This window comes from Lonchura striata, chromosome Z (genome assembly GCF_046129695.1).
Source record: "Lonchura striata isolate bLonStr1 chromosome Z, bLonStr1.mat, whole genome shotgun sequence".
NCBI lineage: Eukaryota > Metazoa > Chordata > Aves > Passeriformes > Estrildidae > Lonchura > Lonchura striata.
The window spans coordinates 47,598,838-47,886,514 of NC_134642.1; the positions used below are offsets into that span (position 1 = coordinate 47,598,838).

Genomic DNA, 287,677 nt, shown 5'->3' on the forward strand with positions numbered 1-287,677 from the left:
GATCTAGTGCGGTGGGAGTAATCGGAAAGACGGGCACCGTGACATGGGCAGCAGGTGTGGGCAGTGATGTGCCTTGTGCCGGCTGTAGATGCAGCACGTGCTCACAGCCCCAGCGCTTGCTCTCAAGCCCAGAGGTGCTGTCAGGGAAGGTTGGGCCCGGAAGCAAACAGCTGTCGCTCGGATCACCACCTGACACACAGGATTGCATCCTCATCCTCGAGGTAGTGCAATAGGAGTGGGACGTCCTGTTGTTTCTCTTGGCAGGAGGAGAGCTGACTGGCTGCAGAAACAGGCTGTCACTTACAAGCTGGTCAGGATCAGTATCATGGCGTCAGTATTAAAGAACAATATCAGAGTAGAGGACATCCTAGAGGACATAATTTACATCACCCCCATAGCTGAGTGCCATGGAGACTTTATCAGTGTCCAGCGTGTTGCCAGTAGAACAGTGTACAGTTTTGAGCCTGAAAAATATTGAGGAATACATTCAGTGCAAGTAGTCGGGGTAGCTGCAGTTGGAGCTGCACATTGAGCTCTAGGTAGGAGGAGCAGAAGAGGCTAGGAATTGGCATTGACCCAACAAAGGGCACAGGACCCTGCGGCCCAGCTAGGTGAGCAGACACTGAGAGACACAGCAGGAGCCAATGGTTCAGCTGGAAGACCCTAGACTTTTACATGCTTAGACTGTGAGGGTATAAAAGCCTCAGATTTCCTTTGCTCCAGGAATCTGAGACTCTGTCATGGGAAACTGGGGTCAGCCAGTAAGGAAACCTGGTCTGACTAGGTGAGAGTGGGGTGTGTAGGAGTCAAACAGGGAACCTCTCAGCTCACTGGAGCCACCCATTGTGAAGTGACCTCTGTTCCAGCACACATGCTCTTGAGTGTGCCTGCCAGAGTGATTCCTGGATGGTCAGACAGGAAACTTTGCTTAACAGTTAAGTAAAAGAAAAAGTATCTAATTCCAGGAAAATAATTGTATACATAGTAAAGAGGAGTTGCATGTAAGGAATGTAAATATTCTGCAAGTCTTGGTAAGGTCTTGGAGGGTGCTAGCTAAAAGATATGCTAACCATTGACAGTTAGAGTAAAGCAAGGTCGCTAATTTTTTTTTTACCTGGAGAAAGCTTAGACTAAGAGCAAACTTGCTGGCTTTGCTGCAGAGGAGCAAGTCTCAGGTGAGTGAAAATGGAAGTGCTGAGCTCTGCTTGTAAAGAAGGATGAAACCTAGAAAATGCCCATGATGTCTCATGTTTGTGGGCTGAAATCCTGGATACTGACCTATGCTGTCAGATCCTCCTACGTACATACACTGTCCAGCTGGAAGTATCAGACCAGAAGAAATCAGTGGGAAGGACCCCAAGATCTAGCAAACAAGATACATTGAATAGGATTTTTTTTTTAATTAATATGGAAATCCTGGCTTTGACATACTGCTACTGATTTCACTGGAACAGTTGAGACTTCTAGGACCATTTGTAGTTAAACCTGCTATTCTCTAACTTATACCTCTAAATAGCCTGTAATCTACAACATACAGTACTTTTGAGTTATTGCTCAAAATCTCTTCCAGGTTGGCCCAGTTTCTGTCTAGCATAAATACCACATGGAATAATTCACTTGCACTAAGTTATTTTAAAATTATATTGCTTTTTGGAATTTACAATTTGCTTTACCAAATGGTTAACATGGAACTGGACATTAATTCATAGTATTATTTTTAAACCTTTGGCCAGAGAGGTTCCTAAGACTGAGTTTGGAAGAACACAGTCATGTTTGTAGTTTGGCTTTTCGCTCATGAAGGTGGAAGCCCATGTTTCTACATGACACTACAAAACAATAAATGACTCTGATGGTCTGAAAAGACAGAGAATTTCTAAAACCTCTTAGAGCTTTCATTATTTGATAGAAGCTTTTATTTTTGTACATGTTTAATTAATAGTGATAAAAACATTTTAAATATGTTCCTATTTGTGGGATTAAGTCCTGTAGTGTTTCTCTGGGTCACTTCCTTTAAAAAAAAAATTTAAAATTTTTAATTTGGCTGTTGTTGTTGCTGCTGTTTCTAACAGACTTCCAAGGCCCATGTATATCACTAAGTTTTGAATCATTAATAAAATCCTCCATACCTAGATACCAGAGCAATTGATGCAAAGTCTGATTGACCTAAAATCTCTTGGATAAAAAGCAAAGACTAGAGAAAATAGCAGGTCAGCAACAGAAATGGGAAATCCATACATCAGCTCTGACTTTTTCCAGTAAATATCTGCAAGATTTGTACTTTCTGTTCTGTGGGGAGGGAAGGCCCCTGAGGTTGATAGTAGAAGGGAAGATTCTGTATCCCAGAAAGAGAGGCAGAACTGCAGAAGCTATCATGGGATTGGCTGTTCATTCAAGGGTTTATGGCAATGCTGTCTGAATGTTATTGCTGGTATTTTGAGCATTTGAGTATCATTACCACTGGGGTTGAGTTTACAATAATGTGTCTTATTTAGCACATGACTAAAAACCTGTGGGTTTGCCTTTCTCCCAAGACTGCCAGGAGGGAAGAACTATATTAGATCCATTGTTTGTAGGAAGATGCTTACTGAAATGGGTTCTTGGGTTTAGGATCAGATTTCTAGGATGTCCAACAGTTTTCTTGGACAATCATGTATTGTGCTAAATCAGGATTAAAGAAAAATATTCTCTGTTCCTTCAGTGAAAATTGATGCAAATGGGAATAACAATGTCCTTCATGTTGCAGTCATGTGCATCCTAGAGTGCTTTTAGGGTTTTTAATGAAATTATTTCACAACAGATGAGGAACTGTGTGTCATTCCTTTGTCCTTTCTGTGTTACTGAAATCCATTTCCAAGGAGCTTGGTCTAATATCAGATTCCTTCTGGAGTGTTCTTTGAGATTATTCACCAGTGTCCTAGAAGTCCAGGGAGCACATAATATCTGTTCAATTGCTGACTTCACTATCATGTGTCTCAATATATTTCACTCTTTCTGATTCTATCAAGAAGTTACAAATGCTTTGAATTGCCAAGAGATTGTTTTCAGCTTATTACAGTCAATAAAGCCTTAACATACAGCAGTAGATTTCAGTGGTGTAGCAATCTTCCATGCAGGCTCAGCTTATCCCTGAGGCAGCAACAATCACAGGGTTGATGCAATCACAGGGTTGCTGCAATCAGTCTCAAAACTGGGCTAGGATGGGTCTGACAGGGAGGCAATAACCTTGAGCCAGCAGCCTAGAGGACACAGAGCTTTGGAGTTGTCAGCAAAAATAAGTGTCTGCATGTGTCCTGCTTTTTCTGGCTCTCTGTAATGAAAAGGCCTGATGAGGTTTGCTCTGGAGTGCTGTGTCCCCATATGCAGCACCTAAGGGTATATCATTTAACATACTATGTTCTACAAAACATATGAATTCATATATTCAAATGAGTTCAACACTCAGTAAAAGTTTTCCTGACTCTGGGAAGCCATCTCAGAATGAACAGAAGAACTGGTGAGATGGTAGCTTGCAGGTTATGGCCTACAGCTTATCCTGAGTACAGGAAAATATGTTTGGTGGCTCATGAAGGAGTTCATGGTGAGCTTTCACTGTTAGTCATGACTGTTATAAGCTGTTCAAATTGTCAGTGTGCAATAGGAGTACAAGTCTGAAAATAGAGGATTTGACAGCTCCCAGAAGACCTCTCAGAAATGCTGTAGCAGATTCTGGTTTTTGAACTGAGGGCCTACTGCATCTCCCTCTTTAATTAGAAGATTGTGAATCCTCCAAAAGAAATTCCGTGGTCGGCATATTTTAATAAATATGTTTAATTTGCTTCTGTTCTTAGCACTAATTTACTTAACTGTCTTTCTTTAAATGAGTCTTCAGAAAATTGCAGTAATGTTTATTGAACTTCGTTTCCAGCAGCAAAACAAAGATTAAAGTTCTGCCATCTACTGGTTAAACGGGGTTCAGCGAAGGCTTGTTGTCACTCCTACCTGTGAGAGGGCATTGACTTGGGAGTTTAGATCCTCTTCTTAGTCCCAAGTAGAAACTCACACAAGTGTATTTTCAAAGAGTTATAATGTTTTATTGCAAAATAAAACCTTTTGTTCGACTCTGCCACAGGAACTGAAGAAAAGGGACTTCAGGGTGGAACCATGTACCCAAAATTAAAGAACAAGTTGTCTGAGACAAGTTAAATTCTTCACTGCCATCACTGCACCTTCAGCACCAGACTATGTAATGCTTTTGGGGAATTTCTTCCAAAGTAGATAATCTATGATGAGCTTATGGTTGTTGTATGGAGCATGAGAAAGAAAAACTGTTCACACCATAGAAGTGGAAGGACTGTTCTTGTTCCTTTCAAGAATAATGATATAACTCGCAGTAAATGCAGATGTCTTTGCTGACCACCAGTGTATTTCCTTGAATATCTGGAATGGTGTAGAAGACTTTAACTCGGACTCAACTCCCGTGAATGCTCATCTGAAAACAACCCATATTCAGAATGTTATTTAAATTTTTGGTGTATAGGCAATGTACAACACCTTTGCACACAGTAAGCCTGGACTTGTGCTCTTCATAGTTTGTGTTGCAGTAGCACTAATACTCCTTTACTAAGCTCAGGACTCTAACAGAACATGTTACTCATCTGATAGAGCAGCATGAAGTGAGGAGTAAACTAATCCAGAAAGCTGCTAAAAGAAACAAATTCTGGAGCCCAGGAAATCTACCATCTATCATGTGGCTAGTCTAAGATAGCAGTTTAAGTCACTTTACCGCTGTACCTGCTTAAAGAACTTGGGTATACAGTCACTAACCCTTACTAAGAGGCACCTGTTTCCTACTACATGCTTGCTGCATGCATTTGGTGACTGGTAAACATAACAGCCTTGGACATCCACTACAACACTACCTTTCATTCACTGTATTGACTAGTAATTGCTTGTAGTTGCTCTGACATCTAGAATTTTGTTAAAAACAGGCACATAGGAATCAAGGGAAATCAATGGAAAACACACTTTTTGAAAAGAGGTCCACATTTTATGTTGCCTATACATATATGTTTTGCTCAAAGAGCATTAAAGATGCACGGAAGAGCATCAGGAATTACTTTGCTGCACTCTAATGGTAGACTGTTCTTTAAGATTTTACTTATTGTTATGCCTAAACATGAGAAAGTGTTCTTAACTACTTTTCAGTGAAAAATTGGATACTGCCTATTTTTCCCAAGATGTTTGAACTACTACTTTGCTTTTTGATTTCTCAATTTTTCCCCAGCAAATCAACATGCTGAATAGAAACAGCAATCCCAATTTAAGAATATTCCACTTAGTTGCTTCCAAGGATTCCTGAACAGAGAAGATCTCATCACCTATGATATGACACAGTCAGGATGGATGATTCCCTGACATATTTTCCTGCTTCTGAAGGCAGAAAGCAAAGGCAACGTGACAGATCTACCCTGACTGCTAGTGAAAGTGGGAGCACAGAGCTAAATTGCATCTCACAAAAGTTTTCTTTTTTGTCTGTTTGCAAGTAGTTAAATTCTTTGCATACAAACACGGAAGAAGGGGATAACATAGCAGAGAAAACGGTGGGCTTTTTTACCCTGTTTCTGAGTGCAATATCTAGATGCCATGAGAGTGGGAAATCCTCTACTACTGCTCTATGTGCAAATAGTGCCTCTATAGGTAATGTCTCTTCAGTGAACAAACTACCTTAATGAAAAGCTGTGATTGTGCCAAGAGAAAGCTATCCAATGGGATCTTCTATGAAGTGTCCTCAGAAGTGTTACCACGCCCTCAGTGCTTCATTTCCATCAGTGATATCTCATTCACCTTTTTTATTCGTAATGCACTTCAACACTCCATTGTTTAGATTTCCATAATATCAGGGCCTGTGGTGGGAATCTGTTGCAGCAGACCTCTTGTTATTGGTAGAAATGAGCCAAGACACAGACTCTCACTTAACAAAATGAAAAGGGTCCCGGCTTATTATTCTTTAAAGCTTAACCATTCTGACTCTGACTACAGCAAGCTCCTACTGTTGGCTTCTCTGACAGACTCTGACTGCTGGCTATTTCCTGCTGGAAACTCACTCCAAGTATTTCCTTGCTGCCTCTGACTGCAGGCTTTTACCTAGCTCATCTATGACTGCAGGTCAGTCTCTAAGTCCATCAGGTCCAGACTGACCTCACAGCAGATCTTTTGCAGCAGCAACTGTCTTCCTTGTGTCTCTCTGGATTGTTCTTTCTTCCTCAGGGCTCCTCTACCTCTTCAATGTCTTCTTCTGCTACGTCTTCTTCCTCAAGGCTCTCCCTAACCAGCCAACCCACCCTTTTTATCACATTTACCTTTATTAGTCACAGCTGTGACCCACTAAGAGCAAGGCTGTTCTTCTTTGATAATTAGTACAACTGTGACTTACCGGGGACAAGGTCACCTGCATTTCCCCTTTTCTTTTAATTAAAAAAGCATATTTAAATGGATGTATTTACATATTCTTAGGATTTACAACTATACATATGGTTTACTAGCATATAAAACTACTCTGTTTCTATTTCTTGGGCTGGCTTACCTCTCCTTAGTCAACTTGGTGTCTCATAGCACTGTGTGGGTCACCATACTGATGATTTTGTCTCTCAGAGCACTGTTGCCACTCCTGCAGCACCAGAAGCTGCTTTAGCTGCTGCTTCCTCAGGTTGTAGCAGGGAAGAGCCAGGGCAGCCAGAGCTGGCAGGCCAGGCATCCACACGCCCAGCAGTGGTTGGGGGAATGCAGCACTGCCCCAGGACCATGATAGATGGCAGCCATAACTCTTTATAAAATCGAAGTCCAGACTTCTGCAGCTCTTCTCCCAGATGTGTTATTTCTCGCAGCTCTTTTTTGGCCACTGTCTCCCCGCAACTCCAGGCCATGTTCCTTCCCATGACTCAAAGGCCATGTTCCTCTGCAGCTCCTGGCTAGGCAAATCTTGGGCTGCCTTATCTCTGCCTTCCTTCTTATCATGTATTCTTGCTATCACACTGGGCCATCACCAGATGTACTGGACACTCTTCTTCAGTTATATGTCACAAGAAAAACATGCAGAAGCAAGAGAACTAATGTATTCACAGGTTTACTGTTCTTCAGTCATAACCAGTAAAACAGGGCTGCTGATCTGTCCATGCTGGTTTTGGAGTCTTTGGAGAAGTCAGATGCAAAAGTAGCAGAAGACCTTTTAGAAAACATGGCTAAATTGTTTTGTTTAATGTATTCAAATTCTCCTGAAAGAGCAGCTTTCCTATCTAGAGCACTAAAATGGTCCAGTGGGGGATCAGGAAAACTCGAACATTCAAAACTACACCAGTTACTAGCTATTACCCTGTGGAAAGACCAAAACTGTAGTGAATCTCAATATCATTTCTTGCACTTAACAGATGGTCAGGGCTGTGCAAATATGCTGCTGGAATACTGCTTGTCCCACAGATACTGCAATGAGGTGGATGTGTTTGTAGCTCAGGCAATACTACAATTTCTCTGCTTAAAAAATAAGACCAGCACATTAGTTGTTTTTATGACATACACATAAAAACATCCTTCAATAGAGAAGGGTCTTCCCTTTGTGCAATCACTGCTAAACTTCATCTGGTTTCTGTTGTTGGCAGTTCATGGAGGAAAAACTAAGAGTATGTACAGTATCAACCTTCACTGAAAAGAGACACCCTGTATAATGAGTACCTAGATTAAATAGGACAGCTTTTCTTTGGAGTTCCATCCAAGCATACCTTATCCTACAGGGCATTGTTAGGAAATCTTTTAAACATTCCAATGGTAACTGGGGAAGATGACACAGAAGATAGTCAGGAAGACAGCAGTCCTATTGAGCTCAACTGAATGTTGTGGTCATTCGGTGTTGTGTAAATCTGATTAATTGATGACTCTGAAGACACTTTTTAAATTTGAATCCTGCAGTTGTGTCTTAGCTCCTAAAAGGGTTCCTCTGCTCTTTTAGAAATGGTTGCTGGAATGTTTATACTGTCAGTCTATATTATTTATGGAAAAAAAAGAAAAAAGAAAGAAAGAAACCAACAAAAAGTAGCCAAACAAACCAACTGAAGCAGTTGCTAGTGGGTTTCCAATCCAGCAGCTGGGACTGATTAAACACAGTCTGCAGTTTCTGATGTGGTGTTCCCTTTTGCACAGTCTTTCAATAAAGCATAAACATAGCACTTGTGCTTCGTGGCCTACCCAATACCATCTCTGTTCTGAGAAAGCTTCCTTGCCTTCTGCCCTCTTCCAAGGAGAATCTTGAAAGGCAAGGGGAGCAATTGATTAATTGATTTTCAACGCTGGTGCCAAAAGTACTGAGAGACAAGCCAAGCAGCATAATTTGAGATGCACATCTAAGAGACATTCACACTAGAACTTGCTTCCACTGCCATGAGTAACATGCATTCCCTTCATACTGCCTGGCTCTCTTCCTCAAGGATTACTACTTACTGTTTAAGTAGTACAACTGTGATTTACCAGGAGTGAGATCACTTGTAATCCCTTCTTCTACACCTATAGGAATCTGCATGATTCATGACTGTTCTGTCTAGGTGGGTCCCTGGATTTGGGATGAGCTTTCAGCTTCTCTCCAGGCCCATCACAGCTTTGGTGCTGGAGGTGCTGGTGCTTGTTCCCATATTGTAATACACAGGTGCAGGACTGCTGTTAACTTAGTGGTAGGGCCATTTTTAAGCTGGATGCTCATTTATTTTGGCCCATGGGGCATTTAAGCACATCAGTTCTGCAATAATATGGGTCATTGCCAGTTTTCCTTCCCTGGCTGACCCTCTGAAATGTCACACTGTTTCCCAAGCTATCGGCTGCCCTGCACACCTTGACAATTTCTATCAAAGACTGCCTGGTGGTCCTATCCAGTTATGTCACAGAGAACACAAGCCAGTTTTTAATTGTTTTACTTGCAGCATGGATTGGAAAACTTACATTCTTTCTGAAACCTTGAACTGAGTTGCACATTGTAAAGTTACATCTGCATAACAAGGTGATAAAGCAAGTCAATAGCCCTTCTGGGACAATGTGAGGAACTGTTTCAGTATGGAACTTGAATCTAACTGTAAGGTTGCCCCTGCTCTGAGCTGCAGAGTCCTCTCCTGTTCCACATTATTCAATGAAATACATGCCTACAAAACCAGTGCTTGCAGCAGCCTTGTAATTAATTATCTTTCCTTTAATCAACCATGGACTGCACTCAACAGAACCCACTTTAGTTACAAACAGAGAACAGAAGAAGGAAATGTAGTGGTAACCAGGGTTAGTAAATGGGGACTTGGCACATAACAGACCAGCTCATTTTTCACAGATAGAGACACACTGGTTGCCTCTCCTGTTTTCCTTATTGTGGAGCACAGCAGTTCCCAGTCAGTACTTTCCTAATCAGGGGGACATCTGTTCATCTGTACCAGAGGAGAGCAGTGACCCACTGGTGAGGGGCAGCTGGCTTTAGCACAGCACTCCCATTACAGGGGACACCAAAGAGCTGCTGAAGACTATGCTGAAACAAGCATGATAGCATGCCCCTTAGCACCAGCCCAGATGCTGCTCCAAGAGAACATGGGGAGCCCTGCAGGTATAGGGTTATATGGAGTGCCAGGTGCCTCTTCCCAAGGTGATACTGAGGAGGTTGAGGTCTGGCTGAGGTGCAGGGCACAGGTAAAAAGCTGCCTGGTGCGAAGCTATGGGAAAAAGCAGCAGACAACATAGCACCAGGGAGGATGAATAGGAAGGCAACAGGATCCCTCTAAGGAGGTGCTTGTGCCTCTGCAGCAGTGATGGGTGCAGGACTCTGGCTAAGTGAACAGTACTTTGGTTCAGGCATCACCGCCAGTCAGCCCTGCTGTGCACACCCAGAGAACTGTGCCAGGCCATTGACTTCTCAGTAACCAAGGAGTCTACACCACAATTTATCAGGACCTAACAGAACCATCCTGAGCAGGACTAACCAAAACAAAAACTCCTGTGGTGGTACTCCTGCACCAAGGCAAGTTAACTACAAATCAACCACATTACATTGTAGACATCTGTAGCCCCACCCTGAGGCCATTGAGTTCTCCTCTACAGCAGTGGGCTGTAGTTATTTAATTACATTACTATTTAATTATATCTCAATAATTGTTTAATTATAATTTTATAATTATTTAACCATCAACTCCTTTAATTCCACAGTGATGTCTTATTTTAAAAATTTATCTTCAACAGCTGCTTAAGAGGTGGGACAACTAAAAGGCTATGCTGGACTCTGTATTAGGTTTGGACTCACAAGGTGGGAAAGTTGAGACTCCCAAGGTGGAAATGTTGAGAGCCTGTGACTCCTGGCAACAGGAGAATGATTCCTTTCCATCATGTAGGTATGAACTGAAGGCACTCAGGTGCAATACTCTGAAAACAAATAAACAGAAACAAGCTTGGTCAGGAAAGACATCTGAGCTCCTCAAGGACAGAACAAGTCATGGTGGCTGGAGATTTTACTTTTGCTGACCTCTCTGTCTCAGAAGGTGTGCTGCTTGTCAGGGCTTTGACCTGGGGTGCTTTTGTCAAGCCCTCAGACTACAACCTCCTGTCATCCACGCGGGCACCAGTGACACAGCCAAAGGAGAATCTCATGCATGAGCACATCTCTCTGGAGTCTAGCATACATGGTATTTCTTTACATTCTTGCTGGTGAAAGAGTAGATCTATCTTGTAAGCAACAGGTACTGTCAGGCACAGAAATAAATAATGCTATATATTTACACATAGACACATACATTTAAAAAGGGTGTTCTATATATTGGGTTTCTGATGCATTATTAGAGTGTAGAATCAGAAAATTCAATGTGGTTTTAACAACAAGACTAGGAAATTTTATTTTCAGAGTACATAACTCTTATTAAACCTTAGCAGCAATCTGTTATTCCATATATGGGTGTTTCTGCATATTTTGCATTTCAGAATGCATTAAACCACTCTGTTCATAAGAAGTGCTTTCATGTTCCCTACGTCCAGAGACAAAACATAACTAAAGAAGTTAAACTGGCAATCCTTTACAATAAAAGAATAAATCAAACCCTAGCTGGTTTTTTTTGTTTATTGGTTGGTGTTTTTCTCCCAGAGAAATTATTCATTAACTCTAAGCAAATTATTTATGTACTCTGTCAGGAAGTTGTTTGTTCTAAATCTTAAGAGTTGGAAATAAGCTATTAAATATTAAAATCAGTGTATTTGAAGCACAAATAACTTGCCTGTCATATTATCATATTTACTAGCTGGCTCGGCCCTAAATTTCAACCTTTTGACTTTGCTACTTTGCTAAGTTGTTACACAGTTTTCTTCCAGCTCTGATATGGATTATTATTTACTAAGTCTCAGTTCTGTTAGCAGAACTAGGGAAATTCCTGAGATAGCAAGGAGTCTAAATGCTAGAACAAAATATGAATTCTGCAGTTACGTCTGCTTGTGATAAATGTATCTACTTTTTTATTCAATACTTACTACTGCTGACTATAATGATTTTGGTAAAATAAAGATGTTTTACTTAATGGGATCTCTGTAGGGGTTTTTTCCCCACAAGAGATGGATGAATTTGAACTGAAGGATTTTCTTCTGTGTCTCTGTACCTTGTGAAAAGTGTGCATATATTTGATATACATAACATTAATATGTAATTTTGTTTAGAGTATGCAGTTTTATGTGTTCCTTATTATAACCTTTATTTGAAAAGCTATAGTTAATCTGGCAATCAAATAAAAAGTTTAAAGACATACCATATCTTACTATATAACTTGGAACTGATCCAGAACTTGTTGGCTTTCCATAGCAGGGCTTTTGCTTCTCTTACTCAGGGGCTGTTGGTACTTCTAACTAACAAGCCAGCATTTGATTTATTTCTAGTGTGATTAGAATAGTATTAGAAATCTAATTTCTCTTTTGTTTTCCATTGCAAAACAAAGAGTGCACAAACATGATCTAATACTTTTATTGTCTCTTCAGCTGGGAGATTTTTGGGGGAAAAAAAAGTATCCTATTAAAATGAACATCAGAATTTACTTCTGATTCAGATATCACCAACTTGGAGAGATGAAAAAACTGCAAATCTGAAACCTGCCTTGCTTAGGAAGATGATACTTCATGAACCATTTCCTATCATGAGCCAAAACAGCATTATCCCTCAATTTCCAAATACTGATGTGCTAGTTTAAGCCAAATGAAACCAACCCCTCTGTAGCTCTTCTATCCTACTGGTTGCCAACAGGAGGCCACATTCAAAACAACTCCCATGCTTTTAAGTTATTGGCTCTTAGAAGCCACAATTTATTTTAAACTTTCCTTTTCAACCTCCACATATGGTTTGTGTCATTCATCTCTTCCAGTTACTTGCAGCAATGAAGATAATTCAGAAGAGAAGTCAACAATATAGTAGATTTTAGTAATCTAGAAATGCTTTTGCTTATGGCTCTATGGGACAGGTACCATAGGATTTCACACTTCCTCTCTTCACCAACAAGTAAAGAAAACATTTTATAGAATCAGAATTTTAGCAAGATTCTCCAGCATTTGGGAAGCTAATGACTCTCACTCCTGTCATGTGAGTAGATGGATGAAATTGTTCATAGCTCTCTGAGAAACCAGGAAATGGGAAGGCCAGGACAGACCACTAAAAAACAGCGCAGCTCCATCTGATTTTCATCCAGTACTTCCATATTTATACAGTCTTATAAAATCCTCTGGATCTCACCTGGACCTAAAATGCTTATTTATTTTTAGGTTTTTTAAAGCTTGCTTACAAATAAATTACTTCATGAAAGAATTGAATAGCTGAATTTCATCATATTGAGTGTCAAGAGAGCTCTGGTACAATGAACTGTGTTCCTTAAGGATAAAAACAGGATGTGATATTGACACCACATCAAACTTATATAATCTTGTATATAAATTTGGGATGATGTATCAGAATTTTCATTTCTCAGTTATATCAAAAGCTTTCTATCTGTCACAGTATGCTTTCTCCCCAGATATAAAGAGTACAAGAAGGTTACAAAAGGTTTGGAACATCCAAGGTGCAGTCTGCTCCATTTACACCTCCATTTACACCTCTACAAAGCCAAGAAACTTGTAAAAATGACAAAACTGCCCAGGAGTTGCATAACTTGAGTTTAATGAAGTTACAGAATCCAAAGTGCCACAAAATGTTTATCAGGATGCAAAAAGACATAAATTTTGTTTTCAGAGGCCTTACATTTTTTTCCTAATCCTGTCTCACTAATCTTGTCAAAATAAAGACAATGGATGCTCAAATATTTTTGTTTTTATCTGTGAGGCACTTCTTTATTTTAAAAAATATGAAGGTATATCTAAGAGGTGGTAGTTTTATCCTGTTTGTTTCATCTTTCAGTTACCAGCCTGTCAAGCAACTCCTGCATGAGGAAAAAAATACCTTTAATGAGTTATCACATTTGTGAATGTGACAGCTCCACTAATAATTCTTTACCTCACTTTTTTTCTACTGTCTAGGGTAGCAGGTGTGCTACACATGTGAAATGGAAAGGATGGCTAGCCTTCAACTGCTGCCATACTCCATGGCCGCTGGCAGCAGATGTTTTGGCAGACTTGGCTGAAGACAACCATTAGATGGTTTAGGTTGTTTTGCCTGGTTATAGATTGCTCACAGATAAGATGGGAAGTTAAAGCACTAAAAGTTTCATTCTTGCCTCTGTTTTACAGCTTCTAAGTATTTATCTGGAGGGACAGTTGTTCAAAAATAGCCAAAATCTCGCACTTCATTTTTATCTCAAATATAAAAGCTACCATCCTTCAGTCTTCTATCAAAGAAACCTTGTAATTACCTGCCCTGAAAAAGTGATTCAGTAGTTTATGTAATTATTTGTTAATGGAATGCATTTTCACATTTTTATAAAAATATTAATTACTTCCTCAGGCTTTTGAAACAGTCAGATTCAGATATGATTATAAGGTAGTTTCCTAGATTGTAGGAAAGGCTTGTTCACATGAGTTTCAGCTTTCAAACCTTGGGTCTCTGACTCTTAAGAGGAGAAGAACTCTTAGATCAATAAAAAACCCCTCACATTTAAAGAGGACAGACTAGGTTGAAAAGAAAGACAGGACAGGTCAATGGAATGTCACTTAACCTGCTCCGCTGCTTGACTACCTTTAACACCTGAATCCAGCCTGAACACCTAATTTGAAGTTCTGACATTTGTCTCTTGTCCTCACAGTGTGCATTCCTGTAAAGAACCTTGGTCCATCCTCATTAAAACCTTTGTGTCAGTACTACCCAGGTGCTATGAGATCTGGTAACTGTCTCTTCTTCAGGCAGAGTAAGTCCTTCTCTCTCAGCCTTCTCTGCACAGGACAAGTGCACCAATGCTTAACCACTCTCATGGTTCTCCACTGAACTTGCTCCAGCAGCTTGTCATGCTCTTCATCCATGGAGGTCAAAACTGAATGCAATAGTCTAATATTTTAGTGCTGGGGAGACAGTAATAAACCCTTCTCTCAGCTGACTAGCTGTGCTCCTGGACAGTAGAGGATGCTGTTGATCCTGGTTGTTGCCAGTGTGCACAGATGGTTCATTGACAACCTGGACACCCAGGACCTTTTCTGCAGTGCTACCCTGCTGCCTGTCTGCTCATCTGGGGGTCAAAGAAGGTGTGTTCCCTAACAGACAATGATGGAGACAGACAATGTTCCCTAACAACAATGATTGAGACAAAAGCTGATCTACTCAACAACTTCTTTTGCCACTGTCTTCAATGGCAATCTCTCTTCTCGCATCTCTTGAGTGGACGAACAGCAGGATGGGGACTGGGGGAGCAAAGTCTCTCCCAGTCTAAGTAAAAATCAGGTTCATGGCCACCTGAAGAACCTGAACATACTTAAAAGTCTATGTGAGCCAATGAGATGCATCCTAGAGTCCTGAGACAACCAGCTGATGTAGTTGCCAAACCACTGTCCATGACATTTGAAAAGTTGTGGCTGTCAGATGAAGCCCCAGGTGACTGGAAAAGGGAAAACATTGTACCCATCTTCTAAAATGGTAGAAAGGAGGACTCCTGTAGCAACTGATCTGTGAGTGTCACCTCTGTGCCTGGGAAGATCATGGAACAGATCCTGCTGGAAGCTGTGCAAGGCACATGGAGGACAGAGATTGTTTGGGACAGCCAGCATGGCCTTACCAAGGGCAAGTCCTGCCTGACCGACCTGCAGGCCTTCTATGATGCAGTGACTCCACTAGTGGACAAGGGAAGGGCAGCAGATATCATTTTTCAGGACTTTGACATGGTCCTCCACAACATCTTCTCTCTAAATTAAGAGAGAGATGGATTCAATGGGTGAACTATTACATGGATAAGAAATTTGTGACATCCAGAGGGTAGTGACCAACAGCTCAGAGTTGCAATGGACATCAGTAAGCAGTGGTATCCCTCAGAGATCTGTATTGGGACCAGTGTTATTTCATTGATGAAGTGCACTGTCATCAAATTTGCAGATGACACGAAGCCAAATGCCAAGGCTGACATTCCTGAAAGACAGGATGCCAACCAGAAGCACCTGTACAAGCTCAAGAAGTGGGCCCATGGAAATGTCATGAGGATTAACAAGACCAAGTTCAAGGTGCTGCACCTGGGTCAGGACAACCCCAGTATCAGCACAGGCTGGGCATGAACAGGTCAAGAGCAGCCCTGTGAGCAGGACTGGGGTTGCTGTGGGTGAGAGGCTGGACACGACCCAGCCATGGGCACTCCCAGCCCAGAGAGCCAAACGTGTCCTGGGCTGCATCCAAAGCAGCGTGGGCAGCAGGGGAGGGAGGGGATTCTGCCCCTCTGCTCTGCTCTGGTGAGAGAGATCCCACCTGGAACCCTGCACCCAGCTCTGGGGTGCCAGCACAGGAAGGTCATGGACCTGCTGGAGTGAGTCCAGAGGAGGGACACCAAGATGATCAGAGGGATGGAGCATCCCTCCTATAAGGAAAGGCAGAGAGAATTGGGATTGTCCAGCCTGGAGAACAGAAGGCACCTAATTGTAGCCTCGCAGTACCAGAGGGGAGCTTACAAGAGAGCTGGAGAGGGACTTCTTAAAGTTCCTCTCTAGGGACTTTAGGAATAAATAAAGGTGTGTATTGGCAGAAGGAGGAAATTGTTTCAAACTGAAAGAGAGAGTAGGTTTTGATTGGATATTATGAAAAAATTATATTCTGTGATGGTAATGAGGCACTGGAAAAAGTCACCCAGAAATGCTGGGAATGCCCCAGCCCAGGATGTGTTCATGTTGGATGTGTTCAGGCTGGATGGGACTTAGAGCAAATTGGTCTAATGAAAGGTATCCCTGCATATGGCAGAAGAGTTTAGATTCCTTCCAACCCAAACCAACCCTTTGATTCTATGATAGGATTAATTTCTCCTGTCTATTCAGGTCCCTGTAGATGGCAGTATAATGACTGTTCCTTCAGCTTGATGTCATGTGTGAACTTGACTTCCCTGGAACTTGACAATACTGCTATCTGTCACCTTCTCATGATCTTGACAAACATGCTCAATGCCCAGGGCCCAGGAGAGACCCCTCTAATACTCCTCCCATTATGGGCCTCCAAGCAAAGTTCAAGTATGACCCATTAACCCCTTCCTGCTGAGCTCAACCATCCAACCAGTTTTGTACCCATCTAGTTGTCCACCCATGTGGAGCCATAAAGTTCCACTTTGGATACAACAATATAGTTGGAGACAAGTCATAAACCTTGCTGAAGTCAAGGTTACACTAGTGTCCTCTCCTACAAAGATCTACACATTTGTCGTGGAAAGCAATCAAATAGGTTGGGCACCACTGACCATTGTCAAAATCCAATACTGGCTGTTCCTCTGTCTTCTTCCCCATGAGCCTAGAACTGTGTTCCAAGAAGTCTTATGCTATGATTTTTAAGAAGATTAAGGCAAGGCTGAGTTTGTGGAAGATAGGACCTGTCAATCATGGGCTTTGGCTGATTCAATGCCTTCAGCAGGTACACATCTTCAAATACAGGGGTTTCCCCACTGCTTCCCTCTTCTCTATCCTCCTGTGTGTCTGGGGCTTCATAAAGCTCTGTAGTAGCTTAGATATGTTTTCTAAATCATGTTTGTAGAAGCAATTAGAAGTATTTCAAAGCTTATGTATGCAACTCTTTCTACCACCATAAAACGTCATATTATGCTTTCTTTGGACTCTTAATTATTTCTACTGCTTCCCCTTGAGAAGGTCAAGTCCTTCTGATTGTAATTACTTTCCTATTCACAGCAGGGAAAGGATACACAAAGTAAGAGTAGTAGAAACTAGCAGATGCTAACAAATTTTAGAATATAACTCTTGGTCTACAAGACAAGGATTTATTACTCAAGAGGTTTATTACACCAGCTTATTAAACCCCTCACCAAAATACAGATAAATCAGAGCCAAGAACAAAATTTTAACTACCCTTTGTTGTCTCTCATTGCTTGATGGAGGTACTTGGCTGTTGTTTTGAACAGTTCAGTGGAGATTCTCAATACAAAGCTGAGATCAAGGCAAGCTGAGATGCAGACAGCATACATCTATATGCACAAAATCCAAAGTGATAGCCTCCTTCCTTGTCCCAACCTACTCTATCTATAAAAGGTTACCCTACTATTAAGTCAAAGAAACAGGCATTCCAGAGACTAGCATAATAGAAACATCCAGGTGTGTAAACACTTTCCAAACTAGCAACAAGAAGGTTAAGTGAACAGAGGACAAAAAAGCCCTGTTATGGAGGTGAGAGACTTTGGAAGAAGACCTTTTGTCATGAAGTCAGAGATGTTGAGCGTAGAAGGCAAAACCTATGGCAAATAATTTTCTGCTAATGCATCATCACAAATCTTCTTGAGGTGGAGCTTTGTGTGCTCTAAAATGGTATGACGACAGGTTAGCAAAACCTTCCATATTAATGTCATGGCAAGAAACTGGAGGTCTTACGTCTGAGTCCAGAGAAAGGCAACAAAGATGGCAAAGGGGCTGGAGAAGAAGTTCAGCCGGAGAAAAGTAGTCTCAGGGGTGACATTATCAATCTCTACAAGACCCTGAGAGGAGCTTGTGGCCAGGTGGGGATCAGCCTCTTCCCCGAACCAGCTAGAGACAGCAGAGAGAACCCATTCTCTGGGTGCGCCAGGGGAGGTTTAGGAGTAGAGACAGCAGAGAGAACCGATTCTACAGCTGAGCCAGGGGAGGTTTAGGAGGGACGCCGGGCACAGCGCGCGGTCGGAGGCCGGGCCGGCGGCGCAGGGAGGCGGCGGAGCCGGACCGGCCCCGCAGCGGAAGGCCGGGCCGGGCCGGGCGGGGAGGCGGCGCTGCGGGCGCGGCCGGCAGGGGGCAGCGCGCACCGCCCGCCGGCGCCGCCCCCGCCCGCCCGCGCCCGCCCCCGCCGCCGCCCCGGGGCGGAAGCGCGGGCGGGCGAGCGGCGGCCGGCGCGGCGCGGCGCGGGGCGGGCGGCCGGCCGGCGGGAATGGCGGATGCGGCGCGCTCGCTGCGCGGCGGCGGCGGCGGCAGCCCGGCCTCCAGCCCGGTGCTGGGCGGGCGGGGCCGCGCCGCGGCGGGCGGCAGCAGCCCGCCGGGCCACGCGTTCCGCAGGGTGACCCTGACCAAGCCCACCTTCTGCCACTACTGCACCGACTTCATCTGGGGGCTGGCCGGCTACCAGTGCGAGGGTAAGGGGCTGCCGGGGCGGTGGCGGGCGCGGGGGACCTGCAGGGGACGCGTCCGGAGCGAGGTGGGGGGGAGTAAAAATTGCCTAAACCCACTGCTGATAAAAAACTCTGTTCGTAATTAGTATCAACAAACTGTAGTACTAACATCTAATTTTAAAATTCTAGTGCAGAACCATAATACTAAAGCGCAGTACTGAAATACAGTAATAAAAATAATGCATTCCATCACAAAAAGAATTGTCTAACGGTAGTAATCAAAATTCTAGTTATAGTTTAATAATAACAGTCTAAATTGCAAAAACCAGTCTGAAAGCTACAGTAGTGCTGAAAAAATTGTACTCCTATTTTAAATTATAAGACTAAATTCTAGTAATATTAATTTCTAACAAAAATAACGTAAAATTAGAGATGTGTCATTGCTCACTCCTGTGTGGTAACACTGGTGTGTGCTGTGATCCAGCAGTGCCCTAGCCTGTCCTGGGGTCGACACACCAAGCACCCCAGCAGCTCACAGTGGATCGATCTCAGGTGCACCCTTACTTGCTGGAATGCCTGATCCCATGGAGAATCCGAGACCTCTTTGGAGTTTGAGCCTTTTAAACCTTGGCTGACACCAGAAATGGGAGAAAGAATTGCTACGTTTCCTTGCTGAACTACGCGGCAGCTGAGGTTCTTGGAACAGATAAAAATTATAACTTGTTCTGATGCGGCATAATCCAGTGGTGTCATAGCAAAAATAATGGATCTCGGTGTCCCTCTTTAAAGGAAAACAAACACACCACTACCAACAACAAAAAACCCAAACAAAACAGCATAAAACATTATGTCTTCATGAGCATATGCAGTCCAGCTGGCTTGGGATGCAGATCCCTGACTCCAAAGAGTCAGGTTGTACAAGAGCCTCATTGTTTGGGTGGATGTCAAACAAGGCTGTAGGTGTAGGACAAGTAGCCTGCAGTTCTTGAAATTACTCCTGCCTTTGTCATTGTTAGGGGTAAAGAGAGTGCTGGATTAAGTTGGGTGGAAGTCATGTTCATCATGTTCCTGTGTGATGCAAAGCAAGTATTGTAAGGATGGTTTTATATTTGTTTAAAAGTTTTCTGAGAGAAATGTTGTTCTGTATAGTGTAAGGTCATTGCTTATCCTAATAAGCAAAAAAGCCCCAAGCTCACATGATAACTTCTTTCATTGTGAAAGTGCACAAAGCCAGTCTTCTGTGGTCTCTTCTAACACTGACTTAAAAAATGGCAAATCTTTTGAGTCATGAAACTGGGCATTCAGGTGCCAGTTTGTCATTTAAAGATCTGAGTAGTTTTGGTAATGCTCATATATAATGCTAGGAAAAAGTGAAAGGAACAGAATGTCCTGAATATCTCACATTTTTTTTATCTACTCACATATAACATACTTAAAGGTAGTATATTCCTGAAAGTTACATTTACTATTTTTTCCTAGTTTTTCACTGCAGTTCTGGAACTGGTGTTCTGGAACTGTTCTTCCCCTTTGGCTTTTCCAGCAGAATTCTGGATAAGCATCCTTAGTACCGCTGTCTAATGACCATGTGCTGATGGGGCACTTCCAAGCTGCATGGTTAAAATATCTCTTTTAAAACTACTCTGAAAACTCCACCCCAAACAAGTCACCTCTGTGAGCGGTAATACAAGAGAGGGGATATGTTTTTGTTAGCTCTAACATTCTGTGCTCAGAGTGCATAGGAAAACCCTGTAATGGCACCTGGCACATCAGTGTCTCCACTTGGTGAAGAATCAGAACTGGAGTTTTTTTGTTTGCTTGGCGTTTTTTTGTTTGTTTTTTTGTCCTTTCATCTGTTTTCAACCAGCAATACTTAGAGTCATGTTTGTCTTTCAACAATTTGCTGCTAAACAACAAATCTCAAAACCACCTGATGGATCATTTGCTTATGTGTCTGCTGTTGTCAAGTTCTAAGTTATTTAATGAATGCTAAGATGATTTCTTAAACAGTATTTTAAGTAAATTCCTTTTAATAGTTACCTCCTTGTCACATTTACCTTGACTAATGCAGTTTGATCATTGCACCTTAGAAATTGATAGAAGGAGTGCCATGCTGTTAAAACATAAAAGTAACCCACCCAGCTATTAGAGAAGGTGATGTTTGCTCTAGACTTGAAAAAACATAGTAGATAATTGCTACCTCCTTTTTCTTCTCTGCAGAGAGTCTAGGTTTGCAGGTGTAATTGCAGCTGTCCTTGAACTCAGTTTGGTGAACCACCTACAGGCTTCAACATGAAGCCATCGAGGGGCCTTTTTCTAAGTGGATTTGCAGTGGTTGCTCTTCCAGATCTGTAGGTTCAGCTGTTCAGTCTCCTGATGCTGCTTGTGTAGACATTCCCTGAAGCTGGTTATTACCAAAACAGAAAACTTCTAATCTTTGAAGGGCATCTTTGCTCATGGTGTGACTCCTCCAGTTATTGAAAGGAAAGGGAAAAAAAAGAAGAAACAATCCAGAAAAGCCCACTTCTTATGTGTCATTATTTTGAGTAGCTGTATGGCCTAAATCACCTGGACTTGTATTTTAATTGTGATTGAACTTTAGACTCTTGGAGAACAGCATAGTCTGTGTGTGAATGACAAGTTTGTGGAGTTTTTCTGTAAACTTATCAGCTACTCAGTAGACTGGCATGTGCCCATGTGGATTACATAGCTGTGTAGCAAAAGTACAAGAAAATTGAATGTATTCTGAAAACATTCTCATAGTGGAGGCCTAGATGGTTTTCTCTGGGAATTCCAAAAAGTACATGGAAGAGATGCTCCGATGCTCTCCATAAAAGGCACAGTGTCCTGCATCTTTTTTGATTGTTTAAAAGTAAGATGCTGTTTCTTACTCCACTGAAGGGAGGGGTGGTGGAGGAGCCAGACCATTGTCACCAGCGCTTTGTATGGAGTTGAAGGTACTCCAGGGGAGAATTGCAGCTCTCTTGCTTAGATTGGCAATATATTTTTACAAGTGAATTTTATAGGGAATGCAGTATTCTTCCTATGAGGAATAGGTGTCCAGTTGGGACTGAAGATGTTACTGTATTAAGCTTCTGTGCACATATTTATGTAATATCAGTCAACCAGGCTTGCATCTGTGGTTTATTCACGTGTCCTCCCCACCCTGAAAATCCGTTTTCTGTAAACCTTTTGTAAAGAACTGTTTTTCTTACCACTTTGCTGTTTGTACCTGTGACTTCCTTTGATAATGTGTGTGTGACAGAATAAGTGAAGCTTGAGTTGTAGCATGGAAAACTGCTCTCTTATATTGCTCTTGCTTTCCTAAGTATGGTCATTTCAAGGTTTGAGTGGGCTTAAATTTCCTCAGGCTTGCCGAAGAAGAGGCAGTGTGAATTACTGAGGTCTTGTGCATGTATGTATGCATCTTAAAAATACTAGATATATGAAGTCTATATAAGAAGTGTAAAGACAGCTCTTACTGGTAGTTCACAGAAACACCAATTCATACACTAAAAGGGAGCTAGCAGATATTTTGTACTGGAGTTTGGGAATAGTTTCAGCCACCAATAAATGCATTTCTTTTCACGGTGCTTTTATTTTACATAAAACAGTTCAAGGAAAAAAAAATGAGTTGGAGGAATTCTGGATCTGTACATTTTGGGGGTTACAAATATTTCCAGTTCCATAAAACTTTATAATGTAAAGTCAGTTTGGTTTATTTTGGCCAAGGATAAAATGTAGGTGATTTAAGTAATAAGCAAATTTGATTCAAAATTTACAATTGTTTAACCATTTTAGGTTGTTTATATCTATGTATTCCATGAGAATATTTATGTGAAGCTGCAGTCATGGACTTCTTGATATGTATTTGAGCAGATAGGGCACCTTTCTTGATATGAAGGTTCTAAGCCAAATAATATTTTGGGGAAACAACACCTTTATTTTCTGTTTTTGTTTTCAGGGGAGGAGTTGAGATTTTGGTGGGGAGGGGAAGGGATGAGTTATATTATTTTTTTAGGGTTCTAAGCAGACCATCCAAACTTATTCCAAGTTGTATAAAGCTTTATTTCTCTTAATCAGATTTTAATATTGGCTGACAACACCAGCTTTTCCAGAATAAAATGTAAACAGTGGATCTGAGTTATATTTATGCCATGAATCTCAGATTTGGCAAGACAGCCAGAAAGCTCTGTGATTTATATGGGCATGTCCCAGATAAGGACAATCCATGTTGTTCCTTGTTGATTTAGGAGAGCCTGGAGATGTTCAGACAACATTTGCAGCAGTCCTTAGATGTATATTATGGACAAATTTTGTATGTAGTCTATTAGATTTAAAGGCTGTTCTAAGAAAATAGAGTCAGATAGGGAAGGTGTGTTAAAGCTGGGAGTATGTTGAGATATGGAAGTAGTAGCAGGGAAAAAGGGGACAAGGGGCAGTCTCCTTGGACTCTCATCCTTTCTAGTCAGTGGTTGAGACAGGCATGTGAAACATCCTTGACCCTACAGTTTTCATTCAGATCTGTTTTGAAGGAAGTAAGTGATATATGAGATTGCTCCCAAGAGTCTTAATGCTTGCAGTTCAAAAAGAACATATTCTTCCTTCTTGTGATGGGCTTCCCTTGCTTTGGTGTATTACCACAATACAATTTTGCTTCTATCCTCCAATCAGTTTGTGTTTTCAAGACGTTGCTGCATTTATTCTTCAGTGGTTTTCTTGCTGGTGGTGGGACTTTTCTGTGCAACAACAAGGTGTTTGGTGCTGAGATATTTGAGTGAATGTGACTTTATTGCATTTAAAACTTAGATAAAGCAAAGACAGCCAAAAAAGGAAAAAAAAACCAAAAAAACCAAACCCACACACACCCCCAAAACATTCCACAAAATAAAACCTTACACAGAAACTTGGCTCAGTTCAGCTGATATACATGTTGAGAAAAATGTTTGGAGCATTGACTGACACATTAAAAAATGCAATTTACTGGTCTGTATTTGAAGGAAAATCCATTTTATACTGAAGATAATTCATTCTTTTCTTTTCCCTGCCTCCTTCTGACAGTGCCTCAGAGGAAAATATCCTGTCACCATCAGTGATGCAGAGAAAAGGACAGGGTGCTTTGTGAGAATGTACACAGCTTTTGTAGCTGGAAGCTATAGTTTGTGTTGATAGCATTAGCTCAGATTTCAGTCCAGAAAACTCAATTAGGTAGTAAATAACTTAATGCAGAAAGTGCTAGAGCCTGTAATACAATACCAAGTGTTGCACAGCACTTTCATATATCATCTGTGTTACTGCCTCAGTCTGACTCGTTGAGCAGTGACAAAAGCACTGAGGAAGGTGCTCATCAACCTGTCGTGGTGTGAAGTGGCTGCAGTTGGTGCTCTGCAGGTTCTCTTTCTAGATGATAATTTATCACATATACCTTAGACATTATATGTTCAGGTGTTTTCTCAGCTGTCTTGGAGAGTAGTACCTTGGGCTCCTTTTAATCTTGCACACAATTTTTCAGTCGTCTTCTGGTAAGTTTCCCACAGACCATAGTTCTTGCAGTCCTGTGCTAAGGGTCTAAAAATTGCTGTGCAGCAGGGACACTGCTATGTTCAATGGACATTAATTACCAAGTTGTAATTGTAACTCAAGTTGGGGCCTCCTACATTTACTTCCAGGGGAAATGGCGTGCAATGTGCTTACTTTTCATTCTCCTGTGTTCAGTTACTAACAAATGTTTCTGTTGATTCCACCCACCAGCACCACTCATACCCGGAATTAAAAATACAAGGATAATAAGTTTTGCCTTTTTTTTTTTTTTTTTTTTTTTCCCTTTTGGTGGGTTCTCTCTGGAGGTGGTGCCTTTGCTGGTCTGTTCTCTGTGGTCTGTTTTTTGATTATATGCTGTTTCTAACTTGTCCATAATATTGCTTTGCTTCTTAGAATCCATAGAAAGCTGGTTCTCTTCCTGATTTCGGGGCACCCTTCTCAGTTGGCAGCTCTGAATTTTCATTGAACCCCACTGTACCTGGATGACCTTTACTTTTTGGTTGTGTCACTTGTTTCTTCCAGAGGTGTTTCTAACTCTGAATTTCATTAGCTCAAACTGACATCCTTCTGGGCTACTTGTTGCTCAATCAGATCCATCCCGAGCTGGCTCTTGAATGTACCTTTGGTGAAACTGCTTTTGCAACACTTACAGAAAACAGGTGACTAAGTTACTTGAATATGTTTAATTTGACTCATCTCCAGTGGGGAAAGAGTAAATTGTATGTATAGTATATACCTTTTTCTAAATGATTGAACAATACATGCTGATCAGCTCCTGTTCTTTTTGCATTTCCCCCCCTCCAGCCTTTTTATTTAATGGTAACTTTCAGTCTGGGGAAGCCTATTAGGAAACACTCCCAAGCAGAGAGTGAAACCCTAACCTGTGTATATCACAATGTGATAAGGAACATGTTGGAAGCACACTTCTTTTTTTTTTCTAAGTGTACTACCACAGTATTCTTCCTTATTGTTGCCTACTGTTGTCTCATTTGTGGAAGTTTGTTATTCAGTAGAGTACAGTCAACCCCTCATTTCACTTCCTGTTCTTATTTAAGTATTTTTATTTGCTTGCCTCTAGAAAAATGGAGGTGGGGCTATATGTATATTCATACATATATATTCACATATATTTTTATGAATTTGTTGTTTTCTTTCCTCTTTAAGATTGAATATCAGTGGTACAAGCTTACTTGGAAATATGTTTAGGATTAGTAATGTGATATGCTGGTAACACTCACCTGCTTGGCTTCTTTTTAAATACTAGTTGTGTGATGTAATTGTCATGGCACTTACTATTGTAAAAATAGTATTGTTTAAGATCTAGAACAACTAGCAGAATAAACAATGCTGTATTTGATCACAATTTAATCCATGCCTGAAGATTTTCCATACACAATATTCCTAGAGACATTCTGAATATTTAGGTAAACAGATTTTCTTGTAATAGATTATTGAGTTATTAAACAATTTGAACTTCAGGGGTTAAAATAGGAACATTGTGTTGTTCTGAAGGGTAGTATTAGGTTATGGCGGCTAGGAAATATGACATCTAATTTGAGTTTAAGAATGCATAGAAAAAAATCTCAGCCCCTCATTGCTTTTCTTTCTGTTTGGCAGCTTGTGTCACTTTTTGGTGTCTTGGTTTGTCATGCTATAATTCAGGAAATGAGTCTTTCCTTTCTGTGCAGTACTTTCTCTGCAGAATGTGAAAATAATAATTGCTACACCTTGTTAATTAGTAAATGTAAGAAATAATCCACTAACCAGTTTCTTAAGTGGTTCAAGCAAAAAAACTTTCTCAAGTGCTGAAACCATTATGTGGTTAGGATCTTTGCCTGGAATAATCATAAATACAAGAAAATTTGTAAGATTCCCCTAAGCATGAAGATGGCATGTGGGAAGGCTCTGAACATAAAGTGAAAAAATGGATTGAATTTGAGACTGTGAATGCTCTATTTCAGAATAAAAAAGGCTTTTTGTGAGATTATTTTCTTCAGAATCTAGTTGGGATGGCAGAGTATAAATCATCACACATACATATTTGCATGGGAAATTGATTAGGACTAGCAATCCTGGAATCTATCTGCTATGAAAAGAATCCTTTAGAATTAAAACAAATATGTGGGCTGAGCAACAACCTAGAAGAAAACTGTTTTTTCACATTCAACCTCTTCTCATAACAGTACTGATACAGAGTACTGGAAAAGCTGATTTTAAAAATTTCAAGACACTTTTGCAAGTTGTTGCCCAGATTTTTTTGTGTGGATGCTGTTGGATGTCCCAGTGGCCTAGTACAGTGCTGGAGCAGTTGCGCCTGGCAGGTGTGCATGTGAGCTGTGAGCAGACTGTCTGCCCTCACTGCTGACAGTTGTCTGTGGCAGTAAATAGCAGCCCTTCCAAAAAGGAGTCACAATCCCTTTGTCCTAGGAGGGGTTGAAAATGGTTTTCAATTGCAATTATGTTTGATCCTCCAACTCTCTGTCCAGATGCTGGGCAGACTTAATTCTGTAAATTTCTTTTAATTTCTGAGTGAGAAACTGAACACGTGATCCAAGATGAGGAGGGGTGAAAGAAGAGATATAACCTTAAACAATAAGAACTTAAAAGATTCCTGTTTCAATATCTGTGCAGAAATCAAGTACAGACTTACATGCTCATATTTTGTCTTGTGAAGAAGTTAACTAACAGCAGCTGGGACTTTTAGGCCTTGGTTGCCAAATCCTTTTTTAAAAAATGGGCTAAAGTAGAAGGTAAAATTACTATCATGTTTAAAATACTCTTCAAAACAGCCAAATATCATTGTGTCCATTTTGGTTTTGACCTCTGTTGTTTTGTTCCTATTATATTTCTTTCCAGAATAGTTCATGCTTGGCAAATGCATAAAGATTTCTTGATTTTATTGTATTTTTGGTTCAAGCACTTTTTCTTCAGATGAACCAAATAGATTATTTAAAAGTAAATCCATAAGATAATGGAGATATATTACATTTTTTTGGTTTTGTTTTCTCACTTTTGCTTTTGCTCAGTGTAACTTTTTTCTTAAAAATGCTGTCTTGGGAAACTTTAAGAACCTTTCAATGTGTGTTGATAATTCATGTGTATAAATTAATAGCTGATTATGCTACATAGTAAATTAAAATCAACTGCTACAAGAACTTACTCTGTCTGATCAATTGAGAAGACCACACCAAACAACATTAAAATGAAGTTAATGCATGCGCCTTAATATAATTTGGTCTCTCTTTGGGAACGATTTATGGCTTTTCAGGGAGAGATTTTGAGTTTTAGTGTTTATGAACAGAATTATTTTGGAAGTTCTGGTATATTCACCAGTGTAGAATTTGTAGAATTTGTACACTGCAGTACAAATAGAATTTGTACTGCAGGCTTCTGATGTCCATATAAACACTCGTTTTCTATGAATTTTGTATGATCTTAGATATATGAAAGAGACTGTTGCTTTAAATCAGGAGAAATATGGCTCTCAATCTCATCAGTGACTCAAGCCTAAGTACTGGAACTAAAATCCTCACACTTTCTTAAAAAGAATCTCTCTAAAATACTTGCAGAATAAAATGAATAATTAGGATTAAAAAAAAAAGTCACAGAGATCAGCACTTTCAGTTTGCCTTTTGGAAATAGTGCCTTATGAGTGTTTTGTTTACCCAATTCACCACTGTGTGAATCATTTGCCTTTAGTTTCCTGACCATGTCAATAGCTTTGTAGTAACCACGCTGGACAAAATACTGAATGTACTTACCCAGCTGGCACTGGATTATGTTTCTTTGCTTTCTGCATTCTTCTAGGTCTGAGTATTCTTCACTCAAATCCTATAATTTTATACATTTCTGAGTGTGATGCAACTTGGAAATGAAGCCCTATAGGAAGGACGAGTAAAGGTTGCCATGGCAGCTCTGGGGTGTCTTGGTTTTTTCCTTGTTTTGTGTTGCTAGGAAGTATTGTGGGTTTATGTAGATTAACTGTGGGACCTATGTTTTAAATGTATCCAACTTTCCTTGAAAAATTGTAACTGTGCTGTGGAGGTTTGTGGGTGCTACTGCAAACTAAGCTTAGCAGTGATTTTTCTTCTGGTATCTTCAGGACTTTTTAATTAAATTTTTATGCTCTGTGTTTACTTTTTAAGAGGCAGAAGAGGGATTGCAGACCTCAGTTATATCACTGAGTGGAAAAGACTTGGCAGTGAATTGCTGCCTGGCTCTTCTTGGTCCAGTCAAAATTTTATATGTGTTTTGGAGGGAACTCATTGCTTCCCCCACTGCTAAGAGCACAGAGCTAACTCGCTGAGTCCCTGTCTGCATGGGATATATGTGGGGTTTACTATGTGTGTCACTGGTGGTATGCCCTATAGGTGCAGAACTGGTGTGCATTGCCCTTTGTTCTGTAGCCTGTAATGTTGAGAATGTCTCCAAGTCTTTGGATACTGTGAGAGTGTCCAGGCAACTGTGTCCATATCACATTTTTCTGCCAAAATTCTATCACAATTTATGGAGTCCTACTGTGCATTAAGTTCAGCTAAGATCCACCCTGTTTATTTAAGTGTAACTCAAATTCTTTTTCGAAGTTGGAAATATGCTACTGTTATTTCCCTTTTATGTGTATGGACGCATTTCTGCATAGGTATGTCTAATGTAGCAGAAGTGTTAACAGGACTGTTTTTTCATAGGAGATGTCTGTGTTGTTATTGGGGAGGATGGCACTGACATGGCAGTATGTGGATTTATTTGTACTGTACTGGCTAACGAGTGATGGTGGTGCAGGAGGCCACGTGTGTGAGGGCTGGAACCTTGCAATGTTTATTCAGGCTGCCTAGGCATGAAGTCATCGTCTAAGAGCAAGGTGCTGCAACTGGCTAGGGGCAATCCCAGACATAAGACTAGGAGAAGAAGTCATTTGATAATAGCCTTGTGGTGAAGGACTTGAAGTGGTCATGGATGAAAAGCTGGACTTGAGCTGGCAATACCAGAACCAAGCACATCCTGGGCTTCATCCAAAGCAGTGTGGCCAGCAGGTCAAGGTAGGTGATTCTGTTCCTTTACTCTGCCCTTGTCCGACTCCACCTGGAACACTGCATCCAGTTTGGCATCCTCAGCACAAGAAAGACATAGACCTCTTAAAGTGTGTCCAGAGGAGGGTCATGAAGATAACTGGAAGGATGGAGTACCTCTGCAATAAAGACAGACTGAGAGCTGGGGTTGTTCAGCCTGGAGAAGAGAAGGCTTTCAGTAGCTTAAGAAGAGGTTATAAAAAGGAGGAAGGGGGACTTTTTATATGGCTAGATAGTGACAGGAAAAGAGACAATGATTTTAAACTGAACTAGAGCATCTTTAGATTAGATGTTAGGAAGAATTTCTTTGCCCAGAGACTCTGTGAATGCCTCATTCCTGAAGATGTTCGAGGCCAGGCTGAATGGTATGCTGAGCAACCTGGTGTGATGAATGGCAGGATGAATTGAAACTACATGATCTTCAAGGTCCCTTTCAGCACTAACGATTCTATGATGAAGTTTTTGTTGTGAGGATGTTTGCAGTAAATGTCAAATTGTTTCAGTGTATTTTCCTTTAAATTGAGGGCTGGATCAGTCTTCCTTGTAATTTTTGTTGTGCTGTTCTGAATGCTGTAAGCTATAGCTCTTTGTTTTGACTAGTAGCTGTAAGTCAGCTGGACAGTGCTGATAAACAATAGACAAAGTTTCTCTTTGTAAGGCATCACCCTGAAAAAAGTGACTTGGTGAAGCTGCTGCAGACAACAGCTGCAGGGAGGTAAGCGCTTATGACACTGGTGTGCATGCCCTGCAGTAGGTGGTTCTGTGGTCCAGCTGGATCTTCCTTGTTCTTCTGGTTTTAACCATTTCATGTTCCTCTGCCCCTTCTGTCCAATTTAGTTTACACATGCTGCCAAGCTGGCCCGTCTCTGCTCCAGCCACTGGGGTTTAGTTGATTGCATGGGCAGTCTGCAGCAAAAGACATAAGAGGCACCAGCTTAAGACAGAGCCAGGAGAAATTTCTGATTGCTGCATGGTTTTCAAGAGTCTTTTAATGGTATCTAGTACTTGATTTTCTTATTACCATGGCATCTTGCCATGAGTTGTCAGATATTGGAGGACCTTCTTTGTAGGTTGTTAGGATCTATAGCCTTTTGCTGCATGTGCAGGGAATGTGATCTGAGGTTTTTCTGTCAGCCTTCAAACTGGCTTGACCCTTTCTAGCTGTGTAAAGGCTGCCGTCTGGAAAACCTGGGAAAAAGCCACAACTGTGTTACATGGTCTTGCATCTGGCTTGTGTGGGCAACCTTCATCCTTTTGCCTGTACAAAAGAGCTGCTCAAATGCTCACTTGTTTGCCCTCAGACAGATTTCTGTGGTTCAGAGACAATTTCTTTTTGGACTCCTGTCTTCAGCATCCCCAAAGACTGCTGATAGCCCGTATGATTGGGAGCCTGCTGGGAGAAGAGTCATAGGCAATGGTCTATTGCTGATACATTGTTGGTGGCAAAATCTGTGTTCCTCCAGGCTCCCTGTGCAACATCACATTGTTAGTGGGAGGCCTCTTCCTCTGAAAGGTCTCTTTTTTTGGAATTGTCAGGAGATGAATTGCTGAACTTTCCCCTGACGTAGCCCTCTTGGAGATTTTTTGTTTACCATCATTGGGCCAGCCCCTTGTCCCACAGCAGAGTCCTATCTTTGGCTTAATCTTCAAGAAAAGAGAAGGTGTTAGTGCTTTCTAGGTGTGAATGCAAGTGTGAGACTAGTCATCTTACATCTATTTGAAGAAGAAAACATTCTTAATATTGGGGACCTGTTCACTCCCACACAGTAACATTCTCAACTAAGTCAGGTTGCTCAAAGCCCTCTTCAACCTGACCTTTAATGTTCCCAGAGATGAGGCATCTACCAGCTCTTTGGACAGCCTGTGCCAGTGTGTCAGCATCCCATCATACCAAATTTATTCCTTTCACCCAGTTCAAATCTACCCTCTTCTAGTTTAAAAGTATTACCTCCTCTATTGCAATGGGTCCTGCTGTCTTTCTTATATGCCCCATTTAAGTATTAAAAAGTGGCACTAAGAGTCTCCCTGGAGCCTTTACTTTCCAGAGTGAACAATCTCAAGTTTCTCAGCCTCTCATGAGAGAGGTGCTCCAGCCATCTGATATTTTCTTTGGCCCTTCTTTAAGACCCAGTCAAATGTATCCATTCTTTGCTGTGCTCAGGATCTCACAGCTGGATGCAGTGTTCCAGGCAGGGTCTCATGAGAGAAGAGTGAAAGTTAAGAATCACCTCCTTTCTCGTTTTTTTATCCACCAGCATTCCCAAGTGCTTCTCAGCAGTGCTACTCTCTTTCTGTTCTCATTTCAGCCTATATTCAGTTTGCCATAATGTACAGAGTGGAAAGAGAGTAGACTGCAGCATCTTAAGTGGAATGGATAGACCCCTGTTCTGTGTATAGCCATAGCTGGTAGGGTGTCTAGATTTTCTGATGGCTGTGGGCTTAGAAAAGCATCTTGGCCGAATGGAGATGGCTGCTTTTGCTACTGTGATATAACTTCTCTGTGCAGTTTTCTCCTTGAAATGAGAAGCCTTGGTGGGACTGAACACACAGTGTAGGTGCCTTTGTCTCCAGCTGTTGGTACTCTGGCTTTTCCTGCTTAGCAGTATCTAAGAAGCTTGCTCTGAGGTTTCAGGAGGTGGGAGAATGGAGAGAGTTCTGCTTTGGCAGGTGAGTTAATTAGTTAGTACTCGTTTTACTACCAGGAGGATAGAGAAGCAAGATACCATTTTGAAGGTTTCAGGGATGAGAGAGTGAGAAGTGCTTATTTAGCACAGGTGCTTTGTGAGGCTACTACAATTCAAGCAAATCTACTGTAACCAAATGATTGATAGTTCAAGTATATCACCAAACTTATCTGTTTTCTTAATAAGTAGCTTGTCTTATTTTCACTTGTCTTGTTACTTCATTATTTTCTACCAGCATATTTGAAATACAAATTAATAGGAATTCAGATGTACTGCCTTGAAATTATAGAGGTCAGATGCTACAAAACCATTTCTTTGGAGTATCTGTACCTATAAAGAGAAGGTGTTCACATGCAGATAATTCTGGGAATATAAAGTGCAAGGCAATTTACATTGTGTGGAGGCAAACTGCATTTTTATCAGACAGGGTATATACTGGTATGTCCATTTAAAGCAGAAACACATATGACTGGTTAGTTGACAAGACCAGAGAATCCTGGAAAGAGAAGAGAGCTGTCAAATACAAGCGATCTATAAGGATATTCAGTAGGTATCTGGAAAACCTTAACAAGGTTTTAATTTCTTTTGGATTTTCTGAAGAAGGGTATTTACATTGTGGTGTCATTGAACTATAAGACAAGCAAAAGCCTGAAGTTTCTTACCACAGTGAGAAAGGAGGGTCTTTTTAATGCTTGATTTCCTAAAGAGTTCAGAGATTTTTCCATTCCTCTCTTACCATTGTTTGAAATGTCTTGGGAAGACCAAAGCTTCTGTGACAGCTTTCCTGGTGTCATTTAGCAAGCATTGCACAACAGAATTCTAAGCTTAAACTAGGCTGTGTTTTTGTTTGAGAGAGCACGCTAATACTGCATACAGGTCTTTGCATGTTTCTGAATTGGGAAATAAACTGGTGAAGTCCATGTACTGCATCCAGCATTCCTTTCAGTGAATATTCACAGTATTCAGACTGGCCTGTGGTCACAGTTGTAAATGAAAAGCTAAATGCGTCTATGTTGACAAGCTGCTGCAATGGAAAAGTAGCTCAAAGCTGTGTAAGAAATTCAAAAGTTGAGTCCCACAAACTTACAGTAAAATGAAAGTGTTGCCTTTAAGTTACTCCTGAAAATAGTGGCTCCCCCACCAGCTTGAATGATCCTGTATGGATAAGCAGTCTGGTGTTTTTGATATAGTTTAAGAACACTGTAATAGATTTTCTCCAATCTGTGACTAATTAGCCCTTGGGCATTTTCTGAAAGCTATTGTCTTTTAACTGTCAATGGATCTCTTCTGTGAATGCAAAGGCAGTCCTGCTGGACAAAATAACCCTGCTTGCACACCAAGGACATTTCAGAAGGGAATGATAAAGCCCCTGAAAGAGAGAGGCAGATTAAACCTGTCTTTTTGCTTCTGTTGTGTCAGGCACATGGCTATGGAAGAGCAGGCAGAGCAAAGAAATAACCTACTTAGTTTTGACCAAAATAAAACTTTGTTTTGAAAGAGTTAGATTGACTTAGGCTGAATTGTCTTGGTGCTGATATGCCCTTTAAGTCCCACTGATTCATTGTTTGGAAAGTAGAGACTGTTGTTGTTGTCTTGCATAACAACTTTGAAGCTTCGGTTTACTCCCTGGCTTCACTAGATTTCTTGTTTGTTTTCCTTCTGTCTTTTAAGCATGCTGCAGTAGCTGTGCCTCCTGCAGTGGCCATCTTTGCCTTTGTGTGCATGGGGCACTTTTATTAACCAATTGGGGCAAACTGAATCCTCCATGTTAAGCACTTCTCTACCCATCTTCCTTCCCAGAGCACTTGTCGACAGTTCCTTTGCATAAGCCAGTGCTGCAATTTTGTGACTATGGATCCTGGCAGAACCAAGGTGGAAGTTATGGCATCTCTGTAAATCATGGCAAACAAATTGGGAGTTTTGGAAGCTCTTCCAGGTTCTGGAGTAAAGCAGTTTGGTTTGCTGACCCACCAGAAAGCAGAGAGCTCTACCATGTTTCAGGGCAACCCTGGGGGTGTTGGCTGGACTGAAAAAGTATTTACATTTCCTTCCTGAATAAGAGGAACAGTAAAAGAACATCTTGTTTTCTCATGTTCTAAAAGTGATTGACAGTGCTCTTAAAAAAAGCTGTTTTTTCAGTTGCTGAGGACTATCTTGTTTTGTTTGAGGTTTTGTTTTTTCACTGAGGGGAGGGGTGAGAATAACTACATAAAAGGCTGTAGTGTACGCAAATTCAAATGCTTCCTCTTAATCTGGATTGTTGAATGCCTTATATATATGGTGGCATATGGAACAAAGATTTGTAATAATTGCATCTGTTAAAGAGAAATATTTATATTGCTAGAAGTACTGATGGCTGGCTGTTCGAAGCACTAAGCTTTATGGAAATTCTGGTAATGTTTTACCTTTAATTTATTATTTCATTTTGATAAAAACAAGATGTATTAGCATACATGGTCAGATTTATAATCTGGTGTATTGACTTGATGTTAAAAATATTTGACTTTGGTAAATTGTTATATCTTAACATACTGAAAGTAGTCATGCTGATTTACAGCATGCGAGAATCTGACCCTAACTCTACAGACTCTGTCGTCAGATATAGCTGTAGTGCACTCTTAACAGTAATGTTCTCTTTACTGGAGCTACTGAAAATTACTGGAAGTATTGAAAATAAATTCAGTGGTCACTGCTGGAATGGATTACCCCTGTGGAGTAAATGGTAAGAGCCATTATTCTCTCTGTAGTACCTGTTGCATTTAAAAATAGCCATGCTTACTGTGAAGCACAAGGCTTGAAGCTGCACTGCACATCCTTCTGCCCCAAGGAAACTGCTGCCAAACATAATTTGTTACAGAGGTTGCTGCTCTATTGCACCGGGTGAGTGGTAAGGTAAAAAATGCCTATGCTGTCACCTTTCCAAGAGGTCCACTGAATCCCAACAGTTTTCTGGGAAACAAAAACTAAATCCTCCTCTTGGTGCTTGTCATCCTGGAGTTTGTAGCTGTGGCACTGTTGACTTTTGGAACCATCTGCTATCAGTGCAGGCTCTGGCCAAAGCTACCACAAGGTATGTGTCCTTTTGCCACCTGTGGGAAGCCGGACTTCTCATGTACACCTTCTGGACTTCTTGCATACCCTTTTGTAGCCATCACAGTTTGGTCCAGTAGTGGCTTGCTGCAGTCTCATGACAGCTAAGTCTGGAAATGTGTGGTGGGAAGTCTTAAGGGGCATGGACCTATCAGTCTGACTGGCAGAAAACATTGCTTCTTACAGCTGCTGGGACTTGTTCAGATGAAAAAAGAAGGACGGGGCTACAGATGATTTTCATTTGATGTGGGAAATACAATAAAGGGCTGAAGGTTGTCATAGGAAAAAGGTGGATAGAGGTTCTTGGGGTGTAGAAGTTTACTTGTGAGTACAGAGACACACTTCAGAGTAGGAGTTAAGTTAGACTTTGACTACATGTTGAGGACTTTGTCTATGTTTCTCCATTTGTTGTTTGAACTTTTTTTTTAATAACTTTTTTAAGATTATGTATTTAGATAGAGATAATGTATAATACTTTTAGACACCTGTTGTTGAAAAAGCCCAAATTGTTCAGTATTTCATCTGGTAAAAAGTTTATTTTATTTCATCCTATAAAATTTTCATGTGCTTAGGAAGATACAAACAACATTCCCCTAGCCATCCAAGTCTAATGCCAGAGCCAGTTGGTAACCATAACCACAGCCTTTTCTTAGCCTTGCTTTTCTGAGCATCTTAGTAGAAGACAGATATAAACAAAGATACTGTGCATGGGAGGCTCCCACTAGAACTGAAAGTTGGCATTCACAGTGTGTGAAGTGCTAAAATAAAAACACACTGCGTGCCTGGGTCTGGGTTTCAGATAAAAGTGATAGAGGGAAGCAGTGAACTCAGTCAAGGCTGCACATGGATTTGTGGCAGTGTGGGGGATTGTGCTACACAACTCTTCCAGTAACAGTCCACAACCTCCTTTAAAAAGTCCAGCAGTAAGATGAGAGCTCACCAGCATCTGAGAATTACAGAAGCATATTTTAGTGTGTCATTTTATTGCTTTGAGTGGTTGAATGTAAAGTGATGGTTATGAAGGGGAGGAAATTTCTCATACAAGCTGCTGAGTCTTTAATCAGCTTTTGCAGATAGTCAGGAAAGGATGCTAAGAGTTGTAATGGTATATCCAGAGAAATACGTACCCGTTGTGTAACTGTCAAAGAAAGGCAGCTTGAATGTTAGATGTTATTAGGAAAAGACTGGGGAGGAGTGGCAGAAAAGCCACCTCTGTACATATGTATGTATACATACATATGCTAGTATGTACAAGCATAAAATCAGCTTGCTGGTTCTCTCTGTGCAATGGCTGAGCTGCTGCTGAGCCTGTAGGTGTCTGATACAGCATTAGATCTTGAACATAACATTTTCCTTTCTCTATTTTTAGTCCACTTGTAATTCTTCCATGTAATCTATATACATGTAGAGGGCTTTTTGTGGAGGACTGTAGAGATTTTCCATTTATGTAATACTCCTACATATATCAGGCAATTCGTTCTAGTACACTCTCCAAGACAGGAACTTCTTCCAAGTCTTACATTTAACAAGATGTCTCAGAGAATTACTGCACTTAATTTAGTTGTGTTTATATTCACATTAATAAGTTGTGTATGTTCTTTAATGCATTGCACTTAAATTTTTCCAGAAATGAAAAATTTATTGTCAAAAAAAATTGAAAAAATTTATCCTCCCTGGAGAGCAATTTGATAATTCTACTTATAAAAATGTTTAGCAAATGCAAGGTTAGGCTTCAGTGTTAAAGATAAAAAAAAATATTAAATAAAACCTAACATGGTAAAATACAACTATATAAATAAATTTCTGTTTGAAAAGCACCAGAACTGAATTATGGTATTTTCCCAAAGAGGAAACAAAAGTAATTTTTAACACCTTCTAGGCTTTTCCTCTGGACTGCATGGTCTGTTCAAAAGGGGGCGAAGTTTATGTGTTATATTTGATATTTCATGAGCAATTCTCACCCAGAATTCTCATCATTTGCATGGAACACCAATACATAGCTAGAGTCCCTACAGGGCATAATTCACAGTTTTCTTCTTCCTAGTTTTGGATTCTACTTTGAAGTCCGTCTTGAGAACAGAGAGAAAAATATTTATGTGGAAAAAGTGTGACATATTGGAGGGTATAAATAGCCTTTTTTTTTCTAAGAACTGTTACACATCTCATGAGTTACAGTGATTCCCAGCATTTATATTCTGCCTTGCTAGGGAGGCCTGGAGAGAGATGTTTTCTGTTTCTTTTCCAGTGTATGTTGGAAAGATGCTGGCTGTAGGTTCCATGAGTGTATGTACACATGACCTTTATTAAAACACCAAGTCAAACAGAATGTGGTAGGAAAAATGGCCCAGGAAGTGATGGCTTATGGGCAGAGCCTGCTGTAAAGCCAGATTTTGTTCTCCATGTGGACAGGGAGCAGCACTGTGATGCCCAATGGCCAAACAGCTTCTTATTGAGCATTGGCAATACCTAATTTTTCACAAGGAAGTTATTTATAACTGAATAGCAGAAGGCCTCAAGGTAAACTTGTCAGATATGGTTGGTGCCGTATGCCTGACTGTTGGAACTCTAAATGTCCCTCAGACATTTTTGGAGGTTCCAGGCCCTGTTCGGAGGCATTTTAGACCCTGGCAGGCAGCTGGAAACAGCTGTGATTTTGAGTTTGAGCCATGGAATGAGTTACCAACTTTGAAGGTGGAACAAGGAGTCATAAAAGTTTAGATATTATTGTAGAAGTAGTTACAAAGTAGAAGGGAGACCTTTTTAGTATTGTACAAGGGGGTTTTAACACCTGTACAGGGGGGTTTTTACTTTGTACATAGGGGTCAGAAGTTTTAAGATGGAGGAATGTAGGCCGGTCCTGGTCCTCCTCTTTCTTCTTCCTTGCCTCCATGTTCTTGATGATGTTGCCTTTGACCTTTTTTTCCTGTAGCTTCTACAGACCTGCTCTCACTGCAAGCAGGTGATCCTCCTAACACCATCTGTGGAAATACTGCTGACATCTAAAGAAGGAGCAAGTTTAATTATGTTATCATTATATTACCACTATGTCCATGTTGAGATAACCCATCAGCAATGAGGATTCACCAGTTCTTTGGGTGGACTCTTACCTGTTTTCTAGAGCAGGAGATGCATCTTTCATCATCATCACTGCCTGGACAATGACTTTGCTTTCCTTGGTCTCCTCTGCGCCGATAGGCTGTGTGTTCCTCCCCACCATAGAGATCACCTCCAAATCTGTTAAGCAACTGCATTTGCAGCTGCAAGAATCCCTTTTATCATCCTTTCTTTGACTGTTTCCTTCCCTGATCTGCCCTATTTGGTTGGAAACAGCCATAAACCTTAGAGACACGCATAACACTTCATAGCACCCAGCAGATTTGGTTCTCCTCCTTCCCACTTTATTTCATCAGTGCAGTAATCATTCCAGGTTCAACTGTAGATGATGAATAACACATTTGAACACATTAGTGACTTATAGTGCTTCTTTTCTGACTTGTAGATTAATGAAAAAATAAGTGCTTGCTGCTCATAGTAAGATGAGTGCCAAGAGTAAAGGTGTCATCATTTTGGTGCTATCAGAAGGAAAATTTGCTTTGGATGGCTGGCAATAATCTATTTAGAGAAGTGGACCTGGATTTTAATGCTTCAGTTGACCTGGAAGAAGAAGTGTGCAATCAAAAGCCAATGAGCTGGAGAAAGGGGAGGAAAGGAAATTGAGTGCTTCTGGTGACACTAGCAATACAGTCAATGGCAATAGTGGACTGCAGATGGCGAGTTTGAAGCACTTGGGGTGTTGTCAGAAACTTGTGAAATGAAAGAAAAACAGGGAGGGGAAAACCCTCTGTGTATAGCAACAGTTGCTGCTGGGAAATGATCTTATGCCTTTGGCACTGAAAGAGGTCTGAGCTTCTGCTCAAGAGATCGGGAGCTGAGCATCTGCACAAGGCTTCATTCTTGAACTGGTGGAGAGTAATTCTGAAAGAAAGAGGACTCAAAATCCATAGTTGCATGGCTTATTAGTTCCTAATTCATCAGAACTGGTGGGAATGAAGTAAAGAATCTCTTGTGTTCTTCACACAGCTTAATGTAATGCAAATTCATGGTAAGAAACTGTGGAATATATCCCCTCCATGAGAAATGATCTTTTAAAACAGTGTCATGTTTGAAAGCATGATTTGTGAAGCTTGGATGGAATTATAAACCTGTAATAAAAGAAACAGTTAGTTGCTCTTGACTTTCAAAGCTGCCTATAATTGGCGACCTTCATCGATTACACTCAGATTGTAACAATACTTTGTTTTCTCTCATTTATGTCGCATGTGCTAGCTTGTAGAATAATTCATTTGCAAATATCCTTCTGCTTTGGCTACATCAAAGAGCTGTTTTGGACTGTTTAAAACTTTTTTTGAAGTTTAAGAACTAATTTTGATGATCATGGATAGAGAGAGTGTGGGAGCACCTGACTTGCAGTAGGCTTGTACTGTTCTGGGATAAGTTGTCCTTCCTTTTCCATTGTTAGCATCTTAGTAGCAAAATGAATGGGAGTTCATGCAATGCTCAGGGTGTAACAGTTGTGTACTAGGGGATAGCAAATGTGTTTAAAAGTATGTATTCCTAATTGTATTTGGCTCCATGTTTGGTTTGGTTTGATTGTGTTTCTTAAAGTCCCTTGCTTGTGAAGAGTTGCTTATAGTTCTTATTTTATTTCCACAGTTTGCAACTTCATGTCTCACGAAAAGTGCCTCAAGAATGTCAAGATACCATGCTCATGTATTGCTCCCAGCCTTGTAAGGGTGAGTAGTGATACTGGCTTGTCTCTGTCTTGGGGTGATATACCACACATTTATCACTAATGAACATGGTGCCATATAGCAGTGGTTTTTTTTTTATCATAATGCAAAAATTGTATTAGTCATCACTGAAGCTTTTATAGCTGCTCACAGGCAAAGCTACACTTCTTTTGAAAAGTCTGCTATAAGCAGCTGTAGATACTCTGTCTTTCAAGACTAGTTATTTGCATTCTTTAAATGTTACTAGATGTTCTTACTGTGTGTCATTACCTGGAAGTTTCGCAATAAAGTGCTTGCTTGCAGATGGCTTGTGATCTTCTCCCACAAGATTTTAGGTGAAAGAGATTGATTGAAAGGGTGTAAAACATGAATCAACTTTACAGATTTTAATGAGATGCAACTAAGAAGGTACTAAGAAGCTAAACTGAAGAGAAAACGAAACTTGGGAAAGGATGACAGAAGAGGAATAGAAGGGACGAAGGACATGAGAAATTTACTAGAGAAGTAGTAAAACACTGCAAATACCTTAAGGAGCCACAGGCAAAAGTCAAATGAGACATGGCTATAAAATCAGTCATGTTCATTACAGACCTTGCTGACTCAAAGCACATTTATGGGAATCCATTGTGTAGACCTATGAAGGGGAGCTGATTCCTTTCTTTGTGTCACAAAACATTTTACCAGTTCCTTTTTGTTGTGGAAGCGTGTGTAGTGGGTGAGATGTGGAAGTTTGAAAACAATATACAATTTGAGATACATGGATTAGATAAAGAGAAATTACCCATTTGTTTTTCTTCAATATGTTTTGTGAAGGTGATAAAGCTGCTAGGCTGTACCAATGCAAAGCTTTGCTTTTTCTCTTTTTTGCTTTTCCTATTTCCTTACATACCTTTCATCTTGAGAGGTGTCAAAAAGGTGTCTGATAAATTTTTGAAATTTGCCAGTGAAACAGCAAGAAATACTGCTGTAAATCTTAGAACCCATGGTAAAGGGCCATGTAGGTAGTGAGAAGTGCTTTTACAAAGAATTAGTATCTTCTGTTTTTTCAGTATATTGGCAGTCAGTCATTATAGCAAAAGGAATAGTGAATCAGATTATAAAGGTATCTCCATGGGCCTTTAGGGGGATGGCAAAAAACCAACTGGAAAATAGTAATTTAATTCAGAGTGTGGGTGTTGTAAACGTTTACGACTACTTCTTTGGTGGATTTGCTCTAAACTTAATTTATTGTTCAAAATACATTTGTTCCTTTGCTTTTATATGGTAAAAATCCTCCATTTAAACTTATTAATGTTCCCATTTGCATCAGATGTAGACGTCAGTGTAATTTTTTTCTCTCTTGTCAGTCCCTGTAATCTGTCTGCCCCAAAATTTTTATCTTGTGATTTATCTGTAAACAATAAACACAAATTGTACTGCACAGCAAGGATGGTTATTTGGTGGTGCTGTCAGTCTTTGAAACTGTTTGCAGTTCAGCGTTGCTGTGTTTAGCTCAAAGAGTTCTCTGTGTTTTCTGTCTTGAGCTGTAATGATTTTATTTTGAAAACTCTGGATTGTACTGTTTGTTCTGCACAGTCATGTCCTCCCTGACATGGTCACCCAAGTTGCATTGATCCTGATCAGCTGTACAAGTGAAGGCTGCCATATAGGAGATATTGTTTTGCATGCAGGCTCTGTCAAAGCAAATACCAGACTTGGCATTTGCATTAAAAATATAATAGAGCAAAAAACAAATGACAACCATTTATACAATTTGTGGGAAGTTTATTTTCTCAATCTCTCAGATTATTTCTTTATTAAAAGGTCTTATGTAGGAGGGAACATTGGTGGGATTTTTTCTGACAGTTCTTTCAGCTATGTCAATATTCAATGTATTAGAGAAATTAGACTTTTTTTTTTCAGTTGCCTGGATTTCATCTAGAGAAGATGGCAATTGTTAAAGCTCATCAGAATGTATGTCATTTGATACTAAATCAACCCATCAGAGAATAATTTTTCAGCAGATGTTTAGTGGAAACTTTTATTCCTGACAGTAGTGTTTCCTTCCCAGGGTCAAGTAAAGGCCTGCAGAGTCACAAGCATGCCACAACTGCATCCACTCTCAGATCATTCTTAAGGCTGACCCATGAATTTTTTTCTCTATTGTAAATCATTATCACCTGCATTTGGTATTCCAGGGTGGATCCATGTCATGATGTTCCTAAACAAGCCTTCATGGATCAGTCTTCTGAAAAGTTTGCAGGGCTTATGATTTGTTCCAATGGTAAGGGTCTCAGCAACTTTTTCAAATTCAAACTCTCTCTTTCCTACATTCCCTTAAGTATTTACCTACTTTGCAGTACACATTAAAAAAATTTAAAAAAAAGAAAAAGGGGAGAAAGGGAGGACAAAAAAAAAAATCCACACCCAAACACCAACACAAAACAAAATAACAGTAAAACCAAAATGTTTTTGGGGGTGAAATGTGAAATTTTGTTTTCCCTTGTTAGGTTGGAATTGAAGCTGTATTACAGCTTCTTAGAAGTGTGTGCGTATTTTCTATATAACTGTTCTTGGAAAACTAAATTGAAATGAGACCACATGGAGAATGGTTTAGTGATGTTCAGCATTTGCTGTGCTTAATTTTTCTCTTGGTGTGTTGGTGCATTGCCCTAATGGTTTCTAAGAATTTCCATTTAAGAAGGCTTTGAAGTTGCTCACAAGACTTTGTTGTGTGCTGTTATTCTCAAAGCCAGGTTGTCTAGAATGGAAAAATGCTAGTCTAGGTTATCAGCTTCTGAATCTTTTTGTGCTAAAAATAAAACTGTCCTTTGTAAGGAAAGCTGCTGCATTCATGGGCTGGGATAAGGAATGGGAAAGCTGTGGTGCTTGCAGGGGTCTCTGCTCTTGTAATTGTCCGCTGATCTAAGTTTCTTCCTCTGGATTCTGGGTTCAGCTATGTGCAGCGTGGTTATTTGGGTCAGTAACAATCTGAAAGTAGATCTTTGTGGAAGGGCCCAAAGCAGTCAGATGAGGGGTAATGGTTTTAAACTAAAACGGGATGCATTCTGACTAGATTTAAGGAAAGCATTTTTACAATAAGGATGGTGAAATACTGTCAGATGCTGCTCAGAGAGGTGGTAGATGCCCCATCCCTGTATGTCTTCAAGACCAGGTTGGACAGGGCTCTGAGCAACTGGTCTAGTTGAAGGTGTTCCTGCTCACTGCATGGAAATTTGGACTAGGTGACCTCTAAATGTTCCCTTCCAACCCAAGCCATACTGTGACTGAGTTTTCCTGGGCCCTTGCTGAGTAGCACTGACCACCTTCTGTCAAGAAGGTCTCTCCCCAGCTCTCCAGCACTTGACCCATGCTTGTGGTGCTTCAGCAAGGCAGTTGCCTGGAGACAGTCACATGGCATAATTTAGAATCTGAATGAGGGTTAAAACGTCTTGCTGGTAATCTTGGCACCAAGGTTTTCTCCCTTTTCTCCCTGAAGGGGAACCTCAGAGCTTGAGGTAAGGGCTAGCTCCTCCTAGTTTGTAAGCTCAGCAGAGTTTATTATGCTCTTCTGAAACTTGATCTGAACTCCCAGATGAGCTCTGCAGCTGTATCAGTGATTCTTCAGTTTCAGAAGCATTATGGGATGGTACTGTGTTTTAATTCTTAATCTTTGTCTTGATAAGAGGACATGGACATTGATTTCCTCTGTAGCAATAAAAACAAAGAGTGAGTGACTTTGGCGTGTATTATTTTTACAGTACAAAAAATACTAGGCCAAGCAACTCTTAATTGCAGTGGAAAGCTTTTACACAAGTCTTACTTTTGAGTAGAAGTCTCATGTCATTCTGGTCTGATATAGCATGTGATGCATTATCCATTGCAAAGGGTCCTTGAGACCTTGGAGTATATAAGACCAAATGCCCTGTCACAGAGATCTGCAGGATGAAGAAGAATAATCCTGAATGTAGTGGGATAGCATACAGATGTATGCATAATTCCCTTGCATTAGCCCCAATTAAAATTTTGATAATGAAGTATTTGATTTTGTCTTTCCTGTCCTATTATGTGTTGAGACACCATTTAACTTTGTATTCTTACTTCATTTTAGAGCTACCATATGGAATGCATGCTTACATTGCCTTTAAACAACAGCCAATAAATCAAGTGCTCAGAGCAAGAAAGTCAGTTTGGATACAAGTGAAGAGTAGTTGATAGGCATTGTCCCTAAAATGCCAAAGCAATAGAGGACATTACAGAGCATACAGTGTTCAAGTTACAGAAATATTTTGCTGCTAAATAAGAGGTTTTAAACAAATCAAAGTGCTATTTTTGATTACTGAGTAATAAGGAAGTAATTGAAAAGATGTAATAAGGGCAAAAGTTGAATCACAAAGTTGTTCTCTTCTCTCAGAGAGGGTATAGTCTAGGCCTGGACAGAACAGTCATGGGGTGGAGTGAGGTGTGTTCACCATCTATCTACCTCCCTAGAGCAAAGGTTTAGAGCAAAGGTGTTGGAGTCAGCATTAGAAACTTTAAATAGGGAAGTGCTTCTACACTTAAACATCCATATATGTTTTTTTCAGAAACACCATTTTAATTTTTATCAGGAAATTTTTTTTGGCCTTATGTTGAGAGCAGAATTTGAGAATGACCATGTGTACCTGCCCTTGTGGGTGTCTGATGAAGACGGTTGCTTCCAAGCTGCTTGTGCTTATCCTTAAAATGGAGCAGTGTTTTTGAACTGCAAGCTAGTGATCTTATGTTAAATTCCTTTTACTCAACCCTTGGAGTCTGTTGTTGAGAGTTTTAGAATCCTTTTTTCTGTCTACCCTTTCCTTCTTGGAAGCTGTTCAGACCCACGCTACCTCAGGTCCTGCCACCCTAGTTTCTTAATGTTTCTGGTGTTTTTTTACAAAGTCATGCCAAGTGCAAGTCACCCTGGTGTGATGGAGAAGGATTTGCATGGCCAAAATAATCTCTAGACATAGGCCTTAGAAAAGTTTTCAGTAGGTAGTTCCTTTTTGAAAAGGAACTGCCCAAGACAGCAGCTACTACACTGGCGTTTGTTATATCTGTGTTACTCTCATTGCCCTTTGCACGTGGAAGTCTTTGCCTCATGATTCAAGATGAAGCTTTCTTCCGTCTGAGGTGGTAGAAAACAAGCTGCTGCTGGGTGAAAAACAGGCCTTCCTTGAGCTGTTATTTTCTCCCCTGCTGCTGGGGCATCCTGAAGGCTGCAGATCAGTAAGACAGTCTGGCCTGACTCTATGCACAAATCAGAGGGTCTGGAAAGTAGCTGGGCCACTCTGTATAAAGTGACTCCACCTTAGAGGAAGAGTACTTGAATTAAATTACTTTTGAATTTTAAATGCAGTTTGTTGTTGTTCTTGTTGGTTGATGCGGAACTGCTGTGCACTTGCACAGATTGCACTGAAGGAATTAGCATCTTAGGTAGATAGATCTATCATAGAGAGGACCAAATTTTATTACAGGCAGATAGGAGCATTTACAGATAATGCTCTTATCATTCTCTAATGCCTTGCATTCCTTAACAGATGGCAGGAAATAGAACAGGAACTAGGAGTATCTTGTCCTTGAGTGCAGAGTCATTTTGGAGGTCATACTGGAGTGTTACCATAATACTTTCTGTTGATATGCTTCTAATCAATATTGTAAGGGCACTTAGATGTCATTTAATGGTATTACTAGAAGAAATTTTCTGTATTTTTCTGTAGAAATCTATTTTTGTGGTCTTCATAAGGTAATTTAAGTAGATGGATTGGAAAAGCTCTTTTAAACTCTCATGAATTATTAACATTTTCACTGTAGGCCACCTTATGCTTCTGTACCTTGCTGTACTTATGGAGGTGGATGTAAACTAGGTAATAACATGTAATGTTCTGTATTCTTTCATGGTGTCTCACTGGCTTTTCTAGTCTGAGTTTCAAATATTTTTTCAATATATGTCTATATTAGGTGCTTAGAACTTGTTCAGCAACCAAAATGTGTTGGGAGAAACATTATTTAATTGATGTATTTGTTATATTGTACTCGCTCTTTTACCTTTTCTTTATTTTCATCATACTCCTATCCCATTTTCCATCCGGCTCTACATTGGTTTTACACCTGTCATCTTCCAAAGCAAGTTAGAAAGACCACTCATGATAAACAAAGTTTCTTTGTCTTGATTTGTAAGAAATAAATTAATGAAACTTTTCCCCCCTTTTTGTCCCTCTTCTCCACTCCCCCTTAACATTTCAATCAGCAAGTTGTTCCCTTCCATTTGACAGTGATTTGAAACGTCAGACAATTGTCACCATGGTCTGAACAGCTGAAGAATTTAGACTTGGTCTCCTTCTCTTGAGTGTTCTAGATAAGTCAGTCAGACCCTAAATCAGTTTGCTTTCTGTCAAAATCCTTTCTCACAATTTTTCCCAAAATAAATACTGTTTTTCGCATGTTTGTTTTTTTTTAAGCAGAACTGCTCTGTGACAATAATGAATAGCCTGCATATCTAAGCTAGGCTTTAGATGAAATAGCCAGACTCACGGCCAGAAGAAGAGTGCCCTGCATTTCAAAGCTCGGTTGTTGAGGGGGTTGGATGCTCATGCTGGGTGTCCAGAGCAATTTGTTCACACCTCAGAGCTAAGGGGGGGTCTCACCTGTGTCTGATTTCAGGGGTCATTCTTTTGCCTTAGGTGGCTGCATGGTGCTTGAGGCTGTGACTGGAGTAGGTAGATGACACTTGAAACCTGAAGACAGGTTGGGATGTGCAGAAAAGCTTGCCTGAAGAAATCCCACCAGGGCTTTTCAGTATTCTTCGCAGTTGCAGTGCCTGGGTTGGGTTGTGCTCACATAGTAATTTTTTACCAACTTTCTGCTCATTAATTTGTTATGCAGGATTAATTTTGTGCAAGTGGTCTTCTCCTAGCAAACTTTTTTTTTTTTTAAACAGCTAGAGTGAACTGCAGCTCTGGCACTTGCATGTGGCTGTACAAGAGAGGTTTGTTTCTTCCTTCTCTTGAAGAAGTAGCAGGGTTGGCAGGGATGATGAGCCTTAAACTTAATCTGGGATAGTTTGATTAAAGCTTCTTAGGCTTTCCAAGATAATTTACCCCACCCAAAGATACATGTTCTTTTTGTAAACATACATTATATGGTTTGAGTAGTCTGATTTCTAAAAAAAATTATGTAAGCCAGCTATGAACTTTATGTCAGAGATGGAGGGCTGCAGAGAACAAAGTTTCAGTTTGGGCTGGTGGGAGTAGGGTATGGATCCGAAAAGAATGCTTTGGCTGTATTTTTAAATCCCCAACTTGTACATCGAGTTACAAACTAGAAGCTTTTGGAGGCAGTGCTGTTATGGTCTGTATTTGCGATACTGATATGGAGTCTTTTTTGTAGGCTGGCTCTCAGCCCTGCTTGGTGGGGAGCATAGGATCTGACTGGGCAGTTTCTTCGTCAGTCAAGGATTCCTCACAGTCTGCTGGGGCAGGGAGCTGGTGACTGTTTCGGTGGTCAGTTGCTGTGCACTGTCCTGTTCATGTCTGGTAACACAAGCGTATTTCATTCCTCCTTATGTCCTTTTTTTTTTCTCCCAAAGCGTAATTATGAGGAGCACTGGAGGAAAGACATGCTTTGCAGTTTGGGGGTTACTGATTTTTCTTGACTAAACTTTCAGCTTCTTTCTTTTCTCCTTATGTTGCATCTGGTAAAACTTTATCTCACTTCTTTCATTGTTCATGCTTGAATTATAGGATTGTTTGATGTAACTGTCCCCATATTTTCTCAGACAGAAAATTCTTGTGGGAATTGGATTTTTATAACTAGAAGCAACTCCTTGGGTCATGAAATTTTGTGTTCACAGTACGTGTCAGATTTGCTCCTAATACTTCTCAGGAAAATCTCAATATACAAAGAGAAAAATTCAAATCCTGATGAATAACCTTGAAGGATTTTTTACCAGTGTATCTGAGAGGAAAAGCTGTTCTCTGTGACGACATATATCTGAAGTCATTATTGCCAAAGGTTTACTGGGAATGATGAATTTATTTTGAAACCTAAATAATACTTTGTCAGCTTTTATCAGAGGATAAAACTTGATGTGTAAAACTTCATTATAGCAAGAAGAGCATGTGAAATGCATAATACTAAATGCCTAAATAATGGCAAACTTTTGTGGAACTCATTTGGATTCCAGGACTTTAAACATGCCGTTACATTCTTTCCTTCTAATGTGATGCCACTTTAACGGAGTTATGCATCTTGTAGGAAGAGTAGTCTCTAGAGCAGGTATGAAACTTAAGTATGTTTCTTCTTTACTTTGCTTCATCTGTTGTTCCTTTGGTACTATTACTTCCCATCTTCATTATTAATCAAGAATTAATAATTAATAAAATCAATTAAGCAAGAAAAAAACAATCTAAGGTAAGTTAATAATAAGAAACACATTGCCAAAACGGTTGGTACAGAGAGCTCTTGCAAGAGAAAATCATAGTCTATAATTTTCAACCTACAGTCAAGAGGAACCTCAATCTGAATGTACTTCAGGAGATGGATACCACTCAGACTTCAAAGCCTGAATAAAGCAGGGGGAGACCAACCAATCCCTTTGGTCAGCCAGTGGCCAGACTGTATCTGGAGGGGAACTGAAAGGCATGTGGAGAGCACTGGACGGTGGCAGCACTGAGATGTTAAAAGTTGTCTTGTGCATGTGTTTAGGGTATTTTGTTCACCTGTGCAGTAATTACTCTTTAATTGTCCTTGATTCAATTAAGAATGCTCAGAACAGCTGCGATTACAGGTATGTCCCAGAGGAAGCCTTTGGATTCATGTTGTTGCGAATCATCAAGAAGCTAATCAACTTAAAAATATATACAATACATATTCATTCCCAAGAATTTTAGAAAGTTATATTTAAGTATTTATCCTATATTTCTAAGTATAATTGTTTTTTAAAGTATATTTTATCTGTCTATTTATTCTTGTGCTTAGTTAAGTTTACATTGTGTATACTGCCCTGTTGTTGCAAGATAAGGCAACTTCTATGAACTTTAACTGACACTTTGGAAGTTGTTATTGATGATGTCTTATGCATTCTTTGCTGGCAGGTTCCAGTTGCACACTGTTTTGGGCCTCCAGGACATTACAAAAGAAAGTTTTGTGCTGTGTGCAGGAAGTCCCTAGAGTCACCTGCCTTTCGATGTGAAGGTAACTTAAACCCTACTTGTATGGCCATCTGTGTGCCACCCAGTAACCTGCAGTTTCCTTACACTGCATACCTCAAGTGCTTGAGAATTTTTTGGTTTGTTTATTATCCATTCATTGGTCGTGAGAAGGCATACTTCAAACTAAGGAACAATAAATCAACCACCTTCCATAAACTGCAAATTTGTAAAACATGTACACTCTTTTCACCTTTTCTCCAATTTACTTTGAGCAAGTCTGTGGTGGTGTGCAATGAATCCCTGCCTGAGATGGGCAAAGAATGAGGAACCATTATTGGGAAAGAAAGACTTGTCCTATTGTGGTGATTTATATCTGTTTCCAGTGGAAACTTTTGATACAGAGAATCATCAGGTATTCGTATTTCTAGAAAAGAATGTAGAATTTCCTGTGTTACTAGTCTCAGATATCTGTTACTTGTAATGAAGATGAGGTACCTTCAATGGAAAGATATTTGAAAATATTGTTTTTCAAAATAGTACTGTTCTGAGTGTTCTGACATGGATTCTCTGAAAAAACAGTAATTAAAGAAATCACCCAAATCCTATATTTTTTATTTAAAATACATGTTGGCATGAGTACATGACTGATTTTGATGTAGGACAGCTCTTCAATTCTCCCTTGTCTTAAATGTCTATTAGTTGTTCAGCTGAGTTGTGAGATTAAATAGGATTAACTGTTTTGAAGGAATATTACTTCTGAACTGTTTTTAAAAAAGTCTAATGAGTGAAAAATCAATTCTTCAGGGAATTGAGTTGCTTCCAAAATCACTGTTTTGCTAAAGATAATGTCCTATTAAATATGGTTTTTCTATGTGTATGTGTAGGGGAAGCAATCCTCTTTGATCACAGCATTTAGAAGTAGAATGGTGCAATGTTTGTTTCTGCTTTTGTCTGTTGACTTGCATGATGGAGCCAGCTGTTCTTCTGACTAGTAGGAATATGTCACTTAGTATAGTCGCCATGTGTGGCCGGGATGGTTTGGTAGGATGTTCTGTGAGCTACAGATGGCACAGATAATTTTCTAGTGATCTGTATTAGTAAGACCTTAGAACCTGTGTACCATTAGATAAACATAGAAATATGAAAAGAGAATAGTTGTCACTACTTTATACCCTCTTAACTATTGCAAATAGCTTTAGTTTTATGATCCAATTTAGTTAAAGCTTTCTAAATTTTGCTTTCATGTTCTTACTCTATTCTACTGCATTTGCATTGTATCCATTTGTTTAGCCCCAGCCAGGTGCCAGTCACCAAGTGTTCTCCATTCCTCCTTCATGTGCCTAGCTTTAAATATTGAGCAGGATGTCAGATGATCTGGAATATCCCTTTGGCCAGTTTGGGTCACCTGTCCTGGCTGTGTCTCCTCTCAACCTCCCCAACTTCCTTCCCAGTGTGGTAGTACAAAAAGCAGAAAAGGCCTTGGCTCTGTGTAAGCCCTGCTCAAGAATTATTAAAACATCTGTATATTATCAACCCTGTGTGCAGCACAAACCCAAAACACAGCCCCTTTCCAGCCACTGTGAAAAAAAATTAACTCTACGCCAGCCAAATCCAGCACACAAGTCAAGTGCAAAGGAATATTTTTTCAGATGATTCTATTTAAGTGTTTGTAAACATGAAGCACTTGAAATCACATGTTGTAGTTAGGTATTACAGGTGCACAGAATTTTTTTTATGGTTTGTTGAAGGTTTTGAATTGTTTTCCTCACATGGATTTTACAGTTTTACTATTTTGTGTGGTGTGTCTTGCTCTGTGCCCATTAGCTGAATACCAGTATGTCTACAATTTGTTTCTCTACTAATTTTTTTAAAATGTATCTTTAAAACAGGCAGCTAAAGTTCATAAAATGCACAAGATTCTTCCTTTATTCTTCAAAAATGCTTGTGGAATTTGTTTTGAAAGTCTAGTGTTTTAAGCTATAGAATTTTTAAATTCAGATGGAGATATTGAACTTTCTTTTTTTGTTTATGTCTAATGACTTAGCTTAATACTGCTAATCTAGTCTGGTTTATGATGTTCATGTTTGATACTAAAATTAAGAACTTTTCCTGGACTCTTTACCATTAAGATAAAAACAAGGGTTAAGATGTCATTAAATGTATTTGTAAGATAATTTTAATCACTTGATTTGCACTGTTTATATATTAAAATAGAATAAACTTCATTGAAAGGAAGTAAAAGATTTCACTCATGTAAATCTTGTGGGTGCACAGCAGGGGACCTGTTCTCAGAAATGAGCAAATGAGCATGCATGTGTATTAATCCATGGTGAAAAAAATACATGCGTATCATTAGTAAAAATGACAATAGATTGACTCCAAATTCTGCTGCCAGTTAGTGATTGCTTTGAACATTTATTTTTGCTGCCAGATTTCACTGGTGTCAGTTGAACCCGGACTCATGATGGTGAGAGTTGCTCTTCCTTTTATTTCCAGGAAGAAGGGATGGAAAGTAAGAAGTAGAAATCTGAGTAATCCAAACAAATTTTTAGTGCTGAATTCTTTAAAAAAGTTCCTTAATAAGCATGGAGCAGGAGCAGCAGATTTACTGGAGAAGGAGGCAGTTATATATTAACCACATATACATTTTAAAGGCTCTTCTCTCAAGTTTGTGTATCTGAAATTAATCATATTGTGTTTTTTGGCAATCATAAAGAACCTTCATAACTAGGTTGAACAGAAGATTGTCATTCTGTTATGAATTAAAGAATTGTGCAAATTATACAATGGCTGATAAAAATGAAATTTCTTTTTGTAGGACCTCTAATTTGATCTTTACATTCAAAACCATCCTCTTCCTACACCAGGATAGTCATCTTAAGGGATTAACTCCCTAGGACACATCTTTCTAACCAATTCTGGGCTAGGGTTGGTGCTAGAAGCAGCAGATGTGAATTAAACCAAGGGTAAAAGCCCCTCTGTGTTCTTACAAAGCATAGCAAAGGGCAGAGCATGTCTGTATTGGCAGAATGAAAAATAAAACCCCCAATGCTTCTGTAAATTCCTTGATGTTGCAACATTGTCTATGGACACTTTACACATTGGCAAGAGTATGACTCTGAGCATCTAGTTTGTCTGCTTAGTTGAACTGACAAAATTGGGAAATATTCCTGTTATATCTGTGAACAGGGAGAAATGTGGGTGGTGGAGGGACTGTGCCACAGCTCAGAGACATGGTCTTGAGTGCAGTGAAGACACGGAGCATGGGGAGCTCTGTGTGTTTGTGGTTGACTTAGTCATGAGTCTTTGCTTTGGTGTGATTGGAGATTGTCTTCTCTGGGGTTAGAATAATACAATGTTAATTCTGCTCTGGAAGAGTCCAAAGAGATTTCAAATTGTAAGATTGAGATTTCAAATTGGGAGATTGAGATTTCAAATTCATTATTCTCTATGTAAATTAATGATGTTATTTTCAAGATACTTTCAGATAATGTGCTAATGTGTGCAGTTGCTACCTTCCAATCTTCAGGTTACAGTTCTCATATTTTTGTGATAGGCTTGGAGAAATAACTTGTTTGACTGGAACTGAAAAAGTATTTTAACAATTTGATGCTTATCTCTTACTTTCATTTACTTGATGAAAAGTCAGATGCCTTCCCAGAGTAATACAAGTGTTTACAAAGCAGCTGCAGGAGGATCTTTTCTATCCTTCTCTGTCTCTGAGGCCACAGAGAACTCTCCTGACTCTTGAAATGATGAAGCTAGGTATTGAGATCTGTTAGGTTTTTTTGTGGAGTTTTTTTGTAACTTATCCTTTATAGCATAACTGCAGATTGTTTTCCTTCACATCTGGTATTTCAAGTCAGCTTTTAAATAATGAAGGTATTTTAGAACCAAAACTTGCCTAAACAATTACAGGGTTCACTCAAACTTCTTCTACCTACAGTACCTACAATACTTTGGAAGGTGATATTAACCTTACTTAGAAGAGTGCTCTGAAAAAATTACTTCCTTTTTTTTTGACAATGAAATAGTGATTTACCTTATATATGGTGATCAAATCAAAATAGCCTTTAGGCACAGGTATATTGGAGTAGGCAGCCATTCCTGTGAAACTATGAGACAAAGCCAAGTAGTTGCACACTCTTTAACTTGCTGTAATTGGAGGAAATATGACAAGTGCTGCTTATGAGCAAAATTAGCTCAGCTTTTCCTTTATATTTGCTGCATCTTTTTAACACAGAGGAAGTGGAGGAACACACAAAACAATGCTGGTAAACTTCTTTATTGTCTACCTTTGCTGAATGTAAAGAGCATGAATGAGAGAAAGTATGGTGTGAAAATGGTAGTGGAGGAGTACTGAAAGGAGATCAGAAGGAGATACAGAAAAGCCTTCGGGTTTCCAGCCTAAAGAAGCTTTCTTGTTTTTTGTGCTTTTAGTTTGTGAGCTACATGTGCACACAGACTGTATCCTGTTTGCTTGCAGTGATTGCCGGCAGTGTCACCAGGATGGACACCTGGACCATGTAAGTGCAGATGTCTCTGCAGGGGAACGTGGTCGTGCATTTTGTGGACTAGAGAAGAAGCAGTTTTGGTCTCACATGCTGCCAGTTATCGAAGCATTTTAATTGCTTATTGGCAGGCAAAGGACATATGGGACTTCAGAATATACTACAAAGAGTGAGATGAACTTAAATGCTGATATATTCACAATGCTTTTGAACTCATGCTGAAAAATCTATGGAATGTGTATAACCTCCAAATAAAAAAAAAAAAAAAAAAAATCAAGTATCTTATATAAAAGTTTCTTTGCAGAAGAAACTTTTCTGTGTGTTGAGTTATTGGCTGCATTGCATCCCTGGCAAACATTCTCTTGTCCTCATGCCTCCTGGAGTCTGACTGAGGCAAAACTGCCTATTTTCTTATCTTTTTACAGCACAGTAGATACAGAATACTGACATGTAGGATATTTTTTTTTTAATAATTTTTTTAGTGGACTGTGAAGGAAAAACACTGCGATACATTTTTTGATAGTTTTATCAAACTTCTTTTTTTAGTGAAATGTTAGATTGTTAAAGATTCGTGTTTATCTTGAGAAAAGCTGAATACCCTAGTATCTGTTGCTATTTCCTTGGAGCTATTTGAATTGCTGTTTTTAAAACTGTATTGAAAATGCATATGTATGTGATTCATGTAGTGCTAAATTGTGATGTATTCCCTCAGGATACTTACCACCACCACTGGAGGGAGGGAAACCTTTCTTCAAGTGCTCGTTGTGAATTTTGCAAAAAAACCTGTGGGTCTTCTGAGGTGCTCTCTGGCATGAGATGTGAATGGTGTGGCATCCTGGTATGTTGTGCTGCTGCATGTATTTGTGGGAACCACATATATATGAGCACGTGCTTATTTGAACACTTGATATAAACATAATTTATTTCCACATTGTATAAATATGTTTTGTATACACTTTGTAAATACACTTAAGCTATACAGTTATTTATTTGAATATATATCTTTTTTATGTGTTAGAGGGGAAATCTGATTTTTTAGATCCTCCTCATAGTAATTTTAATGAACAACTTTCAAAGTCACATCGAAGCTTTGTGTAAATCCAATGGAATTTATCAAGGCCTAATCATTATAGAACTGTGGTTAGATGCCTGCGGGCACTTTCTGTGTTATTCAGAATTTCTTTCAAATCATTAATTCTGAAAGGTTAAAGACTTAGCATTCTAATATGTTTACTATTATTTCAGTATAGAATAGGTCTTGCCTGTGTGGTTGGAGTTTTTTCAAGCTGTCAATATCAGTTTCTGTGTTTTTCCATTCACATGACACATGTTTATTTCCCATGCAAGTTGATGGTGCCCTTCAGTTATAATTCTGGAAACCAGAGCTTTTCACACACTGATAAACCATGTGCGGTGCAGATAACAATGATTCCATACACTTAATGCCACCTTGTATTAAAATATGATGGAAGTAAAAGCACCAGATGAGGTGGAAACTGAAAGTATATGTAAGAAATCATTAATTTGCTACTTAAGGCTAGATGAGGTACTCCATGTAGTAATGATTTAAAATAAAACTCTAGAGGTTATTCAGTATTTCAGGTATGATTTCAATGATTTTATTTTTTTTAATATTGTGGGGTTTGTATTTTAATCTGTGACTTAATTTCTGAGGTGTAGGGACCATATTTGAGAACAGTCTTAAGAAATATAACATGCTATGTGGCCATACATACAAAGGTGTATGTATTCAATAAAGGCAGAAGATTTGTAACAGTGTAAAGGCATAAACTATCCAATCACCTTTTGGAATAAAACTGAAAATAGTCTTACCTCAGAATCTGCAATACAGCTCTTTTCAAGTCATTCAGTATAACCTGTGCACCTTTTCTATTTCCCCCACACAGAGTGGAATATCAGAGTTTGAGACCAAAACTTTAAGCTTCTCCATGTAGCTGTATAAAAACCTTTCATTTTTAACAGAACAGGTTCATGATCCTTGAAAGTTTCTTGACATATTAAGACTCTCCAGTATTGGTAACACAAAACCTGAATTAAACAAATAAAAATATAAAGGCAGTATAATGGAGTATATATAGAGTACAATGGCAGATGGGCCATTTGTTTAATGAAGGTGATTTACAAAAGGTCTATATAATTCCTAACCTGAATTATACAATTTCAGTCATAGTTTGCTATGAATAAATTTACTTTCAATGTATATCACAAGTTTTAACTGATGCTGTTGTTTATAGGCTCATGCTGCTTGCTGTGTAATTGTCGCACCAGAATGTACCTTTGGAAGATTAAGGAATATGATTCTTCCTCCAAACTGTGTTCAACTGTTTTCTCGCAACTTTAGCAAATTGCATTGTTTTCGGATATCAGAAAACTTGCAAACAGAATCAGGTAAAAATTTCAAAGTTGAATGCAACTAATTGATGAGTATATTTAACCTAGAGTCGTCATTCGTATTATTGCTAATTTTTATTGGCTTTTGTGGCAATACTTCAACTTCTTGCTATTTCTGGGAGAGGTTAGGGATTTTTTACTCGATGTTGTGCAGAGTGCAGAAACTTCTGTTTACTGGTGCAGGGCAATTTGTGCACTATCCTTGGAACAAAGTAAGTGAAAACATAACATCAAAAAATGTGTGGTGTTAGTGTTATCATTGCTGGAAACATTTACTTCTTAACATCATGTATACTGATATTTTTATTTGTCATTTGGATTAAGCATTTATCCTTTTTAAGGTTTCTGTGCTGAAATAATTCCATGTGTCCAGGCAGGGTAATGTTCTGCTGCCATCTAGAGTGAATGTTTGTTTAACAGCTCTTCAGGAACAAGATTTTTTTTTAAGCCTGAGGTACATGGAAGTATTTTTAAATTTGTATTTTGATTATTACACATTAGTAAAACCTTTCTTTTGGTGCTTGAATAGAGTAGGAAAGGAAATAAAAGATAGGCAAAATACAGCTCATGAAAGTTAAATATTTGCAGCTGCTCTATTCTCAACCTGGCAGATTGCTCTTGAACTTTCTGCTCTGAACTCAGGTTTGGTTTTGGTGAGGAGAGGTGAACATGAGCAAGACCCTGTGTTCCGTGTGCAGAAGCTGTAGCAGAAGTCCTGCTACTGCATGAACTGCATGACCAGAGGTCTACACAACCCAGACATAGTCCAGTGACCTGTCAAAGGCAGAGAGAAGGAGTTAGGTTGCTTTTGTGGACTGGATTTTTTTCAATGAGTGTTTTTTCTTTTTAATGAATTTGCTTGCTAGTGGTAAAAAATGTAGTATAGTACCCACTTGAAAATCATGAAGTTACTAATGCTTCTAACATAAGAAGTAACCGAAACACAGAGTCTGGATGAGCTTCATTTTGCTGCAGGACTCACTGTGAACTCTGATTCAGTTCTATTGTTAAGTATTTCACAAGTATCCCAAAGGTTTAAGTAAAGATAAAGTTGATTATTATAACTAAGAGAAGTTAATCACAAACCTTTAAAATAGAGTCTTTGGTTTGACTTTTCTGATGTTAACTAAATTTCTCTCTGTAACAGTGGTGTGTTCTTTTAATATGTTAGACTTCCACCTTTTTTTATTTTTAAATCACCTGTTAATAAAATTGAACATGGTGCGCCTTAAGTGAAAGAATCCAAGCTACACAATTTTAGCTACACCTTCTAGTCTCTTCCTTCAATATTTTAAGAGATGGAAGAAAAGGTCTTCTGCTTTGACTCTTATGCTATGTGCTATGTGTGTTATTTCATGTTATGCATAGTCGAGGTTTTTTAAAGTAAGAATGGCTTTTTTGCATTGCTTTAATGGAAAAGTTTTTCTCATTATTTGAATTGAGAGAATCCAGCATATTTGAATTGAGAGAATCCAGCCATTAGCTTGTGGTCAGAAGCAGATACATAAGGATGGAGAAATATTCACTAATTTAATCTGGATCATTTCCAGTGCTTTATTGTGATATGAAGGGGGGGGGAATCTAATTGAATAAAACTCGCCTTGTTTGGAAAGTCAGAATGCATTTTTATAGTCCCTAGCCTGCATGTCACAGAGGTCTAGTATAGCAAAACCCTGTAAAATCTAATTTCTAACACAGGTTCCCTTTCCTGTGACCTATTAAAATTTTTGCCCCTTGGGCTTAGCTCCCCATCATCCAACGGGCAGCATCCTCCCAGGATGGAGGGGTGGCTGATACACAAGGGAGCAGTGCCCAAGCCATGGGGATGCTCCCCGTTCCTCCTGCTGCAGATCTGTTGCATACCTATGACCTTGACAGCTGCCTCAGCATTTGACATATTTCTGTTTTCTCATGGTCAGTGAGCCACAGCTGTGGCTCAGCAAAAAGCGTGGTGAGTAGTATTTGTGGTGCAGCAGCACCTTCCTTGTGCTCTGCTGTGCATATTTTGTTCTGTGTTTTCATAGTTGACAGTGCTTTTTTGCATCTTGGTTTAGCACCTACATGCTGAATGTTCAGGTACTAGTCTGGTGTCTCCAGGTGACTCTTTTTACACCAGCCACATCCTGTTGAGCCTTGCTTCAAAACCTGTTGCTGGATGTTTGCCATCCTCTGTCATCTGCTGAAGATCAGGTGTCTGCAGGTTGCCACCAAAAGCACTGGATACCATTGCTATATGCTCTTTTTCTTTGCCCAAATTCTTCCTCAAAGGCAGAACCAAGAATTGTCTTGAACTAATTCCCACATCATCCTGTGTCAAGGAAACTCAGTACTCTAGCCTTTTAGTCCTTCTTGTTACCCATGTTCACAAAACAGACCTTCATTTTCTCACAAAATCCCACTAGCTCCTGGTATGTGCTGAAAATTACCAAGAATATGTCATGAATCCAGCAGCTCTCTGATACTCTATTAGGATGTATTTGATGCTCCTCTGACAATGAATCAACTCGGGAAGGCTGCCCCAGGAGTTTCTGCTGCTTTTCCAGGAGAAAAGCATAGACTCTGGGTGGCAGATCTGGCTAAAGATTGTGTGCATGTTAGGGGTGGTTCAGGGGAGCAAGTAACGCCTTTGTTGAAGGATAATTAACACTTCTTCTGTGATGGCAGGCTCATTAAGAAATTCTCCTGAGGTGCATGCACAGAGAGTGCTCCTCTGTTGCCACAGCTGACAAAAGACATCACTGAAAAGACCAATCTGAGGTACAAAGAAGTATTGGCAGTTGCCTGGATGATTTGCCTGCTGCAGGCATAACTATTGCCAAGCTGATGGTTGGGAATTGCCAGATGACTTGTCCCATGCAGTAAATGAGCACAGCCATCATCACTGACCTGCTGGGGACCATTTGTCTGAAGTAGCTTTTGCCATGTTGTAAATGCTTAGCTTCATCACCAACATTCAGCAAATATCTCTCTGCTGGAAGGGGCTTCTTTTAAACTTGAGCTACCAGTAGATGCAATGGTAGAACAGTGTGGAGCCCCTTCCTCCAAATAATTCCCATCATAACAAATTTCAAAGAAGTCATTGAATTTCACTGGAAAAGTTTCAGGATGCTGTTGGTGTAGATTTCCCTACTACTCAGACTGAAGAAGAAAGTATAATAAAAGAAGTCAGCTTCTTCTCACCTACACTGAGAAAGAAAAGGGTTGGGAGCAATCAGGAGTAGTCATTTCCTATTGTTTTTTACTATTTCTTTTTTACTATTTCTTTTTTTTCTTTAACTTAATTGTCTAGAGTGAAATTCAAGAAGGCATTCAGCTTTCTCTTATTTTGGGTTGTTTCAGGACCATACTGTATAAATTTCTCTCCAGTCTGAAACTTGATCTGTTTCTGTCAGCTATAACAGGGAAAATATCTCAACACTCTTTATATTTTAAAAGCCTAACTTAAAAACATTGTTGGTCTTTCTTGTAGACACTTGAAGCATTACCCAAATATTCGGTGAGTTACCTGGTGTCAAGTTTAGGACTATTGCCTAGTACCCTTCTTGACGTGCTATGATTCTGCTTCTTGGAAGGTTCTCCTGCTTTAAGATTTTGACTTCCCCAGTACCTCTTTTGCTCTGAAGGTCTGCCTTTACTCGTTTTATTTTATATTTTCTTTCTTGTTTTGTGCTTTGTTTTCTTGGTTTCTCCCTCAGCTGCAAGGCATAGTTTTATGAAGGTGTTGTCTGGCTTATATCTTCTGGGAGCTTTGCCTGCATCCCAGTCAGGACTGACTGTGATTTTCAGTGGGTGTGAATGTGAATACCATTATTTGATGAGTATTTGCATTGCACTCTACTGCTACCCTCAGAGAAGGAATATTGATCATGTTTGGATTTGCACTGCTCTTGTATGGTGTATGGCTCTGAGTGTTAGAAGTAAGAACACAGTGAGGATGTTCTGCACAGAAACAAATGCAAAATGTTAGCAGCATTTATTTCAATCTTTTTTTAATATTTTATGTATGGTTTTGGAGGGGTTCATTATTTTCTGACATGTTAGCTCCTAGCTTTAGTGAGAGTGGTGAGCCTATAGTCTCTCTTCTGGAGAGTAGTGATTTCTTTCTCTTTGGATGTCAGTAACATTTTTCAGTTGTGGAAACTACTTCTATAACACCATTATTTCTGACTGGAAGGCTGGATTGGTGATTTAAAACTTAATGGAAACATCCATGCTTCAGAGACAGTCAAACATCATGACTTCAGAAAAGAAGAAATGGAGTAGTTGCAATATTAAAGCCAATAGTATAAGGATCTCATGGGTGCCTTCACTGTAGCTACATGGCAATGCAGATTTGTTTTTGTAATGCTATGAATTATTATCATAAAATAGGTAGAAAAAGAAAGTGTGCTTTTCTGACTGGCTCCTATTGTGTTAGCTTGTTTGATGGAAACTGTTCCTAAATAACAAACACCTTCTCCCTCCCATTTAAATTAACAAAAATCCTTTCTTAAAATGTCTCTCTTTTACAGATGAAGATGATGATGTTGATGGGTCAACACAAGGATCAACAAAAGATATCCAAATTTCAACCGACTCAAGTAAGCAAAATTTTAATAAGGGATGAATAGTCATTCATTTCTTTATTCGTATAAAAATAATTCATATAATTTTAATTTGTACTGCCTTATGAAAAAATTATATTAAATGGTTATTTTTTTAATTTTAGGTTTTAATTTCAGGTCCAAAGTTTTGGGCCGACACATTTATCCAGGGCCTTACAAATATCTCCTTGCTATTTTCTGTTGGTTGATATAAGTGGCAATCTATTAATTTCCTGGCTCAGTCACAAGCCACATATAAGTCTTTTCAGAAGCCATATCTCTGTGGGGATTTGGAACTCAAAGGGAACATGAACTTTGGACTTATCCAATGCTGTTTTATCCTTTTCCCAGGAAAACTAGATATCTTAGCTTCTGAAATCAAATTCTACACTTCAGTAAATTATGGCTAGAGTTAACCTTTTGTAGTTACTTTCCCTTTTGAAAGGGTAACCATGAATAACAGGTTATTTTCAGCTCAGTATCCCATGGTAAGAAAAAAACGAATGTATTTTTCTGGAGAAAGTCCTGATACTGTGTACTCTGATCCAACAGGAAAAGATAAAAGACGTTTAACAGTGAGGTGCCACTATTAAAAAACAGGCAGTGTTTAGCAGTGAGGTGCCAGTATTACAAAACGGGCAGTAATTCCTTTAAATACCACAATTTGATAAGTGCATCTCTTTCATATTAGCAAGGTGTTTTATATATAGGTGTATATATATATATATATATATACACACACACACACACTAAGTAGGGGTATGTAGACTTCACTTCTGTAACTGAATCATTTTCTCATATTTAAAAATTGGAACAGGTGGAAGGAAAAGCTTTACCTAATTTCAGGAGTGGTTATAGTTGAGCTTCTTGCCAAGGCTAGTTAGACAAATCAGACTGGCATAAGACACACTAACTTATATGTGTTGGATGAGCTCTTGACTCAGTGGAGAAATTTACTTCTGGATAACTAATTGTAGTATGTAGCTGTTTTTTCTTTTGTTAATATGCTTCCAGGAGCTCATGTGCAAGCAGGCCCTTTTTTGCTGAGTTGCAGTAAAAGTGTCCCCTGTGAGGAGGACAGTGACAAAATAAAATGTGATTTTTCACTGATAAAGCTGAAGAGGATTTTTGTGATGGATACTAGATTAGCAGCATTATGTTTATTTATCTAAGAAATATGCTTACGCTTAGGACATTACTTCTGGTCTGTAGATCTAAACTTGTTCTTTTAAACTAGTTTATTTTGAGAGTCGATCCAACTGTTCTTTGACTGTTCCTAAGACATGGAGAGCTCATAAAATATTCTCCAGTTACAATTACTAGGGATTCTCTTAGGCCAACTAGTATCTTATAAGAGCAGACTACAAAGGCGCAGCAAATGAAAACAAGTACTAGAACTTGGATGAATGTTTTTATTCTCAGATGGTTGTCTACTTTCTGGATTGCTAGAGAAAACAGCAGAGATTTTAATAGTGCTATGAAAGTTCACACTCAGAACATCAGCTGTGCTCTCAGAAACCAGTGTTCGCTTGTTTTCTCAAGTTATGTTAGCTCTAAAGAAGGTCACCCAGAACAGTGTCTTTTGGTTAGCATTTGTCTATGCTATAGTTACCATGGAGATCACTCTGACAGAAATCTGTGTCTGAAAGAATTTCACTCATTCTGGCATAGATCCAGCAGAATTTAAAGGAGTAGGTCACTTTCTGATGTATGCTACAGCCTCAGTGCAATGGTTGGTGAATTTCAAGGGTACTTCAGAAGTAAGAGTTGATGATATTTATATCTTCCTTATGTTGTAACTGAAAAGAAATTGACAACACATGCAACCACTATATTACGAAAACTGAAAATCCACGGTGATACTACTTTTCATATCAACAAAAAGAATTGGAAAGTCACAATGATCAGGGTTGGGTGTGGCTCTGAGTAAGCTGATTTAGTGAAAGATATCCCTGTCAGGATTCTTGTACTTTGTGATCCTTGAAGGCCACTTACAACCCAAATTATTTTATAATTCTGTGATTTTATTTATTCTGTTTCTATCTGTTTTTCTTTGTACATCATCTGTTATACAGGCTTGCCTCCAGAGAGTCACAGCATGACTGAGGTTAGAGGCAGTATGGAGGTTAAGATAGCCTCCTGCTCAAGCAAGGTCACTCAGAGCAGTTATCATGTTCAGTAAGGTTTTGAATATCATAATACAGTCATGGAATGGTTTGAGTTAGAAGGGACCTCAAAGATCATCTAGTCACAATCACCCTGGCATGGGTAAGGACATCTGCCACTAGATCAGTCAATGTAGCCCGTTTTGTCCCAGGAGAGACCAGGATGGGAGGCTGTACTGGGGACTGCTTTGTTGTGCAATGAGGTCTTCATGTTATGTAACGAAAACATCCTTGCACACACATTGTACCATTACCGGTGGAATTGATAATGAAGAAATATACTTAAGAAGTAGCCAAGTCTACATTGAAAAAGAAGTCCAAGCATAGTTGTCACATTTCAGAATAAGGAGAAATAAAGATAATGAGAATTAAGGTATCATGATTTTTCTTCCAGGGTTAGAATCTCATTTTTAAAAGACTGCTTTCACACATAAGTGATAATCCTGTAGTCAACCCTTTAGTTCTATGGTGTCTACTTTTGATTGGAAAACATATACTGAAGCAGAAAAGGTGGATTAGTTTCAGGTGGTTCAAGAAAGCTGTCGCTTAAGTGTCCTTGCTAAGTAGTTATACACTGCAGCCTTTCCTCATAATCCGCCACTACAGCATTGAGATACCTAGTGATGCACATTTCTGCCTGGATTCTTGCTTGCTTTTTATCAGTCGTCAGTTAGAGGTGGTTTGGTGGTTTTCTTCCTCCAGTTCCAATTCTCCTTTTTAATCCTTCTGTGGTAAATGGCAATTTGCTACTGTGCTTCATTGAACCTAAAAGCTGATATTATTTGAGAGCAAAAAGCTGCTTGTATTTTATTCTGTACTGTGAAGTACTTCCAAGCTTTAAGGGAAGCATGGAAGTAGGCTCCAGCATGTAATATATCTCCTTTACAATGTGCATTAACAGGCTGCATGATTAAGCAGTTGTGTGAGCATTACAGCTGGTATATGTAGCTTTCACTTAATATTTCTAACATTGCAAGAATTGCAAGTGATAGCTTCTGGTGATTGTACTACACAATGATGAATTCAGGTGTACAGATTTATTGTGAGATCAGACTGTAACACTGTGCTGTACAATGGGTGACTTCTGTTAAAGTTCAGTCCAATACTGCAATAAAAAGGGCATATTCTGTCAGTGAGAAATACTTATGTCTGATGCTGTAAAGCATCAGCTCTGGGGAGTACCTGCAAGAACCTGCAAAACTGAGCATCATGTCTTCTTAAAGATGTGATCAGAAGAGGACACAAGGTCTGTCTTAATGAAATTTCCTTTTTGGTCTGGGTTAATTAACTTGGTTTCCTTTCCAGAGGCAGTAAGGACACATGTAATACAATGGTAATATTAACTTGTTCCTAAAACCTCTCAAAACTTGCCTGTTCTATGAGAATTTACTTGCACTTTGCTATTCCTCTTTAAAAAGTTGCTTGAGAGAGAGACTTAGTCATACAACAACCTGTACTTGAGTCACAACCCATCTTTGTGAAAGGTGAACCTGAAATCTTTCACTCTTCACCCTTTCACAGATGTCTGTGTAACAACCTGAGCTCAAGAGTTTGAGCACTGACTTCATAAGGCTTTAGTGAAATGAAACACAGCAAAAGGCTGAAGGTCTTCATTTGCTGTACCTTCTTTCTTCCAGTTTTTCTGTTGTCCCTGTGTTTTCCTCCTGTTGCCTGTACACTTAACTAGCTATTTTAAGGAACTTTATTGGAAGCACATTCTAAGAATTGGCAGTGCTTTGGGAGCTATTCTGAAGGGGGTGGCACTTTGTCTTGGTCTTCAAGTTGTTCAACTTGTCAATAATATATGCAGTCTTGAATGCTGAGGATGAAGAAGCGATAACATACACAGTCTGGTTGTTACAGTTATATCAAAAGTCAGGATAAAACTGTGATTACTTATCCCTCTTTCCTCTCTGAATGTACCCCTGTTTTAAATGAATGATAACAAAACAAAATTTAAAATATTCAGCCTCAAAGCTTGTCCTATGACAAAGAACATTACCATGAAGAAACATTTCAGTGAGTTAAAAGCAGGTTTTTAGTAGTTATATTATATCCTTCCTATTCAGGTAGCTTTCCAATTCAAGGTGTGTTAATGAAATACAATTGTTTCCATTCAGGTAAACAAACACTAAAGATATTTGATGGGAATGATGCAGTGAAACGCAATCAATTTCGACTAATTTCAGTTCCAAGGATTGCAAAAAATGAAGAAGTTGTGGTAAGATACCCAGTGAGGGTCAATTTTACAGTGTATTTCATGTAATTTCGTATTACAATAGTAAAAAACTAAGTTTTAGAAATGTAATTCAACAACAACAAAAATCTGTGAATGGTCCATAATACTACAACGTAATTTGACTTCTTCAGGTAGTACTTCTATTTTAGAGCATCTGAGGAAATGGTGGCTTACATATCTGTAGCATAATGGTGACCACAGTATCACATGTTTAGCAGTCATTCTGCTACATGGTGTTAGTCTGAAGCCTGATTTTACTGATACAAGCAATACAGGATAACCAACTCCTTTTCTATAGTAGAGGTTTGGTATTTATCCTGGACAGCCACCAATATTGCACTTGAGTTAATCAGTTTTGAACACCAAAGCTTGTTATAGTTATCTCCATCCCTTGGTTATGAAAATAACGAATTACTGATCACATACTGGCCCCTCTCTAGCTTTTCTAGTGTTCCATCTGGGATGGAAAAATTACTTAGTACTAAATCAAGTGTGCTATACAGATCTTTATTTACTGGGCTAGGCAGAGACTCCATGCTGTGAGAGATAAATCCCAGAGGGGGAATAGGGTGGTTCACAATAAAATTGTGCATGGTGAGGTCTCAGAGTCATACAGACTTGGCAGAGAAGTCTGACTACATCAGAATTTTGAAAATATAAAGCTAAAGATCATTAGGACTTTTATTTTGATACTGTGCTCAAAATCAACAGGAATTTTGCAAAGGGTTTATAGTGTTCTGCATGTCAAAGATCTTTAAGAAAAACTATATACAGGACTGAAAACACTTTTATTTAGGAGTGCTACTTGCCTTTCAAGCACATTTTACCAGGCTGGCACTTGTAATACCAGAGAAGAGCAATACAAGTTCTTACAAGTTAGCTGTATTGACCGCAGCATCTGTGTGCAGAGGTGCTGCAGGCATGAGCCCATTATGGATGTAAACTTTCTGTGTGCATCTTGCAAAGACAGACCTTCCCTTCCCTCTCCACAGGTGTGTGGATTCAGGGCAGCTTTGTGGCTGAGAAGCTTACTAATTCTTGGCATTCCTAAGTGCAAGAAGACTGAGTAGGCAGACTTAGATCAATCTAGTGTAGTTTAACATTTTCCTTGTAGACTAAATTTTGCATGCATGAATGTAGATTTATTTGACCTGGATTTTTACATTTGGTTTCAAAATTACTATTGCTTGCCAAAAAAACTGTAGATTATGTTCAAATACATGGATATCTCAAGCTTTCTTTTTTCATGTTCACTGAAATTTGTTTTCAAAACTTCATTCTTGTTTTGATTTTTTTTTGCCATTGCTGTGTATCCACTGCTCTAAAGTTAGAACATACATTGAAGGTTAATTTCGTAAATCAGGTATTTATAATGTCTATGGCTGTATAGGTATTGATGGTGTCTTTTCAAGTAATTTATCTTGCTGTGTTTTAGGAAGCTGCTTTGAGGGTGTACTACATAAATGATGACCAGCAGGAATATGAGCTTCAGACCTTTACACAGCAGGTGCTGCTCTCTGATGATGTTATCAACAGGAATGATGCAGCAGAGGACAGCAACTTGGGCTCAGTATTCCGAGAATCTGTTCCTGAAGCTTGGATCATCAGAGCCAAGCCAAAGGACGAAGAAGTGATCAGAATTTATCCTGCCTGGCTGAAGTGAGTATTTTCCTTCTTGATCACAAGGTTATTCTTCTTGACTACATTTGTCCTCTGTGGTCTAAATCTGTTTGCTTTAGTTACTGAAGCTGCAGAACTCTTAACAGAGAGTGCAGTATTTCTCTGTATTTCAGGATTCTTCTGTTCATTTTTCTGAATGGGTAGTGTGTATAATATTTCTTTCCATGCCTGGAAGCCCTTGGGTTTCTTTATATGCGTGGAACATACAGGGCAACTTGTGCAGTTCTGTAATTGTGTGTTTGGCTAGAAAGATGCAACCCATCTGTAAACAAATTATGACATACATATCACTTGAAAAATTTTTGGATTTTTTTTTAAGAAATGTGAAGTAGAATGAGCTACAGTGCAATGTCCCATGTGAGATGAGGAAGAAAAAACTGTATTAAAAAAACAACTAAACAAAACCAACAACTATACACTTTGCCACTGAGACAGTATGAACTTTAAGCATATTTAGTAGTGGAAACAAAATGGCCTGGACCTACTAATTTCTGAAGACTTGGATAAAATTTAACCATGTTTTCATTTTGCTGTTGCAACTGCACTGACAAGTTTTATCAAGGACTTGCAGGTTATCGTTGTGATTATGAAGAAGCTAATGCTTCTAATTACAAGTGTTATTAGCAGTTCCTCGAGATGAAAGTGTTTTCTTGTCTGTGGCACTGGTACCACATCTGCCATGAGCCTCAGTGAACAACTTTCTTCAACTAATGCAAATATGTTTGAGAAAATTCTATACTTAGTTTAAAAAAGTACACACCGGATAGATCCTGAAATAAGTATTTTTTTCCTTAGAGTGGGAATGGCATATGTTTCTCTACGAGTAAATAAGGATAGCACTGTACAGACTGTGATCAAAGAAGTGCTTCCATTAATTGGAAGGCAGGTAAGTGAAAGATTTTAAGCGTGTTCATATACCACCTGAGTGATCCTGAAAGTGTATCTTTTTCTCTTCAGAAAAATTACAGTCCCTTAATTCACAATTATTGTAAATGTTGTTAGCATTTGGTAGATGATCTTTTGTGACCAGCATGTTGCTAAAAGCTTAACACAGTCTTCAGGGTAGGTAGTCACTGCTGACTCATATTCAACTTGCCATCAACCCAGTCTATAAGATCTTATTCCACAGGGCTGCTCTCCAGCTCTCATCCCACAGTTTATATTTTTACCCAGGATTACCTCGTCCCAGGTTAAGAAACTGGCAGTAGCTCTTGTTAAAAATTTCATATGGTTGATGACTGCCCAGCTCTCTAATACATCCACATAAGGGTCTCCTACCTTTAAGGGTGTCCACAGCTCCTTCTAGTTTAGTATAATCAGGAAAATCACGGTGCATTTGATTTCTTCATCCAGACAATTTATAAAAACATTAAAGAGCGCTGCAGAAATTTTCTTCCTATGGTAGCAAGCAGCATCTCTGTAGCCCCTCTGTAAGTAATGCAAGGAAAGATTCAAGGTAGAAATGGCACCCACATTCTTTACTGTCTGGATTACTTCCCACATCGCTGGAAAATTCTAGATACATCTTGTAATCTTGTAGATGCACGTGCTTTCCTTGGAAGATAATCTCTTTTCAATCTGCCTGTCCTTCTTAGGGTTGGTGCCAAAACAGCATGACTTTCAGGAAATGTGTTAGTAGACTTTGCTAGCATGCCAAGCCATTGGCAGGCCTAGCCTCCCCAGTGTGGAGAGACAAAGCTGTAGTGTGCACATTTTAGTCAGCGCCTGGGACCTGTGAGCACACCAGCAAATCATCACAGTCCCACTGCTCTAGGGCATAGCCATGCTTGCAAAGGGTGATTGCTGCCCTTTGTGCTTACTTACAGGGTACATAAGAATATGCATGTGACTAGCTCTCTGCAATAACTGGTATTCATGATCTGTCTAAGTGTATCCAGCTGTGTAAAGCATGCAGCTTATTTTGGCTACACGATACTTCCGGGATTTGTTGTCAGTCCATCTCCTCAAGTGCTGCAGACCTTTTAGGAACAACCATGTTCAAAGTTTTGTCTCATTTGAAAAAAGCAACTGTCAAACAGTATAGTTGGAAATTCTGTTAGGGAAAGATTGTCACTCCTCTGTATTTGGGCAGCTAGATGTATGCTGTAAGAGGCTTAATTCTTTGGCTCAATTGCAATTTCTTCAGTAGTGGTAATTTTTAAGTGTTCTACTTGCTTCTCTGTATAAACATGCACATACAGGAAATCTCTTTTTAATATCCAGAATTTGCCTGTTCTGCAAATTGCTTCCATCAAGTATCAGGCAAAGCACATGTAGGGAGTTGAGGTTCTTTACACCTCCATTCATGACCCGTAAAGCAAGATCATTTGTCTCTTGAGTCTCATGGCCAAAATTAAAATCCTTCCTCCTGAATGTCCTTCAGTCCTGCATGTCATATATTTTCAGGGTTTCAGACATTGTTGTAAATGGTACAGCTCTTGGTTGTGCCGGCTTTTCTGGTCCAGCTGCAAGGGACTTGAGAGGTCCCTGGCAATAGTTTGGAGAAGAGACTGGCACATATGAAGAGAGTTTTGTTCCATCAGTGCCTGGAGTGTCCCAGGAATGGGGAATGGTCAGCCCGCTTTTGCCAAGCTGGTTCCTGGGCAATCTTCTCCAAGAGCAGGGTCATTCCCAGTCCTGCATGCTTCCTCTAGAAGACAGTCAGGAAATACTCCAGATGAGCTAGCTGTTCATCGCTGAAGCAGGAATGGGATTAACCATGCTGTATACAGCGGTCCCTTCACAATGTGGCTGTGAGAATGCCAGTGTTTTCAGGAGCATGGGAGCATGATGTAAAATGAAGATTATTCCTGTCTTGGAAGAAGTTGGTTGGAGGAAGAACATCATGGTTGATTTTAAAATTCTTATATTTTAAAAAACATTTAAGTTTCCATGCTATTTTATACACCATGGACAGGATATAACACACAATAATGTAAACATGTGGCAAAATTATGTCAGTCAGAAGCTGCATTTACATGCCGTATCTTTTGGCAGACGGAGTGCCTCCAGAATTTCAAATTGGTGGAAGTTCTTATGGGCAGTAAGCAAGGTAAGTCAAGGAGCATTGGCCAAAGACATCTGATCTCTGTGGGCTTTTTCCCCCATTCTAACAGTCACAGTTCATTTTCTACAATAAAAAATGCAAATGAAAATAAACTTCATGGTGATGTTGAAATACTTAATCAGAAGTGATGCTGATTCTTTTTAGTCCTGTGTGTCAAGTGGGAATAAGTTTCCCTTTCATTATTACATAAAAACTCATTTGTGGTTTCTGGTGGATATTGAGACTTCTGCCCTGTTTTGGGGAGCTATGTTTAACTGACATAATTTTCTTAATTACAGTTATTTATCAAATATTAATTCTAAAGTTCAAATGGCTTCTTTCCTCTGTCTTCTTTCCTCCTGACACAACCCCTGAAGAATAAAAGTTCAAAGACAATCCAAAAAATATGGTTGTGTGTTAGGAAGAACAGAAATCTGCAGTCCTAGAATTGCTCAAGTGTTTTGTGATCCTGCAGGAGCTGGGCTGGTGTTCTCCAAATTGACATCTCTTTGTGCTTTAGTCTTTGTAAGGTTGCATGGAGAAATAAAGACCTTGAAGTAATCTAATGCTGACCAGAGCTGAATAAATATCTTGATAGTTCAAATACTGTCTCAATGCTTTGCTTTATTTGCAAACATAATTGTGAAGTTGTTTCATAAGGTTACTGCAACTTTGTGAATGTCATGATCTTTCTTGGTTTCTGGTGCTCTGTTTTAAAGCATCATTTGCAACCTCATATTCAATGAAAGTTGTTAGAATTGTTTTAATAAAACACAGAAGATGGTTATATTTGTACTTGTTAGGAAATACAGTTTGAAAGTCTTCTGTCAAACTGTTAGATTATTACCAAAGTACTGCTTGTCTTTTAAGTGGGTTCAGGCTGTTTCTGCCTTTTTTTAAAGGGAGAGTGGTATTTAAGAACTGTGGAAAGAGTCAGACTGTTCCAAGCACCTATGTGTTTTTATTGTTGGATAAGACATAGCTCACATCTGCATGGTCCTTTATGAGAAAATTAGTTGTATGGAGAGCTGTACTTTTTCTCTAAATTTTCTTCTTTTTGTTTTTGTGTAATTGAGCCTGATAATAATTTATATGCTTTCTAACATAATTAATGTTCTTGCCCTCTCCAGTTCAGCGCATGGTCTTGGACAATCAGGAACTGATTCTTAACAGACTCAAGGACATAAGAAAGGTGAATCTGAAAAAGAAACGTGTTTTGTTTTGTTTTGTTTTTAGTGAGTATGGAGTCCCCTTTCTTACAGAAAGAGTCATTGGTTACCCTCTAAGCAGGCTCAAGGGTAGAGAAGCTAAGTGCTTGAACTGAAGTTTGTTTCTGTTTCTGATATCCTATAGGCATAGAGGACATGATTGCTAAGTGCAGAACTATCTTGGATTTTGCCTCACAATATCTTTTTGTGAAATGTCATATCATTTGTTTTTCTTTATTTTGGTAGACTTCAATACGTCAGATGAATCAAACAAGATTTTACATTGTAGAAAACAGTAAATCCATTGTACAAGTAAATTTATTTGTCGGTGGCCTTCCACCTCAGCTTTCCCCTGAAGAATACACAAATATTCTCAAGGAAGAATTAGCTATCAAAAGTAAGTAAACAAGTACATTTTCAGACACATTAACTTGTACAGAACAAAATTTAGAAGCATCAATAGCTCATTTTTCTTATTATTCCAACTTTTTCTGACCTGATTTTAAAAAAATCATTCTGCCTTTTAGTGTTATATGGGCTTTTAAATGATTTTAACATGCACACAGTTTCAGGAGAGATGTGACAGCTTATAATTTACAGAATAATTAATATGTTACTCTAGTTATAAGTGACTACATTTTTTTTTTTTTTGTATGTTTATGTGAAAAAGCCTCATTTTTTAGAAGAATTATACATACCTTAAACTATGTACAGAATATCCCTTGCCTTTTTTAACCTCTGACACTTGTCTGGGCTGTTCCCCATGTTAGTCATGAGCTCTGTGCCTCATCATGAAGCAGTATGAGCAGTGTGTGCACATACATATGGACAGACACTCAGGGAAAAGAATTTATTTTTCTCTTTCAAAGAAGTCTAATTGAATTCTCATAATACTCCTTCAACCAATACCTTCTATAAACAGTGTCAGGAATGTGTCATGCTTTTTGCTTCAGGAAACAGCATTTTTCCCAATCTTTTATGTCACTTCAAGGGGAATTAAACTTGAAATGCCAGAAAGAATTCTTAGTCACCTTTTATGAAAATCAGTTTAGTTGTTCTTATTTGCAAAGTAAACATGAGAGGAAAAGTGTTAGCTGGAGGTTCTCCCTGTATTTGTATAACTTTTAATATTTATTTATATTATATTTATGTAACTTTTTAAAATACTTTAAAATATTTACTCTAAATGTACCCAAGGTTTTATATGTTTATATTTTTACCCTTTGCAGCAAATGTAGTATCTGTGAGTCATGTTTATCAAGCACAAGGTAAGCATTAAAACTTTTAGTCTTGCAAACAATGTCTATGTTCAACACTGCAGTCTAATAATAGAGGCTGGAAGCTCAGAGTATGTTAGTCTTACTGCATAAGCAAAAAGCCCTTCAGGTAAAAAGTAACACATTGTACGTACGAAGAGCAGTGGATTAGGGGTTACCTTATGAAGAAAAGTTAAAAGGTTGGCTTCATGCCTTGTGAAACAGAAGGTGTTAATATTTCATTATAAAAATGACTTTTGAAGTTACACTTCAACTGAATAATCTAACATCACAGAACTGTTAATATTCTTCAAGTGAAGGATTTTTAGTCTCTTTGAGAATACTAAAACTTGGTACTGCTTTTGGACTCAATGAGACTGTTTCATAGTCACTGTTTCCTAGTAGTGTTAAGAGCTAGAGTTCAATGGCTGAAAGCTGAAGAAAATAAATGCATTCATCCTTTGAGCTTTCTTTGCTTTTGCTGTGTGAATTTTATTTCAGTGAGGTCGGAGAAGCCATGAGGCTTCTGACAGCTGAAGCAGCAGTGGCTCTGGGCAGCTTTAGTGCAGTGGTCAGGTGGAGATCTACATTTGGTAAAAATTTAAAGTGTGGAATCTTCTCTTTATGTTTAAGTGTCTATAGTTGAGATGTTTCACATCCTTTGGCAGGCTTAACTTCCACATGTCTGCTAAATGGGTCTTTCTATAGCATTGTTTTGAAGACTGATGTGTGCTTCCTTTGGGTTATTTGCTGTCTCCACATGACTAACTGATACTGATTGATTGTGATTTTTGCATAGGAAAAGTGTAAAGCTTTCCAATGTACCTTCTCCTTTCTGTATTTGTCAGTGGTGAATACTTGGTTTTGTGATACTTGTCCTATATCACAGTATCATTAAACCAAATTTACAGGCATGTGCTTTTCAGACGTTTCTGCTTGTATGTGATTTTATTGCCACTTTCTTCTTATGTTTGTATTTTTGTAGTTCTCATAACTGCCTAACTCCTATTTTGTCACAACCAGGTTATGTTACTGGCCTACATCTCATATCCTGCCCTGTTTTCTGTTTTCCTCCTCACCAAATATCTTACTTTACACTGTCTTGTCAGTATTTATTTTGTTTTTTCTCTTTTGTCTTCCCTTCTTCCCTAACTTCTACATTCATAACCTAAGCCAACATAAAGATCTAAACTTGATTATCAGCCCCAAATATTTGCTTACAGTAATTCTTACTGTTAATGAACAGAACTAATGGATTTTTAATAATTGGATACAAAATGAAACCTGATACGTCTGTCACTTGTACATGATGAGAACAGAATGTTGGTAATGATAAAGAGTATGCAAATAGGCCCTACCTCTGAAGCTCAAAGGAAATCTTTAAATATGCATTAGTTCTGTGCTGTAGTTCTTGTCTTCAAGTTGTTTTGGTTTAGCAAAAATCTGAGGGTAGGAAGGAAGGTTTAAAAATATAACAACACAATTCAACTGATAACAAAGGACTGCAGAATAAGTTTTGCTGAATAATGTCCTCAGTAAACTGAGTAAACTTGTGCTGTAATATGAGACTATTTTCTAATAACAATAATAGAAAATATAAAAATTAGTTCTGATGCCTCTTTACAGGTGCTGTTGTACTCCGAATTTCATGTTTTTCTGAAGCTGAAAGAATATATATGCTAGTTAAAGATACTGTTGTCAATGACAAGCCTCTGAATGCTGTGGTGATTCCTGCAGTTATGGTAAGAGACAGGTTCGAATTTAAAAAATGTCTTTAAAAGAAAACACAACTGCCTTAAAACTCTTTCTGCTAGAACTAAATGAAAATATGTTTTATTCAACTAGGCGATACTATAAGTAGCGTGACAAAAAACCCAATCCACTTCAGAGCCTGTACTTCATGTATATGATATATTCAGTGAGTTAAGTCATTTGTCCTGTCATTGTTCAATTGTCAATCTACGGTTATCTAACTGTACAACTATAAAGAGGAGGAAAACAATTTTTTTTCTCTTTGTTTCTTTCAATGATCAAAACATTAAGTGGGGTTTTAGTTTCAGCTGATAATGTCTTAAAATGCTTACAAAACTATGTTATGGGAGCTAAATGTATTTCCTCACTAACCGTGAGGTAAAACACCCCTGCTTATTTTCTCAGTGATATTATCTTCATTTCCGCCATTCTGTAGCAGAGGCAGTTTGACTTTGTTTACTCCTTGAGAATCTCAGAAGAACATAGTCTTCTCAAAGGCGAAGTGCAAGAGTCCTTTCACAATTACAGGCCTGATTCTGATTTATTCTTGTTACTAATCACTTTCATGTGAATCAGTTTGTTTAATAATAGGTTTCATGTTAATAAAGTGAGTCAAGGTGGGAAGAGAAAAATAATTAACTGAGCGAAGTGATATTTTTAACCAGGATTATGTAGGTTCTGTACAAAAGAGAATGTTGCTGTAGTTACACAACACCTCATCTGAAAGTATCTTGCAATTACTATCTTTCTGGAACTGCATTATGGCAAGCAAAGTGTAAGTCTTGGCTTGACTTCTTGGAACATCACAGAAGGTCAAAAAATTACATTATTAGTGGGAATTATGAAACAACTTTATAGAGGAGGGTATCAAGTTCAATGGCCATAGTTGTTTACTCGCATACCTGCTTTCACTCTTTAAAAATTAGTCCTACACTTGTCAAGACTTCCTGAAGGCAAAATTATGGTTTTTATACACATAGATACTAGTGGTAGTGCTCACATGCAACTGGCAAAATCAAAAGTTACACCCCCTCCTAAAAAACTGAGAGCCTTTTTCTTATGCATGCATAGGGATTACATTTTGTGAGTTCCTTAGAAATCAAGGCCCCCTTGTCCAAACTAGGTTTCAAAGGGCCTGTTGTGAGGAACAGAAATGTGGACATTGCTGTCTCTTATCTGATGCAAGATAGTTTTTTGAAACTCCAGTTCAGGGGACTGCTAGGGATTAATTTCTCATATGTAAGCAGGAGAGAGGAACTGTACATTGGCACAAACATTTTGTTTCCATTTCAGCAGGTGTTGTTTATATTTGGTCATATCACTGAAAGGAGCCAAGAGTTAATTTAAATGATACTTCAGGTGTTGTTTTAGGTAATTAGGTCTACCCTAATTATCCAGGGTAGACTAATGGTGGATCAGAGTCTTGACTTTGGGTAGCAGTCGGACTAGATGACCTCCTGCAGTACTTTCCAACCCAGGCTATCTTTTTAGTCTGTGATTATATTAGTCTTTGTTTATATGTGTGATGATTTAAATACAGTATCAGGAAATACACAGGAACTGACACAATACTAAATTTACACCATGTTTAACATTTCTTTTTGTGAGTAAAATACAAGGGCATTAGCACTAGCAATTTTTCAAATTGCCAGTTAAATTAAAGAAAAACCCAACCAATAAAAAAAATGAAACCAAAATATCCCTTCTTAAATATCGGTAAAAGTACAGAAGTATTGTTGGTTAGCAGGTTGCTAGTCTTATTTTTCTAAGGTGAAATTTGCTTTCTGGGTGTCTTACATTTGCTTTCTCGGTGTCTCTCTAAGGAGCAGGCATGATCTAGTCTGGCATGCTCAGGTCTACCCAAAGCAATTCACCCTCTTATTACCATTACTGAGAAATCTGAGCTCAGAATCAGTTTGCATAAGCTCCTTATTAGAAAGTCAAGCAGTAGTGTTATTAGATGTGTTGATCTCTTCTGCTGTTTCAGGCCTTTAGGAATTTAATCAAACATCTTTTCATTTCACAATACTCAATTAAATGGAAAAACTCTCTTCACTGCAGTGAGGGGAAAAAAAGTGCACTATGTTATAAAGCTATTTATCTGCTGTTTGTAAGGAACTGTGGGGACAGTTTGCTTTCACTCTTTAGTATTAATTCAAGATGAAAGACATTGCAGGACTAAATCTTTCAATTCAGAACTAATTTTACAACTTGTTTTGCAGCACAGGCAAGCAAGGAAATCAGTATGAGGCCAAAATCACCACAGGTTTTTGTGGCTTTATCACAAATGCCTTTTACTAGTGGAGTTCCCTCTGATATACTGTGTTTAGACTTGTTAAGAGTGGCAAAAAATATGTAGAAGATTCCCAAATAGATGAAAATTTCAATTTCATTCATTCTACTAAAGCCTCACACTTTACAAATATTTACAACTTAAATGCATTTAGTTAAATGAGCATTTTAGCCAAAACATGAGTCTTGCTTTTCACCCTTCTGAAAGGTTTGTCACCTTTTTCACCCTTTGCTGGAAGGGTTGTCAAGGATTGAAATGGACTGCCTCGGGAAGTAGTGGGGTCACCAGTCCCTGGAGGTGTTCAAGAAGTGACTGGATATGGCACTTTGTGCTGTGGTCTAGTCAACAGGTAGTATTTAGTCAAAGGCTGGAATTGATGATGTTACAGGTTTTTTTCCAACTTTTATGATTCTGTGATTCTTCCATTTCTGCAATATGCCAAAAAATAAAGAAAAAACTTTGGGGTTGACCCAGCTGCTGCTCCAGTAGTGCTGCAACACCTTGCATATCATTTCTTATCAGATAATGGGTCCTTTCTGGCCAGGGTGGAGAAAATTTTGTGCTTGGGGCATTATGAGTCCTTGCACATGGAATATGCTGCTGGCAGCCATTTGCAAATGTTGGATTCTACTTGTCAGATATCTGCAGTTCCTGGAGATAGCCTCCCGCCCAGGAAGATGTGCTGTGGTTCTCACACTGGTAGGGTTGGTGGCACAGAACGCCTTTTTCTGCTTTGTTGTGAGATGTGATTACACAGTACAGTCAATGGAAAGGGGATTAGCATGGATAATAAACATCTTGCCCCAGTTTAAAATGGTGTTGTGCTACTCCTGACAAATTAAGCAATTCACAGTGACTGTCAGAGTGTCTAAGTCACGCAGCCTCCTTCAGCTGTCTGTAAAAAAGGAGCAATAAATTCCTTCCTGAATGCCAGCCAACACAAAACCCTTCACAGATTTCACTCCTTAAGCACAGCACTGAAGCCAGGGCTAAAGGGGGAAGGGAGTCCTCGGGCTGAGTCACATACTCTCTTCTGCCCAGTAACAAACTCACTCCTCTTCCTCAGTGGGGCTTTATTAAGGAACTTTAAAAACTGTTCAGCACTAGAGTGCTACCCTTGTGACTGTCTGTAATTGTAACAAAGAGTGTGCTCTTGAGAAAGCACAGCACCCTGCTCTACTGTACAAACTGTCAAAGAGTTTTTAATTCTTACAAAAAAATAGTTTTCCTAGAAGCTGGCCTTTATCTGGGGATATAACAGTGTTTCTTACTCCTTTAAGTTTAATGAAGAGTTGTGATAGGAAGCAAGGTCACTGTAAGGACAAGCACTTTTTTGAAATCTTCTTTTTATTCTGAATAGCTGTATCTAAATGGGTATAGTTAGGAATTCATATTGGAAGTTACCTTAACAAAGATGGGTTTGAATAGTAGGACTATGCACTTTACACTAATTACAGATTTTTTTTATTAGTTCTAGGCATTTACTGTAGCTGCTTGTGAACCTTAGTAGCATTCTGGGTATATATTTAACTGGTTTAGCGGGTTTTAGGTACACTTGATAAGAAATACCATTGGCAATTTACAGTAGAAACTGTAAATACGTATTTGCAAGAATCTATGTTACTTGGATAAGATCTCAGACAACTTTACAAAACACAGCTGTGCTTTTGAACGCCTTAGAGTGTACCATGTCTCAGAAATAGTTGTGAATAGTTATGTTGCTTGGTTTTAAACCCAGTGCATTAGAATGTGTCTCTAAAAGCAGGTAATCTAAAACATGTGTTCAGCATGTTACTTCTGTATGTCCCAAACCAGTATTTTTAGAAACTGATTTCCTGAAGAAGAAAATATATTCTTGTTACATTCAAATATTCTTGTTACATTCAAATAAGGTATTTGTTAGACTCCAGAGCTGGGCTAATTTCTTTGCTATTATTCTTCTTTGAAAAAGTTTTTGTTACTTTGAGCTGCAGAGCCTCATATTTTTTCTTTTTACTATCCTGTTAACCCCCTTTTTTTTAAACCCCACAAGTTTCCAGGCATTGTACCAAGCCTGAGGTTTCAGGTGGCTGGTATTGTGTTCAGAAAATTCAAATGGCTAGAGATAAATTTATGTATTTAAAAAGCTTTGAAGAGGAAGAAGTGGAAAGTGGACAGGAGAGAGTAGGGCAGAGTAAAATCTGGACAAGGAGTGCTGGAAGGGAACAGTGTGCTCTGTTACCCCATGGGACATGATGTTTCCTTTCAGAGCTGCTCTCTCTTCTCTTGCTCATGGGATTTAACCCCATACAGTACAACAGGCTGGGCAGAGTGGCTGGAAAGCATCCCAGCACAAAAGGATCCCCTGGACGAAAAGGACCAGCTAGGGATGCTGGTCAACATCTGGCTGGACATAAGTCAGGAGTGTGCCCAGGTGGCCTTATTGGCATCCTGGCCTGTATCAGCAATAGTGTGGCCAGCAGGACCAGGGCAGGGATTGTCCCCCTGTACCCAGCATTGGTGAGGCCATACCTTGAGTGCTGTGTCCAATTCTGGGCCTCTCACTTCAAAAAGGACATTGATGTGCTGGAGTGTGTCCAGAGAAGGAAACAAGGCTCACAAAAGGACCAGAAAACATGTTTTATGATAATTGGCTGAGGGAGCTGGGGTTGTGTAGTCTCCTGAAGAGGAGGCTCAGGGCTGACCCCGTTGCTCTCTGAAACTCCCTGAAAAGAGAGTGTAGTGAGGTGGGGGTCGGTGTCTCCTGCCATACCTGCAGTGAGAGGGCAAGTGGAAATGGCCTTAACCTGAGACATGGGAGATCCAGATTACATATTAGAAAAAATAATTGTCACTGTCAGGGTGGTCAGGTATTGGAAAAGATTGCCCAGAGATGTCACCATTCCTGCAGGTGTTTAAGAGGTATCTAGAGCTGGTGCTGGTGATGTGGTTGAGTGGTTTAGGTGTTAGAGTCATTGACAGGGCTGGGTGGGTGGTTGGACTTACTGATCTTAAAGGTGTCTTCCAACCTTGATGATTTTGTGATTATCAAAGGGCTGTTCTAAGTGGGATATGTCAGATGATGATGCAGGAAATGATAGAGTAATGAGATGGGCTTTACTTCTGAAAACACCAGAGCTCTGCTTACTCTTCCATTAATGCTTGAATGGCTCAAGGGAACGAAATCCACTTGTCTGTTTGGGATGTGTGGATCCTTGCTGTTGTCTTAATACCCAAGGAATCCCTTATGTGACAGTGGCATGCATTATGTTCCATAGACTTCCTTTGCTGCCTACAAATTTCCTTTCTATGTGCTTAACATAAATTAATACATTACCCTTGTTATGTTTTGGGCATGCTTTGAGTAATTGCTTCCCCCTTTCCAATAAGGCCTGAATGTAGAGGCCAAAGGTGTTGTGTTTTGACTTCAGTTGCCAGTCTAGCATGAAGGTAGTTCCTTTCAAGAGAGCCATGTGCACAGCTTTCAGCCTCTTTATCATCAACCTACTTGTTTTGTCTGCAATGGAACCTTTCCAGTAAAATAAAACATTGAGGCTTTTTTGGCTGTTTGTCCTCCAAAACAGCCCTTGTTTGTCCCATTTATTTTTCAAGAAAACAGATATGTTTTCAAACTTAATGTCTTGTAGATTCTGACAGATGAAGAAAGAAGGGGTTAGTGTGTGCCTACTTCACCAGCCTTTATACCTGATTAGTGTTCCTTTTCTCAATGTTTTCTCTTTATCAAGAGACAAGTCACACTGGATGGCAGAGTACATTTCGCATGCAAACAGTGTTAGAAGAGAAGGATTTTTATGTGTTTGTCAGCATGTTGACACATCTGGCAGGGTGTGACTTGCAGAGGATTAGCACCCAGCTCTTCTAAGAACAGGAGGTTAGAAGAAATCTCTCAAGTACTGTGGAGACAAAAACAACCATTTGTTTGTAAAGTGCCTAAATCAGGTTGCAGGTCTGGAGTATCTCAATTTTGGACTCCATTTTTCATCCCCACAAATATAACTCATAAATTTGACCCGATTTCTCTGTTGTTCGCCTCACATCATGGTCTCTGGTGGTTGCTCACAGGCAGCAGCTGAAAGGCTCTCTGGTGCCTCCTCCTCCTGTCTGTAGCTGTTGGTATCTCTCCACATGCCTGCATGCTGCAGTCATGCTGCTGCCTCACCAACTCCTGAATCATTCTTGTCTAAATTGACTTATATTTAGCACTGTTGTTCTGTTCCCTGAATCCATCTGGTCAGCTGCATGACAAATTGCTGTTCCCTGAATGCTCTCCAATTTGTAAATAACAATTACCACAACTTAGGGACCATGGCAAACATTTCTGTTCAGAGGTGAAGTTGTTGAAACGTCCAGTGGACTTTTCTGACACGTACCTGCACCCCAGCCTTGTGGCAGGATGGATGAAAGGTGTGCTGATGATTTCTAATCTTTCTAGAATTACTTAGAAATCATTTTACATAACTATTTATGGGCAGACAGGCTTGGTAAACAATAGTCCCAAGGTGCATCTGTTGGCTGGAAGTTTTGACCTCCAGTGAGGCTGCAGATATTGTTCCTATGCAGTCCATGGAGTGCCCCAGGAAATCACATCTCTGCAATGTCCAGTGGCTTCCTTTGCAGTTTCTGGAGGCTTTGCATGTCCTTTCAGCAGCAGCTTCAATAAGTTGTAAGATTCTGACACCCCTGAGTAAATCCGCATGATGAAAAAGCTTAGCTTACGTATTTTTAAAAGAAGCTTTCAGCTTCTAATTTCATAGGGAGAGGTACACCACTGTCTGCCCCAGACATCTTCATTTTTAAATGCTTTGTCCTTGTAAATTGACATGCATTCTAAGACAACCACAAAACTAAAGAAAGATTTTCAGTTGGTTTGGGGAGAAGTTCCTGCTTTTCAAGGAAACTGTTTTAATTATACAGAACTCTTATCCCTCACACTGTTTTTTGGCAAGACTATTTACTGAAAATGGGTAGGAAGGGCTACTTAAAATGACTTTGTTTCTAATGTCAGACTAAAATGTAGACTTGAAGTTGGTTGAGGAACTACCTTCAATTCCTAGGGAAGCAAGATCAGCAGCTAACCTGTCCATTGGCTGGACATTGAATCTTTTTATTTATAGAATCTGGATTTTTTTTTAGTAGGCATCAAGAAAGCATCAGATAATATTTCTGAGATGCAGAATTTTCCTGCCTTTTCATGGCATTGACTTATCCTTTTTCCTGTTTTCTTTCAGGCTTCCAAGATACCACAGAATTGTTGCCCACTTCTTGTATTTGTGAATCCAAAAAGTGGTGGTCTAAAAGGTCGGGATCTACTGTACAGTTTTAGAAAATTGTTAAACCCACATCAAGTCTTTGAACTTACCAATGGGGGCCCACTACCTGGGTAAGTCATCATGTATAATTTTTTTTTTATTTACATTGTTTTGTTATGTTTTTTTAAAGGATAACTAGATTCCTTTATTTTGAAGATCTAAATTGCTTCTGTTCTGTGCCTGAAGATGAGGGCAGTGATCATTTCCTTCTGACTGTTCTTATTGTGAGAACATATTTAAACTTTGTAATTGTCTAAAGAAAAAGAATAGAGTAGTTCCTGATATATATACTTCTGTCAAATCTAGCAGAGTCTGGCCCTGGGAAAGTCATATATGCACTTTATAGTAGCACATATTTAATAATTATTGAAAATAAATAGATTTTATAATCGAATAGAGATGGAAAGAGAAGTGTAACATTTCTTGATGAGGGTGGATTTTTGCTTTTATTTCTTCTGATGTTTCATGGGAACTGCCAGGAACGTACAATAAAATTTTCTATTTTGACTCCTGAAACTTGGCCACAGTTGTAGAATTAGCAGAGTTTGCCTGATCACAGCTGCAACATTTCTACAAGGAACAGAACATAATGTGCTTGTAGGAAGACAGGAACTGATGACTTGATTTAATGAACCCCACTTTGTTACAGCTTTATAAAACAAAGTGATGGTTGTAGCCTATTCCTCATTCCTTCACTACTACTTTAGTAAAAAACTTGTCATGACAAGATCTTCAGAACAAAAGCTTTGTGGGAAAAATGCAGCTTATGTAGGAGACAAGATAAACAAGCTACACAAACTAATTATCCTGTCAGAACTGTATAATTCTGTTTTCTTTTTAATGCACTTCAAGTTGCAAGTTCAGTAAGGAGTTCATTTTGTTTTGGCTTTGGAATCTTTCTGTAGCTTTATGGCAAAATGCTCCCACTTGTTCATTGCTTCTTGTCCAATGGGAAATAACAATTATTTTGCATGATATGTTGGTATGTAGGATGAAAAGCCACAAAAGATAAGCATCACAAGGAAAACAGTATTATGAAGAAGAAAATGTACTGTGATACCTATGACTAAGTACGAAAACACCACCCATAATCAACATCTCCTCTAGGATTTAGAGAGTTACAGATGTTCACATTGAAATTATGTCTAGTTATGTCTCTGTCCCCTTTAAAAAGGAAGTGATTAACCATTTACAGAATGTCTGTGAAGAATCATAGAGGAATATGGTTTTTCACTCATTCTAAAATCATCTTTATCTACAACTTCATATTTTTCTATTAATTTTGTTGAATTTGATCCAGAAACTGATGGTAAAGGGGCTTGGGCAGAAATCAATAATACCATGTTATTTTAAATAGTATATTGGGATTTGCATTTCCTATATTCCATTGTAACTTTTCTTTTCCCCTGTGCTTTGCTTCACAATGGAGGTTTCACACGTTCTCCAAAGTCCCCTCCTTTCGAGTGCTGGTGTGTGGAGGGGATGGCACCGTTGGCTGGGTCCTTGGTGCCCTCGAGGAGATCAGGCACAAGCTGGTGTGCTCAGAGCCCTCAGTTGCCATCTTACCTTTAGGAACAGGTGAGAATCACAGTAAGAACAGAAGCTGAGCACAGAAGCCCTCTGGAAAGTTTTGTCTTTGTCTGACACAGGACTCAGTTTTGCAGCTAAGATTCCATGAGATTCAGTTCTGGCTGGTGCTGGAAAGTAAATCACAGTATCACCTTTACAAGAAAATGTCAGTCGTACTTTCAGAAAAACAGCATCAGGAGAAACAAGCATCAGGAGTGTTAATATGTGTGTGGGTGAGTGGGCAGGAGTTGGGAGGGCAAAATACCCTCCTCCTGATGACTGGCGTCTCAACTCCACAACAGGCTTTTCTACCACTTTTTTGTGGAAACACTCCAGTGTCTGTATGCAATGGTAAGCACATTGTGCAGACACAACACATTTAGAATCCTTAGATTCTAAACACAAAAGAATCCTTAGATTCTTTTTTTTTTAGTTAGCTCTTCCTTCCAAACAAATGAATTCTGTGATTTGATTGGAGCACCTTAGTGCAGTATGATTTGTAAAACAGGGCTGATGCACCAATTATGAAACACGATCATGTTTTGGTGTTCTTCATGTTGCCCAGGTAATGACTTGGGGAGGGTCTTGCGCTGGGGAGCTGGCTACAGTGGGGAGGACCCATACTCCATTTTGGTTTCTGTGGATGAGGCGGATGATGTTCTCATGGATCGCTGGACTATCCTTTTGGATGCAGAAGAGCCAGCTGAAGGTGCAGAAAATGGCATTGCAGAACCTGAGCCTCCCAAGGTGAGCTAAGCACCATTTGGATGTGATTCTTAGGAACTGTTGCTCTAGTGAAAATCACAAAGAAGATGGGTATTAACATAATTTAATTTTTACTGCTCACTTGTCGTTGTGCTTGGGACTTACTGAGCTGTTTCCTAGTGAATACAGCACATGTCTGGACCTATGTTTTGGTTCTGGCAGGGCTGGTTGACTGCAGAGCAGCTTTTGTAGCTATTTAGCAAAAAGCATCTGATAGAGGATTAATGAAAATATTCACATGGCGATGGCATTCCTATTTGCTTCAGCTGGAAAGCAAATGATTTCTCAAATAAGAAAAGGCTTGGGAAGAAATGCCAAAACACACTTGTAAAACTGGATTGTCAACCAAAAAACATTCCCTTCCCCAAGAGGTACTCTCATCTTTTCTTTCACAGTTTAAGAAATTACTAGGAGTTGGTAGCATATACAGGAAGTAAATCCTTCCATCATCTTACTGCTATTGTGTGTCTGTATATGTGCCATCTGTTGTCTGCTTTTTTTTTTTTTTGGGTGAAAGCCGCTGTCACTTGGTTCATATGAGCTTGTTTCTGTTTAGGAAAATAAAAATATTTATTGTAGATGGTGACTTTGGAGCTCTATGGGAATCCTAGTTCAGTCTCTTTTCAGATGAAAGGAAGAAATTGGATAAGGAGCTTGCAAAAAAAAAAAAGTAGGAAATCATCTCAATGGTAGCAGTTGTCCAAGATTTTAGTCTGGTCACTGGAAAATTCTAGGCATTATGAGTCAATTGGAGAATTTAAGATGCTCAGGTTCCAGCTATTTTTCGCTTGGTAGAGACAGGGTCTTTTATCCCATCTGCTTTTTAAAGGTGAAGGATGAGAGAGGAGGCCTAGGATAAAAGTTATAGAATTAACTGGCATGCAAAGAAAGATTTAATGGAAGAAATGGTTGAAATCTGTAGAAACTTGAGGCTGGCATATAGGGAGCTAGTTAAAATGCAGCTGAGTAGGTGAAGTCAAATTGTTCATTAATCTCGTATAAACTGGTCACCTTCCAAAGTAAGTAAGAGAGTAAGAGTATCTTCACTATGATGTAATATAAATCCATGACTGATGCCAAAAATAATAGGGGCATTAGTGTTCAGCAGCTTGTGAATTTACTGCATAGAATTGCTTTGAGAGGTTGACTTGGTTTCATTTCTGTATTTTTTTTTTATTTCTGCCTCATTATGCTTGTTATTTTTAATTAAAATATTAAATTTTGAAGTTTCTGATACTTTGGAAATAATGACTAAGCATGTCAACAGTTGTTCATGTGGCTTTATTTTTAGTGCAGTGTTTCTGGAAAATGTTTTTTAGAATCTGTCAAGATGCAAGTGATTTGGAAGAATCATCTGCAAAGCTTGCTTTTGTTGAAAAACTTTGGAACGTCTTGATTTTTCATTTATAAGTATAAGCAGGAAATGATACTTTTTTTTCCTTTTGGTCAGATTGTACAGATGAACAATTACTGTGGTCTTGGCATTGATGCAGAGTTGAGCTTGGACTTTCATCATGCTAGAGAAGAAGAACCAGGGAAATTTAATAGCAGGTAATCCTGGGGAATCTAGGTATGAAGGTCAGCTCTCCTGTATTGCATTACTTCTAATTTACACTACAAATGATAATCTTAAATGCTACAGGTATCTGCTAATATTGCTTGTGGCACAGGTGGGACAAGGAGGAATTAAGCTAGCCAGGAAGCCACAGACACAGAATTCCTGCGTTTTGTTGGTTTGGGTATGGTTTAGGGTTCTTTTCCTTTACCGAGAGAGCACCAAAGCAGTTTTAGAAGCCATGTCATTTTTATTCAGTATTCTTAGTTGCCAATAGCTGCATTGTTGAGTTCAGTGAAATTTTGAGATAGTGGAAATATCTCAAAGCCTTTAGTAAGAGTGAGGGTAGTGCTGCTACATGAACAATAACCACTGTTCAAAAGTATTCGCAACTTTGACTATACCTTTTCCAGTTTTGCCTAGTGCCGTTGCAACACCTGCATGCTGGTATTAAGGATAAAAAACTCTCTGCATCTCAAGTGAAAATGTTATTAAAAATGTGTTGACAGAGACCTTCCTCCTCTCTGGCATGCACATCAACCAGTAATGGGACTTTTTCTTCTTCCCATAATTCCTGAAATTGATGAGCAAAAGAAATCATGTCTGTGTAATTAATCAGTAACTCTTTATAGAAACAGGTTTTGTTTGCTTTCCCATATGTTTGTGATTAAATGCCTTCTAAATTGTCTCTTGGTTGCCAGAGTTACAGCCAGTTACAACTATGTAGTGTTCAAACTGGAACTATTAAAAATATTCTCTGACCGGTTATGAGTGCAATGATGTTTAATCCAACCTATCTTGTAGTGTTCTGCCTATCATTACAGGCACTGCCCATGGTGTTTTTCTTAAAAACTGACTAATACAGTTTATGTAAATATAGGTGGCTCCTGGTACATAAGTAGCTGTTAGCCACTGGTTTGCATTTTCAATATGCTTGACTGACAGCATCATAGGTAGAAAATCAGGCAATAAGTTTGTGCGTGGCAGCGTCCATTCTAGTAGGTGAAACTTTTCTAGATGGACTTGTGCAGTTAATAAAATGTATAAGTTATGTTAATTCTTTCTTCAAAATATACTACTCCATATTTGCAAAGCTGCAGCACTTCAAAATATGCATTGTCTTCTTATTGCCTCTGCATTTAAGGGATATGCTTCGATTGTTATTGCCCTATGTGCTTTTAATCCCTGTCATCTTCATCTCAATTATTTCCAAGTGTGCAGCACCCATAGTGCAGTGGACAATGTCTTGGTATCATTCTTTCAGGATGACTTGAAGGACTATAATTAATAATTAATTTCTTTTCCCCAAATCTAAAGGGCTATGTACTTCTGAAAAGGAAACATGAAATAATGAATTGATACTGAGGTGTATTTTTGCAGAAGCCAAAAGCTTGTTCATGCTAACAGTGCTGACACATACTATTTACTTTGACTGCCTGTGAAAATGACTGCTAAAATAGTTGAATTTATGCTTCCCCATCATAAGCAAGTGCACACTCTTTTCAGTAATATCAGTAATATTTTTAATCATTTCTTGTAAATTAACTAAAGATGGTATCTACTTAATGCAAGATGCAGCAGCTGCTGGCAGGCGAACTGGCTATTCTTGAGTGCTGAACAGGAAGTTTTGGGTTGTGGCAACAGAAATTGCAGGTAGTCCTTGGAAGAAATATGGGCTTGAGTGCTCTTCTGAAGCAAGACCTTAAACTGATAAATGTTCCAAAAGCTGTGTGCTCTCTTGCCTCACTCAGTAGTCTCTTTTTTATGCTCTGGACTGCTTACCTTTAGCTAACAGCTCAAAGTGCAGTGATAACACCCCTGCAGGAATTCAATGCTGATCTTGCATTGCAGGGCAGATAAAAATAGTGTGTATTGTGACAGTGATGTTTTTTGCATTGGGGAGTGCCAAACTATATGAGGTTTTTTTAACAGTGTAAAATATAATGACAGGGCATCGTCCTTCATTCACGGAATCACAGAGTGGGTCAGATTGGAAGAGATTACAGTGGTTGTCTTCTCCCACCTCCCTGCTCAAGCAGGGTCGTCCCAGAGCACTTGGCACAGGATTGCATTCCAGATGCTTCCTGAATATCTCCAGTGAGGGAGACTCCACACCCTCTCTGTGCAATCTGTTCCAGTGCTCAGTTACCCACACAGTAAAGAAATTGTTCCTCATGTTCAGGTTGAACTTCTGTGCATCAGTTTCTACCCATTGCCTCTTGTACTTACTTGCTGCCCAGCTCCCTCTTCTTGGCACTGTCCCTTTAGTTACTTACAGACATCGATAGGGTTCCCTCTCTTCTGGAGGCTGAACAGGCCCAACTCCCTCAGCTTTTCCTGGTTAAAGAGATGTTCCAGTCCCTTAATAATCTTTGTGGCCCCACTCCAGGAGATTCATGTCTCTCTTGTACTGAGGAGCCCAAAACTGGGCACAGACTGAAGATGTACCTCACCAGGGCTGAGCAGAGGGGTAGGATCACCTCCCTCAACCTGCAGGTGATGCTCTTCCTAATACACCCAGGATCCAAATGGCCTCTTGGCCCCTAGGACACATGGACATGGACAGCTAGTGGTTCACCAGGACCCCCAGGTCCTTCTCCTCAGAGCTGCCTTCCAGCAGATTGCCCCCAGCCTGTGCTGGTTCATGGGATTATTTCTCCTAGGTGCAGGACTCTGCCTTTGCTTCTTGTTGAATTTCTCTCTGCCCATCTCTCCAGCCTGTCAAAGTCTCTTTGAACAGCTGCAGAGCTGTCTGGGGTATCAACCACTCCTCCCAGCTTTGTGTTATCAGTGAACTTGCTGGCGAGGCATCTGGCTCTTCATCCAAGCCATTCCCAGGGGATCCTGGAGCAGTCTTTAGGATTGCATACTACAGAAGAGATCACATCTTGCTTGTACCATCCAAAATGGTAGGAGATTGCTGTGGCAAGCAATTTCCTAAATGCAAGGTTTGAGAGAATATTTTGCACCATTTAATGCAAGTTTAGACTTATTTTAGAGAGATATATAGCTGTTCTGCAGTTACGGCACTGTGAAGTATTCTTTCAGTTTCTGAAGGCTTCCTTCTTCATGCAACAAAAATGAATATTTCTTGAGGATACTGGAAGTGTTGTGTTTCCTACTGATAGTCCAGTATTTTTCAGTTGTATCCAAATTAGACAAAAGCTGTCTTAGCATAGACACATCTTGCATGGAGCGGAAGTGTATATTAAATGGTGTTACATGAGGTACCTTTAATTTGATGCTATTTTAAGCTGTTAGGACATAGGACTAATAATTTCCAGTGTAGTAATTTAAGATAACTGACAAGTCTGTAAAGTCTCTGTCTGAAGATTTGGCTGTAACCTGCATTGGCTGTCTTTACCACGTTAATGTCTACAGTATTTAGATGTAATGCTAGAAAGATTTCGCAGAGTTGAATTGCAATGACACCCATGTACTAGTAGGGTAAAATAATGGAAATTTATGCTTTTTATTTTAAGGCTGCCCTGAAGGCCATGTATCCAAAGGTTTCCATTATAGAAGAAAATAGCCTGTGTGTTTAACTATCTTTTGTTTATCTTATTCTTAAAATATTTTGCCATTTCTAGGGATGCCATAAAAATCTTCCTCATCTTTTTCATTCTAAAATTAGATATGTTAGAGCTCTGTCACAAGTTGAGATTACTAAGCCTGTTTTAAGTTTCTGCTGCTAAGTACATTTCAAATTAATTAAGAATGTGTAAAGCAAAGATTTTCAAATGTTTTTTTGCCATAAGTATTGTAGCATTACTTGAGAAAACAATTCAAAATTGGTCATGATGACCTCTAAGTCTTAATTAAAAATGTAATCTTCCAAGCCAGGAGTTTACATTTCAAAGAGGCATTGTATTCAGGCAATGCTTCAAGAACGGACAATTTTTATGTCATAAAATTGCACAATCTACACATGCCTCAACAGCAGAATCATCCCTTAAGTAAAGGTATGTAAAGTAGCAGTTCATGGTTTATGCTTTGTTTTTATGCAGTAATGCTAGAAGAATTTGAAATGGGTTTTAATTGAAAAACTCTTTAAATATATCTGCTAGAGGACAACAGTGGTATACATACAGGGAAGAGTGCTATGCTTGGCCTTACCTTTTAGTTACGAGATCCTTGTCTGCTCGTAGGTTTCACAACAAGGGAGTTTATGTGAAAGTTGGACTGCAGAAGATAAGTCACACTAGAAACCTTCACAAGGACATAAAGCTGCAAGTGGACCAGCATGAGGTGGAGTTACCAAGTATAGAAGGACTCATCTTTATTAATATACCCAGGTAAAAAGAAGAGGAAGGATCCCTTGTAGGTGCATGCTAGACTGTGTGTGTAGAATTGCTGCTTGGTATTTGAGCATCAAATGCCAGATGGTTAGGTAACAGGATCAGTGACAATCGACCTGCACACACTTTCTGACATGCTGGGGACCATGTACCTAAGCAGTTCCTGCAGTGAAGACCAGATGGATTTCAACTGTCAAACACTGGCCAGGTCCTACAGGCGACTGGTCAATATACACGGAGTGTGTGATGCTACCTGGGTAGCCATGGAAGACCACAGTTCAGATACCTTTACAGGCCTATGAGTGCTTCCTTGACACCTGCAAGGGGCTAGAGTAACTGTTGTGTAATTCCATAGGAGATCTGGCTTCCTCAGATGTGATGTTGATAGAGGTAGGATTTTTGTTTGCACAAAACGAGCAGGTAATTAGTCCTGCCATCCTATTATTTTTTCAAGTACCATCTTGTCTTAAACAACCTGTATCTCTTTGCATTTCAGTCACAATGTTTTATTCAAATACTCGTTTTTACACATACACAGATATTGCACATGAGAGCTGTGAAGAAGAAAAGATCCCAATTAAGTGATGAGTAGTTCATGTAGCCAAAACAAAAAGCAAGTGATTTGAGTGGGAAGGGTCAGTACTGCACAAAAAGCAGCATGGTTTAAATTGTCAGAAGCATTTCAGAGAACTGAAGTGCATGAGTATCTGCCTAACTACAGGTGCTTTTGGCCAGGTACAAGAATGAAATCTTGATAACTGTTTTAGCTTTAGTTTCTCTTCGGTAACTTCCACTAATACTATCAAGATGATTAAGAGCTATGCTAAGTTCTTTAATCTTGAAAATTAAGGGTTAGTTTAGCTGTAACCTGTATTTCCCAGCAAACTAAAACTCTACAGAGTTACCTTCTTCCTGTTTACACCTTTTCTTTCCAACTGAAACTATTTACTTTGCTCCTTTTACTACTAAAAGATCTGATAAAAATTCTTTCAGATTTTAGAAAAAGAGTTCAGGCTTTTACAATGCAGGAAAACTACTCCCTCCAGCTGGTGGGGGAGCAGAGTGTGTATCTTTTGAAGTCTGAGAAGCCAGCCACCCATAGCAGGGCACCAGGGCGGTCTCTAGGGGCAGACCACAGGTGGTCACTGGTGTGCTCTCCACACAGCTGGGGCTCTGGGGCTGACCTCTGGGGGTCTGAAAGTGACAACCGCTTTGAGAAGCCGCGCATCGATGATGGCCTGCTAGAAGTGGTTGGTGTGACTGGCGTCGTTCACATGGTGAGTTGGCATCCCAGTAAGCATAGAAGAAACATATTTTGTGGGACAGGCTTATTTATGTGACAAACAGTGCATTGCAAGTGCAATTATGCCGATTTGTTAAGGTTGGGTGAGAAGAAGTAATAGGAATTGAGAACTTGTTAAAAATCCATGGGGAAATATTTAATGACTTAAATAGACTTTGAACCAAGTAGAGAAACATACATATGTGCATATATATATAAAAAGTAATACATTTGTATATATAAAATACAAATATATGTATGTATTGTGGAATGCACTAGCTTTGTCATAACAGGTATCAGTGTCCAAATGGAATGGTTCATGGGATGAAAACAAGATTTTATTCTAATATTACAAAAACACGCACCCTTCACCTAGTGTATTTGTGAAAAGTCTTGTTGTACCTCATCAGAATCACGGTGGAGATTCCATCAAGACAGGTTGCTTTACAGTTATCTGCCACAGGCTTTCTAACACATCACTAAAAATTTGATACCTGCTGCTCTTGATTTGAATGCTACATCAAGCAGGTGGTATGCTGTTCTGCAGAGAATATTATGACTCAACTTATGCAATTCTTTTTTAATTCCTTCATGCATTGCACATTTTTACAATGGTTTGCTATTAGTAACTCAGTCCTGTGGGATGGTAGGTTATTTCTGTCTTCATATCTTACCACTCTATAAAGAAATCTGCTGCTGAAAAAGTATATGTGGTCAGGTAACTAGAAACAACTAATCCATAAAACCACCAAAAATGGAGCTTAAATTTCATGGAGCTCAATCTTTGTTGTTGATCAACTTTATTTTGTAATTTGGATCTTCTAAAATACACTAAAGAGTTGTTTTGGTAGAGATCCTTAAATCTTTTGTGAAAGTAGAAGCAGTTTTGGAGTATAAATGTTAACAAACCTGTGCTTTGGATTTGTGATATTAAGGTTTTTACTTCCACATTTGGAGTTGAGTTTGGAAGAACTCTCTCTGATTAATAAACTGCTTTTAGACTTTGGAATTTTGCATGTGCCGAAGTCTATGTGTATAATTACGTGTTTTTAGAAGTATTTAGTGTGTTACAGAGGGAGAAGCAAAAGCAAACAAGACCTTTGTGAGTTGGCTCCTTGGCCAACCTTTGTGTACAGCTTTGCTTTGGGAGTTGTTTTGCCTCCCACAGCCTGCAGGGGAGTTCTTCTTCCTGGACTAGCTGAAATAATTAATGCTGGGCCAGGAAAGGCACCCTAGTTTTACCTAAGCAGTTTTTTAGCTGAATCTTAAAATGTCAGGTGAAAATAAAATAATATCCACCCAGTTTAATTGCAGCTAGTGTTTGTACTTCTTGTTAGTTGGAGTAATTGATATCCTGGCTTTTATTCCCTAACAGGGTCAAGTCCAAGGTGGTTTTCGATCAGGAATCCGCATAGCTCAAGGCTCATATTTCCGTGTAACGCTCCTAAAGCCAATTCCAGTACAAGTTGATGGAGAGCCCTGGATTCAGGCCCCTGGCCAGATTATAATTTCTGCAGCAGGACCAAAGGTACTGGGTGTAGGTTTCTCTTAGAAATTTGACTTTGTCCCTGCACTGGATGTTACCATATTATATTTCTTGTCTGTTCTCATGCTTAACCCTAAGGGAGCTGCTTAGCACTGTGTGGTAACTGACACAGCAATTTCTAAAGAGGACAGTTTGAGAGCTCTCTACAGTGGCTCAGATGAAGCTCATGTTTAATAAAATAGTCCCTGAGCTTTGGCCTAGTGATCCAGTTTTTCCTCTGTATTGAGATCTGCAGGTAGCGTTGCTTTTCTTGAAGCAGCGCAGTTAAAAGGCCATGGTAGTAATGCAGTATGCAAGGTAGGAATCAGTCTGCTGGAGAAGGGAAGGTCTGTCAGACAGTAGTAGCAATGGAAAAAAATTAGAGGAGCCAGGCCTGTGAAAAAGACTTGGGTAATCAGTGTCTGTTTTTTCTTGATTATCTCGGTGTGTACATAAAAGACAGCATCAGCTCCCTAAGAATTTAACTTCGCTATTGACTTTGAAATTGTGAAATAAACATTTTGCAGTAGGTGACTGTGGTGCACACCAGTCTGCACATTTGCCTGCTACCTTTGGGATGCCTTTTCAACTCACAGACACATGCTGCTATAGCAGTTGTACTAGGAGGGCTACCAGAACAATTGCCCTTGCTGAGGAGAAGTGAAAGAGAAGGTCATATCTCAAAGTTTCAGTATATATTAAAACTTTGTTCTTTTCATGAGAAAAAGTGGGAGGGAAAGAGAGCAAACCTAACTTGTCCTTCAGTGAGAAACATTTCTTCTTCTTCTCCCAGGTTACTGTCTAGCTATCTGTATATATGGGTATGTATCTATATATATGTATGTACAGGAATGTATATGCACACATATATATACATAATGTGTATATGTGTTTGTAAAAAAATCAGTAAATCCTCTGGCTTTACAAGGATAGGTGCACCAGATAGTTGTGTATTTATATGTTTTTCTGTTGCAGTTCAGCTTTTCTCTTTGTTATTAGTTCGTTGCTTTAGATCAGCCAATTGATGACTACAAATATTTTAATACTCACTGTCTTTTAAATTTTTCAATTTTAGGTCCATATGTTGAAAAAATCCAAGCAGAAGCAGAAAAAAACTGGAAGCCTGAAAGAGATGAAAGTGGACAGCACGTCAGTCTCTGAAGGAGGACGCAAAGGGGAGACCTGTGTTCATGCCTATGGTAGATACCACCCTGGTCCAGTAAAACCGAGCGCAGACAAGTTGTGAAGAGTGTTGCCTATGAGCATGCCTTTCATTACATTTTGATAGTACTGGGTTCTTCTTTGTCTTTCAAAGATAGTACCTCATTGTCACAAATAACTATTATGTACCACTTGTCTCATCTGAAATGTTTACTTGGGGTTGCTCTTCTGTAAGCTGTTTTGCAGCCAAACACAGATTCCAAGACGCTGAGATTTCTGCATTTGCCTTCACAAAAAAATCCTTCCATCCTCCCAGTTCATTCTTAAAGAAAATCATTCCATAGATATTTTTATTTGTTCTATTACTGAAAACGCTCACAATGACATCCTAACCAAAAAAAAAAAGGAAAAAACATGAGCTGCTGAGAGCTCCTTAGGTCAGTCCAAATAGCACAGCTGAAACAGTACAAGTGTAAAGAGAAAAACACAAAACACAAGAGAGGTTATTTTTGTAAAAGGATCTCAATGTACTGGGAAAAAAGAAAGTGCTAGAACAGTTGAATCAAAATATTTCGGAGCATTTACTTCAACAGTATTTGGACAGCATGAATGAAGGGGAAACAGCCTGTAGAGCAATTTTTCAACTGTAGCTTAGTTTCTCATTATTCAGCCAAAACCAGTTTTAAAAGACATTTGAATTTCATCAGCTACAACTCTCAAAATAAAAAAGGAACAGGAATAGCCAAGGCAGTAGTATGTTATACCCATTCTTTTTTACCACTGAAACCATTATCTTTGACACCAGACTCTTTTGTCTTGACGCTACTCGTGTTGTTTCATTTTCATGAATTTGGATTGTTACATAACAGCAAGCTCAAGAATCATCATTAATTAGATTAAAAGAAGTACCACTTAGTGTTCAATTAAGTAAGCACGGTCATCTGTTAGAGCTAAACTGATGTACAGCATAGCTTTACTGAGGAGCCTTAGCATCTAGGCTTCAAATAACTGGGATTGTAAGAGTCATAATGAAAATTCACTTACCTTGTTAGTCTTCTCAAGTCTTTGTGGGTGTTACTAGGTGTGTGCCCAGGGACACAGTGACTGTCTTTTCTCACTTGGATGAGTGTGTGCTCTTCAGAGGCTGTTTCTCCGTCAGTTCCTGTGAGGCCCAGACCACCTCTCTGTGTTTACCCATCTGCTGAAGCTGTGGCGATCCAGTACTTTTACAGGTTTGTGCTGGAGCAGCTGTGCTGGTCCTGCCATACACCATCCAGATCTGCTGTCCATGGCTATAGTCATGTTCTTCTTCACTCATCTCTGCTGTCTCATCTCACCATAGTTTCCCAGGAACTGAACCTTTCACTTTTGGGTCAACATCATACACAAAGGGCTCTGTGAGCCACTTGTGGGTGGGAGTTGAGGCCTGCAAGATTTTACCACTTCTCTGCATCTGCTGCTTGGAGCTGCTTAAGCCATGTTGGCTAGAGCCATCTTAGCCATATGGTGTGCTTACTTGTCCTCTGTTGCACAGTAATAACTATTTCAACTGTGGGTGGCATGAATTTATCACTTGAGTGTTAGCCTTAGGAGCATTTCTCTTGCCAGTGTGTCTAGAAAAACATCTCTAGCGCTTTGGGGGACTTAAGTGTAACTTTGAAATATGCAAAAGCTGTTTTGTGATGGAACCAGTTACTGAGGCAGTTCTTCCTGGGTCTTGTTGATGAGTCTGTACTCCTAGCACTGTGACGGCTTCAGCAACAGCTGACCAATACATGTGCTTTGTGCTTTTTAGTCATGGTGCAATGAGGGTGTGAATGTCATCTGTAGTAATAGAATGATGCAGCTAAAGCTATAAAGAGAGACAAAACAGCTATGGAAAAATGGCAGATGCCTGAACCTTCTCCTTTCAATCTGGTGATTCCTTCTCAGTTTTCTGGAAGAGACGCAGTTGGAGAAGTTACTCCTGCTTTCAGTGAAACATTTTCTTAATTGTTTAAATTCCTAATTTAAATTTGGGGATGTTCTTCCGGTCCCACAGTGTGGACTACAACTTCACTTTCATTGAACATGAAAACTGGATTCATGCTATGAAGGAAATAGTTTGGATAGAGCTAAAAGCCTTGTCTTCCTGATCATCAAAGACAGGGTTGTCTTCTTTAGAACCTGGGCATGAGGGGTCAGCTGGACGTCTTCTGGCATCCTGGTACCAGCATTACAGGTAGGGAGGATCAAGTATTGTATTTCAGGATGTGCACTCTCCAAATGAAGCTCACAAATTAGAGAGGAAGTCTGGAACAGGCTGCTGCTTCATAATTGACAAGAAAGAGAGAGAGAAGCTGCTTTGTATCCTTGCAATAGCAGAATGAATGTGTGGTCTGCTTTCCAGTTGCTGACTCAGTAGTGGAACCTGGGCTTTTTATAACAGAAAACATGCATAAATTTTAAGATTTCTGGTACTGACTGTCTTCTGCAGCCCAAATAAATAAGGCTGTCTTACTATTTCTCCAGGTATATATAATCCTGCATCATGTAGCTGACAGTGTTTCAAGTTCTTGGCTTGGTAAGAACCTGTTTGTCTCTCCTTTTGCTCTGTATCTGTTGTCTGAAATAACACGGAACTCCCAGGTCACAGTATTTTAATAGAGGACCCCTTGTTGTGGCTTACTCTTTGTGGATATTTCCCATCCCTGGAACTCTGTAAAAGCCTGTTTTGGGATAGCCTCATGTTAGCAAAGTGACTCTGAATTATGAGTGTAATCTCTTCCCAGCTTCCAGAGGGCATCCTGGTGGAGGGCAAGAAGACTTTGAGTTTTGTTCCTTTTTCTTTTTTTCCCAAAAACCAACTGCTATGTATTTGAGCAGATGAGTGCCACACGGGAATGAAAACATAGTTTAGGAAAAACACTTAGTATATAAGGCCTCTGTGCATCAAAAGATGATGCTTAATGTGTTTTGATGACAAAATAGATTCAATTGAGATAGGAAACGCCCTGTAAAGCTTTTAAAAGGAGAAACCCACTAATTAAACCCTCTATTAAGATGTTCTAGTTTCAGATTCTGTAAAGGCCATTATATCAAGAATATATGTATGTGTGTGTGTATTTTTTTCTCACATTTTCATTTAATATGGTGTCTGAGAAGGCCTAGGATTTTCTTCCATGGTATGCAAGGCCTGCATGAAGGGAAGGGATAACTCTTTGCAGTTAATATTAAACGTTTAGACTTAGCCTTTTCACTGAACATAAAAATGCAGTATAATTTATGTGACAATGGGCAGATAATGATTCTTCATACTGACTGTTTGAGTAGTATTGTGTGAGAGCCTAGTGGTCACATGGCCAAGTACTTTAAATAATGCAGCAACAAAAGTGTTGGGGAAGAGGCTCAGTTCTGTCAAGACAAGTGTTAAGTAACATCAGTGACGTAGGACCAGGAGCTGTAACTGTGGACAGTGAAGAGATGTAGGATATTTGCTATCCTGAGCACACTCTTTCATCCTCTCTCCAATGCCTTTTTACCTTGCCTATAAACCATGTCAGGCACAAACAGCACAACTAGCATCTCTCCTGCTGAGGTACCCTCTCCTGACCTTTTACTAGTGTCCTACTTAGGCATTGCCAGCACTGGGGAAAGAAGAGTCCTGAAAACTCTAGTTCCTTTCAAATACCACAGTGTTGCAGATTAGTGTAGGTGATCAGTTGGTTAAAATATATTTTCATGGATAAATGCATTGCCTCTGCCTTTAATTAGTAGAACCAAAATTCAAAAGCTCATCCCTGGGATATGGGTGCTACTTCAGAAAATTTGCTGCTTTTTTCCTCATGGCTTTTACCCTTGATTTGTACAGTTTAAATTGCTGGTGTTTTCACTGCATTGATTTTTAGATGAAAGGGTTATTTTGCCAAAACCTTTTGTTTATATATGTGTACACACATGTGTTTACATACATGTGCACACACCCTTTAAGAAAATGCCTTATTGTACTTCCTTCCACAGTGCCTAATTATACAGCTTTTGCCCTGTTACAGCATTTTGATAGCACTCACTTCTGGATCTTTGGACATGAGACAGTACATGACTTGTACTTTCCAACAAGACATGATCGCAATACAGTGAAAGCACAACTGTGTTTAGAGTACAGTTTCTGCATGTATGCAGTTGGAGCTCTGCATGCTGTTTCTAGATTTTAGTTAAGTATCTGTGTTTCTAAAATTGGTGGCAATGGCTATTGTAGCATTTTAAAAACTAGGAAGAAGCTGTCACTGCAAGACTCACCTAAGGAACAAAACTAAATAAACTGTTACAGACAATTGTTGTTAATCTTTGCAGTTACCCTCTTACAAATATTGTACTGATTTCATGTCTTTAGAGCAAATAATGTACTTTATCTGAATGTCAGCTGTTGCAAATTGCTCAGCATTTATTCATGCATGTGATTCTGTAGCAGTCTGTTGGCATATGTATGTCATTGTCCAATCAAACCTCTTTTTGTGGGAGGAGAAGGTAAGAGGAGCTGTTGTGATACTTAAAAGGGGCTTACATTGAAGACACAACAGATTTGGTTATATATGTATTTAATAATGTACTGACTGTAGGTATGCTCTGTCTTGCATAGTCTCCAGTCCATATTCCAGTACCAGTACTGGGGGCTTATTGGAGTTGTGCACTGGCAGTAGATACTTTTTCAGTCTGCACCCCATAAGTCTTCCTTACCATCTTCAAAGTGACTGTACATCTTCCTCTTTCTGCCAGGCTGCCCTCCTGCCTTTTGGACCTAGTTCTGTACCAAAACTGGTAATGAAGGTATGAGCATGTGCTGGTGAATGTGTGTGGAGAGTGGCGGAATGGAGTTCCTGCTCTGAATGCTGCTCTGTGAGTTTAGCTTGAACTATTCTGTAATTTCTACTTCAGCTTCCACTTTAGCCATCTAACAGCTGTGCAGCAAAAATATGGCAACTACTGAATTGCCTTGGATTCACCAGGGACAAAGTTGCCTAATTTTCAGGCTTTGATCTTATATGCGTCAGAGTACATATAACTTCATTATACTTTTTGCACTTAACAGAAAATACAGGTTAGATAGGCTTAGGGTGTGGCAAAATTGCAATGTTTGTACTTCTTTTGTAAATATGGGGATGATTCTACAGATACAAAGATGCACTTTCAGATAACAATGAGAACAAGTTTGTAGAATACAATTGTTTAGGAGTTTCTCTGGCTGCAGTGTTCCTGATCCCCATCCATGTCTAACACTGTGTTCTCCTTGAAAGGCTGCTTGGGGATAGAGATGGCTTCTCACATTGCAGAATGTATTTATTGCTGACTGACTGGACGTTTGTATGCGTTTTTGAGCAAATTTGCTGCTATTCTAAGTTTTAGCTTTTGCTAGACTGCTTCTATAATGCATAAAATGTTCAAATTTTATTTATAATGTCAACACTTACTGATTTGACACATAGAAGTTTCAGGAGACATCCAGGCAAAGCTTTCATTCCTTTTGCTATTTAATGGTTTTGTTTTGTTGTGGTTTCTTTTTTAGCAGTGTAGGCATCATATGTGTTGAAATGAATGCAAATAACTAACCTTAACCTGCAGTTAGAGTGGCAATTTCAATGTTTACAGGACAGAGACTATTGATTGTAAACCCATACATGTTCACTGAAATGGTGCACTCTTTGTGTTTTTTGAAAGCACTGTTTCTGCTTACTGTGGTAATTAATGAAATAGTTGCCTTCTGGTTTTAGAGTCCTGGTTATGTTGTTTTGGAGAGATTTCAGTGTGGGTTATGGCTTCTCTACCATGGACTCAAAGGACAGAATTTGTACTGATACAACTGTGTTATATTGAACATGTTTTCTGAAAGAGTGACTTTATTTTTTGTGAAGATAATTTATGAGACAGTTTTATAGCAGATCAGTGCTGAAAAAGTTGAAGTCTTGAAATAAACATTTGTAGATATTAAAGATCTATCCCAAAGCAAAGTATTTTTTAATAGGGCAGTGTTACTGGTGTAGTTATCCCTCTGAGCTCTTCTGGCAGCATACCCATTTAGCATGTCACTCTGCACTGATCAAGTATTTCTTTTAGGGGACAACCTAATTTCAGAACATATGGCTTCATTTATATTGTGCATATCCCCTGTTACACCTCTGGCAGCAACTCCCCACATAAACATCAGCCATACAAGGCAGAACTTATCCCCATAGAGATCACTGCAGGTTGAAGAGCAGAGAGCCTGCCCTTGTACTTGACTGCAGAAAGGTTGTAAGTCTGGTGGCTGTCTGGCACTTACAGTCCTCTCTCACCATCAGTGTGCCATACAAGCTCTTTTGCTTTCTGAAGGCAGGCAGGCATAAATCAAGAATGCCCAAATCAAAATGTCTCACCATGGCATCCATGTCTTAGTGCTGCTTACCTTGCCAAATTGTGTAGCAAGAGGTGCTTGAAGTATTACTGAGTATTTATTGTGTAATTCTTGGGTGCTTATAAAGCCTTCACTGCTATTTTAAAGCAAAATTTGGGGATCTGTAGCATAGCAATAGCTGTATAACTCTAGCATTCCAACATGCCCAAAGGAAGTTATCCCTGTGATAGTTTAGTTAGCAATGATACGTATAGCTAGCAGCAATCAGTACTTGAAGCTACAAGTTCTGAATATTGAAAGACAACATCTCTGCTTTGAATGCAAAGCATTAGAGTTTGTAATTCACTATAGATTTCAGCATCTTTCCTAATTAAAAATAACTGATGGCATCTTAATTCTTCTCAAATCATAACTTAACTATTGCTTAAGTAACTGTTTTTCACCTCTGGTTATTAAAGTAATCCAGTTTACACAGTTGTATGAATGCTGTTTTATTATCAAGATTCTTAAGGTGTCTCATAGCATTTCTTGTGAATGTTCTAATACAGCAGTAATAAATAATCCTGACCCAATAAACTAATGTAAGCTGACAAGTTATTGTCTAGTGCTTATTCTTTGTGCATTTGCCTAATTCAGAGGGGAAAAAAAAAAAAGCAGCCTAAGTATAAGCATTAAAGTGGTTGAAAACAGTTTCCCCACTCTGTGCCTCAAACCAGTAATGTGTTATCACACATTTACTTGTGGATTGGTCTCAAAAACAAGCTTTTAATGATGTAACTTGTTTCTCAGTGTCGGCCTTGCAAATGAGACATATCACTATATTGTGGTAACTTGCATACAAAAAACATACCTAGTGTACTAACAGATTTTTTAAAAAAGTAATTTATAAAATATGGACTTTTCTCTTATATTTAAATATCTGTTCATCCTTGGGTTCTGTTCTTAGAACAATTCTGTGTATATTTTGCAATGTGTTTTGTGTTTGACTGTACATTTTGCACTAATATGAAATATTGTATTCTAAGTATTATTTACAAGTTCTAGAGATCTGTAACTAGAATTTGCTGTGAACAAATACAACATCTCTTCTACCCTGGATGCTTGTGGAGTAGTTATGCTTAAAAATAGCGAAATACACTTTTGCAGAAACAAGCATACTTCATCTCACCTGGCACTGCTTTTATAGGAATTCTGTAGCCTTGCTGTTTGAGATTGGGTCGTGCCCTGTGAAAGGGTGGCTGTGTTTTAACAGTATGATTTCAAATGTTTTCATTTGTGAGATGACATTCTAAGTTTGATCCCTGCAACATTGAAGCACCTCTAGAATCCTTATTTCTATGGTTAGCACTGTAATTGGTTAAGTCTCTCTGTAATAGCACCACGTTTACTTTAATGCACGCAGACTTATTTTAATGATGATCCAGATTTTCCAATGTATTTTTGTACAATTCTTAGCCCTGTTGCCCTTCTCTAGAAACACATGACCTGTTTTTCAGTCCCACACATAGCCTTGTGCTTGGCTCAGGTGAGCAGTGGTGGGCCTGGCCTGCACAACTCAAGACCAGACCTCATGGACCTTGGCTTAGAGGGATTCAGCTGGGACAAGTGGAAGGGCTGTCCAGTGAGCCAGGTCCAGGTGGAAACTCTGCCCCACTGTGGGTGAACAGCTCACCCCTCCTTGGAGGTTAATGTCTGCCTTTCATGGCTGGGGGCGGGCAGGGGTCACTCAGCTGGACACCTGCACTTGGGATATACCTGCTGCAGTAACCTTGCTTCTGGCAATAAGAAATTGGATCCCCCTGCTCTGTTCAACAATTGACTGCAGAACTGGGGAGGCCTTGGTTATGTCCTGAAACCTCTGGAAAAACCTTACCGTTCCTTGCTGGACTTCAAATCAACAAGCTCTAAAGCAGCTACAATTACATTTAAATCCATACATGGAAAAAATTCAGTTTGGGGCTACAGTTCTGGGAAAAGAGAGGAAGCAGACTTTCATTCAGAGAAAAGAAAAAAAACACAAAACATCCAAACCTGAAATTAATTTTACCACTGCCCTCTGGGCTGAGAGAATAGCAAGAGGAATTGACAACTGCCCATACAGGGTTGTTCCTTGCAGTCTGGCTATACCATTTTCTCATCAAGGGGAACTGGTGTCTGACAATGGGAAAGATAGGCTGGACAGTGTTAAATCCCAGTGTAACTTCAGTGTGGACTTAGCCACCAGTTAGACAATACTCTTTGAAGCACAGCTAAAAAAAATACCTTTTAGGTAAATAATGAAGTCACATGGAAATTAAACTTAAGGGTTAATGGAATCATTTTGGACATCAAATGGATAATCAGATGACAGCTTTGGGCCCTAAACTAGATGCTTTCTTGCTGTGAACCTGTGATCAGTAGGACCTGTGGCCCCTCCTGCTGGAGCTGAATAACCAAATGCTGGAACACGCAGCAGTGGTAGCGTTGGCATCTTGAGAATAAATCCATGCAGACAGAGCAGTTAGTTAGTTAGCCTGTGCAGGTGTCCGCCTACAGGCAAGCAGCCTTGACATGAGTAATACAAATGGGTAAAACCTTGTCTCTCATCAACTAATAAGGCTCAGCATTCACTCCTGAACAAATCTCTGTCCCTCACAATTTGCCCAGACTTCTCTTATAGCTGCCACCAAACTATATTGGTCTATCCAGGACCTGGCTTTCAAGTTCTAGAAACCAAGAAATACAGCCTAAAAGTCTACTAGGAAATCACAAAGAGAGAGGGGTTGGAAAACCAAGAGCAATACAATGGCTATAGGCAGGTTAGAGAGGTAGAACAGCCGGCACAGATGAGGCACAGAGTCTGCAGAGACAACTGCTCTGACCAGAAGCCTGGTGACTTAATGCAGGGCCCTTGTAATTGGGGGCAGAGACAGGCGCAGGGTAGGCATCAGAAAATACACATAGTGAGATTGCACACAGACAACACCTCACTCCACACCAGAAAATGAGGAAGGGAAAAGCTCTGTCACTTTCGGGGCTTCCCTCAGCCAACTTTTGATGTTAATCAGTGATCGTTTACCACAGCCACTCTAACAGGCAAGCACTGGCACCTCTGCTGGACTAGTGCCCTCGAGTCTGTGCCAGATAACTATAAGACTGCTGTCAGTCCAGGATTTCTGGGGATGTTGTGCACAAATCCACTCGCACACTGTTTTGAGGTCGGTATCTCCTGGCTCAAAGAAGCTTTCGCTCCTGCAATTTCCAAAGCACAAGCAGCTTAGAAGGCACAAAACATTCCCAGCAGCAAGGACATGTCGATCGTGCCAACCTACTTCAAACTGCCTAAGTGGAAACAAATTAATCCAGTCATATGGCCATTATACAGCCTTGCATTGAATGTCCTGCTCCCATCTTTTTCTGGCACATGGGAATAGCTTGGTGTCCTCTGATGCAACAGCCTTCCTAGCAAAACATAGAGCAGAGCTGATAGCAAATCTTCTATGATTGACTCTCAATATCATAATGCACAGTCCCCACAGGCAACCCCCAGCATATCCAGTCCAAAAAAAGGTCAGGACAGCTGAGATCACCATCTGACAGAGTCTCAGCATATCTTCAACAAAGGTGTGGAAATGATACCCAGAACTGAAGACACTCCATCGGAACTGTGACAGGAAAGGAGACTGCTTCAGTGGACTGGGTGGCACATTTTTCTTCTGCAACTCTCCAACTTCAGTTTCCCAGTCTTTGACCCCTGCTCCAGTCTTTGACCTCCTCCTCCTAATTCCTCATCAGCCATTCCAGCCACAGGACCTGTTGTCACTCTTGTATTACTGTTGTCTACACTAGCTTGTCAAATTTGTTCTCCTCTAGAAACATTTAACACCTTTTTCAGGCTTCTTTGGGTTACATGTGAGTATTTTGAGGATTTTTTTTTCAATCTTTTAAAGTTTGTGTGTGTCAGCAGTTCTGGTCATAAACTTTAACCTGCATCCTGCTAAAACCTGTCCAAGATCTCAGTTTTAACAGTGCCTGTTAGAGGGAGCTGCTTGAGTTTCTGTTAATTATAAATATCCTTCTAAGGTGTGTGACAAGTTTTATGAGTGTTGGCACAAAAATGAAGCAGTGTCAAGAAAGTACCATGCTACTAAAACAGGGACTTCAGTTCTGGCAATTCCTTTTTAACACAAACGCGGACATTTACTGATGGGCACGGGCCACTTCATTATTTCCCTGGCTAGTTAACTCACTGTTAAACTGGAGGTTGCTGCCCTCTTGCTTTCTGACTGAGGATAGCAGAACCTGCCCCGACTTTGGAAAGGCTTTCAGGAAACTGGATGTGTTATTGCTGTGGTTTAAAAATTATCTTAAGAGAAACAGTGTGCTGTAGTTATGCAAAGTTGTTTATGCTTTAACTATTTGGTTTGTGGATTTTAAAACTTTTGTTCCATCTTTCTTTAAGTAATCCTCCTCTGAAATTATAATCAGTTTGGGGAAGAAAACAAATGATGCGCTACTGAGGGCACAGGTTTCTAAGACTGCTCTCCCAGTGTTGCTAAGGACTGTGTTGCCAGCAGGTCTTGCTGGGTCTCGCCGGGCAGTGAGGTGGTCAGCCGATGAAGCAGCAGGCAGCATTGCTGGGAGGAGCAGCAGAAAGGTGTGGGGTGCTGCTCTGCAGGTCCTATTCCCCCCAGGAACAGGCACGTGCTGGAGAAGCACAGCAAGCTGTGTCCTGGGAGTGGCCCGGCACAGGGACCCCAGGCGCATGTGGAGGGAAAGTTGGCAGGAGGAGTTTTGCTCTCTGAAATTTGCCTGCAAAGGGACACAGGGCAGCCCAAGACATGGCCTGCCAGCCAGCCTCAGTGGCTTGGCTTGAGGTGAGCCAGGGTGTGCTGGTTTCTACTGGGATAGAGTGAGTTTTTTTCACAGTGTCTGGAAAGGGGCTGTGTTTTGGGTTTGTGCTGCACACAGGATTGATAATACAGAGATGTTTTAGTTATTCTTGAGCAGGGCTTACACCGAGGCATGACCTTTTCTGCTTTTTGTACTACCACACTAGGGAGGAAGTTGGAGGTACATGGGAGATTGAACTGGCCAAAGGGATATTCCAGACCATTTGGCATCATGCTCATTATTTAAATTTGGATGCAAGCAGGAGGAAGAAAGAGACATTTGGAGTGATGGCATTTGTGTCCCCAAGTCACCATGAGGTGGGAGAGGGTACCTAGAGATGACTGAAGAACTGCCTGCCTATGGGAAGTGGTGTATTAATTATTTGGGGTTTGTTTGCTTATATGGTTTTTAAATTTGGGTTTGTTTTCCATATTATACTGTCTTTATCTCAAACCAAGAGTCTTCTAGGTTTTGCTGTTCCAGTTCTCTCCCCAGTCCCACTGGTGGGGCAGTGGGTGTATGGCTGTATATGGTGCTTGGTGGATAGATGGGGTTAAACCAAGACATGGGGGAACAATGTTTCACACAGACAGGGGGGAGGCCATGACATTTGACAGCATGGGGGCCAAGCCACAGCATTCAGCAGTGGAGAACAAAGCCAAGCACTGCTCCAGGGGTGTTGAGAGTTGGGCAGCCTTGATGGCAAAGTTCTACCACCTCTCAGGAAACAGTGTGACAACTGTCCTGTCAAGTGAGAGCCTGAAATTCATGGCCCAGCATGGCTAAAGGCCAGCCCCACAGCACTCTGCATGGGGGCATGGTGGTGCACTGTAATGGCACAACCCCAGACAGACACCAGGTGTCTTGTCTTCAATGTAGGTGGAGAGCAAAGCCCTGGAGAGCCCAAGGGCCAGGCCCTGCGTGCATGAGCACAGCGAATTTGGTAGGGCAGTCTGCATGGACTGAAGACTAGGTCCCAGTCTGGATGGCTTAAGGGGGACCTGAGGTGGAAGGAACTGTGGTAGTGTGATGTTTGCCTTTAATTGATTAATTCATTATTGTGTTTTCCCAGGTTGGAAATGGTTTGTTCCATGTGCCCCACTTTGTCTGTAGGAATGGTTTAACCTTAAGTTCTGTACAACCTTTTTTTCCTGTCAATCATCCTTATAACTTCCCCTATTTCCAGACCCTTCTCTGTCTATCCTCCAAACCCTGCCCCTGCAGCTTGTCTGGTTTTTTTTTGCAGGTTTGCCATGCTTTTTTTATCTAGAAGCTTTGATGTCAATTATGTTATTCTACTTATCCCATTGGCAGTTTATATACACTCTCCTCCCATCTCCTACCCTACTGGTTGGATGATAATTATGTCCCTCCTCATGCTCCACCCTACTTGCCAGCTCCTCCCCAGAGTCAGCTCCCCTTTATAAGCTTGTGTTATCCCTTACTCCTGTGCTCCCGCTCATTCCTTGCTTGTTGTAGTGTATCACCTGTTTTTCACTCTTTTCGGGGAAGGAATAAACAGTAGCATGGAAACCACAGGTAGAGAGCCATCCTCTTTCTTGTTCACCTCTCCAACTCAACGAGGACCTCTCTGGGTGCCTGTTTGGCCAGGGTCAGTGAAAGGAGAGGTCCCTGTAGTGACCCTCAGCCAAGCCGAAGGGCTAGAGGAAGGGAGCAGCCAGCCACATGGTAGCTGAGGCAAGGGGCCAGGTTAGCCGGCAATACCAGCATCACACCTCCACCCAAGATCAGGGGTGTGGCATCAAGGAACTGCCGAAGAAATTTATCCTGGACAGCTGGATGGCTTAGTCCTTCTGACCACTATAGAATAGTATCTTCACCAAAACAGAGCACAGAGCTGGTGACAGGTTTCTCCACTGCAGCTCCACCCTGCTTGCTCAGGACCACAAAAGGGGTTAGCTCAGTGCACTCTAATGTCATTCAGAGCTGTGGTGCACACACTGAGGCCCATCTTGAGTCTCCCTGCTCCAGCTGGGACACTGGCCTCACTCCCTCACCTGCTGCACTCAGAACATCTCTTCCCCAGCCCCTACCTCCATGTTTCCACTCCTCACACAGCTGCTGCCAGTTCTTCTAGCTTCCTCCCTATTCCTGGCACCTATCTCCTCATGCTCACTTTGGCTTCACCACCACTGCATCTACTGCCATCATCACCCACCTCCCCACTTCTCCAAGTTGCTGTCTGGACAAGTCCAAACAGCACTGCTACAGCCACAGTCTGCACACAAGGAGTGTCTCCTGACTCTAGGAAGAGCCCTGGCTCCAAGCAAAGAGCCACCAGATCCACACTGCAGCCCCAAGGCTGCCTCTTCCTCCTAGAGCACCTGCCCACTCCATCAGCACCATCTGGGGACCTGTCCAAAAAGCACATCCAGGAAAGCACAGCCACAGCAAAGGGCCCTTTGGGGAGAAGCAGCAGGAAGGTTATAAGCTGTCAACAGAACACTTTGCTCTCAGGCACAAAATCTGGGGCTGGTTGCTGCTCTCATGAGTGCCCCAAGCACATCCTCCTCTCCCCCTCTAGCACCCACACCCCAAGGCACATGAGAATCATGCAGGTGAGTGGGGCAGGACGTGGCTGCTTTCTGTGGATCTTCCAGAAAGAGCACGCACCACAGCAGGATTAAGCTGTTGTGCTGCTCTAGGCCACTTGACAGCTACGCCACCGTGGAAGCGGCACACCACTGCCGTTTCCATTCAACGCCAGGCTGACTTCCAACCCATCCTGGGCTGCAGTCCTCCCCCTGCAGAGGATTACCACCACAATCACAGCTCCGGTGGACTTAGCACAGCCACAATGAGCAACAGCAAACACTTTCTCAGCACCATCAGCTGACAGCCCAGAGCAGCTGAAAACAACACAGAAAGAAATGATGGGGCAGCAGCTGACTAAGCCACCCGGATTAGAGAAGCTCAAATGGGGCTCAAAAGCAGCATAGCAGCATGCACCGCTAACCCAGCAGAACTGCAGCTCCAGCCCCCATCTCAGTTCACCCAAACACAGTCAGCTGGCTCCTGGCTCCGAGTACGCCGAGAAGGGGCACAAACACTGATGCTGCAACACAGAAGTCAGGCAAGAGGGAAAGAGCAGCCACCTGCAGACAACCATCACCCTCAACACACACATCACCTGCCAGGGTAGCTATGACAGCATCCAGAAAGGTAAAGGGTCATCTGTCTCCATCCTGGGGTACAGACCCACAGACCAGTTGTGGGTCTCTGTGCTACAGCACTGTGGCTTGCACCCAGGTATTCACAAACCACAATCTCCACCACCACACTGCAGCACATAAAGAGACCATCTCTCTGTATAGTCCCTGAACTGCCACGCACCTGGAAGATGCCACAAGAGGTTATTACATCTCAGTTATTACATCTCAGGTAACCTTCAGGTGAAAGACACAGCCTTCACTCTGCAAAACTGCACACTTGATACTCTGCAAACCTCAGCTCTGCCTGTAATTGGTAGCATGGTCTGAAAAGCAGCCCTTCATGAGCAGCACTGCTACCTTGCTAGCCGTGGCCCCCAAGGAATGTCAGGGATGGCCATTTTGCACAGGAGCAGGGCAAGAGAAACTCAGGGATTTCACCAGCACCTCTGAAATTTAGCAGTCAGCAGCTCCAAAAAGGATCTTTTCTCACAATCAAGACAGGGCAATTAAAGCAGTAAAACAACAAAAGCAAGAGATTGCTAAGCAGCAACAGCTTGTTCCAGGGATCTTCTCAAGTGTCCCAGGGTGACACACACAGCCTAGGAAAACAGGCAATGGATGATGACACTAGAAGCCAGGCAACTCCTCCAGCAGTGCCCTCCAGCTCATCCTTCCCCCTCCTCTTCCGCTGCACACCCAGCACCTTTGCTGGGCTGGCTCAACCCAGAGCCACTACAAGGAGGGTCTCTCCTTCTGAGGGAGAGCTCTCCTACTCCAGGAGCTCTGCTTACAAATCAGATAGTGTGTCTGCTGCACAGTCAGCACTGATAAAAACAGCAACCCAGCAGTGTGAGAGCTTGAGCAGGGATTTTTGTGTGTGGTTGAACTCAAACAGGTACACAGCACATATGCAATATGACCCCATGGAGGCAAAGAATCGCTTCTTCTTCCTCCATGTTCCAAAGGGGTACTCAAAACATCCAGAAGCAGTTCCAGCTGTGACCAGCCAATGCCAATGCACATCTACACTGACCAGCCCTGTTCATTATGTGGCCAGGGTAGAGTCCTTTAGTATGTGTTTCCATGAATGGGTAGGAATAGACCTTCAGAAATCTGAGACTATCATTTGCCTGAAAATCACCTCAGAAGATGGACAGGAAGAGGATGGGCATGTGAACATGAAGCTCAACCTCAAATAAAAGAATGTGGCTTGGTGTGACCTTGCCCTGTGTACACCATAGTAGTCTGCCATGCAGCTCTTTTACCTCTCTGAGCAGTTCTGCATCTAACCAGACCGTAACAGCCGCATGCACCACAATGATGGCTGAAAAGCTCTGCATCGCCCCAATGATCTTAATGACACACTTGCCTTTTCTCAGGAGTTATGGTCCTAATGGGCCTTGCAGTAATAGGATAGACTTGATGGCATGCTGAGTCTCCTGTGTTTTATCTTCAAAAATGACCTAACTATAAAGAACATGTAGACTTTTGGAGGAGACTCTTCAAGTCTTTTCCTCATTATGCCTAGGCACATGATCCTCTGACACAGGGATTTTGCAGGAAACTGTGCCCTGGGTGAACATGTCCATTCACCTGCTCAAGCAGAGGGCCAACAGCAGCCTTTTCAAACCAAACCCTGCCTTAAACCTTTGTGCAGTTGCTGGAAATTATACCACTTTTAAATTTTTTAATGTAACTTTGGTCAGGGATTTGTTTGCCTTTGCCCAGGAGGAAGGGAATTGAAGTTTCTGTTCAAAAGATCCTGTTCCCCAGGCATGTCTCTATGATCTTAACATCTATGGATTCCTAGTAGCCAGAAGATACACAGGAGGTAAACCATAACTATTAACGACCATTAACAAACATTAATGAACATTACCACTTCTAGTGTGCAGTTGGAGACACCTGGGCTGGGAAAAGATTGTTAAGAGAAATGAAGAATGAAGATGCAATTAGCATCAATGGTGATCAATAGCCAATAGGAAATTTAATTCTAAGAATTATGTAATTTAAGACCAGTTAATTTCTTTGGGGTCTAATGTATAAATATGTGAAAAGTCTGGTAAAAACCATGTGTGATTGAATGATTTTCACTGCACAATCCAGACATGTGTGGATGAAATAATTTCTGGTGCACATCCTGGTCAGAAAAACATCCTGGGCAAAATAAAGTAATGCCTTGATTCTCTAACCCTGAAAACGTGTTGTTGAAGAATTTCTGGTTTTCCTGCAGTTTCTCTGACACCATCTCGTCACATTTCATTTCTCTACTTCTTTATGCTTCTTGCTTCTCAAGGCCTTCACACCTTGCCCCTATTTCTCTCCCTACATCATTGTGTTAGTGCTGCAAATATCTCATTTGACATAGAATAAAGTGTGTCTAACAATTCTCTTTATAAAATTATGACCACATTAGACCAAGAGAAGGAAAAGTAAAAAAAAAAAAAATGTAAGACCTGCTTTTCAAGGCCAAGGATGGTGTTGTGGGCAGTGGTGTAGGTACTGTTTACAAGGCCTTGGCTGCAGGCTGTGAAGCTTACTCTGTACAAACTTCTCTTGTCCTACAGCCTTGTTTTATTTTTTTTAGCTGTGACAGCTAGAATTAGCACAATTAAGTACAAAAATGTCAAAAAGCTATGAACAAAGAACCTTTAAAGAGAGTGCTTCAGCTCTAAGCTGGTTGCAGCACATATATCCCCTCCTAACAGTTAAAGACAGTGTTGTAACAATATGCATATTCTAGAGGCTGCTTAGGAGATTCACAACTGTGTCATGATTCTGCAATATACTGGAAATGCTACAGTCTGCAAAAATTAATGCGCATGTTTACTGTAACTGCCATATTGCCCTACTAAATGGAAAACCTTGTAAATTAAAATAGCCTCAGATGAGTAAACTTTCTATTAAACTTGGATCCTCCATGTGGATTTTGTAAAAATGCTTTGTCAGAGGATACTGGACTCTGGGGCAAGCAGTCTCTGGAGGCTGTAGGAGTCATAGCAGAAGGTGAGAGCCCCTTGAAGACCCCTTGCTGAACCCTCTGAGGTTCAGCAGCTCCACCTCTGTCCTAGCATATGCCCCTCTGTGGGACCAACCTCTGGCTTTGGCAGATGTCCGCTGTTCGGTGGCCACACAGCTTGGCCTGATGCTGCTTCCAGTCTGGCTCTCAGAACTGACCGTGTACAGACAGAGGAATGCTATTGTGGGCAACATGCAAAGGTGGCAGGGTCTGTTGATACAGGATGCTGAGGGGCTCTCCATCAGTACTAACTGCTTGCGTGGGGAACAAATCAACTATGTGCTTGGAATGCTGGAAAGCACAATGAAAGCTTGAAGCTGTGGGTCTACAGCTTTCAAGAAGGAAATAGTCCCAAGGTGCCTATGCAGATGCACACCATCCGGAGATTGGCAGCAACCTGGATATGGGCTGGGCAAGCACAGCTCTCCTGAGAAGGGCTGCAACCCTATGCCAGAGCAGGCAGGCACCCACCAACACCTCCTTGATGGAACATGCACCTGTGGAGTGGTTTTAGTACAAGGTGACTAGAGAGAGCTCCAGCTGCAGAACTAAATTCAGTAGGTTTTGGTGCTCTGGATCTGCAGGAGTACTGCATGGAGTCCTGGTGCCCCCAACAAAAGAAAGACATGGAACTATTGGAAAAGTCCAGAGGAGGTCCACAAAGTTGCTGAAAGGACTGGAGCACTTTCCCTATGAAGACAGGCTCGGACTGTTGGGAGCCGGCCAACCCGGAGAAGACGAAGTTGTGTGGAAATCTCATTGCAACCAGTACCTGAAGGGCTGTATAGGGAAGCCAAAAAGGCACTGTCAGGAACTGTACTGGCAGGACAAGGACAATCAGGTACTCACTGAAAGAGAGGAAATTTAGGTTGGATAGTGAGAGGAAGTTTTTTGCTGTGAAGGTAGTGAGACACTGGGACAGACTGCCCAGGGAGGCTGTGGAAGCCCCAACCCTGGCAGTGTTCACGGCCAGGCTGGATAAGGCCTTGAGCAACTTGTTCAAGTGGAAGGTGTCTGGCCCGTGGCAGAGAGGCTCAGGACTAGATGATCATTAAGGTCCTTCCTAACCCCTTAACATTCTTTGATTCTCTGTAGAAGTGACTCTGACGCTCAGAGGGAGCTGTTATTCCTCGGCCGCTCCCTTTGGAAGGCGACTTTGGCTGCTGCCTTGTCACAGGACTGAGGCGGCCGGGCGCAGACGTGGCGCGGCCGGGCCCGGCCCGGCTCGGCTCGGCTCGGTGCTGCGCAGGCGCCCGGGGCCGCCGGGCGGGGGGAGGTGGCGGCCGAGCCGCGCGGGGCGGGGCGGGGCGGCCGGGCCGGTCGGGCGGTGGCGCGGAGCCGCCGAGCTGCCCCTCATTTCCCGGCCCCGCGCAGGGAGGCGGTGGCTGCGGCCCGGCCGGCGGCGGCGGCCCGAAGAGGCTTCGCCTGAGAGCCCCGGGTGGAGAAAGTGGAAAGGAAGGACTGGAGCCCCGCCGGGCGTAAGTTCTCGCGGTCTGAGGGGAAAGGCAGGCTGCCAGCAGAGGCACGGCGCTGCCAGCCAGCGGGAGGCCGTTCCTCCTCCGTGTCTGCGCGGTGACGGTCCCGTCTTCAGCGGGATAGGGGATGCTTTCTGCCTTCGGGGATACGAGTTCCCCAGGGAAGTGTTTGTAGTCTGCGGAAAGCGAGGCTGCCAGGGAGTGCACCCCTCCCTGTGGGAGAGCTGTTCGCATTTCCTCTTTTCCTTAGCCCGGCTAATGATCCGCGGCGCGGATCGTCCGTTCTGGGCGTTTGGAAGTTTCGGTTCAGGTGCTGGCAGAGGTGGTTTGAGCGATGTGCACCCACTTAGTGAAGATGAGGCGGCTCGGGCTCTGTTTCCAGTGAAGTGCCCTGCCGTCTGCAGGCAGTGAACTGCCGGGAAAATGTCATAGCTGCTGAATGACCTAATGTTAAAGCAGCTTAACTCAAAAACAATTTTTAAAAAGCTTCGGAAGCTACTGTGAGCTGTGTAGGTTTTTGTTAATGTATTTGTGTTGTCAGCATTACTGCCTTGCAAGTCTGTGTAGTTGCTGACAATAGGAATGGGAAGATTGTAAGGTGTGGGCTGAGACTGGATTCGGTTTAACCTTTGTACCCTAGTACCTGTCACCTCGTTTAACTTGTCCTCGTGATACTCTTCACAATGTAGTTTAGCGAGATAGACTTTATAATGTGCTGTTTGCTATTTCTGTTATAATTTGGCTGTTGTGTTTGTATACAAATAACATGTCTGATATTGACATGATGTCATTTCCCCGTGATTCTCAGTCTCTTAGTGAAAGTTTTTTTTTTTTTTTTTGAATCAACTTTTTAACTGCCATTCCAGTTTTTTTTTGAATTTTCTTCATCACTCCTTGGTTGTAGTGCATATACTGTTAATTTTACCTGAACAGGAAGATAAACTCAAGAGAACTTTCAAGAGCTATGTTAGCTGAATAAGAATATGTGTCTATTACTTAAAAGAGACAGTAGACAAAAAGGCCCCAGACATTTTCTCATCAGCTTTTCCATGTCTCTGAAATGAATGTGGCTTGAAACACAGTTGTAGACAGAACTGCATTTTTTGCTGTAGTTCTCAATGCTTGAGTGTTTGGGGATTTTGTATGATCAGGACTTTACATCACTTACAGATTTCAATGGCACATGATGTCATTTGAAACTGAGTGGGTCCAAAGAAGATATGAACCTCGTGTGTCTTTTTTCTTCTGGCAGGTGGCAATCACATCTTCTGATTCTTTGAAGCTCAGTGCACCAGCTGCAAAGTCTCTGAAAGGATGAGAGAAGGATGCAAGTGCCCAGTGTAGATTTGCCCATTGCTGTGTGGCAATGTGCAGGTTCAGTGTGTGCTACTCCTCCTGGGCAGTACTTACTACACTACAGACACTGTAGTTGTTGAGCAGAGGGCAGCTGTGAGGGCAGCTGTTGCTGAGGAATTGTTGAAGAATCAGTCAGGGAAACCCACTGGAGCAGCAAGGCCAGAAATTGCAGGGTTAGGGAGTCATGTGTGCATGAAGACATGTACTGGCTGTGCTGTCTGTACGGTTGCAGGGACATGGATGTACCTGTGTGAATATAAGTGTACAGAGCAAGAGGTACAGTTGGGTTAGTGAAGTGCTGAGTGTATATAAAGTGAAAACTGTTCAAGGAAGGGTGCAGAAAAGGACTTGGTGCTGTGCCTCCTTGTCTGGCCCTGGAGCTGGACTGTTGTGAAGTTGGGTGCAGAAAGGGAGAGCCTGAAGTGTGTGTGGTGACGCCTGAAATGTGCTGAGGTTTGGCATTTCTCTTTCTTTTGGACATGGTGTGTTGTTGCCCAGAGTGACTTCCCCAGGAAGGGAACCGGTGATGAGAGAGTCTGTTCTGCAGAGTGCAGTGCAAACCAGCCTTTCACGGGGCCCCTTGTGTCAGCACTGCAGATTTGAGAGAGCCTCATGCAGGTACGCGGGCAGCAGTCGCTCACCTTGGTGTACTGGAGGAGGGGCACTCTGGTGCTGTGCCTAGAGCTGGAGCATCTTGAGGAGCGCAAGGTGACCTTCTCCCAAAGCACTGGCTCTGCTCATGTCGCACATTAGCTGCTGGGGCGTGAGGATGAGGTGTTTGAAGTGCACCAGTGTGCTGTGCTCAGTGTTGGACTGGACACTGCGTGCAGCACACACTTTGAAAGCAGGGTGGTTGCTGGTTGTTTGAGAGCTCTGTGCGGTTTTGGTCCACGGCCATGGTAGGGAGGTTCCTGTGGCAGGAGTGTCCCTGCAGTGAGTGAGCACCTAGGAGGAGGATGCTCACCTGGGAGCACAGAGCCTGCCCTGCAGCACTTGTTTCTGCGCTCTCCGGTGTCCCATGGGTGTAGCTGGATGCTCCTGGAGAAGCCCCAAGTGTGTGCAGGCCTGTGAGTTGGGGGGCTGGGAGGGCTTTAGGTAGTGCTGGCTATGGCCTTGAAACCGCCTCCCACGCTGCCCAGACTTCCTGGGCCGGAGTCCTCGCTGGAAGGTTTCTGCCACCATTTTGTGGAGGGAGATGCCATTTTGTTCAGTGTCGCAGCTCCTGCTTCCTTGTACCAGGAAATACTCGGATATCAATAGATTTATATGCAGCACATGCATGGGGTATGTAGATAATTAGAGTTGTGTGTATGAAGGAAAGAATCAGTAGATTTGTACTTAGATACACTAAATATGTGTATTGCTAGAGGTATATGAATGAGACATTTGTAGTGGTAAAAACATAAGCCTGAGGTAGCTAAAGCAGTCTTTCTTGAGAGCTGATGGAACGAATCTATAGATGTGAATGAAATGCATTGCACAAAGATAAAAGGCAGGTTCAGGCCTTCCGCTTTGGTGGCTGTAGAAAAAGCTGTTTGGAAAGCAGGCAGGAGGCATCACAGAGCTGGGACATGCTTGAGGGCTGTGGAACTGTGTTAGGTGGCCGCCAAGCAGGCCTCAGTAAGCACTGTGTCACGTCCCCCGAACATGGATCGAGGTCTGTCCCTCAATCCAGGCTGAGAAGGCTCCATGCCCGGGCAGAGCCCAGTGAGATGGTCATGCAGTGCATATCCCTGGGGCCGGCTCTGGGCATCCCATGGCCCTACCAGACATGAGCAACACAGGCTGAAAAAACAGAAGGCCAGAACAAAATCCCTATGTCAGAGGATCACATGCGTGGGGACTTACATTATGTTTTCTCTCTGAAGATTCTGTGGAGCCGAGGCATTGTGTGCTTGTGGGTAAGACGTTGCATGCTCCAGGTGCATGCTGTTTCCATGGTGGAGTTGAGACATGGGCATTGGTGCAGCTGCTGGCTCAGGGGCACCTCTCTAGAGGGACACCCCACACCACTGAGTGTGGGGTGCTGTTACAGGGGGTGGTGGTTGTGCCCTCTCTCAGAGGAAGTTTTAGCCCTTCAGGTATTAAGGTGTCATCAAATCACAAAATATCCTGAATTGGATAAAATGACCCACAGGATCATCAAAATCCAACTCCTCACCCTGTGCAGGAAACTAAACAAATTACACCATGTGAACTCTGTCAGATCTGATGTTGTGACCACTTCTGTCAGGAGCCTGTTCTAGTGCTCAGTCACCCTCTGGGTGAAGAACCTTCTCCTGCTATCCAGCCCAAACCTTCTCTGACACCACTTTGGCCATTACCTCGGGTCCTGTCACTGGTCACAAGAGTGTAGATATCAGTGTTTGCTGCTCCTCTTACCCTCACAAGGAAGTTGTAGACTGCAATGTGGTCTCTCCTCAGACTTCTCTAGGCTGAACAGACCAAGTGATTTCAGCCACCCCTCATATGGGTCCCCCTCACGGCCCTTCACCATGTTTCTTGCCCCCCTTGGGACACTCTCCAACAGTTTAACGTTTTGCTTATACTGTGGTACCCAAAACTGCTGTCAGCACTTGAGTTGAGGCCGCCCCAGTGCAGAGCAGAGCAGGACAATCCCCTCCCTTGCCTGGCTGTGATGCAGTGCCTGATGCACCCCAGGGAATGGGTGACCCTCCTGGATGCCAGGGTGCTGCTGATTAATGTTCAGCTTGCCATTGGCAGGACCCCCAGACCACTTTCCAGAGTGTCTCTCTTTCCCCAGTTATGCACACATCCAGAATTGCCCTGTCCCAGGTACAGTATCCAGTACTTGTCTCTGGTGCATCAATTGCTTAGCAGTACCCATTCCTTTTCTGTACCTGTGGCCTCTTGTGATTGTCTGGCAGAGCCAACCTGTGCATGATGGCTGCTGCACTCCTGTGTCAGCACTTTTTGACAATGTCATGGTGTGTGTATTCCCTACCACAGTATGCTTGCCTTGCACTACCATGGCCCTATGGGCCTACCCAGAAGTATCACAGTTTCCAGAGCCACTGAGTTGCTGCATTCTGGCTTGTTGGGGAAGGGAGCTTGAATTGTAAAAGCCAGTGATTTTAGCCTGTGTATGTAAAATTTTTTTTTTCCCTTTTTTTCTTTTGGAGACAGGGGTGTAAGTGAAGATGCAGGAGCCAGAACTTGTTGCAAAAGCCTTGCGAGCTGTTCTTCATGCCTTTAAAAACGGCATACGTTTGTCAGAACTTCAGAGTGAATACAGATCCCTGACCAATGAGTTGATTCCCTTCAGGCACCTAGGATATGACACACTGGAAGGCTACTTGGAAAGTATCCCAGGAGTGGTCAGAATGGAAGAGAATAAAATAGGAGAGGTAAGAATCAGTTACTGTTCAGAAATGGATTTTGTATTTGCAGAATGTTCCTGGTTCATAGCTTTACTTCCTTTTGTGCTGTTGATTTCTGTAGCATGCATATGGTGCACTAATTCTCACTTCGGGAGAAGTGGAAGCAGTGACATAAGATACTAAGTACTCCTTATTTTCCTGCCTCTGCATTCCAGACCCAAGGTTGTGTATGCAAAAGGTGTAAAGTTACGGGGCTTTTTCCTGGAAATGTAAATTCTGTGTGGAAAGATCACTTGTGCAACTGTGGAGATCTGGCCCCTATCTCATCATTTCTGACTTCGGAGGAGATACTAATGGTTTGTCCTGGGACCTTAAAGGTTAACTTGTGTGTGTTAATCATCTCTTCTCAGTGGAGTTTAGCATAATTTTTTTACTACAAAAAAACTCCTAGGTGCTGTTGCTTATAAGCTTGACAGTGCTTACTTTGGACTTAGGATTCTTGTTTGTTATGGATTGCAGTGCAACAGGGCTGCAAATATGTGCTGAGGTGATGAAGAGCTCATGTAAGTGAGGTGCCTTGCTGCAATATTTGCAAGTGCCTCAGCTTGACAAGTGTGCAAGAGATAAAGGGTCGTCACACAGATCAAGAAGGAGAAGCAGATGTTATCAGAGGATTGGTATGGTAGAAGAGTTATCCCTTATTCCTTGCTCTTGCTGCACTAGCCTGTGTCTCCTGGTGGCTGCCACCTTGGAAGCAGCTTGCTAGGACCACAGACCTCCTTGCCCAATAGTCTGGACTTCCTGGTCTGAAGTCAGAATGTGTTCTCTTGATAACTGGTGTAGCTGTGTGACTTGCAGATGATCTGTGTGGCAAGCTTGAAGTCACTCCCTTGTTGGAGCAATGTTTCTGAGTTCCTGAAGTCATTGTAGCCTGAGGCAGATCAAAAAGCTAGTGGATGTTTGGCACAGTGTATGGCCGTCATAGCAGGTCTGAAGAGACAGAACTTAAGGCTGAGCTTCCTTGTTTGCTCAGCTGGATCAGGATGGCATCTGTGAACTCAGAACTAGTTCTAGCTCATTAGCTGTGTGATGAGAGTACAGTGAGAGGTATCCTGGGTTTTGTCCTAATATCTGGAAATGTGGCTGTCTTTAAGCAACATGTTGGTTCCCTTTCTGCATATTTACATCAGAATTTGCCCTTTTACAGCAGACAAGCAAGTTTGGGATTCTTTTTCTCCAAAGCCTGCCTCAGCTGCAGGTACATTAGTAACAAGATTGCAGGTACCTCGGGTCTGGGAACATTTGTGATCCTGCAATTAAGTGCTTCCTCGTGGTGGTTCTGGCAGATAGCCATCTGTTTCTAACTAGGGCCTTGCAGGGTGTAATCTGGTATCCTCCCATTCCCTTGAGAGCCATGTTTATCCCCTAATACCATGTGTGCTGAGAGCCTTGTGAACTCCTGGGTAGTACTGGGGGCAGTGAATTCCTTGCGGCAGGTGTTACAAGAGAGTGAAATGTGGCTTTAGGAGGTGAAAAAGGTGAGAGCTGGGGGTCTTGAGATTCTTGAGGAGGACTTGCTCTGGTTCAGAAGTGCTAACTGTATTCTGCATGACTGAAACAACTGAGAGGAAGTGCCTTGTTGAACACCTGGGAGAGAGGAAAGGTGCAAAGACTGAGCCCGTGTTGCTATTTGATGACCCTCCTGTTGCCACTGTCCATAGTGTGGCCATCGCAGACATTAAGCAGAGAGTGGCAAGCATGATTATGTACTGATGTGGGCTGCTAAACTGCCTAGGATGTCTCCCATATGCTTTCTTGTTACAGGCTATATGTCGTTATAAGCCTGTTCTTCTTCACCTCTCTCCAGAATACTTGAGCTTCATTATAGGCTTGATACCATAGCTCAGAATCCATACAAGGCCACTGCAAGAGCACGCAGTCAGCCTGTCTCTCTTCATGGCTCTGGAGTACCCTGCTCTCCAAAGTGTCTGTCAGGACCCTTCCCTCTTCCTTTAATCCCCTTGTGGACACTGGGGCAGGACAGCAAAGACATGTACATCCAGGGGTCTAATAGCAGTTAATGATCATGGCTGCAGTCTAGATAATCTTAAAATCACTTTCCTTACTGCTAGGTCAGCTGCCCAAGATGTACCACAAGAAATGCATTCAAAAAGAAATAGTATAAGGTAGGCAGTAAGTAATACAAATTTATCTCAAAATGCCACGTGTTACATGCTACCTTAAGTGTTTGTGGGAGGTGAATATTAGCTAGGTAACTCAGACAGAACAGACACTATCTTGGGAAGGCAATGATATAAATTGTCCTTTGTTCCTCTTGATCCTGAACACTAATTTAGCTGTCTTGAATGTGGGAAAAATTAAAACTAATGACTTTTTCTTTATGCAGTAGCTATGTCCTCCAGTTTCCACAGAAGATGAGAATTAAGTTCAGTATACAGAAAGCACTGCAAGGGAACTCATTGAAATACTGTGCACGTGTAACAGGTGGTTGCATCCTTTCAAGGAACCCTACTTTGCTTCATATTCATTTATGAGAAAGGTGTTGTACTTTCATCTAAGAAAACTTTGACTTCTCTGTGAATAATAAAGCCCCTTCAAAAGGAGAAATTTGAAGACTGATTTGTTCTGTTCATCTACCCCATCCCTTTTTACATCTGAATTCATTTTAATTAAAACCATTTTGTTAAATTTTATCACTGTGAAACAAGGGAAGGAAATGCAGAATAAAAATTGTTTAGAGCATTAGTGGCAGAAAAAAACTGGAGTGTACCAAAGATGTGAAAATGTACATTTATAAAACTCTGATAAACTGTATAGGGACAAAAAAATTTTTATATTGAGACCTTGAGAACAAAGGTCAAGTGATCCATCCCATGCATCCACTGCTGTTAGCTAGGAGTTTGAAGAAGGCTCTCATATGCTTTTCTGGAAGTGGGCACAAATGGGCACCTCTCTGAAGTGTCCACACTTGGGCTACAACCAAAAGAAACTGGAGATCTTTGTGTTGTTCAGGGCTGTGATCTCATTTGAGGTCACAGGGAGTTGTTGCAACAGGTCATACAACCAGCATGCTGCTGTGAGTGGCCTGGCTGCTGAGGAATTACGGGCTTTAGTGGTGAACAGGAGGAGTTCCTGTGAGACCTTCCAAGTTTGGGAGCAGCGGGAATGCCAGGAGCTCTGTCTTGGTACAGATGATGAGATGGGAAGAGCTTATGAGTAGTGGACAGACCAGTGTATGGGCAACGGAGTGGTTATCTGTTACAAATAGTTTAAGTGGGAAGAAGCGGTAGACAAAACAGATGATGCCTTCTTTTGACAACCACATGGGGGACTTGGACTTGGACCATACCCGCTGTAGGGACAAGACATCCAAGTGTGAACACTCAAGGATGTTTCAGGGGTCTGCTGCTCCCAGCATCCTGACGCGTCAATGAAGAGAGGTGCTCTGCTGCACATAGTCCTTGAAAACAAGAGATGATTGCAGATGTAAAGGCTGGGAAGAGCCCTGTCTGTGGCTAGATGGTGTCTGTGAGCCTGAAAGGAGAGAAACAAAGCAAAAAGTAGAATCAACAGTGCAGGACTTTGGGAGAGCAAACTTTGGCCTCTTCAGGAATCTGCTTGGAAGACTCATGGAATACAGTCCTGAAGAGAATGATCCAGAAGAGATAGTGAGCTTACAAGGATTGCCTCCTCCAGTTTCAAGAATGGTATGCTCCAATAGCTGGGGGGGAAAAAGCGAAAAGGGCAAGAGCACTGACAAAACTGAGTCATAAATGCAAGCATGCATGAGGTGGGAGCAAGGAGAAGCAGCCTGGGAGGATTATACAGATGCTGCCTAAACAAACATATATAGACCTAAGAAAGACTATATTTACGATTCATTATTTGAAGACCAAGACCAAGTGCTGTCCCCTTGAGAACAGCTCCCAGAGCTGTTCTGGACCAATGCTTCCAAAGAAAGTCCTTAAAATGGCTGGTTAAGTGTACTGGCAATGGGAGGAAACAAGGACAGGGATAAAGAGACAACAGAAAAACTGGAAGAAAGAAGGTACAGCAAATGAAGACCTTCAGCCTTTTGCTGTGTTTCATTTCACTAAAGCCTTGTTAAGTCCATGCTTAAACTGTTGAGTGCAGATTGTTACACAGACATCTGTGAAAGGGTGAAGAGTGAAAGATTTCAGGTTCACCTTTCAAAAAGATGGGTTATGACTCAGGTACAGGCTGTTGTATGAAAAAGTCTCTCTCTTAAGCAAGGTTGAAGAAGATACACGTGATTGAAGAGGGAGTGCCTAACTTAAATCTACCATTAGAAGCATGCACACAGGAGGTAGAAGCAGAATTCGGTGGGCTGGAAGGGGTATAGACATACTATGCAAATAGGCTGAGGAAAGTGCAGGGCAAGGAAGTCTAAACCTTGTTGTGAAGGATTAAGATAGGGAACATTTGGAAAAACTGAATGTGCCTACGTCCACGAGGCACCCACAAGTGTCAGTTACCTTGGAAAAGTCATGGTAATTTGTGGGAGGTTCTTGAGGACTGAAAGAAAGCACCACCCTTTACTGGGAGGGGTGGGAATATCAGCCTGATGTAGAACTGTTGGAAAGTTGTTGAGTGTCTAATCCTGGAAAGCTGTTCCAGCCACTTGAAAGATAAGAAGGCAAGTCAGTATGGATTTGTGAAGTGAAAATAATATGTTACCAAATAAATACCCTTCTAAATTGAGATGATTGGTTGAGTGGAGAGCATTGGATATAGCTTAACTGAAATTTTGATAGGGCTTGTAATATCCTCTTCTCTAACAGTGGCACAAAACCTATTGGGAGACCGCTTAAAAGTGATGTGCCCTGGGAGTAGGTGCTCAGGAACTGCTGTCTAATGTACTCATGAATGACCTAGGTGATGGGACAGAGATCATCTTCAGCAAGTCTGTAGATGACAGGAGAAACCTGATAGAGCAGATGAATGTGCTTGTTGTTCCGAGGGATTTCAAGAACCTAGAGAAATTGAGCAGCAGGAGCCCTCTGAAGTTCAGTATACAGAAATGCCAAGTCCTGCACACGGGCAAGAAAAACCCCATATTCCTGTATAGTTTTAGGGTTGACCAACTGAAAAGTAGCTTGGCAGAGAAATGCCCTGGTGGGTGCAGAGTTCACAGTGAGCAGGGTGCCATTTGTAGCAAGGGAGACCAACAGCATACTGGGATTCATTAGGAAGAGTTGCCAGCACTCTGATGGGGGTGATAATTAATTCCCTTCTGCTCAGCAGCAGTGAAGCCACATCCTTTTCTAAGCTTCCCAGATAAGACAGACATGGCCACACTGAAGTAAGTTCATGGAATGATTGTGAAGATTATGAAGGGACTGTAACATCACATCTCTGATGCAGGGCTCAGAGAGCAGGAATTGTTTGTGCAGGAAAAGAGAAAGCTCAGGGAAATCTTATCCTTATGTCTGTTAAAGGGACTAAAAAAAAGCCATGGAGCCAGACTCCATCTCCAGTTCTCAGTGGTATTCAGTGAACAGACAAGAGACAATGATAGCAGAGTGAAATAAAAGCAGTCCCATGTAAACATTAAACCGTCCACTTTTTTACAGTGAGGCTGACTAAACAATGGAAGAAGTTGTCCAGAGTGGTTGAGAGTTCTTTGTCTTTGAAGATAAGCCACCACCTGACTAACTAGTTGATGTTGCTTTGAGCAAAGATGCCGTATTACATGAATTGTAGCAATGTTTTCCAGCCTTAATTTTTCTGTGATTCCTAGCATTTAATCACTACAGTGGTAACACTGCTGGGTTGCTGTTTTTATCAGTGCTGACTGTGCAGCAGACACACTATCTGATTTGTAAGCAGAGCTCCTGGAGTAGGAGAGCTCTCCCTCAGAAGGAGAGACCCTCCTTGTAGTGGCTCTGGGTTGAGCCAGCCCAGCAAAGGTGCTGGGTGTGCAGCAGAAGAGGAGGGGGAAGGATGAGCTGGAGGGCACTGCTGGAGGAGTTGCCTGGCTTCTAGTGTCATCATCCATTGCCTGTTTTCCTAGGCTGTGTGTGTCACCCTGGGACATTTGAGAAGATCCCTGGAACAAGTTGTTGCTGCTTAGCAATCTCTTGCTTTTGTTGTTTTACTGCTTTAATTGCCCTGTCTTGATTGTGAGAAAAGATCCTTTTTGGAGCTGCTGACTGCTAAATTTCAGAAGTGCTGGTGAAATCCCTGAGTTTCTCTTGCCCTGCTCCGGTACAAAATGGCCATCTGTGATGTGCCTTGGGGACCATGGCTAGCAAGGTAGTAGTGCTGGCCCCATGGCACCATTGAGAAAGGGACCCTTTCACAACCTCTACCTCCACCACAGAATATGGCTGAGACCACAGACTTCCATTTTTAACTTAGTGGTTTTGGGGTAACTGCCAGGAGTCCTTAGAGAATCCTGGAGGAGTACTCACCCTGCTGCCTTTGCAGCAGTTGAATGGCCCAAAGGTTTGGGCTTTCATCTTCTTTTCAGGCAAATTGCATGCTAAGCACATGATTTAGTGTCTTGCCAAGGCCAAGTTCCTGTATCAATCTACAGGATGGCATGTGGTGATTAGATGTTGAGGCAAGAGGCCATGAATTTGGGCAGGGAGGTACCTGTGGCGTTGTCCAAGGTTGGGTTGTTGTTGGGGGCCAGCCCAGTGCCTTTGTTTGGTACAGCCAGGATAGCTGTGCAGTTTCTTTTTTAAGTGGGGGCAAAGGCAACCCTGCTCCAAAGGGTCAGTGTGGTGCCAGAGCCTCTAGTGAGCCTTGGCAGGAGGAACAAGGACAGGCTGCAACCCCATGGCTTCCCGGAGTTATAAAGCAAGATTGTGGGACTGTGGGGTGGCAGTTAGAAACCAGGCTGTTTCTCAGAGAGGCCCAACCTAATGTGGAAAGGTGATGGAAAGGCTCTCCCTGTCTGGCTTGTTGATTTCACAAAAGGTGATTGAGATCTCCAAGATCCATGTCTACTGCTGAAGCCTTTCCTGAACTGCCTGGTGGCCTGCATGATTCAACAGTTACAGGCTTGGAAAAGGATACAAGTGATTTTGAGGGCTGTGGATGAGCATGGGTCTCACTGACTGATTTTTCTCTGTCCCCTTCCTGCTCCTACAAGGTCATTTGCCATGCTGTTAGTTGCAGTGAAACTGTACGAGTTGCTCAACTGGTGGCCCGACAGAGGAGTTCCAAGAAAAAAACAGTCTGGCAGGTGAATTGTCAGATGAGGCTGAAGAACACATCTCCGGTCAGTTTATCAGGTAAGCCATAGGCAGCTCTAGAGGGCCTTTATGAAAGAACTGTGCAGCTACTTGTCTTGGTTTGACAAGACAGGAGTCTGTGAAGGAGGGCTAAAGCCTCCTGTGCAATGGAGAAGGTAAACTCCCTCCCTCTGAATTACTAGGAGTTTTAAATTAAAAGGCTCTCAGGCAAAGATATGGGAATGGGAGTAACAATTCTTTACTAGGAGAAAAACTAGACAACAATTTAAAAAGGCAAATGTAATCGGTACAAACAAAACCAGTGAAAAAAGTCCACAGCCTGAGGATTCGGGGTGCCAGTAGCAGTCCTGCTGGGATGATTGCTCCCCTTGCAGTGGCTGATGAATTGCAGCTGCAGTGGTGATCTTTAGAAGGGTATAGTTTTCCTCTGAAGATCTGGTGGCAGTGGGGCCGGTCTTCCTCTGTGCCGGGGTTGCCTCCGAGCTCCGCCGCCGCCTCACCGGCTGTTTCGCTGCGAGATCCCGCGAAGAGAGAGAGGGAGCTACTTCTCTGGGAATTCCGCAAAGAGAGAGCGCGCGCTGCTTTTCTGGGAGTCCCGCAAAGAGAGCTGCCTCGTCTCCCCAAAAAGCTACCCCTTTAAACAATAATAGAGTGCTTGGCTTCCCCCTCTGGGTGGGACCCCTCACAATGGGATGGTGTTACATTTACCAGCCCGGCAGTGAGTCAGTCAATAGTGTATAAACAAACCATTGCCTCTACGGGGCAAACTATTGTCTTTGGGAGAGATAACAAACCCGCCCAAGCTTCGACAGATGGCAAATAGAATACAAGCTTATCTTACAACCCAGGACACTACTGCAGCAAAAGTCTTGGCTCTGAGGGTGTGTCACCTATGGCCAGAAGTTACAGTATCCAAGTCGAGGGTTCTTGGGCGGGTGAGTGTTCTTGACAAGGGTGCTTATATCTGAAAGCCATGATCAGAGAGGAAGCCCTTTTCAGGCGTGTATGTAAGGTATGAATGATCTTGGAAAACAAAGTCCTTGTAGGATGCTTGGCTTGACTTTCATATGCTCCTGCTTTTGTGAGATGCAGGCAAGAAATGTGCCTGTTGTGGAGTGGGAGGATTGAACCATTCCCTCACAGTGAGAAGGAGTCCTTGTAGCATCATCTGTGGCTGTTTCAGAGATTCCTGTTGTTGATGCCAGTGCCACAAAAGTTCTGATGCCCATTTTCACCTCTTTTTTACCTCCTACCTCTTGCATAAGCTTCTGTAGCAGTGTCTTCCTAAAATGTGGGTCAGGTTTTCCTCACTGCTGTTCTGTTGTGTGACTGACTGTGGAATTCGGCCCAGGATTAAGTCCAGGCAGGACCTGTTTGCTGCTGATTGGCAGCTTGGAACAACAGTGGGTTTCATAGTTTGTGTGTATTCCCCTTTTGTCTGTAATGAAGTGATTGCTGCTTCTTGCTTTTCTACAAGAATGCCAGTTGGGAAGCTGAACTAGTGGCTCATATCCCAGTTAAGTGGTAGGGATTACAAAGGCAGGTTGATTCACTGTCTTGCACATCAATCCCCTTGGAAATGTTTGAAACCTCCAAAATTGATCCAATATGTGAACAGCAAGGTGACCAAGAGCTTGTTTATCCCAGTGTGGCCTGAATGTTGGTGTGTTCCTCTGTGGGTGGAACTTGGTCACTGTGCTGTGTGGTGGGAATTCAGGTACCACAAGCACGAGTACCAAACAAACCCTTTGGATGGCAGTACAGGAGGTGCCCAGGGATGTGGAGGTAGACTGGGTGGAGAAGAATGCTACTCATGGCTGCATCTGCAAACTCTAGGAAAACCTAAAGGAACTCTGCGGCAGCCCTGGTCTTTGAACATGCCAGAAGAAGGTGGTAAGAGGCCTGTTCCTCGCCTGTCCCGAGGCAGAGAAGTGGCATGTGGAGGTGTGAAACCTGTTGTGGAGAGTGCCCGATCTGCCTTACCTTCAGCTGCTGGGAGTGGATCACCTAAAGAAATCCCCATGCAGAGACATGTCACTGTGGTCAACAGGTCAGTGTGTGTGTGTGTGCACAAGTGAGGGGAAATTAAGTGTGATGGACCCTTGGATGCTGCCATGCAAGCAGTGCCTTTTGGGATCCAGTAAGAATCCAGGCCCTACGCTTGCAGCAAGTGAAGTCTGAATGTGGGATGATATCCAGGAAGGAGACAGATGATGTTTTGCCTTTCTTGGTACTGTCATAGATAGCCTGTGCTCTCGCCTGTTCCCATGTTTTCTTGGGAGAAATGTGGCCTAAGTGCCAGAGCAAGGGAGTGTGGTGCTGTTGCCTAGGCCCAGGAGGGAGCTGTTGTGGCTAGTGTGACAGAAAGCATGAGAAGCAGATTTGTATGCAGTGGCAGGTGATGTGTGTGTTGAGGGTAATGGTTGTCTGCAGGTGGCTGCTCTTTCCCTCTTGCCTCACTTCTGTGTTGCAGCATCAGTGTTTGTGCCCCTTCTCGGCGTACTCGGAGCCAGGAGCCAGCTGACTGTGTTTGGGTGAACTGAGATGGGGGCTGGAGCTGCAGTTCTGCTGGGTTAGCGGTGCATGCTGCTATGCTGCTTTTGAGCCCCATTTGAGCTTCTCTAATCCGGGTGGCTTAGTCAGCTGCTGCCCCATCATTTCTTTCTGTGTTGTTTTCGGCTGCTCTGGGCTGTCAGCTGACGGTGCTGAGAAAGTGTTTGCTGTTGCTCATTGTGGCTGTGCTAAGTCCACCGGAGCTGTGATTGTGGTGGTAATCCTCTGCAGGGGGAGGACTGCAGCCCAGGATGGGTTGGAAGTCAGCCTGGCGTTGAATGGAAACGGCAGTGGTGTGCCGCTTCCACGGTGGCGTAGCTGTCAAGTGGCCTAGAGCAGCACAACAGCTTAATCCTGCTGTGGTGCGTGCTCTTTCTGGAAGATCCACAGAAAGCAGCCACGTCCTGCCCCACTCACCTGCATGAGTTCTATGCACCATTCACTGTTGTGCAGAGGGGAGAAGGACTAAGCTATCCTGCTGTGACTCAAAAATGTAGGAGCTGTGCTTGGGCTTTCCCTTTTCTGTGTGTGCAGATGAGTGCATATTTTTAAGTGGCACTTCTCCAGAAGGCAGAGGCACTTTGCCTCAGGCAAAGCAAAAAGAGCACTTAGAGTTTTCTCCAAGTTAGTTACTGTAAGGAAAATACAGGAAATATTTTATAGCAGTTAAAGATTTGTAACATGTGAAATAAAATTAGGTAGATGTCAACCCTCTTCCGGCTATTCCTAATGGAGTCTGCTACATCTTGTGTTATCTTTGTTCATCTCTGGAAGTCTCCTCCTTTTAGGTAAGTGTTCTGCCTTTCTTCCTGTTGTCTATTTCTGCCCTGCACTGTAGGACAAGCTACAAGGAAAGACAGCTTTGGCCCATCTTATTTTTGGAGGAGGAGACATCTTGTGCTTTTGTAGAGTCCAAATGCTATCCTGTTAGCTTGGGTACATAGTGAAGAGAGAGTTCAGGGATATGTGATTCATATTCCATGTGAATACAAGGCTGTATGTGACTGGACTAATTTGCTAATTTGTTTCAGCTTGGCCAGTTTGAAGCAGGGCTGGCAAGATCCGTGTGTCCTTGCTGCTGGGGACATTTTGTACCTCCTGAACCATTGTAGTTGCTTGTACTTTGGGAATTGCAGGAGGGAAACCTTCTTTGAGCCAGGAGGTCCTGACTTAAAAAAACAGTGTGCAATGAGTGGAGTTACATACAGCATATCCAAAAATCCTGGGCTGACAGCAGCCTCATACTTATGTCACAGGCTTGAGGGCTCTATTCCACCAGGGGTGTCAGCACTTGCCTACGAGAGTGACTGAGCCTTGACAGCTCAGGCTGACTGATACAAGTCCTCTGTCTCTGCCTCATTTCCCACTTTGGAGTGAGCTGTTATTTGTGTGCAGTTTTTGACTTTCTGTAACCCACCCTGCCCCTCCATGTACCCACATTGTAGGAAAGGACAACCATGATTGTGCAATCATGATTGCACATAGGGATCTCTGTTTTCTCCTTCTCTGTTGACCATCTGTACTGCTATGGCACATGTATGTTCCTTGCCTTGACACAATGTCCTGCCAGTCACAGACTTTGGATGCTGACAGGTATTGGTGCTCCACCCAGTATCATGTAATGAAGCTCCTCAGTGAGGCTGGAAATGGTGGTTCTCTTGTGACTGCCAAAGTCTATGTCTGACCTTTGTCGTGCTTTGTGATACTCTTTGCAGAGATTTTTATGATCACAGTTTCAGGGGCTTGCCCCTGTGTAGCATTTGGTGGAAAGGGAACAGGCTGTTTGTCTTCCCAATTCTGTCACACTCACATGACAACAGAGAAATGCTGAAGGTAATTGTCTGAGGCTTTCTTGCAGATGCTGTTGCAGGGTCTGAGGCTTGTCTTTATAGCAGCAATCTGAGGTTATCCTGACTATGTTGCTGTGGACCCTCAGAAGCAGGGAGAGACCTTGCTAGTAAGCTAGCTGCAGAGATTCTTGAGGCTGGAAGGCAGCATCATGGATGAGAACAGGTTCAGGTGCTTGGTGACCCCTTGCTTGAAGCAGCAGGAGCCATTTGCTGCTGGCCACCACCTGGCCTTGCTGCTTAGATAGCACTGTCCAAGGGCCAAAGAGCAGATTGGGGTAGCATGGGCCTCACCAAGGTAAGGCAATTGGCAGGGAAGAGCATTGCTTCTCTTCATTGTGAGGCAGTGATCTGTGGCAGTGAGATGTGACTAGCTGCTAGCTGGAGCTACACATAGGGACTTGGCAGGCCTCCATAGCTGCTCAAGCATTTGTGAAGGGCCAGGCTACAGGTGTAGCTAGGAGGCCTCTTGCTGGGAGCATGCTTCTAGCAGCTGAGGAACATGAGACCTTGCAAGTAGGTGAGTTGTCCATACCTGCAAACTGGAGGAAAGCTTATTAGCCCTGGCAGTGTCTGGCCATATCCCATCTCACTTTTGGAGATGTACGACCATCATGATCTGTGTGAGCAAGCAGCACCTCACATGATACTTACCTGATTGCAGCACTCAAAACTGGTGATGGCTGGGCTCAAAGCCGATGTCAGCACCATATTGACAGCACCAACAGTTTCCACAACAGAAAGCACAGGAAGACCCTACATAAAATCTCTTAATACTGAAAGCTTTTTACATGCAGCAGAAGGGAATCATCTGTCCTTTGTTCCAGGTTCCTTTCCAAGGTGTTCACATGGCATGGTTTAAGCAGGGAATATCTGCCCTCTTCCTCACTGGAACTTGCCTGCAGTTCTAGCTGGCCTACCCTGCAGTCACATAATTTGTGTTACTTGATGTGAGGCTTAAGGTGATACAAGTGTGTATGGCATGGAGGACTAGAACCCATAGCTATGGGTTCCTGTTGTCAGGCGGGGCACAGGACAGTCTTCACTACCCATGGAGCTATTTCACAGGATTGTTTTGCTCTCTGTATAGAAAAGATCTCTTTTGAGTGTGCTTCCATTAACAGGACTTTTTTATCTTGTGTATCTGTTCAGCTTAAAGTTGGCCATACTGGTGGGTACACATACAAAGAAGTGGGATTCTGGATTTCTCATAGAATCTGCATGGGCAGCCACAGCCACCTTCTAAGAAGAGACTGCTGCTGCTTTGTGTGGGCATCTGGGCTGTGCCCAGAAAGCAGAGAGTTTTTCTGTAGTGTAGGTGAAGTGTTGTAAGAGGTTTTTCAGATACCCAGCAAGTGCCAGGTGAGTGTAAGTTTTGATTTTGTATGGTGGCTTTGCTTTTGTACTTTCTGAGTTTCATAAATGTTCTTGTAGTGCTCCTGTTTTGTAAATTGCTGGGCTGGGCAGTACCTGTCTTCATAGCTAGTGCAGTGGGACATGACTCAGAATAGAAGTATGGTCTTTGGTACAGGTGATATCCCATAGCTGATGGAGGAGCAATGGGTTCATCTAACAGGGACATAAAAGCAGGGAAGACTAATTAATGTTAAATCTTTTAACATGCTTCTTAGAAGAGATATGAATGTGGGAGGTCTCCTTCTGATTCATGGATATGCTCTGATCAAAAGTCAATGTGATGACACATTGGTCTACTTGGTCTTGATTTCCTGTTGCAACTAACCGCAGCATCATACTTGAACTACTGTCCTACCTTCTCAGAGTCCAGGTAAAGCTGTGAAAATCACCTTTGGTGTTTCTGCAGCTGATGAGGTTTATTATGGCTTTCTCCACTGTTCCCTCTGAATTCCAGAACTGGCCCCTGGGCAGAGATCTTCTGCAAAGCCTACACAGTGCATGTACAGGGTCTGCTCTGGTCAGGAGATGCTTGGTTCAGAGCAACCTGCTGTGCTATGGTGAAGATGTTGCCGAGTCTTTGAATTCCCTTCTCCACCTTTTGTTCCCTTTTGTTTGCAGTGTATGTAATTATTCCACAGCTGATTTTTTTTTCCCAGTCTTTGTGAGCTGCACAGCGCTGTGCCCTCTTCAGTGTCAGGAATTCATTTTGGTGTCTGAATTCCCAAGTAAAAACTGCTGCTCTCTTGGGGACCCCAGAAGAATGCGAGTAAGCATGACATTTGTGTACTTTCAGTGGGAAAGATCTTCAGACAAGACTCTGTTAAACAGTGTAACCAACAGCATCCACAGAAAGACCTTGAATGTCTGTGTGTTCCTAGATGCTTTCTCTTTGCTCATGTCTATTTACTGTGTTTTGTTTCTTACAATAATAAGAAAAATGAATAAAAACCAGAAACCACCTATTGATCCATCCTGTTACTGCTGGTCAGGTTGTCTTCCTGGCAAGGACATTGTGACTACTCATCTTGTGCAGGAATCCTTCTAGGAGTGTGTGGAATGTGTGGAATGCATTTTATTTTATGTCTAAGTCTTGGAAGCAAATGGAATGTTATTTAGAGACAGAAGAGTGATTTGCTTTCCAATTTTAGATCTGAAAAGAGACTGACTGTCCCACCACGGTTTCAAAAGGAGTTGCAAGTTCACCTGTCCAGAAGCTCTTCCACGGAGTCAAGTGGTATGTCCATTAAGAAATTATTTGTTGACTACTCAGAGTGGGTGTCATCTTAAATCCATCTTAGTAGTTGTTTTGAATAAAGATGGGTTTGGATGAGGAATCAAGTTCTTTGAGTGAACCTTTTCACTCTAACTTCATTGTGCTGAGGAAATGTGTGCTTGCCTGCCTCTTAGTCTTCTAGGAAAAACTTTGGGCAGTAAGTGTCAAAGCCAATCACAAAGCCAGTGTGAGGAGTTTGGAAACAGGAGGAGTAAGCTTAACTTTACCAGTGGGGTAAGAATCTGGTATTAGGATGAAATCCTGGCTTTCAGGAGTAAGCAGCATTACTAATGTATTTATCCAGCAAATACTCTTTTGCCTGTGTGGCTCAGTAGTTATGCAGCTGATGGGCTTGCAAAATGACAGTTGCTTTCTTTGAGACTTGTCAACCTGATTTGTGAAGCTTCAGATCTGGTAGCAAATATACCCCACCAAAGGGAGAAAAGGAATAGAGATGAGGCAGCAGGTAAGCTAGGGATGTGAACCTCCCCCTGGAATAATGACTACCTAATTCCTACACACAATGTGTGAAACTGCCCAGAGTAGCTGAGCTCCACTGGAGGGCTTCCTTGGATGCTGTAGCACAGAAAAGCTGCCTCCTGGGTAGAGACTTTTCCTTAGGACATATCTTGGAATGAAAGGCAAATCATTGGTCTGATTTGTACACCTGTCTGAAAACAAAAGAACGTTCTTGGTTGTCGGGCAATATCTTTGTGGTGTTTATACTCATGAAGAAATTATCTTGTGCCCCTCTTGGGATACTGCCTTAGTGCACTGTCTCAGCTGCACTGAGGCTGACGGTTCTGTATCCTCTTCCAGAATACTTTCAGAAGGAATATGTAGCAACATCTTATGAAAATAACTACAGTGATTGAAAATTCATCTTTGGGTAGTTATTTAATGTCTGAGATTTCCATAGTTCTTTGCCGTAGGAGGTGAGTGAACCAGCCATGCTAGGCAGGAGAGCCACATTTTAGAGTTGGTGCTGTGCTGGCAGCTCCCATGTTTAGTTTTTAAATATGGAGGTAATTATCTGTCTTTCTGTTTGTCGGGCTGTGTTTACTTCAAGGCTGCAATATTTTTTTAACAGATAGCTTGAATACATCCACTGCAGAGACGCATATTGTTGCCCCTGGCCCTTCTGCTGCCAATGTCAATGAACTTCAAAGTCGCATTAAGGAGCTGCTGAGCAAGTACAGCAGTGGTGTCAGACTGTCAAAGATGCCTCAGATATATCAGGAAATGTACGGGGAGGACCTTAGCACAGAAGTGCTCTATCAGCTTGAAAACTGGCCTCATGTGTGCACAGTAAGTATTGAGCCATTTTTTTGGAAAATGCCAGTACCCTATAGATTTCTGAGTGTTCGTTTACCAAAAGTTATTTTATGTGTACCTGCATTTCCCTTCATGCTCTGTAGCAATGACAAAAAACCCTCACAACCGCACCACTCCACTCTCAAATTGTAATAATTCCTTTTGAAACCCCAGAAAATCACTGTTGGCTGGACTTGTGTTTTGAACAAGGAAGGTCAGCCTCCATGGTATTCTGGAGCCAGTGCTTGAGATTGCTGACTTGCCACCTTTAACTAACCCCAGTACTGACAGTTCTAATAGCTGATGACAGGTGATCTCCATGCCATGTTTGTTGTTCTTGATCTGGGTATTTTCCCCAGTTGCTTTTTATGCTTGTTGGTGGGTTTACCTCCTCTTAAAGCTACAAGCTACCAACATCCTTTGTGAATAGTCTGAGGTCTAACTGCATTTATCTTTCTATAGACTTTTCCAGAGGTCTTTGTCACATTTTAAGCCAAGGAATTTTGATGTTTAAGTTAGGTTTATGATACAATAATAGATGAAATTGAAGAGTAGTAAGGCTGGGGGGAGAGATTACAGCTAAGCCCCTTTTTGCCCTCCTTCTGATGGCTGTAACCCCTTGATTACAAGGGTGTCATTGCATCTCTTATTAGGAGCTGGTATCTGGCTGGGTGTCCACTTAGAGGTCTTACATGAGTTGCCATCACCACAGGGTGGAGGGGCTTCAGCTGCTGTACTTCTGTCTCTTCTTCTGCATTCATAAGTCATTTATGCTGTCATGCAACTTTGCATCAAGGCTTTGTTTAGTTTTACTTTAACAGGCCAGTGATATCAATGAAAACTTTCAACTTCTTTGGCATCTGTCAAACTGTGGCACAGAAGAGTATCGAAGTAATAAGAATCTTTGTATTCTTGAAGTACATTTTTTGTATGTCCTATTGAGTCTTTCTCATGTAAAAGCATTAAATGCCAAAAAAAAAAAAAAAGAGAAAATAACTGAGACGAATAGCTGATTTTCAGGAATAACACTATTCGCATGAATGTCTGGTATTCTCACAGATATAGAAAATGTGTTTGTAACACCTTACTACAGATACTAGAAATGTATGCAGTCAGCAGCAATTTGTTTTGATGGCTGATGATTGGTTCCTGTGTTATCTACAGAGCAAGCTGATATGTCTTAAATTGCTTAATTCATGCAGCAAATTTTAGTCTTTTTTGTAGCTAATGTTCCAGTCAGTCCTGTTCATCCAGGATCTTTGTTCTGTGTTAATTATCCATTTGCTTGTTATCTGTTGGGTCTATATCTTTCATTCTAGCATGCAAATAAAGTCATTTAAGCATAAATAAGCACTGATTAAATCCATGGAAACATTGTAATACAACTGGCACAGTACAACAGCAGTCAGAACTATCAAGTTATCTTGGCACAATCAGTCTTGTAGAGAACTGTTAAGGAGCTTCTGAAGCCCATCAGTTTATTGACTTACAAGATTGTAATTATGGCTGAGGCATGGAGAAATTTGAACTGGGACTTCTTATATGAAAGCTACTATATATCTCTTAAATATAATCAGTCCCTGGTTCAAACATATTGTCTGCAGATGTACAGCTTTGTAGAACCTTTGAAATGCAGAAGACAGACTGTACTCTCCAATGAAAGTAAAGATATCTGATATCTGAATTATTTCTGTCATGTTGGTTTCTTACATTGGGAGTGTCTGCCTCAAGGCTCAAAAACATGCCTGTTGTTTCTTTTGTTATCTTCTTAAAGAATAATATTTTTGTACAATTTTTGTACTCATTCTGATCAGTGTAGCATAGTTACAAACCAGCAGACAACAAACTTGCTACACTTTCAGTGCCTCCAAGCTTTTAATTCGAGGACTGTGCTTTGGAGAGTATTGCTTCTGAATAACTTTGAATCTCTAAAACTTCTGGTGGAAACAAAGGAATTTTATGTAGGAAATTGTAATATCCATGTTTTTACAACCATGGGTAATGGACATTTTTCCTATTTAGTGAGTTCAAGTCGCCAAATATCACTGTAAGTTGCAGGTTGATGATCTTGTTTTCAGTCTTCACTGTTCAGGCAGGAGGAGGTACTGAGGCTGACTTTGTCTCCATTTGTCTGTTACCTCCCCTCTTTAGGTCAGCCTGGTTGAGCATCTTGTAGCAATATATTTTGCACAGCTAAATGCAGAAGTAAGAAGTTAGAAAGTAGTGGCTAGGAGTCACAGATTGTAGCCAAGCCTTCATGAGCAGTGGGGCTGACACTAAATATGGTTAGAAGTCTTTATTGTCTAGACAGACCTTAACCAGGAAAAGTGTCTGCTTCAACAGCTCTGGGCAGATCCACAGTGTTGCTGAATTGTTTGCTTTCACCTCCAGCACTTGTGCTTTGAAAAACGTGATGACTGGCAGTGACCCTTCCACTTTCATCTTTTTTTATCAGAATTTTTTACCTTTCTGTTTGACTAATTACTTTGTCATGTGTCTTTGAGCAGCTAGTGATCCCTATTTTACACTTGCAACTCTTGTCCCATTTCTTATCCTTCTACGTATTTTTGTCACAAGTCTTTCTCACACCTTGGCTGTTTTCTTGCAATTCTAAGTCAAAGTTATATAGTTTTACTGTGTTTGAGCTCAGCCTTGAATCCTTGGGATGCAGGCAGCTGAACTTGAGGGAGAGAAAGCATTGCAGCAGAGGTGTGAGAGGCATGTAGGCATGTAAATTAAAAAGTTCTTTTTTTTTTTTGTAAGTCACAACCAAAACTTAATAATAAATTTGTATTTGGTACTGGCAACATGACAAAATGGTTCCCTTTGCAGTCAAAATATAAATCTCCTTACTGAATTTTATGCATGTTTAAGGGATTTTCTTCCTTTTACATGCTCAACTCTCCTCAGTTGCTTGAATTCTGTAATTCAGGTGTGATGTGATGGTGATGGAGATATAGCAGTGCAAGAGAAACCCAAACTCTTAGATCTTTTCTCAAAACTTTTGCTTGAATTTCCATGGTTTTTTTTTACAAAAGCTTTTAGAGAATTAGGCTGTCCTAGGACATTAGGGCATGTCCTTGCATGGAAGTTTAGTTGGTTTAAAGACTGGAAATGGAGAAAGCCTGGAATGATTTACTTTCAGTAAACTGGTGGGATTCCTCAGGAGTAACATGTGGGTATATGCTGGTCAGAATTGTAACAAGTGAGTTGAAAAAGGATACAAATACAACTTCAGCTGGCTAATAAGAAAGGGCTGTTCAGAGTTATAAAGACCAGGGCTCTCTGAAGATGTATGTAACCTCCTCATACCGTGTTTCTGGCCCATAAAATTTCATTGTTATCTTAATTACAGCCATGGACAGAAAGGCAGTTTGTGCACTGCCTGATCTCCTTTTCAGTGAAGAAATTCCTCTTAATCTCCAACCTGAACCCCACACCCAGTGCAGCTTGAGTTTGTGTCCTTTTGTCCTGTCACTGGTTGCCTGGGAGAAGAGATGGACCCCCACCTGGCTACAGCCTCCTCAAAGGGAGTTGCAGAGAGTAATAAAGTCACCCCTGAGCCTCCTCTCCCTCAGGCTGAACAACCCCAGTTCTTTCAGCCACTCCTCATAGGATTTACCTTCTCCAGCTCCAACCTTTCACCTGCTCCTTCACCCTTCTCTGGACTTGCTCCAGCATCTAAATGTATTTCTTGTCATGAAGGGCCCAGAACTGGACACACAACTTGAGGTGTGGCCTCACCAGTGTTGAATATTGAGGGACGATCAAGGCCCTGGTCCTGCTGGCCACACTATTGCTGATACAAGCCAGGATACCATTGGCCTTCTTGTCCACCAGGTGCTATTGACCAGCATCCCCTTGTTTGCTGGGCAGCTTTCCAGGCATTCTACCCCGGCCTGCAACACTGCATGGAGTTGTGACCCATGGGCAGGACCCGACACTTGGCCTTACTGAACCTCATATCTTTGTCCTTGGCTCATTGATCCAGCCTGTCCAGATGCCTCTGCAGAGCCTTCCTGCCCTCCAGCAGGCCAACATTCCCACAGTTTGCTGTCATCAGTGAATTATGCTGAGAGCACAGTTGACCTCATACAGATCATCAGTAAAGATTTTAAACAGGATTGGGCCAAATACTAATTCCTGAAGAACACCACTAGTGACCAGCCCCCAGCTGATGTGACACCATTCACCTCCATTCTCTGGGCCTGACTGTACAGCTGGTTTCCAACCCAGCAAAGAGCACTGCTGTCCAAGCCGTGGGCTGCCAGCTTTTCCAGGAGTGTGCTGTGGAGATGGTGTCATAGGCTTTGCTCAGCTCTAGGTAGACAACATCCACAGTCTTTCCCTCACCCTCTGGGGAGATCACCTGGTCATAAAAGGACATCAGGTTGGTCAGATGAGACCTGTCTCTCCCCAAATCTATTCTGTCTGGCCCTGATGCCTTGGTTGTCTGGCATGTGCTATATGTTCACACTCAAATTGCACTGTTCCATAGCCTTTGCCAGCACCAAGGTCAGGCTGACAGGCCTGTAGTTCTCCACATCTTCTTTCTAGCCCTTCTTGTGGGTGGGCATCACATTAGCCAACCTCCAGTCATCAGCCTCCTTGGTTATCCAGTGATAAATGATGGAGAGCAGCTTGGCAAGTGCTTCTTCCAGGTCCCTTATGTACTCTCAGGTGAATCTCATCCTGTTTCATAACGTTGTGAGCGTCTGAGTGGCACAGTGGGTCACTTAACAGCCAAACAGCCCATCATCCATCAGGACAGATGGATCCTGTCAGACTCTATCATACCTTGTGCCTCTGAAGTTATTCCATGTTTATAAAACCCAAAGTTTTGGTGAAAGCAGCAATCCTAGAGCCAATATTTTTGTAGAATGAATAACAAGCAGATTGACGGAATTGACAGAATGAAGGGATGCATATTGAATTGATTCTGGAGTTGTCTTGTGGTAATGACTGCCTTAGTCTTTCTGCTTGTTTTCTGAAGGAGCTGATAGAAAAATAACACTAGCATTCTGAATTTTGAAATTCCACTTGTGCTGGAAGAGATACATATGCTTTTCAGCAGTTCTAGAACAAAGATGTTCCTTTCCATAAAATACTGGCTCTGCTACTTACCAGATTAACTATTAGTTGTCAGAGAACAGTTTTTTGTCTGTAATCTATCATTTCTCAGTCAGGTTTCTTACTGCTTTTCAATAAACATAAAGCTAAACAATATGTAATGTGAGCATATTCTTTAGAGACCTTAAGTCACTGTAGTGACCTTTATTGATTATATTGCCTGATGCTGTGTGAAAAGGCTCCTCAAACTGGAGACCATTTTCCTAGCTGTTTACTGTGAGGAGGAGGCTTTCCAGGGTAAAGAAGGGCTTAGTTTTCTTCACTTGATCTCTTGGATATCTGGTAAGGTGTTGGACAAGTCCCACAGTCTGTTAATCTTGAAAATACATCACTGGAAAAATATTGGAGGAATTAAGGGGGAAATTAGCTTATTATTGTTTGCTGTCTTGGGGGTATTTGGTTGGTTTGTTGTTTAGGTTTTGGTTTTGTGTTTTTTTCATAATAGTCACTACAAGTTGAAGGTTATTACTAAAGAAAGGTGGAGAATTTTTTAGATAAGAATGAGACCTGCATGAGACAACAATGAGATGTTGCTTTATTGAGTGGTAGGATGTTTTATTTATTTTAACTTTTTTTAGCTTTATATAGTTCTCAGATTCATATTTTACATTTATACATGTTGGGACTTTTTGCAGAAAGTGAAACTGAAGGCTTGGGAGAATGCCAGGATTAAATGGTAAACAAATTGACAGAAATAGGACTGAGACTGTTGTTTTCTGAATCTGGTCCTGGGCAGTACACTATGTCTTAACAAAATAGGTACTACATACTAATGCAACTGGCATCTGAGTTTTTACTGTAACATTCAGATTAATTAAACAGGTATGCTCAGAAAAGAGAAGGATTGCCACAGTAGAGAGTTGTATTGCTTGAGAAATATTGGTTTTGTCAGGTCTTTACTCTCAGAGAGAGAATTTCTATACCACAGTTAAGCTTTGTGAAGCAAATGTCATCCTTCTAAACAGAGAAACAGACTTGAAAGAATAAAAAAATCCAACTCTAATGTACTTTGCACACGGAGGAGACAATGGAGCAGGCTATCACACCTGGTAGTACAAATGAATGAAAGCTCACAGTTTTAGACAAACCCTAAAAGCTGTTTCCAGTAGATGAGCTCTTGAATTACAGTAACTTTCTTTTGCTATGCTCATTGAAGAAATTGGTGTTTAGACACAGAGCCAGTAGCCATTTAGAACAGAGTTCAGAGAACACAAGACATGTTCTACCTAAAATGTAATTAGAAGTGCTGAACATACTTCATCACAGAACAGACTACAGTTAGTGTCAGCCTCACTGATGGTGTCATAGCACATGTAGAAATCAGCGAGTTGAGGACAGAAGGTCCAGAATGACTTTGCTGTCCAAACACAGTGCTAGAACAGGCTGTAAATCAATATACCTGAAACTTAGTCATGGTAATGAGTGGTTAGACAACACAATGAGCCACCAAATTATGTCAGACTACATTTGACAGCTTCTTTCCTTATTCCTGCAGTCTGTGCATCTCCTGTGTGTTAAATCTTGTCCTTTTCTGACCTTGTAGAAGTTCAATGCATTATGAGGTAAAGAGTATTATAACCAAAAAGAACTGCTGACAGAGGTGTCTGCTGATCCTCAGTGCTGGCATAAAGATGTGAGGAATAGGGGCAACCCTCAACAGTATAGAGTTGTTAGATTGACTCAGCTGTCTTATTGCATAATGATTTCCTTTGTAATTGTGTGTTTTCAGAAGCCAGGGTCTTGTAAGCACAAGAAACTGGAGAACAAGTATTTCACTGTGATGTGCAGAGTAATGGAGTGGGAGGGCAAAGAGGATGGGTAAGGAGGTAATCTAAAGACACTCTTGAACTTTGTAGAGCTTACCATCCCAGCTCTGAACACAAGTTGAACCTGAACAGAGGATATCTTGACAATAGGGATTCTTTAGTTTAAAAGAAAATACAAAAAATATACCTAGTATGATTTGCATTCTAACATTTCAGGCAAGTACAGAAATTACTACCAGAAACAGAATCACTAAGGTTGGAAGGGACCTCTTTTGATTATTAATGGAACCTCCATGCTCACGCAGGTCACCTGTAGTCTGTCTGAGTCTGTATCCATTAATGTTTTTAACAATGGACATGCTACAGCTTTTCTGGCCAACATACTCTAGTCCTGTTTCATCTTCCCAGTTAACATGAGGCTTGGTTAAAAACAAGCGGTTTGATGTGTTCTGTTGTTGCTTAGGGTAAGAAGATAGATATCATAGCTTCCAATGCAAAATAATTAATTGCATATCAGACTAAAAGCTGTAAAAGCTGGAGTGGATTCCAAGGATTGCTGTAACTGGATGATGTAAGAAGCTTCCACATCCTTGTAAGGAAAAGCTCCTTACTGAGTGAGGCCACTATGTGCAGTGGGGATCTTCAGCCTTTCAAGAACGCTGGCCAAGTCTGCTTTTTTCCCCAGATTTGGTTGCTCTGGACACATACTCCAGCAGTTCAATAGTTTAAGCTCTATTGCTTTCAGAAGCAGCTACTTGGAAGAACAGACAGAAGAATGTTGAAGTATTGCCTGGGGAGACCTATACTGTAGAGGGATGGGCAAAACCAGTGGGACCTAAAGTTGTGGTGGCTGCCAGTGACAGAGAAGTGCTGTCAACCAGTGTGTAGGTGCAGGGTAGTGCTGATCAAGGCCATAAATACCTTCCTCACTGCTTTAGATCCAGCTTGCTAGGAGCTTAACTTCATGTATTGTTGAGGAAGGTCAGGCAGATGACAGCTGCCTTCACACTGAAGTGTTTGTCTAAGGTGCCTATTACTAAAATGTTTCTATATACAGTCTGTGGTAGTTGGCTTCCATGTTGCATATTTAAATCAGATCTGAAAGAACTCTTGCACCACACTTCCAAAGAATTCTCAGTGAATCAGAGTGATAGTTCTGATTTGTATTTTAGAGCCGTCTTTCAGAACCTGTTGGATACCAAAAATCATGGAGCCAGACTTCTTGTTTGCCATATAAATTGAAACTCTGTCACTGACATTAAATGCTAACTTCCTTTGCAGGTTTTATTTTCTTACCTTGCAGAAGAATAGCAGAAAATAACTGCGTATGCTAATTTGAATGTAACATTGAAACTGAAGGACATTTACTCTGACTAGAAACTCTCATTTCAAGGATGTTTTCTCTGTTTCCTTTTTGGAAATGTTGATGCTCCAGGAGGTTTCCAATTACAGACAATTAAGCAAGGCTGACATTGGAAAGTCGATACTTTCTTTAGTTTATATATGTTGGTCAGTGGTTTTTTTGAACATTGTCAAGCATATATGTGCAAAGCCTTTGTCCTGCCAATACATAAAGGAGCATGTCTGCTTTTGTCCTCACTATATATGTATGTCAAAACAAGGGGATTTTGCTCCTTTGCATTTCACTCAGTTGCAGTGTCAGTACTTATCTTGGGAGTATTTTTTTATTTGAACTTTTATTATTTGAGTCTCCAGATTTCAGTTATTCAAGCCCAGGAAAGACATACTATTCTTCTGTGTAGAACAGCTTCACTCTCTCTATTGCTCTGATAATTCATTCTGCCTGCTGTTTTCTCTTCTTTGTGCTCTGTAATGGACCACAAAGAGGCAAGGTCATAGAATCACAGAATATTCTGAGTTACAAGGCACCCAGAAGGATCATTAAATACAACTCTTAGCCCTGTGCGAGACATCCCCAAGAATCACACTATGTGCCTAAGAGTGTTGTCCAAGTGCTTTTTGAGGTCTGTCAGGGTTCGTCCCTGGGGAGTCTGTTCCAGTGCTCAAACCACCCTGTGGCTGAAAAAGATTCTTCCTGATATCCAACCTAAACCTCCCCTGACACAACTTCAGACCATTCCCTCTGGTCCTGTCACTAGTCACCAGAGAGAAGAGATCAATGCCTGCTGCTCCTCTTCCCCTTCCCTCAAAGAAGTTGTAACTGCACCCTCAGTTTCCTCTTCTCCTGGCTGAACAGACCAAATTACCTTAGCCACTCCTCATATGGCCTTCATCTAAGGCCCTTTTCTACCTTCATTGTCTTCCTCTGGATGGTCTCTAACAGCTCAATATCTTTTTTCCGTTGTGTCGCCCAGAACTGCCCCCAGCACTTGAGCTGAGGCTGCCCCAGTGCAGAGCAGAGTGGGACAATCCCCTCCCTTGCCTGGCTGTAATGCTGTGCCTGATGCACCCCAGGACACGGGTGGCCCTCCTGGATGCCAGGGCACTGCTGACTTGTGTTCAGCTTGCCACTGACCAGGACCCTCAGGTCCCATCCATGGCATCCATGGAGCTGTTGTCCAGTCTCTTGTCCCCAGTCTGTACACACATCCAGGGTGGCCCCATCCTAAGTGCACAGTCCAACACTCCCCCTCGTTAAACTTCATACTGTTAGTGATTGCTCAGCTTTCTAATTGATCAAGGTTGACTCCCTGCCTATGAGGGAGTCAACAGCTCCTCCGAATTTTTTATCTTCTGTGAACTTGCTTAATACTCCTTCACAGGGTTTCTAAGTGTCCGGGTCATTTCTGAAGCTGTTCAAGAGCACAGGTCTGAGGGTGGAGCCCTGTGGAACCCCAGCAGTGACAGGTCACCAGTCTGATGTGACCTCATTTGCACCTGACCCATAAGCTAGTTGCTCACCCATCCCATTATGTGTTTATTCAGCTGTGGGCTGGATGTTTTGTCCAGAAGGACACTGGGAGAGCCAGTATGGAAAGCTTTACTGAAACCCAAAAAGATTATATACCCTGGATCAGCTAGGTGGCTTATCTTGGCAAGAAATGAAATTAAGTTTGACAAGCAGGACTTTATCCTCATGAACCTGTGCTGGCTGTGATGAATGACTGTGTTGTCTTTCAAGTGTTTCTCAGTACCTCCCACTATAATAATGTGCTTGCAGAGGTCGGCTGGTAGCCATACTAATGGGGAGTACCTTGAAGGAAAATCTGTAAGCTCAACAGGAAACTTGGTTGAGACATTTGTCTTAAGAAAGGGGGCTGTTTTGAAGTGCCACTCGCAAAAAAGCTATTTGCTTGTTATTAAAAGTTTCTGTGGCCTTGAAGGTGATATGATTCCTGGAGATGTCCATGCATGGCCAGAATTTGGACTCAGTGATTCTTATGGGTTTCTTCTAACTCAGGATGTTGTTTCTGATTCTAGTGTTGCCAACCTGTGCTTTTTTACACTGCAACAATTGTGTTGCAGTGTAATCGGCAATAATTTACTGAAAATAGCATTTTGCTATCTCTAAATGGTTTGCACAGTTAGCATATACAGCCTCTTCAAAACTGAAATTCAGTGTCTAGAAGACCCCAGAGCTATTATTAGAGTTAAGAGGCTTAAAGATCTCTAAGGATCTCTGCTCCTTAGTCTGCTGCTGGGCTTTAGTGTGTAAGGGTTTATAGTCCTGTCAGCAAAAATTTATTCAGCTCTGTCACAGCTCTATTTAAAGAGCACTAGCCAAGAGAAGGTATTCATAAAGGTAGACCTCTGCATCTAGCTTCTTCCAGGATAAACTGCTATATGTTCCAACACAGCATTCTCAAACAAATTGTTGTCTTGATAATGTTAAGTATTTTCTGGAGCTAAATGTTTCCTTGGCTGGTCATATAAATGAATTCCCCAGCCTTGTCCATGGACACATGGAATATCCTTATCAAGTCCTCTCTAGCTAGGATGTCATTATCTGATTTTTTTTGTCTGTATGACTTGATATACTTAGGCCTCTTGGCCATTTATCAAAGCCTTCACAAGGCTTTGATAAGTTTTTTGTTTGGTTCTATTTTTAACTGAACTTCTTTCTTCTCTTGTGGTGGAAAGGGCACTGTAAAATCCCTCATATCAGAGGGTACAAATATAGGTGTTCTATGTCAGGAATCATTGAAGGCATCTTGGTCCTTCTAGGTTTTACTGCCAGTCATGTTTATTGTCTCTTATATCAAGCTGAGTAGCAGAGATGCCCAAGAACTTTGCTTTCTTATGTCTTATTCTTGCAGAAAGTATTTCCATTTTGGTTTTTAATTGATAGATAATAATTTAAGCATGCTACCAGGAATGTGTGAGGGTTCTCTAACATGGTTAATTTTTTTTTGTATCTGTGAAAATTATTTCCTTGTGTCATGCTAGTGTTCATGGAAGTTGACCAAGACCTCTTCCCAATAACCTTTTTACAGATTGTTTTGGCGCTAGCCTAGACAATTTAATGCAGAGCAAGTATATGGAAATGCAGTTCATTTCCTAACTCCTAACTCAGATCATGTGGCAATTTGGGCTAAGTGATGTGGTATACATGGGACAAAATACATGGTTCTACATACAACAAAGGCCATTTGATTATTTTTCAATGTGTTGTAACTCAGTATTTGTTTCTTGCTAATGTTATCTTGATAATGAGTGATGTATGTTATTATTTTTCTGTAAAATACCAGAAAATTGTTAATTTATTTGATTATTCATTATGCTTTGAATGTATGTTGCTAGGACAGAGCTGTGAATAATTATTTGGGCAAGGTTTATAAAGTTCTGATGGGTGTGCATATTAATGGGTGGAGGTGAATGCTACCCCTGAGTAGTAGCAAGTAATTAAACTGCTTCATGTTTTTTCATTGATCTTTTGAAAATTAATTTGATTAGAGTTGTTTCCTCTGACAAAGGAACTTCAAAGTGGAGCTACATAAACCTTAGTAACTTTCTTTATTTTTCTTCCTTTGGGACTAATTTGAAAACACTAAGACCTTTTTTTATCTCAATTTTACATAGATTCCTGCTAAACTATGGTTAGATCAATCTAGATTGAAACTGCAAAGCTTTAGGAAGCAGAATTTTATTGTGAGTTTTTGGATACAATTCTCATACAGTACCTTCAATGTTGTGACTTCAGACTATGTGATATAGCAAAGGGTGGATATGTAGGGACTGGCAAAATATCTGGTTCTGAAGGAGGCTGGGGGCATGATGTAGAAGGGTCTAATCAGTTTTATTATGAAATTTATTATGAACCAGAAATTTCTTCCTTGATTTCAGAACCTTTGTAAAGAAAACTAATTCCCTGAGCATGCCAGCAGATAGCCTGCCTGACAGCACTGCCTGGCAAGTGTTCTCTTGTTTTTGAAGTATAGAATCAAATCTCCTTTCCCTCAGAAAACTGAGAGAAACTTTTGTTTATGATCTGCTTGTCTGTGGGGAAGACTGGGGAGGTTAACATGCAAAAGATGTACATTTGTGAAGGGTATCACCATCTTCTGATCCTGCTAGGAGGAAATAGAGACTGTACTTCTTTGGAAGCAAGTCCCAGTTGCATTGCATAGATTAGATATTTGCCTATTACTCATGTACTCACATGTGTTTGGAACCCTTCAAAACAGAGGACGAAGCATTACAGGAAATGCTAATCTGTAGTAACTGCCTCAAGCTTAGGTCCCTGTGGATGTTCTCTTCAAAGTCTGTATAAAATGCATGTTATAAAAGTGTAATTGGCAAAATTATTTAGTGTTAGAGATACAACTGATTATTGACTCTCTTTTTTGTTTTCCAAGGTGGAGAAAATACATGGAGGCGATGCAATTGATGTATTTCTTTATCCTGCTAGGAAAATACCACCAGTAGCCAAAAGGGATGCTGACCAAGAAAAGGCATCTCAGAATGTTACTTCACCAAAAGCAGACCCTTTGTTAAAACCAAATATGGAGACCACACCTGCATCACTCAATAGCGACTTCAAGGCAAAAGTTGTTGGCATCTTGCTGAAGTACTCCAATGGTCTATGGGCTCATGCACTTCCCAAAGTGTACCAAGACACTTACCAAGTAAAATTTCCAGAAGACATTCTAAATAATCTAGAGTTGCTGTCAGATGTATGTGTTGTCGACTATGTATCTGAAGTTCCCAGAAAGGCGATCCTCTATGCTAAACCCCAGAGATGTATTGATGAAAATCTGAATGTCACTGAGAAAGTCAAGAGTCATGATGGTGAAAAGGCCACAGCTAAACAGCAGTATGAAGAATCCAAGGACCAGTACCTAGAAAATATAACTGTTCCTTCTCTAATTACTCCGTCAGAAGGATCTGTGTCCATCATGGTGTTAGAATTGAAAAACACTAATGAGGTCCTTATTAGGCAAGTTTGTATTTTGGAATCTACCTTTTTTGCTTTATTTATAAATCCACACATTCATATTGTGCAGGCTGCCAGAAAAAATTAGATGAAGAGGAGGTTTCAGGTTTTTATTTACTCATTCTGCTAATGAAAATTTAAATCCTTTTGTTCATGTGTTTAAATGGAAATTTTCTGAAACATTTCTGTCCTGAACCAATCACTTTTATCATAGTTTTAGCTTTTCTGAGAATCAAGGCAGATTTAATTTGCCATTGGAAGACTTTTTAAAATAATCTCACTACAACACGAAACAGTATTTAGATATTACTATTGTGCTTATTAAAATACTTTTTGCTTCTATAACTTACACTAACTGGGCATGACTTGAGTGCACTCAGATTCCACTTATAGAAAGATGAGCTTTCATCCAGCAAAAAACTACTAGTGTTTCTTGATTTGGTTCCTAATCAGCCTGGTCTAAGGGGGCAGTGTGAGAAGTGGATAGTTACATTACATCTGTTATTTCCAGCCCACTGTGCACTTAACTCTACAAAACTTTCCTGTACACTTATTAGTTCTGGCATAATTTATAACTTACTGTCCATATGGAGTAATGGTTCTTACCTTTCTAGTCTGATATTTTACGGACATTTCCACTAACTATTTGGGCTGAATACTTTGAGTACCATGGATTAAAATACCATATGAAAAATAAAATTTTATCTATAAAGCAGCTGTTCCCAAATTTTGAACCATGTTTCATGGACAGTATTGAAGTTTCTCAGTTTGTCAGCTCTGTGTAGGTACATGATGATAATTAGTGGTTTCTTAATCCTAGTTACAAAATTACTGCTCAGGTTTATCCATGTACTTCATGGGCAAGGTCATTTATCCTGATATGATGAAACTACCCTGAAAGGATTACTGTTTTTTGCCATAACAAGAAAATGTTCATGTAGACATATAGGAAGGAAACAGTACATGGGCTCTTCTTTTCTTACAGTACATGGGCTCTTCTTTTCTTACATGTCCTATTAGCCTCTTTTTGCTGACCTACACAAGAGCTATGTAGCAGCTGTTGGTTGATGTTGATTTTTGCAGGATCAATAAAATCAAGATTTCTATTTCAATCCCAGGGATGGAGCAGTATCTCTTTACTTTCGTGGTATGTGGCTAAGTTTTTTGTCTGAAACCAATGAAGGCAAAGGTGAAAGGCGCTGGTTTTGGTACCGTTTCTGTTTTGAGACATGGATCAATCCTCAAAGAATTGTAATGTAGTTAGAATAAAAGTGAGACGATAGAAACACTCCTAGATATTTACTAGGCATTCACAACAGAATGTTTGAAGGCAGAGCTGATATACTAGGTACTGCACTTGAATTCTCACAAGAAATAATGAATAAAATTGTGAGCGAAGCAAGAAATTCTGAAAGATTCTTCTGCTTTCTGTTGAGTTACTCTGACTGTCTGTTAAGTATCTTTATGAAATAAATGTTCAAGAAACCTTTAAGTCACACAGATGTGACTGTCACCCCACTTTATCTCCATTACAAAGTAGATAAATGTTTACACAGAAACAAAAAGGCTGTTTCTAGGAAAATCAGAGTTCCTGGAATGTGGTCCGATTTAGCATAATCTTTACAACAGAGTTATGATATCATGTTGTATTACAATATTTGCACTATCTCTGGTATGGTAGAATTGAGTAGTATCATGCTCTGTATGAACAAGCTGAAACAGTAACTAGTAATACAAATTTTTGGGTAAGTTTTCCTTTTGTCTACTCTAATTTGACTTGTTTCTGAAGCATCCAGAACTTCCCATTTGGATTGTCCAGAAAGTTTTTGTACTTGATTTAAGAAGACCTGTGTAACACAAACAGCATTAGTATGAATCATTAGGTCAGCAGCCAAATATCAAGATAAAACTGTTGTATGAGAGAAAACAGCACTTGGTTTAATAACTAATTTTTAAAGATACATTAGATGTTTTGGTTTAGATCAGCCTTAATGAAAACCAGATTAAGATGGTGTTTGTTAGTGACAGAGTAACTTTTTTTTTCTAAAAAGAGAGGTGTTTAGACATGAATGCCTTAGAAAATGTATATAATTTATTCATATATGCATGTAAATGTTCTTATGCTTTTCAGCTTTTTTGAAGTTGCATCCTAACTCTTGTGGTCTTTTTGTTTGTTTATTTGGTTGGTTTTTTTTTGTAAAATATTATAGGTATGTGGGCAAAGATTATTCTTCTGCCCAGGAACAAATGGAAGATGAAATGAAAGCATACTACAGTCGGAACAGTACAGTGTCACCAGCTCAGTCTCTGAGTGTTGGGCAGCTTGTTGCAGTACATGCTGAAGAAGATGCCTGGTTGCGTGCACAGATAATTTCTCTAGAAGACAACAGAGTAAAGGCAAGCAATTACCTGTTTTGGCACTTGGAGAAAGAATTGAAACAAGCTTGTTTTTTAGATACAGTCTTAAATATGCTGCACTAGTATTTTTTCTTTTCTTGCCCTGAAGTACTTCTGTTTTCAGGTACATGAGAAATTAAGACCTTGTCTAAGTTGCATGATTGACAAAATTAAATGGTCTTTCAGGTTTTTCTCCATGAATAGTTTGAGCTTGGGAGTTTTGGTTTTGTTTTTAAAAGGAGCTGGGCCCTATAGCACTTCGGTGAAAATGTACCTGTGATAGGAGGAATGGTTTGAGGGGGACACAGGAAGAGAAAGGGAAGGACAACAGTCATTTGCTCCTAGATTTTGGATCTTGTCTGATGTCTTCTACTTAAATATCTCTGACATGTACTAAATAGAAAAGGAAAAAAAAAGGAAGGGTGAAAGGGTATACTTTCTCCTTCCAGGCAAAACACCACATCTGGTATTTTGGAAGTTGGGAGTTACATTGTATGCATTTTAGTTAAACCCCATTGACATTATCTAACTCCTCTGATAAAATTTTCCTATACAACAGACTCTTCTTGCCATCTGCAGTGAAATTAGAACATATATTAGAAGTATAAAAAAAGTTTAAAACTGCTCAGTTATTTCTTGACTAGTCAGTATTAATGATACATCCTTAATATTTTTGTTTCTTTCCCCAGTTAGATCACCCAGCCCTGCTTAACATACTTTTAAAGTTGAACCATTTTATAAATACTGAAGTAGCGCATGTATTAGAATTGAGTTTTTTCTGAAAGTTAATATGATACCTTTCAGATGTGAGTTGGAGTTGGGTATCAAAACTTTGTCTTGTGCAAGAGAGGTCTTTCGGGTTTAGAGAAGTGGCAAGAAAATTAGTGGTGTGCTTGCTTCTAATTTCTTCCTAGCCAGAGCTATCAGCCCAAAGAAGGCTGCTGCTTCATTGCAGCTTTTGCTGATTATCCTCTTGCTCAGTGTTCAGAGCTTCTTTTTAATATTTGCTATGCAGATATTTTGCAAGATAGAATTTCAAAAAAAAGTTGTAGGAAGTCCCATCAAAGCCTTCTTTCTGTAACTTTAGCTCCAGTTATTTTCTGCCAGTAGTAGTTTACATTCTATTTTCATGCATTGACTGTTGTATTTATATCACAGTAAAGACAAGCTTAAATGAAAATTATTCTCTTAATACTGTAAAAACAATAGCCACAACTTACGCACCTCAGTGGTATTTCAGTTTTCAACACTTTGAAAACTTTGTAAATAAAAATTGTGACTTTATTACCTTTCTTCACATAGTTTGAGATAAAATATGCTGAATTCTTGGAGCACAGTTCCTGTTTAAAGTTGAGATTCTGTAGAAGAGAAGATGGTTTTATAGAGATCTTGATGTGGCTTTCCTTGAAAACATGAACTTAATGGTACTAAACTGGCAAAAAGTAATTTGTCTGTAGGTGTAGAGAATGTGGCACATTCTCTTTAAACTCAAGAAAACATACTTACAATTATATTAATGACCTAGTTATTTTAATTTCCTTTTCCTTTGTCAGGTATACTATGTTGATCATGGCTTCACTGAGTTTGTTGAAAGCAACAGTGTGTGCAGACTACAGAAACAGTTCAGATCACTTCCTTTTCAAGTTGCAAAATGTAAACTGGCAGGTAAGAGAAAGCCAGTGCTGACTGCACACATACTTACTGTTATGCTTACTGTTGGCATACCTTATGTATTGAAGCCTCTGTGAGTCTGGGAGTTCTGATCCTTTTTTGTAATAGTTCTGTATGTGTTTAAAAGATTTTGTTCAGCTCAGCTAGTCTAAGCAGACATGGATATGCATGGAAAGAAGGAAAAGGAAGGAAGAAAGGATGTGAAGAAGAGTTTTACAGAGAATCCTTAATATTAGAAGATGATTTTATCCTGTACCTCTGTAATGGAACTTAATTGTTTCTGCACTTAACATCAATGTCTTTGGCCCTTTAATATACATGAGCCTAAAAAAATAAAAAGAAACATTTACCGTAAAGGAAACGGGTTGTGTGAAGCAATGTACACTAGTACAATATTTTTTTCCATAAATGAAGTACATCTGTTGTGACCAAATTAGGTAATATTTCTAAATATGAGCCTATTTAATTATTCTGAAGTGATCCTAGTGCTATTAGAAAGGTAAATTTATTTATCTTTCTAAAAGTAGTAGGCCTTTTTAACTTTTTTAAAATATTAAATTTTAAATATGTGAAATTGCTGTGAATGAGCTTATCTTATTTTGGTTGGTTGATTTTTTTAATACTTGGATGCTTTCCATTTTTTTTCTACACATTTGCTTCAGCTCTTTATGAAGAGGGTCTTCTTTTCTATTGTGCCCTTCCCCCAAAGATGGCTTTCTTTGATAAAAAAGTAGAAATTAAGTAGATTGCAAGTAGTAGGGGTGCAGTAGAACTTCTGTACACAAAAAGGTATGGTGTGTCTTACAGGACTGGAAGCCTTCTCTGATGATCCTGTCCTAGTAAAGGCTGTGGAATCACAGACATGCTTCAAGATATTTGCTGTGGAAATACTGGAAAAGAGTGATACTCCTCTTCTTGTTCTCTATGACACTTCTGGAGAAGATGATATCAACATCAATGCTACTTGTATGAAAGCATTGTATGACAAGTCCCTTGAACTGCACCTACAGGTACCATTGTCCTGTTTCCTCCTTAATTATTAAAAATTGTTGACTGCTGAGGTCTTAGATGGACAAAAAACAGTAGTCAGAAATTTGCTAAATTTTGTGAGGGCTTTATTTTTTTCCCTTTCCTTGTCACACTCATACTGTTGCAGGTAGATGCACTATATACCAACGTCAGAGTAACCAGTGTTTCCTCTGATGGGAGCCTGTATTGTCAAGTGCCATCCAAAGGCTTGTCTAGACTTTCTGAAATATTGCAGAAACTAGAAGACTACTTTATTTACAAGGTAAGTTCCATGGTGAGGGAAGTGGGGAAATCATGTAGCATTTCTCCAGAGAGTACCAATAATTTTCCTTGCACATAAGTGTAAGTTTCTGTGGTAGCCATAGACTGTTCAAAAAGGCTAAAAGTTCTCTTTCTAATTTGTGGTTTTTTGGGGTGCACTTTCTGTGTGAAAAGTGTCTTTTGATGCTTTCTTTTCAATGTCAAAGTTATGTATAGGAGACATTTTGAAAAGTCTTAAGTCGCTTTAAAATGTGGCAGAGAAGTCTGATGCCCCACCAGCCATTTACAGATACATGCAACAATCCTTATTAGACTCAAGGGAATTTAGGCAAAAGAGAAGAAATTTTAAGATAATCAAATTTGTAAGAATTAAGATAATAAATTTTGTAGTTCAGCTGAGCCTGGCAAAATCAAATCATGCAATACAGATCCCTGGAGGTTCTGCTAGAACTGCTGCTTGTGAAACTATGCTGTCAAAGTGTTTTAGGTGTAGAAGTTGAGCTTTAGACCTATTGTGCAACCATCTGGAAATATGTTATGCTGAACGTATTTCATTTATCAGGATTCAGTTTCAAGCAAACACTGAAACACTAAACACTGAAAGATGTCTAAATATTTTGCTGAAGTTGCTAAAGTTTAGCAACACAAGTTCCTAAAAGTTGCTAAAATATTTAGCAACATAAAGACACTAAAGAAGGCAGCCATAAAGGTGTTTCAAGAGTTGTATTCTTGGGAGAGAGTGCTTGACATTTTCTTGCTGCTATCAAAGAAAGATATTGTTCTTCAGATTCTTTTAATATCAGGCTTTGCAGCTTATCTGGACAGTTTTAACTCATTTTGCCCAAGAATTTAAACCTATTAAGGTGTTGATTATTCTTCAAATGGAGTTTCCCTACTTTTTGTACTCTAGCCATTGCCTTGTTATGCTATGTAGCATTATCATGGTACCTGTCACCCCTATGAGACTTTCATTTGAGTTAGCAGTAAATTTGGTTTGTTATATGTCTCAAGAAATTGTATGTTCTAGAATATAAGCTAGGAGCTTCTTCACTTGTGTCATAGGTCTTAACTGCTCTTGCTTTTTAAGTCAGGTAATTACTGGTAATTTCCTAGTCTTTTCCCAAATGTGGTTTTTTACCCCTGTCACTTCATGTTCTTCCAATTTCCCTGTGTAAGGTACAGAGTTTGGGATTAAAAGATTTACCAACTGGGGAAACTTAAAGCAATGTGATAAGAAGTGTTTCTAAAGCTGTAAAAATACTTTTTATTTGAAATAGCTTTTGCTTCTCAGTACTGTTTATGACATGTGTTGCTTTTGAAATGGTTAGTTGAGTGCAGATAGTAATAGCTCTGTGCTTTTTGACTTTTGTTTTTATATTTGCAGCAGACATCTGAGTTCAATGTATTGGTACCTTTCTGTGGCAAAATATGCTTGTTTCCTTCCAAAGGAAAATTGGCACGTGTAGAGGTAAGAAGTATTCAAAAAACAGCTAGAATTTGACGACACATAAATGTCTCTTCTTCTTGTTTAATTCACTATGAATGTTTAGTTTCCATGAAATATTTTATAATGTATTTGTCACTGTTGGGTTTTTGACCTCAAAATTATGCTTTTGCTTTCTTCTTGCAGATAAAAATTATTCACACTAGACAGGCACTTGATGTGCAATTTATGGATAGTGGAACAGTTGCAACTGTAAAAGTATCAGAGCTCAAAGAAATCCCACCACAATTCCTGAGAGAAGTAATTGAAATACCTCCTCAGGTATAAAGACATGTTAAAGTTGACCTGTATTCAATCTCTTGGCAGTGTTTGTAGTGCTTCTGCTTCAAGGTTTATGTACTGAAATTCTGTTTTGTTTCACAGCATTCAACATTGCAGTGTATTTTATTGTGTATCTTTGCCTGAAATAAATCACAGTGTAGTCCTCTGAGTTGGTGGATGTTCTGTATGTGTCATGGTACTGGATTTGTGTTTTGCTCTTTCTCTTTCTGTTTGTCATATATGATTGATTCTGTCAGCATTATTCTCTGAAGTGAACCAGCTTTCATATTAATAAATTACATCTTGTATACTTAATTCTGTTCTTAGGCTTTGAAGTGCTGTCTGGCAGACTTGCCACCTAACACTGGCATGTGGACTCCAGATGCTGTACTGTGGCTGAGAGATGCTGTAATAAATTGTCCTGAATTTAGCATGAAGGTAAATAGTCAAAATGCCTATGAGACCTGAAATCACATAGGCATGTGGAAAGAGCATTGAAAAAACAACTTCAAAAGCTTAACAACTCATCAAATTGGTTTTTGTTACAGAAGTGTAGAAGTTTGTAACCAGCTAAAGGACATAAGTACTATTGTTTTCTTAGCAATTTTGTTTTAAAACTTACTTGCTTAGGCCTGTTAGAATCTTCTCTTTTCTGCTCTGCTGTGAATTTTGCAATTTTCACAGCAGCTGTTCACATGTTGCTGTCCAAGTCCAAATATGTAACTAGAGTTATTTTGCCACTGATCAGAAAGAAACGCAGTTGTCATGTTTCAGCACATAAAAATATGCAACTTCTGAATTAATCTTAAATTACTTTTATGCCTCTTGTGAGCAAAGCTTTTTCTCCTTCTAGTCTTTGAAAGCAGTTTAATTTTTTGTTTGCTTTTTCTAAATGACTTTGTTTTAGTATATGCTTTATATAGTTAGAATTTCTCTTATCTTTGAGATAAAATTATTTCCATTTACAACGTATCCTAGATAGTTTAACTAACTGTTTAAGCTAGTTTAATACCCTTCTAAAGGAAATCTATTATAACTACAGACTAAACAATGATAATTTCTTCTTAACCTTTTGATTCCAGCTACTGCCAGACACTTCGAAAAAAGTGCTTTATAGCTTTCCATAACCTTCTTGCTTGCTTTAGTCTAAATCTCTATTCTGAGACTTACACCTGTTGCACCTGGCTTTTCTAGACATCCTCTTCCAAAAGAGTTTGAATGTGGTGCTAATATTTGCTGTATTAAATTATAGACAGCAGATGCATGCTTTAATTGCAGAAAGTTTTTTATTCCTGGCTAGGAACTTCAACATCATTAAAGGAATGTTGCATACTTTGTCAAATTAAAATTTAAGTGCTTTACTATTAATAATGTTAGTATATCTGATGGTAAATAGGAAATATTTTTATGTAAGTGCTTGAAAATTACATGTGAAAGAAACCTGGAAGCTTTTTTCTTTTTTTTTCCATCTAATTTAGCAGGCCTCAATTCCCATAATGTCAGGAAGACAATTTAAAGGATTAGGTGTTACTATTTAATAAGTTTTTTAGATCTGTATGGACACTGGCTACTGTTCTTCTGAAAAGAAGAATTCTACACACAGTACTGTGATTGAACCTGTTGGATGGAACAAAATTCAAGTTTTGTGTTTGGTTTAAGTTAGTGGAATTGCTGCAGGTGCTTTTTATCTGCGGTGAATGGCTTATTACCCATGGGTTCTTTAATGTATCTGGGAGAACACTGAAAATGTTTCTGTGCATAAATGCAATGAACTATTACTGCTTTAGTCTTCTGTACAAAATCAGATGTGCCTTTAATAGTTACTAACTGGTTGTTAAATGGTATTTTGTGTTCCAAGGTGATTAAACAGGATGCTTCAAAAGGAATTGCACACATTTACTTGTTTGCTCCAGAGAATTTCCCAGACATGGATTGTAGCATCAATAGACAGATCAAAAATGCAGACTTGTGGAAGCATCAGAAAGATGTTTTCTTGAGTGTGACACCCAGTGGGACTAGCTTCACAAAGGCTGTAGGTGATGCTGTTCCAGCTCTACAGTTACCTAGTGGGAAGCTGGAGAAGAGTTTTCCTGATTTAGGCAGAGAACCCAGCAGTGCAGTGTCCACCATTGAGATGCCACCTCCTCTACCCTTGCCAAAGCCTGGTGACCTCATGGATATCTACGTCTCAGTGGCCTGCCATCCTGGTCATTTCGTTGTTCAGCCTTGGAATGAGCTTAACAGTCTGTATGCCCTAATGGAAGAAATGATCTTGTACTACAGCAGGGAAGAAGAGAAACCTGTGACCATTGAAAAAAATAAGCTGTATGCAGCTAAAATTGGAGATGAGTAAGTAGATACTTAAATTATGTAAAATCTTTAAAAGCAAGCTTAACTCTGCTAAGCTAAGCAAGCCTAGCTTTGCTTAGTCTGCATTGTAAACAACATAGCAGATGTCCAATGGTATCTGAGAGATTAAGGGAGTTAATGAGATTGCAGTCTCTTCATGCTTCCATATTGTAGCTGGGATAGTTGACTTTTATTCAGGTAAATACATATTTGGGAAGTCTGAGATATGTTGGTTAAGATCTTTTGGTTGTGCATTATTTTTCTGGTGCTTTGACAGTGTCTGAATATGAATTCAAATGGTCTGGTTTTGTTCTCCCTTTTAGGTGGTACAGAGTCATAATAAAAGCGATTCTTAGAAATGGGTTTTTGTCAGTGTATGAGCTGGACTATGGCAAACATGAGTTTGTCAGCATAGGGAAAGTACAGCCACTCCTGGATACGTTCAGAAGACTACCTTTCCAAGCTATCACAGCTCAGCTTGCAGGTAAGTATCAAGCATTTGCAATTGTTCTTGTTGAAGTCTTACATCAGTGGGCATATGAAATGAATAGAAATTTAAAATGGAAAAAAGTCAAGGGTTATGTAATTGGGTTTCTTCTGCATGTTTATGTGCTGCTTTTATTCTTGGCATAGGCGCTGATGATTGTGTGTAATTAGTTTGTGTAATTTAATAGAGCACTTTAAGGTACCATCTTTTAGAATTAAGACTGCTGAAACTTTCCCAGCAGCTGCTTTTCATGGTCATAAAATTTATTATTTAATGTTTGTGATATCTACTATGCAAAAGACACAAGGAAATAAAAACTTAATGTTTTTGGATCCTTTAACACAACCAATTACCAAGTATGAAAGTTAGGATGCATCTGTTGGTAAGAACCTAATGTTCTGAATATCGCAGTTTATATTTAGGAACCTAGCTGAATTTCTAGGCAATTTTTTAATATATATATATATATTTATCCTATTGTAATTTACAGCTCTCCAGTGCATATTTGGAATCCAGATTTTCCTGATATATATTGGTTTTCTCCAAACAAAGAACTCCATAAGGGGGCTTTCAATAAGCTTACATAAGATAATTTCCTTGAGAATATGGCACATAGAGAGTGTGCATACATCTGAGAGAATTTTAAAAATAAAACCTGATCTCTCCTTGCTGTCTTTTCTTTCATTTCAAAAATTTTTCTTCATTTCTCTGTTGTGTTCATATGTATACATCTCAGCTGCTGCTTTCTGATGCTGTTTGGTCAGCACTGCTCTAGATTTCAGTCACAGAATATGCTTGTTAGAAGTGACAGGTGACAGAGTTAGTGCCCTGTGTCTTCTGTGGATTTGCTTTCCTGCATAGCCTCATTGTGACCTTGGGGATAGCTTTAAATTAATGATTTGTGATGGATGTGCTACTGACAGGCTGAGGTCCTCAACGTGCAATGCTGTAATGTTGCTGATTTCTAGCTGTGTCTGTCTTCTGGAGGACCATGCTCAGCAAGCCTGCAAGTCATCAAGTTTTCCTGCTTCACTGAGTCTCCCACGTAGCTAGATAAATTGCCCCTGAGATGCTTCATATTGTCAAAGCAGGCCATCTGAGCCTGGAAGATCAGTAACTATTGTCCTGCAATTCTTCTAGTTTTTTCTCTCTGTTTTTATGTCTCATACCTCATAGTCGCTGATCTGTTTTCCTGTAAAATCCCATTTGTATTCCCATTTGCATAATGCTTTCCTAGCATTAATTACTCTTTCTTAAGTGTTGATTAACTATTGACTTTTAATTCATTTTGGAATTGAAGGCAGCTGTGTTCTTTGTTGTCCTGTCAGTGGCAAGCTGCTGCTGATAGTAAAAGCAAAATATTGTTATTTTACCATTCTGCTTCTGTTAGCCACAAAGTGGCTTTTGGGCATTGCAGCATGATATTTGAACTCCTGTGTCTAAATGCTGTACGTGAGCAGTGGTCTGGGGAGCTGAATCCCAAGTCTGCAGGTGCCACTTATTTCTAGATGTATTGCAGCCATATTCAAAAACTTGTTTATGTTCCTGCAGACTTGACTTTGTGGGACACTACTCTGAAAAAAGTAAAAACAGTTGTGAGGCATTTAGGCATAACTTCTCTTTGTTTCTGGCCTCTGTATGTCCTGTTTGGGACTTGAAGGTTTGACAGGTGTTTTAGTAACTGATGTTACTTTAAGATTAAGAAAATCTAAAGCAAGGCCAACGGGACAAGTCATGTCAGCACCCTCAAGCTGTAGATAAAGAAAGTTTGTTTTGAAAGGATCTTTAGTTTCCTTTTCATCGTGGGTCCTGATAAGCCCTGGTCATGCAAGTTAGTAAATATCCTCTGAATGCTCAGTGAGTCAGTGTATTTGCCGTTCACTTCTGCAAACACATCATTATCTTTAGACTTCAAGAAAAAAAAAAAATCCTAGTCTGTGTAATAATTAAGCATGTTTGTGTGGGAGATGAGTGAGCTTGTGTTTCTTTTCTAGATTTAAGTTGCCTTCATTAGTACTTTAAAATCTCTTTTCTCAAGAATTTAACCTCACACCACTACTTTTAAACTTGTTCTAGTCTATAAATGACCTTCTGTTTTGCTTTACATTTGTCCTAGGAGTGAAAAACCAGCAGTGGTCAGAAGAGGCATCAATAGTGTTTCGGAATCTTGTAGAGAAGAAACCTTTTGTGGCACAGATACAGGCAATTAATGACAGCACTAACTCTTGGGATCGAAAAATACTGACTTTTCTTGTGGACACATCTCATCCACATATTGATACATGGATTCATGATTTTGTGTCTCAAAGTCTTGTGGAATTTTCAAAGGGTGATTAATCATCACTTCTGCAATGTAGCAGCTTAGCAATAAAATAAGTAACAGGCTTTGAAGAGAAATATAACTACTACATGGCCTTGAAGACATAATGGGGATAAAATTGAAAAATCTGTGTTTGTGTAACAAGTTTGGAGTCTGTTGACTTCAGTTGACTTCCTGAAAATTTTCATGTTGTTTACCATTGTAATGCTAGAATATTTGAGTTAAATTATTTTAAAAGTTATTTATCAATAAAACAATGTTCAGTTTTGTTCTTGTGATCATTCCCTAATTTTGGAGGGATTTTTTTATCTCATAGCTATTATTCAGAGTTGTTACAGAACAGTCCTTCCTTTAACAAGTGTTTTTTATTTCTGAATTTATTGTCAGAGCAATATTGTTGAGCTTTTCCCATTTCCTTAACTTGGTAAGCTTTGAATAGTGCCTTGTTTGGCATACTGCATTTGTGGAGCGGAGCATTCTCGGACAGCTGTGCACTTTGTGTGCTCACTGCTCTGTTCGCTGTTCTTTAGCAGTTGGTACCACTTTCCTGAATTCTCTGCTTCTCTCTTCACCCCACCCCTCTGATCAGCTGTTAAATTCAAAGCATTCCTTTCCCTCATTTTTGATAGCTTGTTCTCATGTATACTTCTGAGAATCTTCAGAGGACTTTGCTCCCTGGAGACAGGAGGAAGCAGTGTCCTATAAGCATGGAGATGGGTCCTTAAAGTCCTCTGAACACAGTATTTTCAGCCTGCTTTAGAACCTACTTTATTTTTGGTTTTATAAATATTTAGAGGAGGTGCAGACATTATTATATTTCATAGTCTGCTGTCTCAATTTAAATTTGCTTGCCATAGTCCCTTGAGATTGTTAAACACAATATTAAAGCTTTATAAAATGAATGCCAGTGATGGGATTTTTTCTGCTGTGCACGGCTGTGTAGTATTTCTAGTAGTACACAAGCCAAACTAAGAAATTCTGATGTAATGCTGTTTGCAGGAGTACAGGAGACTGGACAGAAAGGGAAACAAGACTGAAAGGTGCCATGCATGTGTAATAGTAGGGTGGGAGAGAGAAAATGCATACAAATAGTCTGAGTAAACAAGCTGTTTCAGCATGTAGGACTTACCATTTGCACTCCCTTAGTCTGATTCTGGTGGTGGTCTGGAGAAGGTCTGGGCTAAGTCGCAAGGAGTCCTCTTGGAAGTCTGGTGCCATGTCTCTCTGGATGTACACTGGGTATAGCAGAGCCCTTATTATTACTGTGGGCAGTGATAAACCAGCAAATTGCTATTCTAATGCAAATTGCTATTTAACATGGTCCTCTCCATATTTAAGTGTGCTGAGGCTGAGACTTCGAAGTGTACTTGAGAGAGAGGTAGTACTAACAATGAAGATAGTAATTAGTTTTCCATATTAATCAACTTCTTCAGCTGCCATGGCAGAGAACATGAAGAATGCAAGTGAAGGAAGCCATGTGGTGATGAACTACTGTAAGATAAACTTCAATGCAAATTTCTCTCTGTGTAGGATGGGTTCTGAGTCAGAAAATTTCAATGATGTAGGACAGTAGAATGACAAGCACTCCCCTGAGCTCCTGAAGAGAGATTTCCTATGTGACTTAAGACCATATCTCACCTTCACAATTGTGCAGGCTAATGGCTACAAGCCATTTTCATCGCAATAGAGCATTTTGCTGGAACTATTTTTAAGTTTCATAAGAAATACCTGGGCTGTTTTTGCATCCTTTGAGGCTTGAGGATCTGCCCTTTGTCAGAAGTTTATTTGCACCTCTGTACTGATAAGGCAGTTTGTGATTCTTCACTTGTAGTATTAGAGGACAGACCCTGGCAGATGTTCGAGACTCAAGATGGTTTCCAAATTGTCTGCCCCTTCTGAAATATGCCTCACCCTCTCCGTGGCTGTTGGTGACTAAAAAGCCCAGGTCAGAAGCAAGGACACATTTCTACAGTCCCACACATTTGTGCAGCTCAGTGCTGGAGTTCACAGAAGCTGCTTTGTATGTTGGTAAAACAGACTGCAGTCTAACAGACAGCAAACCCACGGGCACTGCTGTTCACATGGTGAATTGTCTTGTGCATGCATGGGAGCATACACCCATCCCAAAGTTTACTGACATGCTGTGTTGCTGTATCTAGAAGGGCTGCACTGACATGTCGCTCCAGTTTCACTCCCAGGATACAGTACCACCCATGCCTTCAGCAGCTCCCCTGCTAGTCCATTACAGTACAGGCACTGCTCTCTCCTTGTGCAGAACTATGATTTTCCACCTGCTTGTAGTATTGCTCTCTTACCCCATGTAAGATCCTATTAGACATTTGCTAATTGACTGGTTAGTGCTCTTTGACACACTTCATGCTCTGCTTTGAAAATTGTGCCGAGTATGTTGGGCATACACAACATTGAACACTTTGAGATTGCTGCTGTATCCAAGCCATGAAATAGCATAATAATCAGTTAGCGTCCTGTCCCCAGGAGGTATTAGACATGCCTGCTCTGTGGAAGCTGTTAATGCACACAGAATGCTGCATGGTTCTTCAGTTTTTCAGCAGTCAGTGTTGCAGGGTAGTTGTGAATGGTTTTCTGCTTTCATGAATGCATGGCAGTTCACTAGGGCTGTGTCCACAGCCCATGTCTGAATCAGGCAGGTGGTGGGGTTACTTTCCATTCTGACAGGAATTAGAAAGGCCTCCATGCAGTTCTTTGCATTGTCCTCCAGGAAATATGTGGATTAATCACAGATAATTCAGATGAAAGCAACAACAATGTGTAGAAAGTCTGGTTTAAATAGCAGGATTTGCAGTTTGTCTGGATGGAAGAAGGGTAAGGAGGGGAACGCTTTCTGAAGTTTTCACTGGTTACTATTTTTACATGTAGATAAAACAAGGCATGTAAAAGCTTTAGGTGCGGGAAGAAATGGGCACAGCCAGGGAATTTACTTGAACTCTAGTTTCACTATAAATGCCAAAACCATGTTGGATGTATCTGCAGAAGCCCAGCTGATCATCCCTTGGAATGTGGATTTGGAATGTCTAATTCTTGGGATTCCACCCAGGGTAACTTTACAACCAGAAAAAGGGAATGCAGCTTTGTTAAACATGTTTTGTGGATCATTGTGAATTTTAAAAAAATGAACAATGATCCTTGATTACCTAGAGAAAACAGATGATGCTGCAATAACTAAAACAAAGCAGGCTTCTTACTTACCCAAGGCTATAAACAATAAGCACTTGCACACCTCCTCTTCTCTGTTTTTTCAATCTCAGCTGTATTTTGTTAAGTTGACAGTATAAGTTTACCTGTGTTCATCTCCCAGTGTGGTCACTCCAGCTCATTTTGAGGAACCCTTGTTTTTTCAGAGAAACATTAGAACCCTCTTTGCCATCTCAGAATCAATTCCTGTCTCTAGGGTTTCCAGTCCTGGACTCCTCTTACCCCATTTGGGAAGACTTCTGTTGGAAGGATCTTTTGTCTTTGTGTTTTCACCACACTCATCCTTTGTCATCACAGTTGTGTATCAGGCAAACCTTTGAAAGCCTGGATTCACATGTGCTCTGTTAGACAAGAAGAATGAAGAAAAATCATGCAATGAGAAAAACATCTCTGAAAGCTCCCTATTGTGTTCTTTTGTTCTTTGCTGATGTTTTCAAGTCAGACTGGAATTCTTAAGCAGGAGAATTGCCCTGCTCTGTGAAGTTAGAGTTTGGCTAGGGCAAGAGGAGCTCGTGGCCTGAGTGGACATGCTTCAAGCATGCCAAGTAATTTCCTCAAGAGCAGTGGTATACTTGGGGTTAGTGAAATTTGGTATCTTGTGAAAGGTGCTATAGTGTACCTTACCTGCAGCATTCTTTACCACAGTGTGGTACAGCAAAGCACTAAGAAAGAACTACACTGATGCACTGAAAACAATTGTGCCGAGAAGCTGGGTCCATATCTTGCCTGATGGAGACAGGCTGAGTGCATTCTAAGGGGAACCAAGACACCTTGGATTCTGGTGCCCACAAAGCTGCATCTGACAGCAGCCAGATGGGATTAGAAAAAAAGTGGATCAAATATATCTCTGAGTGCAAAACCAATGTGGGCATGTAGGGAATCTCAGTGGTGCCAGTGGATCACTTCCTGAGCTTGTCCCTGCTTGCATGCCCTGGAGAAAGGCACTTGGTAAACTGGTGGCAGGGAAACTGGCATCCAGGTTTGTCTGATCTGGTACCTGTCAGGCTTCTTCAGCCTGAACAAACAGACATTTGGGTGAATTGGGTGGTTCTAAGCGCCCTTTTCTCTCCTGCCAGCAGCTGGGATGATGCCAGTGACTTGAGCCTACTCAAAGAGACATGCACGAGTCCAGTGCTTGGCACAGCCCCCATTTGAATCCTTCCTTTGTCCTAGCTGGGAAGCAGTATTTTCAGAGCTAACGGCAGATTTTCCTCCACGTGCCACAGGACATGGAATTTCAGTGCCAGTCATGGGATCTGGGGACATTTTCAGATGAAGGTCATCACTACGTCTGGGAAGTATGGGCTGGAGAAGCAATCACTTGGACTGGCCACCTCTGGTAAACCTCTCCACCTTTGCCTTGTAGCTGCTGGTGGAGGCCAGATAGCAGAGCTAAGGAGGAGCTTGGGGCTTTTTGTGGGAGATTTGGTAAAAAACATCATTAAAGCACAAATCAATGTGACTTTGAAGTCACTCAAATGTGACATGGGGGAAAGGAGATTTGATAGCAATGTTAAAACTTGGTACCCTAAGACTGGAGGGCATCTCTCCTGGGCTGACTGCAGACTTGGAGCAGCTCTAGTGGCTGTCGCTGGATGTATGGGGCAAACTGACAGGGAGTAAAGGCATGGGATTAGTACTTGCATTGATATGTTGATGGCATTTGAGAGAAGTATCTTTTATAAAGTGCCCATAACTGCAGCTACAGGTACCCAGCAGTGCTGGCAGTGGGGCCATCCAGTCAGAGGCCTGGGTGGCCGTGACTTGATCCGGCTGAGCCTTGAGGCCTCCCTGCTCCCCATGTCCCAGTGCTGCACCACTCCTCCCGGGAAGGAAGCCATCCGCAGTCTCAGGGTGCTGTACGGTGTCCTGGACCCCCAAGAAGATACGTGTATATCTTGTGGAGTTTCCCAAAAAGGCAGTTTACCGAAGCATCTGGCTCAGCACTCTGAAGGGGGTTGCCACGGGACAAAAGGCAAGCTCCAGCGTGTCTGGCTCGTCAAAGAGCAGGAAAGACCCTCTAGAAACAAATGCTGCTCTTGCTGCCACCCTCCGCAGCGCCTCACAGCTGCCCTGGGGATGGACGGAACGCGCTTGCCATCCCGAGTGCGGGCAGAGGATAAGGACCAACCAAACCGGGGCCCGGGGCGGGGGCCGAGCCGGGCGCAGCTGTTCCCGGCCGGGAGGGGCGGCAGGGCCGGCCCCCGCTGAGTGACGGCCGGGCCGGGGCCTCGGCCGGGCCGGACCTCCGCCCCCGGCAGCGGCGGAGCCGGCGCGGCCAGGACGAGCGCCGAGGCTCAGCTCCGCAGGGCGCGGCGCACGGCGGCGGTGAGCGAGAGAAGGGGCGGTGGGCCCGGCCGTATCGGGGCAGAATATTTGGCCGGCACCGGGCGTCCCCGGCTCGACAGAAATAGCGGCAGCGCGCAGGAAAGAGGACTGCTTGGGAGCTGGGTCGGTCTCCCTGCCTGCGTCTCTGCCTGCCCGCCAGCACACTTGCCTGGCTGCCGGGAGCCGTGCCCGGGGGAGGGAGCGCTGCGCCGGGATGCGCGGAGCCGGCGGCGGGCACTGCGGCAGCCGCGGGTTCTCGGGCTCGGCGCGGCCGCGCCCCTCGGCGGGCAGGCGGAGGCGCTGGGGTGGATGGCAGCCGGAGGCACTCACGCGGCAAATCTCGGCGGGGATCAGGGGTGCTGAGACGGTGAGATAGAGGGTTCTGCACGACTCTGAGCGAGTTGCAGAGGGCACCGAGAGTTCTTTTTTACTGTTTTTCTTGCGTTTGTAATCCAGGGAACTCTTCTAGGAGATGGTTTTCCAGATAATGAATCGCTAGAAACCTGTGCTGCTTTTGTAAGGGAAAAGTGGAAATTAGCATGGGGAAAGGTTCCTTGAGGACATTTGTTGTATTTGCCTTGGCCCTACTTTCTCCAGCTTGAAATAGTCACTGCCTTGAAAACCCTATCCCAAAGATAATCTTTCTTCACTCAGATGGACGCAGCTTCTGCCCTTATTCGTGTGCTCATGTGTTGCCCTCTGCTTTTTAAGTAGTCATGGATGGTTTGTTGGCCCCTTATGTGGAGGTCATTTCTACTTGCTTTACATCTTTTCTTGGATGTTGGGCCTTGAGCCACAAGGGTGCTCAGCCATGTGATTGAAGTTGGTTTTAAGTGTTTTATTTTTTTTTTAATCCCTTTTTCATGTTTGACCTGCCAGATTGTGCAGCAGTGAAGAGTGACTTCCTCCTTTCTCATCAAGATTTGTGCTGAGAGGTAGCACCTTTTCTCAGACTATATAATAGATCAAATACAGGATAAGCTTTTTGGGGATGCAACTCCTACTTCAGGTTATAGTAGTGAGCTCTTTTGCTCTCTTGAAAGGAGGAGCTGAGCTACAACATGAAAGCCAAACACCATCTTGCTTTGTTGCTCGCACTGCCCAAAGCCAAATGCCTCTTGACAGCCTCTGTACCTGCTGCCCTAATGTACACATGGCTGGGTATTCCAACAAGAACACTGCATCACAGGTTCACTGCTTCTCATTTCAAAGTCTGTTTTCTCCCTGGCAGGGCTCTTCCCCCACCCCTCCTTCAGCACTGCATTGTTTTCCAGCCTGACTCATCTTTCTCTTCCCCACACACTTCTCAGCTGTGATGGTCTGCTGCCTTTTCTCCAGATACTGTGTTTTTGCATAATACTGGAAATATGTTGCTCCCCCCCCCCCCCCCCCCCCCTTACTGTATTTGGGAAAGCCGAACAGATATTGGAAAGTCTGGTCTATCTTATTACTGATTTTCTTTGCCCAAGTTTTACTTTTATTCACCCAAAGGACCATTTGATTTATCTTTAAATGAGTCAACCTTCTGTGAGAAGCACCAATCCTCTGTTGTCAGATGTGTACCTCCTATTCCACAGAGTAATGTGCTACTAAATGTAGTGTTTGCAGATGAATTGTTGTACTTTTCTGTGTGCTGCTTCGCTGTTTTTCAGGTGTGTGGAGTTTATGAAAGCACAGCTAGGGGGAAGGAAACTGTGATCTGTCTTCTGATTTTTTTCCTCTATAGCTGACAGTCATTTGGACATCATGAGCTAGGAAGACTGTCTTCACTTCTCTGTTCAGGCAGAGGGCTGTAGACAAAATGTCTTTACTTGGTAAAATTACCAGGCTCTTGGAAGAAACAGGACAGAAGGTTGTGTTCCATGACTCCATGGTGCTAAAAGCTCCCATGTTCTTGGGCATGTGGATGCAGCACCACGGGAGGCTCAGTGGCTCTCTAGCCCATCCCCAGCTCACAGCAGACCTCTCCTCGCATAGGGAGGTTCTGGCTTCATATGGCCTGTGTCTACAAGTCCCCAAAGATGGAGGCCCCCATCCCTGAAGGCTTGTCTTAAGGCTGCATCACCCTCCTGGGAGGGACTTCTTCCTACTTGTTCATGGTGAATGAGATATACACATAACAGAGGTTATCCTGGGTCAGACCAAAGTCTGTACATCCCAGGACACTCTGGCTGGCAGCAGCCTGAGAAGCTTGGAAGCAAGGTTGCAGTGATGCTTCCCCAGAGCTCTCCCCACTTAGGCTCTGTGCAGTTTGGTAACTCCCCAGCTGGAGCTAGTTTCTGTGTTTCTTCAGGCCTTGTGTGATGGTGTGAGGGTCTCCCCTCTGTTAAGTGCCTTGTTCAGATTTGGTGCACAGTGTACACTGCATACTCACTGCAGCTGGAACAGTGCTCATTTTGCTTCAGTGTTAATTAAGCATCAACCTGTCTGGGGCTGATTAGCTCTGCCTTAGTGGGGCATTTCACTGCCATTCCCTGTGCTTCAGCCATACTAGCAGTAGGATGGGATTGGGATGTGCAGACATTCATGTGTTACTAACAGCACGCTGTGCTTTGGCTCTGGCAGTCAGCAAGGCTCTTTTACAGGCCATGGCCATTGCATGTCTGAGGATCAGAGGCACTGCTCAGTGCAAGACAGGAGCCTTTCTGCTGCTGTGTTCACAATGCACTCATCAGGTTCCCTGCAAAACGAGTGTGCCACAGAAACAGGGGTGTCCATCTGAGTACTAAGAGAAACTCAGGCAAGAAACCCAGGATCACTTTCCAGAGGAGATTGTGCTGGCTGTGAAACTTCCAAGTGGAAGGGTTCAAGTTACAGAGAAGGAACTGAGTGCAGAGTGTCACTAATGACTCAAATGTGCCCACATGCTTTTCACAAGGATTAGTAATTAAGCAACTGAGTGCATGCCAGGTGCATGAGAGAACCTCGCCCCAAATAGGAAAACACATAACTATGTTTACAAGTGTGTGTCTTAAAAATATGTAAAGTGGGGGAGATATAGCTGGGATTCTTTGTGTTTGGGCTTTGGTAGATCTTGGCCTAGTCACCAAATATCCAGGCCATTTGCTAATGAGGAAGACCACCTGGTGAGCACCAGTACTGAGTTGTGTGGCTTGCAGGCTGCAGGAGTTTTGACAGAGGAGAGCCAAGAGACATAGACAATTTCTGGATATTGGGTTAGGAGTAGGGTGAGCTGAGAAGACTGAGGTGAGTGCAAGGCACTGTGAGATTTTCCTCAGCACTAGTGGATAAAGGAAAAGTTTGTGTAGGCTGAGCACAAGGAACCTTCCCTAGTGTGTGCATGACCTCAGACAAGAAGATGTTTGCTGTGGAGCTGTCAAGGATGGGAATGTCAGCTCTGACATGAGGATATCCATGGAAATGAAGCTGCATCATCAGTAAGTCTTGCCTATAGCCTATTGAACTTCACTGCTGCAGGGGGTTGGGTGATGATGATAACTCCAGATAGTGTTGCATGCTCTTCATGGCTGATGTGTTGCTTCAAGAGTCAGAGATCATGTGCTTTGATAGACACAAAATGCCTTCTTCCAGATGTTTTCTTTCAAATATGTATTTCAGGATGTCTTAGATTAACAGCTGCTAATTTGGAGGAAACCTAGATCTTCCTTGGAGAAGTTTCAGTTTCCTGAAGGGACAGCAGACTAGCTGTTGGATTTCCTTAAGCATGAGCCTCTTGCAGAGAGGTTGAGAGTGCCTCAGTCTTTTTCATGTTGATGGCTGACTAACCTGGAGCAGTGAGAATGTGTGCCCTCTTTCTACATTCCCTGTCGTTTCTCTGTCCACTCTTCTCATCCAGGATACGAATTTGTGGCTTTTCTTTAAAAAACCATTTCCCTTAGGCAGCATGTGACTGACTGCAGGTGGGTTCCTCTGCAGCCTTCTTTTCTCCAGGCTGAATAAGTCAAATTGCCTTTGCTCGTTCAGCTTGGAAAGACCTGTTTTCTACTAGAGGGCATCAAATTGCATGCAGCATCCAGCTGCATGCTTAGTGATGCTTAAGCAGAGGGTCCCCTTTGGGTCTCCCATGTGGGTCTCCTGGCTAGACACTTTCTCATGGAGCTTGGACTCCAAGCCCAGAGCAGAGTCTACTGAAAGGCTTTTGTAGCTTTAACAAGTTTTCATCATCTTATACATTCAAGGTGGTGGTGCAGAGCCCAGACTGGCCAACAGTACTTGATGTTGCAGCCTGGGTGTGTGTTTATGGCTTGTTAAAATGATGCTTTCCTCTCTTGACTAGAAAATAAGATCTGCTTGAAAAGGGATCTGTAGAAATGTGCAGGAGGCCATTACCTTAAAGGACTGGTCTTAGGCATTTATCTATCTTCCGTTCATTTTAAGGAGAACTATGTTAATTTGAAATGGAGTAAACCTTTGAATATCTGTACTTCACGTACAGGGCATGTAGTTACTTGCAAAGCCACTCCACCATTCTGGTTGTGTCTGTGAGAGGAGGGACTGTGGGGCTGAAGTGTGAAGTTTGTACCTGTGTGCTGGGAGGAGACACACCTGTACCAGTACAGCTGTACTGACTCCCTTGTGGGCAGGGTAATTCATGGTCACATCAGCCACCAGTGAAGACTTTTGTTGTGTATGGCTGTGTGATGACACTGGGGATGGATCCAACTCCTCCTCTGCTCTGATTTCCTACTGGGTTTTACACAATTCACATAGATTCACATTTCTAGATGTGGTCTCAATAGGAGCTGTTGTGCATATTTGCTTTTGTTGCTACTGGATCTGGCCGTAATTTGTTGGTCAGTTCTTGAAACTGCAGGGAGCTGATTGTTTGGTTGCCCAGTGACTCAAAAGCAGAGTTGGCCGTGGAGTCATCGGCACCCAATTATGTTGGGATGCAAACTCAGGGTTTGAAAGTTGTCCCAGTAAGGGAGAATCAGCAGAGACTCACTATTTTGGTGGATTGATCTCCTTCATCTCTACATCCCCACCATGCCTGCTCCAGCACTACAAGTGTAGAAGCTACCTCTTGTCCGAATGCTTCTAGTACCTACTAATCACCTTAGACCACTGTGCAAGTTCCTCAGCTCTTCTTCATTTCCTGTCAGCCAGAGAAGATCTCTAGGCTGACAGACCCTTTGCACACATGTGCAGCTTCCCAAGAAATAAGGTTCTGAGTCCTGCATGAGATTGCATTGAGGTTTGCTACTGGCTTTAAGGTTTGTCAGAGGTCTGACCACATCAGAAGACAATTTTTACTTAGAAGAAACTGGAGGTGATTTGTTCCTTGCATCTGCACAGATTGCATCTTGGATCTGCAGCTGGATGACTCACTAAGATTTAAATATATGCACAGAAAGTACCTAGTTTCTATTGAATCTATAGGAAATGGTCACTTGAGGTATGCATAGCTCCTCCGTCAAAAAAAACCCCAGACCCTGGCATTTATCTTTAAAGTTATGCTGCAAGTCAAAAAAAAAAAAAAAAAATTAAAAAGAAAGATAATTGTAGCAGCTATAGAGGGGATATTGGTTGATATTGGTTTGTTATTTTTATACTGCAAAATAATAGCTCTGAACTTTGACTTAAATTTATACTTAAACTGTAAAAAAAAAAAATCTCATAAATCAAAACCCTGCATGAGTCAAACAGGAAGAGTTTTTAAGCCATCCCTCATTATATGAATTCCCACTTTCACTGCTTCTTTAATACAGCTTTCATCCTGAAAAGACTTCTGTCTTCAACCTTGGCAGTTTTTTCAAGAATCATCAATAACTATGCTGGTCATGCTTGGCTACCTCCTTATCCTAAAACCCAAGCCACATGGTCTGCTTTCACATTTCAGAGCACAGAAAAGGTTTTGTGGTAGATTCGAGGTTTGTCTGGGGCAAAGATGTTCATTTTCTTCAGGCATGGCTCTCACTGTGTGGCAGAGTACACAGAATTCCTGTCCTCTGCCTTTGGTGGTTGTTCAATGTAGCAGTGGCCAGGGATGCCTCAAACCCTCCCACGTGCTGAGCCTTGGGCATGGTGCTGCATGCTGCAGCCTGTGCAGACCCCTGGAGCCAGGGTTGGCTTGGACTGATAACAGAATTTAACCCTGGAAAGCCCTGCACCTTTGCTGAGCTTAGTTGCTCTTTCTCCCTACATTTTCATGAAGGGAAGTGCTTTCTATGCAGTCCTGGTGTTGGCATGCTGGGAGGTTGTGCGGGGAGGTGCTGGGCTGCCCGGCACAGCGTGTGCCAGATGTCACACAGCATGTGTCACATGGCATGCCTGACACTGCACCCCAGCTTCCACTGTGACATTTTTGTATTTTCTTGAAATTTGTCTTGCTGTTGTTCCTGTCTCTTTACCCAGTTTTTCCTCTCTGCATTTGTTCTTTTTCCTGGAGCTGTTGGATCACGGAGGGATAATTCAGCAGGCCTTTTGACTCAGCAGTATGGGTGCTGCTCCACAGCATTCCTGAGCAGCCTGCTGTAGCCCAAGCCCATTGCTGCCCTGCTGTTGCCCTCCCTGCTTGCCCACCTGAAGAGCACAACCAAGTGCTGATGCCTGCCCTCGGCTGGTGGTGAAACAGTGGGCCCCACGTAGGCCGCTTTCCCAGATGGATTTCCACTGCTTCCCTGTGCTGCTGTCAGTTTTCTGCACCCCAAAAAGGTCATGGTGCTGCAGGGGGCTGTACCAGTGCAAAGCACTGTGAAAGAATTATTTCCAGTGTTATACAGGATGCTTTTAATTTTCACTTATTTTCAGCATCCATTTGGTTGCTCAGCACTTTTGAACCCTTCAGAAAGAAACTGTTCTATCCCCCTCATGATCAGAATGTTGTTGTGTTTGGTTTTGTTTTCCCATATTCATGGTGAGAACAGTCTTTCCTGTAGATGACCTTTTATTATCTCCCAGCCAATTAAATTTTTCTCCTTTAACAATTTTAATGATTGTTGTGCATTCCAACCTGTGTGCTGTTTGGATTTATCAAGTGCAAGTGCTTGGGCTGTCTTCCTGTATAACTGACAAGTACACAAAGTACTACAAAGAGACCTAATATCTTGCTGTCTTTGTAATCTATATGAATTTCAATGTTTTGAGGACTTAAAGTTGCAACAGTGTCAGTTCTGTGCAGTATATGTATGTTGCACTTAAATTCTTTTGTGATGCTTCCTTAGTTGGTTGAATTAAGAGTGATAGGGTTAATGAAAAAGAGTGAGAACTCAAGTTGTGCTGAAGGACCTTGCTGTTTAGTTTGAGCTCAGGTGAAGGTGGGACCTGTGTTCTTTCTTATCACTGGCAGTTCAAAGCTCTCTTCCATTTACAGCAGATGGGCTGGTTTGCTTTCTTCTCCCAGCACTCATTAGCAAGACAGGGTAGAAGAGGCCTGGGATGTGGAGATAAGGGAGTGCCAGTGAACATACTGGTCCTGGAGGCTGTGCTGGAGGACACTATGCTGAACAGCTGGCACTGCAGGCAGGGGAGCAGTACAGAATGTCCTGCTGCTATGGGCAAGGCTGGTGCTCCTGATGAGCAGTCCTCTCGGTGTGCTCTCTGCGGGACATGTGCAAGGTGCCAGCACTATCTGGCTGCTCCAGCAAGTCTGGGAGGGCACTGTGCCCCCCAGCATTTCTCTTTGGGGTATGTAGCAAATTAAATTCCCCCAACAGGGATTTCAGCTGCATTTCAGCAGGCTCTGCACCTGTCCTCAACCCTCAGGGCCTTTGCTATATGCAGCCTCAGCTTAATATCTCTGCAAGATGCTTTGAAACCTGAGGCGTTTTCCAGAAGCACTGCCTGTGTGCACTGACATCCCATGTCTGTCCTGCCTCTCGGTGCTGACATCTCTGTCCTTCTGGAGGGAGGCAACAAGGTCACCCTGCGGGGCTGCGCTCTGGTCCCAGACAGGCCCCTGCTTGCAGTCTTGCCTGCATTCTGGGAAAGGTCTGTGGCTATCTGTGGGAATAGTTGTCCTCATATAGCCAAGACAGATACTGCCATGTGTGTGGCAGGTGTGGGTATTTTAAGCCATTATAGAGAATTTAGCAGCCTGGGGTTGGTTATTCTCTGCCTTTCTGCTTGCTCCTAGCTCCAGCTCCTTCCATGGCAGAATGGTGAAAACTACATATGGCATATGAAATCCTGGCTAGTCATGGCTCATGCAATGCAATCTAAGGCCACAGTAGCACAGTGCATATCCAGATCCAAGTCCAGGCTGCTTTTCTAGGATCTCCCACCTCAGTGTTTATGGGCAATTGCAGTAAAGGCTCTGCCCTTCTTTGTGCCTGCAGGAAGGGCAGGCTTGCAGGGGCTGAGCTGCTGGACATGGCCCGTGGGCTGGCTGATATGTGGCTGCTGCCCACCAGCCCCGCAGCACAGGGAGCCCCGCACTGGGGGCTGCAGGGTGCTGGGGAAGCACGGAACTGTGGGGTTCCTTCCACCTCCCTCACTCACGGAACTGTGGGGTTCCTTCCACCTCCCTCACTCACGGAACTGTGGGGTTCCTTCCACCTCCCTCACTCACGGAACTGTGGGGTTCCTTCCACCTCCCTCACTCACTGAGCCCCACCACTCCTGCTTCCTCCTCACCCTCATGGCTGCCCTTGGCTCTGGTGCCCACAGGTTGATGGCTGCTCCTTGGAGCAAACCAGCCCAGTGAAAAACTGATTTTCACCCTCTCAGTTCCCAGATGAGGGAGCTTCAGGGGCTGTTTCTCCCATCAAGAATGCACCATCTCCTCGCACTTCACCTCCTAAGTGGTGAGTGCCAGGAATGTGAATGATGCAGGAATTGCCATCACACTAGTGGGGAACCAAATGTCTGACAATATGACAGCTTCTAAATTTAAGGGCTTGCTGTTGAGCAAGTGTGTGTGCATTACTGTGCCCTTTTGTGACCAAGCTAAAGATAATTTTCCTATCTGGAACAGCAGCTGTGTTGTAACTCGTCTAAAGAAACTTCTCCACTAATGAAGAGTGATCATAAGAGCATAATCTGTCCTGAGGAGGCAAGCAAAGCTGGAAAGATGTGATTCAGGGTAGGGCTCTGATGTTTCACAGGAGCTGAAAAGAGACCATTTATAGAAACTCAAAAGATGCTTGGTTCCCTAAAAAATACACAGGCCTTGCTGTTATTTTTAATGTAAATGTCACTCAAAAGGATAGCAACACTTTAAGAAAAATCACTTTAAATTATCTAGGACTCAGTATTCTCTGCAAAAATGGAGCCAACACAATATAAATGTACAGGCAGTGCTGTGGAGCAGAAGGAGACTGTCATCAAAAGAGCAGAGTTGGATATGCTTTTGTGTGTTATACTGAGTGTACTTTTAACCCACCTGCATATTTTAAACACATTGACCTTTTTCTCTGCAGTCTTTTTGCTTGCAGAGGTCTAGTTACATGCATATGATTGTGTATGACACATGATATTAGGTGACATGGACCAAACCTTGGGGTCAGCAGGGATTATCCAGATAGACCATTCACTTCTTTTCTTGAAGGATAGGTTTAGAACATGCAGTAGCACACAGGTCAGCTGCTTAGCTGGCAACAGTGCAAACGTGTGTTGTCTCAGCAAAGGTGGGTCACTAAATAGCACATTTAACTGGCAGCCTCCTGAACCTGAGTGGATAATACTTCCTGATCTCCTTGTGGCTTTAAAACATGGGAAGAAGTGCCACACGCTGTAGCCTCGAAGAGGTTTTCAGGGCTCAGAGGTACTCAGTGGTGCTACAAATCTGTTTTCCCATCTGGTAACCATGTTATCTGGAGTGCCATGTGCAGCGTGTTGTTACTGGGGACTTGTAAGGACGTGAGACCTGTATACTTCATGACATACAGTTTATTGTCCTTCAAAGAAATAAATGCCCAGGATGCTTCAGTAACATCTAGCTCTGCCTGCAGAAAGACATCCCTAGCCAGGGTCCTGTACCAAGAACTTCCTCAGTCCTGTCTGGTAAATCTGTGGTGGGGCAATGTGCTACCAGAGCTGCACTGCTCTCACCTCCATGGGTGGTTATGTGCATATGGGATATGAAAGGGGGGCCCTGAGAATCTTTTGAAATCAGCTATGCTTTAAGCATAAATCTCCAGCTCTGAGGTGTTCAGTGCTCCCCAGCCAGGCAGGCTGCAGCACCATGCTTCATGTGTTCAGTGTTAATGCTTCTTGTTTTCCTGTCAGGTTCTGTTACAGCATAAAAGTGAGATCCACGAGACTCCTCTAAGATGTCTTACAGAAAGGAGCTAGAAAAATACCGAGACCTAGATGAAGATCAGATCCTTGGATCTCTGACAGAGGAGGAGCTCAGGAAGTTAGAGAATGAGCTGGAAGAGCTGGATCCTGATGTAAGTAATTTTTAATCAAGACTTTAGGTCGTGAATCTTAGTAATTGTGGGGGAGTGGGCTGCATTAGTAATTGGTATTTCAGTGGGATCCTTTGCAGAGCCTGTACTTGGAGCAAGAGTGGAAGAGACTGGCTGTAGAATTGCCATTGGAAGCACAGTCTACATGTTTATCTTTGTTTCTGTTCTCCTGGTCTTTTCCCAATGTGATGAGCAACTGTGACTTGCAGCAGCAATATGAGCCAGTGCTGGTTGCAGTGCAGTAATCCTGTGGAAAATGGATCCCTATTTCTGAGCAGACCACCTTAGAGGGAATGCTTTGCGGGTTGCTTGGTTTGAGGGTTTTCTGGAGGTTTTTTTGTGTTTTGGATTCGGGTTTTTTTGTAACAAACTTCAAATGCCCTGTATTTTCCTCCATTTAGGTAGAAATCCAAACCCCAGAGTTTTGCAAAGTGGGAAAGTTTATTTTTAGCAACCCCCTAGCATCAGCAGGAGCTGCACATACGCAAACATGGGGTCTGCTGGTGCCAAACTGGTGAAAGGTTTTTGAAGTCAGCACTGTCCTGTTGCAGGGGATGTGCAGAGCCAACTGGCTGGCCTCTGGCTTACAGCAATGTTACTCGAGGAGCTTGGGCACTGCCAAGTGAGAAATTGCTCCTGCAACAGACAGTTAGTGTTTGTGGAGTAAATGATGGGTGCCATAGATTGCATCATCAGTATTTTTAATTGTAATGCCGGAAAATATTTGAGACCTGGCAAATTGGCTCCCAGGATTAAGCGTATGGACTGATGGGCTGGTTGCAACTATCACGAAGCACGAAGACACAGAGTCAGGCAGCACTCTGTGAAAGATGAAGAAAGGTGAAATAATTATGGGCCTCTGTCAGTGCAGGTGTAGTCTGCTTGAAGATTGCATAGTTGCCTCGCACACCATGAAACTTGTGGAAGCAAGCTGTCTCCTGTGCCTCCCTGCTTGTGCAATTCACACACTTCTCTTGCCCTCCAGGGCTGCCTGGGTCCAGTTGCTTCCTATTAGTAATTTTCCTTCCCAGGCTTTTAATTGATACAGATATAAATTATAATTAACTACTTTTATCAGGCAGGCATGGAAAAATAAGTGTGTTGTTCAGCATCACCTTGGATATCTTAAAAAGTAAATGTTGACTTCTATCCAGTAAAGCCTTAAAGAACATGCTTAGTGTCAAATCTGGGAATAGTCTTACTTACTGCATTAAGGCTGTTCTATATTTAAATATAAGCAGGTGTTTACATGCCATATGTGTCAAGCACAAACCAACTTCCCGTGGAGGCTTACGTGACTGAATAACAAAGGAGGCAGCTTGGAAAAGAGCTGGAATCCACAGGGGTTTTGCTCTGCAACCATCTGATCTTTTCTGTGAGACCCTCTGTGTAGTTTTGTGATGGATCCTGAAAAGCAGAAGAAACCACCACAACTCTCTGATCTGCTCTGTGAAAGATCATGAGATTTAACTGAAGTGATTCTTGTTGGGACACGTGGGGCATTGTGGGCACTTGGACAGACTCGTATAGTGGGGGGAAGATGGGTGAGAGCTTCCAGAAGGAAAGGGCTGGAGTTGATGTTGCAGAGAAACAGCTACTGGATAGCATTTGAAACTGAAGGGGGAAAGGCGCATCACATATCTTGAATTATGTGGGAATCAGTGGGGCTGGACAAAGATAACCTTTGAGACAAGGAGTAGCAAATTGTCCAACACTGTGGAAGAAGAGTAGTGCAATGAGGGGAGAGTGTTTCATGGATGGGGAGTATAGCCTGCAGAGATAACCTGTGTTTCTCACCTTCTTGTCTAGAATGCACTGTTGCCAGCAGGGCTCAGGCAGCGGGATCAGACACAAAAGCCACCAACTGGCCCATTCAAAAGGGAGGAACTCATGGCCCATCTAGAGAAGCAGGCAAAGGATATTAAAGACAGAGAAGACTTGGTTCCTTTCACAGGTGAAAAGAGAGGTATGGTCATCCTTTGCACCGTCCTGGATGCATCACATTGAAGGCATAGTGGGTGCACAGCAGAAGGGTTATATCTGAACTGTGTTGATAAAACTTCTTTTTGACACTATTGGGGTGGTGAATCTACTCTCTCTGCTGCCTAGCCTGAGCCCAGGCTGGCTGATAAACTGAGGAATGCCCAGGAGGTCCCTGTGCTGTCTATTTGGGCACCATCTGATATGTTGTTAAATGCTGGACAGAAGTTGTACCCCTGTGCAGCCTTCTCCCATCCCCATGCCACTGCATCTGTATCAGGTTCTGGGAAAGAAATCATCTTCTGTCCTTTCTTGTCCCTCCTTGCCCTGTTCTCCTGTGAGGTCCTCATGTTAAGCTCCATGTTTCACTTTTGCCTTTCACACTCCATTTTGACTCTGTGAGCTTCTCACCATAAAGAAACTTCACAGCTCTCTGTAGCTGTGATGAGGCCCAGCAGTTCCCATCTAGTTTTCATCATCTCTTGACAGCCCCAGCCTTATTTCCTAATCTCCTGCTGGTTGCTTGTTTGTGTCTTCCTGGACCATACCCTGCAGTGGCTGCTGTGCTCCTGCTCTGCATGACCTTTGAGCAGGGGTTTTCCTTTGCCTCTTTTCTTTTCCTCTCCTTCTGGCATCTTTTGCTGTTCTCCTTGTATATGACTATGACCTATTATCCAAATGACTTTCCTGTTCCTGTTAGAACTCCAAATATCATCTGACATGGGACATGGTCTGGTCAGTCCTCTGCATTCCAGGAGCTTCCCAGCAGCTTTTCTTAGCTGTTATGTCTCTCTCTGTACTGTGATCCCCCTGCAGCAGAAGATCTAGTTGTGTGCTGTTCATGCTAATGGTTGTCCAGTATGAAAAAGAAGTGCATGAAAATGTGGGCATATGGATATATTTCCTAACTGAGGTCTTTCTGAAAGGTGCCTCCTTACTGACCCACATGGCTCTCTTAAAAAGAGCTTGTGTCAAATCTGTTCATTTAATAAAACCTGAGGCGATATTTTCAGATTACAAAAAAAAAAAAAAAAAGTAGTAGTCCTTGAGAGAAGTAAATGAGTAAATTGATTACTGTTAGGAAGACTGGTTTGATACCTTTCAGATGTGTCCCTTCCAGTGTTGCTTAGCCTAGAAGGCAGATGCTGTGTGCTGCAGGAGACAGACGTATTTCTAGCATTTTGAGTCTGCAGCATCATACTTCAGTCTGTTGTGATCTCACATGTATTAAACACATTTTCATTTGTAGCATGCTGTTGAGAGAAGACACTTCTTACATTGACTGTGAGCCAGAGGTGGTAAATTACATATTCACAGCTGTGATGAAGCTGTAAATAAATCGCCACATTTGCAGTTAGGAGGGTGATTTACTACTTGGCCATGGGAATGCAGTCCTGGCCGTGCTACTGGGCAGGGTGGGAGTTGGGGTGTGCAGACATCCTGTGACATAAAATGTCAAGCATTGTCATCATCATGCATGCACCATTTAATTTACAGTTCCATCTTGCAATAAAGCACAACTGAGATTAAAACTTAGAAATTGACTGAAATTAGGTAATTAAAATTAAACTAGAATCAAACTCCAGAAATTCTAGTGTCACTGAGGTGTCAGAAGGAGTTGCTGCACAACAGTAGAATTAAGTTTGCCCTGTTTCTCTTGTTCCCTGCTGGTGTTGCACACACCAGAAGGTACATACAGTTTGCCCAGCCATGCATCTCGTAGGGTGAGGGTTCCAGATCGCCACACCAAGCCAGGGCAGATATTTTGCTGCTGAATACCCAGAAGGTGCCTGGCTGTTCAGGCACATGATACTCTGCCTATTTTTGCAAGAGCAGCTGTGTCCCAAGAGGCAGATTCCTGCTCTCTCTGTCAGACCAGCAGCTTGCAGGCAGAGGATAGGAGCAAAATGCTGTTTATGGCAGCCTCCATTTTGTCCCAGGAGACCCTGAGGTGGAGTTGTTTCCTTTAGGCTAAATTTAGCCCCTTTCTGCATATCCCTGAGCAACAGGATTGTTTCTCCCTCTTGGTGCTGCTGACTCTGGTTTCAGAGAGGTGACAAAAATAGTCCTGGCTGGTATGCTAGGCCAGGCCTTTTGCAGTCGCTATCTCTGCAGTGATCCTGGACTATTTTAGGGGAGAGAACTGCTCCAAAATGTTCCCAGAGCCCTTCTACCCCTGTCCCAGCAATGCTGGATTTACCCAGCAGTCTGCTGCTCCCAGCTGTGGAGTGTTAAAACATCACAAGCCTCTTTCTTTTCCTTTGGGTTGTCACATTTGGATGCTGTGTTGTGAAATTCCAGACTTTACCATCCTGCCTCTGAGAAGGATCTGCTGCCCATTGCAGCAGGAGCAGTAAGGAGCTGGGAGCAGCTGTGCAGGGCCATCAGCTGTGTCCACTGCCCCATGCCTCCTGGGATGCAGCCAGCCCCGGCAGAGAAGGTGTTGTGGCTTGCCCAGTGATTGTCACAGGCAATGGGATGGGGGACTGGCAGGGAGCCCACTGTGTTCAAAGCCTCTTGTCCATGTGGGCACCCCCCTTAGGAAAAGGCCACGAGCAAGCAGCTAAGATGAAAAGTTCACATTACCAGCTGGACCTGTGGATTTGCACTTTTGAATTGTAGGAATAGGTCTGGTTTTTTTGCCTTTTACTGTCCATAGAGATAAAGCACAGGGGTCTCCATCTGGCATGCTCTCTGCAATAGGGGTTGAGCTACACCAGCTGCCCTAAGCCTGCTTCTCCTTGCTCCTCCCATGCATTCACTGAAGTGCTGTCTCTACTTGCTCCCAGAGCTCTCCACTACCTCCTTTCCACCCTCTTTTGACTAATGTGCCATCTACCTTGCCAGCATGCACAACAGCAAGAGGTGTCTCGGTGGCAGCTCTGATCCTGCACAGTGATGGGTACAGGCCTCTCTTCAGTGCTGGCAAACCTTCACCTCTTTTGTGCAGCCTTCAAAGAAGTGAGGACCTGCAGTGGCAGGCTGTGCATGGCTTTCTGGGCTGGCCTATGAACAGGCATGATCCTGTACCAGTGTGCTGTTGGGTTTCCATGGATGCTGTGCTGCTGGAAGGGCTGAGCTCTGCAGCTGCCCATGTTGGGCAGGTGCCTCTCCCTTCGCATCGCAGCAGGACTCAGACCAAGCTGATGGAAAGGGATTCAGTTTGTCTTCTGATTTTTCTCATTTGCCCCTTCTGTCCTTTCTACTTTTCAAATCTCACAGCATGGAAATTCATCTGCAAGGGTAGCTGTGAACTGGATGCTGTAGCTTATACCGAGAGTGACCTCATTTTGCATTTGTAGGAAAAGCCTGGATTCCCAAGCAGAAGCCAATGGATCCCATTTTGGAAAGTGTGACTCTGGAGCCAGAACTGGAGGAAGCCCTTGCTAATGCCTCTGATGCAGAGCTCTGTGACATTGCTGGTAAAACAATTTCACAGTAAGCGGGGGTGAAAGTTGTTCAGCTTCTAGGGGTTATTTTGTTCTTTTGTGGGAAATGAGCTATTGCACTTTTTGCTGTTTTTCTAAATGCTGTCAGCTCTGACAGAATTTATTCATTTGTTAAAAAAAGTTACTCTAAGCCTATGTGATTTAATCAAGAGTGTGGATCAAAGCTGAGGGGGGAGAAGAAGGGTTTATCTATGGAACAGTGTGTGGTTTGATCTCTTCCTTTGTCTCTACCACTGACTCTTGCTTATCCAGCCTGTACATGTAAGAGCACAGCTTTCTTCAAACCAAATCTTGGGAAAGAGTCAAGCAGACCCAGGATTTCTTGTGCAACCTGTTAAAGGATCTGCCAGGTTATAGAAGTCTTTCAGTGGACAGTCAGACCTGGTGATTGTTAAGGAGCTTTTTCAACACATTTTCAGTAGTGGATTTCTTGTTATTTGTGTGGTCAGACAGTCAGATAACTGTATTGGTATGTTGCTGTGTGGACTTAGCTCTGTGCTTGGCAGAGGGCATGCCTTGGCCAAAGGAGCACACGGATACTCCACGATGCCTTACAAAGCTCACAGATGCTCTGCTGCTGCTGCAGTCAGTGAGCAAGGGTGATGTGGATGTGCAGGCTTCTGCTGGACTGGGCCACTTTTGCTAAAGCCTACCAATGACATTTTTTTGAGTTTTTTACTGTCTTCTCCTCATTATTTTCATGTGATGATGAGTTAGGTAGGCTTGTGGGAAGCTATGAGTGTTTGTTTGTTGTCCACAAGATGATGTTCCTCTTCTCCTATGGCTGAGGCTGCACTGGAATAAACAAGGGAACAGCACATTGGAGCACTGTTGTGTATTTATGTCAGCTGGGAGGCTTTGTCCTCCCTTTATATGTTTTTCTGTGTTTGCACAGGGAAAGGTAGTGTGCTGTGTCTTTTCCTGGCTCTGGAGCTTACAATAAGTCATGTTCTCCTGTGTCTGTAGCCATCCTTGGCATGCACACCTTGATGAGTAACCAGCAGTACTATGAGGCACTGGGGAGCAGCACCATCGTGAACAAAGAAGGCCTCAACAGTAAGTTATTTATGTTAGCAGGCTGCAGTATTCAACTTCGAAGCTGCTAGCAGAGGCAAAGTGATAATTGTTTTTAGATTGAAGTTCAGAGCTGTGCATGTCAGAGCAGCCTGTGATTGCTGGGGCCATCTCTGGTGCATCCTTGCCCTGTGCCAGGCAGTGCGGTCTCAGCCACTTCCCTGATGCAAGCTGGGAGCCAGCACAGCCCAAGGGATAGCCCTGTGCAGGCTGTGTGCCTTCTGTCACCCAGACTTGGCCCTTAACAGCACATAGCAGCAGGCACTGGCTGTTCTGTGCTAGGTGACCCCAGTGGCTTCTCATCTCATGGCTGCTTGTCAGGTCATGCTTCCATCTCTCCACTTCTGGAAGCGGAGGAAAACACTCAAGGAAAAGATAGTGATACTTAAAAGTGCTTTCATTTTCACATCTTGCTTTTCACTTGCAGGTGTGATTAAGCCCACACAGTACAAACCAGTTCCAGATGAGGAGCCAAACTCAACAGATGTGGAGGAAACTCTGAAACGAATACAAAGCAATGATCCTGACCTTGAGGAAGTCAACCTTAACAATATTATGGTCTTTGCTCCTTTCTACCCTTCTCTTTTAGTAACAAGACTCAGTATCTGACACACAGAAAGCAGACACTGAGTGTTTTGCTACACAGAACAGTATCATAACACTGAATGTAGCCAGACAAGAAACACCAGTGCTTCCCATCTCCATTGTGGACAGCAGAACGGATTGTTACCTGCTGTGGGACAAAGGCTTGGGGTTGGTAGCAGGAGGATTCCTCTAAGTGCCTGGAATAATGGAGCTATGTCGAGGGTAGTCTGGGGAGACCCAAAACTGGCTGTCTGGTTAAAACCATTTTAGGTTGCTTTAATGATTTAGACAGACATATTTAGTGGAGGGAATGTTGATGTATATTATAAGATGGTGGGAGGAAAAAGGTTTGATAATCCAGATACTTGCCATAAAAATATGTAGAAGTCACCCTTTTTGCAGGTGACTCTGTTTATCACCCACCCATTCCTTCTGTGGACTCTTTTACTTCTTATAGAAAGCAAGTTAGGACATAGCACCACTTCTTATATTGTCATTGGGACACCTACATACACTAAAAAATACAGTTTCTATTTTATGGGGTCTGTTAAATGATGACATAGCTAATCAGCAAGAACACAGTTAACTGCATGTGCACAACAAAGACATTTTTGCCGTGGTACCCACACCTTTCTAAAACAGAAATATTTTTATTTTATTTATGTATTTATGTATTTTACTTTATGTATTTGATTCAGGCTAGTGACCCTGTCCCTTGAGGACACAAGGCTGAGGATCGGGCAGGCAGGCACTGTTTTTGTGTGTTGAACTGATGATTCTGGAATAGGGAATGGAGAACTGGGGAGTGACAGTGGAGATTCTATGCTGCTGGGTGCTGTGTTATGACTCTGCAGAGACTTTGAGTATAGATGATTCCACATGGTGGGATCCAAACCACGCATGGTGTGGCAAGAAGTCCAAGGTGAGGATGCCACTTAAAATTTTAGGTGAAAATTAGAACATCTGAAAAGGTTTCTAAAGTTCTTTATCAGTTAAAAATGCTGATTTTGAAGGAACTCAGAAAAAGAAGCATTTCTGGGCTGAGACAGCATGGCAACTGTTAGCCTGTAAGATGTTTTATAAAGCAGTCAGAGGTGTCTGTGCTTTGTGTAACAAGGAGATCATTTCGGGCCTTTCTGGATCAGTTCCTGTAGGTGGAAATCTTCTGAACGTGACATGCATGCTTCTCAGTGCTGCCATTCTTATCGGAGAATGTGGGAGCAGTGCTTTGTAGGTTCACAGGTCCTGGTTACAAACATCCCCACAATGCCCATGTTCTTAGGTAGCTGAGTTTCTGGGCAAATAAAGAGGAGAAATGTGGCTTCAAATCAAAGCAGTGAGCTTTCAGCAGGGCACAAAATAGGATGAAAACATTGCCATGCTCCTTAGAACATGCTGGTTATAGCAAAAGGACTTGTAATAATATTTTTCAACCCCTTCCCAAATTATTTCAGTGCATTTGGGGATTTGGCCTTGATGAGAAGTTAAAAGTATTGTTTACATGTATTGCATATTCATTGCAAACAGATGATGGCCTAATACATGATTTCTGCATTTCTTGTCACAGAATATTCCCATACCAACCCTAAAATCTTTTGCGGAAGCACTGAAAAACAACACGTATGTGAAGAAGTTCAGCATAGTTGGGACCCGGAGCAACGATCCTGTTGCTTTTGTAAGTACTGTGAGCTCATCGTACCACTGTTGTGACAGGAGCTGCTCCCAGGCAAGATATTTTCATCATTAATGACTGACTGCTTCTGCACTTTGTGTTGTTTGGCACGTTCCACACCTCTGGCTGTTTGCTGGTGCTTCAGTTTCAGGAGCTCTTGTGGAAACCAGCAACAGACAGGCTTTGGTTCATTCACTTCATTTTTCATCTGTGGAGGTTTCAGGGTGCAGTCCTTTAATCCATGCAGTCTCATATTTGTCCTCTAGGATCTCCTGGAAAAGGAGCATGAGACGACAACAACTGATGTCCTAGTGGCATCTTCTAAAAGCAGTTTGTCTCTGTCTCTGGAGATTTGTTTCTGTTGGTACAAAAGTGTGCACTGCTCCCCTCACATGTCTGTTCCAGCTGTCTCTCATATATTCTTTGTGCAGATGTGTGCAGAAGCAGGACTCTGTACCTCCTAAGGTGTAGCCTCTGTAGGTGATAATGGGTCTTTCTGGCTGCTGTGAATGATCAGTGGGAACACAGAGAGGAGCCAGTCATTCTGCATGGCCTTCATGCTGCCTTCCAGGCTGCATCTTTGCATCCCTCTCCAGTACCATTGCAGTCAGTTTTTGCTCCTAGTCATCCCTGCCTGCCTACACACACACACACACACACACACACACACACACACACACACACACACACACACACACAAACACACAAACACACAGAGAGGCACACACACGTGCACACCAGTTTCCTGCTAGGAAAAGAAACTTTCTGGAGGGCAAGTACTGCTTTTAAATTACTTCAGGCACTCTGGACTGGGGAGAAAGCCTGTGCAGGACTGGTGCTGTGTTAGAGTTGAGGGTGCTGTGCTGGGCTAGGGGAGCTGTGGGGCTAAGTGCAGTGGATACAGGTCACCTCTGCCATTTGGACATCACCTTCTGGTCTTTTTGCTTCATAATGTACGTGGATCCTTCCTTGCAGTTTATTTCAAGTGACATGATCTGATCAGGTCTGAGGTGTTACAAGCATTCCAGCCGTTTCTGGTCTTACCTACTAAGGGAAGAAAAAATTATTAATGTGGTTGTGATGCTGCTTGGGAGGACACCTTGGATGTGGAGATGCCTTGTTGTTCAAGACAGATGCTCCTCTCTCTGCATGTTTTAATGGCAAGCATCTCAACCCTGTGCAGTGCAGGCAGACTCATCAGAATGGAGGCAGGGCCACTGCTGGTCAGTATCCTTGTCATACTATGCTGGCTTTAGAGGAGGGACAGATGAAGCTGTCACAGGGCAGCTGCAGGTGTGGACTATCACCTTTTGGGGTAGCCCCTAATGTTTGTCCATGCGAGGTTTTGCTGTGGCCTCCAGCATACTCATGTTCAAGAATCCCCTTGCAGCAGCAGGGAATCCCCTTCACTCCACAAAGAGCACTTCATCTGGTGGCAGTGAAACTGCACAGCATGTGGAATCCTCCAGGAGTACTCTGGAAGTGAGAGGGGCTGAAGCCCTGCTGCCCCTGCCTGTCTGACTGCCAGCTCTTCCTGCCCACCTCTGTCCACAGGCCCTGGCAGAAATGTTGAAGGTCAATAGCACGCTGAAGAGCCTGAATGTGGAATCAAACTTCATTTCTGGGTCGGGGATCCTGGCTATCATTGAAGCACTCGAGGGTAACACGTCGCTTGTGGAGCTGCGCATTGACAACCAGGTAATGGGAGTGTGGGTGGCAGCTCTGGTCAGGTGAGCTGGCGTGTGGGGAGCCGAGTGCGCAGTGACACAGAGGCTGGGCAAGTGCAGCTCCCTGAGAAACCCAGGGCTTGATGCACCTGAGCTATGGGCAACTCAGAGACATCTGACTGACAGACCAAAATCCTGATTTTTCCAGATGTCCATTAGCTGCTGATCTGTCCAAGAAATAAAGTCTTTGGGCAAAAGGACTTGTGGGAATACCTGCTGGAGGAGTTGGAGCCTCTCAGCTGTAGTGTGTGTACAGGAACAGGCCAGTGGTTTGTTTTACCAGCTCCAAGTCAGAAATGGACAAAAGTTGAGAGAAAGATCTGCAATCTCCACCCCTTCCCTCTTAAGTTTTTGCTCTCAATCACCCTCCAGCTTGAACAGCTTGCTTTTCTGTTTTCTATTTCTATTTTTAAAAGAGTCAGCCCTTGGGCAACAAAGTAGAAATGGAAATCGCAAATATATTGGAGAAGAACACCTCCCTACTGAAGTTTGGGTACCATTTCACTCAGCAAGGTCCTCGGCTTCGCGCCTCCAATGCCATGATGAGTAACAACGACCTGGGTGAGTCAGGCTGGCCGAAAGCTGGGAAGTGTGGGAGGGTCCTGTGGGCAGTTCCTGGTGGGATTAGGGCAGAACTGCTCATGTTACAGATGCGTATGAATTAGAATGTGCCTCTTGAAGGGTCTGATGATGCTTTGCCCCTCGAGGAGGAAGGCAGCCTTCACCAACTGTAGCCAGGCAGTGTTTTTTGCAGTAACACTGGGTATTGTTGCAAAAGAGCAAGAGCTGCTGATGTGGTTCAGTAGAACTTCTGATACAGCATGTAGCACATGGGCCAGAAGCTTCTAGCATTTGTGATTCCTGCCAACTGCTTGTCTTCTTACAGCTTCATTCCCACTTTAACAAGATGAAAAACAGCAGAGTTGAACTTTGACAGCAGTTAAGATTTGGCCCATCCCTCAGCAAAACAAACTGGAACTGCTTCTAGGGATATGTGGGAAGCCACATTGCTTTGAGCTATCTGTATACCCTCAATGAAGTGATTAGACATGCTTATGCAGCAAAATGTGGGCAAGTCTGCAAACTGCCATTTCAGCCAAAGCATGTGACAGAGCTTTTCCATTGCTTGGCTACAAGCTGCTGTAGAGCACAGGAAATCAGGCCAGCAGAACAGTGCTGAATGCAGCTAATACACTCACCATGCTGTACTCAGCAGCTGTCATATCTAGGCAGATGATAAATTTGTTGTGTTTTGAAAACAAATGGAAAAAAACAATCTTCCTTCAGCCACTACTCTTCTCCTAAGAAGCACAGCCAAGCTATATGCCAGTTCAAGGATCACACAAAATACTCAGTACCTGATCACTCGAGCACTGCACTGGGAAAGGATTGCTTTTTTTTGTCCTTTGGAACACAGCATGGTTTTAAATTACTCTGCAGCACTTGGCATGCAAAATAATCAGCTTGAAGATTTAGAGTCTAGTATTTTGATTGTTCTTGCTGTTAAGAGGATGAATTCACAACTTGTCTTCCATGTAAGAGTTGTATATTTTGCATCCTTGGCCACTAAGATCTGCATTTTTTGTCTGATTTGGTTCTTGTTTGCAGCTCATATTCATTGGTCTGAATGGTCTCTGGCAATAGCATCTCATCTCTACACCTGGACAATGTATAAGTAAAAAAACCTTTTATTTTTCTCCCTCTCAGCAATAGCTCTCTGCTTGTGCTCCACTCCACTCCAGCCTATCAACTGATGCTACCAGAACATGGTTTTGGTCCCATATCTTCTATTCCCTAAGATGCTCTGTGTGAACTGACTGAAGGCTTTTATGTTCATCAGCTAACTTCTGCATCCTCTCTGTACATTTTTGTTCTGTTTTTTTTTTTCCCCACACCTTTCTTGGGAAGACAGGAGTGTACGTGTCAAGAGGTATAAATCAACTTTTAAATCTAGATATGAAACTATTTTGGCTATGTTAACCATGATCAGAGGACTGGGGCCCAATGGCTTAGAGTAAGAAGAGATTTTTGATTTATTTTTTTTAATTGAAAAAGCAGATCTTTAATTTGGAAAACTAGCAAAGGAAAAACTGTGACATCTATTTCCTGCTGTCTTCCCACCAGTCAGACGGTGAACTGGCCAAAGTCCAATTACAAAGACAAACTGTGAAATATAATTAACTACAGAATAAGGAAGGTAAGACTGAAAGTAGGTGCTGGCCTTAAAAATGCATAGGGAGAAAAACCTCATCTTCCTTGATTTTACTGTGTAAGGCTGTGCCTGCTGCTTAAGGCAGGGATTCAAAAGCTGATGCTATCCTGTTTCTTTCTTGGCAGAAAGTACATCTTTCAGCTCCTTTCTACAGCTGTTAAGGCAAGCCTGCCATCCACATTATCCTGTAGCCGTGACTGACTCCTCTTTCTATTGTTTTTCAGTGAGGAAGAGAAGACTTGCAGAGGTGAATGGGCCTATTTTTCCCAAGTGCAGAACTGGAGTGTAGTTCCTGGCTATGGAAATCATTCCCAGTGATCTGTGCTACACTGTGGAAATCTAAAGGCGATAAGTGCCTTGACAGAGTATTTGTGGTGCCTCTGTTCCTGTTTTATGCACTAACAGTTGAAATGAATTAGTGGCTGTAGTTTTTATGAAGATTTTATCCAGTACGACTGTTGATGTTTTCTGTAGAGTTGGAAACTATTCAAGCCAACGTGTCAATTTTATGCAAACTTAAACTGAGTACAATCCAGTGTTAAAGGGGATTAATTTTTCTATAAAATTCCTGCACGGTGTTTCATAGTTAGGATGTGGTATGCATGAATGAAAGATACAATTGTTTCACACAAATTAGAGAAGTATTAAAAAAATACTTTATTTTATTTTTCAAAGTTAATCTCAAGTAACTACAGAGGAGTAACTAGTTTAACAAGCACTTTTAACATCTGGAAACATGGCTAATTTCAAGAACTGTGAGTCACAATTTTTTGCCAACATTTGCTGAATCATTTGAAATGCTGCATCAAATGCATCCCAGTGTTTCTTAAAAAAAAAACCAAAAACAACCATCTCCACCCCCCAGTTAAATGAAATTTAAGGCCACCAAATATAAAACAGTCTTGAAAATCAAGTGGTTTAGATGGGTGAATATCCTTCAGTCCCATGCATGTGTGAAGAAAACAGTCATTCTTAGAGGTGTGATGCAAACCCTAACCCCCAGAGATGGCCAAATCAACCGGCAAATGAAAGCCTTCTCTTCTACTCCCCCACTCTTTTCACTTTCCTAGTGTTAAAAGTGTTTGTCCACACAGTTACTGAAGACAGATCAAATTCTCTCCCTTTGCTGTTTTTTCTAGATGACCATGTCCCTTAACTAAATTTTGTTCTGCTACAAATTATTTTCTCTTTCTGCTGTCCCTTATGTCCACATAAATGCACGAATAAATGTTGTGCCCTAAAAAAGCTGTGAAGTGAAATACCCTAAATATGAACTTACACTACATACAGTCTCACAGCTTTTTATCATCATCCAGTATACTCATCATCCAGTCTGGGAGGAATTCACCACCACCTTGTGGATCTCCCAGACCTGCAGGAGACTGGACCCAGCACATCCAAAACTCCCACTGTTAATGTGGGTGGGATCCTGCTCCGTAAGTAGTCTCCATGGAAGAAGTATTGCTGTACTGAAACCTTAATCTTGGGCAGATGATACATCATAGAAAATGTTTCTTGCTAGAAGTCTTCATTTAAATGTCTGTTAAAGAGTGAAGTTTTTCAGCCTTTTACATACATTCTGGGAAAAGTCACAGAGATTTCTCCAGAGCTTGTGTCCAAACAACAGTGTTGATTTAGCTCTGACCAGTGAAGCAGAGGAACATTATTCAGCAATGTGGGAAACATACTCACTGCTCTCCAAATCTTAATAAACGTGCCTGTGGTGTCATATAAAATACCTCACCATAGCTTGTTTCCTCCACTGTGCAAGTTCTGTATCAGAAAATGAATGTGCAATAAAAATACTTGGAAAACATATGAAAATTAAAAAACCTGACAGACTTAAAAAAGTACTTCCTTCTATCTGCACCGTGAAGACTCTGAAATGACTGACTAAATCATCAAATTACACCTTCATGCTTTTACCTGAGCCATCTACTTGGATTTGCACAACAAAGGCTAAGCTCTCCCCTTGGTTTCAGAACATAAATGAATCTTATCCTGAAAAGCCCTGGTGGTACTAAGAAGCACAGACATGCAAGGAGATGCATCTGCAGACCAGGGAGCACTACCACACAGATACTACTACAGCCCTTAACAACAAAAAAAAAAAAAAAAAGAAAAAAGAAAAAGAATTTAAGAATTTTGTCCTGTAGCAGCATCCACATTAACCATGCAGCCCAAAGGATCTCAAGCTGTCAGGATCATCCCAGGGTCCTTGGCTGATCCACACAGAGCTGAGGCTTCACACTGTGTGGTGAAACTCTGTAAGCTGTGCAGCAATGGAGCTACAAAATGGTGATACTTGGGAGCAAATGTGTCCCTGTTTGCAAGTGTGGCTCAGCAGCTCCCCAGTAGAAGGGAGGAAAAGCCATCTGGTGACTGTAGCATTGGGCAGTGTCACAGCCCATCCTGCTGAAAACCCTTCCCTCTCCCGAACATGTGCCTTCTTTCGGACATTAACAATGAGATGCCTGGATACCACCACATAGCTTTTCACATGGCTTGTCCTTATTTGTATTAATCTGACAAAACAAACCCAGAAAAACACGACAGTTAACCCTTTATGGGCTAACATGCAAGAAGAAGGCTAAAACGGTCTTTTATCCCCTTCTCTGCTCTCTGCAGCAGAGAGAACATGGCTTTTTGGGACTCACTACATCTCAAATCCTTCTCCTCCCTTACCTTAGTGCAGCAAGGACCAGGAGAAGCCTTACGGCTCCTCTCTGCCTTTGAGGTAGAATCTCCAGCTGTGAGGAGTTCTCAGGAGAATTGTACCTTGTAGCCAGGTATGTGGGAGACTAGCTAGTTTCAGTGTTTATCTCTGCAGAATTAAGCACCTCCAACATAGTATGTGAAGTGTATTTGTGCAGTACTTAAAGAATTATAATGGAAGCAGTAAAGGTTATCATAGATGTTTCAGAATTTTACATACAAAATATAGTTGTTGCTGTCCTGTACTGATAAGTGATACAGAAACAGCAGTACAAATTTATTACAGTGTTCCAGATGTGTTGTTAAGACTGAATTACAAAATTGTGTTCTTTTTAGCCTAAGACTGGAAGATGATGGGGCACTCCCCATCAGTGCTTTAGACCAGATCCACAAGTAGAGCTAGCATGTTTCTTCACAAATATTTCAGTCCTCAAAACCACAGAGGTCAACTGGCCAGCAGGGACCGGGAAGTCAGGGAGACATTGGCACTGCTCAGACTTCTGCTGAAGGTGTCTCCTGGTGGGAATTTTCTAATTTCTTCTCAAGGATGGGTTGTTCACAGATTTACCACTAAATACTATCCTAGAAAGATTCCCAAAGAAAGTACTCCTAAGCTCCAGGGTTTTTCCTCATTAATGGAACTGTTGTGAGGACAGATGGTGAACCACTGATTTCAAGGTAGCAATACAGGAAGCAAGAAGAAACATTTGTCATGGCTTTAATGGAACCAATGCCCATGTATTTAATTTCCTAGTCAAGCCAACAATGAGGCCTTGCTGAATTAATAGCACCATGGGAGAAAGGTACAATCTATATGAAAATAACATAGTCCTGTCATTAAGCAACTGCAGAAACCTAATTAACTACTTTCTTGCATTTAAAAGCATTTTCCAGTAAAAACCCCTAAACTTAGTGACTTTGATGTCCTAATGACTTACTGTTTAGTTTCCAGAATGACTGTAATTTTCAAAGATATTCTTCAATCAAGACACATCTTCTACACTATTAATAAACCCATTCTATATCATCAGGCACACAATACAGCATGTGGAGCAGTATTTTAAGCTCATCTGCTGTAGGTCCCTTCAAAGAATTTCTCCACTAACGAGTGCTGGAAGTTGCAAAAACATCTTGTAGCTTTTAAAAAACTAGTTTTTAAAAAGCACAAATGCTTCCCAGAACTTGAATTATTTAGCCTGGATAAAGGATCTTGCAGTCTCCTCATAGCTACTGCTGACACTTACGCACACATGCATACTTCCAGTGCCATGATGCTGGTATTTTGACAGTCTCTGTGCACCCCTCTTTATGTGCTTGTTTCAACATGCTTCAAGCTGTCATGGTTTTTTTATGCAAGCAGAGCTAAGGCCTGCCTATTTCATACACTGACAAGCTGAGAGGAAAATACAGTTCCCAGGGAGACTGAGTACTAGAAAGAAGATTGGGGTTGCTTCCTTCCTAAAGGTCACACAAGTGTGGCTAGGCAAACAGTACCTCTGGGCCTTTACTCCAGCTCCTTATGCTGCCTTCAGCCAGTTTTACACGAGAGTTAAGCCAGTAATTTCAGGTAACTTTGCCTTGCTTCTCACTGCTATAAAGCAAGAGATGCAGGTTGATGGTGTGCATTATCTTCAGGATCTAATCTGGTCAGATACCCACACCAAATTAATAAATCTGCTGTTTGCACACCTTATCTGCTATTGAAGCAGATGCATGATCCTTGGAGAGGTCAGACAAGTTGATCTCCAGGCAGGAAGAAAAAAATGGAATTGTTCTTGAATTCCTTCAGTTTCTTTTGAATTGTGAGCAGCTCTGTCACATTGCAGATATTCTGCTCCAAAATCCCCATGGTTAAAGGCCACACTACAAGACTGTACCCAGAGAGGAATCCTGTAGTGCTGGTGATGAATCGGGCACTCTGGTAATTTACCGGCAAGTAATGGATGGTTTTCAGGGCGTATTCTATGTTTAAAGGCAGCATATGAACAAGACTTTCCAAGCCAACATATTTTCATAATTTCCAAATCTAACTGATTAACAGATAGAGATCTGGTTACAGAACCCCTTTACATGAGCACATGCCAGATTAACCAATTAAACAGCTTAATATTTTCCTGTGTCCAGCATCCTTGGTGAGACATGTTCAATTGGTACCCTTGGCCGCCTCCTTGTACATTCACATTCTTCCTTAAGTATCTGTCCTGAAGCCCTTGAAGTCACCTTGAGCTCCTTCTCTTGACAAACAGGACAGCAAGCTGTAAGACCTTTGTTGCAACAACCTGGACATGTCAGAACAAGCTGCCGGCAGTGCTGACTGGAACAAAGTTTATACTGGTCCCACAGCACCCCACAGTATCTGCATGCTGGAGGGAGGAGGAAAAGAAAAAGTTAACACCCATACTGCTCTGGCTGCTCCCTCGCAGAGGGCTTGCAAAGGCACCATTGGGCTGCCAGCTCTCATTTAAGTGGTTATTGTCTTGCAGGTTTTTAATTCCTGTTTAGCTTGATCTTCTAGAATCTAGTTCATTTTAGAACATATTTTTTGACATACTTAAGACTTAAGTTTTCCCTCTGGAAAAGAGAAGAGTAGCTCACTCGTGCTTCCTCTAGTTCTAAATAGACAGATATAGAGCTTCTTACTGCCACAAGAGAAGAAGAAAGACATGCAGATGGCAACTAAGCCAGAATGCAGGAATGTCACCTGCTGAGGAAGAGGATGCCATGGAACTTCCTTCTATCTACAAACAATGGCTTGTGCAGACATTTGCAGTCCTGGTAGAGTCCTTCCAGAACATCAGAGGTTTTAACTCTTTAACTGAAAGCTACAGCCCAGTTTTAGCTGTACCAAAAAGATGCATATCACAGCACTTCCCCTTGAAACCTACGGATGGCTGTGATGTAGCCAGAGTATGTTCTGTTTCCATACCAAGTCAGTCCCTTTCAAGATGTATAGAGTAAATGCAGAGTAGAAATGGGAGGTTATGCTTGAAAAGCTACCAAGTCAAAGAAAAAATAGCACTGCTTCTTTTAAAAAAGGGCCAGAGCCAAATTCCAGCTAGTGTTGTCTGGCAACTGACAGCAAAACAGGAGACTACTTAATTTTCAGTAATTGAAGAGCAATCCCAGCCAGAAGATCAGGTAATGTTCTTAACAATTTCAGCTAGAGGCCACTGAAATTCCATTGGATATAGAATTTCTTAAGCATGAAAATAACAAAGTGCTGCAAAATATAGTGCCACAATTCTCCCAATACCTGGAAGTCTTTTTTGATATTCCATGAGACAGCTGGACCAGAGGACTGCTGGTAGCAGAAGAACTATCTAAGACTGGTCACTTGGCCAACCACAGTCTGCTCAGCACTGTGGGCAACCAGGTGGTAACAACAGCTGTAGTGCTGGACATATGTCTCCATAGGTGCAGATGGCTCAAAGAAGAGCTGTTCTGCAGGGGATACTTCCTTCTACTGCTCCAGTTTTAGTGAACTCTTGTTAGTGACCCTCTTTCCTCTCATTTCTGTTCCACATATTAAAGCACATGTACATGTTTACATATAGTGTTGATAGTCATCACAAGAAATGACAGCACTCCGAGATCAAACCAAGTATGAGGAAGAACTACACAGGCCAATTTGGCTGTCCCTATCCTGCATACCTCTGGAAATTATTGCAATAGTTTCCCAGCCTTCTGCACTTACATTATCTAGTCCTACCTGAGATGATATCTTCATTGGAACAAATGGCGTAACGATCATCAAATACAAACAGCTTCCCCCTGTAGAATCCATCTGGAAACTCTTCTAGGTACTTGTGAATTCCACCTTTTAGCTGGTAAACCTCTCTGCACACTGCCTGTTTAAAGCATATTAGCAGAAAAGCTGAAGGAGACCACAGAGGTGGTGGTGTGCCAGAGTTCCCAAAGCAAATGCTGTAAATGCCAGGGGTCAGTGAAAAGCCAGCAGCCTCTCAGTGACCATCAGATGGCACCACGTGCAGCCACAGCTCTAGGCAGTGTCACTAGGGACCACTGGGCAGCTTCACAATGCTGGCTTGTTGGAATGAACCCACCTCTTCATTTAATGTTACATTCAAAATAAGCTGGCAACCTCCTCACCTGAGGAAGGTTTGCTGCACCATAGACCAAATGCTTTTGAATCTCCATGAACTGCTGCTTGTTATTCAGTATTTGTTCAGTTAAAAGTTAGTAGGAGCAGAATTTTGCAGGGTTCACATTGATGAAGTGGAAAAAAGAACCCCAAGGTTTAAATCTCTACAGAACCTATGTGTTCTGTTCCCTTGATCCTTGAGAGAAGGATGCAGGAGAAGAGTGGGATGGAAATTTCAGAACACAGAACAACACACTTTGCTGGATTTAGTTCTGGGAAAAGCACTGACTGGCTAATTTTCACAACTGTGAGATGCTCAAGATGTGCAGTAACGAAAGCATAACCTAGGCAGTCTGTGAAAACACGGCAGAGTATTTTCAAGCCCTCCTAAAACAATCCTACAAATATCTCTTCTCAGTAAATGGGTTATGTAATTATTTTCACTGCTGTGACACTATTCATGCAGGTCATACTGAGCCACACTCAACTATCAGATCCTTGACAGTGTGAGACAAGCACATGTTAGAGGCATTTATCTCCACACCTGAGCATTCTGCAGTTTGTGCACAGTAAGAATTCACCAGCAATAAAAAAGACAGATGCCCTTAAAGCAGTCTCAACTCCCCGACTCTTGTGCCCTCCAAATGACATCTTACCTTGCTCCTGAGGTAAGCAGAGCCTCTTTCACAACGAATCCCTCCTGTGCAGTACATTAGGACACGCTTGTCTTTAAAAAGCTCCAGGTTTTCATCTACATAGCTTGGAAAATAGCTGAACTTCCTGATATCTGGAGCCAGACAGCCCTGGAAATGTCCCTGCAATTACAACAAATGGCCACGCAACTAGTTACAAGTACTGTTACTGGCAAGGTCTCTGCCTCAAACTAGAGTAAGTAACAAACCTTTGGGCTGGAATATTCAGCTCACTGCAGCTGTTTTAGGCAGCTCCTCAGCTGCATTTATGCATCAAAACATATATTTAAATCTGTAGGAGGATTCTGGACACAGCAAGTCTCCTCACTGAAAGAAGAGAGAGCTAAGCTGAACTGTCAGAGAGAGGACAAACCACAAGAATGCATGAGAGGTGGCAGTTTTGACAGCAGGATGCCCATTTCTTTTTGACAGATAGGACAAGACAAAAATTGCTAAAAAACATCCCTACAAATTATGCTACTTCAAACATGCTCATATTGTATGGACCTCTTTATTTTCTAACTGGCCCACACTCTATAAGCACTTGGCTAGGCAGGCTCCATCCTGAGTTGGTGGGCAGGTCCTCCATTCCTTGTGTCTAATATTAATTAATAAACTGCAGTATGTACACATTATAGTCAAGCTGGAATATGTAATCTCTTCTAATAGTAAAGTTACACCCTCACAATCATAAATACTTCATCCCAGCACCTGTAAAGAAGCAGGCAAGCAGTACTTACTATTTTACTTTCATAGAAGTTCCTGCAGTCCAGCAAGATGGTATCGCTTTGTCCTTGAGTGGCCTGAGACAAATACTGTTCTACCTCTCTATGAAATTCCTGAGGGGATAAATGGATTCCTTTAACAAAACAAAACAAAAATTAAAAAAAAAAATTAAAGAAGAGGCAGGGGGGGAAGAAAAGTGAGAAGCAGAACTATGAATCACAAATGAGATCACTGACCCAGATTCTCCTCAGATTTCCAAACAAAACTTTTTTGTTACTGTTCACAGACTTTTCATCCCAACTCAATTAGCCAAGTTTATCCATGTTTAGCTTTCTATTGGCAAATGAAAGAAAACACAGCACTCTTCCATGCGATGGAAAAAGGGCAGACAGGAACTTATCTCTGTGATCTTTGCTGCATCCCCCTAGTTACTCTTACAGCTGTAGAAGAGGGAGTGACATGTGCCACTTCTCTTTGCTCATGTCATTAAACTTGGGGGTGCAGAAATACAATTTTTAAAATTAAACTCTTCTTGATAACAATAGAAAATTTCCATAAACACGTATTACTTTCAGTACAACTTCAATTTACATAAAGACTCTCAATTTTCAGGGCTTAGGACCCTTAATCTACTGAAAAACTAAAAAGCTCCATCAGCAAAATCCCTTACTTTATTAAAAACTATCCCAACAAGTAACCTGCCAGAGTAATAGGAATCATCTCCATAAAATGCTACAAAAGAGGAGGAAAAAGAGCAAAAAAGGAAAGAAATAGCCAAACATACAGTCCACAAACTACCAAAAAAATGGGAGCAAAAAATAATCCTCTTCCAAATTCAAAGAAAGATGCTGTGGAAGTTTGGCACCAACAAAACCTCTTGGTGGAAAAAAAAGCCCAAAGCTGCTCTGTTAATTGCTATTTGCTGTGCTTCTGCTTATCACCGATGTAAGCATCCTTAAAGCAAATCCACAGCTAGGAACAGCTTATCAGGTATAATCCACACTAAACAGCTACAGTTAGGACAAAACAAATGCAGTCAGCTGGAGTTCATGCAGAGGTTGGATCTGCTTAGTGCAAAAGGCAGGAGCATGGCTGTTGGCTCCAAAATGAGTGAAGCCAAGTCAGCAGTCCCTACAACAAGGTAACTGCTCCATGTCATCTGAACTCTCCCACAAAACCTGAAGTTAATTCTGAAGTTTTCTGAGGCAGCTAAACACTTGGCTAGGCAAAATCTAGGCCAGCAAATTCTCTGCACCAGTAGCTTTTGACTACCAGTGAGATACCAATTTCTGTATCTATTTCTCCTGTGTCCTGGCCATTGTGCAAAGAAAGGGAAGTATTTTTGATGAAGGATTTTACTCTTCACTCACCTCTCACTGGGTGAGAGGCTTTATTTTTCATTACATAAACTTACCAGTTTCCTTGTAAGACACTATCTTTGGATCAATGCCCATAGGTACAATTTCTTTGAATACTCCAACTCGAAGGTCTGGGAAACAGTGAGCTCCTCCTGCGCTGCTCTTGGAAATCAAACATAAAAAATATTTAATTCTACAGATCATTAGAATATGAAAATATCTTTGTGGCTGAGGGAAAGAAATGCCCTTCCTGCTGAACTCGACACTCTAAATCCTGAAGTTTAGGCAGTGGACACCTAACACAACCTGGAAGACAGGTGTCTTAGGCCCAATGACTGCAGGTGAGACAGACAGCATTTGGCTGGAAGTGCAGGGATGCAGACCAAATTTTAGTCAGCAATATGTTATTAGCACTTATTGTGAGAAAGTTGAGGCCCCTATAAAAGCATGCTGATCTTGACAGGAATGTTAAATTATGTCCTCCAGTAATGGATCATGCTGCCACATGTAGGCCCTGCTGTTTTCTTCATCCCTCTAGCACCGGATACAAGCACAGCTGTGCCTCCAGTTGTGACGTGTGTCATGGGAACTGCAGTGTTCACGCATATGACAGAGATGTATGGGAGGTCAGCCAGGCACAAGATTTGCTAAAAGTGGAGGCTGGCACCTTCCCCTCCCTTCAAACTGAATCGTGGGATTTCCTCTTCACAAATCCTGGTAAGCCCTTTTTCAGTAGGCACCCCCACTGCAGGCTACAGGGAGTGTGAATTTCTGTAGGACCGAGCCTCAAACATGGCTTAGGCATCATCAAGTATATAAACACTCAAAGAAAAGTCCAGTGCTGTGTAGCAGTGTTCCAACTATTATGGGCCACTGGGCATGCTGGTAGCCCCAAGTACAGTTCTCTCTCCATGTTGCAGTGTGCTTTCATCGTTTACCCCCAAACCCTGGTTCCTCCCCTGAAGTTGTCCTCCCAGGTGTGTCAATCACTTCTCCTTTCCCCACCCTGACCCTCTGCCAAGCACTGTCTGTCACTCCTGGAATTCCAGAAGGGCATAGAGTGATTGAGCAGGTTCAAAAGATGCTCTCCACCCCTAGGAAGGCATTGGGCCATCCTTTGTCCTTTGTCCCGTGAGACGTCCTCTCCTGTACCTGGTTGGTGGCTCCCTATCCCTTCCCCCGTCCGCTCCCCCAGGTAAAAGAGAGGGGAACCACACGGTCTGGGAGTGGTGGAGCTGCGACTGGATTCAGAGGCCTGCAGGCCAGAATAAAAGCTCTGGATTAAAACCCTCCATCAGAACCGACTCCTTTCCTTCACCATAGCCTTACAGGCTTCTCTGGCAGAGGGAAACCTGAGGAGCAGACCCTCTGCAAGGAAGCTACATCCACAGCCATCTGAGCTCTGGCTTGTCTGGACTTGCGTCCATGCTCCCAGCTGCAACATCCAGCTAGCTAAAGGTGTCTCTGGGGTGAAACACCACAGTGGCTGCCATTTGGTTCAGCAGCAGGGCCAGACAAGCCAGGGCACATCCCATTCTCAATATTGGTAACACCAATAACTCCTCTATCCCATGTCTTCATGGCACAGTAACCTGAAAGCCTCACTCACTTGGGCATACAACAGTCAGGAGGAACTGTGAGACAGCAAACACTATATTTGACTAATGCATGAACACTGACGCCCAGAGAGATCATGCAAGGTTGAAGGTTTTGCCAAGGTAAAATTCCATCCCTCTTTTTTTTTCTTTTGTATCTACATATGACTGTAACTAACACAACTCCTCTTGAAATTCAGCCAAGCATAACAGACACTTATAAAGCTAGGACTGAATCATCACTGCAGCTCAGCATGGAATTTGATTTTCGCAGGTTTCACTAACTCCTTTGATCTAGTTGCTTATGAAAAAATAGTAGGACTCCCTGCAAATAAAACTGTGTGGAAAAGAGCTACAGCTTAAGCAGAAGCTTTCCTTCCTTGCAGAGAAGCCAGAACTTAAGAGTGGCTGGCAGCCAAAGCCTACCAGATGCCATATAGCACACCAGCCACTGCTGCCTTCATCATGAGACGACACCAATCAGTATGTATACTCCAGCCAAACACTAAGTGAAGTAGCAAGAAACCTCTTGACAGTCCCTGTGTGTTTTCTCTGGAAGATACCCAATCCATGGAACTGACAGTGCACCTATATGGGCACCAAAACCTGCATAAACCTAAACCAGTAGTACTGCTTCCCGTCAAAGCAGGGTGAAGAGGACAGTGTGCAAACACTTTGCTGGGCTAAGTGTATGTCATGATGCCTGCTCAGTCTGCAGTAAATGCTTGTTGCAGAATGATGGGGCTTAGGCACACTCCCTCACTCACCTGTATTCAGGGGCTTTGAAGCTGCACCCATAGCTGCCAAAGCTTGTAGCAGTGACTATCACTGTCCATGGAAACTCCCAATTCTTGTAAAAACCAGCAAAGATTTTCAGTACGGTTAAGATCCACCAACTTAGGTAAGTGGTGGGGGAGCAGAACTGCTACAGCAGAAGTAATACTGTCAAAAAGGAAACTACTTATTTCTTGAAAATTAAATTACTTGCATTAATAATATCTACGTAAATTTTTTGTCATACCTTGAAATCCTCTTGACACAAAGTGTTTTTGAACAGAGGCTGGGAAAGCATAACTTTAATGTAAAGACTGGTAGCTACTTTGCTTCCACCAACTGTCCCATTAATCCCCTCTGAAGCAACTCGTACCTAGAAGGCAAGAGGAGAAGCTGGGGCTGAGCCTTAATTACAGCAAAAGAGATCATAGTGAAATTGGCAAATTATGAATATGGCAAAATATTTGCCTGTGACACAGGGCAGGCACAGGAGTATGTTCAGAAAAGAGACTACTGATTAAGGAAGGAAAATATGGTTAGTCTGAAGTTGAACATAAAGACAATAACCAGGAAAAAAAACCCTCAACAATCCAGTAACCATTTCTCAGCCATTTTAAAAGAATCACACCAGGACAGTCAGAGAAGTCCACTCAATAAACAGAGAAATGCTGTATAAACACAGAAATTGCTGTCTGCAAATCCTGCAGTCGGCATTAGAATTCCCACTGGAAGTTACCTCAGAAAGAACAATAGGTTTGTGCTGCATGACTCACACAGCTAAAAAAGAAAATGTGAATATGCATAACATTGTATCAAATATTAATTTTTGGGATGAGTCATTTTATCCCCAGCACTGACAAATGAACAAAAGCTCTGAAGTGGGGGTTGGGGGGAAGGGCGAAAGACTGAATATAAGAAGCAAGGAGAAAAACAGCTGATTGGGCTCTACCTGTCTTGGAGATGAGATGGAAAAAAAAAAAGAAAAGAAACTTGAGCAAAACACCAACTACCAGAGAAGACAGCTGAGCAGAAAAAGGAGTGAATGTATGACAACACTTCACCCCCAGGCCTGTGTTGATGTATCACTGGCAGAGAGCAAGAAGCTAATTAGGAAGACAAGTCTCAGATAAAAGGATTTTCCTGCTCCACGTTGCTCTCCTTCTCCTCACAGATAGCCTAGGAACATCAACTTTCTGAGACTAAAATTCACCTTTGCACACAGCATCCAGAGGTCAGGTACACAAGCAACTGATGTCATTAGTCTAACCTGCCAGGAATGAAAATAACAGACTGTGCAGAAAAGAAAAATGCTACATTATGGTGTAGTCTAAGGTGTTGGCTGTTCTCACCTTCCCAACAGTATGGCTTACAGCTTGCTGTAGCCACTCTGCATGGAAGCCCACTGTGCACTGAGGAAGGAGGATACAGGTGCCCAGTGAGTGGAGCAGGCCCAGACCCACGCTATCCCTCCAGCTTGGCCCTCAGGCTGCGTTGTGCTGCATGTGTCCTTCAGCCACAGCATACACCCAGCCTGCTAATGCTAACTGAGATGCCTGAAAGCAGCTCTCTGCTGACACCAATGATTAAGTCACTTTCATCTCCCTGCCTTTATAGAAAAATGCATCACGACTTTCTCATGTGAATATCCTTTCTGGTTGACAGCAGGAGTGATAAAAAGACTGTTTCCATGTGTAAAACTGATGGAAACAGGGTAATCCTTGCAAGGCCAGGGTCTGCACAGTGTGCTGCCTGTAAGGCTCACTCAGTGCCACACAACCCAGGGCTCCCTACATCAAAAGGGATTTAAGGGGATTTAAGATTATCTGTATTTTTTTTTCTTTGTTGTGATAGCTCTTAAACAGAATTCTAAAAGATACCTTACCAAGTCTGAGTGTCTGTCTTAATGGGATCATAACAGACTAACACTTTCTGATGCAAAACACATGTGGTTCTCCATATAACCCATCATCCTGCACTACGTAAAGATATGGGGCTTTTTCCTTTAAGAATAGAACCATTGCTGCAAACCTTACCTTGCCAGTGAGATGTAGATGCTGACACAAAGCCTTCTGCCAAGCACAGAGTTTCTCTGGATCCCTCACCTCACAGTAACAGTAATAGAGAAGTACGTCTCCCACCTGGCTGCCCACAGCATGGTAAAGGTAAGCAAAAAGAAAAATAATGTTAAGAAAGAACAAAATTGTACTATTAGCAGTAACCATTCAAAAAGCAGACAATTTTCTTTTGGCAGATCTGTAGAGAAAAAAATCCCCTGAAACAAACTTTGTAGGGATTAGACCTACTGGGTTTGGTTTATTACAAACAGAATGAATGTTAACCAAAAAAAAAGCTCCCAGACTTCTAATCCTCGGGACTAGTTACAAAGTGAACTTTGTACTCTCACTTCCAGGGCCTACCATATGCTCTCCCCACACACAGAACACAAGAATTGCTGGCTTTTATCCATACATGCAAGCCATTTGGCTCACTTTACCAAAATGGCACTTGAAAACTCAAGCACTTGAGCTGTCTAAATTTAAAAAGCCTAAGTTTTTTGTGAGATTGCACATTCCCACATTCTGTGCAGCACAAGCTGAACTCTGTCACAGTCAGAAGCGTTTCTATGAACCTTCTTCATAACTAACTTCAGGAACTTGAACGAACAGCAGAAAGGAACCCGTGCAAAGCATATCCTGCTGTTCTGCCCTTCTCTGTTGTGGTCCTTCCTTACAGATCCAAGCTGTCAAGCAACACCCATACAGACCTGCTTTAACAGTACAGAAGAATAGTTCAATCCACCGTTAAAAACTGCAAGGGATCTAGCTCTTTATATAAAGGATACACAAAGAATGTGAAGATCTAGAAGAATATTGGGGAATACTCTCTTCCTATACCTTAGAAGCGTGGCTTAAGAAGTACTTCTCATAAGAAGTACACTGGCAGATGATCATGTAAAGCCGAATATCCCAGTGCTGGAGCTTCAGGGAGGCGAGGAGCTTCCTTACCTGGTCAGATCGTCGTGGCTGACGTGGCTGGTGTCCGGGAGCGCCCAGGAGATCTCCGGGCCGCCGCAGGAGCGCCCGCTCGGCCGGGCCGCGCCGCCCGCGGCGTCGGCGGGCGGCGCGCCCAGCCCCGCCTGCCGCCCCACGTCCCCGGAGTGGTGCAGCGCCACGTGCCTGTGGATGCCGGGCAGCTCCTCGAACGCCTGCCGGCAGCACCGCCACCGCACGCCCTCTCCTCCGCCGGGACACCGCGACGCGGCCGGCACCTCCTTGGCTTTGACGAACAGGGAAAAGGCCTGGAACGCACCGCAAGCGTCCTCGTTACCGAGGTTACAGCGCGGCCCAGGCCCGGCCCCGGCCCCGACCCACCTTCCTGCGGGCGGCCGCGCACTGCTTCCTGCCCGCCGCCGCCCCCTCGGCGCTGCCCCGCGGCGCCGCCTCGCCCAGCACCATCTCCCCCTCTCCGCCGGGAAGCGCCCGCTCTCCGCCTCCTCCCGCCGGCTCCGTCCCCGACCCGGAACGGCTCGGGTTCCTCAGGGAAGTGGGCGGGCCGGGCCGCGCGCGCCCCGGAAGCGGCGCGGCCGCGGGCGGGGAGGCAGCGCGCTTGCTCGGCCCGCGCGGCGCCTCGGCCCAGCGCTTCCCGCAGCTCCGCGGCGCTCCGCACTGCTCGGCGCTGCTCCTCCCGCTGCTCCCCCCCGCTGCTCCGGACCATGTCGCGGCGGCGGCACAGCGACGACAGCGATGGTGAGCCCCGCGCCCCCCTCGCGGTGTCCCGGCGGGAGGGTGGGTCGGGCGGGATGGAGGAGCGGCGGGGTTGAGAGCGGCAGGGTTTCTGCGGCGGCGGTAACGCTCTGCTTGGTGTGTTGTGGAGCAGGACAGCCCCACAAGAGGCGGAGGACGTCCGAGCCGTCGGAAATTGAGGAGAGGCTCGAGTCGCTCATCTGCAGGGTGGGAGAGAAGGTAGGTGGGCCGGCGGCTCGGGGAACTCAAGCCTCGTTTCCCTTCTCCCTGTCCCTTGCATGGTGTGGGTGCGCTTCGTCTGTAGTAGCGACCCTCAAAAAATGCTTATTTTGTGAGGTGGGTGGAAAGTTGCCGGTTTTTTTTGCTAAGCCACGTGCTGCGGCGGGTAAGTGCTTAAATCGTAGCGTGGTGCTTCCCAGTCGGGGATACACGGCCCGAGTTACTGTTGTACCTAGAGATGGTGCTGGTGATTCTGGCGTGCGAAGGGTGCGAAAGAATTAATTGCTCTTCCTGCGGCACAAGTTTCCAGTCCCGACGGTGGGGCTGATGGAGGAGGGGGTGGCAGAACAATAGGTGATGATGCGCAGAGAAACTAGGTGTTTTTCAGCTTCGTGTTGTGTTGTTAATCAATGCTCGGCTGGTCGGGATGCTCCTGAGGTGATGTTCGATCTTGCATCCCGGGGGAAAGCTGAAGTTCCTAGCGAGGGAGTTTGGCGGTCAGGTGCAACTCTTGTTAGGCAAGCGAGAACAGATCTTCGCTTTTGATGGAACCCGAGTATTGCCCCGAAAAATGAGGCGACACGAAAGGATGCTCATGTCTTACATGTGGGAGTTGGACTAGTTCGTTTTGCCTGGTTGATGAAACTTTCTTCTGTTTGTTTGTTTTGTTTTCATTTTAGAGTAATTCATCTTTGGAGAGCAACCTGGAGGGCCTAGCTGGTGTTTTGGAAGCTGATCTGCCAAATTACAAAAGCAAGATACTAAGAATACTGTGTACTGTGTACGTATTGAGAAGGTCTGGGAATATGGGGTGTGCTTTCGGTGTGCCTAAGTTTGGTTTTAAGGTAGTTTAAAAGCCATGAATAGCTTTAGTTTGTGATTGGTGTCATAGCTTAGGGTTTGCCTTACTACAAACGAAAGACATAGAGGAACAAGTTCGCTATGTATTTGGTGTAATTCAAGAAAAATACCTTTTTACTTTGCTTTGACTTGAAATGTGTATAAAGGCTTGAAGCAGGTAGATGAAACATTAGAACTGGTCTGCAGTAGCTGTGGGAACGCAGCAATACCGGGTAAAATCCTTTTTCACGTGAAACGCTTAAGCGCTTAAGACCACCAGAGTGGCTGCTAACATCTATCTGTGTTATCTTGATGTTTTCTCACAGCTTTCTCTTCCCTGGCAGTCACGTGCTCAAGTCTTTGTAAGCACATTTGCTAGAGGGGAAGGACTGGGAACGGGAGGAGCAGAAACCAGGCTCTGGTGGCTGCCAGCTCTCTTTCCTCTCCCTGCAAAATGCAGGAGCAGAGATGCTATGACAGGGTCACTGAATGGTGTTGAGGGAGGGATTGTGCAGGGTCTGTTGCAAGAGGTAAGACAATTCCGAAGGAAGGGTGTGGTGCAGACTATGTAGCCTGTTCTAATATTTTGCAGATACTTAAAGTTTCTTTTTTAGCAATATTTTTAATAACAGGTAAGTAGTGTGCTTCCTTCCCTGGCAGCAGAAAGACACTGCTTACTTACCTGCTTAAAATGGTAGAGGTAAATTACTTTTTTACAGTAGGACCTAGTATTCCTTATGCTGTGTAATGACTTTACTATTGACTATGGACTTAAACAACTTCTTGCATTCTTGCAATAAATTCTGTCACTAATATTATTTGTCCAACCCTGTGGGATACTCAGCAATTAGATATAAATGAAAAGCAAATATTTTGTACTAGAAAGTGATAGTAGCTGTCTTTTCTGATTTTCTGATTTCCTCATGAGCCAAGTTTTAACTTACAATACGCGGATTCTAAGATGCCATGCAGTGGCCAACTGGCACATGATGAATAAACAACTAACACATTATTTCTTTTTCTGTGTCAGTGCACGTCTGCTACCAGAAAAGCTTACTGTTTACACGACATTGGTGGGCTTGCTGAATGCCAGGAACTACAATTTTGGTGGGGAATTTGTAGAAGCCATGATTCGTCAGCTTAAAGAATGTCTGAAAGTAAACATGTATAATGAAGCTGTGCATTTAGTAAGTGGAGTTTTATTTGTCTATTTTTTTCATATCCTTATTCTTTCCTCTTTTCACCTTTTTGTTACAGAGAGCTGGACCTTGCAATGTGTGTTTTAATGTCTTTTGCCATCAATGTGCAGTGCACTTTAAATATTCCAAGAGGAAATATGTGTTAGCAGTATTTTCTTTTTCAAGGACGAGGACTTGTATTACATTTACAAAATGTAGTTCCAATGGTATCTTTTTCACAGTGAAAAATTAAATGTGTGTTAAACAGAGGTGCTTTTCACTGCTTGTTCTTCAGTCAAATGTAAAAGATAAAAAAAAAAAGTGCTTCCTGTCTTTGAAACCATTTGCTTCATCCTTACTGCTTATAGATTTTGTCTGCTGTAAGCTATTAGAACTTCAGCAGTGTCTGATTTAGAAGCCCACTGCCAAGTTCCTCACCTTCTGAATCCCACTGGTGAAAATTAAGATTCTAGTCAAGAGACTGAACTTCAGTCAACCGTGATATTATCTTTGCTAATAAGATCTATTGCTAGAACTTGCTGTTATTTTTGTTATCTGATACTGTACAGAATAGAGAGAAGTACCGTGGTTTTCTTCTGTAGTATCAGTCTGCATGTTTTCCACCATTCCTTAATTAGGAATGTTGTCCTTACAATGTTAATTGCAGTGGGAGGGATTAAGGACATTTTAGTGAACAATATGCTAGACAGCACATATTATGGCTTGTCATTGCAAGGTGAGTCTGTACAGTGTGCAGTATTTCATTGTGGTACTGAATGAGTATTATGCTTTTATTGGTGATTTATTTTAATAATTTCAGTAATTTTATTTGTTCTTCTGCAGCCAGTTTAAAAGGTATTCATTTAGAACTTTTTTTTCCTCTTCTTGAGGTACGTTTTCTGTCCGATCTCGTGAATTGCCATGTAATAGCTGCACCTTCAATGGTAGCTATGTTTGAGAACTTTGTGAGTGTGACACAGGAGGAGGATGTACCCCAGGTAAGCAGAAGATCTGTAGACTTCCTGGGCCTGTTTCACAGCATGTCTGTACTTTTTGTTCTGTTCTTATGCTTAGAAGAGGGAGGGTTTAGGGAGAGCAACCTAAATGGATTGACACATAACAGTTTCCTGACCACTAGTAAAAGGAGCCTGTGGCAATTGGGAAATATGTGTACAGTAAGAAAGTATGGTCCTTTATAGTGAAGTGGCCAAATTGAATTTATTTTACTTTACTCTGGCAATTACAGTTTGCCTGGTATTTCTGCTGTACTGACAATATCCAGGAGAACTTTGAAAGTGATGCCATTTATCCCATTTTCTAATCTGCCTAACACAGTTCAAATGAAAAATTATACTTTTCAAGCATGAATATTTTTTCTCGTGCCTTGTCTATCCAGTCTGCAAATGCTGGTCTTTACATTCCCCCAAAACAACCTGCTGATGTTTTAAATTTAAATGTCTGTGTATAAAATCTGCTGAAGCTTACTGGTATACTCAGGTTTTGGTATATTGCCTTCCTATAGGTGCGATGTGACTGGTATATGTTTGCATTTCTGTCATCTTTGCCTTGGGTTGGAAAGGAATTATATGAGAAGAAGGATGCTGAAATGGATCGTCTCTTGTCTCAGGCAGAAAGTTATCTGAAGTAAGTTGTAACTGGTTAGAAACACTCTTTGGTATCTTTGTGTGAAGTAATAGTGTTCACTGTTGCTCACTTTAAAGTATTCTAAAGTTTTAGGTGTGAACCATTTTGTGGGGAAACAAAGCCCTAAAAATGCAGTAGGTGGAGAGTTTTTTGAATTTGAAAAGTTTTACGGTCTTGTCTAGTTTTAAAGTATGTTTAAGGTCTTGTTCTGCTCAAGCTGAAGCAGATGGAGTTGTGAGTGTGCTGTTAATACAAATAGATTGTTGCATCAGTGCTGTGCAGTGTCCATGCTTTCTGTCTGGGTGCTTCAAGTTAATGTTGTCAAGATCTGGTAATGGAGATACTTAAAGTACCACAAGCCTGATTTTTATTCACTGTAGTCTTCATCAGCTGAAGAAAATGAATAGTATACAGTCACAATAAAAACAAAACTGCTACTCTAAATTAGTCTGTTAAAGGTCAGATTTTCTCTCTTGTTTAAACAGACGCCGCCAGAAGATTCATGTACCCATGCTGCAAGTGTGGACTGCTGACAAACCACATCCACAAGAAGAGGTGATTAGACTTTACACTTCATTCCTTCAAAAAGATGGAAAAACAATTTTTTACTCAGGTGTTCTTTTATGATGAAATCAGAAGGCATCTCTAAGAGTATGAATCCTTTGATTTGTCTGCTGTTTGCTATTGATTCCAATAAGTTCTGTGTGGGGAGTTCTTTTCCAAGTATTGGGCCAAAATAAGAGGTTGAGTAAGAAGGAGGGGATTCTGTTTGCTGCAAGCCCCTGAGGAAGTTGTGAAGTAAATTGTAGTGTTTGATTTTGAAATTCAGATTACAGGGCTTCTTGTGTGAAACTGAGCATGTTGGGATATGGTGACTCTTTTAATACCACCAAAGAGTAGTGACTGTTCACTGCTGTAGTTTCTCTGGGACTCCTGAGATGCCTGTTGGTGCCTAGTAATTTAAAAAATTGCCAGGAGTTAAAGTTTACTAACACAAACCTGTATGGACGTAGGAATAGTTATGGCATTTAGAGTTCTTAAATTATTTGTTGGTTTACTGAATCAGCAAAAAACTTTGGTTTTTTTCTGCATGTAGGATGGAGTTTATACTTTCAGATAGTTCAGGTAACTGCCCTTTTTGTTCAGAGATTCAGCAGATGTAATGTTTTTCATCTTTCCCTTCAGTATTTAGACTGCCTTTGGTCTCAAATTCAGAAATTGAAGAAAGACCGTTGGCAGGAGCGGCATATCCTGAGGCCCTACTTGGCTTTTGACAGCGTTCTCTGTGAGGCACTGCAACACAATCTGCCTCCCTTCACACCCCCACCTCACACTGAAGATTCTGTATACCCGATGCCAAGGGTTATTTTTAGGATGTTTGACTACACGGATGACCCTGAGGTATGTGATTGCTGTGGGGAATGGTGAGTGAATTTCATAGTTAGGTTCCTGGGGCAATATTAGTGAAAATGTGATGTCTTCTCTCCCAGGACAGTAAGTGGTTGGAAGGTCAGCAGCAAAACTGAGTCTGCTGCCTTTTACCTTCACTTACTGTGGTTTTTGCAGTGAAGAAGACCATGAGTGTGTATTCATTCCACTCTATGGCTTTATTCTAGTCTAGTTTAGCTGGGTTTGTTTTTTTTCCAGTGATTCCACAAAGCAAAGGAAGAAGCAGATCCTTTGTGAACTTAAAATCATGTTCTCTAATTTTGTTCTTATCTCTTCTTTTAACAAGTCCTACTATTCATTTTGTTTTAAACATGGGTGAATCTGAGGTTTGTGTGGAAATGTGTCATACCAGCTTTTCAGCCCTGAAGGATATAGGGCATCTGAGACCTCATGATGTTTATATGGATGTTGGACTACTTTTTTCTACCTGTAAATGTATCTAAGAAAGCTTGTTGCCTGTGGTATCATTGCTTTAGCAGTGATCTTCATGAGTCTTCACTTTCTTTTACCAGGGTCCTGTCATGCCTGGCAGCCACTCTGTTGAGAGATTTGTAATAGAGGAGAACCTCCACTGCATCATCAAATCTCACTGGAAAGAGAGAAAGACTTGGTAGGAGGAGCTTAGTACTGGGGACTGTGGCACTTTTTAACTGCTACCATGGCTTTGGTGCCAGCGGGGATATGTCCTTCACTGGTTAGGCAAGAGTTCCAGACAGACGTTTCCTAAAGCTGGTGGTGAAAGTTTATTTACTGCATTTATCTGTGCTGAAACTGTTGCCCGGAATACTGTGTATCCATAACATCCAGATAACAGAGAGTCTGCATAATGCAGAAGGCAGTGGTTTCTTGGGAAGGGAATCCCTTGGTAATAAGGCATGTGCTGCAAAAATATGCAGACACGCCTTATTCCTCATGGGACCTCTCTGGAAAATACGGAAATGTGGCTGTGTTGTTCTTCCTGGAATGCTGATTAGCTGGGCCAGTGAGCATGGAGCGGGTCCATCTGCAGCTAACTGAGCATTGGTGTTTATGGATACCTCCTTGTTGTGCTTCCTGTGGGAATCGCATGCCAGATGTAATTGAGTTCACTCTGGGGAGTCACTGCAGGGTGAGATTTCATCAGTTTCAATTGAGCTGTGCCAGGAGGCAGTCAGGACGCTTTTCTTCATTTCTGCTCAAGCAGTGTCTGCTGTGGGTAATTGATAACCGAGATGGTTTGTCACAGCTGTCACACTTCTGTATGAAAACTAGCAAACATTGAATAATACGCATGAAATGGGTAGAAATAATGTTTTTGGTGATGACATGTGATAAAGTTTTGCAGTTGCAGCTGTTTGATCCAGCAGAAACTAGAAATTTGGTGTTGTTGCCATTACTGGGATAGTATTTCAGAGGAAAGTAAAAGACCAGGAGAGATAGAAGCTTTGCCAAAAGTATTGGTTTGCTTTGCACAAATGATAGGTGATAATGACCTGATTAAAAGATAAGGCATTTGAACCATGAGAGTTTCTTATATAAACCATTAGCTTAATTGGGCTTTCAAGTTATTCTGAACTTTTAATTGTTCAGGATATTTTTTCCCTTTTTATGTACACAAGCCATAATTACGGATCACTGTGACTTCTGTGCTAAGCCACTGTGGGTAGCAGGATAGTGTTCAAGGGATGTTACTGCTGCACAGAGAGTACATTATTACATATATCATAGTTTAGGTAGTGCTAGTGAGTCCTTTTGCTGTTTCTCTTCTTCAGTGCTCTTGAGGGTTGAATAACAGATTTTGGAAGGATTATTGAATTACTCAGTGCTGGTTTTATTTTGTATAATTTTATTGCTTGATTTTTATATCACATTTGCTATGTTATGTTTGAACTTAATGTGTCTGTGGTTTTACAGTGCTGCACAGCTGTTGAGCTATCCAGGAAATAACAAGATCCCTTTGAACTACCATATAGTAGAGGTATGGATTTTATAGCTCACCTCTTTGATGCTCCATTATTTCACAAGTAATACATCCCTGTTAGTTCCATTATAGGTTCCTTAAATTATAGTTTGATCTGGAAATCAACCAGAATTTTGTTAAATTAAACCAGCAGCTTTTAAATGAGCAGGTTTTGTACAGTTGAGTGATAGTCTTGTGCTTTTGTTGTCATTTTAACTTGGTGCGTTCCATTTTAAACTTAAATACAATAGGAAATGTGCACAAACTGAAATTCAAGGAACTAAATTTAAATATAAGAAAAATCTATTTTTAATGCAAAGTTTATTAAGCACTGGAAGAGTTGCAGAGTTTCAAAACCTAGCAGGACACAGCCCTAAGCAACCTGCTCTAGGTGACCCTGCATTATGCAGGGGGCTTTTGACTTGATGATTTCCAGTTAGACTCAGCCGTTCTGCATGATTTTATGTCTTGGTCTTTTAAATTATTTTGTCCTACTGGCCCTGGAAAAAACTTGTAATGAAGTAGCAACATGTTTCCTCCAGGACATTCTCCTTACTAGTGAATTCTAGATAACTGTTACATGTACCAGCAGAGCAATACAGATTTTCTTTTATTGCCTTCATTGAAAAGGGTTTTCAAGTTGCAGAGCCATATTCACTAGATTTCATCAAAAATTCAGAGAATTTAACAGAGTACAGTAAAAGCAACTTGTATAAAGGCTTTATAAAGAAGTAATTAGAAGTATGATTTTCAGAGCTGATTAGGACAAGAAATAATCCCATGTAGAATATTGATCTTGAAGTGGGATTGAGAATTCCTTTTGCCACCAAAGTGCCAAATATTCTGATTGCTGTGAAATTGTATGAGTTTTGGTCACCTCTGTTCTTTTTTTACTCTGAATTCAGAACAGTATTAAATTTATTACATTAAACAGTGTTAAAATTACAGAATCACAAGGTTGGAAGAGACCTTTGAGATCACAGAGTTCAACCTGTTCCCTGGCACCTCAACTAAATAATGGATCTGAGGGCTACATCCAGTTTTCTCAAACACATCTGGGGATGGTGACTCCACCACCTCCCTGGGCAGACCATTCCAGTACTTTATCACCCTTTCCGTGAAAAACTTTTCTCTCATATCTAACCTATATTTCCTTTGGTGCAGTTTGAGACTGTGACCTCTGTAGAAAGAGACCAAACCCCCAAAAAAAAGCCACAGCAGTCGCCAGCCCCCCTCAAGGGGCTCAAAGCCCCACAGGTCATTGTTCAGGGCCCACCCCCTGCAGTTAGGAATAATTTGAAATAATTTTATGTCTTAATATTAAAGCATATACAGTGATTTTACCTCCACTATCTTGAAGTGCTGTAAAAAGTGATGAAAAAACTAGAAGTGTACAAATTCTATGGCTAACACTGTAAAAATTCCCTTTTCTTCTTGTGAAATTTCTCTAAGTTTCAGAATGCAACTGATCGTCCAGTTGTTATTTCCCATCTTGAAAAACTCAGCCATTTTCTGCCCAACAGAGTTCTCCCTACCTTTTGGCCATATGTGTCTGAGCTAAATGTCTAAATTATGCTGACACAGAAAGGTTCCCCAGCATCTTACAGTCTCTTCATGCATTCGAGTCCTTCCTTAGAAAAAAAAGTCCCAGCTGTGAGATTCCTTAAAATCAGGGGGTTTTGGGCACATTGCAAAAGGCAGGCCTCAGAGACAGCAGGATGGTGATTAGAGCTAAGCAGTAGCTCTAAGATTTGTCAGCAGAAAAATTATACAAGAAGTAGAAAGAAAGGACAAATAGAACAATGGTCTGTGTATTAACACTTGGGTAGAATAACTCCCTAAGTTGCAGAAAAGTATATCTAGTGAGATATTAGGAAGGTCTAAGCTTAATAATGGAGCTCTGTGCGTTTTATCTTAAGGCTTACAGGCAAGTATTGTATTTGAAATAAGCGAGCATTGTTTTAACCAAAGGTACGTGTGCTTATAGTGGTTGGGTAGAACTACTGTCAATATGCTTTTGCTTTGTGAGATTAGTCAGAAAGCTTTTAAAGTAAGTTGTAACATTAAGTTCTTAGTCTACTACCTAAAATGTAAGCTACTAACATCTTCCCATTATCATAACCACGTAATGAGACTTGCTAAAAAATAAACACCTCAAGACACGTTCCTCAGTAGTCCCGTCCTATTTGTGATTTGTACATAGCCCCCAGCCAGAGATATCAGCTGATGTGTTTTCATTGATGTTTCTGAAATCTGTAAATTATATTGATTTCTTACACATATAAGATTTTTCTTATTAAAAAAAAAAGGTTCCTTGAAGCTTTATTCAGAAACTTAAAGAAACTGATCAACCATAATGAATCAAAGTTTCCAATTCCTTTGATGTAATTTAAATTTAGTTGAGTGGAATACAAAATAGGCAAAAACTAAGAGTTGGATGTTGTACAGTGATGACTTTTTTTTTTTAGCACTCGGAGGTTGACATGCTGTTATTATAGGCAAACTTTAAAATAAAGAAACACAAAAGCTGACTGCAAGATTATTTTCATGTTTCTTAGAAGGACTTTTCCAAGGGGTAGTGAGCATATGTTTTTGTTGTATGAAATGCTGGTTGTAATTCTCGGTTTAAAGTTGTGACTCTATTTATATATGGTTTTGTATAGGAGAAAAGAGGGCACAGTGGAAAAGATAAAAATGTAATTTTAATGCAAATATTCTTTTCATACTAAATGCTTAGGCTTCATTATTTACTACTCAACAAGATCAGATTGTTTCTGCATTTCTCAGATCATATGGTATCACTGCATTAGGGCATATTTTAACTGTGCCCATTTCTACAGTTACATGCTATGTTTGTTAGACATAATAGGTGTGTAATGCTGGTGTTGTACGAAATGATGAGTGTGTGATGCTAGTTAGTATGAAATGATAAGACCAGTTAGGGTGAGCTGTATTAGTATAGTGTTGTGTCACAACTGCCTCTTACCGGTTCTTTCTATTTTTCCTGGAATGTGCATTTTATATTGAAAATACAGGTCTTCTGGGATATGTAATTATTTAAGATTGATGGCCACTTTGAGAAGCCGAGAGTTGTGCAGGTCACAAAGGATTGTGCTCTTATTCTGTGATTTTCTCTCCAATAGGTAATATTTGCAGAGTTGTTTCAACTGCCGTCTCCACCACATATAGAAGTCATGTACACAACACTGCTGATTGAGCTGTGCAAACTTCAGCCTGGCTCCTTACCACAAGTTGTATCCTTTCTGTGCTCCTGACGAGCATTTATGAAATGCAGGCTTTATTCTGTTTGTTCTGTAGCTGATGGGACAGTAATAAATACTATTAATAGTTACAGTATTAATATTTCACAGTTTCTGCAAGAAACCTTTCCTGTAACACTTGCATTGCTTGTTGCATGATGTGAATTCTGTCCTTCTGGAAGAAGGCAGCAGTCTTGTTGCCATAATGGAAGAACAGGTTGGGATTAGAGGGTGGAACTCAGAATATTCTTTGCTTTTTCTACTGTGGGTTTACAGGATTTACCTGATTTTGCAGTAGGCTCAGGGAACTTCCAGTACAGAAAGCTGATGACATTCTATTAAAAACCAGAAAGGAAAAACATCTGACTCACCCTACTTGTTTTTTTTAAACCTTAATAAGAAACTTTAAGCTTGCACAAGCCACAGAAATGCTCTACATGCGTTTGGACACAATGAATACAACATGTGTGGACAGGTAAATATGTTTTGGACATCGTGGAGAACATTCCTTGATATCCAGTGAAGAAAACGGAGGCTGTGGAAAGGGTAGTCAGAAAGCCTTGTTAGAGCTACCTGATGTTATTCAAAATGTTTTGTGGGCTGTGGCTTTGAGTGCGCTACAGAGAAGGCGGAGAGGATTTACTGCTTGCCTCTCCCAGGAGCACCCCCCCTGCAGGCCACAAGTCTAGCTGTCTATGCAGGACAGTTAAGATTTTCCACGTTCAAAATTTTTCCATGTTCAGAATTGTTCATGGTTGTGTGGCAAGCACTCTACTACATGCTGTGACTGCTCCCTGGTGGTCAGGGACATGACTTGGAAGAGAAGTTAATGGCATATGTGCCACCCAGAGTGGTCGTGCTTTTAGCCTTTCAGTGAAGTCTGCATTGAGTAGGAGAGTGTTTAATGGCTCATTAAAAATGTGAAAGTTGTGTATTCACAATAAGTTTACATTTTAATTGTAGTTACATACTTCATCTCTTCATGTGAAATGCATGACAGGCTATTTGTCCATAACATCTTTATGACTCTCTAAATTCAGGCTTTTGTATCTGTCAAATAAATGCCTGTTTAATGCTGTAATAGCTTAAAGAGTTTAGGCTCATCTTGGAAAAGTAGAATGCATTTATAAGAAAAGCTCAACTGAAAGTTTTCCTGCACTTCTCACATTTAACAGCTTTTTTCTTTTTATTAAGATTTATTAACTGGTTTTCGCACCACTTGAGCAACTTTCAGTTCCGTTGGAGCTGGGAAGACTGGTAAGTTTCTATCCTTTGGATTCAATCCTTAATATCTTAAAACCTTGCTAAAACCTTAATATTTCAAACACATTCAGGAAGTGTCACAGTATGGTGGCGCTTATTAATGGTTTTCCTCTAGCTTGTCAGAGACCTTTTGTTATCTGTCCACCAGCACTCAGTGGCATATTATTTTGGTAATCTCTTTAATCACTGTATTGTCCCTGGTGAGCTTTGTGGTATATCTCAAGACAGCGTATGCATTCCTTAAAGAGGGGAAGCAGAAATGTGATCCCTGTAATCTGTCCTTCACTTTGTCAGTTGCTCATGAACTTTACAAAATGTCTCCTCATACCTTTTCTTTACTTCAATGGTTGTGCTGATTCTTCATATCCTGAAGTCAAGTCTGTTGTTTTGCTCTCTCCCCTACCCTAAACCTTTCATTATAACTTTTATTCTTGAGACCTTGTGGTCTTTTTCCCACCTACCAAATCCTAGTGCCTAAAGTTCCATCAGAGCTTGCCCTGCCATCTGTTCTTACTCTGCCACATTTTGAACCTGCATCTCTAGCAGGAGTTCTGAGCACAGGTTCCCTGAGATTTCCATTCCAGACACCCATGTAGCAAGGGAGAGTCCCTTGAGGCCAAGTCCTGCATGGAGTAGTTTCTATGGCCTGTGACTGTACCTGCTTTTCTGTAGGCAATCTGCCTTAGAGTCCTTGTTCAGGGGGTTCACCCTTCTGATAGGGTTCTTCAGCTTACTTAAGTTTCTTGCACTGTCCTCTTGTGGAGTTAAGTGCTTGGTGGCTATCCTGGCATGCATCCATGTTGACTGACCAGGCAGTGATTTATTTAAAAAATATGGATATTGATCTAGTACCGATATCCAACTGTGACGGACAAAAACTCACTAACAGTTTAAAGTTAGAAAGTGTATGTTTATTGCAATGCCGGGCAGTATGTGGGATAGCTCCCAAATACACGCTGCGGCTTCCAGGTGATTACAGAGCCCTTTTATCCATACAAGTATTGAATACCAAAATACAAATACATATTCATAATTTTGGCACATCCCATTCCTTGCTTCGTATGCTAATAATTTCAAAAGCTATTAAGCATGCATAGTTTGTTCCTTGAAATGGGTCGGTGGTCTCTTTCATGGGGATGGGTCCCAAAATGAGGAAGTAAATGAAGTCTTCCTCGTTCTTACCTTTCTACCTTTTCAATACAAATATGACAAATGAACTCTTGGTAAACTCCCATTCCTTGTCTTCAATTGGTTTCAGAACAGAGGAGGCCCACAATTGTCTTATGTTCCTAAAAGCTATTTGTCAGTTTCGATATTCTTCATTATAAACCCAGCTAACTAAACATTGTGCTGACAAGCAATCAATTATTAGTTAACTAATTTTAGTTTTTTAGTTTGCCTGGATATTCTTTGATGGCAGTGCTCTCTCTCACAAAGTGCCATTTTTCACAAATCTTGCAAGTAACTGTATTTCAGGCTTTTCTTAACCTGCAATGCATTTGAAATCAGCCAAAAAAGCTGAGAGAGAAACAGACTATGAAATCACTCAAGGTTCCTTTCCTAAGGAAAGGGAAATCCAGCTAGCCATAGCCACAAAATATTTTTAATGTGATGGAGGAAGGGAGGTTACTTGAAAATTTATCACACAGAGATGAGATTCCAGCAATGCCAGGTGCCAATAAGGAAGTAGTGATTAACTTGCCTTAACGCCTTAAAAATGCCTACACTCCAATAGTCCAGCACCCCCATTGTCTTCAGACTCTGGATGTTTTGTACTATCAGACCAAGTCAAAAAGACACTAAAAAGACTAAATGCTTGTGCTAAAAGCCATTGTATTTTGTCCTTTGATAGGTCAGATTGTCTTACCCAGGACCTTGAAAAACCCAAACCCAAATTTGTGAGAGAAGTTTTGGAAAAGTGCATGAGGTAAGTAAGATCTTTCCATAGTTGCATTCAAGGCAAAGTTTCATATGAATACTGTCAGAGTCCTTTCAACTTGACTGTTGTCTTGGGTACATCTGTTCTTACAATTAATTTTCAGGTAAAAGATTAGTCTATATGCTTTTTAATCTGGTTTACTTGCTGTAGGACACTGCTCTAAAGAGAGGGAGAAACAGGTGATGCAGACAGTAGTGAGCTATCCATGGATGCCGTAGTTACATAAAGACATGTTTCATCACAGGCATGGGAATAAATATAACTTAGGCTACATTCTTGGAAACTATTCAGCCTGCACAGAAATAGAGTGAACTGACCATTAATTGTACCAAAAATCGAGACTCTATTATTGATTTTTCTAGGTGCCTCTGATGTTCATTTACTTTAAATTAATGAACAACTGTCTAAAGAAACAAAATCTCCAAACCTAACAAGACTACATAGTCAGTATTTCTGATAAGTAGTCTGGGTTTAAAATTGTTGAGATTAGGGTGGTATACAAGAGAGAAAGAGCAAAATGTTGGAAAAGCCTATGTTATTCAGCATCTTATATGAAAACAATCAAGGTTTGGGTGAATTCCATATCCAAAGTGTTGTGCTGTACAGCAAATGCATTTTTTTTCCATTTCATTGAAAACTCTGATAGCAAATGAAGTCTTTGTGGGAGTGAAATGAACCTGGAAAGTAAAATGAAGATGTCTAGTTCAATATTTTTCCTGCTTTGAGTACTGACATCTTACTAGTTTTCTGCAGCATGTCACAGGTTTTTGCATAAAATTTCTTAGCAGGCAGCTTTTTCACAAGGCAAATTGTACAAAGATGGAACTCTAGCTCCATGGAGTTAAAATAGAAAGCATACACTAAAATAGAAAACATACATAGTAAGTTTAGTTTATTAGCTCTTACTACTCAGCAGAAACTACCATTCTGTTATATAGGCATCCTGAATCTTGTTCTATGAACATTAAATAAAGAAAAAGCATTATAAAGGAGTCATTAGCTGTGGTGTTATTCCCTTTTTAATTTTACTGCTATGGAACTTTTTATTTCCAGACTCTCCTACCATCAGCGAATAATAGACATTGTTCCTGCAAGTTTTTCTGTCCTCAGTCCTGCTAATCCAGTGTGCATTTACAAATATGGAGATGAGAGCAATAGTAAGTATTAAAATTATTGGCGGTCAAGTTGAAGAAGTAGTATTTCAGAGCAAGGGAGTACACTAGATTGACTGTAATATGAGTCGTCTTCATGGAAAAGAATACAGATCAAATAAATATACATGATTTTTGTATGGATAATTACGCTTCACATGAGCAATTAATATGTATTAAGCCTGTTTTTCTCTAATAGAATCCTGTCTGCTACTTATGAAGCAAAGAAAATCCAGATACATCAAGCTACTATTGCTGATGTGGCTATGGTGTTGTGCAGTATTATTTGCCAGAAGTCTAGAATTGGACAATTCATCTATTTCACCAGTTTGAGCACAATACTATGGAAATCTGCATCTGAAGTGATAATGAGAAATTATTTTTTGAACTTCATGAAGCAGTAGAATATTTTACCAGTAAACTTGATTTAATGAGTGTATAGAAGGAACAGATACCATAAAGACTGAGGTAGAGAGGGACCTTATTATTCCTTTCATTGCTCAGTGTAAATACAGTCCTAAGCATAAAAGTGTCATCATCAAAGATACAATGAAGAAAAACAAAGAAGTATTGTATTTTTAGAAACCTGGTGGAAACTGAAATAGAGATTTAGTGAGAAATGTGATTGCCTGAGCTTGGGTCTAAAAGTTTTACTCCAAATTTTGAATATAACATGAAGAGCAGAAAATGTTTTGATCAGTTTTGTGGCATATTGAGGTTGACAGTGATATTGGAAACATAAAGTTTTAGGTGTAACTGGGAAGGGTACTTTTTTCTCTGCAGGGCAGACTCATGTTAAAAGTGCTCATTTAGTTGCTTTTCCATATTTTTGACCTGTGTTTGTTTTTGTTCAGGGTCTCTTCCTGGATATACTGTGGCACTCTGTTTAACAATTGCAATTAAAAACAAGGCCAGCAATGATGAAATCTTTGGCATTTTAAAAGATGTACCTAATCCAAACCAGGATGATGATGATGGTAAGATACAAGCAGTTAGACTTTAACAAGCTGTCATTTATTCTGTGTGTGACTGATCTGCCGTGCTTTGGAGCTGAATGTATTGGTTCACAGACCTGTATGGTTTCAATTTAGCAATAAATACACCACTGCTATTTTTTTTGTAAACATCTTACATGCAGAGGCTTGCCTGTTTTTCCTAAAAGAGATGACCTGGTGCTTGTGTGTTTTCTTGCAATTATTGACAGAGTAAAAGAATTTAACATATCCTTTGCTTTCAGCTGCAGAGGGCAGTTCTTAAATTTAGTGCTTCTACCCTAAGAGCTTCCCTCCACTCAGGGCAGTCCCACAACACATTATACAGCCAGCCTGCTGGCTGGCGTGTTCCACAGATAAAAACTCATGGTGGGACTGCTCACGTTCCCATTGGCTTTGCAGCCACAGGCACCACTCATTCCTAAAGCCTGAGTGTTTTATGGAGTGAGTGGTATGAGAGAGATTTAGAGAGTTAGAAGTTATCTAAACAATGGCAAATGCTTAATTGTTTTTGTAGTATTTGCAAGGCTTCAGATACACAGGCAGAGAGAAACCATGATCCGGTAGATTTTTTTTTTTCCCTGGGATCCACTTTCATGTTTCCTCACTTGCTTTGGGCATTACCCACTAATTAATGCTCTTCCTTCTGCCTGTCTAGAGCTGTAGGAGGGCACCTGACACCATTCACCATAGTAGCCATATTTGCTGTACATGCCTGGTGGACCTTTCTCCTATATCCTAAGTGGTTGGCCTCTCTACGTTAATAATCCTTACCTCCCCCCTCCTCACCCACACCCCTATCTTCATGGCCTTCCCAGGCCCTCATCTTGGTGCACAGCTGCAGTTTCCTTTGCTGACTTTCTGTGCTGCCATCAGTGCTATCACACATTGGTGGTGTGGCTGTGTCTCTGATAGAATTCAATGTTGGTGAGGAAGCTTGCTGCACATCTTCTCCATGGCAAAATTGGAGCCTGTAACAATACATTTTGTGGGAGTCTTTACTAGCTCCTTGCTCAACCCCGCAGAACTCTGTTGATGGAACTCTTGTGAAATGAGCTAAAACCATAAGTTACCTCTACAGCTGCATGAGTAGCTTACATGCTTTACTTAAGTATTTATTAGTTTCATCTTCAAATAACTTTCAGGTGAAGGATTTACTTTCAACCCTCTGAAAATAGAAGTCTTTGTTCAGACTCTGCTCCATCTAGCTGCAAAGTCTTTTAGCCACTCCTTCAGTGCCCTGGCAAAGTAAGTATAATATGTGCACTATTCTGGGGCTCACAGAACAGTTTAATTCTGACAGTGAAATGCATGGTAAAAGAAGTGGAGTGCAAGCTTCAGCAGTGTTGATACTCCACAAAGCAATATGACTAAGAGAGCTAATGACATTGCTTACTGAAGGAATGGTAGTGTAAATCCTAGATTATACATATAGATGTATTATACATTATGAATGGAATTAACAGAAATGTATACATTGTAGTCATGTGATGTAAATGAGACAGGTTTGGAAAATCATTTTTGTATTGCTTATTTGCTTATTATGGCAAAGAAAAAGGAATTTTCTCTACATTTCAGTAATGGGTAGCTTCCATCACAGTATCTTGTACTATGAATATGAATCTAGGACAATTACATTAGTATTAAAAAAAGGAAAGAAAAATAAAATATCGAACTTCAAAACAGTCTGCTGTTAATTTCTTCTGTCTACCACAGCAGAGTAAAATCCATCCGAAAAGCCATTGGAGTTTACCCCTTAAAGATACGTTGAAACTGCAAAGAATTTATTGCACCAGTTTTAGCAAAATTAGAATGCTATTTTTAATCCTTTGTGTTTTGGAGTTGATTTTATGTGGTTTTGTTATATGAAAGGTAGTCACATGCATCTTTATGAGTTGTTTTTCTATCTGTCCCTAAAATAGATAAAACTACTACAAAATCATGCTCCTGGAAGCTCTACAGAGGCAATGTTGATAAGAAGCTGCAGGTAGTAACCTGCAGTCAGGAGTAAAAGAGGCAGGGTGATTCAAATACTTAGACCATGGTATTTTCTCTGCTGCACAACAGCAGTGGCAGCCAAGAGATCAAGAAGAGCCTCTTATGCTTTATAGTTACATTACAATAAGCTGGGCTATGAATGCAGTGTAGCAGTCAGAGTAACTGCTAAAATAGATGCTTTTTGCAGCCTCTTCTTGGAAAAGAGGCACTTCAGACACTTATCCTAAGTTGGAGAAACACGTTAAGAGGAAGGTCTAAGGCTAAAAAGGCAGTAAATTTTGGTTCAGCTTTGTATAGATAAGCACATGAAGCAGAAAAGTGCCTCCTGCTTTTGAGAGCCTGAGAAATGTAGCCTAGTTTCAGGAAGTAGGTTCACCACTGGCATATAAGTTACTGTTAGGAGATGTCATTTCTTTGTAGACTATTTTGGCTCAGGATGGTAATATTTTACAGGGAATAGTTCTCTAAGAAATGCTGCAGATTGTCACGTTATTTTCTTTTGGCCAATCTAAACTGCTTGCCTTACATGTGCTGCTCTTTTGACCTGGTCCCAGCTATCTAGTGACTACTTACTTCTATTAAAAGGTTTCATGAAGTCTTCAAAACACTTGCTGAAAGTGATGAGGGGAAGCTTCATGTTCTGAGAGTTGTGTATGAGGTTTGGAAGAATCATCCACAGGTAAGAAGCTGAAATGTCAAGGATCTTTGTGAGTTTTAGCTCACAGAGGTCATTTGTGAATGAAAAAATGTATTGTTTCTTTTATATCCTTTAAAAAAATTTGTCTGTTGTCATTTTAAGGAAAGTTTAGGGTGTATTTAGTGTTACTACTACTAAAATGGAGGTTGAACACAAAATATGTACCATCAGTGGTGCTGCTTCTTTCACTGTGAAAGGGCAAGGACTGTCATTAATACTCAGATTCATGGTCTGCTGTTTGTTGAACAAGAGAATAACTTTTGCTGAAACCATGGTTTTATTCAAAGTTGGAAAGCAATATAAATATGTACATTTAAATAAGATGTAGGTCTCATATCTAAAACAGGCCACAACCTAGAAGTGTGGAAGCCCAGGGATTTTAGGCTTTTTTTTTCCTCTCAACAATTGCTAGTGGAAGCTGCCCAGTTACTACACAAGAGTTATGCTGGAGTCACTGTTGTGTGTGGGCAGGGTGAGTAGAGCTGCAGTAGTCACTGTTTAGAGCAGATCAGTCTGATGGTGCTGTGATAATGTTCACTCTCGAGCCAGGGGAGATAACACCTTAAAAGACATATAAAAGATGCCTCTGTTGTTTAAGCTGTTCAGTTTCTTCACAACAATTGTGTTTTTACCTTAGCTGTCATTTTTCTATTAATAGAAATCAATGAGGAATTCAGGTTGACTTTGCCTGCATTAGTTACTTCATGTATCCCTTGCTGGTTTGTCTGTGTTGCTGGAAAGTGGATTTCTGTGCTGGAAAGTACCTCTAAGTTGCACAGGCCAGACTATATGAAGTGATGCCACTAAGAACCAGCATCTGCTACTAGGCCTGTGGTCCAGTCTCTAGTGGAAAAAATGAGCACCTAGAAGATCCCTATGCAAGCTGTTGCCACTCTTAAAAACATCTTAAAAGGAGGATTTTTTAAAACATATATTTAACTTACTACCCAGTTTACTGACCTTGAAAATCTGACATTATACAGTCTGACCTACTTTTTGCTGCTATTTAACTGGATCAGAAGAAATTTCATTACTGCAGTGTAATATCTGTACTGCCTTCCTCTTCATTCCTTTATATCACAGCATTACCAAAGTGAGATGGAGGTTTCAAACCCAGAGTAAATTGTCATGTTATTTTTTTAAGAATAAATCAAGATCCCTTTCAAAAATCTCAAGTGCAAAACTTAGGAAAGTCTACTGTTTGCTGTTTTACTTAGTCATGGAACTTTTGTTCTCTTGCTTTTACTGCAGTTCAGTGTTTTTTGCTTCTGATCAAGCGCTTTTTTCCTATTCCCAAGTCCTCAACATCCTTGTCACATAGAAGGAATGGTGCCTTCACAGCAGGACACTTGTCCAGAGTCTGTTTTCAGGCTGTTCACCCTACTCCTATGTCTGTGGGAACATCCTTTGATTTGTTTCAGACCAACAATGCTTATATGCTTAAAGCACTAATGAGTGGTCTGTGCTGCAGATAGTGATTAATAGCAGGAGTCAGCAGTCCCTGGACTTTAAAGCAGGCTGGTGATGACTTCAAAAAGAGAAACTTTAACATTGGGATTAAATACTTTCTCAAGATCCTAGATGTGTGTTTTTTGGAAGACTAGGCTAAATAATCATAAATCCTTCCTGGCAATGCAGAAAGATAAATAGAGCATAGGATACTATCCTAGGACTTGAAAGTTGAGTGCTGAGTCCTCTGTATGATTCATTCAGTTATTTTAATTTTCCTTCCTTAAAAGGAGCTTTGTTACACTTCCTCATATGACATCAGGTGGTTGTAAGGATAAATACAGTGCAGGCTGTGGTTCTTCGATACTGTGGCATTCAATCACATGAGTAACTAAGATAAGCCGTTTTTTCTGAACGGCTTGCATCTTCTTTAGTCAGTAACTCTTTGCAGTTGCCTGCCTCAGAATCGTGGCAGTGCCTGTAGCAAGTAAGCCTTTCCATTGACTCCATGATGCTCGTTCATTCTGTCCTGAAGTTAATGGGCTTTGTAGAGAAAAGCTTACTGTCATGTTTGAGGGCTGTTGCAGTTCAAGGAGAGTAGACTAACAGCAGCTCCTTCATAATGGTGCTCTGACAGGTATATGTGCTCTGGTTGGAGTACTTTGATGTCAAATAGTAGCACTCATGTCTCTCAAGGCCTCAGTTCCAATTTGGTTATTTGTATTTTTTGCTTTTGTATGGGAGTATGTGTGCTAACAAGGAGTGGTATTTTCAGAAGTAGGTATGGTTGGTAACAAAGTTAGAATGCTTTATGTAATTGATACAGATCCCCTCATTTGTAATGTTTTAAACTAGACTCCCCAGCTTGTTAAAGTATTCAGAATTAGTCAGTAATACCACTGATGTGGAATTGCATCGAATCATCTCTGGTTTTATCTGAGGATGAAATATTTTACACAGATTTTGTGTGTATTGTCTTTCACAAAATACAGATGATTGCTGTGCTCGTGGACAAGATGATTCGGACGCAAATTGTTGACTGTGCTGCAGTAGCAAACTGGATCTTTTCTTCAGAGCTGGCACATGACTTTACCAGGTAACAAGAACTTGGTTTGGGTTGTCTTTGATTTGTTACTTTAACTTGCCAGTACATAGTTCAATCTTTGAAAACTCACTAGTAGAATAAGGTACATTTAGGCTTTTGCCTTTTCTACAAAATATGTGCATAAATGTTTTTCTTCTTGAGTTGGGGTATGAATGTTGGTATGACAGTGCAGTGTTGCTGCTAGCATGTTATTTTGCTAGTAGTGTCTAAGCCCACTGAAGTGGAGCTGTTCTTAGACAGTTGCTGTGTGTTGTATTGCTGCTGTCTGGGCACGGTCCTGGCCATTGGGGTTGGTATGTAACTTGTACCACCACTGATGGATTGCATATTGAGATTGGAAGAACTGTTCAATCTGAGGAGTTGAGTTTGATGTTAATACTCTTGCAGTGTGTACATGAAATAAACTCTTACTCTGAAGTGTACTGCAGCAAATAGGCAAGAACTGGTTGTTAAGATTTCTTGCATTACAAATATGTTTACCTGTATGCTGAGTGTTTGTTCACTCTCGTAGGTGTCTCCTTAAATGATACATAGATTTTTTTAATTCTCCCACTTATATTTTCCTGTTAAGAAACTACATTTAGTTTCCTATTTTCAAGTAGTGTGTAATGTGGTGGTTTGAGCTGTATGTATTTCCTAGGTTTTATATCTGGGAGATCTTACATTCCACAATCCGTAAGATGAATAAGCATGTCCTGAAGATTCACAAAGAATTGGAGGAGACCAAAGCAAGATTGGCCAGGCAGCACAAAAGAGTGAGTAGTTTGTTGGTAACTTTTAAACCAAGTTATAGAAGCCTGCATCCTGATGTACAGACACACAGTTGGTTTTCAGAAGGACTGAAAACATATGATTCTTCAGGAAGCATGTCTGCAGAGATGTGGTCAGCTGTAGCACTGAGACATCAAAAATCAGATGCATGTTCTTGGTCCTAGCTGTAATTTCAGAATTTAGTAAAATCTTCTAAGGGAGTGCATACATATTTGATCTGTTCAAGTTCTCTCTCACAATGTTCTCTTCCAATATGAACATGTTATTCCGCTTGCCTTCTAATCTGGATTCCAGTTACCTTATTAGAGAATAGTAAAAACCGTTACAAATTATCCATAGTAAGTTCTGTTAAAGAGTGCTCTTGTGGCTTCCATGCAGAAGTGCACAGAAACAGCTATTTGCAATTAAGTTGGCTGTTACTGTTCTTCTGATGGATGCTGCTGGATTATGACACTGATATGGCACTTTTCTTCCAGCTTATTTTCCTGAATACAGTTGCATGATCTTGCATTAAGTACAGCAACTGATGAGGAAGCAGCTGCTGTTGTATTCCGTTGTCTCAAGTGAGCCAGTAAAATGGAGTGAGTGTTCTTCTATGGCAGCTGGAAAAGATAGGGCCTGAGGAAGCTTGACTGAATGCAATACTTAGTTATGACAGAATTAAGTCAGTTTATAAATATGCTGATTTACAGAAAGCAAGAGAGAATTTCTGTGTTTCTTTGAGGTCTGTGTGTTTACCTGCATAAAATCCTTAACTAGCTCCAAAATTTTGAGTTGAGTTGAGTGTCAAAATGTGACACAGAGTTTGCTAATGTTTTTTGAAAAGAGGTCAAGTCAGTCATCTGTCCAGAAGCTTCTGTTGAGAGATCACTAATAACTGTCAGCTTGCCAGTGTTGGTTCATCCCAGCCCCTTCATCTTGTTTCCTCCACTCACAGCAGCAGCCATCCTGCTTGCCTCCTCGTCTACATTGATGAACAGTTAATAAACGTCTGTAATTATGGAAGACTTAGGTGCAATCATTGATCTTACTATGAGGCAAAGAGCTTCTCTGGCATCTTTAAATATACCAGTGTTTTAATTTCTGTCCTTGTCTCTTGCTGCAGCTCTTTATTACTTAGTACTTTAAATGAGTATTGTGCCAGGAAGAAACATTTTTTTGCAACAGTGAGTAGTTCTGCAGGCTGTTGCTCTGTTGCATGACCACTACTTTTAGAGAAAGTATGCTGTCAAGTTTTGATTTCCCCAGCATGAAGGCTGTCCAAGACTTGCTTGCTTTGTCTTGGTCTTCAGTGTTTTGAGTTCATAAAATCTCTGTAGATGGGGAAAAAGGCAAGTCCCTATAGAGAGAATAAAATTGTATTCTCAGTTACTCTGGTATGTTTTCATTTTTTATACGGATTCAGAGCTATACCTGTCTTGTAGTTGTGAACTTTATTTCCTATGCTGTAGGTGAGTTAGGACATTTATCCCAAGTTACATATGTTTCTTTTATAGATATTTAAAATTTTGAGCTGGTAATTTATGTATGTCTTTGCACAGAAACAACTATTTGATACTAAAGCAGTGTCTTGTGTTTGAATTTACCATAATCCATCAGATCCTGTCTTTCCTCTTATATGCCTTGTAGTCTTGTTTAAGACTTAGTCACCTGAGCTGGTTCTTAGGTGTATTTTGTGGGTGGCGGTGGTGTTGTGTTGTTTTTGATGCAGTGAAGCATGCTGTTCCTAGTTAGTAGATCAGTTTCTGTGCTGACCCCTTCTAGTCTTGAGAGTAGTCTTTTTGATCATGAATATAGGGAGTCTGCACTTCAAAACACTTGCTCCAGTCTTCAGCCTTCCTGTTGTGCTAACCAGCTAGATTCATTTAAGTTCTTGCACCAAGTGCAGGAGAGAATTTGTGCCAGGTGCATTATTTTTAAAGCACTAAGATTTCAGAACATTATTCCATTAATTACCCGTCTTGCTGCAGTAGATACAATTTGAAAAACATCTATGCCAGACAGTTTTTAAAAATAAAGTTGTTCGTTACCATGTAATGATAAAGTTAGCAGGCCTATTACCTTTCACTGTGTTTGCCTTAAATAAACCGTGAAATCATAGAATGGCCTGGGTTGGAAGCGACCTCAGTGATCACTTAGTTTTAAACCCTTGCCATGGGCAGGGACACCTTTCACTAGACCAGCTTGCTCATAGCTCCATCCAGTCTGGCATTGAACAGTCCCAGGGGCATCCTCAGCTTCTCTGGGCAACCTGTTCCATTGCTTTCTTCCCTATTTCTTATCTAAACCTACTGTCTTTCAGTTTAAGGCCATTCATCCATGTTCCACCACTGTGTGCTCTTGTAGTTAGATCACCTCAGAGCCTACTCTGCTCCAGCTGAACAAACCAAATCATCTTGGCCTTTCCCTCGTAAGAGAGGTGCTTCATCCCTCTAATCCTCTTGGTGTCCCTCCTCTGGACTCACTCCAGCAGGTCCATGACCTTCCTGTGCTGGCACCCCAGAGCTGGGTGCAGGGTTCCAGGTGGGATCTCTCTCACCAGAGCAGAGCAGAGGGGCAGAATCCCCTCCCTCCCCTGCTGCCCACGCTGCTTTGGATGCAGCCCAGGACACGTTTGGCTCTCTGGGCTGGGAGTGCCCATGGCTGGGTCGTGTCCAGCCTCTCACCCACAGCAACCCCAGTCCTGCTCACAGGGCTGCTCTTGATCTGTTCATGCCCAGCCTGTGCTGATACTGGGGGTTGTCCTGACCCAGGTGCAACACCTTGAATGTGGTCTTATTAAACCTCATGGGGTTCCTATGGACCCCTTCTTGAGCTTATCCAGGTCCCTCTGGATGGCATCTTGTCCTTCAGAAGTGCCAGCAGCACCACACAGTTTGGTGTCACCGGCAAACTTGATGCAGGTGTACTTGACTCCTTTGTCTGTCATTAATCAAGATAACACTGGTCCCAGTACTCCTGGGTGATACGACTGGTCACTGATGTCCCACTGACTGGGACTTGCATTTGTTGACCATTGTCCTCTGGATGTCACCAATTTCTTATCCATGTAACAGTTCACCCATTGAATACATCTCTCTCTTAATTTTGAGAGAAGGATGTTGTGGAGGACCATGTCAAAGTCCTGAAAAATGATATCTGCTGCCCTTCCCTTGTCCACTAGTGGAGTCACTCAATCATGGAAGGCCTGCAGGTCGGTCAGGCAGGACTTGCCCTTGGTAAGGCCATGCTGGCTGTCCCAAACAATCTCCTGTCCTCCATGTGCCTTGCACAGCTTCCAGCAGGATCTGTTTCATGATCTTCCCAGGCACAGAGGTGACACTCACAGATCAGTTGCTACAGGAGTCCTCCTTTCTACCATTTTAGAAGATGGGTACAATGTTTTCCCTTTTCCAGTCACCTGGGGCTTCATCTGACAGCCACAACTTTTCAAATGTCATGGACAGTGGTTTGGCAACTACATCAGCTGGTTGTCTCAGGACTCTAGGATGCATCTCATTGATTCTACCTGTAGACTTTTAGGTTCTTCAGGTGGCCATGAACCTGATTTTTACTTAGACTGGGAAAGACTTTGCTCCCCCAGTCCCCATCCTGCTGTTTGTCCACTCAAGAGATGTGGGAAGAGGGGTTATGATTGAAGACGGCAGCAAAAGAAGTTCTTCTGAAGAAGCTTGAGTTCCTCAGCCTTCTTCTCAGTGTACCACCATTGTCTGTCAGGGGACACCTTCTCTGACTCCCTTTTCTGGCTTGCATACCTTCCTGTTATTCTTTGTGTCCCTTGTCAGGTTCAGTTCCAGCTTTTCCTTGGCCTTCCCCACCCCACCAGGTATGCTCTTCCCAGGTTACATGTCCTTGTTGGTGCTGCTTCTGCATTTGCTTCTTTTGTTTTAGTTTGACCAGCAGCGCCCTGCTGAGCCATGTCAGTCTCCTGCCTTCCTTGTCTGATTCCTTGCTCCTGGGAATTGCAAGCTCTTGCTCTCTTGTGGAGATCTGCCAGCTCTGTTCCTCTCCTTTGTCCCTGAGGGCAGTTTCATTGAGTAGGTCCTGAAAAGCTGAAAGTCTGCTTTCCTAAAGTTCAGGGGCCTCTCTTGACTCCTTTCCCAACCCATATCCCTCAGGACTGTGAATTCCACCAAGGCATGATCACTGCCTCCTAGCTTGACGTTCCCTATTAGACTCCTTTGTTGGTGACCAACAGATCCAGTGACACCTCCCCTATTGTAGGGCTGTTTCCTGGGTGAGGAATGTATGCTCCATGCACTCCAGGAATCTCAAGGATTGCCTACAGCTACTTTTCCAGCATATGCAGGGGTTGTTGAAGTCCCCCAGCAGCACCAGAGCCTGTGAGCAGGCTGCCTCCTGCAGCTGGAGCAAGAAGGCTCCATCAGCAGTCTCTGCTTGGTCAGGAGCCGGTCACAGACACCGACCAAAGGCTCCCTTTGCTGCCTCAGCTGGGACTGTCACCCTCTAGCTTTACACTTGCTCATGGCTGTTCTTCAAAGATTCTTCACACTCGATCCAGTTCTTGATGTTGAGGGCAATCCCTCTGTGTCTCTTTATCCCCATGTGCCTGCTGAACAGCCTGGACCATTCAGTCATAGGATCATCCCACTGAATTTCAGGAGTGAAAACAAGGTTATAACTATCCAGCAGCACAGTGGCTTCCGGCTCTTCCTGTTTGTTGCCCATGCTGCATGCCACTGGTGTAGGGGCACCTCATCTGGGCTGTCAGCCACAGTACCTTCCTGGAGAAAAACGCCTTAAATCTCATGAACCTCTATGCTTGCTCTGGTTTCTCTGAAATCTTGCTAATAATTTTTTTTCAGGGCTTTCCCATATTAACATTTTTTCTACCAAATTTTTATCCAGAATTGTGTGCTGTTCTTCAATTGTCCTGCAGAAAACTTTTCACATGTGGAATTGGGGGGAATTAAATTATATCCACACCTGCCAAATTACTGGTTAAGTCCTGTGTTGTTGTCATTTACAGCGAGACAGTGATGATGATGATGACGATGATGACCGAAGCACTGATCGGGAAGATGGACCGCTGGAAGAGCAGATAGAGCGCTTGCAGGAAAAAGTAGAGTCAGCCCAGAGTGAGCAGAAGAATCTCTTTCTTGTTATATTCCAGGTAATGATGGTCAAAGTCTCTTCTCGGTTTAGGTTTTGAAGTTACTTGATTTGCAAGCCTTCAGCATCACTACTATCTTGGGCATTTTCTTGGAATAAGAATATGGGAAGGGGTTGATGACTTTATCATTGGTTAGAGTCAATCCAGATCATCCCTCCGTAAAGACTGGTTTGGAGTAGGATCTGATGAGTTTCAAGTGCTTAGAAGGAGAGGAGTTCTGCTAGCACACAATTTCCTGAACAACCAGAAGGTAAATGGTTGTTTTCATACAAAATTCAGTATTTGCCAAACAAAATAAATATTCTTACAGTGCTGTTCAAAACTTCTAACACTCAGATCTTCTCACCTTAGATTAGGATTCTTCTTTAATTTGATGAGATTGAATGAATTTGGGTTTTTTTCTCCTCTACTGCAGCGTTTCATTATGTTGTTAACGGAGCACTTAGTGCGCTGCGAGACTGGTGGAATTGATGTATTTACACCCTGGTACAAGAGCTGTATAGAGAGGTTGCAGCAGATCTTCCTGCAGGTAAGTTTCATTTCTCAGTTTGGAAGGGTGTTGGCGGGGCCATGCTTAATTGGGAAAGCTGAGTGCTGAGGCTCCACGAGAGTAGCAGTAGGTGGCAGCAGCACATTTTACCCAGAGACTGGTGTGGGGCCAGGTCACAGCTCTCTGGCTCTGGCCAAATCTCTGCCACAGTCTGGTGGAGTGAGTGATCCTGAGTGGAGAATCTCCTCACTGTAAGCCTACTGCAAAAATATTTCAAGATGTGGTTAGGAATTTCACTGACTTCCACTTAAAGGTGCATTAAAATACTGCAGGATTCCTCTTAGTGAGGTGCATAATTATCTAATAAACGTGATTTTTTAATATTTGGCTCTGTATTAAATCAGTTAGTAAGCACAGGTGGCTGGATGAAAGTGATTAGTTACCAGAGGTTATACCTCTGTGAGCACAAGATGTGTTGAAGAATGGGAGTAGTGGTGTAATTCTCCCTTGGGAGGAATCCTTCCCTAGTAGTAGATGTGTTTTCAGAGGAAAGGAAATACCAGGATTCTCCTAAGATACCTGCAGGTAGCATTGTGTCCTGCACACGACTCAGGATCCATGGCTGAAGAGTTACAGAAAGCACAAGGCAGGATTTCAGCGCTGACTTCTTTCTTGCAGTCAGCAGTGCCTCTACATTATATTTTTCTTATCCATGGCTGCTATGTTGTGGAAATTAGAGTGCTAAACAATTCAGATAAGAGCATTTGTGGTTCTTACATATCTTGACTTCTCTGCCTATTCCAATATAAATGTGAAAACAGTAAGCATATGTGGTTTGTTTTTGTTTTTTATCTGCCAGCACCACCAGATAATCCAGCAGTACATGGTGACACTAGAGAACCTCCTGTTTACAGCTGAACTGGACCACCACATTCTGGCTGTGTTTCAGCAGTTCTGTGCTCTGCAGGCTTGAGGGATCATCTGTGGACAGAGTCTTACCTGCAGGACTTTAGTGAAATTTAATTTTTTTTTTAATGGCAAAACTTAAAATGGGGATGGAAGAATTTTTTTTACTAAAACTGGCTTTCATGTGCTCCTATATAAAACAATAGAGTGTTCTAAAAAAACCAAACTGTGTAAGCATTGTAAGCCTTAAAAGATATGACTAATAGGGGATATTTGTGAAGTAAAGTATTAATTCTTTTTGTTGTCTTTTAATTTAGTTTGACTCTTCTCTTTGTTATAGTAATTTTATTTCTCCCCTCTTGCCTGTATAAAAATCAGGCACACTCCTGCCCCCCAAAATATTCCTAACCTCACAACAAAAAAAGCCAACCCCAAGCAATTGAATTTACCTCTGCTTGTCCCTTAAATCAATTAATTGCAGAAATGAGGATCAATTATTAGTGTTTTGTGAGTATGAAAGGGGAAGCACCTTCTCAGTGAGCAGTGGGATAAGTTCTCTAGTATATGACATAGGAAAAGTGTCTTAACTTTGGGCATGTGAAACACATTTTCAAAGTAGCATAGAGCATACAAATTTGTTTTATTACCAAGCTAGATAGATTTTCACCATTTAAAAGAACATAAAATGCAATTTAAATATGTTTTTTAAATGTATTGTCTAGTGTCTTATTACAGTATCTATAAACACTAGACAGACTTCATGGACCACTTCTGAAGAATGCAATTCTTTCTGCATTGTGGTCAAGAAATCATGAACTGCTCTTGGTAGCAGTCTTCACTGATAAATAGAGACAGTAAGCAAGAGTTGGAGTGGAACAAAGTTCTGACATCCATGCTGCAAGCCTTACCTGGGTGTTGGGAGCTCCAGCTTGTAACTCACTGGACTGTCACATTTGCTCTGGGCTGGACCTGCAGGATGCCAGAAATCTTTCCTTAGTGACCATGGATGAACCAAGTGCTCTCGCCTCATCTGGCTTGGCAACAACTGTTGCATCTGCTACGCAGCCTGCCTTCGCTTTAAAATGTGACAGCAGCACATTGCTCCCATGTGTTTTAATGCGGAATTGATACATTACGGGAGGCTTAGACTGAGAACACAACTGAAGTAGAGCAGGCTAAGCTTTGAGTTAGGCCAGTAACATAAGGTACATAAGGGCCAAACCAGTGTGTTCTGTACCACAGTGAGCGCAGTGAACAGCAGAGACGCTGCCTTAGGTGCTCAGGTCCGTCAGTGTGCAGGGAGCTTCCAAGCTGTTTATGGTCTCTGCATTTTGCAGGTGAATGTTTTGAAGAATTTCATACCTAGTGCTGTTTAGTTTTAGCTTAGGAAATTACGTGCTTCGAGTAATTTTGTTCCTATACAATTTTTTTTTTTAGGTATTATACCTAGAAATGCATTTCATCTGTACATTGACCTCCTGACTAAGCAAGGAGGGTAAAAAATTGAACATTTTGCTTTGACTGTTCATCTGATTTTTGTGTGTGGCTTGTAGCAACCCTATATATCCTCATAGACTTAGATCTGTTACCTCTACTTTTTCTGCTTGCCCTTTCTGACTTGACTGATTTCCCCCCTCCGCCATTCTTTCAGGGTGTATTGTTATTTGTTGTAAATTTGCTTTATGCAAGGATTTTGTCAGTCATGCACGGACTTAGGCTTCAGATCTTTCTATGTTAATGTTCTTGAGTAATCAATTAGGATTTCTTGTAGGTTTTTTTTTTTATTATTTTTAGGAAACATTTAATACTTTAAAGGTTTTAATTGGAGTTTAATAGTTTTTCACTGGCTTGGGTCAGTATAAGTTCTGATATTAACTAATGGTGAGGGTTCTGACTATAAATGTGACTTCTGTAAAACTGGTAATGCAGTTAGAACTTGCAAACTTATAACTTTCTTTGAGCCTCGACAAATACTAATGCTGGGGATACAGTTCCAAATGCTTGAGTGTAATCCTGTGTTTTAAAACCAAATAGCGATGTTTCAAAATTGATTTACCTTCCAATCATACCAAGCTTTGAGCATGGGATTTGATAGCATTTCTTGACTCTGTTGAACACCTTCACCTTCATTTAGGTCTAACGGTGTACACCTGACTTGACTGGGAAATTGGCTGGATCTGTAGGAAAGAGTGAAATGCTTATGTAATGATACCAGCAGCTAACTGGAGATACTTGGAACTGCTGAAATATGAAGTGGTGGATAGTGTAAAGATGCTGTAGAAATATGGTGTGGTTGGAAAAAAATGCACACATAAAGACAACAATAAATTAAAGTGAAGCAGGTTGCTGCTGAGAGTCTTTGTCCAATCTGTTTGGGAGACACTGAAGCAAAGTAGTCGTGCTGGGTTATGCTTGTGTTAAATGCAGAGGGGTGTGAAGCAGTTTTGTTTCCCAGTACTGATGCCCTAGCAGTTTGGTTTCCCAGTGCTGGTACCCTGACTTAATACACAAATCTTCACCTCCTTGCACTACAGCTGGTCTAACACGCTCCCCAACCTGCAGCCATGGGAGGCAAGCATATGTGCTGCTAGGTGCAAGGAGCTACTGATGTAGAAATTCTCCCTCTCCATTGCCACCTCTTGTGCTCTGGGAAAGGGAAGTGCCGCTGCAGGCGGTCAGGAGTGTGTGGGCTGGTGCTTGCTGTGGGGTGGGGTGGAGGCTACAGCATGCCCACAGAAGGGCAGTAGTCAGTGACCACCCATCCCCATCTGCCCTGGACAGGAGTTTAAGAGCACAAGACAACACTGAGTTGTAAAACCATGACAAGGAGGAGTACTTCCAAAAGCCCTGCTGGGACCACCCTCCCTTCTCTAGCCAAGTCCCTATGCCACATTCTTAGGTCTTGCAAGGCCTTAAATCCTCTGCTTGGTGGGCAGGCAGGTTACTGCATAGCTGCAGAAGAGAACATGGAAAAAGTGACAACCTATATTATTGGAAACATGTGCCCTTCCCAGGCACCTTGTCTCCTCTGACAAAACCACAGAGTAAACCTATGACTAAACATCACCATGTCAGCTAGACTGTGGCACAGCAGTGTCCAGTCTTTCCTTGAACACTTCCAGGCATGGTGACTCCACCAACTCCCTAGGAAGCCTATTACAATATCCAGTCATGCCTTCTGTAAAGAAGTCTTCCTGATGTCTGACCTAAACCTCCCCTGGTGCAGCTTGAGGCCATATATCCTCTTGTCCTGTCACTGGTTGCCTGTGCAGAGAGCCTGACCCCCACCTGGCTACAGCCCCCTGTCAGAGAGTAGCAGAGTGGGTAAAGTCTCACCTGAAACTCCTTTTCTCCAGGCTGAACAAGCCCTGTTGCCTCAGCTGGTCCTGGGCTCTTCACCAGCTCTACCAGTCATCTCTGGGCACACTCCAGCACCTCAGTGTTCTTCCTGAACTGGGGCCCTGAACAGGACACAAATCTCAAGGTGTGGCATCACCAGTGCCAGGCTGGTCACACTATTGCCGATACAGGCCAAGATGCCATTGACCTTCTTGGACACCTGGGCACACTCCCAGCTGGATGCTGGCCAGCACCCCTAGGCTCTTTTCCACTGGGCCTCTTTCCAGCCACCCTGCCCCAGCCTGCAACACTGCATGGAGTTGTGACCCAAGGGCAGGACCCAACACTTGGCCTTACTGAACCTCACACCTTTGCCCTTGGCCCATTGATCCAGCCTGTCCAGATCCCTCTGCAGAGCCTCCCTGCCCTCCAGCAGGCCAACATTCCCACAGTTTGCTGTCATCAGTGAATTATGCTGAGAGCACAGTTGACCTCATACAGATCATCAGTAAAGATTTTAAACAGGATTGGGCCAAATACTAATTCCTGAGGAACACCACTAGTGACCAGCCCCCAGCTGATGTGACACCATTCACCTCCATTCTCTGGGCCTGACTGTACAGCTGGTTTCCAACCCAGCAAAGAGCACTGCTGTCCAAGCCGTGGGCTGCCAGCTTTTCCAGGAGTGTGCTGTGGAGATGGTGTCATAGGCTTTGCTCAGCTCTAGGTAGACAACATCCACAGTCTTTCCCTCACCCTCTGGGGAGATCACCTGGTCATAGGACATCAGGTTGGTCAGGCGAGACCTGCCTTTCCCAAAAATGTGTTGGCTGGGCCCAATCCCCTGGTTTCCCTGCATATGCTGTGTGATCACACTCAAGATGATCTATTCCATCCCACTACAGAGGCCGACAGGCCTGTAGCTCCCTGGATCGTCCTTCCATCACTTCTAGAATGGGTATCACACTGGGTAACCCAGTCAGCTCAGACCTCCCTGCTTATCCAGGATTGATGCAGACAATGCAGAGCAGCTCAGGGTGCTCTCCTGCCAGCTCCCTCTTGGATGAATCCCATCTGGGCCCATGGACTTGGGTCTAACTCAGAACCCAAGTACCTCAACCTTTTCCTTGTCCTTAATTACGATGGTCTCCCATACACAACCCTTCAATAACCAATGGAGATTCTCCTAGACCCTCCTTTTCTTAAAGTATTTATAAAAACACTTTATATTTCACAGTGGTGGCCAGTTCCAGCCAAGCTTTCACCTTTCTAATTTTCTCACTACCATTATCCTTGTACCCTTCTTGAGTTGTCTGCCCCTTCTTTCAAGGGTCATAACTTCTTTTCCCCGAGTTACAGCAGGAGTATCCTGTTCAGCCAGGAGGAACAGGAAGACCAGGCTGGTCTTCCTCCATGATGGCTCATGATCCGGCACACAGGGACAGTCTGCTCCTCTGCCTTCCAAGATTTCCTCTTTAAAGCATGGCCAGTCCTCATGGGACCCCTTTGTTATTAAGAACTGTTTTCCAAGGGACTCTCTGAACCAGTGTTCTGAATAGGCCAAGGACCACCCTCCAGAAAGCCAAGGCAGAGGTTTTGTTGACCTTGTTCCTTACTTACCAAGGGTTGAAAACTGTAATCTCATGGTCATTTCTCCCAAGATGGCCTCCAACCATATGTTCCACCAGCCCTTCTCTGTTCATAAACAGCAGAACTACAAGGCCACTGCCCCTGATATGGTCATGCTGTAATTTAGGAATGGCGTTCCCCAATTCAGCATTTCTACTGAAACACTCTAAACCATGCACAACTTGCTCAGCTCCTCCCAGTAGGAAGTAGATGAGAATTAGAGGCACAAAAGGTACAAATCAAGGATTGAGATAATAATTTACTGGAAACAGCAGTGAGGTAAGTAACAAACAGTATCAATATTGATATTAATATTGCACAGGAAAGATGATCAATTCACATGCGAATTCCCACCCCATGAAACCCGATGTTACCCTGACTGAAAAGGATCCCCTCTGCCCACCCACCCCCGTGTATGGTGTGAGGCACTACAGGATAACTTCCAGGTCTGGGTTACACCCCTCCTGGCTACTGCAACAAATAACTGTCCTGGCCAGAGCCAGGACAGCTCACTTGCCAGCTGTCCCTTGTCTTCCAAACACTCCAGGAACCTCCTAGACTGCCTCCTCTCTGCATTTTCCAGCAGATATCCTGCAAGTGAAAGCCTCCCACAAGAACAAGGACTAGCAGTAGTGAAATGCTAGCCAAGCTCTTAGAGAGGCTGCCCCTTTATCCTGTCTGGGTGGTCTGTAACAGACTCCCCCTGGGATGTCTGCTTCGTTGGCCTTTCCCTGATCCCTACCCACTGACACCCAACCTTATCATCACGGCCCTTGAGTTCTGTAGTCAAGACTCTCCCTAATGTACAGTCACCTCACAGCCTTTGCTTGTCTGCCTGTCCTGAAGAGCTTATGACCATCATTGCAGTACTCCAGCCATGGGAGACATCACACCACATTTCCATACTGGCAAATATGTCATAGTTTTCCAACTGAAATTTCGGTTCTGCACAGCTATAGTGTCCAAGGCTCACAAAGGAAGTCTCCAGAGACGTCCTCGGAATCTGCCATATTTACAGTGGTCAATAAATGTAGAGCCACACATGATCCTTTACTTCAGAACATATTCCTTCACTTCAGTAATTACCACATGCATCCCCCAACAGCTGCAAGAATGTGAATTTAAAATTTAAAACCTTAAAAAAAATTCACTCTACTGAAAGCAATTATCATTCAAGTGCATTTGAAAGAGCTCTACCATGGAACACTACTTCACTCTTGCCCCAAGGACAGGTCTTGACCCTTGCCTTGGTCTCTGCTTCATAAGTTGGCAAGAAAAAAAAAAAAAAAAAAAAAAGTAGAGAATACACCTAAGGATCTATCCTGTAAAATACAGTAGAGATGTATCAGAACCTCCCAAGGAAGCAGGCAGCTTTCCTTTTAAAAGAGAATTCTCCTTTATGAAGTTGTGTATCTGAGCCCAAGGAGAACCTGCCTCATTAGATGGCCTTCCACCACCAGAAGTAATGCTCTATCAGCCCTCTGCCCGCCCATGAGCAGTAACTGAAAACCAAACTACAAAGAAAATAATGAGCCTCCCTCCTGATGGATGCAGAAAACCCATGTAAAGTTCACCTTGATTTCATCAGTGCATCATGTACAATGATACAAACTTAACTTTTGACCAAGAAGATAACCAATTGTTGAACTCTTAGAACTCTTACTATATTCTACCCTCCGATCTAGCTTAAAGGCTAAAGCCTACTGTTCTTCACAGAGCTTCTCGCAACTGAAAAATATAATGCTACACAGAATTTGGCAACAGCTTGTTCATAATAAGCATTTATTTGACTTTAATACAAAATACCATTAAAAAAAAAGTCAAATTAAAAAATTGGTTAACACTACATCTTCTCGTAAGTTAATTCAAGGCCACAAACAGTGCATGTCTTTTTATACATATCTTCAACAATATTTTCTTCTGGTCCATATTCATGTTCATGGATACTGGCTTCTTTCTTCCACAAACTACTTCTCACAGCACGGCGGAGTTCTGGTAAAAAATACAAGAAAATTTTAAGATTTTAATAAATCTTAAATAGTGTTCAATAGAACTCGAGCTAACCAGCTTCCTGAGGCCTGACAATATGCTTGCTGCCTGTCTTCCACCAGGTCTGGGAAATAATCTGCTCTTGCAAGAACAAGCTCTGACTTGCCCTGCAATCCTCACCTTGTTTGCATATTTTAAAGGCCAAGAACTATACTGTCATGGGATTTTATAGGCAAAGATTCTCCATCTGGACTAAGGATGTGTTGCTTGCTGCCTTTTCACACAAAGTCATTAAGAGATATCCAAAAGGGATCGGTGGAACATAAAGAAAACGGTTTTTTTGAACACCTCATCTATTTTACATGGCCAAGAAAGAGTCATTTTCATTCAGGTCACAGTAAGCCTCCCAAATGACTTGGCATTCTCTAAGCTTTATGCCCAATAATATGAGTTGCCTCTGCAGCATCTGCAGTGAAATCTGTGGGCTCTATAGAGCACACAAGCTGGCAGCAGGGCCCAAGATATTATCCGGACGTTGCAAGCGGGTGGCAAGAATACTGAACAGCAAAATGTGGTCACATTTTGAGCCAAACCATTCAGAGGCTGCAAACTTTGTCACGTAGAGGACTGTACTTGCACTGAACTCTGGCATCTTGGCTACAGTCTGCCGCCAGTCCTTCTGTGCACACAAAATCAATGGCCCAGACAGGTTATTTGTGCAGACCCAAGTTCTACCTCCTTCAGACAACCCTAGAACAGCCAGCGTGAGCTTTCTGCCCTTGTAAACACCACCCCCAAACAAAGCATGGATGCTCTAAGTGGTACAAAAGATCCCACCCATCAAATACTCCTCTAAATACTAATTTATCAGAGAAAAAACCTGTAGAGCAATTTGCAGTAAAGACAGCCCATAGGAATCCTGCGAACAGGAAAACCTATTTTCATTAGTCATTCCACCTGAAGGCTATCGCAGAATTATAACACACTGCCATAAAAATCCGTCTTCCACAAGTCAAAAGTATCAGAAGCAACCCATGGCACATCCTGGGTGCCATATATACCCAAAAATGTGAAAAACACTATAATGAACCATTGTAATTCATTTCTGTCGCATCACGTTCACAGAACAGGGGAATTCACGCTGGAGGGGACCTCAAGTCCTGCAGTCCAACACTGTCCAAAATAGTCAGCTATGAGGTGACACCAGACTGCTCCAGGCTCACCCTCAGTCTTGAAAACCTCCATTTTACCACACTGAATATTTTCTCAGTAATTTATTCAGATGCAGACAGAGGTTTAAACTTCCCTTCAGGTACTGAAGTATGTAATTTTTATGAATTACCTTTAACCTTCTTGTCAAACTTCTTCTGTTTCATCTTCTCTCTGCTATCACGGCGCAGCTCCTTTGCTTCTTGCAATGCTTCTTCGCTACCCCAGACTTCAAGTGAACGCTTGATTACCTACAGGATGGACATAAGTGCCTTTTTTTTTTCGCCCCCAAAATTATAAAAGTGAACTACTCTAACTTACAAATTTAATTTTCTCTCCACACACACATAAACTAACCCATCTTCCATTACCTCCCACCTGTATCTGCTTTTGACTCAGAAGACTGCAGTCCTTCCACAAGAAGAGGCAACCTTGGTTATTAGTATCAGTTGGATGTAACTTAGGAAAACTTAAACCCAGCTCTAATTTTGCCCGTATTTTACTAAAGCAGTATGATTCCCATGAAGGACTGAACAAGAAATGACAAAAGCCCTGGAAAATCCACTTGCCTCTCCTGCTGCCTCTGCAGGCAAAGCTGTGAACACAGCTGCAAAGGGCCACACACAACTGCAGCTGCCCCATGCACTTCAGCGTAAAACTGAAGGGCCACGTGCTTTGTGACTTGTAATTGTGCAACCCACTGAAGTTCTGCTCAATGAACATCTTTAAAATGCTCTCAAAACCAGACATTTTCAAAACTTGGACTGCAACTATTTAACTATAACAAACTACACATAAGACACTTAGCTTTGACAAAACCATTCAGGTACCAAGTGACAAAGCTGTATGAAGGTATAAAAAGGTCTGAAACACAGTAAGTTTCTATACCTGTACTTTTAAATAAAGTTTCATTTCACCCCATCGTGAATTATGAGGGTTTTTCTTCACAATGAATCTGAGCACTGGTTCCCTCTTGTCTAAGTCACAGTCTTTAAGCAAGTACTCGTCTTTTGCTTCTGTCCTTGTAATAAGCTTATGTTTATCTTCAACATCTCTGCAAGATGTAAAATAATGATGAGAAAGCTACACCCTAAAACCACAGGTTATTAACATCTAAATTCCCATCCCTTCTAACATTCCTGAAATACAGGTAGCCCTAATACCCTCAGTTTTTCATACATGCAAATAAATTTGGATTCCAACAGCCTAGCTGAACTCCAGACTAGATTTACTGAAATAAACAGTTTTAAAATTTGCCCATTTCAGCAAACACAGACTGAGAAGCCTGCTTTTCTATAAAGGATCTTCTTTTATTTTCTTACAAGAGGAAAAACCTGAAACTTAAAATGAATATGAATAAATTCATGTATTCACCTAACTCAGATGCAATCCAAGAGGACTGAAGTATGAGCCTCACATGGTCGACAGAAAGAATGTATAATGTGAGGCAGGTCCTATCACCTGAGAATATACATACTCCATATGCTTCTAGAGCTCAGAAGCTGATTAGCAACACAGACCACTTCTTTCTATAATGCATGATAGTAGGCAGAGAAAACATAAAGGCTCTGCAGCCTTTACCAGATAATGAAAAACTCTGTAACCACAGCAGCATTTGAGTTAATGGAAAAAATTAAGTTTACGCAATCCTGACTGAAGTACAGCTTGAATCACTTGAGCCAAACTATCTGCCAAACACTAAGTGCTAACAACGGCCATCAAGGAAGTACTGCTGTAAATGTAGCTTTACTAGAATTCAAAGTTCAGTTGCAGCCAGTGCACCAAGGACACTCCAGCCATCAGCTACAACAGCTTAGACCCTAAGACTCCAGAGGTTGGACTCCAAGTCCTGTCCCCCAACATCCTTTTCCTACCCACTGTAACTTCTGAAACAGAACTTTGCTTCCAACACGACTGCAAATTGCCTACACCACGTGCACACCCCTAACCACTCCCTGCAGTACATGTGTAGGCTTCCAGAACAAACTCCTGTTTTTTTTTTCATTCATCCAATTCATTCTTACACACATGGGCAGCCGGCTGCTGCAGTTGGTTTCATTGCCCTTGTTATCTTGATGGCTTTTGGAGCGTTTTCTGCGTTAAAAGATAAGAACTTGCTCTCCTCTCAAGGTCAAACTCCTGCTTACCTTGCAGGCCAACCAGTAACCTCCGATGGGGGCTCTGCCCTTTGGCTGCTGTGCTTCCAGCACGCCCATGCTGACCAAAGTACCAACTTCACTTGAGTTAAAACACTGGGACCACAAACACTCTCCTAACCCCTGCTCCACTTCAGAGCATATATTTGTGTTGCACCACGTTTTCAAATGGCTCTAGTCTGCAGCAAGACAAATTTTCACACTGATGAACACACCAACTGCTCTCATAACATCCTATTTCCATAATGTTGTATGAAAATCCACTGATGTCCCCTATCCTAAGGCAGGCTTATGAGACAATCTGTGATTCAATTCCATAATGAAACTTGCACAGGGTATCAGTCACCTTTCATTTACATTTTCTTAAAGTTACTGAAATATGTCTCTCTGCTGACAGTCTCTTTAAACGACTGTAACTCATTGAACTCTAGCCAGCAATCTTTATGTAAAATAGTGTTTCTCTCCTCTGATTATTTGTAATACCTGCAATTATCACATGTTGCCCAATCAAAGTGCTGCATAAGGTAGGAGTCCATGAATTCTTTGCCACAGTCTCCACAGATAAGATAGTCAAATTCTAGTACGGGTGCTAGTGGAAAGAAATATTTTTAAAGGGACTACAATGATAAAAACAAGCATCTAGAAGTGGTATTACAGGCAATTTTACTAGAATTCAGATAAGCACATTACAAACTAGTTTCACTCTATCAAAGCTTTTCAGAATACAGTACAAATTCAAATCCATTACCACACAATTCCATGAATGTTGGACTATTTTCTCGTTTCAAGTACTTAACTTTAACATTTAAATGTATATTTAACTTAGCCATTGTTAAAAAAAAATTCTCCACATTCTTCCCACAAAGAGCTTCAAATCCTCTCCTTCCACTTCCTCTGCTCTGACCATCTCAAATTATGCCCTGATTTATAGAGAACATGCGGGCAGAAACGGGAGGAAGCAGAGAAGGGATTCAGTTTGAAGAGGGTGGCCAGAGCAGGAAACTACAGGAGCTGCGCTGGCATCATAGTTCTCTCAGCTCCGCTCCAGATTGTTCCCTAGCTCAGCCACACCTGCCTCTCCCTAAACGAGCTCAGTGGAAGCCTGGGGCAGTTGGCAAGGTTCTTGTCCGTTCCAGCTGGCAGAAACGGAGGTGGATGGCCAGAGAGCTGCTAGGAGTGGAATGGGGATGGAGCTCCACTACAATCCTCTCCCCAAGCCCTCTCAGCACTGCTCCAAGCCCAGACTCATCTCAGCGCCAGCTACTGCTTCTGGCCGCATCCTCAACGGGCGGATCACCTCCAGCGTCATCACCATCTGTTTTTATGTTCCAAGACACCAAGAAACACTGATTCGGGGAACAACAGCTATAAGGAACATTCCTTGAATGGTAACATTGGAATTCTATCAGAAAATTAACATTTCTATACAGTTTTGAAATCTGAAAGCAAGGCAATGCTATGAAATTTTAGGAACACCTGAAGCAGAAGATTAATGGTTAACATGCAGCACCATGTATTTTAATTGCATTTGCATTTATAGCAGATCTGTTCCAGCAAAGACGACATTTTATGTAAATTCAGTCCTACTAGCGACAGCCGAATGCTCAGTACTTCACCGTCATTTCATACTCTTACATCACATTCCATCATTTAAGGCAGTGCTCCCGAACACGAAGACATTTTATTAAGACAATGACGTTATGAATTACACAGCAAAAAATACGCCCAGTGTAAAGGCATCCCAGATCTACTTTAATTTATTATTAAACATTACCCATCCAAAGAAGCAGGGCTGCTAATTGTTTACACTGTTAATCAAATTGGTGCTGATTTCTAACAAAGAGATACACTGCACCAACAGCCCCGCAGCTGATTCAAGCAGAACAAAGCAAGACAAAGACAATCCCAGAGAAGAAAGTCGATCTATTTTGGGACCCTTACTTCTCCATTTGCTTTTTTTTTTTTTTTTTTTTTTTTTTTTTTTTTGGGGGGGGGTGGGGGGGTGGGGGGGGAGAATATCGCAAGGCAATGTGCTGAAATCCTCCACCGAACGATCAGTAACTTGGCGCCAGCACGTTTTATAACGATAAAAGCTGGCACTGCAGCACCGCTTCGGTCACATAAATCCCAAAATTCCCACAACCGACGAAGCCGCGAAGATTTACCTTTATGTCGGTCTTAAAATATAAATTCCCCGAAAGAAATAATGAAAATAACGTTTATGGAGGAGAAAAAAAAATTAAAATGTGCTATACCCAAGGGTACTGGCTGCGTCCCACTTCCGCGGCTTAAAATTCTTCATTTTTAATTACCGCGCATTTGCTATAGCCGATTAATTGCTGAAAAGAATCGGACGCGCCACTAATCGAGCACATCCAGAAAAACGTGTGAAGGAGAAAATGGGCTGGCAACAATTAAAAAAAAAAAAAGTAAAAGAAAAAAAAAAAAAAAGAAAAAAAGAAAAAAAGAAAAAGAGGGTAAGAAAGGAGAGTAAAAAAAGCCCGGGAAAAAAAAAAAAGGCGCCCATCCATCCCGCCCCGCTGGCGCGGCCGGAGCCGGCTCACTGTCGCCCCCGCGCCTTCCTGCCCTCCCCCGCCGCCTCCTCCCGCCGCCTCCCCGCCTCTCCCTACAGGCTTTTTTCCTAATTACCGGGTGGGTGCACGATATTCTCGCCGGCGCCGCGCTCTTCCTTCTGCTCGCTCTCCTCCTCCTCCAGGAAGAATCCCCCTCCCGTGTCCACGACCTTGGGGAGGGCCCGCGCCCGCGCGCCGCCGCCTGCGGGAGCACAAACGAGGCGCGCGCTGCGTTAGAGCGCCGCCGCCGGCAGGGGGCGCGCGCGGCCGCCCCCACCGCGCCGCGCGCGCGAGGCGGGGGGCCGCGCGGAGAGCGCGCGCGTGCAAGAGCCCCCCCCTCCCCCACACATGTGGGGGGAGGGGGGGGGCCTCGCGCGCCGCGGCGGATTCTCCCCCCCAACCCCCACCCCATCCAGCCACCCTACCGCACCCACGCCCCCCCTCCGCCGCCCCCACCGCCTCGCTGCCGGCGGCGCCCCCCTTTCCCCGCATCTTTCCCCTCTCGAAACCTCCCCCCTAAAAAAGAGAAAAAAGGGCGCGGGGACTCGCCCGTTCCGCCGCCGCCGCCATCCGACCTGCGGCAGGGTAGGGCCGGGCCGCCAGCCGCGCCTGCCGCAGTGCCAGCGCCCGCTGCCGGTTCCGCTCGATCTTCGCCAGCGCCGCCGCCGAGAGGTGCGGCCGCTCGCCCGCCGCGGCCGAAACCTCCTGCTCGTGGTCTTGCTGGTGGCCCGGGGCCGCGCCCGCCATGGCGGCGGCGGGAGCGACGGAGCCCCGTGGTCCCCCCCGCTCCGGCAGCCGCTCTCGCCCTTCCCCTCGCCGAGCCGCCGCCGCACTGCGCCTGCGCAGGGCGGGGGGCGGGGGTGGCCACAGAAGGGGCGAGGCCGCCCGCGCAGGCGCGCAGCTGCCGCCCCGCCCATCCCCGCGAGCCGCCAGGGCGGGGGCCCCGCCCCGCCGCCGCCGCGCGGGGCGCGCCGGGAGGGCGCGCGAGGGGGGGAGGGGAAGGGGGGGGCGCGCGCGGCCAGGCGGCGGGGCGGGGCCCGCGGCCCGCGTGGCGCGCGGGGGTGGGGGTGGGGGGCGCGCGCGGCCCGGGGGGGCCGGTGTGGGCCGAGGGGGGCGGCGGGACCGGGAGCGGGGCCGCGGGACCGGGCAGGGAACGCAGTGGGGGAGGGGAGCCGACGATGACCCTGCGCTTTCCGCACCGTCCCTCGCCTAGGGCCCGAGCGGCCCCGTGGAAAAAAAAAAAGCCATAAATCCCGCCCCGCCCGGCAGGAATTCCTCAGCAGCGTCACCCAGCAATGCCCCTTTTGTCCGCCCGGGCCGGCCTCGCCGCAGCCCCGCGCGAGGCCGGTTCTCGGCCGGAAACGGCCTCGGCCACGTTTTCTGCGCTGAAAACCGCTGGAGCGCTCTCCCCACTCCTGCGCCTGCTGTGCGCAGCCCGCCGCGGTGCCAGCCTCGCTCGGCACCGGCACCGAGCGCTTTCCTAACAAAATCCCCGTCCTGCCTTAATTGGTTTCGCGTGTTCCGTGCAAGGGAGGATAAATGGAGGCTGCAGCCTCCCTTACTGCCGAGGGACGCGCAAATGGCTTTGTCATGCAAATGTGGCTCTAAGCCACTTTCATATAAAGCCACTTAATGCCGAGCAGCCAGTGATCCTCGCCCGCCCGTCAGGCAGTGCCTGCCCTCTCCTTGAAGGAACGGAAATGGAGGCACTGGCACAGATGCGTGCTCCCGGCCTCCATGCTGAGACGGAATGACCTCAGCACAAGGAGAAGCCTTCCTTCCCTACCCCCCATACACCCCCCTCCCCCCCCCCAAAAAAAAAAGAAAAAAAAAAAAAAAAGAAAAGCTTGCTCTCTTCCGTAAAACTAAGCTAGTTTCCTCCCAACCCTTCCTTGCCGATCCCAGAATACGTCCCTTGTGCCTTTCCGTTCAAATGCCCGCGGTAATTACCTGCATGGATTGTGTTTCTCCTGTGTCCTAAAACATTTTATATCTTTTTAGCTTGTCGTCCTCGCTTGGCATTAACTTTCGACAACAGCCAGCAGAGTGTGCTATGAACGCTGAGAAAAGAACATCCTGCTTCTGGGAAATTTATATATATCTCCATATATATATATATATATATATATATATATATATATGTACACACACATCTACAGAAATGCAGATGAAGACATTTTAAGTGGTTCTAATACTTGTATGAGTAGTAGGTAGCTCCTCCCATCAATTAAAATACTTCTCTTGTCGCAGATCACAGAACGTCTTCCTTAAAAATTAATAACCAAGTCATACTAAACCGTCTGCTTTCAGCAAGATTGCTTTCCAGTGTTTGTATAAAGTTGGAAAAGTGCCACAGTGGAGATGTCCAAATACGTTTCACAGTCAGAGAGAAGGATCTAGAATACAAGGTATTTAATAGATGAAAATGCAAATCGTAACCTCAGCATACAGGAAGCAGCTTATGCAATTATACAGTATGAGCATACGTTTCTCCAACCTCATTACTCCCTTGTTTGGACTGACTTACTGACAGTGGAGTTCCAAACAGAGTAATAAACACGTAGAAACAAGTAAAATAAAAAAAAGATAGAAGAAAAGTGTTTACTAGATGTCTTGGAAATGTAAATGTTTGCTTGAAAAGCAAACATACGTATGTTTGGATTCCTTATGCTATTCTGGTGTCTTTTCTTCCTTGTTTTGTAGGAGCAGACATTCAGGGAGTAGTGAACTGAGTTGTGCTTGTGGGGTAACAAATAGTTCTGTATCATTCATAAACCAATGATTGCCTTAAAGCAAAGCCAAATTTGAGACCCTGTGTAAGGGTTTTAAGGGCAAAAGGACATTATTGTTATGCAACCATACTGGAATTAGGATTAAAAGGAAATCAGAATAGATAAACAAAAGCAAATTCAGGGGCAAGGTGTTCAAATAAAATTGGCTGTGGGCCACAACTATGTATGCAAGTGTTAAGTAAAACTGTTTTAGAAGTATCTACTAGAGATGTTTGGCTTTTTCTTTTTCTCAGAGGCAGTCTGACAGGGCAATCAAAGCAGAATATTCTCCCCAGCTCTGCTTCTGACCAGAATGAATCAAATACAATACGCCTAATTTTCATTGCCAAGAGAAGGTAATAAAACTAATAGTTGTATATTAGCAAGGAGTTACAAACTATCTCATATGCATTGCTCTGGTCATGCAATATTTGTGCTTAATATTAAACACATGTGGCTTAATGTGTGCACATGAGATAATAATTATAATGATATCTGTGTTTTAAACAGTTTTTCAGGTTCTGTATACCAAGTAGTATCAAACATTCCTTGCCTCCTGGTAGCCATGTCATTAATTGTCAAGCGCAGATGTGTATTATTTCATAGCCACAGAGACCATCATCAATGAGGAGTTGAGTGCAAGGAGGCAGCTGAGCAGCGCTTCACAATTCATCACTCCCATGGAGGAAACAGTGAGCAGCAAGGCAAGAATGTTTGCTGACTGTGCAAAACCTTTTTAAGTTAGAATGGGGTGCGGGTCATCTGTAAGGAGTTGTGGGTAATTAGGCAGTGAAAAACTAGATTAAATACAGAGTAGATAAATGCAAGATGATGTCATAACTTTATATCTTTACATAAACTGTACTGTTATATCTTTACGTAAAAGGTAGGAATACCTGAATTAGTTGTTGCCACTTAGTAGTGAGATTTAAGTATATATGCCCTGCATTAATGCCATCTTTGTGTTTGGAAAAGCAAGGTACATTTCCAGGAAAGGGACAGAGAACAAAACCAGGAATACATTTATGGCACTCCAGAAATCTGTGGTGAGTTCACACCATGAGTACTGTTCCCTGTTGTGTTTCCTGCTTCTTAGAAAGCAAATGCTGAAATGAGAAAAGAATAACAAGGATGCTCGGCTGTCTGACTTTGTGTCCCTTGAAAGGGACAGCTGAGGTTTGGAGTTCTCTCCAAAGAGGGAGGATGCATGAGGCCCATCACATCCTATGTAACTTGTAGAGGGTGGATGCCAGCTGACAGTTTCTGAGTATAAACCATCAGATTTGCAGTAGCAGGAGCCCAGGTCTAAATAAGCAAGAGAAGATTGTTCTTTGTTTAGTGCCTTTCTGAATGTCATGCTGAATACAGGCTGTTTCACTAGGATGCAGGGAAGATGGACCATGTATTTGGAAGAGGACTGTGTTGAGAGTTAATGAATGAACACCCCCTCATGCTCAGGAAATTCCCTGAGCTGAAAGCAGTTGGTAGCTGTGGGAGTGTTGCAGAGAAGATATAATATATTTGCCTTGCTTTTCCTCTTCCTTTGACGTTTGCCTGTGTCCTGTGGTGGAAACAGGATGTTGGACTGAATAGGTTCTTCATCAGAGGCAGTATACCTTTTCCTCTGTATTCAAGGAAAATCACACTGAGCCACATGATAGCAATAAGCCTGTGTGATGGGGTCTTTCTAACCAAATTCACTGTTCATCTAGACCAGGAATTACTTATGGAGCAGCTTCTGGGCATGTATTTTATTTTGCCTCATGATATACTTCTTTCTCTGTGTCCTCAAAATCTTAGTAGCAGTATGCATACAGCTGCATTGCAGTTGCATACCTACAACCAAACCATCCTTTTGTCCTTCCTTAGTAGAAAATACCAGTTCCATGAGAAACAGACCTAAGTCTTACTTTTTCTATGAGTTTGTCTTTTGAAGGAGCAGCTGTGGACAAAAATCTCTTTACTCCTCTCCCACCTGTCCCTCTCCCTCTGTTTGATGGTTCATGTGGTAGCATCAATTTTAGACACATTCTAATTCTAATCGGCTGACTGGCCAATACACACATGTTGTTGGGCTGCTGCCTCTGAGCATGACTAAGGCTTTGGATTTTGTCCAGTGATTTCAAATGCTTTTTGAATGGGAGAGAATAGTTCAATTGCATCCTTAGGAATGTAGGGGAAAAAATACCATGCATTTTGTGATTTTGTTTCCATTGTGTTTTAGTGTCATACACCTGTTTCTTATGTTACATTTAATAAATAAATAGAGAAATATTGTTGGCTTCTTGGTGAAAAGCAAAATGTACTTGTTAAAACCAGATAGTGTACCTGCTTGGATTTGTATGTTTTCTTTCTGAATTCACCTATGCCATAGCTCATGGATCAGGGATATGCACTCAATCATCCTGTTGGACAGAATGGGACATGCTGAGTAAATTAGGTTTGGCATCTCTCTGAGATTTTCTTCTTTGCTCACTACCTGTAGGAGAGGATTTTCATAGTAATGTGGCCTGTCTTCACGCTCCATTTATTGTACTCCAATTGATGTTTGCAATCTTGGTTGAACAGATAGATAATGGAGTAAACATGTAACATGTTGAATGCCTAAGCAACACATCTGAAACAAACAGGCAAGAATCAAAGTGCAATGTTTAAAGACAAAAATTGGCATTGTTCTCTGACAGGAGATCTTAATACAAGTTTGTTATCATTTTCTTATTACAGGAGGTTACAGAATTTGAAATTACAATGTAAATATCTTTTATTTGCTATCATTGTACAAGAATTGTTGGTTTTATTCCTGAATAGGACTTTAATATGTTGGCTTTTAATATCAATAGAAAATGTACATTTCATATCTGTGAACAGGAAAGTGTTGATGGCCACATGATGAAAAGATGCTGTTTACTGTTTCAGAGATTGCTACAAAGATGATGGCAGACTTTTGCTATTGACTGGCAATCCAGAAAGAGAAATCCTCTTCCAGTATTTTAACAGAAAAAGCCATCTTTCTCTTCCATGCACATAAAGAGTAGGAAACTGTAGCAAAACACCAAACAAGTTCTGTAGCTGTGGTATGGCAGCCTTTGGTGATTTGTTATCTTCAATACAAAGGACAAAGACTACTGTAGGAAAACATGTATTTTTTTTCTGAAACTAAGAGATTAGGATATTTTTCTTGCTCCACCAGTGGCTGGCAGAGGAGATTATACAGAAAGGGGTTTGAGGACCGGTCTGAGCTGTCATAAAGTTGAACTATTCAAGTTTTGGGGCCTTTTTCCCACGTATGCAAGGAATAATTGCATATGATGGGATCTGTGTATTGACAGATTTATTCTCCCTCCTAGTATTTTTATATGGATAGTTATTTAATCCATGCAAGAAGCTTTCCTGTTGCAAGTTAGAAACATCAAGAAACTTTGCTGAATGCTTTAGTCACTTTTTTGTTCTATTAAGAGCATCTTGGGCATTTCTGAGACATGAGCTTTAGTGGTACTGATGATGAAAGGCTGAGTGTTCTGGAGAGAAGTTAAAAATTCAAGTCTTTCTGAAGTATTTAGGGAGATGGGGAATGTAAGTATTTAAAATTCCTCAGATTACCACTTTATATTGTGTAGTGTATTATACCTTTTTTTTCCCTAAGCCATAATATACAGAGATTTTTTTACTATTTTTCCAAGTCAGCATGACTTGTTCCTGTGTGCAGAGTACCTGGAATGGAAGACCATAAAACAGCTAACAAATTGTGCTGCAGCAAGAAAATCATGTCCCAGTTACCAGGGTTTAAGCAAAATATGTCTTTTCTGGTCCTTGCAAATCTCTGCAAAACATTTTGATGCCATTGTCCACAGGTTTGATCAGATTTCTCTCTCCAGTTTGTTTTCCCAGTGTTAGCTGCAATCACATGGTAAATTAATCTCACGGTGCTGTCCCTATGTGCCTCCAGGCCCCAGTCTTGCTTTTCAGGACAGACACTATCAGGACCTGTGACAATTTCAGCTCATTGAAATAAAAGAGGAGAAGGATAATGTGGAATTGATCTTAGTGACTGTGCATTCTAGATTCATACCAACCTACCTGTGAGAGAAATATGGACCCAACACATGGCTTGAGCACCCTAGGAGTGCAGGACCAGTGGGAGGTGCTTCTGAGGGACTCTACCATCCACAGAATTTGAATCTTGAACATAATCTGATTGTATCTGTTATAAATGAAAATTTGTCCAGCCAAATTAAAATGAAAAAATATTTATTTTGCAATCAAATTCTATCTAGCCAGCCACAAGGAAAGAACAGAGCCGAGCCTGGGGTCGGCCCTGGGTGTGCAACAAGGAGTCAGCCTCAGCAGAGGTCTTCCCCTATGCCCACATACCTCCATCCTGGCACAAACGGTTTTTATAGGGAAAATTCCACCTGAAGCCAATATTTTGGCAGTCAGTCTTTTCTTCCATTCAGAGTCCATAGGTTAATAAGATTTTCTTTTTTGACGATGAAGAAGAACAATTCAGTGTCTGAGTTGTTGAATCCCTTGATGAAATTTAAGGGAACTTGCATTCACATGTATCTGCTCAGGGATTTCCATGATATCCATCTCGGGTCGTTCACACAATGATCAGCACCTGGGGTCCCCGTATCTCTCCAGACATGGCCCATCTCCTGGCCGAGCCACATCCTTTTATGTGTAAATCGGGTTCTAATATACATTAGGTCTCGCCTGCAAGGGTAGGGGGGAATTCCTAATACAAACATGTATACTCCAACAAATATTCAATATCACATATATCACACTAGAAATGGCACGAATTATATCTACTACACATAACATATCTTTTCAACGTGATCAGGAAATAGTTTCTGATCAGGGTCTTGCTACTGGGATTAATTCAGTGGGTTGATTTTGTTGTCTTAGTTTTTATTGCTTCCCCCCAGCCCCCCAGTGTGAAAACTTGGCTTTGTCTTGCCAGAAACAGGAGCAGTGACCATAGCAATTTAACGTGTGATGTTAACTGATTTCTCTCTTGGTACAGGGAAGAATGGATTCCAAAGATTTTAGGGTTTTAGTACCTCTGATTAAATTGGAACTGTTTATGAATGAAATATTGTAAAAAGAATTCATGATGCCACTCGCTCCTTTCTTACAGGTTTGGCATATATTACATCGCTATGTTACTTCCACTTTATCCAAATGTTTCTGGCAAAGCTGTGTAGATTAAACTTTTTTAGAATTTGTTCTCTTTGTAGCATAGGTACACTGAGCTTTGCCATTTACTGTAACCCTCTTTTTTATTTTCCCTGAAAGACCATGATATGCCTAGAGCATGGGAAGTCGTTAGGGATGAAAAATAAGAGAGGGGGAAAAAAGGAGTTTTTTCTCTTCCTGACTAGATCTGGAATCTAGTTAAGTGATTTTGGAATATAGTTACTGATCTAGTGATATGACACTTCTTTTGCCAGAGACTGCACTTGATTTTTGCTCAGTGAAAATTTTCTTTATAGCAGTGGTCACAGTTTCCAGTTTTCAGCATCCTCTTTGAATGTGGAGGCAATGAAATTATTCACTGCTGAGTGAAAGCATTGTCACCTGTCTAGGAAAGCATCCTGTCTAACACCTGAAGACTTGACACACTCAGCTGCCAGCCACTGCAACTGATGTACCACAGGAACAGTCCCATGCCAGGAGGGATATGTTACTTGTTCATGAGTCTACAGGTGCTCTAGGTCTTTCTGTGGTATGGCAGCATGGTTGAACTCTACCAGCTTGGATTTTCATCTGTCAACGTTTGACTCTTCCTCAAGTCCCATCTTTAACTTCTTGTTTTTCTGGTTTTGGGGGTGCATTTTTTCTTCTGAATGTTGCACATTTTCCTAGATAATGTTTGAAATATTTTTATTTGTTTCAACTTTTTTTTGTTCCTTCACTTTTCCGAGAAAGCAAGAAAAGCAGAGTTGATGAAGTCTCAGCAACGTTTCACAGATTCATTAACTTTTACCTTGGTGTCTACCAAAATCTGAAAGTGCCTGTAGAAGGCACCCCAAACATCCATGGTCTTGGATTGTGTGTCTGTACTAGCCACCCCTCTTTTCTCTGAGCAATGCAATTTCTCATGGTACATTCCAAATTCTCATGGTACATACAGCACAACCTCTGTTTCTTCTCTAATACATTGATAATTTGAATACTTTGTTTGTTTCATCATTCCATTAATTGACTTCATACCGTGAAACTTGCTTCCTTGCTCTTTCTTACTTTCCCCAAGGTGATTGCTCAGAACTGCACATTGCAGTAATCTCCTATTACAACATAAAATTCTTGTAATAACCAGGCAGAATCCTGGTTGCAAATTTCCTTATATGGTACATCAGTTTTGTTGACTCATACGTTTATGTGGCAAATTCCAGAGGACTCAGTAAATAGTATCCTGTCATGGGAGCAGGTAGCAAGAACTTTTGTTACTAATGCAACATAATGATTAAATGAAGACCAGTATGATACTAATATTATATGGCAAATTCTTGAGGTGTAGCCCGTGTCTAGGGGGTGTGCTTGGAAATTAAATGCAGATGAAGCAGGATTGCTGGCTACTTGAGATTCAAGATACTCTTCCTAATCTTCTTCTGTAAAGACTATTTCCATCTGTCCCTTACCTTTGACAGTTTCTTATGCCATAGTTTTCATATAGTCCAACTAAAGCTAGCTTAACTGGACCTGCCATAATATGCTCAAATATTCTTCCACCTGTGTTTTATGTTTACTGGCTATCAGATACTAATTTCTGTATTAGAGTAAATTCCATACTTCAGCATCTTGAGAAAAGTTACGATTAAATGGAAAGTCTACATGTTCCATGATTCCTTCAGAGAACTGCAACAGTTCTGTAAAGATCAATCAATCATGACTCACTTTTACAATAGCCACATTGCTTCCTTCTCAACAGATTGTCTTAATGCAGCTATACATTAATTCAATCCTCTGTTATAGTTTTTGGTAAGTTGTCTGGAATGGAGACCAAAGTTACTGCTCTATCATTTTTTTGTATCCTTTCTGAGGGTTTCCTTGCCAGTTTGAAAATCACAAATAAAGGAATTACTGTGCTATAAGCTGCATGAAATGTTAAAATATTTTTATTAAAAAGCATACAACTTCTGGTGAATAAGCAAGATAAAACCTTGCAGTTAAATCTCTAGGGCAGATAAAAAAAAAATCATGTACAGCATATTAATGTGTATATTTTAATAAACTTTCTGAGTACTGTATTGGCATGCGAGAGCAGATACATTAACAGCTTACCGTAAAAGATTTAATTAACATCCGTAATAATGACCACAAGAGGGTGCTCTTAATTGCTGTTCCGTGAATGCTGTTGAACTTCAATTCTCAGAGCCAATGGGACAACTAATTTTAACACAAAAAATTAAGTGAATTGGTCAAAAGTAGAATCTACCTAAGTTATTTGAAACCAGCCATAATGTTTGGTCATATAAGCCCCACCTAAATACACTTTCCTCTAACTTGAAGCTAAACCAGACAGAACCTTAAACTTCCCTTTCATGTGTTTTTTGCATTAACACAGCTGTAAGAATAGTGAGAATTTTTGTTTACTTTAGTTACAACTCTCACACTTACAAAGTACATAATAAAACATTTTGTGTTTGATACAAAAGTCAATTTCCAAATGAAAAGACATTTTCGTGATGTCTAGTTGTTTTCCAAAAAAGAAAAGGAATTTCCATGTTTGGTACTGCAAATACTTCAGCCAGGTTTGTGCACTGAATGACCTACTGAAAAAGGGCTTGATTTGGTTTTACATCTTGTTAGTAATTCAGTCATTAAAGGTGGACAATTTACTTGCTGCTCAGTCTTGAAAGACACCTTGTTTTCCACTCCCAGAATATATAATTTTTTTGTGAGATTTATGCATCTGTTTCTCTGTGTGGGAAATGAGAGCCTATTCATCTCAGTTTTAAAATGCCACTTAAATTCCTGACAGAGAGTGGATGCGATGTTAGAGTGCCACTTCCGATGAAGTGGCGCTTCCCACTTGACGGCCAGTTAGTGGAGTACTTGTATTAAACATCATTCAATACACAGGTAAGCCACTGTGTTTCGAATGCGGCCATCAAACTGCTGTATTTACACACACATCACTAATCTTTTGTGGCAGTTTGTGCTGAAACCAAACGACTTCCAAAGCAGACCACCCACCTTGCAGTGTAGGAATGCATTTTGCACAATTGACAGATCTGTGGGTTGTTTCCTTGCTTTTTTAATTTTTATTTTCTTGCTTTTTTTTTCCTTTTTAAAACCTGTTCCTCTGAATCTGCCATTCAAAGAACAATAATTGCAGCAATATTGAGTTTTCTGTGTGTTCGTGCTGCTGACAAAAGATCAAGACTAAAAGATTTTTGCCTCTGTAGAAATTGAAACTGATGAGGCTTACTCCTGCGGTAGGTCACACTATGCAGTTTTGAATGAGACAGCCAGCTTCTGGCTGGTTCTTTATTTCTATAAAACTGAAAGGAGTCAGTCCTGAGAGAACAGCAACTGAGGTGAAAGCTGATGCACTGCTGAATTTACCCAAACCATAGCTATGTCACTCTGGAGTCAGAAGTCCATGGCTTCTCTGCGCTTTAGAACTGCCACCCAGCATGGCAATGCAGTACAGGCTCAGTCCCATTCTTACCAGGGGGTTTTCAGCAGTGTCAGAGTACCTGGGCTGGGACCTGTGCTGTGCCTATGGCCATGGCTGGGCTAGGGATAGTCAGCACAGTCACTCTGCCACATTAGAGATGGCTCTGCTGACCTGATGCTACTCCAAAATGTCCATTCGTGAATCCAGATCAGTACTTTATGTCTATTTTTGCTCTTGTTTGTTGAAGCATGTTTCCCAGACCTTCCTACTGACATTTAAAAAGGTAGGCAAACAGATGAGAAAAATGCATCCTTTCTCTACTGCCACAGGGCAAACAGCGTAATCCTTATGTAAAAAAAATTTGTAAGGTGTATCCTTCTGTAACTTTGTCAGCACAGAAGACTTGAAGAAGTCATGGGCACATAATTCAGTGTTCTCCAGCTGCCAGTGATATCTCTTCAATGACCTCTGTGTTGGGAATGTCTGACACCACCAGTGAAGACAGCTGCTGGCAAGACGGTACAAGACCACATAAAAGATTAGGGGCACAGTTCTAGTAAAAATCTCTGGATACCTGTCAGAAGCAAGGAACCAATCAGTTAAACAAAGCCTCAATTGGGTATCCTCCTGCTAGCTCACAGGACCCTGAAGCACTTGAAATCCTTACATTAAAATCACAGAATTACAGAATGGGTCAGGTTGCAAGGCAGCAACCTTTCTGGTCCAACATCCATGCTCAGGCAGGGTCATCCCAGAACACATGGCACAGGATTGCATTCATGCAGTTCTTGAGTATCTCCACTGAGGGAGACACCACAACCTTCTATCATTTTCTATGGAAAGTGGATTGTCATGCAGCATTTGTCTCTCTTCATACAGCAGCTTGGTTGATTAGCAGTCTATAGTCCAGCTTATGAAGAGACATAGACATCCACCCAGGATGAGTTTAATGTCAGTTTAAAGTGTAGCCTTTTTGGAGATCTCAGTATATGGAGAGTGTCTGTGGAACCAGGATCCCTGATCAAGTCTCCTTTTCCCATGCAAAAATTATGTGCAGGCTAAAAAACAGAATTTTGGCTGGCTTTTCCAGGATTTGTGAGTATCTGGTAGACTGTTGGAAGAGTAGTGCTGTATAATGCAGCAATAATCTCTGAAGGCACAGTCAATATGCATGTGTCCTGAAAGGCAGCCATGACATAAGCAGACTTTTTTTTTTTTTTGTATAACCAGTGAATCTAAAATTACCTAGAAGCTGCAAAACCTTGGTTTATGATTTCTGTGGATCAGCTGCTTCTGCTTAGACAGTCCTGTGTGTTCTTGGCACACATGTAAAATCTTCCTGTATGTGCTCAGTAAACCCAGGGTGTGTATGTGGTACTCACTGTGGAACTGCTGCACAACATGAACGCATTGAGACATCATCTGGTAGAAATACGGAAGCCATATAAAATAATGTTAGTGATTATTATGTTATTACTCCCAACCAAGAGTCTGACTGAGGATGAAAAAATCCTGTGTCAGATTTCTGCTTGAAGCATTTTGTCTCCAGACACAACCATGTAAAGAGTCTTTCACAAGATAGCAACATTTGACCACCATTGTGAGCTGCAGTCTATATGCTGCTATATCAGTTTGAATTACTTCTGGGCCCTCCAGTTGTGCAGAAAGAGCAAGTGGTTTGAGTTTCTTTATTGCAAAAGGACACAGCAAATGTACTTTAGTGTGCCTGCTTGAGTAGTTAGATCTGGCTCATCTCACTACATTCATTGATAAAGAATTGTGAATTTGTTTAGTAAATACCTGAGATGTGCCAAAAACTGGAGAAATAAGAAAGACAGAAAAAGACAGACATGCTTTGAATTGCTTTCATGCTTACAGTTTTCAGTTGGTAAAGAAGCACATGGATTGCATCTCCACATTCCTCAAAGTCCTGTCAGAGGTCTGTTCTACTTCCTAAGGCTTACTGGTAGTGACAGAATATGCTGCTCAGTACTTGTTACTGTTGCAATAATTTACACTTCCTTTCCCTTCCACCAGGAAGAACAAATTACAAACAGAAGGAGGAGAAAGAGAGATGGAAAAGTAACATTGTTATTATTACTGAGAAGGTAGAGGAGATTTTATGAAGAGATTCGGCTAAACTGCAGATTGGAGCCTTATGAGCATACCATACCTCTTTTGTTAGCTCCAACAAGCATCTCTCTAGAGTGATGAATTTGCTCACTTCTTGCAGCCATGCAAAAATCCCGACTTCTCATCAAAGCTGGTTTTTTAAACTGTCCATGGGACTGTTACACAGAGTCCATGGGAGATTGCTACAAATTATTTGGATTTGTGTTTTAGGAAGGGCTGAATAAAAGAAGTTGCCTGTTTCTCTCCCTTAGAGGTGAAGTGAACCACTTTCCACTGTCCACCTAATTCCATGTAGGACAACAGGCAATTTGTCTGTTGTCTGGGCCACAGTTCCTCTGGGCAGTGGAAATGGTGCTGTGCAGTCTGGTGTACCTGTACCTGGCATAATGCGTCACTGAGCTTGGGGAGAACTGGTAGTGAGGCTTTTGTTTAATTAGACACAAGAGAGATGGCTTCTGTTTTCTTTAAAACTTTTAAGTATTCCCCGGAGACCACCACATGAAGGCTGCTACATGTAGTAACCGAAGGATGATTTTTGATGGCTTCCTGCCCTTACCATGAACAAGGCAAACCCCTGTGACATTTGTGGTCACTACTACACACAATTTTTCAATGAGACAGTCAGAAAAATGTCTGATGGTACTTCAGCATATGTGCCAGGTACAGCTCCTCCCTTGTGTAGATCCTTCCCTGTACTGCAGGGCAGGCAGCAGCACAGAGGTTCTGTGTGAGTTATGGAGGTGATGGCCAAGCACTGAACCACCCATGAAGTCTGTGAGTTGCTGTCACAATCACACATGGAGGATGTTGTTCCCCTGTCAATAGCAATTATGTTTTTGATTAAGCATTGATGATCAATTCTGTCTTGCAAGGCTGGTGATGCTGGATGGAATCTGATTCTCAAAATCTGACAGAGATTTGTGTCAGGAGACATCTTCTGCAAGTGTTCAATACAAGCCTAAGTGCCCGGCAGGGCTCACTACAGGGCTTACATTAGGTCAGGGAGCTCAGGCCCTCATCTGTGTGAGTGCTTGGCCCTTTCAAGGACAAAGATTCCCACCACCTTTCTGCAGCTTGTCCCAGGGTTGTACTGCTCTCAAGGAAAGTTTTCTCCTCACATCCAAATCCGTTTGCAAGTTGTGCCCTTTCTGCAGGGCTTTCTATGCTGTGACTGGTCACCTCTGAAAAGGGTCTGGATTTACCTTCCCTGTAATGCCCTACAGGCAGTTGGACGCTGTAACTAGGCCCCTCTCCATGCTAAGCAAAATATGTTTTGCAGAATGGACTGAGCCAAGAATATCTCTTCAACACAATCAAGAGTAAGTTAGCTCAGTCAGGAGCTGTCAGTGGGTAATGTAAAGGCAGGGCACATTATCCTTAGAAGGCACAAGGCAATGTGCTGATTGGAAGTTACCATTGCAAGTTTTCAGTGACAGCAGTAATTAATAATGCACATGGATAAAGTGGGGCAACAAGAATAAAGATGAAACAAATGAAACTAGCAGACTTGCTAGATACACAATCCAGTTGAGTGTAATTCTCAGTGAATGGTTCACTGTGGCTGGCTGCCTCAGGAGAGGGTCTCATGCTCTTCCTTACTGTTTTCTGGATCCTCCTTATCACAGCAATATTTGTTTTGGTGGATTTTGTCTTTTCCTGTTACTTTGTCCTTCTCTTTCTGTGAATTTATCTCATGGATTTTAAATCCAGGCAAGACCACCGGGTCTACAATAACTAGCAATAATGGGTCACACAGCTGGATTGTGTGTGGAAAGAAGAAATTAATCCTCTGGCTGGATATGAAGCTGCCATCTGCTGGTTTCATATGTTGCCTCTTTATTCTTGTACTGAGAGACACATGAGTACTTACTGCCTATTGACCTTCTCCTTGCCTCTCAGTGCTGAGGGGATCTGCTTTCATGCTAGTTGGTCTCTTCTAGACCAACATGTCTTGATATAGTTGGCTATTTCTTACTTCTCTTTATCCTCCCGGTATATTTCTGTCCTTTTCCGATTCTTCTATCTCCTTTCTGAGCCAGGGAGATAAAGGTTAAATATGACTCCATTGGCATTCTGAGAGGCATGTGAAAGAAGAGATTTTAAAGTGTGTTTAGATATGTTTAGTAAGGAGAAGAGAACTGGATGTTTGCTGATTGTTTATGTGATGTTTTCTCTGGTTGTCTGAAGACTTCTCAGTGATGCAGACAAAAATGATGACCTGGAAAAGACTTTACCATTACCACTGTCAGCTTATCCTTTCTCTAGGCCATGGTCCTTTAAGCATCTTCAGTGAAGGTCCCAGTGATATTGTGACCATTTACATGTTGCCTGATTTTATGCCTGCTGAGATGCACTTGGAAACAAAGACAGTCCCTCCCCCTGCCCCAAGGAGGAAAAATTGTATTATGAGAGCACTTTTGACAAAAAACTGCACCTTTTATTTAATTTCCCTCTTTTCTTTCTTGCTTAAAGTGGTCAGGAGGTACTGCTGAAGGTGGCTTCTGAAAACTCACTCATTTACCATTGGGTGGGGAGATGATTCAGGATATTTTGGTGGTGGCCCCTAAGGCAGGGGCACCTATGAGAGCTACTCTACAGTGGAACTAGGAAGACTGGAAAGTAGAAGAGGCCCTTTAGAGGTGATGTGACCCATAAAGTGAAGGCTGCTACAGAAACATCTGGCAGGAGAAGGGAGTTCTTGCAGCAGCTTGCAATGGACCCTGGAGGCCCCACAGCAGGTAAAAAACACTGGAGTCATTCCCCCTGCAAGCAGTTTCATGTGTGAGGGTCATAGCAGAATCCTCAAGCCCTGAAAGCAATTCAGGTCAAGGTAATACCACAGTTATTAAAGCAGCTGAATCTGTCAGTTTTACGGTTAGAAAATGGCTTCTCAGACATCCCTCAAAGAAATGGAGCTATTTTATTTTCTGAGTTGCCTTCTGCAAAGGAAATCACTGAAGGGGGACACAATGTTTGGTGAAGAGTGTTAAAATTCAGGTCAGGCTGAAAGCACTCAGCTTTTAGACGGGTGAAGGCTGGCAGGATTTTCTATCTGCTTTCAGCATTTCTTAAATATTTGTAAAGACATGGTTTTGGATTTGGCCTAGGAGTCAGCCCCCATTTTTGCTGGCACAGGCCAGAATTCAGACACTTATTGTGTGAGGCTTGTGGCACTCAAGCAAGAGCTGCTCTTTGTGCAGACCTATCTGTCCTAAAGTAAGCCATGGACACTCAGGGGGGCAGGAGGAGAACAGATGCAGTAGTCTGTTATTTTCTACTATGAATGTTATGCTAGTAAGATGTCCTGTGCTTTTTATAGAATTATCCTCTCTTTCTGTTGGAATAATTTCTCCTTCAAAGTCATAAAATACTGCTGGCAAGGAAAAACTCTGCTTTAAGAATAGCCCAGAAAGCAGCAAAGGGCAAATTTTTATGTAAATCATATTCTCAAACCATTTTCTCTGGTGTCTTTGCCCAGGAGCTACCCCCACAATTCAAGGTAAAGCCGTTATGGTGACACTTTAGGTACTTACACAACAATAGCGCAATTCTGTAGTGAAATGAGATATGCATCACCTGCAATAAGAGAAGACTTGCAGGTATGCTGCTTTGGCCTTAAATCCCAGGTACCTGTCCCTTCCCATCCCCCAGTTTTGCTTTCTGACCCAAAACTTCACCTAAATACAAGCTCTGTGCTTTCCTTTAACTTTCCTCCAATCCTGCAGGTGATCCTCTACATATGAGAGCTCCTTCCAGTGGCCGCATATCAAAGGAAGTGTTTTAACAAACACAAAGGATGGACAGAGGTTTTGTGCTCCCTTGTTATTCCTTGTAGCAAATGCATGCCCACTGGGGGAATCAAGCTGTTTTCTTGATCACTGATTCATTGGAAATTAACCTTCTCTCAAAGTCATGGCAGGACAAAACTGCTTCTCCTTTCAACAACTGAAACACATGCTTTAGATGAAACACTGGGGTAGATGGCACACAGACTCTCAGAGCTGGAGGAAAGGTGACTGGTGCAGAGACATAACTATTCATGCAATCTCTGCAACTGTGTGAGCATGTATGTGACCATGTGTGGTAGCAGTTCTGCCCCTTTTTCAGTCTGTGGAGATTGCTGGGATGGAGGAAGGGACAATCAGCCTCACTTTGCAGGGTACGGGTGTTTTACAGTGTAGTGTGGGGCAGTGCAGGACCTGGGTTCTGGCCTGACTATACCACCATCATTGCTTCTGTGTGGTGTCCACTCCCTGTGTTTACCACTGCTTTGGCTCAGACACTCCCAAACAATACCCAGGCCTGGGAGCACCTCTGGGAAACTCCCAGAACAATCCTCACCTATATTCCTTCAAAGTCAGACCCATTTCAATCACACATAAGGTCCCAATCACACAGGTGTCCCACCAGACTACCTGAATTCCTAGGCCTTGGGCACTGCCCTTCCTTCCAGTGACTGAACCTTACCCTAAGCAGCAATGCTGTCAAAACACGTGGTGTGAGTGTCTATGCATATTTAGGTGAGAGGTTTTTAGGAGGGGTACCCTGAAGCCAGCAACTAGGACATGTTCCTGCCAGACTGTGGGGAGCAGACCTACACCAGTGTGTTGGTAACACTGGAACAGCACAGCCTGCTGGGGTGCATCTTCTTGTGCTGTATCCTTGGTCTTGGCTGAGAGTCTATATCCCTGGTACCTCCCAATCTGCTTTGCATCACAGGAGCTTTAGCCACCAAAGGGAAAGAAGTCTGGAGGCTTCATGCCCTTGCCCAGGTAAGGCCAGCTGTAGTGCCTTCTGTAGATGTAAAACTTGCCACGCAAATAATGCAGCTCCCAGACAGCTTCAGCTCTTCTGCCATGTAGCCCAGCTCTTGGGAATATGCAGGAAATCTAAGAATAAGTTATTGATGGTGAAAACAGGCCAGTCTGTTGGCAACCCCAACAACTCTTTAGATTTAAGGAATGGCACTGTGCAGGACTGGTCCATGATGGGCTGCTTGGGAAAGCACAGATCCTCTTTAGCAGTGTCCAGCAAAAAGAATGGAGCTGGAAACTAAAGAGAAAGGGACTTTGGGTCAGCAAGGAAGAAAAAGGGCAAAGAAGGGTGTTTATTTCTTTGATATTCTGCTCTTTGCTCCTGGTGAGAAAAACGTTCGTGAGAGTCCTTCTGTCACGCTGGTGCAGCCAGGTATTCATCACAGAATCTGTGAAGGAGGAGCAGACAGTTCCCAACCTGTCTGATTGCTGCTGTGGGCATGGTTTGTATTTGCTTCATTTTTGCCTGTCTCATTGTTTCATAGTTCATTTGGCTGGACTCTTCATATAAAATAACATGTTAGACAGGCTCTGTACTGGGAGTATTGTGGGAGGGCAGTAGTTGTCTGTGGAAGGAATGGGCAAAGGGACTCTGCCTTCAGCATTATACTGACTGCCTACAAAGAAGTTCTGCATGTTTGCCTTATCAACCCATTTACAATATAATAACAATGTTTCAAGTCAAAGAAACACACCTATGAAACCAAATCTTTCTGGCCAGTGGTTCTGCCCATAAGCTTTCTGCACTGTGTCCTACCAGTTTATTCCAACTCTTTGTTTCACGTTAAAAAAAGAAGAGTAAGACTAGCAAGTACCTGATGTTTCAGGTGAAAAAAATTAGTTACAAATTAGTGGAAGACATATTTCCATTCCAACCTTTCATTTTTGGTCCCCTTTCAGCAGTGCTGTTAAGTGGGTTAAAACATGTAAGAGTGGCTTCTTCTTTTTGAAAAGAGCACAGGCAAGTGCCTCAGCTGCAACAGGGCTCATAAATGTGTGAGTGGGGTTGAGGGAAGGAAAAGGGTAAGGCCTGGATGGAGGTGTGGATGAAGAGATAAGGTCTCTGCAACTGCCCCAGACACTTGTACTCCCTGGGCAGCCAGCGGCTCCAAAGGCCAGGTTCATTAGCAGCCCCCTCACAGTGAGGAGACTGTAGAGAGGCCAGGGGAGAATGGCACTGCCCCACACACTGTGGTGCACCTCGGTCCTGCCCCACTACAGAACGTGGGACAGGGGACACTGGGGCGGGAGGCAGCGCCAGGGTCTGCATCTGTGTCTTGGCTGAGCCTGCTGCCAGGGAGGATCAGGACAGGCTCTTCTGTGTGTGGTGGCAGGTCAAGGTGCAAAGGGCCACCACAGAAAGTAGAGACTGGAGCTAGCAAAAGAAAAGCAGAGGGCAAACAACTTAGTATTTTTAGTGCTGTCAGTGGAAAAAGTGGGGTCTTTTAAACTTGTATCTCGTGGCCAAGATTTCATTAAGTTCTGGCTCTAAAAGCCTCACAGCAGACCCCTGCTGAGTACAAGCACATTTAGTGACTGGTTTCAGAAAGATGGGGCAAGGCTCGCCTTACAGACATTTTTAGAACTGTTTAGGAAAGGTTGTGGGGAACAAATAGCTGCAGCTACTTTTTCTGTTTCCCACTGATTTTATTTGCAGTTAAATTTGATTGACTCCTAAAAGCCACACTAGCACATTGGAGTCTGCTCCCAGCTTTCAGTTGGTCTTCCTCAGAGAAATACAGCTTGAGGCTGCATGAGGAGCAGCAGGAGCAGTGGTGTAGTCCACCCTCTTTTAAAGCAGCAGATGCTGTACCAGAGTCAGGGATTTTGTTTATGGCACAGGTTTTATACTGGCATAGGTGCCTCTTCAATCTGTGAGCAGGAAAGATGGTCTTTCTGCTTAATTCCATTGTGACAGCCAGGTTGTTGGATGGAGGAGGTTAAAACCTTCAAATGGGAGACTTGCCTTCTTATACAGCTTTCAGTTTACCTGTTGCCTGTTTATGCAGTGGTATCAGGCAAGGAAGAGACAGGGTTCCAGAAGATTCATCAGTCTCTGAGAAGTGAGATCTTCTTACCATGAGTAAAATAAAAAATAAACCCAAAAAAGGATCAAGCCCCTTGTTTCTCTCCATCTACCATAAGATTTTTTTTTTAATGCAAAAAATAATTTATATTCTAACAGAAATAATGAAGAGATTTGACTCATCACTCTGAAACCAGAAAATGCTCCTGTAAGCTGCTAGCTGACTAAATTCTGTAAGAGAAAAGCAAGTTTGCATTTCCCCAGAGGTGATTAGAAGTGATCTTGCTGAATTCTTTAGTATTAAAGATGATGCATATTTTCTTGCATCCAAGTTTTTTTCAAGATTGCACAAAGGAGGCAGAGTTTAGGAGCAGCTTTATTTTAACATTTTGGAAATCAATGACTTTTTGGTTATTTTCAAGCATTTGAGTAGTCCGAATAGCAGATCACTCACCCATTCTCATTAAATGATTTTCAGGAATGGCTGAAATCCCAGGACCTTATCTACTGAGGATATGTAACAAGTTGTTTCTTTTGCTTCCTTATTCTTTGGCAGTGTCTTATATCTCTGAATGCCAGGAACACATCAGATGCCCCGAAGATGGTCATGTCAAGCTGTGTTTGTGTGTTTGGGGTAGTTCTTTCATGTATAAGCAAGCTTCACAAATAAAGCAAAGGCATCTAGGGTGAACTCCACCAAAACGGAGCTTCCCAGAAGAGTGAGTACTTACATGTAATTGCTTGTAGTTAAATTAGGTGGGCATCTTTGCTTTGTAATGTAATACATACACAGCCATATCTGATTGTGACAGTATGCCCCATATTTCCTTCTGTGAAGCAGTAGCAAATTGAAAGGCAAGGTATTATCTTGTAACAGTGAATTTTTAATAATTAATCACAGAATCATAGAATGGTGTGGGTTGGAAGGGTCTTTAAAGATCATCTAGTTCTAATTCCCCTATCATGGTCAAGAACACCTTCCACTAAACCAAGTTGCTCAGAGGTTCATCCAACATGGTTTTGAACACTTCTAGGGATGCAGCACCCATAACTTCTCTGGGTAACATGTTGCCTCACCACCATCATAGCAAAGAATTTCTTCCTAAAAACTAATCTAAATCTCTCTCTCTCAGTTTGAAGCCATTATCCCTTGTCCTGTCACTAGATCTCCTTGTACAAAGTCCCTCTCCAGCTCTCATATAGGCTCTTTAGGTGCTGTAAGGCTGCAATTAGGTCACTGCCAAGTCTTTTCTTTTCTAGACTGAATAAACTGTTCTCTCAGTTATTCCTCATAGGAGAGGTGCTTTAGCTGATTGACTTGGTGTCCCTCCTCTGGACTCACTCCACAGGTCCATGACCTTCCTGTGCTGGCACCCCAGAGCTGGGTGCAGGGTTCCAGGTGGGATCTCTCTCACCAGAGCAGAGCAGAGGGGCAGAATCCCCTCCCTCCCCTGCTGCCCACGCTGCTTTGGATGCAGCCCAGGACACGTTTGGCTCTCTGGGCTGGGAGTGCCCATGGCTGGGTCGTGTCCAGCCTCTTACCCACCAGCAACCCCAGTCCTGCTCACAGGGCTGCTCTTGACCTGTTCATGCCTAGCCTGTGCTGATACTGGGGGTTGTCCTGACCCAGGTGCAACACCTTGAACTTGGTCTTATTAAACCTGATGAGATTTCTATAGGCCTCTTCTTGATCCCAGGTCACTGTGGATGGCATCCTGTCCTTCAGGAATGTCAGTTATACCACTAAGCTTGGTGTCATCTGCAAACTTGATGAGGGTGCACTCAACCCCTTTGTCTATGTTATTAATGAAGGTATTAAATAACACTAGTCCCAGTACAGACCCATGTGGGACACCACCTGTCACTGATGTCCACTGGGACTCTGAGGTCTTGGCCACTACTCTCTGGATGTGACAGTCCAACCACTTTCTCAGGTGTCTAGCAGTCCACCCATTAAATCCATCTCTCTCCAATTTAAAGATAAGGATGTTGTGGGGAACCTTGTCAAAGGTTATATAGAAGTCCTGATTAATGTTTTGTATAGCACTCCCCTTGTCCACTGATGGAGTCAATGGAGTCACTGTATCATGAAATGCCACTAGGTGTTCAAGACAGGACCTAAAGTTTAAATTAATTTTCCTCCAAATCTTTGGGTTCAAATGTCATATTTTCCCTACCACTACTTGAAAGCTGCAGTCCTTATGTATTCCTATGTCCATGGAAGCAGGTCTTTTAGAAAAGTGTAAGATTAAGAAGAAAGACTATAAGATTCCAAAAAATCTGTCAGAGTTCATGGCAGCACATCCTGCACATGCTGGCTTCCCCAGTGCTGGAGCACATCTTGGTTGATGGATGCTTAGTTGGACTAAGCCTCACTGAGAGTTACTCAGCTCATGAGATGTGTACCAGCAGCATGCAGGGGGACATGCGAGAAGGCATGATTTGCAAGTGATCCTGACTGCAGTCAGGCTCCAGGTATAACCATCAAAGTCATCCCTGTCCTTCCTGAGGTGCACAAATCCCACTGGGGAGGGAGTGGAAATGCACTGATGATGACCCAGTACAAAAGGTTCACAAGTGTTCAGCAAAAAGGTGCTGACCTGCAACCCTGATCTCTTACTGTGAAAGGTGAAATGGAATCATGAACTGTCCTTTGGTACTTCTTGCTCTGACTTTTGCATATTGGATTCTGCACATCAAAAAAAATCTTGCTGCTATTTGGATGGACTTCTCAGATAATCATCAGAAATCTGTAAGGCTCTTTTCCTGAAGATTATATTGGCTACACAGTCAAGAAATATCTTTTTTTCATGCCTTTTTGCCATACTTGTCTGATGATAATAACTTGATGATAATTAGATGAACCCTGTGGGCTCTTCAGGACCTGAAGATGACTTCCCAATCCAGGAACATGCCTCTGTCTCTGGGATAGGACTTGTGTCTAGCAATATTGTAGGCATGTTCTAAGAAAATACTCCCCATGGGTTTTGAATTAAAATTTACCTCCATATAGAGAGGAATGTAATGCTTTTCTCCTGACTTTAATTATTCCATTATCACACCAGTCTTTATGACTTTTTGTGTCCCAGCCTAATTTCATTGTTATGAAAGTGCTCACATTTATATGCCTGAGGAGATAACTAGGCAGGCAAAACCCAAATGCCACCTTCCACATGTTTGATTACAACTCTTTAGCTCCTGGAGTTAAAGCTCAACTGGCTGTTTTGCTTTACAGTTACAAAATTGAAAAAGGATTTAATTCCCTGGTGCTTGAGATCCTCAGTGTGTATGTACCCAAAACAGGCTTTCCAGAAGTGCTGAACCTCAAAGCTATGAAGCCATTTTAAGTAATGGTCCACACACAATACACCAAAATAAAACATTACTCTGGCAGAAAAAAACATGGAATAGTAAAACTTCTGAGCTCACAAACCAAACTCTTATGTTGCCCTGAAGATGCTCAAGGGAAAATACCATTTCAGCTTGAACTTTGAAGTTTACAGAAAGAATTAGTGGGTTTAAGTACTCTAAGGTAATGTTGTGAGTTTTTAAAAATACATATCCAACTTAAGTATCTGTTATTTTATGCATTTCTAACTTTATAGGAGGATTGGGTTATATGAACACCAGAAAGGTAGTAACACTTTTTCATCATTGTTAATCCTATCACACAGTAAGATGAGCTGTCTACCTGCTATGTTGGATTTGCCAGGAGTGCAGAGCAAATTCTAAGTGCCTTTCTAAGTAATCCTCTCTGTGCTGATAATGTGGTTGATATGTTCTGAGCTGTTTTGTTTATGAGACACATATAGTATCAGAAATACAAAAGACTGTCAGAGGGAGTGGTAAAATTACCCTGAAATTATAGTCCTTCAAAATTCTAATAGTAAATGTGACTGCTCATTGCTTCGGAAATGGTTTGGGTGTGATAAAACTTTATGTGAACATTTTAAGTGCACATAAAAGAATCTAAATGAGGGGGAAAGGGTGCAGCTCACTCATTTTTTGGCTTAGAGTGTCCAGGACATGATAGGGCATGTCATGTTATTTTTTTGTACTGATAGATGTGAACTTGAAACTCAGGTCTTCAAAATGAAGGGGAGGGTGGGGCGAGGGGAGGAGGAATGCTTCCAGAGATAAGCAGAAGACATACTCCAAGTGCAAGAATTAAACCTGTTGCATGTGATAAATTTAATGTAACCCCAAATTTATCACAGTCCACGAGCAGACATCGATCTGTGAGAGGCCAATAATTGAGCAAGTTGTTACATCCCTTCTTGGCCAGGAGAGCTGATGGTGTCCCTGTTAGGGGGAGCTTGTGGGGAGCCACTGCCTCTCCCCCTCTACCCTCCCACTTCTCCCTTTGCATGGCTCATCACTGTCTCTAGGTGCTGCCAGCAGTGCCAAGCTCTGCTGCAGTTGCCAAACACAGGCACAGAGATGAGCTTGGGGGCCAGAACAGAGAAATAAGTAAAAGCTTCATCCAGATAAGATACATGGTATGTTGGTTGGTTCCTGGAAGGCAGGCAAAAAGCCTATCTGCTTTGCAGCTGATAGATGCATTTGCAGCGGCAGCTCTCTTCAGGCAAAGCTGTGTTTCTTGTTCCTGAAGGGCTGAGTAGCATTGAGTAGCAGAGATTCTTCTTTTCTTCCTACTGCCCAACAGACTGCTGCCACAGCTTTTAGGTGCTGATGCTGGCTTTCAACAGCAGGGCAGCTATCACCTGAAGATGCAACATCACAGCCACTCTGCAAGAGCTCCACCTTAATCACTCTGAAAGCTAAAGCTGGGGCAGGATATTGCAGCTTTGTGCTAAGCTGGGTATTTTCTGCTTGCACATGGCATGCTTCTTTTTTTCATGTTTCAGGGTGGGGTTCCAAAGGTCACTTCTGACCAGTAAAGCCTCTGTACCCTGTTGTCACTGATCTACTAAATAAGTATTCATCAGAGAGGCCTTTTGGTTTTGTAGGGGTAAGCCATTCAAGGTCTGTGTCTGCCGATGACGCTCAGCTTTGCACCTGTCACACCTCCTGCAGCTGAACCAGCAGAAGCTCAAATCTGTGACCCCAAAAGCAGAATTCAAAATGTTTGTACTCCTGAGATGTGGATTCACTAGGGAGGAAAGCAAGTCAAGGAGGCTCCTTCTGATGGCAGGTGCAATGCTCCTGCCTCATCCTTTTCACTGAAATGCTCTGCACTGTGATAGTATATACACTTGATTGGTTTGGTAGCAAAAGGGACTCCATTTAAAATATGGGCCTGAACACTCAGGAAAGGCACCTCTTTCCAAATCTCCTAAACAAAACAGTGAGTAAATGACCCATATATATCCAGGTCCTGCCATCCCAAGCAGTGGAAGAAGCAGAGATCAAAAGTTGATCCTGCACTAAAATTACCTTTTTTTCTTTTTTTCCCCCCTGAGAACAATTACAGCAAAAAACTTCCCTTTTGATATCTAATGGGTTTGCAATCTATTGTACCCATGCAGTGACTGAGCCAGTTGTTTCATTTTACTCATCTCTGAACATTTTTCAAAAAATCTGCTTATTTTGTCAGCTGCAAAATTGATAGACTGTGTCTAAAGTGACATAACTAAGAAAGTTCTCAAAGACAGGCTTGTTTTTGTTCTTTAGTTTGCAATGGAATAATTCTAGATACAATTAGATGTGTTTGTCTTTTTAAAATAGATGAAATCCACAGCCTTTATCTGCTAGCAGAGATTCCAGGCTATTCAGGTAGATCACACAGTGCTCAGAGCTAGTTAAGGAAATAAAGATGATTGAAGTGAGAAGCTGATAGAAAAAGCCCAGCTGAACAACCCCTTCAGGAGGAAGGTGATGCTGGGTGTTTTCAGGAACTTGTAAATTATTCTTTGAAACACTGATTTGAGAGGGTAAGTATTACTTCCTGTTCAGTATGAACACAATAATGACTTACAGAAAAGACCAAATACAGAGGTAGCATCTTCTCTTAACTTTTATTGTGGTGTAAAAACAATTCCAGATATATTTCCTGGAAGGTAAAAATAAACATTTTCATATATATAGTTTAGAAGAGGGGTTTATTGGTTCAGATCTAATAACAGTGTTCACTAGATACATGGGCTATTCACAGAGTTCATAGGATTTGTCAGTTAAATGCTTTTTCTCTATAGAAACAGGTAAGGTTTAGGGAAGTATGCAGAGAAACAATTTCTAAGCTTCTCACTTAATACTTCATCATAGCAAAGCAAGCTTTGAAATACATGGAGGTAAGGGGTTATCCTGAGACAGGTGAGCAAGTTTTCATTCTGAAATTGTGAATTGCAAGTGTTCGGGGACTTTAAGCATGTTACTTTCCATTGCCAGAAAGCTTTAGTAGTGGTGCATTTTTCTCTGTGTGTGGGAGCTCCACACCTGTGGTAATCTGAAAGGAAGCATCATCTCCTCCCTACTGTAGCAAACAGATACATCAGGCAATGTGGTGCCTGAAGGATTATCATCCTGCTATTCATTTGGGCCTTTTTTTGTGACAGGTAGACTCTATGCTTTGGCTCTAGTGCTTTGGCAGACATACTCTAGGTATTACTCACCATACAGCATAGTCAGGATGTCAGATTAAAGCACACTCAACCTGCAGATAAAGCCATGTTTCTTCGTTGCCTGTAACTCCTTCCAGTAACTCACTTTTTGTCCCAAGATAATAAAAGCATCAATGCTGCTTTTCTTCCTAATTAGTAAAACTATGTTTACAGGGCACTGTCAGTCTCTTTCCTTCATAATATCTATTTTATTGTCTGATCAATAATACATGAATTTTCTAACTTTAGGAGTTTACAAAAGATGGATTTCCCTGCTAGTTTTTACATATGAAAAAAATCACATATTTTGCTGGTGCCAGTATTAAATGATTAATGGGTGCAATTTATCACAATAATAGGGTATTCACATGGCCGGCACAAAACCAGTGTGCTGATCCCTAGGCTGGGCCAGCACCAAAGTACCAAACTGACATGTCTGCATATGATGATTTTTTAAGGTAGGGAAGTCTTCTGGCAAAAGTGATTTTGGAGTTTTTGATCATTACTTTTGAAGCTAAACAGATGAAATTATGGAATTCATAGGTGAACTGTTAAATGAGTGGAAAACTGGATGGACTTTCAGGTTCAAGATCAGGGGTCCATCAGTAAAAGTAGCTGGCATACAGCTACATGTGCCATTTCTCAGGGGTTAATACCAGGCCAATATTTTTAACATCTTTAGCAACAACATAGAAGAGGGGATGTATGTAAGGCACTGGGGATTGTTTCACACTAGGGGAGCAGCTGGAGGGGAACACAGCCCTTCAGAGGGGCCTCAACAGCATACAGAAATGGGGTGCCATGAACCTCCTGGAGCACAGCCTGAGCAAAGGAAGTGTTCTGCCCATGGCTGTAAGAAGCCCAGCAGTGAATGAAGCCCTCAGTCTGGACAGAAGGGCTGCAATCCTGGTGGAGAGCAAGGCATGTCAGCTGTGAACCTGGTGGCTGACCAGAGTCTGGGTAGTCCTTGAAAGTCAGTGGAGGAAAGTGCCTCTCCACTGCTTGATGGCTCTGATCAGGCAGCATCCTGAATTAGATTCAATCCAAGAGTATTTTTGAGAAAACAGAGATTAAATCATCACACAAGCACAGTCCAGTTCTTAGATGTGGTCCAGAGAGATGGTGGGATCTCCATCGCTGGAGATAACCTGATCTAGTTTTGTGGTCAGCCATGCTTGGAGCAGATTTTTAGAACAGGGACCTCCAAAGATGGCTTCCAGTCTGAATTTTTCTGAGCCCTTTCCTTTAATTGGATTTCACAGGGCTCTTGTAGCAGGCCTAAAGTTGAAATGGGGAATTTGTTTTGACTGAATGCAGTTCCTTATGCCCTGCCCAGGAGGCCTGTGCTGAGATGAGGTGGTGACTTACAAACAAGAGACCGTATGCCCCAACAACAGGAGGATGGCAACCAGGGCCCAGAACACACTTCTGTCTTGCCTCTTTCTGAAACCAAACCAAGAAGAAATGATGCTGAAAGAAAACAGAGTGCTGAGGCAAGACTGTCTCCCTGTAGCAACCTGTATCCTAGAGGCTACACAAGACCTGCCCAGAAACCAACTTACCAAGAGGTACCCCCAACAGGAGCTGCAGGAGACTCAATGAAAAACTTTATATCTGGTGTCCCTCATGCATTGTGCCATCCCAAGTGATCCTGACCAGATTGCTTGGGCATAGAGCTCTCTGTGTCTGTGAACACCTGTGTGAGAGTGGGTAAGGGAAAATCTGTGAATGCACAAGAGTGAGAAAACTAGCTTGCTTAAAATTAAAGTGGCTTTCCTGGTCCATGAAAACTGAGGCAGATAAACTGGTTGCAGAGGTACTGAGAAGATCCACTCCCAAGAAATCACTAAGCACCAATAAAGGTGAACTAGGGATTCCTCTGTGTGCATACAAACATTTTGATAATGGAGATCAACAGGGAGTCAATGATGTAAAACTTGATTTGCAGCACTTCTCTAACCTGACATTAAACAAACCTGAAACACACATTGAAAGTAGATCTGACCTTCCTTCCTACCAGGAACACATGGAAAATTTTTCTATGTAGCTACACAATATTGCAGAAATTGCTATATCAGAGCAACATCTGAAAGGAATGAATGGAAAGCACACATACCAATTTGACAGACACTGCTGCAGACTGAGTAATCCCACTGCGCTGCTGATGTATATTTAGCTCTTCAATTAAGAGCAAGTCCTACACATGAGCAAGCCCCAGGGTCACATAACTAATCCTCAGGATTACTCAGAAATTATTTTTTAAGGCATGAGTAACACATGACTTGGAGCTGCAGGCTGTGCACATAGAATTATGGAAACATTCCCCTTTCTAAGCTCAACTGCCTTCAAAACAAAGTCATCTTGGTCAGCACCTTGACCAGTTAAATTTTGAACATGTCCAGCAGTGGACATCCCACTACCTCTTTTGGCCCTGTCCTAGGCTTGCACTACTGTTGTTTTATTCCTTATGTGCAAACATAATTTCCCATGCTGTAATGTGTCCCTTTTGTCTTTTATGACAAGGGTCAAAACAAGACTTTTTAAAACAAGACATCCCTGTGAACTTCTGAGAGAAGGTTGGTAACTGTCTGTAAGCTTCCCTGAGACATCCCTGCTCCATGCCAGCAAACCCTGATTCCTTCCATCCCTCCTCTCTCCATCAGGTGCACCCCACCCACCCATCTTCTCTGTGGCCTTGCACTCATCTCTCTTCAGTCTGCCAACAAATGATGTCTGTTTCCACCCCTGATGTGTATAAAGGAATTGTGGCCACCCTGACAAAAAGAAAGGTTTTTCTGATTATACTGTAATGCTTCTGTGGCTGTATGCACCAGTATGTTTATACAGACTAGAATTGGTCCCTGCAATGATGGCTCATGTCCTCTGTCATGTGAAAGAGGGAACAGCAGGAGTCAACATGGGAAAGAAGTGCTGTTTGCCATGCAAGGCATTAAGCAGCAGGAGTGTGGGCAGTGCAGGACCTTGTGGTCCACTAGTGATGGACATCTGGACCCTGAGCATGTTAAAGAATAGTACTTACAGGCAGAATTTCATCCTGGTACTTTGGCAGTACCTTTGTCTGACCCCAGCCCTGTCAGTTCTGCATAAATGTGTAAATGAAGCATGCTACTTCTTAGTTACATGTCCCGCTCTCTCCTTTATTAGTTTGGCTTCATCTCTCTCCACCCCCATCCCCCCACCTCCATCCTTTAGTTTCTTTTTACTGACAAAATGTTCTTGCATGCAATTCTTCAATAGGCATTGACCATGGAAGTCATGATACCGTGGCTCCAAGTACTGATCAGCTGCACAGAAACCTGTCTGGCTTAGGCAAATGATTATTTGCTTGCAGTATTGCCATTTGCTTTCCAGTATAGTACAAGCTCCAGATGTTAATGGTTGAGGAATGCTGCAAAATCTGAAGGCCAGATCTTTCTCAAGGACTACTCCAGCCAGCCGACACCACAGTAATCATATCAGGTATGAATTCACATTATCATTTGAGAAGAAGTATACACAACCTCTCTCTGTGATGCTCTGAAATACGTCAGTACAACTTAATATCTGAGGAATGAAATACACGGAATTGCTGAGAGAGAAAAACAATTGGATTTCAGTTTTTGAAATGTCATTGAAACTGTTAACACACAACACACTCACTGCTCACAAGTTCACTAGTTGTGGTGTGGGTGGTTTTAGCCTATTGCACTGATTTCAAGTGCATTCAATATTTTAAATATTCACATCACACTGCAGTCATGTTCTCCACCCAGCACAATGCAAGGTTATTTTTTCCTGCTGAACGCAGCATCTTTCAGCCTGTTATGCTTAGGGGATGGTGAACAGACTTCTGTGGAACACTATGGGGTTGTGCTCCTTCCTGTGAAGCTCTGACAGGACCAGTCCTGCAAGCTGCAGCAGAAATGGCTTGCCCTTCATGGCCACCTTTGCAACTTCCAGCTTAGCCCCATGGCAGCCCAATGTCCGACTTTGGGTTAAAAAGTATTTTTTTGCAAATGTCAGCTGTACTTCATTTGAGAGAACAAGCCTGAAGCAAGGTGTAGGAGTAAGGTCAAAAACACATAAAAAAGACACACATACAAGCATTTCTGATATCTCTGTGTGGTGCTGAGAAGCATGCAGGTGTTGCTGGTTAACCTGGAGTTTACAGGATTCATACAGAAATGAATGTCAGAAACCCAGAGCTAGCCTGCCTGAACCCCCAGGAATGCTTCAGCATTTGTTCCTCAGCTGTACTTGTTTAGGCAAACCAGACAAAAAGTACCTGATCTAGTTGGAAGAGAGAAGCTGGAGTACAAAGCAAACATGTATGGGCAGCACTCTGGAGCAACTTGACTTTCAAGTTTTCTGAGAGCAGTCATGCCCACAGAGCCAGTAGTGAGAAGGAATTTGCTGAAAGATCTCAGGGGTTCTGTAACTCTTTTCCAGGTGGGGGCCTTCAGACAATGAATGAAGCATTTCCTGTTTGAGACAGTAAATATTTAACTGGCAAGTTTAGAAAGATCCATGTTTCTGAGTTTTCAAGACCTTCTCAAAGAAAGTTTCTTTCCTACAGTAACAAAACAAACAACAAACAAACAAACAAACAAATGCAGAAAATAGGGCAGAGCCTAGGAAACAGAGATGCCAGAACTTTGTCCCTCTGTAATGCATTGTAGTCCTGCATTACCTTCTCTGCAGCATATGTATGAAACCTGCAGCAACTGCCTCTGACATCCACAACATGCTGCAGAGCATGTCTGCCTCCCTATTCAATTTTATTCAAGCATGCTCCAAATCCCATTTTTCACATTTACTCACTGAATGTTCAGTGCTTTTCTTTCCTTGTACAATCAAGCAACACAGAATATGGCCTGCATATAAAAGTGATGAGAGAGGCAAGATTTTTACATGAAAATGTCTTTCTCAGGTTTTCCCACTGATTTGTCTGGCAGCTTTTGGACATGAAACTGGCATCAGCAACTACTTGAAATTTTTTGGCATGCAGTATTTTGTGGCCTGGTATCTAGGCTGCTAGGATGCATCAGGATAGTTTGTTACAGCATCTTAGCATGAAGAACTATGGCCTTTGGAGACCTGATCTATGCAGCAGTGAGGGTTTCCAGTGATTTCAGCAGAAATCAGTTACTCTCAAGTACTGAAACCAGCTAAATCCTCCTATTCACTAACTAGGGTATACTTTGTGGTTCATCCTGGAGAAGTAGCTGCAGATAAACAGCCTTAACAGTCCTTCTGTGGTTCAGGAAAGGCTGTGTCTCACATATCTACTGTATCACAGACAAAAGTTGCGTGTGATTAAGGCCACAGCACATTTTGTAGTCAAGCACAATGGAAAAGAGAAGCCCCCAAGGTCTGTGTGCTCCCCGACTCCAGCCGATTCAAGGGCCTTCTCTTCTCCAGCAAGATGCACCTGGTGTTGCCAGTAAAATGCCTGCTTAGCCAGCTATGACAAGGAGGCTTGAATCCACACTTAACCACTCAACAGTTCATGCAAGTGGAGACTGGAAAGAGGATCTGCTGGAGACAGAGCGTTTTTAGGATGGTAATGCAGACTGCTGCCCTGAGAGCAGTGTGTCTCTTCAGAGCTAAGCACCAGCAAGAGCAGTTTGAGAAGGACAGAAATAAAAGACCAAAAAGATCTACAGAGAGTTTAAGTAGGCTTTTTCAGGAGATGACCACTTCTCTGCAGCACATTTCCATTGATCTTCATGGTGGGATGCTGGCTGGGTGTCTGGGCTGCTTGCTGAGGGTGGTTCACCTTCTTGTTGAAAGTGGTCAAAAGCAATTCTTGTTGCACTTCAATGATTCATGACGGAAGAGAAGGGTGCTGAGTTTGTTCAGCCTGGAGAGGAGAAGGTCAAGAGGGTACTAAATTGCTGTCATCCAGTCCACTGTCCCACAGGGTTACACAGGAGAGAGAGACATGAACAACTGTTGAAGTCCACTGGGAAAAGACAAGAAACAATAGGCACACGTTGCACCAGGGAAAATTCTCATTGGACATATGGAAAAAAACCTCTTTTTATGAGAGTAATGCAGGTCTGGGATAGGCACCATAGAGGTGGTGAGATCTCTGTCCTTGGAGATTCCCCAGACAGACAGGATAAGGCCCTGGGCAACATGACCTAGCTTTCGTCAGCACCACTTTGGGCTTAAGTCCACCAGATGTGAACTTTTCTGTAATTCTTCAAGGAACCCCACAGCAATCCTTCTGAGGCATCTCTACATCCTAGGAGCAGTAACAATATGTGGCACAGGATCCTGTAAGAGGATAGAGGCTGGACCTGGGGGAGATGTAGGAATGTAGTTATGCACATGCCTCCTGTTGAGAAGGGAAGTACCACACACTCCTTTGCTGTCCTTCCTGTCATCCCCCTGATGACTGTTATGAAGGCCTCAGAAAGCAAAGCTAAACCTTTCACTACAGGTGCCTCATGGCCATATGTTAAAAAATTATGTCATGCGTGCTAGTGGTGTTTGATTTCTATATAGCAAAGCCTGTCACATTACTGATCTTTGGAGGAACAGCCATGATGCAGCAGCCAAAACAGCCTTAGTTCTCAGCTGCTGGTGATTTCACCATGCTCTGTGCAGGTGAGAAGAGGCATGAAGAAAACAGAGAAATAAGGGCTTCTGCAGAGCAGGAAAGGCAACAGTGAAGTTGTTGAGACTGGCTCAGCTAGAAGTTTCCATTGACTTGGAAATGATCTGCTGAGCTTGCAGCAGGATGCTGCACTACGGGCTGCATATGCAATGAAAATCAGGAAACCTAGGCAGGTTTTCTCTGCTGCAGAGAGCACAGGTAGAGGCTGTTGTTGAAGATAAGTGGCTGGATATGAAACATTGCGGTAGGTGTGTGCTTCTGTTCCTCTACTATTTAATATGGCCTTGAGCCCACAGACTGCTTCAAAGCAGAGACGGTCTCCTCCTGGGCTTATGTGGTGTAGCAGAGGGGCCTGGCTTTCCTTGCTACTTCAAGAAGGAACTGGGTACAATCCTTTTTCCTGGAGGAGAAACCCAGATGGGAAAAAGATAAGGCTTTAGCCAGCAATGGCATTGCTGTACATCTTTGGAAAGATGAAGTGAACAGAAAAGTGAGAGATCAGGCATGGCTGGGATAATCAAGGTAGGCTCTGGAGCCTTACAGACATGGTCTGGAGGTAACACTGGCAGCATATTTCTCAATTTTGTCTTTCATGCCTGTGAGTCACCAACAAGCTGGAGAACAGCTCAGGCAAGGATCCCCCCACACAGAATTGTGTGTGAGCCATCCAGTGAGACTGCAGAGCACAGCATCATTGGGATATCATCTGGCAGTACCTAGTTGCAGCTAGCCCAGTCCACTGGGAAGTGGCTCTCCATGAGTGTGGAAAGCTCAAATTCAGCTTCACTGGAAGACCTCTTTTTTATTTTAATTAGTCTTTAAACATTTGTTTTCCAACTATAAATGGTCTTTAACAAATTCTACACAAAACTTCTCAACTATTTTTAACAAAAAAACCCGCACCTGAATTTTATCATCTTTTAACAAAGGATTTGCCATTTTTGAGAGGAATTTCCCTCTCAAAAAAGTGATGGCTTGCTCTCCCTCTGCCTGAGCTTTTCCTAGACCTCTCTAAATGTCTGTTCCACACCTTTTCCTTGGGAGGGAAGCCAGCAAAGTTGCAGGATAATAAGTTGAAACATGTTCTAATCTCAGTCCCATGAGACAGAAACTAGAGGGAAGGAGTTTGAGGATCATTTTGTGGTTTCCTGGGGGCAGTAGACATGGGTGATACAACACTGGAGGAGAATGGGCATCTGAAGAACTTGCCAGGGAGGCTCACAACATGCTCTCTTGCAGCAGTCTGTCCTAGCCCAGTGCCTTGCTAGGGTGTCTGGAGCACCCAGCAGCTGGCATCTCTCACTTGCAACAACACCAATGAAAATCAGATTTTAGGACTGTTGATGTTCTGCTGGCTTCAGTCTCAGGGATATTATGCTCAAAAGTCTTTATGGCACCATGTCCCACAAGAGACAAAGGAAGTGGACAACAGAGAGACAGGACACAATGAGTAACAAGTCCTCTTCTAAAGTGTAGTAACTCCAAGCTCTCCTCATCTGTTTCTCCAGAGTCCTCGGGGCTGGATGCTGTCTTATCCCAGGCTGCTGCTCTGGCTAGTCACCACAGATTTGCCACCAGTTTCTTTTTGTCAGCTCTCCTGGCACAGTGACATACACACAAACACACATACACACACACACACACACACACACACACACACACACACACACACAAAGTAATCCTTGCTGCTACAAAATCCATATCAAACAGATGGTGGTTTCACTTTTTCAGTTATTTAAATTTGGGGAGTTTGCACCCACGGCATATTTAGGAGTGATGACCCATCCACAGTACATTAGCTGTCTTTCACTTTTGTCTGGTATCACAAGCACAGGCTGCCTTCTGCTCCCCAGGATTTCTCCCTTCACAACCAAAACACATCAGAAATAATGATAACAAACTAAATACACTGCATGTGTTTGAGGCCTGCCCACAAGCTCCTTTCTCTTCTCTCCAGCAAATATCATCTGAGCTTTTGGGCCTCTCTTTCTAGACAGCCCAGAGAGCCTTTGCCAACCATCCTAATGTAAATGGAAAATTTATGCACACACTCCCATGCATGTGCAGTCATCCCTTCTGCTTGCTGATATACTCTCTGTCAGACATCTCAGTTTTTCCAGTAAAGGCCTCTATTTCGAAATGCAAACTTTTCTGGACAAATGTTCAGGACTCTTGTGCCTATCTATTAAATTCTAGGCTAAAATAGTGGAGCTTGGCAGCAGTCTTGTGCCATTCTCCTAAGTGCCATAAGCCCATGGATTTTAGGACCTCCCTCTCAATCTGAACTCCCATTACTGTTCACCCTTAAGACAGCAGCACAGGGATTTTGTCCATGCACTGCAACCCAATCTCCTTTCAAACAAAACTGTCTTAGCATTTAAGAAACTGTAAGCTATAACAAAGTTTCAGTACTGCACTTTTCAACTCATTCCCTGACATTATTGTCAGAGTGGGCTAACTCAGTTAAGAAGATTCTATTTGATATCTCTTCCATCACAATGCGTGGCATTTTACTCACATAAACTGAGCCAAGCAACTGCTATCTAAGCGAATCCCCACAGCATACTCCTCAGAGGGGCATGGGTTCCCCATCCTTTGAAAAGAAACTCCAGGAGACACAGACAGAGCAGTGAAGGTGGCCAGGAGATCACGTATGAAGGCCTACAACAACCCCACTGACATACTGACAGCCCCAAAAGTGCTGAAACATCTTGACTGTGTAAGAGAGCCTGGGCTGGAGGAAGCAGCACTATGCTTAATCACCCTTCTGCTTGGATCCCATCTAAAATCTGTAGCAGCCACGCAGAAATCAGGGAAATATGACTAATACTAACTTACACCCATGAGTGATCCTGGTTCCTCATCAGTCCTGCCCAAACTTCAGCTCAAGGCACAATGTAAACAGGAGGATGATAATTTTAGCAGCCAAATGGCTTTGCCAGTCCACTTAATCTCATTTTAGGTGCCTAATAAGTATCCCTTGAATGTCTGTGATCTACTTGTCACATGGATTAAAAAGTAAGCAACTGATAAAAAATAACTCTGTGGAAAGTTCTTTTTCTGACTATTCCTGACACAGATCCAGCAGACATCTCTTCTTGGTGCATTGCTCCAAAGTAAAGTAGCCACAGATCTAGGTAGGAGAAGATGCTGTTTCTTGTGAAGTTTACAGCTGATGGAAGCACAAGTGGTCTGGTTCCTACGCAAACGCACTATGTTGTGCCACACTTCCCACACATGGAGGATGCACTACTGTCAGCAATTTTTGGAGAGTGGGGACTCACTGAAATGCATAAGAAGGATTCAGTGAAACTACTTCAAACCACAGGCAAGCCATGGGAGTGGGTGCTCCCCTCTGAGCAGCTCTAAATTAAGAGAGTCTCATGGATGGGCTCTTCATTACAGATAGACCAGCCCACTTGTAACAACAGTACAATGGTGGTGTGTTTGTGATCAGAAACTGCATCTTTCCACACTTTGAAGGAATTGGCAATTAAATAATTTTTAAAGAACAATTTTTACAGCACTCTGCCTAAGAGATGGTGCACCCATCTCACCCTGCTTCTTCTGAACTCTCCTCTCCCTGGGAAGAGAACACTGATTTTCAGCATGCAAATGTAGAGAGAGGGCAAGTTTCTAACTATAATGGCAGCAAGTGAGCCACATGATTTATTTCACTTCACCTGGACCAAAAGGAAACCTTCCTGTTCCTTTCAGAGGGTTGTGGGTTTTTTTCACTAATTAAAAAAAGAAAACAAAGCAAAACAAAAACAAACACAAACACCAAAACCAAACAAAAACAGAAAATAAACAACCCAAAAACCAACTCAGGTTCAGTTTCAAATTGAAACCTTCTCAGGAAACAAGAAAGCAAAGGAATTCCTTAGGAAAATATCAAAATATGTTGTTTCCACTTTCAGAACATTTACTCCCCTCTTTTAAATAAAAGCAGTTTGTCAGTTTGCATTATAGTAAAAAAATAATTCAGTTTGCCACCAAAGCACACCTTTACAGTCCAAAGTGTGCATCTGGAAACTCCAGCAGCAGTGTGGATCCAGCCTGTCTGGCATCATGGTGCTCCTGCATGCAGTGAGGGGGCTGGTTTTCAGCATCACATATATATATGTGGAGCTAAATGGACCAGTTTTCACTGTGGTACAGGATTACCAAGCCCACCTGCTTCAGCTAGAGCATACCTCTCAGAAAGAGGCAGTTTGAATCTTAAGGCTACATAATTAAATTACAGATGAACTAGTAATTAAGATCCATAGTCTAAGTGCTTGCTGACAGGCTTCTGTTTCAAAAAAGTAAGAAATCCCTAAGTAAACAGTGCAGAGCTGTTATCAGATTTGGAGATGTTTAACTTTGAAATTTAGGAGGAATTGTTTTGCTTGTGTGCAAAGGCTGTAACAAGTCACGTAAACCTCAAGTGCCTGACCCAAACCTGGGTAGCACTTACCAGCAAAGTTAAGGTCCCACCAACACTGGCATTGGTGTTTGATATGGTAATTTCCCTCCAAATATTGCAGGCTACGGATCCCCCACCCACCTCACAAGACAGGGATGTGAGGACACCAGAAGCATGCACCACATCTGCCCAGTGGGTCCAGCGCAGGGACTGCACAGGAGCCCAGCCAGGTCCCAGGGCTGTCTCTGACACCCATTTTTTGTGGTGGCTGGTGTCCAGGGCTTGCGCTCACCCTGGGTACATGAAATTAAAAACCTCTGTCTCCAGGATCCTTTATGAAGTCTACTGAGCTGCGAGCATGGATTCCAATAGCTGAACATCCCCTATGTGCATAATTTCCCTTGTGGTCATGGACCTGGAAAGATACTCTGTTCCAGTGAAGACTGCTTAACACGAATACCAAAGGATGGATTTTCTCCATCCCCAGACAAAAAATAATATATATTAAAAAAAAAAAAAATTAAATCCCTTTTCCTTTGATGGCAGAATCACAGGCATCCTATGAACAACATCCACTGAGTATTGCTGGAATTAAAAAAGAAGGTAAGTGGAAATGACATGACAATCAGTAGCTTTTTGAAGTAAAACAGGGGGAAGAAACAACTCTCTTTCCCAGCTAAGGCCTTGTTTCACTTTTAATTTGGTATATTCAACTCCAGTATAGCTATATTGACAATACTGACGATGATTGTGATTAATTATTAATACAACCCTTAAGAGGCTGAGCTGTGAGATGAGACACCCTATCCAGGGTACAAACACAGAACATAAATGTGGGGCAAGCACAGAGCACAAGGACCTGGAAAGACTTATAGCAAGATAGCTTTGGTAAGTCTAAAAAATTGTCTGCTGGTTTTCACAGGTACTTCAGAAAGGAAAGCCTTAAAGAGAAAATTTAGGAGAAATTTAAAGGAGAAATTTGAGAAACACAGTGATAACATGTGTATAAAGCACTGAGAAAGGGAAATTATATTTAACCAGAGGAATGGATGGAAATACTGTAAATGCTTGTTTCTTCTTATCAAATGCAATTCCTAACAAGAAATCTTATTTCAGGTTAATGCAGTCAGACATTTCAAGCGTCAGTACAGGAAAACTACATTCACAGTTGTGGGCATGTCTGTGGGAAGATCCTGTAAGGTTGGCTGGTTGTTTTTAAGGGGTAGGACTTTAATTTTATACCTTGCAAAAATCTCAAAGTTGATTGAAGCCAAAATTCACAGATGGGAGGGAAAAAGGCAGCAGTGTGCTCTTGAGGGAGGATTATTCTGTCACACAGGACACAATAGAGACCTCTTCTTTACTACTTTAACAAGTTTTGCTTCATGCTGGCATTCCAGCTTCAGAAAGGCACTGTCATGGGAAACGGATTCTGCCTGGAGACCAGACATTGTTCAGGATATCCCTTCCACCTCCGCATGCTATTCAACATTAACACAGCTGTAAGCAAAGCCCTGAGACTATTGAAATTTCTTTCTTCATCTCCCCCTTTCTCTTTGACAAATGTGTGACAGGGATGCAATTGTTTGAAAGCCCAGTGATGGAGAAAACAGAGAGCAAAGCCTTCAGACGTGCCTCAGTGATTTAGAAGCCTTCCCCCCCAAGACTTGTGAAAAAGGTCATGGGAGGTCTTCCATAGGGTTCAGCTTCCCAGCAGGACTCTAGATGCCAATGTAAAGGCACTTAAATTCCTTTAACAGCTGACCCCTTTGTGGATGTTCCCACCTAGGATTATCCCGGCTCTTGGGCTGAAGAATAGTCCTTAGCCAACTAATGGATCGCAGGCCTTTCCCTTTGAATATCTGTAGTTTGTGTTGGGTAATCGCCCATCCAACCAGCAGGAAGTTGTTTCGTCATTTAAATGACAAAAAGCTTTTGAAAGATGGAGATAAGAGTTCTGATGAATCATGGGCAGGGCAGGTTTGGGAAATATTGCTTCATGCTACCCAGAAGTTACTCAGCAGCTGCTGGTATTGTAGCCTGAACACAGAGGCTGAAACTCAGGCATTGATCTGTGCATACATTCCCCTGCCAAAGCCCAGTCCAGCCCCAAAGCAGTTATTTCTCCTCTTGCTGCTGGGGCACACGGTGCCTGAGGGACTCTTGTTGTGAGCAGACATGTGGACCCAGCTTCTGCCAGGCAGTAGGGAACTCCAGGAATATGTCTGCGGTGGAAATTTCATGGGACACCCAGGGTACTCCTGCTCTGCCTCCCAAAGGGAGAGCACTCTCCCTCCTAAACCCAGGACTCCTAAACCCCCATGCACTGGGCCCCCTGTGCCAACTCCTTCTCCACCCATGGACAATCCTTTCCCACATCCCCCCCCTTAACAGAGCAATTCTTGCTCCTCCAGGCTACATGCTGCCCCCTTAGTAGGAGAGCATGAGGAGGTGGTTCAGACCCTTCCATTAAGGCTAAGCTATTTAAAGATCAGTGGGCCAGAAAGAGGGACCAAGGGTCAGCATCACTGCTCAGTGGACTATTTACATATTTCATGCACTGGCAGTTTCATTTACAGAACTCCTGAAGTCCTTTAAGCAAGCCACGCACAATGGATCTCTTCTGGCAGGGGCAGCTGTGGCTGCCAGGTGACGCCCCCAGAGCCTGTGCTATTTTGGCTATGACTGGAGGTCCTGCCAGAAAGAGGCAGGAGCTCCTCCAGGCCCAGAGCAGCACACAGTACAGCGATGGTGAGGTCCCAGCCATCCACAAGGCCAGAAGCCCTGGCAGCCCAAGTGTCTTCCTGTCCTTTCTGCAGGTGTGCGAGGAGACACTTGCAGGCTGAAGGTGCTAGGTACCCCCAGTGAACTTGCTCTGAGCACTGGGAGCAGGTGCTCTTTCCCACCTCAGCTCCAGTACTTCAAATAGAGCTCTCCATCTGCCCTTCACCATAATACAGGGTATAGCTGCCTGGGAGAAGTGACGTGCCTACAAGCTTCATGTGCTTTCATCATAGGACCAGGAGAGTTGTTTGAGCAGTAGACATATATTCCAAGTCCTTCCATAAACTTTTGCACCAAACCTCCTACTCTGACTTAGTAGAAAACCAGAAAGAAATGTCTGTCTTTCTGTGACCTCTTTACCTAAGTGACCTCTCCTGAAAGCCCTCTAGGCTTCCAAAACAAAGAGGAAAAAAAAAATCAAAGAAAATGAATATGATGAAAAAAAAAAAAAAAGAAGAACCTCAGGCACCATTTAGGAAAGTACTGTGTCTTCCTCTGGCACTGTGCCATATATGCTTAATGCCTAGAAGGCTGGGAAAGGTTCTGGGAGAAAAGTCCGCTGTGAGGGAGTATTTTAAGGGCCTGAGTGATAATGAGTCAGTGGTGAGGTTTGGATGCAGATGTTTCCTACCTAGTACCTGCCCAATGTGCCAGACCTTCTGGAGAAGGTCAAGGGAAGCCATTATCCCTAGTTCACAGAAGGGAAACAGGAGCTGAGCAGAAGGAATATGTGCTCAGGATAATGCCAGGAATTGGCTGAGGGTCTTGGGTGAAAACCTACAGGTTTCAAGCTCTTTGGGACATAAGACATGCAAGATGAAAAACTGTTCATTGCAATCCCACAGCCATTGATGCTCTGTTGGTTTGCAAGGAAGCAAAAATAGGGTGAAAAGGGAAGGTGATGCCTTGCTTTTGACGCCATGCTTTTGATGCAGAACATTTTCTTAATAGTTAAGGAATGAGGGCAGACCAAAAGAACAATGATCTGCCCTGGAAGACCTGTCTGAGGCTTCTGGGGGCCATCTCGTTCTATTGCTTCAGCCTCTCTGTGGCTGTGCCCCCGACCTATCAGGCTCTGCTCTGCTCATCAGTATGAGTAAGGATCTGCTTCTCCTTGGCAGCACTTGGTGTGCCTGGGGCCACGGATGTAAGGGGGCAGCCCAGTCCATCTACTCCTGTCACCAGCAGGTCCCAGGGCCACCTGTACTGGTTGGTACTCCAAATTCAGAGTCACTGATGGGGTCAGGTTGGAAGGGACCACAGTGGGTCACATGGCCCAACCTCACTGCTCAAGGGGCAGGGTCATCCCAGAGCACATGAACAACATCTTCCTTGTCTCATTTCAAGGAAGGGAGAACCACACTGTTTCTTCTATCTACCCATAACAGAAATGGCACTCCCTGAGTCTGCTGTGGATTTTCTGTGGTGCCCTCAGAGCTTCCTTCCTTCTTTCCCTACCTCCTTCTGCAGATTTACCTACCCCCAGGTCTCTGTAGTGCAACAGGACTGCAGGTGGACTCACACAAGTCATGGACCAACAGTGCAACTTTCTATCTCCAAGGTCTCCAAACTATTAGCTGGCATAATGCCTTGGTTTAGCTTGGTTTACCTTCTGAAACAGGAGCTGGGCAGCTGAGAGCTCTCATATGGCTACATCAAGCAGGAGTACAAGCAAGCTCTGAGTTTTAGGGTCCCAACATATCTAATGCTCCACTAGTCTTTAAGTCTCTGCTTCATGCAGCAGGACAAGCTATCTGCTGGGTTAACCACAGGAAAAGCTGGGTGCTGCCAGGAACGTGCCCATAAGGGAAGAGGATCCCCAGTCATTGCAGAGGGGTCTGCCAGCTCCTCCAGACAAGGAGAAGGAAAAACCCCAAAGCAGCAGCTGCCAGAAAAGATATCGCCATGTAGCTGCATGAGGCCAAATGCTTTCACTTAGTGCATGCAGCTCCTGCCCCTACAAGAAGATTGAGCAATAACCTGGCAGGAATTTTGCCTACCAAATACAGGAGTTAAGTCCCAGTTACTAAATACAAGCTGCATGGGGCCAGCATGTGGGTGCAAACCCTCTTTATGCTCTGTTTGCCCTGGTTCTGGCGCTGACCCTGCCATGAGCTCATTGGAAAATGGCTTTGTGCACAGCAGCCGCACAAGATATGAGATATGCACGCCCAGCCCTGGCCCTGGAGACTCATGCAGTGCTGAAACACCTCTCACTAGGTGAAGAGGTGAGGCAGCACTGTCTGACTGCCTTGCAAGCTGTTTGACACTTGGTGTTAGAGGAAGGCTTAGCACCAGAAAGACAGCTGTGGTCTGTCTGCGAAGCAAGCAATGTGAGCAGAGGCTGAACTCTGTGAAGGAATCAGTTGGGATGAGCATCATATGTGGACTGAGTTTTATTTTGGATTTGCAAGATGGCCTTAGAACAGCAACATGATCTAGCATAGCTCTCCTTGCCACAGTTACACCCTCTTTACTCAAGGGGTGTTGTAGGAAAGGGCACACAGCACCACATACCTCCTGACGCCACACTGATACGAGCACTGGTGGCTCCAGAGCTAGGTCGGCATCTATACTGACAGCTGTGCCAAGCAGCTGGCTGTAAGAGGGAGGCGAGAGACCCCTCAAGCCCCGGAGTGTTGAAGAAAAAGCCCATTTCCCCATAACCACTGCTCAGCTCGCTTTGTCGTGGCAGAGGACCTTGGCGCCACAGAAACTGGCACAATGTACTGAGAGACAAGTCCAAGCCTGCCAACAGTGTCCTCACCTGAAGTCCTTTGCTCTTGGGGGACGCTGCTTCCATCCCAGCCATGCAGCACGCAAGGCCACTGCTCCAGTCCGGGTTCTAACACCAGAAGGCATTTCCCATGGCCCCTAGCCTCAGACTCAGGGGTCATGGCACTGCCACAACCC

General features: G+C 42.0%; 6 protein-coding genes and 1 pseudogene across 13 annotated transcripts; 5 read left to right on the forward strand and 2 right to left on the reverse strand.

Annotated features, from left to right (window-relative positions):
- The first annotated feature begins 7,025 nt into the window (after positions 1–7,025).
- On the forward strand, positions 7,026–8,018 carry LOC110474041 (Golgi to ER traffic protein 4 homolog pseudogene; annotated as a pseudogene).
- A 10,496-nt stretch (positions 8,019–18,514) lies between these two features.
- On the forward strand, positions 18,515–101,081 carry DGKQ (diacylglycerol kinase theta). Of its 3 annotated transcripts, XM_031507460.2 has the most exons (25): positions 18,515–18,716; positions 39,784–39,863; positions 48,953–49,052; positions 53,450–53,535; positions 54,233–54,358; positions 55,776–55,929; positions 60,444–60,512; positions 64,801–64,901; positions 66,355–66,578; positions 67,395–67,485; positions 69,597–69,651; positions 70,776–70,837; positions 71,100–71,250; positions 72,083–72,121; positions 73,736–73,851; positions 81,383–81,534; positions 82,893–83,041; positions 83,598–83,779; positions 85,248–85,348; positions 89,501–89,647; positions 90,816–90,927; positions 92,308–92,460; positions 93,533–93,656; positions 96,130–96,181; positions 98,374–101,081. In XM_031507460.2, exons 1-24 carry the CDS (start codon positions 18,515–18,517, stop codon positions 96,156–96,158), a joined length of 2,805 nt encoding a protein of 934 aa, XP_031363320.2. In that variant the 3' UTR covers positions 96,159–96,181; positions 98,374–101,081. The 3 variants fall into 3 exon arrangements, with proteins under 3 accessions (XP_031363320.2, XP_077646197.1, XP_031363319.2); XM_077790071.1 differs by having other exon boundaries at positions 96,130–101,081; XM_031507459.2 differs by having other exon boundaries at positions 93,533–101,081.
- An 11,286-nt stretch (positions 101,082–112,367) lies between these two features.
- On the forward strand, positions 112,368–174,211 carry TDRD7 (tudor domain containing 7). Of its 4 annotated transcripts, none has more exons than XM_077790513.1 (17): positions 112,368–112,527; positions 117,028–117,248; positions 124,363–124,504; positions 126,302–126,515; positions 131,430–131,515; positions 132,645–132,862; positions 145,542–146,122; positions 148,330–148,516; positions 150,070–150,181; positions 150,995–151,197; positions 151,344–151,478; positions 152,862–152,945; positions 153,108–153,242; positions 153,570–153,680; positions 155,101–155,591; positions 155,915–156,075; positions 174,110–174,211. In XM_077790513.1, the coding sequence occupies exons 2-17, from the start codon at positions 117,042–117,044 to the stop codon at positions 174,124–174,126; spliced, it is 3,084 nt and encodes a 1,027-aa protein (XP_077646639.1). In that variant the 5' UTR covers positions 112,368–112,527; positions 117,028–117,041; the 3' UTR covers positions 174,127–174,211. The 4 variants fall into 4 exon arrangements, with proteins under 4 accessions (XP_077646639.1, XP_021392798.2, XP_077646638.1 ...); XM_021537123.2 differs by lacking the exon at positions 174,110–174,211 and adding an exon at positions 158,195–158,687; XM_077790512.1 differs by lacking the exon at positions 174,110–174,211 and adding an exon at positions 158,195–158,687 and having other exon boundaries at positions 152,865–152,945.
- On the forward strand, positions 174,154–188,824 carry TMOD1 (tropomodulin 1). 3 transcript variants are annotated; one of them, XM_021537128.2, is made up of 10 exons: positions 174,154–174,273; positions 176,101–176,257; positions 179,574–179,693; positions 180,687–180,776; positions 181,222–181,352; positions 182,947–183,054; positions 184,606–184,749; positions 185,195–185,339; positions 186,387–186,453; positions 187,215–188,824. In XM_021537128.2, the coding sequence occupies exons 1-10, from the start codon at positions 174,154–174,156 to the stop codon at positions 187,306–187,308; spliced, it is 1,176 nt and encodes a 391-aa protein (XP_021392803.1). In that variant the 3' UTR covers positions 187,309–188,824. The 3 variants fall into 3 exon arrangements, with proteins under 3 accessions (XP_021392803.1, XP_021392807.1, XP_021392806.1); XM_021537132.3 differs by lacking the exon at positions 186,387–186,453 and having other exon boundaries at positions 186,486–188,824; XM_021537131.2 differs by lacking the exon at positions 186,387–186,453.
- TSTD2 (thiosulfate sulfurtransferase like domain containing 2) lies at positions 187,624–202,445 on the reverse strand. The gene is made up of 9 exons (XM_021537127.2): positions 202,324–202,445; positions 201,958–202,250; positions 200,986–201,094; positions 199,200–199,325; positions 196,640–196,745; positions 195,240–195,358; positions 194,464–194,622; positions 193,415–193,553; positions 187,624–192,068 (listed from the first exon to the last, which is right to left on the reverse strand). Exons 1-9 carry the CDS (start codon positions 202,405–202,407, stop codon positions 191,809–191,811), a joined length of 1,395 nt encoding a protein of 464 aa, XP_021392802.2. The 5' UTR covers positions 202,408–202,445; the 3' UTR covers positions 187,624–191,808.
- Positions 202,446–202,538: 93 nt separating this feature from the next.
- On the forward strand, positions 202,539–233,464 carry NCBP1 (nuclear cap binding protein subunit 1). Its single transcript, XM_021537122.3, has 23 exons — positions 202,539–202,698; positions 202,829–202,914; positions 203,595–203,695; positions 204,785–204,941; positions 205,823–205,930; positions 206,455–206,576; positions 207,062–207,131; positions 207,762–207,977; positions 208,538–208,635; positions 209,919–209,982; positions 213,108–213,218; positions 213,635–213,699; positions 214,419–214,481; positions 216,340–216,414; positions 217,480–217,583; positions 218,432–218,554; positions 219,715–219,817; positions 221,153–221,246; positions 223,706–223,809; positions 224,459–224,573; positions 229,580–229,723; positions 230,139–230,252; positions 231,073–233,464. The coding sequence occupies exons 1-23, from the start codon at positions 202,665–202,667 to the stop codon at positions 231,184–231,186; spliced, it is 2,385 nt and encodes a 794-aa protein (XP_021392797.1). The 5' UTR covers positions 202,539–202,664; the 3' UTR covers positions 231,187–233,464.
- Positions 233,465–237,840: 4,376 nt separating this feature from the next.
- Positions 237,841–244,841, reverse strand: XPA (XPA, DNA damage recognition and repair factor). Its single transcript, XM_021537121.2, has 6 exons — positions 244,590–244,841; positions 244,091–244,216; positions 241,925–242,030; positions 240,174–240,339; positions 239,419–239,536; positions 237,841–238,079 (listed from the first exon to the last, which is right to left on the reverse strand). Exons 1-6 carry the CDS (start codon positions 244,759–244,761, stop codon positions 237,931–237,933), a joined length of 837 nt encoding a protein of 278 aa, XP_021392796.2. The 5' UTR covers positions 244,762–244,841; the 3' UTR covers positions 237,841–237,930.
- Between the last annotated feature and the right edge of the window lie 42,836 nt (positions 244,842–287,677).

Coding starts and splice junctions, on each gene's coding strand:
- DGKQ (XM_031507459.2), top strand. CDS start 18,515: ATGGCGGATGCGGCGCGCTCGCTGCGCGGCGGCGGCGGCGGCAGCCCG. Junction 85,349..89,500: donor CCAGGGAAATTTAATAGCAG/GTAATCCTGGGG, acceptor GTCTGCTCGTAG/GTTTCACAACAAGGGAGTTT. Junction 89,648..90,815: donor ATCTTTATTAATATACCCAG/GTAAAAAGAAGA, acceptor CTCTCCACACAG/CTGGGGCTCTGGGGCTGACC.
- TDRD7 (XM_021537123.2), top strand. CDS start 117,042: ATGCAGGAGCCAGAACTTGTTGCAAAAGCCTTGCGAGCTGTTCTTCAT. Junction 148,517..150,069: donor TAGAAGACAACAGAGTAAAG/GCAAGCAATTAC, acceptor TTCCTTTGTCAG/GTATACTATGTTGATCATGG. Junction 156,076..158,194: donor TATCACAGCTCAGCTTGCAG/GTAAGTATCAAG, acceptor CATTTGTCCTAG/GAGTGAAAAACCAGCAGTGG.
- TMOD1 (XM_021537128.2), top strand. CDS start 174,154: ATGTCTTACAGAAAGGAGCTAGAAAAATACCGAGACCTAGATGAAGAT. Junction 183,055..184,605: donor GCAACGATCCTGTTGCTTTT/GTAAGTACTGTG, acceptor CTCTGTCCACAG/GCCCTGGCAGAAATGTTGAA. Junction 185,340..186,386: donor GATGAGTAACAACGACCTGG/GTGAGTCAGGCT, acceptor TCTTGTTTGCAG/CTCATATTCATTGGTCTGAA.
- TSTD2 (XM_021537127.2), bottom strand. CDS start 202,407: ATGGTGCTGGGCGAGGCGGCGCCGCGGGGCAGCGCCGAGGGGGCGGCG. Junction 196,746..199,199: donor TGTGTCAAGAGGATTTCAAG/GTATGACAAAAA, acceptor TTGATTTCCAAG/AGCAGCGCAGGAGGAGCTCA. Junction 193,554..194,463: donor CTGCTTACCTCAGGAGCAAG/GTAAGATGTCAT, acceptor TGCTTTAAACAG/GCAGTGTGCAGAGAGGTTTA.
- NCBP1 (XM_021537122.3), top strand. CDS start 202,665: ATGTCGCGGCGGCGGCACAGCGACGACAGCGATG. Junction 207,132..207,761: donor AACCACATCCACAAGAAGAG/GTGATTAGACTT, acceptor CTTTCCCTTCAG/TATTTAGACTGCCTTTGGTC. Junction 213,219..213,634: donor CTGGCTCCTTACCACAAGTT/GTATCCTTTCTG, acceptor AGAAACTTTAAG/CTTGCACAAGCCACAGAAAT.
- XPA (XM_021537121.2), bottom strand. CDS start 244,761: ATGGCGGGCGCGGCCCCGGGCCACCAGCAAGACCACGAGCAGGAGGTT. Junction 244,217..244,589: donor CCGGCCCTACCCTGCCGCAG/GTCGGATGGCGG, acceptor GTGCTCCCGCAG/GCGGCGGCGCGCGGGCGCGG. Junction 242,031..244,090: donor GAATATCGTGCACCCACCCG/GTAATTAGGAAA, acceptor TCTTTCCACTAG/CACCCGTACTAGAATTTGAC.